At 50.2% G+C, this 277778-nt stretch overlaps 16 protein-coding genes and 1 pseudogene across 16 annotated transcripts; 9 read left to right on the top strand and 8 right to left on the bottom strand.

Moving 5' to 3' along the window:
* The first annotated feature begins 2557 nt into the window (after nt 1-2557).
* On the top strand, nt 2558-14249 carry Nucb1 (nucleobindin 1). The gene is made up of 11 exons (XM_051148529.1): nt 2558-2703; nt 4137-4269; nt 6193-6296; nt 7069-7254; nt 7721-7811; nt 11543-11607; nt 11853-11939; nt 12015-12107; nt 13247-13417; nt 13765-13855; nt 14025-14249. The coding sequence occupies exons 1-11, from the start codon at nt 2575-2577 to the stop codon at nt 14135-14137; spliced, it is 1263 nt and encodes a 420-aa protein (XP_051004486.1). The 5' UTR covers nt 2558-2574; the 3' UTR covers nt 14138-14249.
* A 6317-nt stretch (nt 14250-20566) lies between these two features.
* Nucleotides 20567-31999, top strand: Dhdh (dihydrodiol dehydrogenase). The gene is made up of 8 exons (XM_051148527.1): nt 20567-20684; nt 21262-21373; nt 22061-22224; nt 25007-25259; nt 27724-27855; nt 31326-31331; nt 31560-31697; nt 31842-31999. The coding sequence occupies exons 1-8, from the start codon at nt 20589-20591 to the stop codon at nt 31949-31951; spliced, it is 1011 nt and encodes a 336-aa protein (XP_051004484.1). The 5' UTR covers nt 20567-20588; the 3' UTR covers nt 31952-31999.
* Nucleotides 32000-65409: 33410 nt separating this feature from the next.
* Nucleotides 65410-66217, bottom strand: LOC127192399 (sentrin-specific protease 2-like; annotated as a pseudogene).
* A 6370-nt stretch (nt 66218-72587) lies between these two features.
* LOC127192398 (zinc finger protein 120-like) lies at nt 72588-103800 on the bottom strand. The gene is given in 5 exon segments (XM_051149680.1): nt 72588-73751; nt 73919-74057; nt 75953-76079; nt 98810-98912; nt 103688-103800. Coding segments are annotated over 5 exon segments (1566 nt in total). The 3' UTR covers nt 72588-72667.
* A 32-nt stretch (nt 103801-103832) lies between these two features.
* Nucleotides 103833-109843, top strand: Bax (BCL2 associated X, apoptosis regulator). Its single transcript, XM_051148524.1, has 6 exons — nt 103833-103936; nt 104416-104467; nt 104559-104705; nt 105741-105876; nt 108607-108711; nt 109609-109843. Exons 1-6 carry the CDS (start codon nt 103903-103905, stop codon nt 109711-109713), a joined length of 579 nt encoding a protein of 192 aa, XP_051004481.1. The 5' UTR covers nt 103833-103902; the 3' UTR covers nt 109714-109843.
* A 2282-nt stretch (nt 109844-112125) lies between these two features.
* Nucleotides 112126-113753, top strand: Ftl (ferritin light chain). The gene is made up of 3 exons (XM_051148525.1): nt 112126-112447; nt 112776-112922; nt 113405-113753. The coding sequence occupies exons 1-3, from the start codon at nt 112346-112348 to the stop codon at nt 113705-113707; spliced, it is 552 nt and encodes a 183-aa protein (XP_051004482.1). The 5' UTR covers nt 112126-112345; the 3' UTR covers nt 113708-113753.
* Nucleotides 113754-116479: 2726 nt separating this feature from the next.
* On the bottom strand, nt 116480-135836 carry Gys1 (glycogen synthase 1). Its single transcript, XM_051148526.1, has 16 exons — nt 135498-135836; nt 133903-134084; nt 132234-132425; nt 130713-130898; nt 130339-130483; nt 128095-128212; nt 127655-127775; nt 126988-127094; nt 125974-126033; nt 125805-125883; nt 122424-122537; nt 122046-122172; nt 119660-119755; nt 119409-119572; nt 116951-117031; nt 116480-116823 (listed from the first exon to the last, which is right to left on the bottom strand). The coding sequence occupies exons 1-16, from the start codon at nt 135613-135615 to the stop codon at nt 116497-116499; spliced, it is 2217 nt and encodes a 738-aa protein (XP_051004483.1). The 5' UTR covers nt 135616-135836; the 3' UTR covers nt 116480-116496.
* Nucleotides 135837-136269: 433 nt separating this feature from the next.
* Ruvbl2 (RuvB like AAA ATPase 2) lies at nt 136270-149390 on the top strand. The gene is made up of 15 exons (XM_051148523.1): nt 136270-136434; nt 141294-141348; nt 142667-142722; nt 142970-143111; nt 143982-144111; nt 144207-144273; nt 145965-146071; nt 146151-146244; nt 146390-146513; nt 146742-146836; nt 146924-147042; nt 148575-148694; nt 148868-148997; nt 149128-149242; nt 149327-149390. The coding sequence occupies exons 1-15, from the start codon at nt 136423-136425 to the stop codon at nt 149350-149352; spliced, it is 1392 nt and encodes a 463-aa protein (XP_051004480.1). The 5' UTR covers nt 136270-136422; the 3' UTR covers nt 149353-149390.
* Nucleotides 149391-149625: 235 nt separating this feature from the next.
* Nucleotides 149626-150472, bottom strand: LOC127192095 (lutropin subunit beta). The gene is made up of 2 exons (XM_051149432.1): nt 150116-150472; nt 149626-149913 (listed from the first exon to the last, which is right to left on the bottom strand). The coding sequence occupies exons 1-2, from the start codon at nt 150290-150292 to the stop codon at nt 149671-149673; spliced, it is 420 nt and encodes a 139-aa protein (XP_051005389.1). The 5' UTR covers nt 150293-150472; the 3' UTR covers nt 149626-149670.
* A 42-nt stretch (nt 150473-150514) lies between these two features.
* On the bottom strand, nt 150515-153183 carry LOC127192094 (uncharacterized). The gene is made up of 5 exons (XM_051149431.1): nt 152925-153183; nt 152565-152765; nt 152307-152468; nt 151655-151773; nt 150515-151467 (listed from the first exon to the last, which is right to left on the bottom strand). Exons 1-5 carry the CDS (start codon nt 153078-153080, stop codon nt 151131-151133), a joined length of 975 nt encoding a protein of 324 aa, XP_051005388.1. The 5' UTR covers nt 153081-153183; the 3' UTR covers nt 150515-151130.
* A 2644-nt stretch (nt 153184-155827) lies between these two features.
* On the bottom strand, nt 155828-158294 carry Ntf4 (neurotrophin 4). The gene is made up of 3 exons (XM_051148522.1): nt 158204-158294; nt 157160-157286; nt 155828-156569 (listed from the first exon to the last, which is right to left on the bottom strand). Exon 3 carries the CDS (start codon nt 156556-156558, stop codon nt 155929-155931), a length of 630 nt encoding a protein of 209 aa, XP_051004479.1. The 5' UTR covers nt 156559-156569; nt 157160-157286; nt 158204-158294; the 3' UTR covers nt 155828-155928.
* Nucleotides 158295-162003: 3709 nt separating this feature from the next.
* Kcna7 (potassium voltage-gated channel subfamily A member 7) lies at nt 162004-165859 on the bottom strand. The gene is made up of 2 exons (XM_051148521.1): nt 165240-165859; nt 162004-162838 (listed from the first exon to the last, which is right to left on the bottom strand). Exons 1-2 carry the CDS (start codon nt 165795-165797, stop codon nt 162023-162025), a joined length of 1374 nt encoding a protein of 457 aa, XP_051004478.1. The 5' UTR covers nt 165798-165859; the 3' UTR covers nt 162004-162022.
* An 8572-nt stretch (nt 165860-174431) lies between these two features.
* Nucleotides 174432-193091, top strand: Snrnp70 (small nuclear ribonucleoprotein U1 subunit 70). Its single transcript, XM_051148520.1, has 10 exons — nt 174432-174635; nt 175395-175551; nt 178806-178868; nt 179475-179529; nt 182224-182288; nt 182397-182459; nt 186403-186484; nt 189454-189555; nt 192161-192248; nt 192326-193091. The coding sequence occupies exons 2-10, from the start codon at nt 175405-175407 to the stop codon at nt 192996-192998; spliced, it is 1338 nt and encodes a 445-aa protein (XP_051004477.1). The 5' UTR covers nt 174432-174635; nt 175395-175404; the 3' UTR covers nt 192999-193091.
* A 4120-nt stretch (nt 193092-197211) lies between these two features.
* Lin7b (lin-7 homolog B, crumbs cell polarity complex component) lies at nt 197212-200106 on the top strand. Its single transcript, XM_051148517.1, has 6 exons — nt 197212-197324; nt 197586-197704; nt 197846-197917; nt 198488-198697; nt 199580-199743; nt 199999-200106. Exons 1-6 carry the CDS (start codon nt 197288-197290, stop codon nt 200018-200020), a joined length of 624 nt encoding a protein of 207 aa, XP_051004474.1. The 5' UTR covers nt 197212-197287; the 3' UTR covers nt 200021-200106.
* A 1060-nt stretch (nt 200107-201166) lies between these two features.
* On the top strand, nt 201167-230578 carry Ppfia3 (PTPRF interacting protein alpha 3). Its single transcript, XM_051148519.1, is given in 31 exon segments — nt 201167-201353; nt 206720-206974; nt 207858-207959; nt 208284-208448; nt 209136-209210; nt 209604-209678; nt 210420-210641; nt 211993-212139; nt 212229-212363; nt 212452-212535; nt 213320-213451; nt 213631-213693; nt 213786-213865; nt 214980-215124; nt 216780-216967; nt 218669-218891; nt 220227-220390; nt 220492-220570; nt 220572-220620; nt 221781-221874; nt 222111-222192; nt 222713-222913; nt 225955-226017; nt 226178-226204; nt 227154-227329; nt 227838-227935; nt 228378-228553; nt 228636-228704; nt 228875-229046; nt 229356-229427; nt 229600-230578. Coding segments are annotated over 29 exon segments (3585 nt in total). The 5' UTR covers nt 201167-201353; nt 206720-206734; the 3' UTR covers nt 229415-229427; nt 229600-230578.
* Nucleotides 230579-230635: 57 nt separating this feature from the next.
* Nucleotides 230636-234840, bottom strand: Hrc (histidine rich calcium binding protein). The gene is made up of 6 exons (XM_051148516.1): nt 232104-234840; nt 231954-232024; nt 231450-231518; nt 231258-231312; nt 230844-230880; nt 230636-230724 (listed from the first exon to the last, which is right to left on the bottom strand). The coding sequence occupies exons 1-6, from the start codon at nt 234586-234588 to the stop codon at nt 230688-230690; spliced, it is 2754 nt and encodes a 917-aa protein (XP_051004473.1). The 5' UTR covers nt 234589-234840; the 3' UTR covers nt 230636-230687.
* Nucleotides 234841-235799: 959 nt separating this feature from the next.
* On the top strand, nt 235800-266036 carry Trpm4 (transient receptor potential cation channel subfamily M member 4). The gene is made up of 24 exons (XM_051149679.1): nt 235800-236029; nt 236272-236342; nt 242633-242810; nt 243063-243243; nt 243378-243541; nt 243723-243906; nt 245742-245803; nt 245893-246084; nt 246173-246272; nt 248585-248697; nt 249494-249829; nt 249994-250128; nt 251001-251130; nt 251943-252088; nt 253930-254042; nt 254338-254415; nt 260078-260494; nt 261952-262084; nt 262426-262600; nt 262683-262860; nt 264993-265204; nt 265382-265514; nt 265602-265674; nt 265776-266036. Exons 1-24 carry the CDS (start codon nt 236006-236008, stop codon nt 266034-266036), a joined length of 3789 nt encoding a protein of 1262 aa, XP_051005636.1. The 5' UTR covers nt 235800-236005.
* Nucleotides 266037-277778: the final 11742 nt, after the last annotated feature.

Below are 277778 nucleotides of genomic sequence, written 5' to 3'. Positions count from 1 at the left end.
TGCTTTTAACCTCTGAGCCATCTCTCCAGTTCCCCCAGCTACTTTTTAAATTTTGCATGTGTGTGTCTCTATGTGGGTATGTGCATGTGAGTGCAGGTACTTACGGAAGCCCATCAGGGCATCAGATCCCGGAGCTTTCTTGGGCTATAGTGTATATTGTTATTAAGAGGTATGGATATAGGGGTTATAAATAAAGAAAGGGAGCCGGGCGTGGTGGCGCACGCCTTTAATCCCAGCACTCGGGAGGCAGAGGCAGGCGGATCGCTGTGAGTTCGAGGCCAGGCTGGTCTACAAAGCGAGTCCAGGACTGGCCAAAGCTAAGACAGAGAGACCCTGTCTTGAAAACCCAAATAAAATAAAATAAAATAATAAATAAATAAATAAATGGGAGTATAGAGATATGTAGGGATGGTAGGACAAAAAGCAGACTTAAGGCCTTGATTGTGACTCACAAATAGGGTTAATTGTGATTCATTGATATAGAATTTTGTACATTGATGCAAAGTGGGTTCAATTTTGATACATTGAAAAAGAATTCAAATTTAATATCTTCACACATTATATTTCTACTTTAATATGAGGTATTGTACACATACCGCTCAATTCATGCATGGTTGCTGTTGTAAGCTGTTTAGGATAACTAAGTACTACAGGTCAATTGTTGATCTATTTATAATCATGTCAAGTATAAAAATATACATGCCAGGTTTAACAGGTAGGACTCTATAGCTGTATATGGTAAAATAGTTAGATAAGGCCTTCAAAAACCTCAGAGACCTACAGAATTTGGCATTTAAAAATATTTTTCTAGAGCCAGGCGTGGTGGCGCACGCCTTTAATCCCAGCACTCGGGAGGCAGAGGCAGGCAGATCGCTGTGAGTTCGAGGCCAGCCTGGTCTACAAAGTGAGTCCAGGACAGCCAAGGCTACACAGAGAGACCCTGTCTCGAAAAACCAAAAAAAAAAAAAAAAATTTCTATTTTAAGGGTTCTTTGACAATAAGACAGGCTAACTCCTGACAGCACCCTGCCTAGCACAAAGAAGATGATGAACACTGAAGAACCTCCTTGTGGAGATGGCTTGAGTGTGAACAAACAGCCACTGGACAAAAATGTCCTTGTTTGTTTCTCTCACAGACATAGTTCTGCCTAAAAACGGGCAGGCTTGGATACAGGCAGAGTCGATGGCCAGGCTCCGCCAAAACAGGGTAAGCAAGTCCTCATTAGTTCCTGCCTCACAAATATGTCTGTCAGATACACTGGGCCAGAAGGCTGCACTTCCTGTTTACTCGGGTAATTAAATTTATTCCTTCTCAAGTCTCTGATGGGGTTGAAGACCAGATTAGTTAATTTTAAACTTAAGTTTAGTTGTTTAAGAATTAAAAAGATACTTTTAAGTTTAGATAGATACTTGTAGGTTGATAGATTTGAGCTTTAATAGATGTTGATTTAGGTTCAAAACTTTAGGTTTACCAAGATAATATTTTCTACAAGGTTGCCAAATACATTTTGATTAAAAATCATGTGTGTAAGTCTTACCTATTGGTTTTTATAATTTTTCATAATTGTACTTACTGTATATAAAAATGGTCTTTTTTATTTAGACAGAAAAGGGGAGATGTTGGGGGATGGTCTGATGTATTTTGATGCTAATTACTGCTTTCTGTCTGTGACCCACCTTTTGCTTAATAAAAAGCCATTTCACCTGGGCAGGGTAGGAGATAGGTGGGGTTAGGAGAGAGGAATTTGGGGAAAAAGAAAGACTGCCATGAGGAGAAAGGAGAGAGACCTGAGGAGAGGAGAGGAAGGCCACCGTGGGTTAGCAGGAGGAGAAGCACATGGCCGGCGTGGATGGAGAATCCAGCCCAGATGAAGAACATTAGCAAGTATTTGGGATTATGGATGGGAGGGAACTTGATAGAAGTTATTAGAAGCAGATGGCATGGGATTGAGACAGGAATCCCATGGCTGCCCCGCTGTGGGAGGTAGTTTAGAGGATTGATATATCTGCCCTGCCCCAGGTTAACTAAGGCTATTTTAAAATATAACAGGTGTCTGTATCTTGATTGCTAGCCAGGCCTACAGATAATACAGATAATTTAAAAACAGTACTTGGGTCCTCTGCGAGAGCAGCAACAATTCTTATCTCCTAAGTCATCTCTCCAATTCATGCCTGACGTCCCCCCCCTCCTCGAGACAAGGCTTCTCTGTGTAGCCCTGGCTGTGCTGGAACTCACTTTGTAGACTAGGCTGGCCTCAAACTCACAGCAATCCGCCTGCCTCTGCCTCCCAAGTGTTGGGATTAAAGGTGTACGCCACCGTGCCTGGCTCACCTGACTCTTTTTCTAAGTGGATTCTGGAACTCCAAGTCAGGTCTTCTTGCAGATGCAGAAAGCCTTCTGCCCCTCACCCGTCTCTTGGGTTCTCATGAGTCTCAGTACTTGTGCACCATAGAACCTTCCAGGAAGTGGCCACGGGCAGAAGGTCGGGGTTGGAAGCTGCCCTGACTGGCTCTGGACTACTCAGCCAGTAATGCCGGCTTCCGGCTGTGGCTGGAGGGTACGTCAGCTGTTACCATGTCCTCCCCTGTCCCTCAGGACACCGGCCTGTACTACCACCGGTACCTCCAGGAGGTCATCAATGTTCTAGAGACAGACGGGCACTTCCGGGAGAAGCTGCAAGCTGCCAACGCTGAGGACATTAAGGTGCATGGCATGGGCTTCTTGGGGTCCCAGCTGGGAAGGAGTGCGGGTACCCCCAAAGGTATGCTTAACCATGGACACTCATTAGCTATGGAACCTCAATTCGCTGTGCCTCGGTTTCCCCTCTGTTAAAAGGTAGTCCTGGTCCCTCCATGACTTCTGACTTCTTGTTTTGTTTTTCGAGACAGGGTTTCTCTGTGTAGCCCTGGCTGTCCTGGACTTGTTTGTAGATCAATCTGGCTTCGAACTCTTCAAACTCACAGCGATCCACCTGCCTCTGCCTCTCAAGTGCTGGGATTAAAGGTGTGCGCCACCACGCCCAGCCCTCCTTGACTTCTTACCTGCTTTACCTAATTGGCTTCTGTCTCAGTTATCTTTTCCTGTGACAGAAACCTTGTTCTCAGTTCAAGGGCAGAGTCTGTCTTAGACAGATTTTGCAGCGGGGGCTGAGGCAGCTGGCTGTTTGTCCACAGCCACAGACGTGGGTAAATGCCCACCTGCCCTTCTCCCTTTTATTCAGTTCTGGAGCCCAGCTCATGGGAGAACCTCTTCCTACCATAATTACCCAGGTCTAGAAACCCCTTAGTCATGCTCAGACATTTGTCCCCTGGATAGTTCTAGATGCCATCAAGTTGACAGTCTTCGCCACCACCAGGGGTGTTCTTAATGGGGGCGTGTGCAGGGGGGTGGGCATCCAGGTGACAGGTCTGGGAGTGTGTGCAGGGGGTGGGCATCCAGGTGACAGGTCTGGGAGGGTGTGCAGGGGGTGGGCATCCAGGTGACAGGTCTGGGAGCGTGTGCAGGGGGTGGGCATCCAGGTGACAGGTCTGGGAGCGTGTGCAGGGGGTGGGCATCCGGTGACAGGTTTGGGATGCAGAAGAAGCTCTCAGTGCCTTCAGGCAGCCCCTGGGGACTGATGGGCAGGCAGCCTCCCAGAGGCTTGTACCTAGCAGAGACACTGAAGAGCCTGGGAGTGCTGTGAGCAGGAGAGGCCAGGGCCAGCTCTGATGGAGGAACACAGAGTCAGGATGCTATCAGGCATAGCCCAGAGGAAGAAGCAGACTCGGCATCTGTGTGGGTGGGTGAAGGTGCTGTCTGGAGACGCTTCCTAAGGGATATGTGTCATCTCTGTTGAATATTGAGAGATAGAATTGATTGGAAAGAGTGGGTGTTGGCACCCCAGTCAGCGCTGCTGGGTTTGGGGTGAGCAGGGCAGTTCTGCAAAGCTCAGGCTGTTTCCTGGTCCTGTGGGCTTCCAGCTACCGGGGCAGGCTGCAGGGGCCGGGGCAGGCTACAAGCAGCAAAGACATGAGTGCTAAGGGGCTAAGGGGCTTCTAGAGCGCTGGGGTTGGCGGTCTAAGGTGTGGCGTGGAGCTGCCCGGCACGGCGCTCATGGCGCCAGCCTGACTGGGTTACCCCCTTCTCTGTGCTTGAAGAGTGGAAAGCTGAGTCGAGAGCTGGACTTCGTCAGCCACCATGTCCGCACCAAGCTGGATGAGCTCAAGCGGCAGGAGGTATCAAGGCTGCGGATGCTGCTCAAGGCCAAGATGGACGCAAAGCAGGAGCCCAGTGAGCGTGCGTGCGCGGGTGGACAGACGGGCGCGGGGCGCTGTGCTGCGCGGGTGGACAGATGGGCCAGGGGGCGCTGTGCTGCGTGGGTGGACAGACGGGCGCGCGGGCGCTGTGCTGCGTGGGCGGATGGGCGGAGCGTGGGTGGTGCTGTGCTGCATGGGCAGCACTGTGAGCTCTTGGGAAAGCAGATGGCAGGTTACTCAGGGTTTTCTTTCTTTCATACTGACATTATTCTCTCTTCTCCTCCCTTATGTGGTGTGTGTGTGGGGTGTGTGTGTGTGTGTGTGTGTGTGTGTGTGTGTGTGTGTGTGTGTGTGTGTGTGTGTGTGTGTGTTTTTGCCTTTCTGAGGCAGGGTCTTAGCCAGGCTAGCTAAGATGACCTTGAGAGCCTGATCTGCTCCCTCATGTTCCTCTTGAGTGCTAGTGTAGGCCACCACATGTGACTGCTTTTTCTTTTTCTTTTCTTTTTTACTTTCTGGTCTTAAGGCAGGGTTTCTCTGTGTAGCCTTGGCTGTCCTGGACTCACTTTGTAGACCAGGCTGGCCTCCAACTCACAGAGATCCCCCTGCCTCTGCCTCCCAAGGGCTGGTCTTGTAATATCTTAATTGACCTATGCTTAGAGCCTGCAAATGGGCAAAGGCGCTTGTCCCCAAGCCTGATGACCCGAGTTTGATCCCTGAACCACATACGCTGGGGAGGAGAGAACCTGCTCCATAAAGTTGACCTCTGACCTTCACACGAATGCTGTGTACCTGTCCACCATGCACACTCACATATACACAAACACACATATAAAATAAGCAACAGTGTGCTGCTGAGTCACAGCACCAGCCTCTCAGGAGACTCTAGGCAGGTACCCTCTTTTTTGTTTGTTTGTTTTTCGAGACAGGGTTTCTCTGTGTAGCCTTGGCCATCCTGGACTCACTTTGTATACCAGGCTGGCCTCGAACTCACAGTGATCCGCCTGCCTCTGCCTCCTGAGTGTTGGGATTAAAGGCGTGCGCCATCACGCCCGGTTCCAGGTACCCTCTTTTTTAACTCACTCTGCACCCCGAGACAAGCCCGGAACGCACAGTGCACCTGCTGTGGCTGGCCTGTACTACAATGCCCACCTACATGAAACATTTTCTTATGCCGGCACTGGAGAGACCTGTCTCAGCAGCTGCCACAGTATCACACAGAGCTGTAATGACACTACACAGTGGCTGAAGGCGGCAGTAGTTCAAATGTCTACCAGTGCTGGGTGGATAAATGAAATGTGATCCATGTGCACCATGGAACACTGGTCAGTGCTTGAAAGGTCTGAGGAGCTAGCATGCAGGGCAATGGAAATAAGCCTCAGCAGTAGGGTGCTGTGAGAAGCCAGGCACGGAGCCGCAAAGCACACAGAACGCCAGCTGTGGAGGGAAAGAGGGTAAGGGACTGGGAATGGCTCTGTGGGGGAGGACAGCAGTGTCCTAAAGGCCATGGTGATGGTTTTTGAATGTGAACATACTAAAACCATCCAATTGTAGGCTTTAAATGAGTGGCTGGGCGCTTAGCAAGATGGCTCAGACTGTAAGGCACTTGTTGCTAAGCCCCGGAAGCAAGAGACACACTTGAACCAGACAGACACACACACACCACTACAGCCACAAGCTAAGCAGGACCAACCATAGGGCCCATGTTACTGGGCTGCAGTGGTGAGGTGAGGACTTGTATTTAGTATCTATTAAGAGCAGGGCCTGGCATCTCTGTCGTCATGGTTACCGTTATTTTAAGCATCAGACTCAATGGAGGCTGGCCTCCTCACACGTGCCATCCTCTTTGCCTCCCAGCCTGTCTGTGACTTTCCTCTTTGCACTCCAGCCCCGCCGGAGTCAGGGGTTGTGACAGAGCAGCTGTGATGGGCGTTGCTTCCTTTGACTTTGCCTTACCCAGACTTGCAAGTGGACCACCTGAGCCTCCTGAAGCAGTTTGAGCATCTGGACCCTCAGAACCAGCACACATTTGAGGCGCGGGACCTGGAGCTGCTGATCCAGACGGTAGGTGAGGGCGAGGGCTGGCTGAGGTGCTCGGCAGGGCTGGAGGGAACTGAGTCCAAGATGCAGCCTGCCTCCTGCCTCCAGCCTCCAGCCTCCAGCCTCTTCCAGCCTCCTCCTGCCTCCTCCTCCTGCCGCCTGCCTCCTGCTGGAGGAGTGGCGGTGGTGGGCCTCTGCTTTCCTCCAGGGAAAGAAGGGTGGCTGGGGCTCTGTGATGTGTCTGGTCTCTACATTGCAGGGGCTCAGCAGCACTCGTGGGCTTTATCCACTAGGTGCCTAAGACATCCTGCTGATGCGACAAGAAAGACTTGCCTGGCATTGGCAGCTGTCCCCTGGTGCATAGCCACCTGGGCAGTGCAGCTGTCGCTCTAGCGACTGTGTTAGTACCTTGTGGCTGCAGTGATAATTTAACACTTAGTAGCTTGAGAAAGCATGAATTCATTGTCTTGTAAGATTTGTTTTGAGCCAAAGAAATTGCCATCCTCCTGCCTCAGCCTCCTGAGGCTAGCATTGCTCATTGGCTCCTTGCTGATATGCTCCTGGCTACCCAGGCTGTGCTACTTTCCATATTAAGCCCACCTCACATGCTATCCCGCTTACTCCTGAAATGCTGGGCTTGTAGGGGACTTAGAAAAGTCACATCCAAGCTGCGACTGCACAAACATCACCGCTTCAGGAAAGCACTATGGGCAGGGCCAACCATGGAGACCAAGAAACTGAGGTCATGCCAGGTGTCTGCAAGACAGGAGCCCTGTGACCTACTGCCTCTCCGCAGGCCACCCGAGACCTCGCACAGTATGATGCTGCGCATCATGAAGAGTTCAAACGATATGAGATGCTCAAGGAACACGAGAGAAGACGGTACCTGGAGTCTCTGGGCGAGGAGCAGCGGAAGGAAGCCGAACGGAAGCTACAGGAGCAGCAGCGCAGACACCAGGAACACCCCAAAGTCAATGTCCCCGTAAGGACTGCTGCACATGCTTTACCATGTCTAACTGTTTTTTTTTTTTTGGTTTTTTGAGACAGGGTTTCTCTGTGTAGCCTTGCCTGTCCTGGACTCACTTTGTAGACCAGGCTGGCCTCGAGCTCACAGCGATCCGCCTGCCTCTGCCTCCCAAGTGCTGGGATTAAAGGAATGCACCACCACACCAGGCTCATCTGTGTCTAACTCTTGAGCAGAAAACGAAAGAAAGAAAGAAAGAAAGAAAGAAAGAAAGAAAGAAAAGAACATAGGACCAGAACTATAACTCCCAAGAGTCCCTGAGGCAAAAAACTCATCTACGTATATGAAACTGCTCTATGGGTTGCTGGGAATTGTAGTTCTGGCTTGAGGGGACAAAAGTTTATTGGATGGGCACACAGGACTATCTGACCTGACACAGTGGCTTTCAGACTTATTGTTTACATGCTCCTGGTGTTCTCCACAGGGCAGCCAAGCCCAGCTGAAGGAGGTGTGGGAGGAGCTGGATGGATTGGACCCCAACAGGTTCAACCCTAAGACCTTCTTCATACTGCATGGTAAGTGGGGAGGGTGTTGCCGACCCAGGCTGACATGAGAGGTTCTGATGGTCTGAGGCCTGAATGGCCTGGGAGATGTCTCCTCCCCGTGGGGCTTTGTGAGCCTGAGCCCCTCCAGGCCTCCCTCATGTGCTGAGTGGCCAAAGTCCCTGCCCCTCCCTTTTGCTAGACTCCTTTTCCTGGAGTCTTCCATGAAGGGCAGGCCGAGTCTTTCTCCTCGATATTTTTTTCTTCTGTATTCTAAGGAATGGCCATGTCCTCCAGCTGAGCTGGCTAGGCTTGAGAGTACATAAAGAACTACAACTCCCAAGTGCCATGGAGACAAAAGTCTGGCTATGTGAAACTGCTGTGAGAGGTAGGGGGCCTGGGGTGATGGCTGCTCTTCCAGAGGACCCCAGCACTCACATGGCTCTCACAGCCATCTAATGCCAGTTCCAGGTGACCCAGTACCCTCTAGGCCTCTGAAAACAGCAGGCACACATAGGATACACATGCATGCGAAGAACCCATACATATTACTTTTTTTTTTTCCAAGACAGGGTTTCTCTGTGTAGCCTTGACTATCCTGGACTTGCTTTGTAGACCCGGCTGGCCTCGAACTCACAGTGATCCACATGCTTCTGCCTCCCATGTGCTGGGATTACAGGCACGCGCTACCACCGCCCTGCTAACTTTTTTTTAAAGATTTGTTTATTAGCCAGGTGTCGTGGTGCACAACTTTAATCCCAGCACTTGGGAGGCAGAGGCAGGTGGATCACTGTGAGTTCGAAGCCAGCCTGGTCTACAAAGTGAGTCTAGGACAGCCAAGGCTACACAGAGAAACCCTGTCTCGGAAAAAAAAAAACAAAAAAAGATTTATTTATCATGTACAGTGTTCTGCTTGCATATATGCCTGTGCGCCAGAAGAGGGCACCAGATCTCATTATAGATGGTTGTGAGCCACCATGGGTTGTTCGGAATTGAACTCTGGACCTTTGGAAGAGCAGCCAGTACCCTTAACCTCTGAGCCGTCTCTCCAGCCCCATATTACAGTTTTTAAAGATAAAACCGTCACCAGATTGTCATAGTTGAAGATTTTAGGATTGAGGGAATAAAGTTTGTTGGCTGTGCCCCAGGCTGGCAAACCTGAGTTTGGTTTGTAGAACACACATGAGGGAAGAAGAGAACCAATTCCCACTGCTGACCTCTGACTTTATGCCTGAGCTGCGTTACAGGCACACCCACACCCCGGCACACATGCACACAGTTTAAACAAAGTAACTTTTTTTCCCCCCTTTATTTTCAAGACAGTGTTTCTCTGTGTAGCCCTGGCTGTCCTGGACTCACTTTGAGACCAGGCTGGCCTCAGACTCACAGAGATCCCCCCTGCCTTTGCCTCCCAGTGCTGGGATTAAAGGCGTGTGCCACCATGTCCAGCTTATAAATTTTTTTTACAACGTAGGGACTACGGAAATGGATCAGTTGATAAAGCAACTTCAAGAAACTGAGTTCAGATCCCCCAAAATCCACATAAACCAGGAGAGGTAGTGTTTAGGCCAATTGTTCAATCCCAGTGAGAAAACCTCTGTGAAAGAACATGAGGACACACATGTGAGGTTTCCTTCTGTCCACATGGCCGTGCTGTGCGTGCCTGGACATACGGGGACACACACACACACAGACATGTGAGGTTTCCTTCTGCCCACATAGCTGTACTGTGCGTGCCTGGATGGACAGACAGGGACACACACACACACACACACACACACACACACACACACACACACACGAGGTTTCCTTCTGCCCACATAGCTGTGCTGTGCGTGCCTGGATGGACAGACAGGGACACACACACGCGCACACACACACACACACACACACACACACACACACACGAGGTTTCCTTCTGCCCACATAGCTGTGCTGTGCGTGCCTGGATGGACAGACAGGGACACACACACACACACACACACACACACACACACACACACGAGGTTTCCTTCTGCCCACATAGCTGTACTGTGCGTGCCTGGATGGACAGACAGGGGGACACACACACACACACACACACACACACACACACGAGGTTTCCTTCTGCCCACATAGCTGTGCTGTGCGTGCCTAGACACAGATACACACACGCACACGCGCACATTCAGCAGCTCATGAGCACTGTCACACACCTGCTCCAGAAGCCCAGTGCAGACACACAGACATAATCTAAATTTGGTTTTACAAGACAGGGTTTTTCTGTGTAGCCCTGGCTGTCCTGGAACTCTCTTTGTAGACCAAGCCTGCGTCTGTCTCTCAAGTAATCTAAATTTTATTAGGGAAGACAAAGGTATGCTGTGATAAGAATGTGAGCGAACTAGAGATCTAGGACTATGTCTAAGGCGCGCACACACACACACACACACTCACACACACACACACACACTCACACACATAATATGGAGGTAGAGGCGGGTGTATCTCTGTGAGTTCAAGGCCAACCTGGTCTACAGAGTCCCAGGACAGCCAGGGCTACACAGAGAAACCCTGTCTCAAGAAAAACAAGGCTGGGTGTGGTGGTGCTCACCTTTAATCCTAGCTCTTGGGAGGCAGAGGCAGGTAGATTACTGAGTTTGAGGCCAGGCTGCTCTACAAAGCGAATCTAGGACAGTCAAGGCTACACAGAGAAACCCTGTTTCAAAAAACCAAAAAAATGAAAAGAAAGAAAAGAAAAGAAAAACAACAACAAAACTAGACTTGTGTACCCACTAGACAGCTAGTTTACCCCTCTTCTCAAACCCTAGATTTCGTGGTGGCACCTGCCATTGCTCTTCCTGTCTCTGTGGTTGGCCCCAGCGGCCCTGGGTAAATGCAGTCTGGACCACTGAACTTGCTGTCACTGCCACTTTTGTCACCCCACATGACCAGTGGCTGCTGGGTTACAATACACAGTTCAAGAGAGGACATGTAAACACATGTGAAAAGTAAGGGGTGCAGAGTGGTAACCAAGCCATGTGGTAGCAAGTGTGGCTAGCCTGCCCAAGGCCCTAGGTTCAATCTTCAGTGCCATTGAAAAAACAAAAACAAGGAGGGGAAAGGGTTAGAGCAGAGGCGGTGGGAGGGCCTAGTGCTGCGGCCCCACAAGGGGTTAGGGGCAGACAATCCCCTTGAGGGGTTGACAGGATCTGTCTGGACCATTCCAGACCGTCAGGCAAGGGCCAGGGCCAGGAGCCTTGTGAGAGGAGGAATGCGGTGGCTGGTTCACAGGAAGGACACAGGAGAGGGTCAGGTGTAGGCAAGGACTGTAGCCCATGTGCATGCACCTCCCTGGCCACTGGAACTGACGTGGACCTGGTTCTCTGAGGGGCAGAGGTCACGGGCCTCCGGACTCCATTCTTAGGAGCCTGTTTTCTAAAGAATCGGTTCTGGTTTGTTGTTGCTGAGACCGGGTTTCTCTGTGGAGCCCTGGCTGTCTTGGATGCACACTATAGACGATGGAACTCTGTTCTCAAGCTCAAGCCATCCACCTGGCTCCACTTCAGGGATGCTGGGATTGAAGGCGTGTGCCACCACACCCAGCCAAATGGGTTCTTAGAGCAACAGCTCCTGCAGGATATTGAAGCCTACTGGCCACGGCCACCGTTCTGTTTGTCCTTTGCTAAGAGACCTCACACCCACCTACAATTCCTTCACTAGCTCAGCCCTTGGGGACCAGCCTCATCCCACCCTCCGCCCCTAATACACCTTATCTGATTCCCCAGACGTCAACAGCGATGGTGTCCTGGATGAGCAAGAACTGGAAGCTCTCTTTACCAAAGAGGTGAGTGTAATGGAAGCTTCCTGGGCTAGACGTTCTTTTGCGGGGGGGGGGGGGGGGGCTAGACATTCTTTAGCCTTATGCACCCCAAGGGATCCTCTGGTTCCCTGTCAGTGAGAGTGTAGAAAAACTACAACTCTCAGCAGCCCCTGCAGACAAAGCCCTTGGAGGCCCCAAGGTGCCCTGAGAGGCGAAGTGATGGTGTCCTGAGCTCTCAGCCCTTCATGCTTCTCTCTTAACCCTGCAGCTGGGAGAAGGTATACGACCCAAAGAACGAGGAGGATGACATGAGAGAGATGGAGGAAGAACGGCTTCGTATGCGGGAGCACGTGATGAAGAATGTGAGGGAAGCCATGCTGTGGGTGGGCAGTGGGCACCAGGCTCAGACAGTCCCTAACCTTTACCTGGCTCCCCAGGTGGACACCAACCAGGACCGCCTTGTGACCCTAGAGGAATTCCTAGCATCCACACAGAGGAAGGAGTATGGCGACACTGCGGAAGGATGGAAGGTGACTGCTTGCTGCTGGTTATAGGCAGCACCGCCAAGATGCCAAGCCTTCATTTCCTGAGGAGCGGAGGGGTTCAGCTTTCCTAGAAAACACTGACACCCAGATAGCTCACTCCAGTTTCTTTCTTTCTTTCTTTTTTTATTTTTCTTTTTTATTTTTTTATTTTTTTCTGGGGGAAGCTGGCAGTGGTGGGCGGGTGGGGGTTGGGGGGAGTCAAGACAGGGTTTCTCTGTGTAGCCTTCGCTGTCCTGAAACTCACTCTGTAGACCAGGCTGGCTTGGAACTCACCAAGATCCACCTGCCTCTGCCTCCCTGAGTGCTGGGATCACAGGCGTGCGTCACCACCCCTAGCTCACTCCAGTTATTTTATTCAAACATATACAAGGTCAATTGCAGCTGGAAAGGTTCCAACTACCAAAGTTATCGCGCCCTTGCTGCCTGTGAGAGCAGACAACCCCCACGAATCTCAGTCCCTTTGACCATGGCTAGCCGTAATCAAAAGTAAGAACCCAGGCTTGCCAGGAGTGCCTTACAACCAAGGCCAGCGCAGCTGCGAGCTCTCATGAAGCACCAAGTGCAAATTCTCAAGAAACAACTTTTCTTCAAGGTTCACATGGTCGCAAAACAATTTCTCAAGCTGGGTAGTGGTGGCGCACGCCTCTAATCCCAGCACTCAGGAGGCAGAGGCAGGCAGATCTCTGTGGGTTGAAGGCCAGCCTGGTCTACAAAGTGAGTGCAGGACAGCCACAAGAGAAACCCTGTCTAGAAAAACCAAAAGAAACAAACAAAACAAAACCAAAAACCAGTCTCAGCCTCTACTGACCGACCCAAACAGAGCACAGGCTTTGGGGAAACATTTCACTCAAGGCCATACACAAAGGCCTCACCATGCGCGCAGACCTCATTGTCTCCCAGTTCCAGCTTTCCTTCAGCGCCTCTGACTGGTTCCTGATCTGTTTGGGTCTCTGTCCCTTTTGTGGTCCCCTGGTTCCCCCATCTGCACTGCTCTAGTCTTGTACCTAACACTCCACTTCCATCTGGGTCACTGGTGTATGCAAGCCAGCCTCCTGTCCTGCTCCCACCTCAGGGAGGCTGGGCTTGCCCTATCACTCACCTGACCCTAGCCTGTGCCCTCCCAGACAGTGGAGATGTCCCCAGCTTACACAGAGGAGGAACTGAGGCATTTTGAGGAGGAGCTTGCTGCCCGGGAAGCTGAGCTGAATGCCAAGGCTCAGCGCCTGAGCCAGGAGACAGAGGCGCTGGGGCGTTCCCAGGACCGCCTGGAGGCTCAGAAGAGAGAGCTGCAGCAGGTGACCAGCTGGGGGATTTGGGCCCATTATCTGGACCGCCTAGCACCTTTTTCTTTATCCAAATTAGGTGTCTTCTGGGTGGGATGGCCTGTCGCTGCCATCATTAGCAAGGGCAGAGGATTTTCCATGTCTGCTACAGCAGCCATTTTACATGAGGGCAGTGAGGGATGTCAGGCCCAGGAGGGGAGGATGAGGGTTCAGAGCCATAAAGGAGAGGACTTAATCCTGGCTAGAGTGAAACCTAGCTCAGTGACAGAGGAGCCAAGGCCATGGGGAAGAAAAAGGACTGTGGCCACCTGGCAGTCTTTCTGAAGCCATAACCTCTTGTCTGCATCCGCCTCCTGCAGGCTGTTCTACAAATGGAGCAGAGGAAGCTGCAGGAGCAGAACGCCCCGCCCCCGCAGCCTGATGGGCAGCTGCAGTTCCGCGCAGACGCAGGTACTGGCTCTGTCCCCTGGCCATAGGGTCTGACCGAGAAGGACCAGGGCCCAGCCCTTGTCAGAGGCAACAGGGTTGGTGGCTCTGATAGTCTGACTGAGGAGGTCTGGGAATCTCTTTCCTATGTTCAGGAAGTTTCATGTCTAACATCATCCTCCTTACTGTGCAGATGATGTTCCCGTCCCAGCTCCAGCAGGTGACCAGAAAGATGTACCTGTTTCTGAAAAGAAGGTCCCAGAACAGCCCCCTGTGCTGGCCCAGCTGGATTCCCAGCACTTATGACCCCTCAAGTGACCCCAGCCCTCAAGTTCCCACAGACAGCGATGGAGGCTGGATGAAGTGTCCTTGCAGCCTCTCCAGAGGCCAGAGCCCGCACGGCCTCCTGGGGAGGAGGTCAGGGCTGCCCTGTTCCTCAGATGCGCTTCTGCCCAAGCCTGCTAGTCTCAGCGCTCACAGCCTCCGGGTCCTGTTTCCAACCTTCCGTCTCCTGGCTTTTCTTTATTCTGTCAGGGACTCACTGCAGGAACTGAAGTAACAGAGCCCCTCGCCCTTCCTTGGTTGCTCTTAGCTGTTCCAGGCTCAGCCACTTTGCTTCCTGTACCTAGTGTCATGGTCACAGGAGCTTGGCTTAGTTCCTCTGACTCTCCACCTTCTGTGAGGCAAATGATTCTTGTCAGTGGTTGGAGGCTCAGGACATGGGGTGTCCTTCAAGTAACTGTCAGTTACAGTTCCGCCTGGACTCCTGGCCTTATCCTGACCCTCTGGCCCCAGAAGGTACCCAGATAGGACTACACCCCTAGCTGAGGTTCAGCTTCCTGTGGTGTGCCCACTTCCTGGCTTCATGCCACGCTGCTGTGTCCCGCTCTGTGCCCTAGTTCCATCCCCTGGCACTAATAAACATTGGCGTGTCTGTGGATGTGCTGCCCTCTTGCCTGCCACCTGCTCGGCTCCTCTGTGTCCTGCACTTTATACTTCGGTTCCAAGAGGCTCGGCAGGGTGCCTTTCTGTCTGCTCTGGATGGACCGGCCTCACAATGTGTCATTTTTGCCATGGGGACAGAAAACCCAAACCTGAGCCTGAACAAAATTTTAATGGCTTAAATAATTAAAAATATGTATCATTAAGGGGCTATGGATTGGCTTATATAATCCTTGCCTCATTCGTGAGGTTCTCTGTCCCACCCCTGAGCCACCCTGGGCTATATGAAGTCTGTGTCCAAAGACAACACACACACAGCACACACCATCCTGGCTAAAAAAAAAAAAAAGTGAGGCGTGATGGTGTGCCCCTTTACTCTGTCAGCACTGGGAAGGCAGGGCGAAGCAGCTCCCTGAGTTCAGGCCTGCCAAGACTACACATTGAGAGCTGTCCAGAACAAGATAAACAGAGACAACAGATGTGGGGCCACTGAAATGCGCTGTGCAAACACGAGGACATCTGGTTCCTCAGCACCCGTGTATAAGACACCTGCAACCCCAGCAGTGCGGAGGCAGAGGCTGCCTGGGGTCCCCTGTCCACATCTCAGTCAGTTCAGCAGGCTCCAAACCACAGACAGACTCTGCCAATAAAGGAGCAGCGCGTTGAGCACGTCCTGCATGGCTCTTTGACCTGCACACGCGCATGTCTGCAGTGCGGTAGCGCCAGGGTTATGCGCGGATTTCTGGTCTACCTGCTGTGTCAGTGGGGGATGTGCTCCCCGGCACTTGTGTCCCACTGGTCCTGAGGACACCAGGATGGTGGCTTTGTCCTCATCCTGGATGGAGACATTCTCTGATGAATTGGTGTGTGGAAAGAGGACAAGGGCCATCATCTACATTAAAAGCATTGGCATGGTGGCACACACCTTTAAGCCCAGCATTTGGGAGGCAGAGGCAGGTGGATTGTTGTGAGTTGGAGGCCAGCCTGGTCTACAATGCAAGTTCAGTACAGCCAAGGCTACACAGAGAAACCATGTCTTGAAAAACCAAAAAAAAAAATTGGTGCATACCTTTAATCCCAGCACTCAGGAGGCAGAGGCAGGCGGATCGCTGTGAGTTCGAGGCCAGCCTGGTCTACAAAGCAAGTTCAGGACAGCCAAGGCTACACAGAGAAGCCCTATCTCGAAAAAACAAAAACAAACAAACAAAAAAAGCATTGGCCCCCAAACAGCTGCGCCACCACCATGTCCCACCACACCACACTACATCACAGATGACAACTTTGCAGGCACCTCATTGTAGAACCTCTCAGTTAAGCCTCCACTGTCCATACACCCCAGTTCTCTTGAATCACTCGAAGCTGGGGTTGTGCAGGAAGGAGTAACAGCTGGAATCTTAGGGACCGGTGTCTGTCAGTAGTTCCATTACAGTAGAACCAGCTACCACTGGTTACAGCCATGGCTTCTAGGTGAGCGCACTCTGTTCTCTGAGATGGCACCACATACCTGATTAAGGGACAAGCACCATACAAGATGATAGCTACAGCTGTGGAAGTAGAGATCCTCAAAAGAGGGATGAGGCCTTGTGGGCACCTCCCACACCAAGGACTTTTTTGTTTTGGTTTTGGTTTTTGTTTTTGTTTTTTACTATGCAGCTGTGTAAGCCAAGCTGGCCTTCAACTCACAGAGCTCCATCTGCCCCTGCATCTTGAGTTCTGGGATTAAAGATGTGTGTCACCAAGTCCTGCATAAGTCCCTTAAAATTTTTTTTTTTTTATTGAAGCTGGGTAGAGTGGTGCACACCTGTATCCCAGCACTTGGGGAGGCAGAGGCAGGCAGATCTTCGTAAGTTCAAGGCGAGCCTGGTCTACAAAGTGAGTCCAGGGCAGCCAAGGCTGCACAGAGAAACTCTTGTCTTCAAAAACAAAAACAAAACAATGATTTTCAGTTCTGAGTATGTGTGCACACGTGTGTGTGTGTGTGTGTGTGTGTGCAACAGGAGTGCAGGGGCCACAGAATTCAGAGAGGACGTCAGATCCCCAGGAGCTGGAGTTACAGGGGACTGTGAGCAGCCCAAGGTGGATGCTGGAAACCAAAAGCAGTGCATGCTCTTAAGCCCCCAGGTGCCAACGTCTTAACTGTCTGCAAGGCAAGGGAAACGCGATACTGTCTTGCTGAAGGTGGGCTTGGCCAACTGGTTGAGAATAATTACATAATAGTCCACAGAGCCTGGTTAATCCTCTTTAAGAATTTCCTGTAAATAGAAGCTTTCCAGAACAGTAAAGTAACCCCCAGAGAGGTCCAGCCTTGAACCAGGACCAAACACAGAGGGACATGGAAGAGGACTCTGTCCTTAACTCTAGGGGACATAAGAAGCAGGACCAGGAGCTGGAGAGGTGGTTCAGCTGTTGGGAGCACTGACTGCTCTGTCAGAGAACCAGGGTTCCATTCCCAGCACCCACATGGCAGCTCACAGTTGTCTATAACTCCAAGATCTGACACCCTTACACAGATGTACAGGCAGGCAATACATCAATGCATATAAAAACAAAGAAAGAAAGAAAAGAAAGAGAAAAGGCAGGGCATGGTGGCGCATGCCTTTAATCCCTGCACTTGAGAGGCAGAGGCAGGGGGATCACTGAGTTTGAGGCCAGCCTGGTCTACAAAGCAAGTCCAGGACAGTCAAGGCTATCACAGAGAAACCCTGTCGCAAAACAAAAACAAAAACAAAACAAAAAAACAAAGGGAGTTCAGGACAGCCAGGACTACAAGAGAAACCCCACCTCAAAAAAAAAAAAAAAAAAAAAAAAAAAAAAAAAAAACTAATAAAGAAAGCAAGGGCTGAAAAATGGCTCAGTGGTTAAGAGCACCATCTCCTCTTCTAGAGGTCCTGGGTTCAATTCCCAGCAACCATATGGTGGTTCACAACCATCTATAATGTGATCTGATGCCCTCTTCTGACATGCAGACATACACGCAGACAGAGCATTTGTATATATAAAGTAAATTTTAAAAAAAAAGAAAAGAAAGAAAGCAAGCAAGAAGGCAGGCCGCCTGTGAGGCCTGTCATCCTAGCTGCTTGGGAAGCTGAGGCTCCAGCCGTGGGAAATGTAACTGAAATGACCCGTGTGGCCTGCCCAAGGCTCACATGGAAACGGGGGGGGGGTGGGGGGGGAGGGGAGCTACCTCTGTCCCAGGAATCAGGATTACAGTGAGATGTTGCATAACCCATTAGTTCATGATTAATGAAAGCCATGATAACGGACAAAATCTCTGCGGCTTAGCAAACACGTGGCTCGTGAACACGTAGGCATAGTCAGACAGTGCCAAGTGAATTTGAAGAGAAGAGCGAAACTTTTATATATGAGAATAAGATAATGAATGATGGATACAAGGCACCAGATGTTATGTTATATGAGGTTTATTAAATAAGCATGGCGGGAGAAGGAAAGGGAGGAGGGGTACCCCAGAGAGAGAGAGAGGAGAGGGGGGGAGGAGAGGGAGGGAGGAGAGAGGGGGGGAGGAGGGGTAGAGAGAGATCTCCAGGAGCTCCGGGAGCATCTGTTCTTTCTTTTTTTTTCTTTTTCTTTTTATTATTAATTATTCAAATTACATCTCAGTTGTTAGCCCATCCCTCGTATTCTCCCATTCCTCCCTCCCTCCCGCTCCCCCCCCCCATTCCCTTCCCCTATGTCTGTTACTGAGGGAGACTTCCTCCCCCTGTATACGCTCATAGGGTATCAAGTCTCTTCTTGGTGACCTATTATCCTTCCTCTGAGTGCCATGTCCCATCCAAGGGACATGGTCAAATATGGGACACCAGAGTTTGTGTGAAAGTCAGATCTCCTTCTCCACTTAATGGTGGAGAATGTCCTGTCCATCGGCTAGTCTGGGTAGGGGTTCGAAGTTTACTGCCTATATTTTCCTTGGCTGGTGCCATAGTTTGAGGAGGACCCCAGGGCCCAGACCTGCCTGTAGTTTTCCAGGATCCTCTGGATCCTTCTATTTCCTCATTCTCCCAGGCTTCTCACACCTAAGGTCTCAATAGGATGTCCTCCCCTCTGACCCACTTTCCTGGTAGGTAAAGTTTTCCATGGGGACGTACCCCTTGGACTAGTGTCTCGATATAAGTGAGTATATACCATTTAACTCTTTTTGCTTCTGGGTGAACTCACTCATTATGATCATTTCTAGTTCAATCCATTTGTCCACAAATTTCGGAAATTCCTTGTTTTTAATAGCTGAGTAGTATTCCATAGTGTAAATGTACCACAGTTTCTTTATCCATTCTTCTACTGAGGGACACTTAGGCTGTTTCCATGTTCTGGCTATTATGAATAAGGCAGCTATGGACATGGTTGAGCATATGTCCCTGTTGTGTGGGAGAAAGAGGAACACTCCTTCATTGCTGGTGGGAATGCAAACTAGTACAACCACTTTGGAAATCTATCTGGCGCTTTCTCAGAAAAATGGGAATAGGGCTTCCTCAAGACCCAGCTATTCCACTCCTTGGAATATACCCAGAAGATGCACTACCACGCATCTGTTCTTTCATATGGCCCTGGGCAGGACCACGCCCCGTGGCAGGTGGGGACTGAAGCCGAATCCGAACAGAAACTGTGTTATAAAGGAGGAAGGACAGGGTGGGGGAGAGGGTATGAGATGCACTTTCTTTTCTCTCCAAATGTTAAGTGAGATAAATGAAGTCCCATTGTTAAAGACACCTGTTTAAAAAACAAAACAAAACAAAAACAACAACAACAACAAAAACCTGCAATCTGTGGCTTGAGTGGGCTCGGCCGGCCGTTCAGAGCACTCACTGTCCCTGCAGAGGACCCAGGTTGGGTTCCCAGCTCCCATGATTGGCTCACAGCCATCTGTGATTCCAGCTCCAGAGGATCTAACACCCTCTTGTGTGTTTTGGGGATTTTGTTTTTCTTTTTTTCTGTGTCTGAGTGTCGGCCTATATGCATGTCTCTGCACCACCTGCATGCCTGGTGCCCAGAGAGGACAGAAGAGGCACTGGATCTCCCGGAACTGGAGTTAAAGATGGTTGTGAACAGCCATGTGGAACTGAACTTGGGTCCTCTGGGAGAGCAGCCAATGCCCATAACTGCCGAGCCAGCTCTCTAGACACCGAAACACCCCTTTCTAACCTCTGAGAGCACTAGACACGCACATGGGGCATGTATATACATGCAGGCAAAACACACATGCACGCACACTTAATAACAAAGCAAACTCAGTGACTCCCTGCTGGGTGTGCGTGCCTGTGGCCTTTCCCGAAGTAAATCTTTCTGCCTTGCCAGGAATATTTTGGATCCTGTGGTCAATTTCTTGAGACCCTAGACCAATTTCTAACAATATCAAGACCCTGTCTCCAAATAAAAAGTAAAAAGACACCTGAGAGAAAGGCAAGATGGTGTATGCCCTATAATCCCTGTACTCAAGGAGCTGAGGCAGGAGGATTGTCCTGAGTTTGAGGTCAGCAGATGGGGTTATTTTGTGGAGTCCCAGGCCAGCCTGGGCAACAGAGTAAGGCATAGAAAGACAGAGTCAGAGGCAGCCGCAGATAAACACACACACACACAAGCGCGCCCACATAGAAAGAGAGAGACAGACAGACCAACAGACAGATAGAAAAGCAGGCATTTCTCCAATTTCCCTCAGTTGTGTCCCTAAGGGTCAAAGGCTCAGAAAGCAAAGGCCTGTAGGCCCTCTGAGAGAGTAAAGCCAAGAAGAACAAGGCTCCGGTTGGCTCCGCCCCGCGCCCTGCTGTCCCAGGCTGCCCTGCCGAGGTCGTCCTGCCCTGTGAAAATGGCGCTGCCGCTGCGCTGGGGAATTGTGTCAGCTGGCTTAATCGCCAACGATTTTACCACGGTGCTGAACTCACTGCCTCCCTCGGAGCACCAGGTGCATCTCCCTTGGAAGACCCTGGGTTGTGAGGGAAGAGGGGAGCCTTGGCTATAGAGGAGAGGTGACAGTATGAGAAATTGGGGAGTCCTGAGTCTGAGGGAGGACAGCCCCTAGGTCTGAGACAGGAGGTGACCCTGAGAAGGGAAGGGGACCCTACTTCCGGTCTTCAAAGCCACAGGAGACTTATTTTTGGCTCGTTCCTCCTCTTCACCCCCGCAGGGGGGGGGGGCGCATCTTAGCTGCTGGGCTGAGAGGCTACTGTGCAGTCAGAGACTGGGTCTTCGGCTCACTAACACCCCCCCCACCCCGCGCGCCCCTTTCCTTTTCATTCAGTCTTTGCCATGTCCCCCGGGATTGTTCTTGAACTTGTTATGTAGCCTAGGCTGGCCAGGGGCCCAGGCACAGCATAAGTCTGGCTTTCCGCCGTCCATCCCCTACCGCCCCCCACATCTTCCCTAGACACCTTGGAGAAGCCCCTTTATTGCAACCCCCTCTATCGCTTGCCCCCCCCCCCCCCCGCAACTACCTTACCTTCCACAATGGCCCCACCTTCACCCTTGGAATCGCACACCAGGTGGTAGCGGTGGCGGCGAGGGATCTGAACCGGGCGAAGGAGTTTGCACAGAGACATAACATCCCCAAGGCCTACGGCTCCTACGAGGAGCTGGCCAAGGACCCAAACGTGGGTGAGTGGCCAGGTTGATGGAGGTGGGGGACAGCTAGGCACAGCCCTGCTGTGCTAAATGTGTGACTCCGGGGTTGGGCTGGGCTTTGGGTTCAGCTGGGGTAGAAGGCAGAGTCAATGGGAACACACTTGGCCAGAGTCTGGCTGAACAGCATTTAACTCAGCTTAGAGGCCAGGCCTCTGCAGCTAAAGCTAGGTTCTAAGACTCTTGCAAGGCTACGGAATCTGGTAAGGGGTTATGTACTTGTTTATTTTCCAGCATTAGTGATGGAACCCGGGGCCTCTCACACTTTAGGCAAAGGCTCCACCAAGGTGTAGCCCAACGCTTTTTTTATTTTGAGAAAGGGTCTCACTATGTAGCCCTGGCTGGCCTAAAAGTTACTATGGAGACCAGGCTGGCCTCGAACTCACAAAGATCGACCTGCCTCGTTTTCCCGTTTCCAAGGGCTAGGATTAAAGGTGTGGGCTACTATGCCTGGGCCCTGGGGTTTTTGATATAGACCTCACTATGCAGCCCAGGCTGGTCTCAAATGGGTTATCCTCCTGCCTCAGGCTCTCAAGAGCCTGGTAGTCTCATCCCAATGAAAAGATTAGGATTGTGTCCACTGATTTGTCCTTGAACATTATCGGCCAGGCCTCTCTTCCTGTGGGCAGTGCTGCTGACCTGATCGCCTTTCTCCTACCCTAGAGGTGGCCTATGTCGCCACCCAGCACCCCCAGCACAAGGCGGCAGTGAGCCTCTGCCTGGCAGCGGGCAAGGCTGTCCTCTGTGAGAAGCCCATGGGCGTGAACACAACAGAAGTGCGTGACATGGTTGCAGAGGCCCGTTCTCGCGGCCTCTTCCTTATGGAGGTAAGCCTGGAGAGGCCCCTCTGTTGTTTTTTAATTACATGTATTATCAGTATGCTCAGCTAGCGATCAATTAAGACACAGACACCTGTTATATTTTTAAATAGCCTTAGTTAACCTGGGGCAGGACAGATATCAATCCTATAAACTACCTCCCATAGTGGGACAGGCATGGGATCCCTGTCTCAATCTCATGTCATCTCTTTTTAATAATAACTTTTATCAAGTTACCTCCCCTTTATAATCTCAAATATTTGTTAATGTTTTTTTATCTGAGCTGGATTCTCCACTCACGCTGCCGTGTGGTTTTTTTTTCCATCTAACCCATAGCAACCTTTTTTTTTTTTCCCCTTTAGGTCTCCTCTTTCTTTTTGGCAGTTTCTCTCTCTCTCTCTCTCTCCTTGTGGTGATCTTTTCTTTCTTTCTTTTTTTTTTTTTTTTTTCCCAGAATTCTTCTCTCTCCTAGCCCCACCTATCTCTCTTGTCCTGCCCAGGTGGGATGGCTTTTTATTAAGCAAAAGGTGGGTCAGAGAGCAAGCAGTAATTAGCATCAAAATACATCAGATTATGCCCCCAACACTCCTCTGACACACGTGCCAGTGGTGAACACGGCTGCCCACAGTCAAAATGTTGCTCCCTCATACCCTCCCAGCACAAGGACCAGATTCCCTGTGCTGGCCAGGATGTAACAGAATCTAGCAGCTATTGAAGCCACAAACTCAAGTTCCTCTCTCCCCACTTGAAGGAAAGGTATTTATTTGGAAAGCAAGGAAACCGAAGAAGACAGAGGCCATCTTGCTTAGGGGTTGCGGGTGCAAGACTTACCCAGGGAGTCACGGGGACGTGTGTCACGCAGCCTGGCCCTCAGGAGAGGCCCACAGCTTGAGCTCAGCTTCCCAGATGCACACACTGCTCTTATCTGCAAGTTACTGCTTGCTCAACGAACCTAAGAAAACCACGGATAAGGGCGGTGACTTTGTAACTTCTTCTCCCAGGAAAAGCTAAAATGCTGGCCCACAACAGCTCCTTTCTTCTAAAGAACAGGAGATAAGGAAAGGCTATGTTCCCAGAACTCCACCCCAACACAGAGGAGGGAACATTCAAGACAGGACCTCATGTCCTCTATAGCAAAGCTAGTGGGAGACCAAGAATTTACCATCAAACTGTGTGACTTCCAAAGCAGTTAATTAAGAAAGAAAAAAACCTTTAGTTATTTTATTTACTATGCCATGTGTACACGTGGTGCCCATAGAGGTTAGAAGATTGTTTCAGATCTCCTGGACCTGAAGGGGCCGTGAGCCACCCTGTGGCCAGCAGGAAGCAGCCTGGATCACTGAAACAAGTGAGCCGGCTCTCCAGCCCCTAAAGTCAACCAAGAAGAGATCGGGTGTTAGGCGGGCATGGTGGCGCACACCAGTAACCCCAGCACTCGGGAGGGGAGGCAGCGGCAGCCGGGTCCCTGTGAGTTCGAGTCCAGCCTGCTCCGCACAGCAAATCTCCAGCGAGCTAGAGCCACGCACTGAAACCTTATCTCAGAAAGGAAGGCAGGAGATACTGAAGAGACGCAGGAAGCCCAGGGTTCCATCCTCAGCACTGGGAAGGAGGCAGAGGCAGGAGGATAGAAGTTCAAGGCTGCCCAGCATGGTAGTGCACATTATAAAAAAAAATCTTTTCTTAAGATTTTATTTATTGAAGGCTGGAGAGATGGCTCAGAGGTTAAGAGCACTGACTGCTCTTCCAGAGGTCCTGAGTTCAATTCCCAGCAACCGCATGGTGGCTCACAACCATCTATAGTGTGATCTGGTGCCCTCTTCTGGACTACAGGTGTACATGCAGATAGTTTTCATATACATAAACATAAATAAAATCTTTTTAAATTATTTATTTATTTATTATGTATACAGTGTTCTGCAGGCAGAATATAATACATAATAAATATATAATTAAATCTTTTAAAAAGATTTTATTTATGCTTATGTATATGAAAACTCTATCTGCATGTATACCTGCAGGCCAGAAGAAGAGGGCACCAGATCTCATTATAGATGGTTGTGAGCCACCATGTGGTTGCTAGGAATTGAACTCAGGACCTCTGGAAGAGCAGTCAGTGCTCCAAACCACTGAGCCATCTCTCCAGCCCTGAAAACAATCTCGGGTTTTTTGTTGTTTGTTTTTGTTTTTTGAGACAGGGTTTCTCTGTGTAGCCTTGGCCATCCTGGACTCACTTGGTAGACCAGGCTGGCCTCGAACTCACAGCTATCCGCCTGCCTCTGCCTCCCGAGTGTTGGGATTAAAGGTATGAGCCACTACGCTGGGCCGGCTCAAAATTAAAGGTTCTTAAAGGGCTAGAGATACTATCTCAGTGGTTACTGTTTTTCCCTCACCCAAGGCTCCGGGTTCAGGCTCACCTACCCAAAGAATAGTGCTGCTCAGGTGGGCTGGTCGGCCCTACGGCAGTTAAAATCTAGACACTACCCCACAGCCATACCCACAGGCCAGTCTAACGTAGGCAGCTCCTCCACTGGGACTCACCTGTCTGCTACACAACGAAATTTGAAGCCAGCCTGGGCAACATTATACCCTATATAAAAAAAAGCAAACAAAAACGTGTATGGGACGAGAACAGCCGGAACAGGAAAAGTGGGGTGACAGGGCGGGAAGGCCAAGAAAGGACCTTGTGTTTGGGGCTACGCGCTGTGGAAAATAAGGGTGTGTTTTGGGGAGGGGGAGCAGATTAGGATCCCGCGGGAGATGTGGCTGAGTACCTCACCTCTCTGGTCTGCAGGGCATCTGGAGCCGGTTTTTTCCTGCCATGGAGGCTCTGCGGGAAGTTTTGGTCCAAGGAACTATCGGGGAGCCTCGAGTGGCCCGGGCAGAATTTGGGGCGGATTTAAGCGTTTTTCCCCGGGCCACAGACTGGAGCCAGGCCGGCGGCGGCCTGCTGGACCTAGGCATCTACTGCATTCAATTCCTCTCCTGGGTCTTTGGTGCCCAGAAGCCAGAGAAGATTTCAGCCATGGCAAGGATCCACGAAACAGGTACTGCATACCCTCGCCGGGACGGCGGTAGGAGGCGTTCTCTCTCAAGTCTCCGGGCCCCCAGAGAAATCAAGTTAGACAGCTGGAGGGACTTCCTCGCCTAGGCATATAAAGTACCATTTCCAGACCTGCTTATGTAGACAGGATTTAAGCGGGTGGCTCCCCCATGGCCTTCTGGGAAATGTAGTTCAATAACTACATGGGTGGGGGCCCAACGTCTCTTTCAGAATCTTGTTCCCATCAGGTCAGCTCTCCACTGGCTGTGCCCTGACAGTTTACCACGTGATCTGAGACTGGATGGCTGAATCTTTTTTGGCTGTTTTTTTGTAGTTCTGGTTCTGGTTTTTCAAGACATGGTTTCAATGTTTAACAGGCCCTGGCTGTACTGGATTCATTTTGTAGACTAGGCTGGCCTTGAACTCACAGAGATCTGCGTGCCTCTGCTCCAAGTGCTAGGATTAAAGGTGTGCACCATCAACCCTGGCCCAGGCTGAATCTTAATTATTTGACTAGTCAAATGTTAATAATTAGGGTGTTGTGGGAGTTAATGAAGAATTAAAGTAAATGATTAGCAGTTAAATATAAGCAGCTGGGCATGGTGGCCCACACCTTTAATCCCAGCACTCGGGAGGCAGAGGCAGGTGGATCCCTGTGAGTTCGAGGCCAGCCTGGTCAATAAAGTGAGTCCAGGACAGCCAAGGATACACAAAGAAACCCTGTCTCGAAAAACCAAAACCAAAGAGAGAGAGAGAGAGAGAGAGAGAGAGAGAGAGAGAGAGAGAGAGAGAGAGAGAGAGAGAGAAATATAAGCAATTGGTTCCAGAAAATGGTGGTGCACACCTTTAATCTCAGCACTTGGGGAGGCAGAGGCAGGTGGATCTCTGAGTTGGGGGCCAGCCTGGTCTACGGTGCAAGTTCCAGGACAGCCAAGGCTACACACAGAAACCCTGTCTCAAAAAAAAAAAAAAAAAAAAAAAAAAGGCTGGAGAGATGGCTCAGCGGTTAAGAGAACTGTCTGCCTTTCCAAAGGTCCTGAGTTCAATTCCCAGCAACCACGTGGTGGCTCACAGCCATCTATAATGAGATCTGGTGCCACCTTCTGGCCAGCAGGTGTATATGCTTAATAAATAAATAAATCTTTAAAAAACAAAAACAAAAAATAAAATAAAGCAAAGTAAATAAAAACAAAGGTTATTGGCTTCAAGCTTACAGAGAGCTCTGTCTCCCCAGCACTAGAATTAAGGGTCTGTGTCTCCATGCTTAGCATTGTGGGTTGGGGTTTTTGTTTGTTTGTTTTGGGGGTGAGAGGGGCAGTTCCTGTGTAGTCCTAGCTGTCCTAGACTCTCTTTGTAGACCAGGCTGGCCTCAAATTCATGTGGATCCACCTGAGCCTGCTTCCTGAGTGCTTTGATTAAAGCAGTGAACCACCACTTCCCTGCCAGGCTTTTGAAAAAATATTTATTTTACATTCGTATGAATGTATGTATGAACATATGCTATGTGACTGCAGAGGTCCGAAGATAAACCCCTGAAGGTGGAGTTATGGACAGTTGAGAACTGCCATGTGGGTGCTGGGAACTGCACCCACACACTCTGCAAGAGCAGCAAAGGCTCTTACCAGCTAAACCGTCTCCCCTGAGAGATAATATAGACACCACACAATTACTCAAAGTACATCCCTGATTCAGGGCCTTGTGGTGCTTGCCTGTTACCCCAGTCCTCTGGGAGAAGGAGGCAGGAAGATTCCATGAGTTCAAAGCCAGCCTAGATTACACAGTGAGGCCCCGTTTGATAAAAAACAAAAAAAACAAAAAACAAAACAGGGGCCAGGAGAGATGGCTCAGCAGATAGATCAAAGGTGTTTACTGTGGAAGCCCCAAGGTCAGAGTTTGACACACATAATTCAGGGAAAGATAGAAAGAGACAATTTTTGAACTTCTGACTTTGGCCCGTGTTCCTCCCTCTGCATGTACATCCTACACGTATACACACTAGTTAAAAACTGAATTGCCAATTACGTTTTTGCTAATTAAGAATGTAAAAGCCAAAACTGTTCAGCCGTGCATGGCTGTGTCTGCCTGTAATTCCGGTACATAGGAAGTGGGGGGAAAAGGATCGGGAGATAATTGTCTGATACATAGGAAGTTTGGGCCTGGCGCGGTGGCGCATGCCTTTAATCCCAGCACTCGGGAGGCAGAGGTAGGAGGATCTCTGTGAGTTCGAGGCCAGCCTGGTCTGCAAAGTGAGTCCAGGACAGCCAAGGCTACACAGACCCTGTCTCGAAAAACAAAACAAAAACATAGGAAGTTTGGGGTGAGCCTGCGCACCTGGAGATTCTGCCTCAAACAGATAAAACCCAACAACGAACACAAAATGTAACAAACGAGAGACAACACCGCACGGGCCGCGAGCCTCGGCCGCGATTGGCGGTGTCGGCCCTGAGCTGACTATGCTTTCCTTGCAGGTGTCGATGACACTGTGAGCGTGCTACTTCAGTACCCAGGAGGGGCCCTCGGCAGCTTCTCCTGCAGCATCACCTCAGAACTCCCCAACACAGCGTATGTGAGCGGCACCAAGGGCGTGGCCCAGGTGAGATGTCATCACACGGTCCAGTGCTGGTAACCCTCGGACAGGGTGCCTAGAGCTGACGGAACTGTTTTCTCATCCTGCTTCTGAGATGTTCACACTCCTTGACCACCACACCACGGGGACAGAGCAGGGTGAGGGAAAGATAGGGCCTCGGTAGACATGTGCTTGCGCTCTCTCGGTTACTAGGAAGGGAGGAAGGGGCACGTTTTTCTGCGCTTGCTCAGCACATCTGCCTCTCTACGATGAGGCCTGAGATTTTCTTTTTCTTTTTAATATTTATTTATTATTCATACAGTATTCTGCCCTCAAGTGTGCCTACTCATCACAAGAGGGCCCCGGAGCTCATTATAGATGGTTGTGAGCCACCATGTAGTTGCTGGAAATTGAACTCAGAACCTGTGGAAGAGCAGCCAGTGCTCTTAACCTTGGAGCCGTCTATCCAGCCCTTCTTTTTTTTTTTTTTTTTTTTTTTTTAAAGATTTATTTATTTATTATGTCTACAGTGCTCTGCCTGCATGCGTGCCTGCCCGTCAGAAGAGGGCATTAGATCACATTATAGATGGTTGTGAGCCACCATGTGGTTGATGGAAATTGAACTCAGGACCTCTGTCAGTGGTCTTAATCTCTGAGTCATCTGTCCAGCCCCGAGGCCTGACTTTTCAAAGTCATAAAGAAAGCCCTGAGCCAGGCATTGTGGCACAGGCCTTTAATTCCATCGCTCTGGAGGCAGAGGCAGGTGGATCTCTGTGAGTTCAAAGCCAGCCTGGTCTACAAAGAGAGTCCAGAACAGCCATAAGAGAAACTCTGTCTGGAAAAACAAAAAAAGGAAAAAGAAAAAAGTCGAGCATGGTGGTGCATGCCTTTAATCCCAGCACTCAGGAGACAGAGGCAGGTGGATCGCTGAGTTTGAGGCCAGCCTGGTCTACAGAGTGAGTCCAGCACAGCCAAGACTACGTAGAGAGACCCTGTCTTGGAAAAAAAAAAAAAAAAAAAAAAAAAAAAAAAAGACTTTCCAGTTGTTTCCAGACACCATCCATGTATCAGTAGAGATTAGGATTTCGTGGATTCTTGGAATGCCATTGCTAGGGAAAAAAAAATCCTAGTGTGACTCAGTGGAAGACATGGCTAGCACTGTCTCCCACTTGATACCTGCTGCCGAAGAAAGATCGTCCTGCTGGGCCTAGAGGTGCACAGCCATCCTGGGCTACAGAGTGATGTCAAGGACAGTCTGGAATACTCAGCAAGACCTTCAAAAATAAGAAGTACGAAGAGGCCAGGCGTGGTGGCGCACACCTTTGACCCCAGCACTGGAGAGGCAGAGGCAGGCGGATCGCTGTGAGTTCGAGGCCAGCCTGGTCTACAAAGCAAGTCCATGATGGCCAAGGCTACGCAGAGAAACCCTGTCTCGAAAAACCAAAAAAAAAAAAAAAAAAAAAAAAAAAAAAAGAAAAAAAGAAAAACAAAACAAAACAAAAAAAGTAAGAAGAGAATCTGCAGACATAAGGCAACGATCTAGCACCTGCGTAGAACCCTTGAGGGATGGAGTAGAGCGCTTTCTTAGTGTGCACCCAGTAGTGTGTTTGATCCTTAACACTTCAACTAAAAAAAAAAAAAATCTAGCCTGGCAGTGGTGGTGCTAACACTTGGGAGGCAGAGGCAGGCGAATCGCTGTGAGTTTGAGGCCAGCCTGGTCTCCAAAGCAAGTTCAGGACAGTCTAGGCTACACAGAGAAAACCCTGTCTTGAAAGACAAAAAACAAAGAAGAAGAACAACAACAAAAGAACCCCCCTCCCCCAAAAAAAACAAAAATTAAAGAAAGAAATTAAGCCAATTGCAGTGGCTCAAATCTCAGCAGTCAAGTCAAAGTATAAAGTAATTTGAACCTTTTCCTGTTAGTGGTAACTTTAAAATTGTGTTGCAGTTTCTCTCTTAACCCAGCTAACACACAAATAATTGAGGCAGGGGCTGGAGAGGTGGCCCAGTGGTTAAGAGCACTGGCTGTTCTTCCAAAGGACCTGAGTTCAATTCCCAGCAACCACATGGTGGCTCACAACCATCTATAATGAGATCTGGTGCCCTCTTATGGTATGCAGGCAGAATACTGTATAAATAATAAATACATACATAAATATTAAAAAAAAAACAAATAATTGAGGCAGAGTATGTTATTTATTTAATATGCTTTACAGCACAACAACTGAGCGGTTATTACCTATTTTAATCCTCTAAGCTAGTCTGACTTTTTCCCTTTGCCAAAATCCCCCAAGATAATTGCACTTTATGGCTTTTCCTGTTCAGCTGCTGTCTCCTAAAGTCTCCTGGACCTGCGGCCGAGGCTGAACCCCCTACTTCCTCCTCTCGCTCCCCCTCCCCTGGCTGACAGAAGCTCATCCTGTTCTCATCAATTGGCTGTAAGCTGCTTTATTGGCCTCACAATTGGGCAGCAGTGTTTACACAACATTGGGACAGGAGATTCTCAGGACAAGGATTGTCTTGAAAGTGACAGGGTCTGTCTGTGTAGCCCTGGCTATCCTGGACTCCCTCTGTAGACCAGGCTGGCCTCGAACTCACAGCGATCCGCCTGCCTCTGCCTCCTGGGTGCTGGGATTAAAGGAGTGTGCCACCACACATGGCCACACTTTGAATCTTTTTACAGTGCACAGTGACATCACGCCTACATTTCCTATCCAGCTCTTATATCCCATCTCTGTCTTTCTGTCCTGTCCTACAAGTGGTGGGCAGCTAGTTTTGCTTCCAGGTCTTCTACCAGATAAGAAGGAAGGCTTTGCTGGGTGTGGTAGCGCACGCCTTTCATCCCAGCACTCGTGAGTTCGAGGCCAGCCTGGTCTACAAAGTAAGTCCAGGACAGCCAGTGCTCCATAGAAAAACGCCCTGTCTCTAAAAACCAAGAAGAAGAGGAAGAAGAAGAAGAAGAAGAAGAAGAAGAAGAAGAAGGAGGAGGAGGAGGAGGAGGAGGAGGAGGAGGAGTTGTTGCCTGGTGTGGTGGTGCACACCTTTAATCCCAGCACTTGGGAGGCAGAGACACGTGGATCGCTGTGAGTTCGAGGCCAGCCTGGTCTACACAATGAGTCCAGGACAGCCAGGGCTACACAGAGAGACCCTGTCTCTAAAAACCAAACCAAAAAAAAAAAAAAAAAAAAAAGAAAGAAAGAAAAAAGAAAAAAGAAAAGAAAAGAAAAGAAGAAGAAAGAAAGTGTTGTATGAAGGAGGAGGAGGAGGAAGAGGAAGGCGTTGTACGGAAACCAGGTATGGTGGCACACACTTGTAGTCTCCAGCAAAAGAATCAGAAGTCCAAGATCAACGTCACCCTCACAGAGAGCCTAGGCTACATGAGACCCTGTCAAAAACAAACAAACAAACAACAACAAAGTGTGGAAGCCAAGAGTGATGGTACTAACTGTGGTTCGAACACCCTGGAGACTGTGGCAGTAAGCCCTTGCCACTCTGCTAAAGGAGCACCTCGTCCTCAAGTCCAAGGTCATTTTTATTCTGGGGAGACAAAAGGCAAGTCTTAGTATGGCAGGACCATTGCTAAAGAGTAAACTCTTCCATCCCAATCCAGGCAGAAGGCAGCCTGAACCTCACAGATCGAGTGGGAGCAAAGGCGGAGCTCTCAGGTGCAGAGAGCTACTCCGTGTTGTCCGGAGTAAAGCCCTCAAAGCTTTGTTATCTTCTTCCAGATTAGCAAAGTGTGGTGCCCATTGGAGCTGGTGGTGAATGGCGTCCGTAAGCAGTTCCCTCCGCCTGTCCTTGAGAAAAGGTTCAATTTTTTAAATGGAGCATGCATGAGTTACGAAGCCAACCACGTCCGCGAGTGTCTGCGTAAAGGTGAGGAGTGGCAGACTGCAACCTGGCACCAGATCTGAGGGAAATGTGTTCCATCCTATGCCATGTGTACTTTTGGGAATTGTAGTCTTCCTGGTGGCAGGTGTGTGGATTTTAGACAAGTTGTCCTGTGCTCTGTCCTCCCAGGTCTTAAGGAAAGTCCTGTAGTTCCTCTGGCAGAGAGTGAGCTCTTGGCTGAGATCCTTGAGGAGGTGAGGAAAGCCATCGGAGTCACCTTCCCACAGGATAAACAGTGATGCGCCTCCTGGGGTGGACATGACAAGCAATTATTTTCCAAGGGTGGTGGCGGGGGTGAGGGGGAGCTCGCTAGCTTGACTTTGTTGTAGGAAGGTCCAACTGTGTTTTCTTTCTTTCTCTCTCTCTCTCTCTTTTCCTTTCTTTTAGTTTCTTGAGACAGGGTTTCTCTGTGTAGCCTTGGCTGTTCTGGACTCACTTTGTAGACCAGGCTGGCCTTGAACTCATAGCGATCCTCCTGCCTCTGCCTCCCGAGTGCTCGGATTAAAGGCGTGCGCCACCACGCTGGGCCCACAACTATGTTTTCCAATGCTGGTTTCAGTGCCTTCAGACCTGGTTACTACCCCGTCATGGGCATTGTGATAAATGTTGAACTATGTCCTGTAACCATGTGATGATAAGGAATGCTCCCCAGTTATCCCTGATTGGCTAAATAAAGATGCTGAAACTTATGACTGGGTAGAAGGGAGGAAGGTGGTGTTTTAGGTTCCTGGGCTTGGGTTGGAGAATTGAGAAGACAACGAGGAAGCCGGAGAGGAGTCGCCATGAGGCAAGACGGCGATGAGCGGATGGCTGTAAGGACGAACTGATGAAACAGAAGCTTCCTGGAATCATTAGATTGGCAAGCAATTGGCTTTTATGTGGGTATTGAAAGTACCAGGGGGCGGAAGGGCTGGAGAGATGGCTCAGTGGTTAAGAGCGCCGCCTGCTCTTCAGAGGTCCTGAGTTCAATTCCCAGCAACCACTTGTCAGAAGGCCTTCTGCAGAAATGTGCCTGCACACCAAATGTCCCTCTGCAGACACAACCCCGGGCACAAGGTGTCCCTCTGCAGACACAGCCAGGGGAACAAGATGTCTCTCTGCAGACACAGCCCCAGGCACCAGACCCTGGACACCAGATGTCCCTTTGCAGACACACCCTTGGGTATCAGATGTTCCTCTGCAGACACAACCCTGGCCACAACATATCCCATTACAGACAGAGGCCTGGACACCAGATGTCCCTCTGCAGACACAGCCCCGGTCACCAGATGTCCCTCTGAGACACAGCCCCGGTCACCAGATGTCCCTCTGAGACACAGCCCCGGTCACCAGATGTCCCACTGCAGACACAGCCCCGGTCACCAGATGTCCCTCTGCAGACACAGCCCCGGTCACCAGATGTCCTTCTGCAGACACAGCCCTGGACATCAGATGTCCATCTGCAGACACAGCACACAGCCCTGGGCACCAGATGTCCCTCTGCAGACACAGCCCTGGACATCAGATGTCCATCTGCAGACACAGCCCTGGGCACCAGATGTCCCTCTGCAGACACAGCCCCGGTCACCAGTTGTCCATCTGCAGACACAGCCCCGGGCACCAGATGTCCCTCTGCAGACACAGCCCCGGTCACCAGATGTCCCTCTGCAGACACAGCCCTGGGCACCAGATGTCCCTCTGCAGACACAGCCCCGGTCACCAGCTGTCCCTCTGCAGACACAGCCCTGGGCACCAGATGTCCCTCTGCAGACACAGCCCCGGGCACCAGATGTCCCTCTGCAGACACAGCCCCGGGCACCAGATGTCCCTCTGCAGACACAGCCCCGGTCACCAGTTGTCCATCTGCAGACACAGCCCTGGGCACCAGCTGTCCCTCTGCAGACACAGCCCTGGGCACCAGATGTCCCTCTGCAGACACAGCCCCGGTCACCAGTTGTCCATCTGCAGACACAACCCTGGGCACCAGCTGTCCCTCTGCAGACACAGCCCTGGGCACCAGATGTCCCTCTGCAGACACAGCCCCGGGCACCAGATGTCCCTCTGCAGACACAGCCCTGGGTACCAGCTGTCTCTCTGCAGACACAGCCCTGGGCAACAGATGTCCCTCTGCAGACACAGCCCCGGTCACCAGCTGTCCCTCTGCAGACACAGCCCTGGACATCAGATGTCCCTCTGCAGACACAGCCCTGGGTACCAGCTGTCCCTCTGCAGACACAGCCCTGGGCACCAGATGTCCCTCTGCAGACACAGCCCTGGGTACACTTGGAGCACCTCAAAAAGGAGCTTCAGCGTGAGAAAGAAGAGGTGGGAGGAAGTCATGTCATGCTCACCCCTCTCGACCTCCCAGCAAAGAAATACGTGTTGTTTATATATTTATGAACAGTGTCTGACAGGTAATTTTGGCCTTGAACTCATGATGCCCTGCCTCTGCCTCCCAAGCGCTGATACGTCCTGTGAACAGCTCCACGCTCTTATGAGGAGACATTTAAATAATGACTCTGGCTCTGTCTGTCTTGGGAGCCCTGTTATGAACTTAGGGGTCGAATCCCAGCAGAGACAGGCTACCTTGTATTGATAGGGACATCGCTATCATGCAGAAATCCTGGAGTGGGAGCAGAATGGTCTTCGGGGGTTTAAAGGGCAGCCAGTGTTCCTAGAGTTACACACTCTGTGCTTAGGGTCAATGCTTTAACAGTCTTTTATGAGCTGTGCTTCCTGCTGCCTGGTCTGACATGTGTGCCACAGTAAAGCCAAAAACCCAGCTTGGCTGGAGTGCAAGCCATAAGTGAGGAAGGGAACTGCCCGGGCTACACTTCCGGAGTGCTCAAATAATCCAGAGCTTCATATGGAAACAACAAAGTCCCAAAACTGTCAAGGCAAGAAGGAATGTCACAACATATTAGGTTATGTGACTCCAGCAATGGGGACAATCATAATATTCTAGAAAAGATGAGATTTTTTGAGACAGTAAAAGAGTCTTATTAGTTGGTATATTGGTTTAGACTGTAACTGTCCCTTAAAAGCCATAACGATAAAGGCTGGGTCCCCAGACTGTGGCCCTACTGAGAAAAGACAGTACCTTAAGAAACTAGTGGACACAGGTAAGCAGTATGTGGAGCCACAGGAGCCCCTCAGAAGAGGGGGACAGAAAAATCACAAGACCCAGAGGTGTTGAGGACACCACAAGAACATGCCCCAGGATCAACTAAGCAGGGCTCATGAGGGCAAGCAATGAATGAAGTGACAAACATGGACCCTTTGGGAGTGTCTCTGGCTCGTTGCCTGCTCTTGGGACCCTTTTCCTCCCACTGGGTGGCTTCCTCCCTCCATGATATGAGGGTTTGTGCCCAGTCCTATTGTATTTCGTTAGGCTTCTTATGTGGACATCCTCAGGAGGCCGGTCTTTTTTATTTTTTTAAAGGGGGGCAGTGGGGGTATTTAGCACAAACATTTCCTCTCAGGTGTACCACAGCTTTCTTTTTCTTTTCTTTTTATTGTATTTTATTTTATTTATTTATTATGGATACAGTACACCTGCAGGCCAGAAGAGGGCACCAGATCTCATTACAGATGGTTGTGAGCCACCACGTGGTTGCTGGGAATTGAACTCAGGACCTCTGGAAGAGCAGTCAGTGCTCCTAACCTCTGAGCCATCTCTCCAGCCCCCTCCCCCCCTCTTTTTAAAAGAGAAATGAAGGAGAAGTGGATCTAGGGTAGAGAGAGAGACTGGGAGGACTAGAGGGAGGGGAAATGCAGTCGGTGTGTAATGTGTGAGAGAAGAGCAAAAGAAAGAGAAGCCATTTTCAGTCATGCACAGGAAGGACGGATAAGTGTGAGCCTAGCATGTACAAGGCCCTGGGTTTAGTCCTCATCAATAAATTGATGAACAAAGGGATACTCTCACAATTAATAAGCTTCATTGGATTAAGAGGATCTGAAATCATATACCATGGTCTAATTCAATAAAACCAAGGAGGAAAAAAAAAAAGTAGGAAACAAAATGGGGATCACTGGAGTGATGAGCTTGAGGGGGGCTATCTGAATCCTCAATATCCCTCTATCTGTCTATGTATCTATGTATTTTACTATCTATCGCTCCCTCTCTCTCTATTTTGTACTATTATATATCTCTCTCATTTATGGTCGGGTAACGGCAGCCCAGTGTAGCCAGCTGGGGTTGGCCGAGCGCTGCCCTTCATCTTTTGTTACACTGACACATACATACACCAAACTAACACACAGCACATCATCATAATAAGCGGACGGCTCCACATGGCTGCCTGCTGCCCGAGCCTTTCCTTTGCCCCTCAGTGACTTCCAATCAAGTACAACCATATCCCTGCCTACACAATGGAAAAGAATTTCAGGGTAACGGTGTTGGATTTCATTAAAAAGACATTTATTTTTTATTTTTATTTATTTATTTATTTATTTATTTTTTGGTTTTTCGAGACAGGGTCTCTCTGTGTAGCCTTGGCTGTCCTGGACTCACTTTGTAGACCAGGCTGACCTCGAACTCACAGCGATCCACCTGCCTCTGCCTCCCGAGTGCTGGGATTAAAGGCGTGCGCCACCGCGCCCTGCTCTAAAAAGACATTTTAAAAAACATAGATTTACAGCACAGAGAGGTGCTCAGGGGACAATGAGGCAGACTCAAGTATGAGTATGGGCTTCTCAAAGAATTGGTACCCCTTTCGTGACAATGTCTATATATACCATCCCTGGCTTTCTAATCCCATCACTCAGAGAATATCAGTCGCAGAGAGTTAAAAGGTCAAAGTGTAGTTTGTTTTCAATTTATTAGACACAGGAATAAAGTAAATTTATGAGGGATGTTGTCAGGGATAAGAAGTCCCAAAGGTCAGAGTTAGAAGAGGCGTGAACAATAAGTAGCTACATTTACCTAGTTTACTTATCATCTTTAATGGATTTTTCATTTGAGAGACTGTAAGGATAATGCCTATAGTCTCCGAGGGCATTTCTGTCTTTACCAGTTTTGTGTGGAACTTCCTTACTCTGTCATCAGGAAAGACAAACTAATCAGATCACAGGATAATTGTATTTGTTTCCCCCCCCCACACACCTCTTCAATTTTCTTTTTACTCTGCCTCATTATGATTGGCAAATCCTTGTCTAAGAAAGTTACAGCTTTCCATGGTCAAGTCATTGGTGAAGAGCTTTTCTTAATTTTTTTTTTTTTTTTTTGGTTTTTCGAGACAGGGTTTCTCTGTGTAGCCTTGGCCATCCTGGACTCACTTTGTAGACCAGGCTGGCCTCGAACTCACAGCGATCCGCCTGCCTCTGCCTCCCGAGTGCTGGGATTAAAGGCGTGCGCCACCACGCCCGGCCGCTTTTCTTAATATATCACCTCTAGGATTTTAAAGTATATTTTAAAATTCTTATCTAATTTATGATGTATCTAATCATAAAAATAGATTGTATCTTATGAAATATCTGTTCTACATATGTTAGATGGCAGAATGTGTTGGCTTCTATGTTAGCACACAATGTATCCTGTCATGGATTTAGAGGTAACAAAGCGTCCTTCACAGTGGTATGATTCCCACTTGATTCCGAGATGACTTTCTTAACCTAATTTGGCATCTGCTTTGAGAAGATGTTTTTGAAGATTTTTGAACCTGTTCATGAGAGAACACATTTTGGTCTTCATCACCTTCAACCAGCACATGATTCCCATGTGAGCAGACATCTTGTCATGTTCAAGGATGCCCAAGACCTTAGGTTAGACATTGGTGGAAGGAACATAACCAATTGTTCAGAATTTTTATTTTCAAAAAATCTTTAAGACCACGAGTGTGGTGGCACACATCTATTATCCCAGGACACAGGGAGGCAAGGCAGATGGATCTCTGTGAGTCTGAGGCCAGCCTGGACAACAACGCAAGTCCAGAAATGCCAAGGCTCCACAGAGAATCCCTGCCTGGTGTCATCAGGGTCCTTAGAATTGATGCAGCCTTAAATCCTGGGCTTGGTGTGGCCACCCAGGATGTCTGGAAGGAGAGGCAGCTTCTGCCTATTTCAAAGTAAATTCTCCAGAGTCTGAGATTCTGAAATGTCTTTCTCCAAGTCAGTATTGCTAATACTGTAATTCTAGACATTTGACTTGTAATAGTGGAGCTCTGTGATGGAAGGATGATGATTTTTTAAGGATTATTTAATTTGCATAGTGGAGAAAGTGATTATTCAGCTTCCCAGTAAACCTCTCCAGAGAGAGTGAGTAATTGTGTCAGAGTTTTTAATATTTCATGTAAGTGTAGAAAGCACAGTCAGAATTGCACTTTCACCTTTAACTAGTGTTACTTGCAGGGAATATTTCATTTTAAGTAAGTATTTTTTTTTTTTAGTTACTCATCCTTTATTTTTTTTAATTTAATTTTATTAATTTTATTCTTATTACATCTCAATGGTTATCCCATCCCTTGTATCCTCCCCTTCCTCCCTCCCTCCCATTTTCCCCTTACTCCCCTCCCCTATGACTGTGAGTGAGGGGGATTTTCTCCCCCTTTATATGCTCATAGGGTATCAAGTCTCTTCTTTTTTTTTTTTTTTTTTTAATGGCTGGATCATCTGGCTCTTCTTCCTCATCTTAAGCCTGATATTCTGTCTTGTACCTGATATCTTTGATTTATTGGATTATCATATTATTCACTTCCTGTTTCTTTTCAGGTGGGCATTTTATGACATTTCTAACTATTTCAAATATTTTTTCTCATCCTACACTGTCGCCGTTTCCTTTAGCCATTTTTATGCCTATCAATCATTTTTCTTGCACTCATCAATCTTTTTTATGATTTTGGGTTTTGAATTTTGGATATTATTTAAATTTCTTTTTGTTAAGGGAATACAGCTGTGCATTGGTTTTGAGTTCAAGACATGGTGTCTTATTTTTTAGTATTTTCTGTTGTGAATGGAACAAAAAGAAATTGGAGTTTAGGATGTTGGTTGTCTTTTGCATTTTTTATGCCAGGTGGCTTGTATTCCAAGCTAGGAACTCAGGCTGCCTGTCTTTTATCTGAGGGGTTCAGAATTCACTCTGGGAACCAGATATCTGGGTTTAACGTCTTAATAAATCCAGGTATGCCTTTGGCTGGCAGCAAACTTGTGGGCATGCAGCAAAGGGTGGGTTCACATCAGTCTGACTGAGAGGGAGGGGAAGGGTCTGTTCTTCCTGCAGTGGGGACACTTGTAAGATCAAGAATGTGATGGGAAAGAGCAAACAGCTTGGTGGACCCCCACAAAAGTAACTAAAGGCAGAGAGAGCAGTGGTCTTGATAGGGTGTAGGGGAATCACATGACTGAAAGTGCATGTGGTGGGCGGCTCCAGGGCAGCTGATCCATGATTCAAGTCAGAGGTGGGGGAAAACCCCCCATTCCCTGCAGTCCCTAGGGAGCCATGTGGCTTTTAGCTTGTTCGGGTTACACGGCCTGGACCTGTCTGCAAACCCAAATACTCTGCGGAGATGCAATTTTCTGGCTGCTGGCAGTCAGCAGAACAGGGGAAGGAACCTCAGCCCGGCGGCCCTGGACCCTCCCAGGTTAGAGGGGCTGCAGGGTGGGAGACGGAGGCAGTGGATCAGGGGTGGGATTTCCTCAGCTGCTATTAAAGACACCTATGGTCAGGTGAGAAGCTTGTTCCTATCTCTGGTGAGAAGAATGTTGGTCGCCATGCCCTGCAGCATCAATGCCACACGTGACTGCTTGCTGCCCGCACCCTGTGTTCATCCCCAGGGGCTGCAGCCCAGTTCTCAGGAAGGGGAAGTCTTTGGCAGCTTCTGCACAGCCAGCTTCAGCATCCTGGAGGCCCTGAAGGAGGACACTGCCCTTCAGCCACATGAGCAGAAGGAGAAATCAGGTCAGAACCTTGTGCAGAAGCCCCAAGAATCAGAAAACTGCACATGGGCAGAGCTGAGTGGTAACAGGCATCCCCAGGATGTGTCCAGTGCAGGGCAGGATGCTGAGCATGTGCAGTGAGGGGCAGGATGCTGAGAGTGAGCAGTGCGGGGGCAGGATGCTGAGCGTTTGCAGTGCTGGGCAGGATGCTGAGCATGGGCAGTGTGGGGCAGGATACTGAGAGTGAGCAGTGCGGGGGCAGGATGCTGAGCATGTGCAGTGAGGGGCAGGATGCTGAGCGTTTGCAGTGCTGGGCAGGATGCTGAGCATGTGCAGTGCGGGGCAGGATGCTGAGAGTGAGCAGTGCGGGGGCAGGATGCTGAGCATGTGCAGTGCGGGGCAGGATGCTGAGAGTGAGCAGTGCGGGGGCAGGATGCTGAGCGTTTGCAGTGCTGGGCAGGATGCTGAGCATGGGCAGTGTGGGGCAGGATGCTGAGAGTGAGCAGTGCGGGGGCAGGATGCTGAGCATGTGCAGTGCAGGGCAGGATGCTGAGTGTTTGCAGTGCTGGGCAGGATGCTGAGCATGTGCAGTGCGGGGCAGGATGCTGAGCCTACTTGTGATGCAGGAACTGGGAAGGTCCCATTGCAGCCCTGCAAACATGTTTGATCCCAGAGGGACCATGCTCCCAGCCAGCGCCTGTTACCTTAACGGCCTGGCCCAGGGCCAGCAGCAGCAGCACCCACCATCCAGTCCAGTCAGCTGCGAGGGCTTCACCCAGGCATAGAGCAGCCCTGGCTCTGCTTGCTTGGCCCCATAGTTCAGTTACAGGCTAGAGACCATGATGCCAACACTGGCGCTCACTTCTAGGGCCTGGTCAGCACCATGGACCCCAGCATCTGCTTCCTATACAACATCAGCTGAGCCAGACCCAGTACCTACACCTGGCTCAGCTTCAGGAAAAGCTTGGAGGTTCCAGACTCCAGGAAGCACCCGTGGTCCATCCGGTTTCCATGCCAACTCTGGCACCCATTTTGGTCCTTGTGGACCTTGTGTCACTTCTGCAGACCTGTACTGACCGTTTGGCACCACTGATCTTTGTGATCACTGTGTCCCTGTGACCGGGTATATATGGCCACCTCAGGACCGCGTGTAAGGCCCCACAGTGTCTGCTAGCCCAGTTCCAGCCCCTTTGGACTCTACCTTAAAACTATTCTGTCGTCCCACCAGCTGTCTTGCAGACCTGTGCTGATGCCCCAGCAGGTGCTCTTGGCCTACTGTCAGGCAAAGGAGTGCCTTACATAGATTTACTTCTGGACCAGCCTCAATGCCCCCAACAGCCACCAAGGGGCACCAAACAGCCTCAGCATTTAATTTTAAGGCTCAGAAAAAAACCCCGAATTCTCCCAAGCTTTCTCTGCAGAGCCACAGAAATTCACAACAACAGAAGAGCCTATACCTTATCCCAGAGCAATCTCGCCTGCATAAACTATCCCTTATGGGTATAAAGAATCCGATAGGGTCACTTTGGGTCCAGACAAGTGTAGCAAACCACAACCACTACATTCCACAGCTAAATGCCTGTCATTTTTAGCGTTGCCAAGCCTAGCCTCCAGTATCTTCTGCAGCACTTTTTCAGGTTAGGCGGCAGTCCCGGCATGGTCTGGTGCCAACTCCTCATGCCTAGACTTCAATATTAGGCATCCTTCAAGCCCCCAAGGTTGTGTTGAACATGACACTCTGCCACAGGGATGACATCGAAGCCTTACCTGTGAGTTTTGGAATCTAGGGTTTGTAAATAACTTCTGTGTGAATTTTACACACTAGAATTGGACTGCACTAGTGAGAACTTTCACTCTGTGGACTAAGATGCTTTCCTAGATTGTCTCAAGGCTGTTTCCATACTACTTGATGTTTGGGGGCTTGCGGCCATGGCCTAAGAGCATCACATCAGAAGAAGAGATGAATTCCATGTCACCCCCCACTATCCCCCTCATGGATATCAGGCCTCTGACTGTTACTGTGTCTCTCACATGTGGTGCTTTGTGATGGACACCTGCTGGGACAGGTTATACAGCCCCTATATGGATTTAGACTCTCTTGGAATTCTTCAGTATCTCTTGGTGCCTCTAATTGCCAACACTAACTTTACATCTATCTCTGAGTCTCTCATCCATTTGTGCCGATGCCAGTGGTGTGTCCATGTATGCCTGTACGTGGTGGGCCTGTGTGATAGAGTGCCAGCCCAGCTCCTGTCCACCCCGGCCCCGCCCACAGTATTCTCTGACCTGAACAGAATGGCTCAGGGGACTCAGGGCCACACTGTGGATTTAGAAGGCTAAGTTTCAGGTCAAAATTTCTCTTAGCTGTGGGATGATGCTAGCGTCTACTTGATGATTCTCCCACTACATGAGGGATGTTAAGGGTGGTAACTCAGTGGCTGATGCCATCACTCTCAGGGCTCTTCATCCATCCCAGAGGCACTGTTGGACAGCTGGAAGCCCCTGTCTGGACTCTTTATCCCTATAGTAACAGTGAACAGCCCTAATTTTGACCCTTATTACTACAAAGCCATCTTTGTTCCTGCACCTGTTCCACAGCCCACTATCTCTGAACAGAAGTTGTTCATCCCTGCCCCAGTGCTAGCTCAGGACATCTCTATACTGGACTACTAGTGGTTAAGTTGAGATCCTAATAAAAGGTGACCAGAGTAGAGGGGACCCTAGGTTGTGAAATTCTGTGCTGGGTACCAGGGGTTCTCTGGACTGAGTGGTCCAGGGGCCCCTAGTCATGCCTGGTACTTGTTCTCCTTATTCCTGTTTAGAAGAACTCCTGTTTTTTTGATGCTCTACTACAGCCTCTGAAATGAGAATTTGGGACTTCTTTTTCTGATTATAAAAAACAAAAGTGTCATGCCATATTTATAACAGTAAGAAATGAAAATAGAGTTGACATAGAACTTTATTGCATTAGGATCTCAATGCCTGAAAAGACACAGATCACCCCAAAAGCCCTCAACAAGCTTGGAGTCCCCAGAACATGCATCATAGGAAACTGTTCAGAGATCTGGAGAAAAACCAGGCTGGACACGGGCCGGCTTCTCTTTACAGGGACTGTCAGGACAAATAGACACTTGAGGTGGGGCTTTAATAAACTGTATGGTGTAAGATCCCTAAGCCTCTTCCCTGCCCTTGTGTTCTCCCAATGGATGTGTATCCAATGCTGGCAGTGCCAACATTCCCAGAGCATGTCAGCTGTCACATGGCTCTGCTTGAGGCATCTTAACAGTGAAATACTGTAACAGTAACTTTGATTCTCCAGTTCCAGTTGCTGTCTGGGAGACTCACTGCCTCCTTCTGCTAACTTAGGCCTTGTCCTGGAAGCATCTAGCCTCCATACAGTGTAACCTAGGCTTATTTTTCCATGTGGCCGTCACCATGGTTGGTAAGAAAAACCAACATGATTGAAGAAGAAGAAAGGGCACAGACATTGCAGAGGACAGGAGACATCTGACAGAAAGCTGTGGAGAAGAAACCTGCCAGATCATCTCCAAGGAAGATTCCGTTCTTTGCGTTTGGCTGGATTTCCACAGAGACTCAGGAGAAGTGGGAGACTGGGGCACAGAGCAAGAAAGGACGCACGAGACTCTCAGTGAATCACATTAAGTTACCCCAAAAGACAATTTTAATTATATAGACTGACTTTTCCTGCATTAAAAAAAGGGAAACTCCATTTCAGATCCCTTGAGAACAAAGGGAGGAGTTGAGGATATAGAAATGTTGCTTGAAAAAGCCACTGCAGTACTCATTGCAATTATGACCACTGGAGCAAACCCCTCTCTGTTGTCAATTGCAATTTCTATATTTTTCCTCTAAAAAAAGTTTGAAAAAAATGCTGTACAACAAGAAAAGTTAACTATGAAAATACAAAATCATGAGAGACAAGGGATAGAGCAACTAAAAGAAGAGAAAACACTTGATTGTGAACCTATGGTACCCAATGAAATTGAGGGTAAAGATAGATAGCCCATTGACAATGGGTGAGGAGCCTGGCTTGGTAGAGCGGAAGCAATCTCCTTGGCATGTGAGACTCGCAGGATGTCTAGTTTATGTGTGGATTCAGAAAGATCTAATTCTACCTTGAGAAACAGAAAGGGGGAATGAGGGCAGCTAAAAGACACTGGCTTATAACCTGTGTGTGCTGGCACACACCTTTAATCCCAGCACTCACAGAGGCAGAGGCAAGTGGATCGATCGCTGTGAGTTTGAGGCCAGACTGGTCCACTAAGCCTGTCCAGGACAGCCAAGGCTACACAGAGAAACAATGTCTCGGGGGGGGGGGGGGGAGACAGACAGACAGACAGACAGACAGACAGACTTCCAAATGAAAGCCAGAACTCAAGGACGAGATACAGAAAGACAGCAGCACAGATGATGCAGAAAGCAGGTCCCACGCCGCATGCATTCTGACTTTTAAGATTGTGGGACTGATACTTGTTTTATTGTAAAATTTTAAATTGTGTACAATTTGTAACTTGAACAGAAAGGGGCAGTTGGTTGGGAAGAGCGTCAATTCATAACATGGCCGCTCTGGCAAGAGACCACATCCAAAGACCTTCTAGATCTGTGTGATCTGGCTGGCAAGTGATCACAGCCCCAAATCTTCTAGGTCTGTGTGATACAGCTCGAATAAAAACACACCTTTAATCCACCAGCCAGAGGGAAACAGATCTGAGTTCAAGGCCATCCTCGTCAGGAGCAAATGTCAGGTAAAGAAAAGCTTAGTGCCAGGCGAGGTGGTACATGCCTTAATCCCAAAGGAAGGGAAACAAAGTTAATTTGTAGAAGAAAGAACCCATATTTGGGAATGATGTCTACTTGAGTGGCAGAAAAAGTGAAGAATAGGAGAATATTTGACAGAATAGGATACACCCAACTCCCAGGAGAAGAAAGAGGAAAGGGAAGCTACTTAAGAGGCAGTTTTACAGAGAAAGGAGGGAGTTTTGCCAAGACAGTGATGGAGAGATGGGATTCAGAGGGAGAACTTAGGTGAAGACGGTAGAGTGAGAAAATAAGACGAAGGCAGAAGATTAGAGCGGATGGCTGAGTTAGTTTGAGGCGGGCAGAGCACTTCTGGGCTGAGAGAGAAGCCAGATTAAAGACAGCTGGGAGAAGAGTGTGAGCCAGTACAGCTGGGTTGAACCAGCCAGCTATGAGCTCAGAAGGAACAAGGGTGAGTTATTAAGCCATAAGTCTCAGAGGCTGAAAACATTCTAGGACTAGTTTATATTAGATTGAACAGAGGCTCAAACCTTCCAGGTCTAGGCCTAGGCCTCCCAGACAACAACTGAAATAGGAAAATAAAAGCCACTTTTATAAAATACAACATTTTCTGAGGACTCTATTTGGTTTGTGTGTATGTGTGTGTGAGTGTGTGTATGTTTTTGAGTGTGTCTGTATATGTGTGTAAGATTGTGTGTATGTGTATGAGATTGTATGTGTGAGTGTGTGCGTGTGTGTGTGTGTGTGTGTGTGTGTGTGTGTGTGTGTGCGCGCGCATGCGTACATGCATGGTTTCCACCCATGATGCCTCTCCATAGCCCAGACTGACCAGGCTGCCATTACCTTTTCCTCAGCCTCTTGATTCCAGTTCAGGTCATCATATGCTTTCTGGGAGTGCGTGCCTTTGATGGATTAGGTCCCACCTGTGTTGAACTAGCGCTCAGGTGTCTCCAGCCAGGCCTGCGAGCAGGGAATCACATCTTCACTAATAGCCCCTGGCAAGACAGAGCTCTGTTGAGGATTTGGGGAAACATTTCATCACTACATAGGTGATTTATCTTTGTTCTTGACCCCCTCCCCCAAACTGTAACAGTCTGAGATTCTTCCTAAAGTGCTTGCTCAGATCAAGGAATCGCCATCCCTCTTCCCATGGTTCTGATCTGACTCATCAGCATCCTTTGTTTTCCATCTTGTTGAATATGAATCTTCAGGAGGGGAAGAGCCATTTCTAAGCAGTGTTTGGAAAGAGAGCCTTCAAGTCCCCATGGGTGAAAAATAGTGAAAGAATATGATCCTGAAGCAGAAAGACTCAATAGCTTTGGAGGGAGGGAGTGCTGAGGGGTTTCCTTGTGTCACAGGACACAGTTAATGGGCACTTTGGCCTCTGGGGAACTTGAGGAAAACTAGTTAGCAGGGTGGCCAGGTCAGTTTCCAGTGACATCAGCAGCAGTCTCTTCCCTGAGAAGCCACTGTATCCTGGAGAGCCCAAGCATTCTCTGTGACGTCACCACTGTGGTGGGGATACCAACTGCCTGGGAGGTATTCATTCAGTGCCCGTAGGGTTCGCCCTTCAACATGCTGTCAAGGATGGGCAGGCTATTTGGGAGAGAGAGAGAATGGAGAAACGAGAGAAAGTCGGAAAGAATCTGCCCTTCAATCTCGGTTCAGAACAAGAAATAAATGGTCCTGAGGAAGGTACAGTGAGTCCTGGGCAGGGGACGGGGGTGGGGGTGGGCTTCCTGGAGGAGGTGATGTTGAGTTAGTCCTTTCAATAAAAGGGCTTAAAAGTGGGAGCTTCTGGGAAGCAGGAGGCCTATCCTTTTCTCTGTGTTCCTCAAGAGCAGGCTCCATCTGGACAGCTCTAGGTCTTCCTGGACTATCAGTGAGGATGGCTTTGCTAATCTCATGACCCTGTTCTGCCCCTGCACAGCGTCTCCATTAACAGAAGTCTGAAAGATCCAGCAAGTGCCTTGGGCATCTTTACCCTGCCTGTTTGTGGACACTAGCAATTTTCTCCTGGCCTCTGAAAGCACATGGCTGAGGCCTCGAAAACCAAGTTGCATCCTGTGCAGCTGGGAATAAGCCAAAGGAGGCTGCCTGAGGGTCACTGTGTGCAGGGAGGCAGAAAAACCCAGCTGACCAAGACAACCAACTCCTTATAAAGAGATGGTGGACTTGACATCCACAAACAGGGAGGACCAAGTCCCGGTTTTCAGAAATGGCTTTGGCAACGTCTCATCTATCAGTTTACTTGCAGAACCCCCTTCAGTATGCCAGGCATGGGCTCAGATGAGGTCGTGTGTAGGGCATGCACTGTCCCTTGCCTGCTGGCATTGGATAATTGTGAGATAGCCAACCACACCTAGCATGTCTTGCTAGCGTGATAAAACATTTGAAACACACAGATCTCCACACACCCCTCTTTGTCCTGGGTTCCATCATGTTCACTTCTGAAACTACAGTCCAGATTTCTGGAGAATTTACGCTTCAGGCTGAGCATGGTGCCAGCTCTTCATTCCGTGTCTGTCTAGTAAGGTTAAAATGTGAAATGGGCCGGGCAGTGGTGGCACACGCCTTTAATCCCAGCACTTGGGAGGCAGAGGCAAGTGGATCGCTGTGAGTTCGAGGCCAGCCTAGTTTACAAAGCGAGTCCAGGACAGCCAAGGCTACACAGAGAAACCCTGTCTCACAAAACAAAAAAATAAAAAAAATAAATAAGGGCTGGAGAAATGGCTCAGAGGTTAAGGGCACTGACTGCTCCTCCAGAGGTACTGAGTTCAGTTCCCAGCAACTACATGGTGGCTCACAGCCATCTATAATGTGAGCTGATGCCCTCTTCTGGCCTGCATGTACACCTGCACTGCATACACAATAATAAATAAATAAATAAAAATATAAAAATAAATAAATAAATAAAAAAGAAACAATGTGAAGTTGGACTGTTGCCAATCTCTCAGGCCAAAGCACCTTCAAAATCTGTTCTCCTGTGACCTTTGCCTGCCCTTCTCTCACACTCCAGTGATATTGTCCTTACAGCTGTCTGTGTCACCTTTCCTAAGGGCGTGTGCAGTTGCACTGGAGGCTACAGATCAAGGAATTTGCGTGTTAGGCAGCTCTGGGTGAAGCACCCATAGAAGTGACACATCACACACTCTTCCTACAACGGTGACAGGTTTGATTCCCCCTCGGAGAATGCCTTTATGTATCAGCGTCTGGACACACCAGCCAGTCATCTTTCCCCAGACTCGTGTGCAGGACTGGGCCATGCCTCTTCCTGTGGGCTTGCTCGTGGTGTCTGAGGTCTCACCTGGGCTGCCCCAGTCCTATGAGTCTCCAGCCTGCATTGCAATAGTTGACCAAACCTTTGCTACCATGATGGCTGGCGCTTATTCAGCAGAATCTTTGGGGACTTTTTCATCATTACCTGTCTTTTTTCTGACAGGACCACCACATCCCCCTTGACCCTCACAACATTGTAACAGACTGTGGGTCGTCCCTGACATGCTTATTGACTTACCTAGTTTCTGAACATCCTCTGTTTTTCCGCTGACTGGTTAGAGCGCCTAAGAAAGCTCCTGAGCTGTGTGTGGAAAGTGAGTCTTTGAGTACCCATAGCTGAAACAGGGAAACAATGCTAATGAATCTGATCTCTGGGTTGTCAAGGGGAAGGAGTTGCAGGTCTTCCCTTGTGGCTCAGGGAAGGCTCCTGGAAAGGGCGGCTTGGCTTACGCTGATTTGGGGAAGAGCTAGCTAGTTATTAGGTAGGTGAGGGCTGCTGTGTGATGACAGAGGAGCCCTTGGTGTTCTCTTGTGTGCCCCTGGCATGGTGGCAACACCACCTCCCCTTGTGGGCATTTGGTCAGTGCTATAAGCTTCACCCATAGACATGATTTCAAAGCTGAGCAGGCATCTTGGGCGAGGGAATGGAGAGCATGGAGTGGCCAGAGAGGGACAGAAGGAAGGTGGCCTTCAGTTCTGTTGGAAAACAGGAGGAAATAAATGGTCGTTGGGTAGGCACCTTGAGTCACAGGCAGTGGCTGGTTAACTTCCGGGAGGGTGTGTGACTTCAGCTGGGCCTTATTGAATTCAGACTCAGCAGCCTCATGCCCCCGGGAAGCAAAGTGCCTATCTTCAGTTTCCTGAAGAGCAGAGCAAGACCAAAGATTCCTGATGGTTATTTTGAAAGAGAGGCAGGAATTGACAAGGCTGGAGCTGCTGTGCTGAGATCCCTATCATTTCACTCAGAGTGTCAGTGAAGGCCAACCAGAGAGGCACCGAGAGACTAAGGAGGTGTTCCTCTCAGGATAGGATGTTGATGCACCCCCTCGTCAGCAAATTCCTGTAGGTTCCTTAGGTATCTGATTTCATTAACACGGAGGGATACTCCCACGAGCGTGTACCAAGGTCTCAGACGTTCAGATGCTTTGGTCTTGGACACATATAATCAGGACTTGATGATGCTAAGAATGAGGGACTCCAGGGCCGTCTGTGTCACATCAGGTATGAGCTGACATGGTCCTCTAAATCTGAATGGCTGGGCTAGCTATGCCTTCCGTAGCCCATGGGACTGCAGTAGGGAGAAAGGGACATCGATCGCCATAGTAGTAGGAAACAACATGGCTTACAGGCTCCAGCTTGTTGATAACTTGCCTGCTGTTTCTCTTCTTCCTGGGTATCTAGTATTCCATTACCCTCAAGCTTCGTTTTGAGAATCAACATGGTCTCTTCTGGCCCTGTACCATCACCTAGGCAAGTCCGCTTGTGTTCATCAACCAGCAAGGTCTACTGGGAAGGCAGCATCCCAAACATCCACCATCACTGAGCAGGAGCAGGAGATGAACAGATTGGAGAGACGGACCCTTCAGCTTCAGAGGCTGACTTGTGAAAGGGATGAGCTCCATCTAATCCTCACTCATTGCACTGACAAGGATTTGAACAACAGGCAGTCACTGTGCCCGTTTCTCTGTTCACTGTCTAGACTCTATGACAAACCCAGCTTTACTCCCATCATAAGAGGCGCACCGTCAGGGTGCCCTCACGCCCATACTAATTTTCTTGAGTGCGTCTGACATGTAGAACTTGACGTGTGGGTAGGAGTGAGATGGGGATACAGGCTTCCTATGCTTCCTCCAAGATAAAGCACAACGTAAATCCTGAATTGCAGTCTTGGGATAGAGGCAGCAGTGTGTGAGCTCTCGTCATGCTTTTGTACAACACAAGAGAGTGTTGGCTTACGGGTGATTTGGCCTGTGGATTTTCTTGTCTCAGAGTTTCCAGGTTACACCAGTGAGGATCCCCACAGTGAACAGCATAGCTCTTCCCCTGTGATCACCTTGGTGGCACTAGGAATCTCCTGGGAAGTTATAATGATGCTTCCATGGAAATATTGATTATATGCTTGGGGCATCTGTGTAGAAATATGAACCCCCCCAAACCATGTATCCATGCTCTAAAACAGAATAAATATCATTACAAGTTTCTAGTGGGCCCAGGCCTGTGCACAGACTCCTGGGAGCTTCTTAGAGAGCTAGCCTATTCCTTTCGGATCACTGGGGGGAATTCCTGCAGCCCAGCACCCTCTGCCGGCCTGGGGAAATATAGTAAGGTTAATAAGGACCATGATGTCCCAGTACATAGAAGTCAGGATGCTGCCTGGATTCATACAACCCTAAGGCTCTATTCATGGGGTTCTTTGATCCTGTGGAAATGCCCTACAACAGGTGGACTTTTGATTTCCAGATGTTGAAAATGGAACATAAGAAGGTGATGACAGACTTGAAGAAATTGCCACAGGAGTTAAGTGAGGGCTTGGACAAGTGCAGGAAGCTTACTGAGGAGACGGAAAACTGCCGGCACTTGCAGGGACTGCTTTTAGTTTTCTTTGTCTTTAAAGCAAAGTGAAGGCTCTGGTTCTAGTCTGTCTCTCTTAGCCAGCAGTGTGCCTTATGACTCTTGGCCTGGTACCTACTGGACTCAGTTTTTCTAAATGTGAGGAGACTATGATCCCTTCATAGCACTGTCTTGTCTGCCTCAGAAGCCTCTAGATAGAAAAAAAGATTTGCACCATGAGGGAGATGTCAGATAGACCAGGGCCACTGAGCCACTGACAGGGGATTCACAGAGCTGGTTTCTGTGGGACCCATAGATATCTTTTATACATGGTGGGCCTCCAGCCCTCACTCAGAGGTTGTTTGCCCTCTCTCTGCTGATATTTTCCCAATACCATGGAAAGGTGATAACAGGGAGGGCCCACTTCCTTTGCTGGAAGGTACATGGATCCCTTTGGTGTCAAGGTTTTCAGAAGGACTTTGAATCTTTTAGGTATTTGGCTGTTCTTAGAATTTTTGCCTGCCTCTAGTTGATGCTGGCATGGCTACTATGGGCCCATGTCTTGGGCTCTCTGTGGGTTCTGGACCTGGCAGAAATGATGGTCCTTGGATTAACACAGAAAATAAAGATTTGCTGCCATTCACCATATTTTGGTTGTGGTTCAGAATCCTTCAAAGCTGGTGCCTATGAAACTGGATAATGGGCAAGCAAACCCTCCTGCTGTGACAGCATTGCAGTCCATTGAGAAAGAGTAGTTGATGACACATTACACATGTACATGCTATAGGAGGGCTGCTATGTGTGGAGCCACTTAGGGAGCAGCACAGAGCTGTGAGTGAAGAGGTATGCAGCTCGTTTGCTTTGCAGGGGTCATGTGAGGTCACAAGTGGGAGCAACTGGCAGGATTATAGTCCAGTGCAAATGCTTAATGAGTGATGTGTTTGTGTGTGTGTGTGTGTGTGTGTGTGTGTTTGTGTGTGCATGTGCCTAGATGTGTTGTGAGCATGTGTGTGCTTTCACTGCGTGTTTGAGTAGGAGTGAGTGTTTCTGTGTGCTTGTGGGTGTGGGCTCTTGTATATGCAAGTGTGTGTGCATGTACATGTGTGCATTCATGTGTTTTTCTGCATATATGTATGTTCACTTACTCACGGAACATCCAACATGATGAAAGAAACAAACTTAAGTGAGATAGTTCTGTGTCAGCTGCCTTTGCATTCATCAAACCTCATCTGCGTCTGACAAATTTTCTGCATGCCCATCTGGCTCCCCAGAGCAACAGGACACAAAAACCGATGCAAATTCGAAAGAGTTTCAGATGTTGGTAAATGCAAAACTATTTATCTGCAAAATATTCTTTGGAGGGAACCAAAGGAATGGGGCACATTAATGTGAGGAGGCAGCTGTGGTGGCCAATCAAGGTGCCTGAGAGAAAAGAAAGGCTGAATAATTGTCTGTGCCCCTTCCCTGCTCTTTGTGAATACTGACTGCACACTGGATGCTCGGGTGGCTTATTTTGTCTCCCTGCATCCTGTTGTTAACATCATCGCTGTCACCCACTTTCTTTCCACCTTTGCCTAACCTAGTCCGATAACCCGTGGCCTTGGAGTCTGGCCTGGATTTTATTCCGTGAGAGATGCTGAGTCACTTGCTGTTGCATCTCAGTTTAGCCGAAGTCCCACAGCCATGCTGAGGTGTGAGGACAGAGCTGTCTCAGTGCTGCCCCCTTCAGCTCATGATCATCTAAAACACTCACGCTGAGTTAAAATCGACATCAAGGAGGGTTGGGAGAAATAAGGAACCTCAGACATTGCTCATGTCATATAATGGGCTAGCCTTGTGAGAAGCCATGGACACTTTTTCAGAAAGTTGAACTATGATCTTCAGGTGGCCCAGCTATTCCCAAACAAGTGGCAGGTATAGACAGTGAAACTGGGGGACAGCATATGCTCCTCAGAGCATCCCCAAAGTAGAACCTATCCAGATGTCCATCAGTAGATAAGTAAAGAGATGCAATGTGGTCCAGTCCTTCAGTGAAATATTGTTCCTCATGAAATAATACACGCAATCACTTGGCCTTGTTTTAGTCAGCCTTCTGTTACTCAGAAGATCCCCGGTGCAATCAAATTATGTGGAGAAAATGTTTATTCTGGCTTGCGGTTATGGAGATTTTTCTAGTTTCCTGGGCTCACTGTTTTGGCCCCAAATTGATAGAGCCTGTAGTTAAGGGAACTCCGTTTGGAGAAACTGTTCACCTGGGAGGAGGGCACAAGAGGAAGAAGCGGGTCCAATACCATCCAGCGGCCGTGTGCAGGGTACCAAGCCAACGCTGACAGCCTTTCAAACTGGTGAAGCAGGCTTAACTAAGAGGCCAAGAACATCGCAGCCCACCTGTCTCTTCACTGAAGTTACAGGACAAACGCTTCATTGACTGAGCTGTCTATGCCACGTGTCCGTTATATTCTTTTTTTAAATAGAAATTTTGTTTTTTTTAAATTTTATTTATTATGTATACAGTATGCATCCAATCCCATTATAGATGGTTGTGAGCCACCATGTGGTTGCTGGGAATTGAACTCAGGACCTCTGGAAGAGCAGCCAGTGCTCTTAACCTCTGAGCCATCGCTCCAGCCCCCATCCATTATATTCTTATCCCTTTCAAGGAAAGTTGACTTTCTTCTCCATAGTTTCCCTGGTGATCTCTAATATTATCTTTGAATGGGAAACTACATATGTTTCTACAATGGAGTCTGCTTGTATGTGTGCACACATTTACTTCTGTGTGTTCGGGAGTTTTTGTGTGTGCACATGCATTACTCCAATGAGAACAAAATCTTTTTTTTTTTAATTACCACTATCAATAATATTTCTAACTTCTTCTTCTTTTTTTTTTTTTTTTTTTTTTTTTTGAGACTGGGTTTCTCTGTGTAGCCTTGGCTGTCCTAGACTAACTTTGTAGATCAGGCTGGCGTCGAACTCACAGCGATCCGCCTGCCTCTGCCTCCCAAGTGCTGATATTAAAGGTGTGTGCCACCCCCTTCCCCCACAGTGAGAACAAAATATTTTAATGAACTGGCACAGGATGGACCAGAGGAAAGATAGTAGGGACCCACTGAAGCAGAACAAGCTGGTTACCTGGCAACGGGACTTGGCAGAAAAGATGCAGCATCACTTAAATGTTTCTGAGATGAGGTAGGAGAGCAAGCTAGGAGGAGGGCTGGAGACAGGTGGGCTCCCTGTACCTGTGTCTCTGTCTTGTTGGGTTTTCAGGCATCTGTGTGGCACTCAGCCACAGTAATGGAGAAGACACATCAGATCACTGTGCTGGTCCGGTCACCAGGAACTTCTGTCCAGGAAACAGTGTTTGATCCATAGTGTTTCTGGTCATTGGGCACCCCTTCCTCCCTTCTTACCTCTGTGGTATGATCTGAGTACCGTGTCCCCTAGGTCTCCACACAAATACTCCTAGTCCCATACCCATTAGGGTGAGCGTCACTTGTAGAAGACAGTGAGTCTAATGCCACTGTATATTTCATAAAGAACATTGCCTTTAGAGGTCAGTTCCTACTCCTGGGCAGATTAGCATGCAGCACACTCCTGGTGATTGTAGGCTCTCTGTAGTGCACACCCACTTCCTGTGTGTTGCAAGGAATGACTTCCGCCGAACGAGCATGCTGGATTGTCGAGGTGAAGAAAGTGGGTGTGGACTGAACTGCTGACATGGCTGCCCCTCACCATGGCTGTGTTCCTTCCTCTCCTAGGTCTGAAATAATCCAATGTGATGTGAAACAGGCCACAGCCCAGAATGAGAGCTCCCTGCAGACAGAGGTGCTGCAGCTGGGGCACTGGGTGTGCTGTTGAACAACCATTACATGCCATCCTCAGCCATTATGGAAATACCGGATGGGGCTTTCTACCTTGACTTTGGTTTCCATAATGTACATGGTCACTAATTTTTTTCTAGCAGGTGGCCCTACCAACAGTGCTTCCAGGTCCCGTTGATTGTAATTTCCTCTCTTGATTCTCTTATTAGCATCAAGGACTCCTCAGAAAAACACGTGCCTGGAATTGTGAACTCACCAATGAAGCAAAAAACAAGAACCACCGTCCAGGCGATACAGTCCCAATGTTTCAATGTTCCAGTTGGCTCACAATGACAGGAGAAAAGTAGGCACCAAAAATATGCTTGAGACAAATATTACTCGGAACCCTGACACTCACCAGCAAGTTGTCTGAGTGAGGGGCACAGCTTTCAGGATATTTTGCTGAGTGTTACTCTATCAGGCATTTGCTCTCCATGGATTTGTTGTATCTCGAATAACACTCCCAGGCACGTCAGCTGAAGAATCACACGGTGGCCAACACATAACAGGATCAGCCTGCTGTAGACTTCATTTTTTCCCACAGGGCAAAGGCTGTGTACCATAGGCTGTGTATATTACTACAGAAGTGGCTGATAATTTATTAAGAAGCATCACTTACTGCCCCAAAGAGTGCTCCTGGAACTACCACAATGATAAGCGCAGGGTCAGTGTGCATAGGTTGAAATGAGTTAGAAACCATTGTATAGAATATGCGATTCCAAAATTATCCAGAGGCAGAGTAGTGACCTACACCCAGCACAAAGAGGTTGTCTGCCCAGGGCAATAGATTCAGATCAGATCCAGCTGAGTACAAATATGAATCACTTGTGAATCATATTATTGTTTCACCGGGCGGTGGTGGCGCACGCCTTTAATCCCAGCACTCCGGAGGCAGAGACAGGCGGATCACTGTTGAGTTTGAGGCCAGCCTGGTCTATAAAGCTACTCCAGGACAGCCGAGGCTACACAGAGAAACTCTGTCTCGAAAAACCAAAACAAAAAACAAAGCCAATAAAACCCCAAAAGAACCATATTATTGTTTCAACAACTAGGTAGTGACAGCAAATAGGACCTTCATGGCGCATGGCCCGAGCTTCCACCAGTGCTGTGCCTTTAGCTGGTGAGGTTTGAGCGTGATCCTCAGATGTCCAAAGCATCAACATCAAGGGTAAAGTTTTCTTTTTTTTTCTTTTTTTTTTTTTAAATATTTATTATTATGCATACAGTGCTGAAAAGGGCATCAGGTCACATTATAGATGGTTGTGAGCCACCATGTGGTTGCTGGGAATTGAACTCATGTGGTCTCAGCAAATGGTGTAATTCGGTATGCTAAAGAAGCATACAGAAGAGGAGGTCAAGATATCAGTGTAGACGTGTGCTTTACAAACATGGAGCACCGCTATTCGGCCATGTCCCCTGGGTGGGGAGGCCTGGTGGCACTCAGAGGAAGAGGACGCAGGCTACCAGGATGAGACCTGATAGGCTGTTGTCATATGGCGGGGGGGGGGGGGCGGGGGGGGAAGGAGGTCCCCTTCTGTCACAGACCTAGGGGAGGGGAATAGGGTGAAAGAGGGAGGAAGGGGGGAAGGGAAGTCACAAGTGAGGCAATACCAATTAAGATGAAATCTGAATAATTTTTTAAATAAAAAAAGTTAAAAAACAACAACAACAAAAGCCCATGGAGTGTGAGTTACCAGTAACTAACCTAGACTCCTGTTATCACCTTAATGTTCAAAGCACAGACTTATGGGTGGATAAAGTGTTAAGTGGATAAGACTGAGCAGCCATTTCAGAGATGAGGAAGAACCATCATGTCCAGATGAGCACTGATATGCGCATGATGAGTTTGTAAAATGAAAAAAAAAAACAAAAAACAAAAACAAAAACAAAAACCTATGGGTTTCTGGGAAAAAGCATTTGGCTGACAGAAACCGTATGGCACAGAATGATTGGTGCACACCAAGAGGATGAGCATTGAAATGTTCACCTAATCAGTAAGGGAAAGATTTGCCTGGGTAAATGCTGTGGCTCAGGTAGACAAGAAAAGTAGGTTTCCATGCAGAGATGGGGATCCCTCGAGCTGAGCATGCACCTGGGAGGGCATCGCAGAGGTGCAGAGGCACATCAAGAGTTGCTGGGAAGCCGGGGGTGGTGGCGCACGCCTTTAATCCCAGCACACGGGAGGTAGAGGCAGGTGGATCGCTGTGAGTTCGAGGCCAGCCTGGTCTACAAAGGGAGTCCAGGACAGCCAAGGCTACACAGAGAAACCTTGTCTCGAAAAAACAAAAACAAAAAAACCAAAACAACAACAACAAAACAAAACAAAACAAAAAAACCAATCAAGAAGCAAGCTGGAGTGGCCATTCTAATAGCTAATACAATAGACTTTCAACCAAAATTAAGCCAGAGAAACAAGGAAAGGCACTTCGTACTCATCCAAGGAAAATTTAACCAAGATGACACCACAATTCTGAATGTCTATGCCCCAAATACAAGAGCACCCGCATTTGTAAAAGAAACATTAGTAAAGCTTAAAGCACACTATGATCACCACACGTGAACAGCTTTATTCCTCAACAGCCAACTTTCACCAAAGGATAGGTCGGCGAATCAGAAGCCATACCAAGAAATAATCACACTAACTGATGTCATGAATCAAATGGACCTAACAGATATCTACATAATTTTTTACCCAAACGTAAAAGAATATACCTTCTTCTCAGCACCTCACAGAACCTTCTCCAAAACCGACCATATTGTAGGTAACAAAGCAAGCCTCAACAGATACAAGAAGGTGCAAGCACTACCTTGTATACTCTCAGATGACCATGGAGTGTAAACCTCTGAATACTGAGGAATAAGAGCGAAATTTACTTTTAAGTATAACAATTTAAAGACTATAGATCTATTCATTATTTAAAAATTCAATGCAAAAAATTGATTACATCAGTTGGATTTAAATAGAAAAATGTACTTTGACTTTTTAAATCAAGTGAAAATCAGGATTATTAACCACAGGCTTGCTTTACTCTCGTGATTAGTCTGCCTTGAACTCCCAGCTAGCACGCAGCAAAACTGAGTAGTTTCCGTGATCTTTTTATCCACTTTCTTAGGGCTAGAACATAATGCATGCTAGGCAAGCTGTTCATGAGTCTCCAGCAAAAGAAGCTCATTAAAACTATAAGGTCACTAATGTGTCATAAAATAATACACTAATAATATATTCTTTAGAGCTGGGTGTGGTGGCGCACGCCTTTAATCCCAGCACTCAGGAGGCAGAGGCAGGCGGATCGCTGTGAGTTCGAGGCCAGCCTGGTCTACAAAGTGAGTCCAGGATGGTCAAGGCTACACAGAGAAACCCTGTCTCGAAAAAAACCAAAAAATAAATAAATAAATAAATAATATATTCTTTAAAATTTAAAACATATTTGTGACACAAAAGAATAACTTGTTTTTTTCTGTGGAAGATCTCATAGACACAGAATTATATGATTTCTATAATGAAGGATAATCAAGACACTGTGCTAAAAATCAGATTGGAAGGTATCTCCATACATTCGAAATTTAGATTCATAAGGATCATAAAATAGGTGAGGAAGCCATGCTAATCATAAAATTTAATCTTAAAATAGATTAAAATTCTACTGCCCAACAATAAACTGAGACTAATATTATTCTCCTTACTACCTGTCACTAATACAGCTATTTGAGATTTCTTGAAATCAGTGAAATTATAAATTCATGGACTGAGGATTTTTTTTTTCCACTCACCTCCAGCTCTCTTGTTTTACCAAAGCTTGCAGGAAAGTCTGCTCCTTGCTTCAGGTGTGATGTGTCTTCTGAACTGTCTGAACAACAGCTGTGTCTTGAAGAAGGTCTCCACAGTGTAACCACCTCCAGGCGCCTCAGAAAGGAGCAAATTTTGGAGTTCACACGCTTTTATATAGAAATCTGAAGGCCCCACCCAAAGGTGGAGTGTTTTGGTATTAGCATAATTAAAATAACTCGTATAATCCCTGTCTTTAAAGCACTTCGAACATCCACTTAGGTATGTGCCTTGTATCCTTGATATCTCTTGGTGCTCAATGCCTTTTCAGTATCCAAGGAAATAAATGATCATAGTTTGATTTTTGTTTCCCCAGAATTGCTTGTATGGCAGATTAACTTGATGGATCCCTCTATTTAACCATCATGCCTGCTTTAAACCATGATTGGTGCATTATATTTTTCTGTTATTGAGTATTTTTCCATCAATGTTCATAAGGAATATTGGTCTTATTGGTCTGAAATTCTGTTTTCTCTTTGGATCTTTGTTTCGTTTCGTTTATTTTTATTTTTTATTTTTTTTATGTTTTGGTTTGCCAATTTGTTGATGCCGTGTCTTTATTTTTGTTGGGTTCAGACTGGATTTTTATTCTTTACTTGACTGTTGGAGTCAGTAGACTTGAGTAGCCTCAAACTCACTGAAATGCATTGCCCTCTGTCTCCCCAAGTGCTGGGATTAAAGGGATATGCCCCTACACCTGGCTGCCTTTTGATTTCTCAAGACAAGCTTTCTAGAGGTAACCCTGCGTCTTCTGGACCCATGCCTCTGCCTTCAGAGTCCTTGGTTCAAAGTTGTGTGCCACCAACACCCTACATTACACATGTGTTTAAAAAACACATGTACTCTGTTAATGACATAGCCAAATTGCTCCTGTTTCAGCTCTCTTTTAAAAGCAAAAATATAAGCAGCTGTATATTATTTTTATTTAACTAATTTATTTTGGTTTATTGCTGTATGGTTTCTCTTTGTACCCATGAGAACCCTGAACTTCACTCCTCAGACAATGTTGGCTGGGAGTCATGGCGATCCTCCTGCCTCTGTTCCCCAAGGGCTGGGCTTAAAGATTTGCACCACTGGTGCCCGGCTTGAGCAATATTTGAAATATAGTGATTTCAGTTTCAATAGAAAGGTTCTGAAATAGACTCTTGTGAGAATGACCTTTAGGTCAGCTGTGATCCACAAGAAGACTCTAGGATAGACCCAACAGCAACTCACAGAGCAAAGGAAATGTTTTCTCTTATAGCGTTTACATGAGAAGGCTCTGTGTATTTATTTAACAGTTCAATTAATGAAGCTACTAGGTGGGTTACAAAACCTTAACTCAGACTAGACGACCTTGGCCAGCTTGAATCTAACCCTTTGCCCCTCCTTCCCGTGGGACTGCTGCTTGATAGGCGTTTGACTTCTTAAGGAAGTCATCATATAAACTGGAGGTCTGGTTGCCAGAGGCCTGCGAGGCTGCAGGATGTTGTTTTAAATGAAAATCCCAAATATTCTATTTTATCAGTAAAGACTCAGAAGCCAGATTCTGAGGCAAAAGCCTGCTAACTCAGAGAGGCAGAGAGAGGATCAGGTGATCCGTACTCTTACTTACGGAAATGTCCCTAAATGTTCACTATTTCAGCACAAATCCCAGGAGGATAAGGCCAAAAAGACCCACGTCCAATGGCTTGCTCGCTCAAATTCCAGTAAGCCAAATGCCGAGGAGGTAAGGACCTCAAAATCCAAGAGCTAAAGCTCCACTTACTTCTACACCATGACACAAATGACTGTTCAACTCAAACTCCATCCTATTCTTTAATCCCTGTCACCTGATTTCTTATTCTGCCTCTTGACCTAAAGTTAAATCTATTAAAACCAGTGTGCTGAAAACTCTCGGATTAAAGGTGTGTGTTAGGGCTCAAGCCCCCCAAACAAAAGACAGGTTTTTTTTACAGATCACAGTCTCGGGGATCACAATGTACTCAAACATCCTGCAAAGGCATCAGGAACCCAACCACCCGGTAATCTATGTCTACCATCTTCCTTGTACTTTTGTAATATTAGGTTGTATGGGAGAATCTAAGGGGCACTTTACTCAAAATGATTCAATTTCAAGTCATAATTTCATCTATTTTTATGATTATATGCTTTAGTAAGTGAGCATGGGGGAGAGAAGGAAGGGGGGAGCGGTACCCCAGAGGGAGAGAGAGAGACAGAGACACAGGAAGAGAGAAAGAGGTAAGAGAGTAAGAGAGCAAGAGGCAAGAATCTTACACCCAATTGTAATTATTGTTTTTTTTTAGTCTTCAGGAGTAATGCAACCTGAGTGGTTCTTTAGTGATTTATACTAAGTCTTTAACTTGTTAACATGTGTATTCATGAAAGGAGCCCAGCATTGCTGCAGCTCTTCTACAGCATTGCCTTGGACTTGTTTGTTTTTCTGGACTCGATTGTAATACTAGACTCTCAATAAAGGTTTCCATTTTAACTACAAGCCCAAGATGTTTTACGTGACGGTAATTTGATGTCATGAAGATATTATTATAAATGCTTTTTATACCTGTTATGTCTCAACCCCTATATACCAGCTGTGCACTGAGGAGGATGAGGCAGGCAGATCTCTAAGTTGAGGGCAGCCTGGTCTACAGAGTGAGTTTCAGGACAGCCATTGCTACCCAGAAATTTGTCTCCAAAAGCAAAATATGTATATAATTTCTAACTTGCATTAAAGAAAATTAAACATGAGGCTCATAAATGGTTATTATATGTGAGCATATTTACCAGGACAGGCATGAGTTTTTAATTTGCAAAATAGCTAGTTGTTGTATTAATTAACACATCTATTTGTGTTATCTTTATGAAGCATACGTTAAGTATTTAGATATTTTAATAATAAACATTTACTTTTCTTTAATATCTTTGTTATTTGACAAGGGACTGACTATGCAGTTCTGGCTGGTGAGCTTAGAGATCTGACTTCCTTTCTACAGTGCTGAGATGAAAAGAGTGCACCACCACACCAAGTGCTGATGAACAGATTTTATCCCCTACATTTTCCATCCTCTACAGCAACTGGTAGGTTTGGTGCGGCCGTGCAATCCCTGTGAGCTTTAATCCAACCTGAGCTCCATAGCAAGTACCTGTCTTAAAATTTATAAAAATAAAAGTCTATGTAGGAACATTTTTTTCCTAAGTTTATAGAATGTACTTGGAGCTGTTGAACTATTGATAAAAATGGATGCACTTAACATCCTGACATAAAAAAAATTTCTTGAGAAAATGGCGATGCTGATTAGAGTAGTGATGTTTTTGTACTGGATACGTATGCAGAACGTTCAGTTGTTCTTTATAAACAATTTTATGGTTGTTGTTTGGTTTCTGTTTTTGTTTTTGGAGACAGAGTTTCTTTGTGTAATAGTTTTAGCAGTTCTAGAGCAAGCCCTGTAGACCAGGCTGGCCTCAACTAAAAGAGACTCACCAGTATTCCCTTCCAAGTGCTGGATTAATGGTGTGTGCCTCCACCCCTGGAATCTAAACAGTTTTCCAATGGAAACCTCAAGAGTTTTATGTTAAAAAATGCTGATATTTACTTCAATCCCTCTTGCGGCCTCAGGTATTGGTTGCCATTTAAAACAATTTGAAAGGATCTCCTGGCAGAAGGAAACATCTAAAGAGTACTCACACACTCCTTTGGTACCTGCACTCAGGAGGCAAAGGCAGACAGATCTCTATAAGTTTGAAGCCAGTCTTGTCTTATTTATAGTGACTTCCAGCACAGATATAGCTACACGAGAAACCGTCTCTAAAAAAAAAATAGATATTTATTCTAAACTGAAAATATATAATTTACCCTCAAAGGAATGAAATACATAGTGATTTTTAAATTATTACTTTCTAAATATAAAATTGTGCGTTTCATTGTGAAATCTGGAATCATAAATTAGTCGGGGATTTCTAAAGGAAAAGACCTAAGAAGATGACAGAAGAGCTAAAAGGACACTTATTAGACTGGATTACATAATACGGTCTGAGAAGTCCAGCAATGGCTCTCTCACCACCAGGAAGCTGAGACTCCAATAACTCCTCATTCCATGAGGGCAGATGAGTCTACAGAACAGATAAATACAGAAATTTTTACTGAAACACAAAAGAATACACCTGCTTCTCAGGACTTCGCGGAACCTTCTCCCAAACTGACCATATAGGAGGTAAGAAAGCAAGCCTCAACAGATACAAGGTGGAAATACTACCTTGTATCCTCTCAGATGACCATTGAGTGTAAATTTCTGAATGCTGGAGACTAAGACTGAAATTTACTTTTAAGTATAACAATGTAAAGACTATAGATCTATACACATCATTTGAAAATTCACTCTAGAAACTGATTACATCCGTTGGATCTAAATAGAAAATGTACCTTGATTTTTAAATCAAGTGAAAATCAGGATTATTAACCACAAGCTTGCTTCATTCTCACGATCCTCCTGCCTTGATCTCCAGCTAGCATGCAGCAACACTGTGGAGAAAGGTATGAATGAAGCCCAATAGTCTGCATCTGAACTCAGTAAGCACAGGCAAAAATATCTATGTTCCCAGGTCAGCCAGAGTTACAGAGTGAGACCCTGTCTGAAAAAAACAGAAAATAAAGAAATAAATTTTAAAAAAGTAGAAGTGTGGGGCTGGAGAAATGGCTCAGTGGTTAAGAGCGCCGCCACCTGCTCTTCCAAAGGTCCTGAGTTCAATTCCCAGTAACCACATGGTGGCTCATAACTATCTGTAATATGATATGGCGCCCTCTTCTGGCTTGCAGGAGTACATGCAAGCAGAGCACTGTATACACGATAATAAATAAATAAATTAATTTTTAAAAAAAAGTAGGAGTGAACATTATTTTATGATGCCATAGTTAAAGTGGTGTTTTGGAATTAATTTATATTAAAATTAAGATTATAGCCTGTCGTGGAGGCACATGCCATTAATCCCAGCACAGAGGAGGCAGCGACAGCCAGATCTGTGTGATTTTTGAGGCCAGTCAGTTTTCAAGCAATGGTCAGTATAACCTGATCGTTATTTCTCTCTCTCTCTCTCTCTCTTTTTTTTTTTTTTTGAGACAGGGTTTCTCTGTGTAGCCTTGGCCATCCTGGACTCACTTTGTAGACCAGGCTGGCCTCGAACTCACAGCGATCCGCCTGCCTCTGCCTCTCGAGTGCTGGGATGAAAGGCGTGCACCACTGGGATGAAAGGCGTGAGCCACCACGCCCGGCTTCTGATCATTATTTCTTAAACAATACTCGGGAAAGTTTAATCATAAATTGCCCCGGGCCAAAGCCAATGTGATTACAAGATGGTCATAGCAACATAGCTGGAGCTAAATATTCTCTAGAGAAAAACCTTGATGCACTTCCAGTCCCAGACCAACAGGTGTGCTATCCAAGCCTAGGCTAACTGCCAAGGGGGTCCTTTACTGTAAAACATCTATAAAGCACGATGTTCCATGCTCACCTTCTATTGGTCTCAAAGCTGATTCTAAGGAACGTTGCTATATGTAACAGTATTTAGCCAGATACTTTCATGTCCAGGACTTAACTTTCCTCCATACATTTTCTGACTTGGTGCTCACAGTCAGAGCAAAAACTCTCTCATTGTCTGAAGCCTTTGATCAGATGCTTTCATTCGTGATTCTCTGTGGGAAAATGTTTTCCCTGTATGAATTTCCTAAGGGCTCAGAAACAAAGAGAAAAACAGTTTTATTAGAAATAGCAGCTTTCTTTCTTTCTTTCTTTCTTTTTTTTTTTCGAGACAGGGTTTCTCTGTGTAACCTTGGCTGTCCTGGACTCACTTTGTAGACCAGGCTGGCCTCGAACTCACAGCGATCCGCCTGCCTCTGCCTCCCGTGTGGTGATCAGCCTTTGAAACTATGTCAACCGAAGCCTCCACAGCTGTTCTGGATGTCTGCAGATCATGCTGGACAGTCAGGGGGTCTCTGGAACTTTGTCAAGCAAAGGCTCTATGACTCCTCCTCAGGTCTGTGACACACACCATCTTCTGCACTATGAGAGTAGAAGTCATATAGGTGGTAAGCACGCATACATGCATCCAAAACGCTTACACACAAAAGGAAATGGTCACTTTTGTTGAGAACTTTATGGGTGTATAAGTTGAAAATAATTGCTTTGTTCTTATATATTTCTAGTTTCCCATGCTCATTATTTGCATATTACTTGTCAATTGTATATTTTTGTTCATTTTCTTTTTTTTTTTTAAGAATTTATTTATTATGTATACAGATCTCATTATAGATGGCTGTGAGCCAACATGTGGTTGCTGGAATTTGAACTCACGACCTTTGGAAGAGCAGTCGGTGTTCCTAACATCTGAGCCGTCTCTCCAGCCCTTTGTTCATTTTCTTAAGTAGGGGAAAGTATCAACATTTTATTGACTTATATAGACTGTATATACCCTTATCTATGATATTAGAGATTTTTGTCACAATTTATAAGAATTTTGATATTGTTTGCTTTTTAATGCTCATCTTTTGGATTTTTGTGAATTTTTATTTTTCAAGACAGAGTTTCTTTGCGTAGATCCAGATGTCCTGGAGCGTTCTCTGTAGAACTTGCTGTCCTCAAGTTCATGTTTTCCTGCCTCAGCTGGGATTACAGGTGTGTACAAGGGCTTAGTGCTTGTCTTTGATACACATAAATTTTAAATTCCAAAACATCAAAAAATTTACCATTCTTTTTATTTTGTAATTTCTGATATGTTTTTCCTGTTTCAGAATCTCTCCTTTATCTGAGAACCAGTAAATGTGCCCAATTTCCATATTAATTTTAATGTTGTAATGTATGCATTGTTATGTGTATACGCTCATTTATTCTAACGTTTTCTTTTATTCTCTCTCTCTCCCCCCCCCCCCCCTTCCTTCTTCCTTTGGTTCTTTGATACAGAGTTCCTCTGTGTAGTCTTTATTTTATTTTATTGTATTTTATTTTTGGTTTTTCGACACAGGGTTTCTCTGTGTAGCCTTGGCTGTCCTGGACTCGCTTTGTAGACCAGGCTGGCCTCGAACTCACAGTGATCCGCCTGCCCCTGCCTCCCGAGTGCTGGGATTAAAGGTGTGTACCACTGCTTCCCAGCATATTTTTCTAAGATTTATTTAGTTATTTTATGTGTATATGAGTTCTCTGTCTGCATGTGTGCCTGAATGCCAAAAGAGGGCATCATATGAAAATATGGATGGTTTTGAGCCACCATGTGGTTGCTGGGAATAGAACTCAGAACTTCTGGAAGAATAGCCAGTGCTCTTAACTGCTGAGCCATCTCTCCAGCACCTGTTTTTCTCTTAATAACTGACTATTTTTAAAACATTTTATGATGATCAGTACTCTTTTTCTTTAAAGCCTTTGTTTCCTTTTTGTAATCAAGTGCTAATATTTTAGACAGTCTATTTATTAACACATACGTTGCATTTTTCTTGTATTACACTTAATTATTTTACTCTGCAATTTTTATTGGGCATTGAAGAAAACTTCTTTCAAATATGTATATATTACCTTTCAGTGTCTTATTTTTATTCTTTTTGTTGAAGAATCTCCTCAGAAGTCACAGTGTGTTGCTCCCATTCCAAAGGGTCCAGCTCAGTGTTCCTTCATGTTTTGCGCTCATTTTGTAAGTATTGGAAGATGGTCTCACAGGTAGTCTGTCCCATCTGTCCCATGGAGTAAAAGTATACATTACTTTTTTTTTTTTTTTTACTTAGATCTATTACCAGCAAACTCCAATATGACTTACAGTGAATATATATGAAAATGAGTTCTTTTTCAAAATATTGGTTCTTTGGGTTCACATACAACAGAACTGTAGGCACCATGCTTTAGTTTAGGGTTAAAAAAAAGTGCTACGCACATGAAGAGATGGGTTGCCTTCGTTTTTATTTGGCTCAACCAAGCAGATACACATAAAAGTTTATGACTTCAAAGAGCCATTGACCATTTTCTAGTATCTGGATATCACCTCCAGTGATGGTGCAATTTGAACCCACTATTTAAAATTTCTTCTTGGGGCCCTGGCTTTAAAGCACCATTGATTTCCTTTTCTATGTCCTCTGTAACATTTAAGGCCTTGATAGCTTCCTCTTTGTCTTTCTTGTTCTGTACGAGGCTTGTTCTCTGCCCTTCACACTGACGTCCTGTTGCGGAATAACTTCCTGCTCCCGTAATCCATGAAGCTTTGAGCCTGTGCTCCTGGTATGTCAGGCCCCACGTTACGTCCCCTTCTTATTTCAAGATTGACTCCATCTTTCCTCAGTGTAACAGAAGGTTTTTGCTCTGAACACTTCCTGTTTTCTCTGTTGAGAGATGTTCTCTAATGGCAGCCATAATAGGTCGACTTAGACCACTCTGAGTCATTGCAGATCCATGACTGTGCTCTGCCATGCAACCTTTGGTCTTCAAGGTGTCTGTAAGGGTTGGGTGAGCCCTGTGTGGCTTCACATGCTCCCTGTGAAGGTGTTAAACTAACCTTCTGTACTTTCTGCTTTGATTGTTTCATCCATGATGCATTAGGAGTGCTTGTGTCCCTTGCCACCATCAACAGACTTACTCGGTTACAGCCTGCTGCTGGGCGACTTTGGCAAACCTTAGTAGCTTTAGTTGTCTTGGACTCTCTCCCTGAGATTTAAGGCTCTTCAGACACTCTCTCCATCCCATCCCCATCTTATTATTTCCTGTTTTGACCTTGTCCTAAAGCTGCAGACTCCAGCTGTATCCCACTTTCATCATTTTATTACCTTTACCAACCTTGTCCCAAGACTACAGCCTCCATCTATGTTCCATTTTCGTCTCTTATTTGCTATTTTGAACTTTTCCTGAAGCTCCAGGCTTCATCCCCATCCTAAGCTTTTTAAGTTGCCACATGGAGACACTGTTGCTTTTGTGAGGGTGCTGGCTCCCTGGTATGGTAGGGCCTTTCCAAGTTCCAAGAGAAGGCAAACCATCTACCTGGCTCTTGGCAGGTGTCCATGCATGGTTATCACCCTTACGTCCAAAGATCAAAGTCTTCCACTAGATGTATGCTCCACAAGTTGGTGCAAGGTTGGAAACCTCTCAGTCAACGGAATGAAGAACTCAGAATAGTTCTTCTTTATCAATACAGTTGACTTTGGGTAGCACGGTCAGTCAAATATCGAAGCTAATAGAGTTGGCAACATCATGAAATGGCTAGAGGGTAATCAAATGTTTACATTTCACTAGGGTCCGATGTGGAAAAAAAAAATCTTTCCTTAGGAAGATCCCAACAAGGAGCAGTAATAGGCTCAAGATCCAGAACTAAGAAACGAGACTGATTGCCCTAGTCAGCCACTAGTAAGACACCAGACTTAACCACATAGCTAACACATGGGAGGCAATCCTCAAAAATGATGGCTGCTTAAGGGGGTGCCCTAGCCCCTGCCTTCAAGACTCCATAGCTGGTTATGATTTCAACAGAAAGAAGAAAGAATGAAAATCAGCATTCTTTGGAGTGCAGGCACTCCCTACCCACAATTGGATGGACACAGGATCTTAAAGTGCTCTCATGCCCTAGTGGGATATTTGAGTGCTGTGAACTAATTGTACACATCTCAGTTTCTTTCTGCAGAGTGCAGTGGTACCTAAGTTGTCTCAGCATACCTTAGCTCGCCCTTTCTAGTATATTTGTATTTAAGAAATTTTCCATTATGATAAATTATAGAAAAAAATATAATTACAAAGAATGATATAGTTTTGTAGCTATAAAACCCAGTTGGTACTGTTGTGTGACAACATTTTTTTCTCCCCAGAAAAGGAACCCAGGACAGACCAAAGTGTACATACCACCACAGTCCTACTTGGTGATCCAATGAGATTTATTGAGGTTACATATAGAAATATGGGTGAGGGGTTACTTACAGGGTCAGAAATGTCTCAGACAGCTGCATCATCATAGTCTACCCCAATATGGGTAAATTCTCACAACAGCTAGGAACCTGGAAACACTACATAGCCTGTAGACAGCTCAACACTTTAGAGAGTATCCTTTCCAAGTGACTTAGTTGGACTAAGCACTTGCAGGAAGCTGGTCTGAGGTCAGGCCTTTTGCCTCCTATTTGCAGCTCACCTTCCATTCATCAGAGAAAACTTCCAGCCATTATCGCTTATTCTGGCAAGGAGGGGCCTAGTGATTCTTGTCAGTTTCAGTAACTTTTGGAGACCTTCTGAGTTGTCTTCCTGTATAATGAGTTTCTTTCCTCCAGCATGAACGAAGGGTGGAATGTTTCAATGTCAGCGGAAACTGTTGCACAACAAGAACTGATTCACCAAGGATTAGTACATTGCGTGAGTGAATGAAAAAAAATCTGAGTATTGTCAACATGATTCATTGAGAAAGATGCAATGCTATTTGGGCAACAACCATAGCAAAAACACAAGTCTGGATTTCCTCTGTGCTAATCTCATAAAAAATGATTCTAGCTAGTCAAAGCTGTGGTGAAATTACCTCCACCTTGAATGCCTGTGTCACCTGACCCATGATGGACCAATTCCTGATGCAGTTGGGATAGTCTTCAAAAACTGCTGATTGTTGCAAAAATATTTCATTGCCTCAGCTATTGCTACAAGGTAATGGGTCAGAAGATTCAACAGGCTAACTGCTAAGCCTTGGTTTTGTATGAAACACCTGCTGCCTTCAATGGCAAAAAATCCTGCTGGACATCTCATAAAAATCAAGCCTTGCCATCACCGAGACATGATAGGAGTTAATTTGGATCCCCAAAATTATAGCTTTGTCAGTTTTGCTTCTATAATCCTTCGGCCAACAATAGTTGGGACCTTACCTAGAGCACTGTCTCTGGTTTGCTTCTGGCCAGTTTCTTTTTAATTTACTAAAATCAAAACCTTAGTCAAATTTGTGAATCACTGATAGACTCTGCAAATACAACACCTTTTTCTGTAAATTCTCTTGTGTTTCCTTGGCTCAATCCCTGCAGAACAATGTATTTCTCGTTCTCGTTCTTAGACTTAAGTTCCCTTGTCTGGCTGTTCTGTCTAGCATTTCTCAGATGGTACTTTGTTGGATCTGTTTCTTTACAATAAAACTTTATTATACAAGAAGGAAAAAGGTTAAAGGGACAAAAGAGTAAACCTTTCGGTAGTGGTTCCACGAGACGGGTCCTTAGGTGTCTCTCTGGCCCGCGTGCTGGTCCAGCTGGTCAGCTGCTCTCCCGCCCAGCTGACTTTGTTATTCTCTCTTCCCCAACTCCCCGAGTCACGTGGGAAGGACCGGCTCCTTCTCCCGGTGAGGGTCAATTAGAAAGACAATAGTCCAGGTGGGGTTCCCAGGTCTGCTTCCTGAATTCCAGACCCAGAATGGCTCCACTCAGTCTGTCACAAGGTATTCATGGGGTGCCCCAAGGGTAAAGCCCGCCAAGACTGCTCCCACCTGTGACAAGGCTTATTCTTTCCCACAGTACTTAGCATCATGGAAAGAACAGTCCTTCTATCCTCTCCCTGCTGTTTAAAGGGATCTTCTGGTTATATCTCCACCCACTGTGGCTTTTATTAGGTGAACAAACTTCCCTTGTAATCCTACTTAGAGAGATTTTGGCTTTGTTTCATTTAAATCATTAATGATGTTTCCATTTTTCAATTTTTCTGTCAATTTGGAAAACTGTAACACTGTCCTTTTAATTTAACAAGATTAGCTTTGTGTGTTAGGAAGGGCTGGAAGATGACTCTTTTTCTTTCTTAAACCAGTTTTGGACTTTGCTCTTCATTTGTATGTTTCATTGAGTCATGTCAACATATTCCCGCCTTTACTCTGTCATTTCTCTTTTTTGCTTGTTTGAGACAGGCTGTTGTTATGTACCCTTGCTGGGCCTTAATCTTACTATGTTTCACAATCTGGAATTTGAGCTTAAGCTGTTCCAATCTCAGCCTCAACATTGCTGAGGCTGCAGTCATTCATCCTCCACCTAGATTTTACTTCGTTGTTCCGGTATAAAACTTTCCCAGCATGTTAATGTCTGTTCCAGTTGTTTACATGAAGGATTTGTAATTATATGGATCTGTCTGCCTGTGCCTGACTTCCTTCCCTCTGGCATCAATTTGCGGTTCTGGGAAAAGTGTCAGGAACAAGTGCTTTCTCCTAAAAGTAAGCTAATATACATTAAATAAGAGATAGAGAGCAGTATGTCGTTTTCATTCGTAAACAGAACTTACTATTCAAATTGTCTGTTTCCTTCATCCTTGATGAGAATATGTTTACAACCTGAAAAGTAGACAGTACTTTTGGAAGTGCTGTATCACTCATCTTATCTGAGCATGAGTGAGACGGCTCAGTGCAAAAAGTCTGTGGTACACAAGGCTGGCAACCTGGCCTTGATCACAATATAAAGATGAATAGAAGTGGATCTCATAAAGTTGTCTTCCAGTCTCCACATGTGTGTGTGTGTGTAAAAACCCATACTCACATTGCACACACAAAGGAAAAATTCATAAATTTTATTGCTGTTACATTATCTAGAATATATAGATAATCCCCTTAAGTGGCTGTAGTTCAGGATGAAGTGCCACATGGTAACCAATGGGGACATGAAGAAGCATGGAACATCAAATAACACATCCCCATCCATAGCACGTCAAGCTGTGCTGTGCCATGTACAGTCAGCTGCTGATTGTCCTACTTTATTACCCTGCTATCTAATACATGAACATGGTGCTTTGGATTGTCATATGATGTATGTAATGGCTTTTTATATGCAATTCTAGTAAACATTTTAACACTACCATTGTTAAAACATTTGACAAAACAGGACACATTGGGGGAGCATCTTCAACCCTTGTACCTGTACTCAGGAGGCTAACATATGAGAACCCAGATTCAAATGCAGCCTTGACTAATGACCGACATTTCTGTCATGCTGGATAACAAGCATCTTCTCAGAGGAATTTGTGAAATTATGAAAAGCACAACCAGGAACACCAACCCACCATCCTTTAACAGTCTCTCTTTCTTGAAAAGTATGATCATACCCAGCCTGATACTCAGTTAAACAAATGGACCACTTAGATGGTGGGCAACCTATTCAATACGATGCAGTAGACAACTATCCATAATTAAGTCAAAGCACAGTGGAAGATGAAGAGAAGCCACAAAAACAATGTAAGAACAGCCTAATAAACTTCTGCAAATAAATTTGCCACACATATAGCAAACTTCGATACCTACTCCAAATGGTTCAAAATGCAACTCACTACCACAACAACTCACTTCCACCATGACACTCAAGTGAACATGTAAATAATTTACTTTCTTCAAGGCTATGATGAAGAGATAAAACGAGTTTTTCATGAAATCGAAGACAACTGTTATGTCTACAATCTTTTTTTTTTTTTAATATTTATTTATTTATTTATTATGTATACATTGCTCTGCCTGCTTGTACCCCTGCAGGCCAGAAGAGGGCATCAGATCACATTATAGATGGTTGTGAGCCATCATGTGGTTGCTGGGAATTGAACTCAGGACCTCTGGAAGAGCAGACAGTGCTCTTAACCTCTGAGCCATCTCTCCAGCCGTATGTCTACAATCTTAACAAGGATAGTGTTTTCCCTCGTATGAGTTCTTTCCTGTTTACTAACATCCAGATCATATAAAAAGACTTTAAAATATTTACAAGTCTGGAGACATGCCCAAGGAGTTAAGACAAATTCATTCCTAGGACCAACATCAGGAGTTTGACAACTTCCTGAAATTCCTCTTACAAGAAGATCCAAGGGTCTAACCTTCTTGGACACCAGCACTCACATGCATGTACCCACAAAGACGACACACTGACTTCACGTGATTAAAATGAAAAGAAATCGTTAAAGAAAGAAATTTTTCCTCATGAATGTTTTTCTCCTATTAACATTCATTCCTGTAATGCTGGTGTCGAAGCTTATAGCAGAAAGCAACCATGTAGGGGTAAAGTCAGAGGAATCAATCTTTCTCAGCTGGTCGTGTGACTTGGAAAGATCTAAAAGACTCTACCCTGCTGGAGGCAATAGTCACTGGGGGGGTGAGCTTGAGAGTTCCCATCTGCACACCACTTCTAGTTTCTACTCTCATTACTGCTGCGGGTTGAGGATGTGGACTGAGCTTCCTCCTTTTACTGCTGTCTTTGACACTTTCATGGTGACCTCATAACCCTCTGGAACCATAAGCCAAATTAAACAGCTTTATAAGTTTAGTAAGCAGAAAATGCACTAATGCACACACATGAAGTTTTACATATGGATGAGTTATTTCATGTAATTGAAGAGCAACATGAAACCGAAAAGGACAACCCCATCATTTAAATTTCATAGTTTTTGTCAACATGAGTTTGCAGGTACGAACAAAATGAAGAGGGGCGGATCACTGTACTTGTATAGGCTGTTGACATTTATTGTTATTTTCTCCACAAGAAATAATGTTGGACAACTTAATGTGTGTTGGCTGAAGGTCTTTCCAAATGCTTGGCAGTAACAGTATCCCTTCACTGTGAGTCCTTTCAGGGCAACAAGGACTACTCTGATATGTAAAGATTTTAACAGGCTGATCACACACTAAAGGTTTTACTCTTGTACAAAGATATCATGATGTGTAAAAATTTACCACACTGACTACATTTATAAGTCTTTGCAGTATGGCTTTTTCTCATGATTTTTGAAGACTGTTGCTACATGCGCAGGCTTTACCCTATTGCTCACATTTATTCGCTGTGTTTTCTCTTAGTTTTAGGAGATCACTGTGACATGCAAAGGCTTGACAATATTAAAGACTTCACAATATTAAATACATTCATAGGGTTTCTCTCCAGTATGTGTTCTTTGATGTATTTGGAGATAACTGTGACATGCAAAGGCTTTTCCACATTGGTTACATTCATAGGGTTTCTCTCCAGTATGTGTTCTTGTATGTCTTCGGAGATGAGAAACTCTTGCAAAGCTTTTACCACACTGATTACATTCATAAGGTTTCTCTCCAGTATGTGTTCTTGTATGTATTTGGAGGTAACAGGGATACGGAAAGGCTTTACCACATTGCTTACATTCATAGGGTTTCTCACCGGTATGTGTTCTCTTATGGACTTGGAGATACTTGTGACATGCAAAGGCTTTTCCACACTGAATACATTCATAGGGCTTTTCCCCAGTATGTGTTCTTTCATGCATTTGAAGGTGTATACGATGTGCAAAGGTTCTTCTACATTGCTTACATTCATAGCTTTTCTCTCTGGTATGAATTTCTTCATGTCTTTGAAGATGGCTGTGATGTGCAAAGGATTTCTCATCCTCATTACATTCATAGAGTTTCTCTCTAGTGTGTGTTCTTTTATGTCTTCGGAGAGACCTGTGACATGCAAAGGCTTTTCCACACTGATCACATTCAAAATGTTTCTCTCCGGTATGTGTTCTTGTATGGCTTCGGAGATGTGAAACTCGTGCAAAGCCTTTACCACACTGATTACATTCATAAGGTTTCTCTCCAGTATGTGTTCTATGATGTATTTGGAGATAACTGTGACATGCAAAGGCTTTACCACACTGATCACATTCAAAATGTTTCTCTCCAGTATGTGTTCTTTTATGCCTATGGAGATGTGAAACTCGTGCAAAGCCTTTACCACACTGATTACATTCATAAGGTTTCTCTCCAGTATGTGTTCTTGTATGTATTTGGAGGTAACTGGGATACGGAAAGGCTTTACCACATTGCTTACATTCATAGGGTTTCTCACCAGTATGTGTTCTCTTATGGACTTGGAGATACTTGTGACATGCAAAGGCTTTTCCACACTGAATGCATTCATAGGGCTTTTCCCCAGTATGTGTTCTTTCATGCATTTGAAGGTGTATACGATGTGCAAAGGCTCTTCTACATTGCTTACATTCATAGCTTTTCTCTCTGGTATGAATTTCTTCATGTCTTCGAAGATGGCTGTGATGTGCAAAGGGTTTCCCATACTCATTACATTCGTAGAGTTTCTCTCTAGTGTGTGTTCTTTTATGTCTTCGGAGATTCCACTGCTGTGAAAAGGCTTCATCACATTCATTACGTTTGTAAGGTTTCTCTACAGTGTGAATTCTTTCATGCCTTTGAAGATGACTGGGATGTGCAAATGCTTTGACTCTTTGAGTATATTTAGATGGTTTCTCCCCAGTATGACTGCTTTCATGCCTGTGAAGATAGTTGGCACATATTAAAACTTTACCACATTCATTACACTGATGAATCTTTTCATCTGTATGGATTAATCTCACAAATTGGTCTAAGTATAAAGAGGAATCAGATATTAAAGGTTTTATCCTTTTGTTTACATTCATGGTGTTCTCCTAAATTATAAGTTGTTTTTCATCTTCAAAAATTTTATGAGCATTTTATTACATGGCTCACATTTGTAGCATGCTTTCCTATATGAGGCTTTTCACATTTTTGAAGAGAACTAGAAGAACTGAGACCTTTGCTACACTGATTACATTCATAAATTTTCCTATCGTGTGAGTCACACTACATTTGCAATGTGGACCAGGAAAAACAAGAATTTCCCCATTCTTAGTTATCATAGGGATTTTCTGCAGTGTGAGTTTGTTGATGCATTCCCAATGAAGTTGGAAAACCAATTAATTGTAAACTTGAATCACGCCCAACAGGTTTACACTAACTGGGGACTACTACATAACTTCTAATAGTTCTGCAAGAGAGAGGCACTTTGCTTCTTTCAATATCCCTTATGTACACATGGCTTGTAAGCATTATGAAAGGAATAAAAATGAATAAAAGGTTGCCACAGTTTATTTACACAGTTTGACTTTGTGTTCCTCCTAAACATGTGGAATAGGGATTATGGATTCTCCATAACCACCTTGGAGCTGGTGTTTGCTATTTTGTGGGTTCATCTTTGTTCCACCTTCCTCCACCCTTTTCAACTTCCTGACACCAGAGAGGAGAGAAAAAGGGACAGAAAAGAAAGGAGCAACATCACTGTGGACTATTTACAGCTGATTAGGGGCATCCAGTTCCTTGAGGTATGTTTGATATTCGCCATCAGGAAACTATTTCTTCCTCTTCTTGTCTCTTCTCTGTGCATGACAACTTAACAAGCCACAACCAACAGCAAACAACCAGCAGCAAAGCCCCGCCCTGAGTCTTGGGCCCTTAGCATTTAAATAATAACTTCAGAAAACTCCCCAGAATTCTAGACATCACCCAACCGCAGAAAATATCTCCCACTGGCAAAATCACACCTCTTGTAGAGCATAAGGCAAATCACAGTCGACAATTTGAAGTAGTCTATACCCCACACCTGAGATTAAAATAGGAACATGTTCTTATATTTCTCTTTTTTTTTAAAAAAGAAACCAAAATTCCTAAATTGCCATTATATAACCTTCTTACCTCACTAAGCTTACCAGCATCACTACAGCTATCATAGTGCCATCAGCTTTGCTGTACGTATTATTTGCTGATTAGTAGGTTGTGTTTATCATATGTATTTATCATATATTCAATGATTGTACATTTCGCTGTATGTGTGTTATCAGACGAAACAGATTGGTAGTTCTACAGTGTGGCTCTAATGAGATTATGATTCAAAAGGTTCTAACTGTTATCACATTGTTTCCATGTCTTCTTTCTTCACGAATGCCTTGCAAACACAGATCAGATTCCTGACACTGAGGCCCATGGTCCTTTGAGAATTTAATAATCAGCAACACATGTAAGGCTGCACTTCTTTACACTGTTGTTTTTCCTTAAAATTTCCAGGACATATCAGAATTTCCTCATAGGAAGAGTTGTGTCAGCTTACACATGACAATTACCTTCCTTGTCTTCTAGAAAGTTGGCGTTGTCCTCCAATATTGTGTTCCTCCCAATTATAGCCTAAAATACAATACCAGAAAATGTATGCTATGCTTTAGAAATTATGGAAAATTTAAATTATTGTAATCAATGAACCTTAGAACTATGACTGAATTATCCATCTCATTCCCAATTAAAAGTCTATAAGAGCATCAGTAATGAAGAAACTGTTGTTCTCTTATTTTAAAGGGGAAGGAAATCCACAGTCTCACCTACAGTAGTGAGGTTCCTGCAGGTCTCCAGCATCACCTCTCTGTAGAGACTCTTCTGGGCAGGATCCAGCAAAGCCCACTCTTCCCGAGTGAACTTCACATGCACGTCTTCATAGGTCACTGCACCCTAAAATATCCCATACATGTGTAAACAGAAAGCAGCATACGGACAATATTGGACATATATATTTCATTGACGGTATATCCCTTTTTTTTTTTGGTTTTTCGAGACAGGGTTTCTCTGTGTAGCCTTGGCCATCCTGGACCCACTTTGTAGACCAGGCTGGCCTCGAACTCACAGCGATCCGCCTGCCTCTGCCTCCTGAGTGCTGGGATTAAAGGCGTGCGCCACCACGCCCGGCTGACAGTATATTCCTAATGCTGGTGCATTTCCTACTTATTTTCTGATACATAAGTTCTACTGTAATCACCAAGTCATTTTAGAAGGAAATTACTGCACTCTCTGAATAGAATGTAGCCTTGCAAGGGAAATGCCAACTAACACACATAGAAAGAAAGAAAGAAACAAGCAGATCAACAGTGCTGGGTACACATCAGAGAAACTGTGTGAACAATTATTAAGTACAAAAAAGTGAGCAAGCTGAGCGTACTGGGTCATGCCTTTAATCCCTAAGCTCAGGAAACAGAGGCAGATGTCAGCCTGGTCTGTGCACTGAGCTCTAGGACAGTCATAGTTACATAAGAATATCGAGCCTTTCCTTCAAAATTCAACCAAACAAAACATAAAATGTACAAGTAGCTCAAAAGAATTATACACTCATTTATGTTTGCTATTCATCTTCCCGAATCCGAGGTGCCCCAGTTTAAACTGCTACATGAATAAGGTCTTACTAAAAGGGAACGCAGGTTTAAAGAGTTAACCATGAATAGATAAAAATATCAGCTGTGCAAATATTGATCATAAATAAATAAACAGCCCAGGGCAGAAGAAGGGGTTCACCAGTGAAGAGCTCTTGCTGGCCCTGGAAATAAGTGGGCTCACTTGCCAGTACCTAGCTGGGGACCACAAGTAGCCATGACTTGATGTTCAGGGGCTCTGAGGCCATCCTCTGACTCCTGTGAGGAGCAGGCACACGGGAGCTGCTACTCATGCACAGGCAAAATGCTGGTACTCATTCCAACATAAATTCAAAGCAATCTCAGTAGGGAGAAGAAAGAATGTCATGCGCCTGACATCTAATGACGCAGAAGCCTCAGGTGGTATTAATTTCATGAATATATGCTTTCCCGTGAAGTAAAGTAATACTCTGCCGAATTTCAAAATTCACAACGCGGCTGAAGTTCATCAGAACAGCATATGCTTGACATGTACAAAAACCTACATTGCAGGCCCATCAGCCAGTATTATAAAAAGGGGGCTGTGTTACCGCAACACTGGAGAGCCAGAGCCAGGTAAATCTCTAGCTTTGAGGCTTGCATAATCTACGTACGTACGCTTGAGGACAGCCGGGGATATACAGAGAACTTTGTCTTTAAAAATAAAATCAACAAAATTAAGTATATAAAAAACATTAGGCTATCAAAATGAATTAGTCACTTAGTGATGGAGTCTACAATGGTGAAGGCAGGACAGCATGAGAAGGAAGCAGACCGAGCAGTTTCAACAACAGCACCATAGACACAAAGAACAGAAAATGGGTTGAATCTGGAAACCCTCAAATCCCATCCCCAGTAAGGAATTTCATCTAAAAGAGCTTTGTAAGGCGCGCCCGCACCCAGTAATGGCGACAGCGGCAACCATAACTCCCGCACAAGCGCGGACATAAGCTCTCCCAATTTGCCCCTCCCGAACAGGGGTATGCAAATGAAGTATTCTGGAGCTGCCCTCTCAGCCACAGGCATACTAATGAGGCATGCTAATGAGGCATCCAGACACGACCTATGAGATATTGACATGTCACATACACAGAGCTATTTAAGTGATGCACTCGCGGGCATTCGGGGTCTTTCGCTTCAGCTTCAAGGGCGCTCCCAATAAAGCGCGATTGAGAAGAATCCTGGTGTCTGCGTCGTTCCTGCCGGCGGGAGGGCGCAACAGAGCTTCTCCTGAAAAACCTTCCACAAGCTTCCCAGAGAAAGCTGGGAAGGTGAGACAGGAGCTCACAGACATCGTCCAACTGCGTTCTGACCCTGGTCACCACAGGCCTATGGTCACGCCCTAAGGAAAATGCATTTTGTCTGACTTCAATGACCCTGAAAGTCTGCAAGAGGACTCAGGGTATTCAAATGTCCAGAGGGTTTTTTTGTTGGTGGTGTTGGTTTTTTCTTTCTTTCTTTCTTTTTTTCAGTTGTTTGTTTTCTTTTGGGGATTTTGTTTTGTTTTGCTTTTTCATTCAAGGCAGTCTTTTGTTTGACACAACATGTAAAATCAGAAATGAAGTTCTATCTTCCCAGTATTTATAAAGGCACAGAATGTCCCTTCCCACTCCAATTGAGAGGAGTAAGTACAGAGCGAGGGAAGATTGGACCAAAGACAGAAACTCAGAAAGGCAAACGCCAAATCCAATAGCTCTGTCTCAGACACCGGGCACATCAGTTGCAAAGGGCTTGGATGGTCCTATCCATGCAGTTTCTGCTATGTCTCTCAGTTTTGTTGCTACCACTACTGCCATGCAGCTCTGCATGGCAGATGTCTCACAGCTTGGGGATCTCAGCATCTTGCAACCGAGGCTTCATCCTCATAGCTTCATGCCATGAACTCTCATCGTCTCCTCAGTGAGACTCTGACTCTGTGAAACAGATGGCTGAAGCTGTGTTAAACTGAAACCACGGGCTAAAAACTCATGACCTTATGTTTTACATCTTTCTTGTTTCCAAAACCAGCACACCATGGGTGTTCCTGCCAAGTCGGGATGGACCCACTACACTTGGAGCACGGTCACAGCAGGTTTTGTAGGGAGTTGTTTCCTGGGACTGGAATCGCCTAGGGGGAGGGACTAGTGCCCTCTGACCACCGTCTTTGACTTTGAATCCAGAGAAGGGCCCTTCTCTTTAATGGCGATATTTTTGAATTTCAATTCATGCCTGTCTCAGCACTGGACTGCTATCTGAAGCTGCACGCTTCTTCTCAATAAACCATAGATTTTTTCATTTCTTTTTACCCCGCTTGTTGCTTTTTTTTTTTTTTTCACTGTAGTCCTGAATGAGATAGATTCATTATTCCATCTAAGAAATCAGCTCACTGTTTTTCAATTCCTACTTACTTAATTTCTTGTGTCATGGACAGAATAAGAAAGATTTTGGGGGCTGGAGAGATGGCTCAGTGGTTAAGAGCACCGCCTGCTCTTCCAAAGGTCCTGAGTTCAATTCCCAGCAACCACATGGTGGCTCACAACCATCTATAATGTAACCTGATGTCCTCTTCTGGCCTGCGGGTGTACAAGCAGACAACACTGTATATATAATAATAAATAAATCTTGTAAAAAAAAAAAAAAAAAAAAAAAGAAAGATTTTGGGTCAAAATAGCACACAAATGACCTTGAGATTAATTTTTCAGTTTCTACTTTGCATTGAAATCCTTTGACCTTGACTTCCTCTTTCTGCATTACTCTCGACAATCCAGTGTCTCACCGGTTCTACAAAAGCAGCCGATTAAGGTTTGTGTAGAGATTTCTATGTTGTGTGCCATCTAAACTCCTCCAAAGACAACATTTCTGCTTCTGTCTAGCAGAAATTCACTTTTTGTATACCATTTGCATATCAAATGCATCAGACGCATACATTAAGTATGAGCAATTTTACACTAAGTATAACAACTCAACATGACTTTAAACTAATTTTAATTCATATCTGTTGAAAATCCCAACTCACTGCTCTCAGAGTTTGTTCCACATGCTAATCCACAATCCCATGTCACACTCACTTTCACCATTCAATTCTGGTGGATGTTTTATTTTCATTCTTTTGTCTTCTCAAATTAGTGATATTTATTGGGATAGCTCTTATGTGACAATAATAATGTGTTCCGTGTCACTAAACTCTACACATATGTCCTCTGTCTATGGCTTTGTCTATTACTTCATATCAGTTTAAGTTTCAAGCACGTATTATAGTTTGCTAAATTATTACATAGAATGATATCTTTTATGGTTTATACCACTGTAAACAGCACCATTAAAATTATGTATTTTCAAAAAAAGGAAAAGAAAAAATGTTGGCTATATTCAACCCAAAGGAAACTTTTGTACAATTCATAAGCTGATTCCAAATCTATGTGACATGTGATAAAACTCAGAATTCCCAGTAGAGTATAAAGAAATAGAATACACTTTGGCACAGTGTAATTTCTTTACTTACCACGAAGTTACAACAAAAAGGATGTGTACATACACGTGGAAGGATGAAGGATGCAGAGAGAAAGACAAGAACATAAGCCCCAAAATATGTTCAAATTTCACAAAAAAAGCCCAAGGAAACTGTGGCAGGAAAAATGTAAACTTGACCAGTGTCACCTATGATTGTTATGTGTGCAGAAATTAAATACAGACTTGGCAGCTCCCACAAAAATAACTCAAAGTGACCTCTAAATTGTTATATTTCTGGCTCACCAGCTACTACTGCTCTTTCTTCCAGACAGAGAGGCCCCATGCTCTTGAGCTCTCTCTGGAAATGGAGGTGATCTGAAAGTGGGCTATGGCTTTGCAGCCCCTCCTGACCATGTTAAGGCAATCTGAGCCCTTCTCTCTCTCTCTCTCTCTCTCTCTCTCTCTCTCTCTCTCTCACACACACACACACACACACACACCTTAATAGTGTAATAATGGCTGCTTCCTGCCACATGGATTCTGGCACAAGATGTGGAATACATTCTATCCACCTCACAACACTATGTGCACCTGAAAACCCTCTGCAGCTCAGAAACTCCTTTCAGTTTCTAAACTATTTGTAAAATTTATCACATAAAACTAAATATGAAAAGTAACACTCAGGACATTTAGAAATCATATCTCAAGTTTTCCTATATGTCTTCCCATTGCACACTAAAAGCAATCCCCACACACTGGGTAGTGATAGTGCAAGCACCACAGCTTTATGTTGCCAGGGCTGCAGGGCTTCCCCCTTTGCAAGGACTCCACACTCAGGGAGACTCATAGGCCAAGATCACCACATGTATGAAAAGAACAGTCTGGATCATAGTCCATCCCTGTCCCAGCAGACTGGAGTCTTATATTCTATTCTGCCAATCTGATCTTCCTTGTCTGGGGTCAGTGGCCCCCACACTCACCATGGCATGCCTGTGGTCTCCCCACACTCACCATGGCATGGCCTGCGGTCTCCCCACACTCACCATGGCATGGCCTGCGGTCTCCCCACACTCACCACGGCATGGCCTGCGGTCTCCCCACACTCACCACGGCATGGCCTGCGGTCTCCCCACACTCACCACGGCATGGCCTGCGGTCTCCCCACACTCATTATTGCTTATTATTATTTATCAAATATTTTCTTTCAAGTTCCTATAAAGCTGAGTAATTATTCCAGTGACTTTACACTATTACATCAACACACATATTCTCTTATTGTTGGATAGGTAAAATTATACATTATGACTCAATACAATAGTTTTGTTGGGTTTTTGTGTTTTAAATCATTTTGCAAAAAAGAAAAAACAACAACAACAACAAAAAAATCATTTTGCAAAGGTCTTTCCCCCTCTTTTTTTCTTTTTGCTTTGCTTTTTTTTTTTTTTTTTTTTTTTTGGTTTTTCGAGACAGGGTTTCTCTGTGTAGCCTTGGCCATCATGGACTCACTTTGTAGACCAGGTTGGCCTCGAACTCACAGCGATCCGCCTGCCTCTGCCTCCCGAGTGCTGAGATTTAAGGCGTGCGCCACCACGCCCGGCTTTGCTTTGCTTTTTATGAAATTCTTAATAACCAGGAAACCAGAGAATAAATACAAGAGATTAGAGCAATGCTGCTTTAAAGAAAATAATATTTAAAAACTAATACCAACAGGTGACTTTTGAAAAAGAGAACTGTAATTTATATTTAATTATATAATTGGAAAAACACAAGCTATACTAACTTTAGAATAGGTCAGGCCATTCTATGCTAGAGGGAGCATCACTGAGAAGATACTGCCTGACCTTGCCTCTATGTGCAATGGTGGCTGCTGAGACCCCTCACCTGACACACAGAGCTACAGCCAATGGCCTGTGTCTCAAATTTCTCACCTGACTTAACTATGTCCGTGAGGACCGCACAGATCTACGTAGGACACTCCCCTAACTGGAAATTCAGCGTTCATTGGCTCAAGCTGTACACACCCAGCCTGATCTGTTTTCATTCACATGCGTAAAATAATACACTCCGGAAATTACAAAATCATTTACCCTGCCTCAGTCAGGTCTTTCTTCATGACGGTGACCCCTGCAGCTGACTCCCTTAACCTTCCGTCCATGAGGTGCCCGTTGCCTACCCTGCTTCACCCTTCAGTGTACACAGGAAACTGTTCCTCCTCTTCCGGTCTGAAGGCAGAAGCCATGATCTACATGCAAATCCTTTTCTTGTTACTGCAATGGACACTTCATTACAGGACTTTAAAAACTCTGATGTAGTGCAGCCTTTCAAATTAAAGTGCTTAGTTAGTTTAATCCAAAAGAAAGCAAGGTCACTGCCCTGGAGAGCAACAGACGGGCCCCTGAGTCACCATGGCTTGTCTCAGGAACATTTTTCTATGATGTCAGCAGAGTTAGCTATCTACCAAGTCGATCACTCAATGGGATAAACTCAGGAGGAGTCGAATAAAACAATACTGCAAGGTGGGAACACAGGGTGTCTCAGGAACATTACTGGCCAAGCCCACATTGGCCTTGCCACTGATAACCACACCCCTATTTGGTGGGAAGAATGGGGCTCTCAGAATCTGGCGAGAGCCCCTCACAAAGGCCCTGGCTTCAGACCAACACCAACTCTCACAAGCATATTTCTGGATTTAGAGTAGGACATTTACTTCTTTTCCCCCTCTCTACCCCACGGCCTTAGAGAATATTCCCAAACACCTAGGCCCCATTCCAGGCCGGCCTGGTGTACAAAGCATGTTCACGACAGCCAAGGGTACCCAGAGAAACCCTGTCCAAAAACCAAAACATAGGGCCCAGGCTGTTACTGGCTTTGCCAAGCATGTTCCTGAGATTAAGGAGCTATGTTGCCAGGCATGGTGGCACACACCTTTAATCCCAGCACTCAGGAGGCAGAGGCAGGTGGATTGCTGTGAGTTCGAGGCCAGCCTGGTCTACAAAGCGAGTCCAGGACAGCCAAGGCTACACAGAGAAACCCTGTCTCAAAACAAACAAACAAATCCCTCAGAGAAGGAAAGCCTTGCTTGGTCAGGCCAGCCCTCAACACAACTGTGCTGCTCCTTTTCACATGGTGTCACCAGATGTCTTGCCACATGGGTGGAGGAACTGTGCTTTCCTCAAGCAGGAAACTGGGCCATTATGGCAGCCCAGGCCTTACTGTTGCTTGTGACCCTGTGATGCCCCACTGAGCAGCTTGTTAAGAGAGCTGCTCTTTGATATATGGTTGGGACTAATGGCTGACTGTAAATCAGGGCTGTCTCCTTTGTTATGACTAGGAGCAATATTTCTGGAATATTCTGGGGAACAAACACATGTGTTTTGGCATCCTAATCGCCAACAGAACCAGTTAGCATACTACCTATCTGTGGGCTGTTTTAGAGGCCATCCTACCTCAGCGAAATTCTGCTTGGCATGATTTAGTATTGCTTTTTTTTTTTTCTTTCTTTTTTGTTTTTAGAGATAGGGTTTCTCTGTGTAGCCTTTTCTGTCCTGGACTCACTTTGTAGACCAAAGTGGTCTCGAACTCACAATGATTCACCCGCCTCTGCCTCCAGAGTGCTGGGATTAAAGGCGTGCGCCGCCATATCCGGCTGTGACTTATTTCCTATGCACTGGTAAATCCTTTTCATAATCAGTTCTACTCTGTTACAACATAGTTTATAATATTAAAGTGCTACCCAACATGAGATTAACTCCAAATGGATCATACCAGTAAATTGTAAACGCCACGGGCAGAAGATACCAGAGAATCTAGGGCTCTCCGAGTTTGGCCTCCTCCCAAGGATTCTGTTACCCACAAGCCTCTGCTCCAAATGCTCTGAGCAGATGCGTCCCCCATAGTGAAGTTATTCAGATGCCGATGCCACCGCTGGGTCCAAGCCTTAGAAAACCCAGCCTCACAGGAAGCCACAGGTTCGCACCCACCACAGGGAAGGACCCCAGTTCTGGCTGCTCCTCACCGTTGTGGGCAGCGGCCACGCACTCACCATATTGAGACCTAGGAGGTCGCCTGAGCTCCCCCAAACAGCACCCAGCAGCCTCGGTCACAGCACACCAAGCCAAAGGGTGCAAGTCGGCTCAGCAGTGGAACAGAATGGGCAGCATGGCTACCAAAAGAACCCGCCTCTTCCTCCTCCTCGAGGCACTGATTGGCCAGTGAGTCTTGAGTGACAGGAGGTTAGGGTTGGGTTAGTGTGCTGAAGGGATACAGCATAGAGTTTCCTGGCTCAGGCTTGCGGGTCCAGGGCCAGACCTTTTCCAGGTCTGCAGAGATTTGCATGTCATTAGCACCTGTGCCTCTCCTACCATGGCCTACCCTTCTGTCTTCCAGCACTCACGAGGTTCTTCCTCTCCCTCCCTCTCCTGGATTCAAGGTGACCGCTGACACAATCCATTCCTTACCTTAGCGCATAGGGAGCGGGACCGATCTGAACCACGCGGGGAAGGGTTCCAAGGATATAAACAGTTAAAGAGAGATTTTAGGAAACAAAATAAGATTTTTTTCTTCTTCTGTGGCTTCATGCCGGGGTTGGGTAAACTGCAGCTACTTTTTACCCGGCAGGTATGAGACTTAAGACAATCCTGAGAAAAAGCAGAAAATAGATGACAGACTCTATGGCACACTGTTGTTAGCCGGCACATCTTCCTCACTGGGCTGGGAAAAAACTCCACATCTGCATTAACAGGGATTCTTTAGATGAACAGATCTGACGTAGAAAGTGGATCTATATGAATGTCTCAGCCGGGTGTGGTGGCGCTGCACGCCTTTAATCCCAGCACTCGGGAGGCAGAGGCAGGCGTATCACTATGAGTTCGAGGCCAGCCTGGTCTACAAAGCAAGTCTAAGACAGCCAAGGCTACACAGAGAAACTTTGTCTCAAAAAACCAAAAAAAAAAAAAAAAAAAAAAAAAAAGGAAGAAAGGAAGAAAGAAAAATTCACTCACACTGGCCAACTGTTTGGGTTGTGTAATTACTGGTACTAGTGTAACAACAGTAATTTGGTTTCACAATAAGTTCAGTTCTTTATCCAGATTCTTGATTGCCTGGTCAGTGGACCAGAGAAATGGCCACTGCAGGCAAGTCATCTAGAATGGATGACCTCACTACTCGGCGTTAAGGATAACTACTGCCAAAGCAGCAAAGCTGTCGCTCTCCTCGCCCCTCCGTTTAGTGCTGTGACTACACCTGATTTAACGCTGGTCAGTGAACTTGGTCCTTACACACGTCCCTCCTCATTTGCAAGTCGCCAATAAAATCCAGGGAGGTTGGAGAACACTCATGCACCGGCAAAATTCTCCTTCTCAATGACCAGTTAAGGCTCAGCCTGGAGGGCATGGCAGGAGGGAAGAGCCTATCTCCCACCAGTTCATAACCTGTACAGTATTTTGTCAAGAGGCTTCCTATATCATGGGGACATTTGTCATCGTCTCCCAATAAAGTGACGTTACCATGTTATTTGGCTGCTGCAAAGTTGGTTCATATAGGTTGACTGCAAGAAAAAAATATTTTGACAAAGAACCTAATTTTATTATTCAGCCATATTCTAAAAAGCAACAAGCTTGGCTGTTTATTAACACTAATAATTGGCCATTGGTTCATTCACCATTTCTATGGAAATATAGATAACCATTTTTGCTCTAAAAGGATTTTTCATTTTTTTAATTAAACATCCACTTAATTTTCCTAAAATAACTCAGTTTCAGCCTGTGACAGATGATTGCTGATTTTCACTGGTGGGTCTTCTAATGGCACATCTAATTATATAGAGGACAGACATGTTATTCCTACTTCTGCTAAGTCTGCTCAAATTATAGAACTACAAATAGTAGCTACTATTTTACAACATTTTAATTTATATTCAGATAATGCCTATGTGACAGAGACTATTTCTTGTTTAGAGACTACAGGGCTAATCCAACCCCAATCACAGTCTAATGGATTAGTTTCTCAAATCCAGATAGCTACAGGGCATTTAAACATTCATACTAAGTTGCCTAGACCTTTGCCTAGAGGTAATGAAGCTACTAAAAATTTTGGTATGCCTTACAAATGTGATAATAGCTCAAAAGGCTCATGCTTGACATCATATTAATAACCAAAGTCTAAGACTTCAATATAAATTTATTAAAAGACAGACTCAAGCCATAATAAAGACATGCTTTACCTGTCCTCAATCTTTACCTGTGTTACTTTTTTAAAAGTTTATCCCAAAGAACTGATCAACTCTGACAGATAGATGTTAAATTAAAATATGTCTCTATGGTTACCTGTTATGCTTTTAGACCTGAGGAGATTTCTGTATATAGATTTTTAATTTGCTGGCTTTAGTTAAAGAGAGTCTAAACCTAAGCATGCTGTTTATTTTCAAAGTTTCAAAATTGCTTTTTTTGTCTTGCCTGTCAAACTGTTTTGTTTGCTTTATGATCGTCATGTCAAATTTTGTGTCTATGTCTGTAAATTTGTTTGATTGTTTAAATGTTGTTTTATTTTCTATATTTTCAGAAAAGCCAGTCTTCTATATTTTGAGAAAAGACCAATTTTCTATATTTTGAGAAAAGATCAATTTTCTATATTTTAAAGGCCATTTTTTCTATTTTGAGAGAGGGCCAGGCTTTACTTGCTGGCCAATTTTCCAAACAAACAGCATAGCCTGGACCCTGGCATGGTAGCTGCCCCGAGAAACTACCCAGGGCTAAAACGTTCATGCACCAAAATGTTTTACAGGCTCAGCTCTTCCAAAACAAATATTGCCACAAACTCATGGCTGGTTGAAAAAATACAGCCTGAGGAATGGAGTTAACTGCCTAATGTTTTATAATTTTCTTACTTTAGTTTTTGCTTGCAAAAGACTACAAGATCTTTTAAATTTTTTGTTTAATTTTTTTCTTGTAAAAGATTACAAAAAGTTTAAATTTTTCTTACTTAATTTTACTTGTAGGAACCTTACAATTTTCTAATTTGGCCTAAAAAAAATGGAGTTAATCCCAAACTCCTTAACTACAAGATGTTTATGATTTTATTGTCTCTTTGCTTAGTTTTTACTTAAAAGGTTAAACAAAAATGCTGACAATGCTAGCCTTTTAAAAACAAAATTCTTATCTTGCATACCAACCACGTCTCCATGGGGTGTGAGACAATTTTAAAACTGACACATTTTTTTTTTCTGCTGTATTCCTGCCTGAGGCAAAGGCCTGGGCTTTCTCAAGCAGCTGCAGCCACAGGGGCCCAGCTGGCTGGCTGCGACTTGGGGAATAAACGACACAACAAACCAAACAGCCAACTTAATTTTTAAAGGTAAAAGGGGGGAATCATATTCCCATTCTCCTAGTCATGTTACTTTAAATTTAAAAATTTGCTGCTTCTTGCTAACAGCAGCAACAGCTCAGCCAACAAAAAGGCCTAATTAGATACATGTGCGCGTGCTTACTGCGCCTGTGTTCCCACAGCAGTGGTGGGCTTCTCAGCCAACACTGAGCAGGCCTATACACTTCCTTGCTCACTATGCCCCTGTTCCCATAGCAACGGAGGAACAGTGGACTGGATAGTCTCTTCCTGGCCTTTGTCATCTTGTGTCTCTGTTCCTTCTCTTTCAGTCCTCACCCCTTCTTTCATGTGTATCCTGGTTTGATATGTTCTGCAGGATGGGACAGTTCAGTATGATCGTTTTCTAATTTCATCGATTTACCTACAAATTTACAATGTCATGTTTATAGATGATTAATTATCCCATGTGGTAATCTGTCAGAAAATATTCAAAAAAGGAAAAATATAACAATAAAATCAGATAAAAAAGGAATCAAAGAAGCTCGTCCAAGCATTTTCCATGAAGCTACTGTCACTCCAAAACTAAAACTAGGTAAAGACATACAGAAAAAAAACCTGCAGGATAACATCCTTGATGAATATACATTAAAAATATCCAAAAATACAAATATTCATAAACTTTTTTTTTTATGAACCATGATTGTTTGTTTTATATATGAAATGCAGGGATCATTAATCATATAAACATCAATAAGTATAATAAACTACATAAATGGAACCACATGATCATCTTAACAGATGCAGAAAACCCCTCTGATATAATCAAATATTTCTTCAAAAAATCGTAGAGTAAGACCAATTACAAGGAACACGTTTCAACATTATAAAACCTATACATGTAAATACCACAGATAATATAATTGTAAATGAAAACTTTGAACTTTCATACTCATTTTAGAAATAAGGCCGTGACGTAGAATATACCAATTATGATTTCATATTCTGTTCTATACACTAGTTGTACTGAGAAGGCAAAAGAAGAAAATTAAACTGATATAAATAATTATAGAATGAGTCAAGCTGTTCCTACTCGCAGATCGCATTTTATTATATAATAGAAATAAAAACAATAAGCCCTACTAAAACTTCTAGATGCGTTAAACAAATTTGTCACTGTGGTTTCACCTTTTAGCAAACCTAACTGAAAAGCGATTAAACGCTTAAACCTGAAACCAGAAATGGGGAAGCTCTTGGTATAAATCACGGGCTATACCTTGCCTTAAATATATTACCTACATCTACATCTATATTAATATAATATACATACACACATATATGAATCTCTGTAGATACAAATATAGAGGCACAGACATAACTACACAGAGATAACCATATATTTTATAAATTAGATGAAATATGGATATAGATAAATACAGGTGCTTATATAGCTTGGTAGATATACATGTGTACACACACACACACACACACACACACACACACACACACATATATACATATACACATATGTTGCCAATTCTTGGTGTTAGTTCTTGGAGAAAAGAGAGTACTAATCAGAAAACACATTCATATATGTATAGGTACATAATGTATATATGTGGAAAGATATGTCAATAGATATAATATGTACATATTTATATATGCATATATGTTTAAATATCTTTCTACATACAAATATGTACGTTATATAATGATACAGCCTCTAATTTTCTATCATCTATTTATGATCTATCTACGTGAAATTACTGTCTGAATAGAACTCCCTTTAATCCAAGGATTAAGGTCAACAAATGAATAGCAAGCTTAATTTTATAAAACCAAAAAGCTTCAGAACAGTGAAAGAAAAAAAATTGAGTGAATAGAAACTCACATAGAATGGGAGAGGATTATTGACAACTCTCTGTTTGACAGGTGATTAAATATCTAGGCTATAAAAGTAAGTCATAAATGAAATGATAAAAAAAAAAAAAATGACCTATTCAAAAACTGGCCCTCGAATCTGAATAGGCAATTCTAAAACGACAGAAATACACTGTGGGAAGGATTGTAAGCTTTGTCACAGGTGAAAGCTGTCTTGGTGGGCTTTGCCCTTGGACACACCACGGATACTCCCTGAGAGTAACCTTGAGATAGACTGGGTGGAGCCATCCTGGGCCTGGAATTCAGGAAGCGGACCGGGGGACTCCCCCTGGATTATTGTGTTTTTAATCGACCCTCGATGGGAAGAGAACAGCCCTTGCATGTGAGAGACAGACAGAGAGGAAAAGAGGAGGAAGCAGGTTTAGACCGAGCTCGAGCGCACGTGGATCGGGAATAGGATTAGCGAACAGGCTGGATCAGCGCACAGGCCAGAGACACCTAGGGACCCATTCTGTGGAGCAGATTCCGAAGGGTTCACTCTTGTTTCCCTTTAACCTTTTTTCCCTCTTGTCTAAGATAGTTGGGTTGTATAATAAAGTTTAATTGTTAAGAAACAGAGCCAACAAGTGGCACCCAACGTGGGGCCCAATGGCTTCCATAATTTCTAATAATATGAGAAAAGATTCAAAATTCGAAGGTACAGAAATGCTGTTTCAGGGTATCAACAAAGTTGCAAGTACCATTGCAAAACTCTTTCCTGCCTTACACTTAGAGAGAATTCTCTGTTTTTCGTTGTTACTTTATTGTATTTCATTCTTTTTTTTTTTTTTTTTTTTTTTTTTGGTTTTTCGAGACAAGGTCTCTCTGTGTAGCCTTGGCTGTCCTGGACTCACTTTGTAGACCAGGCTGGCCTCGAACTCACAGCGATCCACCTGCCTCTGCCTCCCGAGTGCTGGGATTACAGGCATGCGCCACCACGCCTGGCTGTATTTCATTCTTAAAAGGATTAGAAGAAAAGCTAATAAGATAAAAAAAAGCAGAAAGGGTCAGTAAATTCTATCCTTTTGGAAAAGATTGCAGATTTGACTGGACAGATGGAAAGACTGAGGAAACAAAATGAAGGGATGGGAAGAAGACAGAATGTTTGGAAAACGAGAGTAATAAAGGTCAGAAAATAGAGAGACCAGAAAGCCAGAAAAAAACAAAAACAAAAACCGAAAGAGTCAATAAGCTCTATCCTTTTGGAAAGAATTACTGACTTGACTGAATAAATGGACAAAATAAAATGAATAAATAAATAAAATAAACTGGAAGGGCTGGAAAAGCAGAAGGCACCTTTAGTTAAAATGGGTGAAGAAGGTCAGAAACCAGAGGAAAAGGAAGGCAGACGGGCCAAACGGTCTTTGGAGGAAAATGTCCCAGTGGAGGACACCTCCACAGTCGCCCAGACACCTTCAGCTTTTCCAGTCACTGTAAGACACGTGCCCGCGCAAAATGATGCTGAGGGTTATGACGAAATGGCCTGGCGTCCTGTAGACATGATGGATTGAAAACATTTTAAGGAATCCGTCGTCAAATATGGTATGCACTCTGCCTTTGTTAAACAAATGTTAAACAGCTGGGCCACTCAGAATAGACTTGTTCCCCAAGATTGGAAAAATTTAGTTTCAGCGGTATTGGAAACAGCACAACAGTTACAGTGGTTATCATGGTGGCGAACAGAGGCTGTAAGAATAGAGCAAGAAAATATGACAAGGGGAGTAAATAATAGAGATCAATTGCTTGGTGAAGGACAATATACTAACCTAAGAGAACAAATTCAAGCTGAAGATAGAGTGATTGAACAATGTCATATGACAGCCTTGAGAGCTTGGGAGCTGGTAGAGGAACCTGGGAAAACAACTATTCCATTCACTAAAGTGTTCCAAGGCCCTCTGGGACCCTTCACAAAATTTTTACAGAGATTAGGATCTGCTGTGGATAGATTATTGCCAGATTCTGACACCAAACAGGCATTAAAACTTATCATGGCTTATGAGAATACAAATACTAAATGTAAGAGGGTTCTTAGACCATTAAAGAAAAGAGGCGCTCCATTAGATGACTGGGTAAAGGACACAGTTAATATTAACTCTCAGAAATATCAAAATAATATTGTGGAACAATGGGCCTGGAGAGATGGCTCAGAGGTTAAGACCACTGTCTGCTCTTCCAGAGGTCCTGAGGTCAATTCCCAGCAACCACATGGTGGCTCACAACCATCTATAATGTGATCTAATGCCCTCTTCTGGTGTACAGGTGAACATGGAGACAGAGCACTGTATACATAATAAATAGATTTAAAAAAATATTGTGGAACAAACTTTAGCCAGAGAGCCCAGATATCATAATACTTGGTGCTTTAACTGTGGTAAAATTGGTCATGTGCAAAGAAAGTGCAGAGATAGAAAGCACAATGACCCGAAAAAAACAAGGAGGTTCTGGCCATGATGGTAATGAGATGTTAAGACTTTGCAGGGTACTGTAGTCACTGTAGGAAAGAAAAACATTAGTCTCAGGATTGTCAGTCTAAGAGAGATGTGCAAGGCACAATATCCTGCCAACAGAAAATGGCAGGAGGGGGCCATCAGCTCAGGCCCCCGTAAACAATGCCAGCCTAATTCCCTTGACCAATCCAGAAGTGACAAACCCACAGGAAAATGGGAACTGAGTATTATTCATCTAATGCACGCTATTAAAGGCAGTACAGCCTTGGATCTGGCTTCAAATATGTCTCTTACCCTATCTCCACAGGTTAAATGTTACAAATTAAATACTGGTGTTCTTGGTCCTTTGCCTTCAGGCACAGTAGAAATGTTTCTGGGAAAAAGTAGGCTGACTTCTCACGGTTTTATTGTATATCCCAGTATTATAGATAGAGATTCTAAAGAGAAAATAAAAAACCATGGCATGTATAAAGAAAGAGATAAAAATCAATGCCAGGGACAAAATTGCTCAACTCCTACTATTTCCTTATATTAAGGACAAAGCCAGTGGAAAGGAATGGTACATTTGAAAGCACAGGGACACATGTGTTCTGACAAACAGTAGTTAATGATCAGAGACCTAAAATAATTACACAAATGAATGGTGTTAAAATAGAAGACTTGCCGGGCGTGGTGGTGCACGCCTTTAATCCCAGCACTCGGGAGGCAGAGGCAGGTGGATCGCTGTGAGTTCGAGGCCAGCCTGGTCTACAAAGTGAGTCCAGGATGGCCAAGGCTACACAGAGAAACCCTGTCTCGAAAAACAAAAAAAATTAAAAAATAAAAAAAAAAAATAGAAGACTTGGTGGACACAGGAGCAGATTTCTCAATCATGGGTCAGAAGTCTTGGAACCCAAATTGGCCGCTTCAGAAGGTTTATACAGAAATTGTAGGAATTGGTAAGTTATCTCAAATATAACGAAGTGTGTCGTGGCTTGAGTGTGTGGGACCAGAAGGGCAGACAGGGAGGCTGAAACTCTATGTGGCTGACATTTACATAAATCTATGAGGAAGAGGTCTATTAGAACAATGAGGTCGGTCCTCAGATTAATATTTCTCCAATTACAGAGATAAACAATGTTGAAACTAGGGGTGAAATGGTACATGCTTCTGGGGAAGAAATTAATGTAAATGATCAGGGGCGACCACAAGCTATGCCCACTGTCCGGCCTCGGAACACTTCAGGTTTAGAGTGTCAAAATTTATAAGAGGGCCCACTGCTGAGATACCAACCGCCCTGCCCCTAAAATGGATTTCAAACAGACCTGTATGCAGGAGCAGTGGCCCTTAACAAAAGAAAAGTTGCAGGCACTTCACTGTTTTGTGAAAGAGCAGCTGTAGGTTCTGCACATCGAAGAAACTTTCAGTCCCTGGAATTCCCCTGCATTTGTGATAAGAAATAGAACAGGTGGATGGAGAATGATAACGGATTTGAGGGCCATAAACAAGGTGATTCAACCCATGGGTTCACTTCAACCTGGAATTCCTTTGCCTTCCTTGCTACCTAGGCCTTGGCATATAATCAAAATTGATTTAAAAGATTGATTTTTCACCATACCTCTGCAATAGGAGGACAGAGAAAGGTTTGCTTTCTCAGTACCTACTCTGAACTACTGGGTAATTAATAAAGATTGGCAAAGAGCTTGGGAGACATTAACAATAGATACCCAAAAAGCAAACATCTAACATTTATAAAAAGAACTAATTGGATCCTTTCAAGTACTGTAAAGAGGTCACCAATCTCAGGGGCACCCACCTTCTTTACTGATGCAAATAAATCAGGTATGGCTGGTTATAAGTCTGATAAAATGACTAAGGTCCATTTACATCAGTTCAAAAATCAGAATTATATGCAATCCTTATGGTACTTTTAGATTTTCCTGAATCTCTTTATATAATTACTGACACTCAATATGCTGAAAGAGTTGCATATAGAAACTGCCGAATTTACTCCTAATAACACAGAATTGATTACATTATTTTTTTTTTTCCAGACAGGATTTCTCTGTGTAGCCTTGACTATCCTGGACTCATTTTGTAGTCTAGGCTGGCCTCGAACTCACAGTGATCCACCTGCCTCTGCCTCCCGAGTGCTGGGATTAAAGGCGTGCACCACCACGCCTAGCTGATTGCATTATTTATAGAACTGCAACAGGTCATCAGAAGCAGAAATTATCCCTTGTATATTACTCATATTCGATCCCATAGAGGTTTACCAGGCCCATTGGCACAAGGAAATGAAGAGATCGACAAATTATTGATAGGTAATGTATTCGAAGCCTCAAAATTTCATGAAAAACATCATGTCAATGGTAAGGGGTTAAAGAAAAGATTCTCTATCGCTTGGCAACAAGCCAGAGAAATAATTAATAAGTGTCCTACATGTTCCTTATATAGTCAAATCCTGCTGGAATTAACCCTAGAGGTAACAAAAGGAATGGAATTTGGCAGATGGATGTGTTTCATTTTGCAGAATTTGGGAAAATGAGGTGTGTGCATCATACCATTGATACATATTCAGGTTTTCAATGGACAACTGCCGTACGTTCTGAAAGGGCTGACTGTGTGATTACTCATTTACTGAATATAATGACATTTATGGAAATACCTGCACAAATTAAGACTGACAATGCTCCCTCCTGCATATGTGTCCCTTAAGATGTAAAACTTCTTTATGTATTATAATATAAAACATGTTACTGGTATACCTCACAACCCCACAGGACAAGCAGTTGTGAAAAGAGCTGATCTTACATTAAATCAATACTTATTAAACAAAAAGGAAGGGTAAAGACACCCAGGGACTGATTAAATAATGCTTTCTTGACTCTAAATTTTCTTTTCTTTTTTTTTTTAACCTTATTATAAAATTTAATATAGTGAGTTCTAGAACATCCAGGGCTATACGACTCTACATTTTCTTAATGTTAATGATGAAGGGACATCAGCTGTGGAGAGACATTGGGTGGTTAAAAAAAAAAATGAGGAGCTGGGACAACCAATATTCTACAAAAATTTCTCAAGTATGAAATGGAAACCTGCAATAGTTTTGAGATGGGATCTTGAGTAGGCATATGATTTCACAGGGAGTGAAAAATATGGCTAAAAAACAAAAGTTATAATAATTAGATCTGACCATATAACAAGTGAATCTTAAGAGCTACCTGGTTCTTATAATTTGACATTGTTTCATACAGCTCGGATAACTAATGCCCTCTTATGGCCTATTGGTGTACATGCAGGTAGAGCCCTGTTTTATTTACAAGAAACAGGACAATGTTGAAGATGAAGCAGGCAGCCTGGGTGATTTAACCTCAAAAACATGCCTCTGGCACCTCGAGAAAGGTGCGTCAACTGTTTTTTCCTTGAAAAATTATATATGTGCTAATATACATCTACTAATGATTTAAAACTTTTGCTTACTTTCAGAACAAAAAACAGGACAATGATGAAGATTGAACTTCTGCCTCTGTCGCTACTGTTTCCTCTAGAAATTACATGCATATTAAAAATAAAATGGCTAGCCAAAAGGATCAATCACAAAAAGACTTGACAAAAACAGTTACACCTAGCTTTTCAAGCACTTGGCCAATATGTTTTTTTTTTTTTTTTTTTTTTTTTTTTTTTTTTTTTACGGTACCCAAAACCTGTTTTTCTCCTAAACATCATAAAGTAATTTTGAGAGCGCAATGCCCCCATTCCTAGTAGGTGTGGTGAATGTTTTTGGTGTGTTACCAATCCTCATTTTTGCCTAAGGGACTTAGTTATAATTAATAAAAGTTTAATTTGGGCATTTCTTCCTTCTATCTTTCTTTCTATCTTATCTTTCTATCCCAGATAATATTAAGGAAAGGGGGTGGGGGGAAAGAAACGAAGATATAGGTTAAAGGTAGGGAGGATATAGGTTTATAGAATACAAGGTAGATTATTGAATGTACTAGCATCAAAAATCTGACATTGGTATGGTAGATTGATGGGAATTTAAGACTTTTGAGTGATAGAAATTTAAGACTATTTTATTCAACTTTTGCTTCACATTGATAAAAAATTAAATTGTATATTGCTATTCATTTTTTGCATTCTGTATTATATGTTATTAATTGACAAAATATTATATATTTTATGTTAAAAACTTAAGATCATTTTCTTCAATGTATAATTAATGTATTATTCATGTGCCACTCTTTTGAAAAGGTAATGTCTTATTAAAACTAACTTAATGATCTGTTCAGGAAGATTGGAGATAAAATTTGGTATTTAGTTACCTATAAATCTTACTAGATATTAACTTACTTTGTCATAGAGCAGGTTTGTTTAATTTCTTGCATATGTCTTCAAAAGAATAGACTGATAACTGTAAGAATAGATAGAGAGTTGGTCTTCAAATTCTTCAGAGGTCCACAGAATATGGCATTTAATGATGAGGGCTTTCCTGACAGAAAGAGACATCTGCTCCTGGCTGCATCTCCATATACATCATTGAAGATGGGGACATCAAAAGATGAGAGTGACAGAATGGTCACTGGCCTGAGGAACTGCTCTTATCTCTAGTGATGATGACAGGCTGACTGTCCGCTATGATCAGCAGTGATGCTGGAAAGTTGACTGTCCAGCTTTAAAGAGACTAGATGGACCAGACCATCGGAATTCCTGCTTCAAAAAGCAGTTTGTTGGATGTTTTGGGCCAACAAGGCTGAAGATTGATTGCCCCAATGATGGACAGAATCTGGTGACTGTTCGAGTGGTCTGCTCTCTCTGTCCTATCCTCACATGGAAGTTGCCCGCCAGCACTTCCTTTATTAGATAGATTTTCCTTCTTGGGTCTCTGATGGAATTGAACACTAGATAGCCACAGTGTTACTAGAAGCTTTAGTTTAAGAATTAAAAACACATTCATAGATTGATAATTGCAATTTCTCTTGAAGGGAAAGTATTCTTCTTTTGTAGGATAGTGGAATACTTTTTCCCAGCTTAACAAATAAAAAAGGACTTGGTTATGTACTTGATACCTGATGATTCTGTATATATGTATATTTGTGAATATAGTTCTTAATTTTATTTTATTTTTTAAAGAAAAGGGGGATGTGTGGGAAGGATCGTAAGCTTTGTCACAGGTGAAAGCAGTCTTGGCGGGCTTTGCCCTCGGACACACCATGGATACTCCCTGAGATTAACCTTGAGATAGACTGGGTGGAGCCATCCTGGGCCTGGAATTCAGGAAGCTGACTGGTGGGGGGGGCAGGGGGGACACTCCACCTGGATTATTGTGTTTCTAATCGATCCTTGATGGGAGGCAGAGACCGGCCCTTGCATGTGAGAGTTGCAGGCAGAGAGGACGAGAGGCAGCAGGTTCAGACTGAGCTCCAGCACATGTGGATCAGGAAGAGGATCAGCGCATAAGCCAGACCAGCGCACAGGCCAGAGACACCTAGGGACCTGTCCCGTGGAAAGGATACCGGAAGGTTCACTCTTGTTTCCCTTTAACCTTTTTTCCCCTCTTATGTAAGATACTTGGGTTGTATAATAAAGTTTAATTGTTAAGAAACAGAAGCCGGGCGTGGTGGCGCACGCCTTTAATCCCAGCACTCGAGAGGCAGAGGCAGGCGGATCTCTGTGAGTTCGAGGCCAGCCTGGTCTACAAAGTGAGTTCAGGATGGCCAAGGCTACACAGAGAAACCCTGTCTCGAAAAACCAAAAAAAAAAAAAAAAAAAAGAAACGAAAAGAAACAGAGCCGACAAGGTAACCAGTGGGAAGCAAGGGGACGGCAGTGTTACACCATGTTGAGTAGCTAAACACAAAAAGAATCGCTTCTGTTCTGAGCACAATGTACCCAGGTAACTAGAGAAAGCATTTTAACGTTGTCTTTTTTTTTAAAAAAAAAAAGATTTATCTATTATGTATACATTGCTCTTCCTGCATGTACACCTGCAGACCAGAAGAGGGCACCAGATCTCATTATAGATGGTTGTGAGCCACCATGTGGTTTCTGGGAATTGAACTCAGGACCTTTAGAAAAGTATCCAGCGCTCTTAACCTCTGATCCCTCTCTCCAGCCCTAGACAAAGCATTTGAAGCTGATGGGCTAGGATATAGGCTTAGGGACTTTTCCATTCCCCAACATTCTGGGCCAAAGGAACATAGCAGGGCATTGTGGTTTTGTTTAAGTAGAACATGTATCATTAATTCAAACAGAACATTCCGCAAGCATTGAGTTGTAAAAGGCCATTCATGCTCCCAGGCAGGTGCAGCCCGAGAACCTGAACTTAGTTTCATCTTTTGATCAAAGTGGAGACTTAAAAACAAAATGGCGCCGGGCGTGGTGGAGCACACCTTTAATCCCAGCACTCAGGAGGCAGAGGCAAGTGGATCGCTGTGAGATCGAGGCCAGCCTGGTCTACAAAGTGAGTCTAGGACAGCCAGGGCTACACAGAGAAACCCGTCTCAAAAAAACAAACAAAAAAACCCAAAAATATTTACTTATTCACGTATTATTATGTATACAGTGCTCTGCCTGCACATACACCTGCAGGCCAGAAGAGGGCACCAGATCTCATTATAGATGGTTGTGAGCCACCATGTGGTTGCTGGGAATTGAACTCAGGACCTCTGGACGAGAGCAGACAGTGCTCTTAGCCTCTGAGCCATTTCTCCAGGCCATATTTTTTAACATACACATTCATTTTATTACACATGAATAAAACAAACTACATACAGCAGGGAGAGCCATGAGACAATCATGAGTTATATAAATGTTACATTCATAGTGATTTGGCTATTTGTATTTGTCAAACTTGAGGCTTAGAGCTTTTTCAAACCTACTTTATTTGGGGTTCTTTAATGCCTACACCTCCCCTCCCACCCACTTACCCTAGATAGGGGAGAAAGGAGGTTGATGGGAACAGGAGCAGTGGACCTTTTTAGACTCAGCTCCTGGGAGATTCCTCTCTTCGTCGTCAGGGCGCCAGCCGACCTGTGGAACAGCAAACCAGCAGTTCAGCAAAGGTGACTGCAGCCGCAGCAGCCTGGATCCCGAACCTTGAAACCTTCTCTGGAGCATTTCTCTCTGGGAGCATCTCGAAGCAGAGCCAATCAATGGGAAGAATGCCAAAGCCAAAAGGCCCAGCCTCTGGCTGTGGGCTCAGCCATATCTGCTCTCAGAGTCCATACTAGGACGTTTACCAGTTGGCAAGGCCCATGTCCCCACAAGAGGCAGTTCCTCTTCTAGTGGGCAAGCACCACGTGTTCTCTCACAAGGCAGTTCCCAGCAGACGAGCACCACACACCCTCACACAGTCTGTTTTACATCCCACACTTGGGATCAAAACAAAAACATGTTCATATCCACTACACTCTGTTTTGATAAGAGAGAGAGAGAGAGAGAGAGAGAGAGAGAGAGAGAGAGAGAGAGAGAGAGACTGTGACACGGGACAATGTACACCATTGATTCCAGAAGCAGGCAGGTCTCTGAGTTTGAGGCTAGCCTGGTCTGCAAGAGCAAGTTCCAGAACAGCCAGGCCTGTATCCTGTCTCTTGTCAAACAAACAACAAAAATTGTGGCCGCATGCCTTTAATCACAGCACTCTGGTGGCAGAGGCAGGCAGATCTCTGTGAGTTCAAGGCCAGGCTGTTCTACAAAGTTAATCCAGGAAAGCCAAGGTTACACAGAGAAACCCTGTCTTGCAAAACCAAAGTAAATAAGTAAAAACAAAATAAAAAAAAACCAACCTGGGGATGTTGGGCTGGAGAGACGGCTCAGAGGTTAAGAGCACTGTCTGATCTTCCAAAAGTCCTGAGTTCAATTCCCAGCACCCACATGGTGGCTCACAAGCATCTATAATGAGATCTGGTGCCCTCTTCTGGCGGGCAGGCGTACACACAGGCAGAACATTGTATGGGTAATAAATAACACTAAAACAACAGTACCAAAAACTGTGGGTGTGACTGCTGGAGGGCACAGCCGGTGCCACAGACTCCAGACTACACTCTCCAACATCCCTTTTCGACTGTCTAATGTTTATTAGCAACCAAGAGACACTAAGTGCACTCCATCCGCTCCGGCAGTGGTTCAGTAGGATAGTTTCTTCTTAACAAAATAAAGAGGTTTGGGCTGGAGAGGGGTCTCAGCAGTTAAGACCAAAAAGAAAAAAGAAAAAAAAGAAAAAGAAAAAGAAAAGAAAAGAAAACCAGGGATGTGTCACACAAGTGACAATGCCAAAATCCTGCCAGCACTTAGCTCTCTGCCAGCAGAGATTTAACAACTGAATATACACCTCTCAGGATCTGGTGTCCCCTTCTAGGTTTCATGGGTGCTGCACTCATGTATACATACCCATTAACTGAAAATAAAACAAACCTTTTTTTTTTTTTTTCAAGACAGGGTCTCTCTGTGTAGCCTTGACTGTCCTGGACTCCCTTTGTAGACCAGGCTGGCCTTGAACTCACAGCGATCCACCTGCCTCTGCCTCCCGAGTGCTGGGATTAAAGGCGTGCTCCACTACCACCTGGCTAAAACAAACCTTTAATCACATCTTCTCATTTTAGTTTTGTCCTTTGATTTTCTAATATTGCGAAAGCAAACAACCAGTGTGTCTTGATGAAAGCTGTACTTTGGGTTTTGTGTCTTTTTCCCAGGTGAGTGGGACGTGGCAACGAGCTGCAATGCTGGCTCAGTCAGGGAATCAAAATGGGACACTCAGGGCTGAGATGTAGCTCGGTTTTGGTAGGGTAACCTTGTAGCATGCACTGAGCCCGGGGTTCAATCCCTAGAACCCTATAAACTGTGCACAGTGGGCTTGTGCCACCATGCCCGGCCCTCTTCCCTGATTTTCATGGGTGCAGGTCCATGTACATGCAAATGTGCATGCACACGTACCCATCAGAGAGAAAGCATGGAGGCGGAGAGGGCTTGTTTGGTAAAATACATGCCACACAAGTTTGAAAGCCATGTTGGATCCCAATAATGTGTGCACACGCACCAGGGTCTCATGTGTGCTGTGATTTTTACATCTGTCAACCAGATGCAGCCTAGACCTCCCTAGGGAGGGAGTCTAAAAGACACATAGTCTAGATAGGCTGACCTGTAGGCAGGCTTGTGGGGGTTACCTTTGTTAACTAGCATGCCAAGACTCGGTCCCCTAAGGGCAGTGCCATTCCCTAGGCAGGGGTTTCTAGCATGTGAAAGAGTGAAGAAAATGAGCTGATGATAGACAGACATTCATTCACCACTCTGCACGATCAGCTGTGGGTGTAAAGTGCCTAGTTCCTGCTGACGTGACTTTCCTGCTCCGGCTGTCCTGCGCTCACTGTCTCGATCAGGTTGGCCTTGACCTCACAGAGATTCTCCAGAGTGACAGGTTTCAAAGCATGCACCACCGTGCCCAGGTAGATTTCATTTTTTATTTTGTGTGTGTGTGTGTTGTTTTTCGAGACAGGGTTTCTCTGTGGAGCCCTGGCTGTCCTGGACTTGATTTGTAGACCAGGCTGGTTTCGAACTCACAGCGATCTGCCTGCCTCTGCCTCCCGAGTGCTGGGATTAAAGGCGTGCGCCACCATGCCCAGCTTAGATTTCATTTTTAATCGTGTGCTTATGTGAGTTTATGTGTGAGAATGTGCATATATACAGGTGTATGCAGTGCCCAAAGAGGCCAAAAGAGGGAGTTTGGCCCCTTGCAGCTGGTGTTCCTGGCAGTTGGTTGAAAGCTGCCTAGTGTTGGTGCTCGCATGGAATCTGGTCCTCTGTAAGAGCAAACACTCGGAACAGCCAGACCATTTCCTAAGGGTTTGTTTGTTTTCTTTTTTTCTTTTTGGTTTTTTGAGACAGGGTTTCTCTGTGTAGCCTTGGCCATCCTGGACTCACTTTGTAGACCAGGCTGGCTTCGAACTCACAGCGATCCCCACCTGCCTCTGCCTCCGAGTGCTGGGATTAAAGGCGTGCGCCACCACGTCCGGCTTGTTTTCTTTTTGAGATTGAGTGTCATGTAATAATCCAGGATGACTTCAGACTGCTGTGTAGTTGAATTCTTTTCTCCTCTCCCTCTCTCTGGATTTTCAAGACAGGGTTTCTCTGTGTAGCCTTGACTCTCCTGGACTCGCTTTGCAGACCAAGCTGGCCTCGAACTCATATTTTATTTTCTTGCCTCCACAACCCAACCAGTGGGATTACATGTGAGTTCGAGGCCAGCTTGGTCTACAAAATGAGTCCAGGACAGCCGGGGTTACATAGAGAAACCCTGTCTCGAAAAAAAAAAAAAAAAAAAAAAAAAAGCAAAACAAAACAACCCCCGCCCCCCCAAAAAAAAGAAGAAAAAGAAAGTAAGGAAGAAAGCCGTGTCATCGATGGGCACAGTAGTGACCACCTTTAATCCCAGCACTCCAGAGGCAGAGGACCCCTAAGGCTGTGAGTGACTCAGTGCCCTCCCACTAGGCTGCTCCTCTTAAAGGTCCCATAGCCTCCTCATATGACCCTGGGAGTCTACTCATCTTCTCCAGTACATGAACCCAAGGGGTTACACATCATATCATTTCTTTTGACTCCAGGTTTCATGTGAAACTCATATCTCGAGGTTAGGGGGCAGATCCGGCCTCTGAGAAGTCCGGCATCTCAGTGGCAGCCAGTGGCTCCTGTGCACAATCCCTGACATCCAGCCAGGCATTTAAGGCATCCATTCGGAGACAACCACGTGTCAAGCACTGTGCCGGTTTCTCAGGAATTGAGAACAAATGAAAGACAGACAGACAGACCTGCCTGTGGTGGCACAACTTTTTATCCCAGGACAGAAGCAAAGGCAGGTGGAACGTAACTCTGACTACAAGGCCAGCCTGGAGTTTGTATACAAACAGAGTTCTAGGACAGCCAGGGCTACACAGAGAAACCCTGTCTTGAAAAAGAAAAGCCTGAGTGCTATGAGGGCTTTCCCAGTAGAGGACTGAAGCCAAACGGCTGCCTTTCTGACACCCAGATGACTCCCCTGGGTCCCAGCCACCCTCACAAGACTAATAATTTCCTACCTGAACACTCCAGAGTCTACCCTGGACTGTTGCTATCTTGTTTTCTTTTTCTCATTCATTCGTTGTTTTTGTTTGTTTGTTTTTGAGGCAAGGTTTCTCTGTATAGCCATGACATTTTGGTCCAGGAACGCTGAGATCCGCTTGCCTGTGCCTCCCGAGAGCTAGGATTAAAGGAGCGCGCCACCACTGCCCGACCCTTTTCTTTCTTTTGAGACTATAGTCTCTCTCTGTATGCCAGGCTGGCTTCGGTTCACAGCGATCCCATGGTCCGGGATGACAGGCATGGACCATAACACCGGGGCCTCCCTCCCCTTCCTCTCTCTGCTTATTGAGTGAGGGTCTCACTGTGTAGCTTAGCTGACTTGTCCCTAGCAATGCAGAGACCTGCTTGCTTTTAGCTGATATGAAAAATGTGGCAGCCACCGCGCACCGCTCATTTTTGCTTCTGAGGTAGGGCCATAGTAGCGCAGCTCTGACTATGCAGTCCATGCTTGCCTCAAAGTCCTCCGCAACCGTACAGCTTCACTCTTCCCCCAGGGCATCACCTTGGTCCAGTGTTTTGTTTTTTCCAGTTGGAGGGAGGGGGTCTCGCTATTGTCCTGCCTGGCTTTGGGTTTGAGGCAGTCCTCCCCTCCTGCCGCAGCCTCCCCATGCTGGGCAGGCTTTGAACTCGCGGCGAACCCTCCGTTTCAGCCTCCGCAGTGCCCTCCGCCGCTCCTCCACGGAGAGAGGACTAACCCTGGGGACCGGTCCGGCTTTGGGCGCCGTCGCGCACGCGTACTCTCCCGGCAGAGGCCCCGCCCCGGCAGGCCGCGGCGGCCACGTGACCCGTCCTGCGGGGCGGAGGCCATGTTGCGGGGCACCCACGTGAAGGGCGCACGTCCGCGGGCCGTCACGTGACCGGGGCGCGCTGCAGCCGCCCGGGGCGCACCCGGCGAGAGGCAGCGGTGGTGATGGACGGGTCCGGGGAGCAGCTCGGAGGCGGCGGTGAGGCGGGAGGCGGAGGATGAGGCCCGGTCGGGGCACCCCGGGAGCCCGTGGGCTCTGGGTTCGGGCGGGAGCAGGCCGGGGGCGCGCCGATCCTCCATCCCGACGGGCGCACCCGCACCCTGAGGGCGGACATCCGCGTGCGCGCCCCCGGGGCAGGCCCGGGCTTGTCGCTGGCGCCACTTCCTGCTGGTGTCCTGGGCTGGGCCGGGTCCCGGCGCCGCCCCTCGGGCCTGGGGTCTGTTTGCTTTTGGTGTGTAGCTGTCTGGGTCTGCGGAGAGGCAGGATGCCGGGCGGGCCGGGCGGGCCGGGCGGGTCCCGCCCCCTGTCCATCAGAAGCACTAGCCTTACTTCCCGTGTCACGTCTCAATGTTAGGGACCCCAGCTCTGTCTCCCCTGAGGGTTATGGGCCTGTGCAGCCCCCTGACTCTCCCTGGCACTCAGGAGCCCAGGCACCCCTTTCTTTCTCTCTCCACTAGGGCCCACCAGCTCTGAGCAGATCATGAAGACAGGCGCCTTTTTGCTACAGGGGTGAGTGTGGGGCCCCGTTGTGGTGGGATGGGCTTCAAGTGTAATGCTCTGTGTCTCACTGTGCCCCTCCCCCTTCTCCTTTTACACCCAGTTTCATCCAGGACCGAGCCGGGAGGATGGCAGGGGAGACACCTGAGCTGACCTTGGAGCAGCCACCCCAGGATCCATCCACCAAGAAGCTGAGCGAGTGTCTCAGGCGGATTGGAGATGAACTGGACAGCAACATGGAGCTGCAGAGGTATGCTGCCTGGGACCTGGGGTCAATCCAGGGGCACTCTTATCCTCCCAAGGGACCAGGTGTTCCCTTTACCCTTGAGCTGCACCCCTAACCCCTTGCTTGGTGGATGTTAGCCAAGTCGTTTCTTCTGAGCCCACCTTTTGGCCTCTTTTTATTTTATTTTATTTTATTTATTTATTTTAAGATTTATTGGGAGGCAGAGGCAGGTGGATCGCTTTGAGTTCGAGGCCAGCCTGGTCTACAAAGTGAGTCCAGGACAGCCAAGGCTACACAGAGAAACCCTGTCTTGAAAAACCAAAAAAAGATTTATTATTGTGTATACAGTGCTCCACCTGCATGTACACCCGCAGGCCAGAAGAGGGCATCAGATCACATTGTAGATGATTTGAGCCATCATGTGGTTGCTGGGAATTGAACTCAGGACCCCTGGAAGAGCAGCCAGTGCTTTTCACCTCTGAGCCAGCTCTCCAGCCCTGCCTTCTGGCCTCTTGCCGGTAGACGCTTGGCAGGTGCTCATCACTGGTGGGTTCTGGCTGTACTCACAGCGCCTCATTGGTGTAATGCTAGGCAAAGCTGTGCTTCTCAGCCTCTCACTAGTGTGGTCCTATGCAGGTGCTGTACCCTAAAGTCATGTCTCCAGCCCCTCACTGCTAGGTGCTTGCAGGTGCTCTACTACTGAGCCATGCCTCTAGCCCCTGGCTGTTGAATTATAGGCAGGTGTGACCATGGAGGCACACCCTCAAGGTGGTCGCCTTATTGCTGAGCCGTACCCAGCCCTCCACTGAGGAAGACAAGCTTTTGCCTTACCTCAGTTAATCCCTGGGACCTTGAGGCTCTTAATTCAAGGTACCATTCCTTCTCTTCACTTTCGTAGCTATGCGTCTTGTTTCCTTCCCAGCCACTGTTACTTTCCTCTTTCAGCTTGGCTCTGGCCTTTGTTTCTTTATCTTTAGTGTGAGGGAGACGTGGGATCTCTCCCCCCATACTGGGTCTGCCCCCCCCCTTGCCCATCATCTGTTCTTCTCTTCCCCGTAGGATGATTGCTGACGTGGATACGGACTCCCCCCGAGAGGTCTTCTTCCGTGTGGCAGCCGAGATGTTTGCCGACGGCAACTTCAACTGGGGCCGGGTGGTGGCCCTTTTCTACTTCGCTAGCAAACTGGTGCTCAAGGTGGGCAGCTACAGTGTCCTGGGGGGGGGGGGGGGGGCGGCTACTGCCGTCAGGTCTGCGAGCATCAGGGAATGCAGAGGTCGCTGTATGTTGAATGCCTGCACCTTCGGTTATTCATTCAATCACGTGGTGGCCCCCAAGTATGATGACTGTCCCCAGTGCCAGGCCTCTGCCCTGAACAAAGCAGGCTAACCCTTCCTTGACGGAGCTCTGGTTGGTGGGTAGGTGTGAAGTCAAGGCAAGATGGATCAGAAAGGTCTAGAGAGATTTGTCAGGGCGGGTGGCCTTAAAACTGATAGGGTGCCACATACCTGTATCTCCAGGACTCAGGAGGCTGAGGCGTATTAGGAGTTGAAAGCTAACTGCAGTCAAATGCTGAGCTTTGGGCTATCCTGGGCAACCTGAGGCTTAGTTTAGAAACAAAACAAAGCTAACCCCAGGACAGGCAGGTGCTTCCCAGCACATGTAGCAGCCTGGGTTCAGTACCACGTAAGCCCGCTGTGGCTGGTGTTGGAAGTAGAAGCATCCAGAGTTCAAGGTCGTCTTTAGATACGGAGCGAGCGCAGGACCAGGCTGTGGTGGAGTATGTTAGGGCAGGAGCGGGAGGCTGAGGCAGGTCTGTTGTTTTCAGCGGTGCTGGCACATGTCCAGTACAGTCTTCTGCTCATCCTTCGTGCCACCTCCCATCTCCTGCCTGAGCTGACGGGACATCGGTACTGGAGGCAGAAGGGTAGTGCTCTGTACAGTAGTCCCCTTTGGAATCCAAAATGTAGGCTGGGAAGACAATGTTCTAGTCAGGAGAGCAAGGCCTGAGTCTGCCAACAGGTGGTCGTACCTGGTCTGGAAAACCTCTCTACAAGTTGCTTGGACCCAAGGTTTGAGTCACGCAGAGTCAGCCTGTATTAGCAAGGGATAGATTGCGTGCGTGCGTGCGTGCGTGCGTGCGTGCGTGCGTGCGTGCGTGCGTATACCCAGGTACACTTGAGGCACAAGAATCTTTTTTTGTTTTTGTTTATTTGTTTTTCAAGACAGGGTTTCTCTGTGTAGCCTTGGCTGTCCTAGACTCGCTTTGTAGACCAGGCTGGCCTCGATCTCACAGCGATCTACCTGCCTCTGCCTCCCGAGTGCTGGGATTAAAGACATGTGCCACCATGCCCGGTGAGGCACAAGACTCTTTAGTTCAGAAGTTCAAGGTAGACTCGGGCACTGTTGGGACACTTCAGCTCACACAACACTGGGGGTGCGGGCCTTGTGGGCTTTCGGTCTTTCCAGATCATCAGTGTTGTTCCCAGGGACCCAGAGGTGTATCTAGGTCCTGGGCACATCTTGGAACGCCACACCCTTGTCCTTCCAAAAGAACTAGGTGTCTAGTGCAGGAGTGGTAGGCGTACCTTTAGCCCCGGCACTCAGGGAGCAGAGGCTGGTGTATCTGCACTCTAAGCCAATCTGGTCTCCAGAGAGTCCCAAGATAGCCAGGGCTACATAGAGACAGTGTGTCTCCAGAAGTAAATAGGGGTGGGGGAAAAAAAAGAAATAGATAGGTAGATAGTGCTGGGCACAGTGGCATATACCTGTAATCCCAGCATTCAGGGAGGCAGAGGTAGGAAGATCTCTGAGTTCGAGGCCAGCCTGCTCTATAGAGCGAGTCCAGGACAGTCAAGGCTCCACAGAGAAACCCTGTCTGGAATAACAACAAAAATAATCCCAGCACTCGGGAGTCGTGGGTGGGTGAACCACTGTGAGTTGGAGGCCAGCTTGGTCTACAAAGGTAAGTTCCAGGGCAGCCAAGGCTACACAGAGAAACTCTGTCTTGAAAAAATAAACAAAATAAGTAAATAAAAGAAAGGTAGGTAGGCCGGGCAGTGGTGGCGCACGCCTTTAATCCCAGCACTCGGGAGGCAGAGGCAGGCGGATCACTGTGAGTTCGAGGCCAGCCTGGTCTACAAAGTGAGTCCAGGATGGCCAAGGCTACACAGAGAAACCCTGTCTGGAAAAACCAAAAAAAAAAAAAAAAGGTAGGTAGGTTGGCAGAAAGATAGATAAGAATAAAACCTAAGAATCTGGGCCCTGCCGCTCAACTCAAACATGCTGGACTCCTAGCTCTCTTCCCAGTGTTTGTTTTTGGTGCTAGGATGGAACCCAGGGGCACACACATGCTAGGCTCTACTGTTGAGCCTTTTAGGTGTTTTTTTTTTTTTTTTTTTTGTCTTTTGGTTTTTCGAGACAGGGTTTCTCTGTGGAGCGTTGGCTGTCCTGGACTCGCTTTGTAGACCAGGCTGGCCTCGAACTCTTGAGTGATCCACCTGCTTCTGTCTCCCGAGTGCTGGGATTAAAAGTGTGCACCACCACCCCCAGCTTGTTTTTTGGTTTTCGAGACAGGGTTTCTCTCTGTAGTCCTGGCTGTCTGTCCTAAACTCACTTTGTAGACCTGGCTGGCCTCGAAATCAGAGATCCCTGCCTCTGCCTCCCGAGTGCCAGCATTGCAGGTATGTGCCACCAAGCCCAGCGAGCCTTTCAGTTTGTATCTAGAGGGCACTGAGGAGTCACGGAGGGCTCCTGAGCTGGTCAGGGAGGCTTCCTAGTTTATAATTAATGGAGCTGACTCAAACCATTGGGGGGGACTGCTTAGTAACGGCAGAGGGCTAAAAGCAAAGGCTTGAGGTCATCTTCTCCGGGGAGTGGGAGCAGGATTCGGTTCCCAAGTGTAACCTTCCTTCCCACTTCCTGCAGGCTCTGTGCACCAAAGTGCCGGAACTAATCAGAACCATCATGGGCTGGACGCTGGACTTCCTCCGAGAGCGGCTGCTTGTCTGGATCCAAGACCAGGGTGGCTGGGTGAGACCTCAGGCCTTGCTCCAGTTCGTGATGTCACCACCCTTTAATATAGCTCCTCACGTTGTGGTGACCCCCAACCATACAATTGTTTCATTGCTACTTCATAACTGCTATTTTGCTGGTGTTATGAATCTGATATGTGACCCTGTGGGAGTCATGAGCTTCAGGTTGAGAGACACTTTTTTCAATCCTAGGGTCACCACAGAGGTGTCCCAGGCATTCAGACTAGATCTACTGGCCTGGAGCATCTGGTGCTCACTGACCCTTAGTGCCATCAGATAGGTGCCTTCCGGAATCTCTCGAGTGCCCTGGTGACCCTTCGACCCCAGCTTGTTTTGTTCATTCGATTACTGAGATGGCGAAATTCGCCGCTGGTCTAGTGATTACTGTGGAGCCCACACTAGTCCAAACACTGCTCTTCAGTCTCAATCTGTCAACCACTAGGACTGCAGGTGTGGGCCACCATCTCTAGATTAGAATCATGGTTTTGGGTTGTTGGTGTGGGTTTTTGTTTGTTTTTTGTTTTCCTGTATAGGGATTTGGGGTGTTTTTTTTTTTTTTTACATATAGGTACATGTGTGAGCATGTATACTGTGCCATGTGTGTGGAAGTCAGGATAATTTGCAGCAGTCTGTTCTCTCCTACCCTGTTGGTTCTGGAGATGGAGTTTATGTTGATAAAGGCCTGGCGAACAAGCATCTTTCCCACATGAGCCATCTTGCTTGGCCCCAATGTTTTGTTTTCTGAGTGAGGATCTCAGTAAAATTTCCAGGTTGACATTAACTTGTAACCCTCTTTCCTCGGGTTCCTGAGTGCTGGGATTATAGGTCTGAGGTCCCCTTAGCACCCCTTCCTTCATGTGACGTGTTGAAGTAACACCGATGTCTCTGTTCTCAGGACGGCCTCCTCTCATACTTCGGGACGCCCACATGGCAGACAGTGACCATCTTTGTGGCTGGAGTCCTCACTGCCTCACTCACCATCTGGAAGAAGATGGGCTGAGGCCGCCCGCTGCCTTGGACTGTGTCTTTTCTTCATAAATTATGGCATTTTGTTTCTGGGATGAATGGGGACAGGGGACAGGCATTTTTCTTACTTTTGTAATTATTGGGAGGGGTGGGAATGGTGGCCCGGGGAAGGGGACAATAAACCTCAGGTCCACTTTGGATTGTATGGTCCCATGTCCACCCTGCGGGCATCACACGGACCCACGGTCCACCTGAGGCAGCCAAGCAGCGACTTGCAACATACAGCTCCGTAAAGAGTAAGCACCCAAGCCGGGCGTGGTGGCGCACGCCTTTAATCCCAGCACTCGGGAGGCAGAGGCAGGCGGATCGCTGTGAGTTCAAAGCCAGCCTGGTCTACAAAGTGAGTCCAGGATGGCCAAGGCTACACAGAGAAACCCTGTCTCGAAAAACCAAAAAAAAAAAAAAAAAAAAAAAAAAAAGAGTAAGCACCCAGTGCTGTCCTGGAGCCCAGCATGTCTGCTGGCTCTATAAGAACAGAATGGAGGAAGGAGGCCAGAGGAATGGGAGCAAACCCCTAGGTGCTGGCTTACTAGAGAGGCACAGGAAATGAAGGGGGGGAGGACATTTTTAATGGGACTTGGGCCTGGCCAGCGCCCCGCTCCCAGCCTCTGAGACTCCCACCAGCATGTGTGCACCCCACCCCCCTCTGGACTCTTGTTCTCTGGGTTCCTGGGTTTTGTCTTTTACAGCCTTGTCCAGGCCTGTCAGGGCCTGGAGGCCAAAGGTCAGGCTCGGAAGCACCGTGGTTAATGAGTAACTTTTGTCCCCCAAATCAATAGGGCACCGCAGACATCGAGTCAGGAGAAAGAAATGTGTAGGACAGCCACCCTAGAGAGAGACAACTGCCTGACCACACTTGGGGAAGGAAGGGGGTAGGGAAAAACAGACCACAGCCCCCATCTCAGCAGGTGACAACAGGCTGGCAGCCTGGGTGAGGCCAGCGCCTGCCCCACAACCACCACCACCAAGCTGAGCTCAGCGTGACTCAGCATTGCTGCCCCTGCCTTCCCTTCCTCAAAGGCCCTCGTGCTTCTTTCCCCAGGCTCCAGGGCAGGGCTCTCTCGACCAATCTTTCCTTCAGCTCCCCTTCCATGATAAGGGAAGTTCTCCCCTTGCCCCCTCGCTCCTGAGGTTGGAACCCTGGTAAAGCCTGCCCTGTCCTTAGAAATTGACTTGGAGCCATGTGGTGGTGGCCCACTCCTGTAATCCCAGATCACTGAGTTCAAGGCCAGCCTGGTCTACAAAGCGAGTGCAGGACAGCCAAGGCTACACAGAGAAACCCTGTCTCGGAAAAAAAAAAAAAAGTCGACTTGGACCTGGCATGCATCAAGTGTTTGGCTGAAACCAGACTATGTTCCTGGGTCCTGAGTTCATGATTCAGGCTTCTCTAAGTGATTCCAAAAGAGCAAGCTGCAGGGAAGCCTCTGGACTAGCATCCAGGAAAGGCAGCTCAGCCAGGTGTGGTGGAGCACACCTTTAATTGCTGCACTCAGGAGGCAGAGGTAGGCGGATTTCTGAGTTCGAGGCCAGCCTGGTTTACAAAGAGAGGCCAGGACTAGCATAGGCCCTGTCTCCAAAAAAAAAAAGGCAGCTCAGGAATTCCCCAAAGCGCCACTCCTTTGCACATCTCTGTTCCTGGAAAAACAGGTCCCCTGATAACAGCACCCAGACCGAACAGGCTGACCAGGACTCCACGTGTCACCTTACTTTGCAAAGCATCAAGATGCATGCACACACGAAAATCCCAATGCTTTCTAGTTAAGCTTTCTATGCTGCAGGCCACCTCAAGAATTTCAAGACCTCCACCCAGAAAGTTAAAAAAAAAAAACAACGAAGTTCCCATTGTGAACCTAAAACCCTATAATTATGGGTACCCCTTCCATCCCTCAAGGAGATTTCCAGGGCCCTCAGAAACTCCATGAAGTGATGCCCCTTCATCCTGGAGCAATTCTTGGGCCCTTGGAGGTTCCCTCTGCATTACAGAAATACCCCCACAGTCAGCACGTCCCGAAACTCATGTTCTCAGGCTCAAAAAACTGCCTTTTGTGTGATGAGATACCGCACCACCCCCGCCGCCCCTGAAGACTGCAAAGTCATCCCCTCCCCGGGGTCGCCTTGGCGCCGCGCCGTAGCATCCCTCCTCAGAACCCGCGAGGGAATCGCGTCTCCCGCCCTTCCCCCAAACTTCCATTTCACAACGGCCTCGAGCTCCAAGCGCGTGACACCCCGTAGTGGGAGGGTGAGGGAACCCGAGATGGCCCCTCACCTCCGGGTTGGTCAACTAGAACCTCCCGGCTCCGCCTCACGCCAGCGCCGATTGGTTAATCCCTGGCATCTGGCGTCCCGCCCCCGTGGGGGGGCTGCAGCCTATAAAGGGAGCGCGCCTGCCCGGGCCCGGGAGCAGCGCCAGGGAGCTCCCGTGGATCTGTGTCTTGCTTCAACAGTGTTTGAACGGAACAGACCCGGGCACTCCCTTTGTTGGCCTCCCGCCGCCTTTAGGGTCTCTCCAGCCGCAGCCTCCGGGACCAGCGCTTCGCCGCCCTCCCTCGGCTCCTAGGACCAGCCAGCATCGTCTCTTCGCGGTTAGCTCCAGACTGCGATCAGCCATGACCTCCCAGGTTCGTCAGAATTACTCCACCGAAGTGGAAGCTGCCGTCAACCGTCTGGTCAACCTGCACCTGCGGGCCTCCTACACCTACCTCTCTCTGGTGAGTGAAGGGCTTGCTTCCCCTACCCCCAACTGCGGGTCTCTCCCCCCACCGCACCCCAACCTTCTGCGCACGCGCGGGCCGCCTTTGTTCCACGGAGGGGAGGACACCGCTCTCCGGCCTCGCCCCCTCCCCCTCCCAAACTCTTCTCGTTTATTTTGAGACAGGATCTCACTTGTGTAGTTTGGCCTGACTAGAACTCGCCGTGTAGACCAGGCTGGCCTCGAAAAATCACAGATACACCTGCCTCTACCTTCCGGGTGTTGCAACTGAAAAGTTTGCGCCACTGCGTCCCGCTAACTCCGGTTTGCGACATTGCTTCCTGCAGGGCTACTATTTTGATCGGGATGACGTGGCTCTGGAGGGTGTGGGCCACTTTTTCCGCGAACTAGCCGAGGAGAAGCGCGAGGGCGCCGAGCGTCTCCTCAAGTTGCAGAACGACCGCGGGGGCCGCGCTCTCTTCCAGGATGTGCAGGTAAGGGCTGCGGACTTGGCAGGCACACCACCGAGCATCCCTGGCGCAAGCGGCTCCTTGCTTTTGACCGGAACTTGGGGGGCTGCTGGGAAGTTGCGTGCCCGCCCTGGGCGGGGCAGGGTGGGGTGTGGTAAGGGGTGGCAGGACGTTGAAGATAACAGGGTGTCACACTCCAGGTCACTGCGTCACCTCTCGGAACGTGTAGATAGGAGCAGCCAAAGTCCCAAGTATCTCAAAAACTGAGAAACGCAGTTAATAATTAATACCACAGGAGTTCAGACCGTGGTGGTTTGGAGGAAGCAGAGTCTCCCTTTGTAGCCGTAGCTGACATGGAAATCTCAAGTCTTTCCTCCAAACCCCCTCAGTGTGCTGGGATTAAGGACGTACAGCGCTGTCCCCGTCCCCCTCCCCGCTGTGCCCACTTTGCTTGGGTAGGTGAAGGGATGTAAGCAATTCTGAGACAGTGCCGTTTGTGTGTGCAGAAGCCATCTCAGGATGAGTGGGGTAAAACCCAGGAGGCCATGGAAGCTGCCTTGGCCTTGGAGAAGAACCTGAACCAGGCCCTCTTGGATCTTCATTCCCTGGGGTCCACTCGCGCAGACCCTCACCTCTGCGATTTCCTGGAAAACCACTTCCTGAATGAGGAGGTGAAACTCATCAAGAAGATGGGCAACCACCTGACCAACATCCGACGGGTGACTGGGCCGCAGCCAGCACAGACTGGCGGGCCCCAGGGGGCTCTGGGCGAGTATCTCTTTGAACGCCTCACTCTCAAGCACGACTAAGAGGCCTCCCCGCCTCCCAAGGGCTCCCCCCTCCTCAGCTCTGCACCAGCCAGCCTTAGGACCTCCACCCGAATGAACCTCTTAAGCTACTAGGCAGCTTTGTATCCGTCCTGGAGCCCCTCCCAAGACTTGGACCAAGTAACAATAAAGCCTTTTGAAACAGCAGCTGGTGGTTTTTCTGTATGTGGGAACATATCACATGGGAAAGAAGGGGGGGGGGGCCCTACTTACTGTGTTCTGTGTGGATATCCACATGTGATTACCATGCCAGCATCTCTGCCTACACAGCAGTACTTGCCTTCTCCAGTGGCAGAGCCAGGTCCTGGGAGTTTGTTGGAGTAATCTGTCTAGTTCTAAGTTTTGTTACTGTGTAGGAGACTGAAGAGGCCCCAATACGCAAGCTCAGAAGTACGCTACACCCCTAACACTGAAAGGGACAGGCCAAACAAAACCAAGGCTGGGTGAAGAAGATTACAAGTTGGAGCCTAGCTTCTGGGAAATGCCAGTGCATGCTGGGAGGGTGGAGCAAGCTAGGGTCACGGGATGTCCACTATATGCTGAGTTAGAGATTGGGGCCCATCAGGGAGGATGTGAAACTTCGGAGCATGGGATGGGGAACCCAGGGCTGTATATGAAGCCACAGGATACCGCCCCCCCCCCCCGGCCCCTCAGCTGAGCACCAAGCCACCGAGAATCTGAGGGTGAAATAGGTGGACAGGAAGACACTGGAACTACAGCTTTCTAGCCAGGTCACTCCACTCCGATAATCCCAGATTCATACAGAGAGGGCCTTAGAGGAAGAACTCAGGCATACAGAGGCCGCTGAGCTGAAAATAAGAGTGCATGGGGTTCTAGGAACCTGCCCAAGTGAATCCGATGGTGATGTGCCCATAAGGAAAGTAGCCAGGAGGGCTGGAGAGATGGCTCAGGTTAAGAGCACTGCCTGCTCTTCCAGAGGATCTGAGGTAAATTCCCAGCAAACCACATGGTGGCTCACAGCCCTCTAGAATGTGATCTGATGCCCTCTTCTGTCCTGCAGGTAGAGAACAGTATATGTATTAATAAGTAAATCTTTAAAAAAAAAAAAAAAAAAAAAAAAAGGAACCAGGACTGAGAAACAGGATTTAAGTTTTTTTCAGAGTCCTGGGGTTGGAACCCGGGTTCTCATACTGTTGGGCCGACATTCTGCTGGGCTGCTTTCTTTTCACTTTGAGGCTGGGTCTCATGGAACTGCTGAAGCGGGCCCTGGAAACTCACTCTGTAGTCTAGCTAGGCTGTGGACTTTGGATCCTTTGCTGTGTGCTCTTGTGTCTGTCTGTCCCGTCCCCGCCCCGCCCCCCCCCCCTTCCATGTCAGCCACCTTTCCTAACAACAGTGCTGGAAATGCAGAACAGCAGTTTGAGTCCTTGCATGAGAGAAGGACCATGGCGCATGTAAGAGCAGAACTGAGGCCAGGAGGAAGCTGAGCTCCTGGGCCTGCTGTGAATCTGAGCCACCCTGGGGCATGTGGCAAGGACCTATCTGTAAAAACTCAATTTAAAAACTACAGGATTAGGGAAGAGAGGAAGGAGGACCACCACACCACAGGAGGGCACGTGCAGCTGCAGTTGGAATTCTTAAATACAGGTATATATATATATATATATGTATTTTTTTTTTCTTTCAATCTCTGGACACACTCCAATCACACACCTTCTGCCCTCCCCCTCCCAAATGCAAACCAAGGGCGCCAGGCAGGCAGACACGGCACACGTGAGGGGTCTCTGCCCATTCTTCAAAGTTGGGGACAGGACAAAGCTTGCAGGCAGAAAGGCCTCGAGGTACACGTGGGGCTTCAAGAAGCCGGTGGGCTGGGTCTCTAGATCAGGAAAGGGGACCAGAGTGTGGCACAGTGACAAGACTCCTGATTCAGTCACTGGGACCCAGAGCCCAGTGGTTTCACAGTGGGCTGAGCAGCTGTGGGGTTGCCAAGCATTCTGTCCTCAGCTGAGGCAGTCCCTAGAAGGGACAGTGGACCAAGGAGAAGAGTAAGGCCTGGTCCTACTCTGCATGCCCCATTGAAGAAATGAACAGCACATCCCCAGGGAGGCTGACCTCGCAGCCTGTCCTGGCGTCCCAGGCTTGCTTGAAATGGAAGACCAAAAGCATTTAGTGTCTCATGTTGTCCTGCCTGGTCTTGAACTCCTGACCCTTATACCTCTACCTATGAGGTGCTAGAACTAAACCTCACCAGGGCTTCGGGCATGCTAGGCAAGCACTCTGCCAGCCGAGCTACCTCTCCAGCCCCAACCGAATTGTGTTAATCCCTGAAGTGTCCTAACTCTGAACTTGGCTGTCCCAGTTGCAGGGAGGCCGTGCAGATTCCAACAAGAGGTGGTCCCCAGGGGCAGGGGAAGGCCTGAGCATCGCATACTCTGTATGGGTGTAGGATCAAAGAAAGAAGCCGCAGCCTGGAAAACAATAAACCAGATGTCCTAAAACCTCTGGCATTGACTAACAGTGGCAGATTCCTGGCCTCTGGGACCCAGTCTAAGCCGGGAGACTCCAGGCCAGAGCACGCAGAAAGCGTTCTGCAATCCGAGAAAGGCACTGCGGCGTGGAGTGAGGGGACTCCCAAGATTGGAGCCAGGGGCTGGAGTGTCTGAAACGGAGGCTGGGCTATGGACCACACTGGGTAGGGGGTTTCCCACTCAGGGTCTGGAGTGCGGGTTCAGGCACCCTGCCATTTGCATAGGCCCTCTGCAAGAGAAACACAGGACAGGCAGGGAGCGGAGTGGAGTGCGAGGGGCTTAGTTGCGCTCCTCGCCCAGGGAACTGGTAGGACTGAGTGGCTCGGTGGGCGTGCTGAGGGAGCTGGAGGGCCCAGTGTCCACTGAGTTGCTTCTCTTGCTCCCGCCTGTGGAGGAGGAAGAGGAGGCCCGGCGTGGCCACTCAGGTGCTCGGATGTTGCGGCGGTCCTTGGCGGCCTCTTCTTCCTCGTCATAACGCTCACTGTCTTCCCCCAGGGGTTCCTCCCGGGGCTCCTCCTCATCCTCACTCTGGTGTGGGCTGGAGTGTCGAGACAGTGAGGGTGATGGCGGCACGGAGGCTGGCCGCGGGTAACGGTACCCCTGGGTCTGCATAGCCCAGAGCACGCACAAATCAGAGTGAATGGATGCCAGCCACCTAGGTCCCTAGAGGTGTCCGCTGAGTGCCGCCCCAACCCTTTACTCCTAGCCCAACACTGGTCCCGGCTCTACTTACAGCATCGACCTCATGGGGCTCGTAGGTGAAGTGTTCTGGAAAGGCCTTGGCCAGAGCCATGTGTCGCGCAGACATGTAGTACTGGGCAGAAAGGAGGGCAGAATGTGTCAAGGGCAGCGGCCATACTCCCAACCACATTTTTTTTTTCCTTTCTTTTCTTTTTCTTTAGTTTTTCGAGACAGGGTTTCTCTGTGTAGCCTTGGCCATCCCGGACTCGCTTTGTAGACCAGGCTGGCCTCGAACTCACAGCGATCCGCCTGCCTCTGCCTCCCGAGTGTTGGGATTAAAGGCGTGCGCCACCACGCCCGGCCTTTTTTTTTTTTTTTTTTTTTTTTGAGACAGGGTTTCTCTCCTTAGCCCTGGCTGCTGTCCTGGAACTCCCTCTGTAGATCAGGCTGGCCTCATATTCAGAGATCTGCCTGCCTGGCTTCCTGTGCCACCACTGCCAGGCCACTTTGTTTTTTTTTTTTTTTTTTAAAACAAGGTCCACCCCTCAAACTCCCTGCCCCCAATCAACACTTAGGGACACTAAGCATCAATACTTAGGGACCACGCCAAGCAGGGTCTCTACCTCTGAGCCACTCTGGTAGATTGTAGGTAGGGTCTACAAACTTAGCAGTGCTCCCAGCTCCTCTACCCCACCCCTGAGCCATGTCCCACCCCTGTCACTGGTAGAGTCTAGGGATGGGCCCTACAGCTGACCACATCCATTACTGCTTGATAACTAGCCTCGACTGGCCTATACATGGTCTGGCTCTCCTGCCTCCTCACCAGCCTTCCTGGCAGCTGGATGACATCCTGGGCCAATAGGTACTGTTGGCCACACATCCCTGTACCTTCTGTTTTGAGTTGGGAATATCACTATGTACCCACCCCACCCCCCACCTCCACCCCCTACCCCGCCCCAGCCGACTCTGACCTTTCAACCAGGCTCTATCTACTACACTTTTATGTAAATGTCACTATGTAAATGTCCCATCTGGGCTAAGCAAGGACAGTCTTCTACGTCACACACATTACTAAAGGGCAGGTGAATTCTCAGATCAAGTACTGTTTTGGCCACACCCTACATGCAAATGAGAACTTTGGCCAGATGCTAATTCTAGATTTTTTGTTTTTGTTTCTCTGTGTAGCCTTGGCTGTCCTGGACTCACTTTTGTAGACCAGGATGGTCTCAAACTCACAGAGATCCACCTGCCTCTGCTTCCTGAGTGCTGAAATTAAAGGCCTGCGCCACCACATAGCAAGTGTCTTAACCACACCAAACCATCTCTCCAGTTTTCCTTTCTTTCTTTCTTTCTTTCTTTTTCTTTTCTTTTTTTTTTTTTTTTTTTTTTTGAGACAGGGTCTTGCTATAGAGTCTAGGCTGGCTTTGTACTCACAGAGATCCACCTGTCTCTCTCTCTCTCTCTGAAGTGCTGGAATTAAAGGCATGCAACCCCACACCTGGCCTTTATCTTGTTTTTCGAAATAGAGGCTTGCCATAAAAAGGAATTCACTCTGTAGACCAGGCTGGCCTTGAACTCAGAAACCTGCCTGCCTCTGTCTCCTGAGTGCTGGGATTAAAGACGCGTGGCCCTGCTGTCCACGGGGGCCGTCATGCTGGCATCTTAAAAATGATGTGTATGGGTGTTTTGCCAGCATGTGTGTCTACACACCATAAGTATGCCCAGTGCCCACAGAGGCCAGAAGAAGGTATCAAATCCCCTGGAAATGGAATTACAGATAGCTGTAGGCCACCATATGGGTCCTGGGAGTTGAACTCTGGTCCTCTGGGAGAGCAGCCAGTACACTTAACAACTGAGCCATTTCTCTAGCTCTGACATTAAGTTTTCTTTCTTTCTTTTGTGCATTGGTGTTTTGTCTGTATTTTTGGCTGTGCAAAAATGTCAGAACCTTGGAGTTATAGACAGTTATGACCTGCCATGTGGATGCTGGGATTTAAAGCCCAGTCCTCTGGAAGAGCAGTCAGTGATCTTAACCACTGAGCCATCTCTCCAGCCCCTGACATTAATTTCTTAAAGAGACATCAACTATTACAAGCAGGAGACCCTGCCCTATCTCCAGATTTTGTGTGTGTGTGGGGAGGGGGGGTTGTTTGTTTGTTTTGGTTTTTTGAGACAGGGTTTCTCTGTGTAGCCCTGGCTTTCCTGGAACTCACTCTGGGTTTTTGTTTGTTCGTTTTTCAAGACAGGGTTTCTCTGTGTAGCCGTGGCTGTCCTGGACTCTCTTTGTAGACCAGGCTGGATTCGAACTCACAGCGATCCGCCTGCCTCTGCCTTCCCAGGGGCTGGGATTAAAGGCGAGCGCCACCAAGCCCAGCTTCTGAAACTCACTCTGTAGCGCAGGCTGCCTCTGCCTCCCAAGCGGAAGGAAGCCTGCGCCACCATGCCCGGCCATCTCCATCCTCTTAGGACTACAGAACCAGAGGAAGGTGAGGACAGGAAGTCAGTCATACCCGGCCTAGGTACTTCCAATCCAACAAGTCTGACAGCCGCTCAGTGCGGTTCCGTTGGATGATGCGCTGTCGCCGGCTCTGCTGGCAGAAGCTGTAGAGGAAGGAGGTGAGCTGTGAGCAGGAATCGTCCAGGCTGCGGAACCTCCGATCAAGGATGTAAATGCCTGTAGAGGTAGTAACCAGGTTTGTTTTAAAAACAAAACAAAACAAAAAGCAGTCTGAATTGTGGTCCAGGACCTCCGTGCACTGACCGTAAGCTGAGGGATCGGCGATGTGTTCCTCCATAAAGCAGCCAAAGCCGGAGAGGTTTGTGGAGATGCTGGGGATTCCCATGACTGTGCACTCAGCTGTAGGGCCGAGAGTGGGAAGGGCGAGCTCAGCAGCTTACTCTGTAAGAGATGTCTCTACATCGCCATCTGCTGGCCACCGAGCCCAGTGCGCCCTCGCGGCACCTGCAAGGGTGCAGAGGGCCTGACCCATTTCTAGGAAGAGAAGCTAGGACTAAGAGAAATGAGTTCGCAAAAAAGTCCGAGGTGACGGGAATACTTATTTATAGAACACTCACTGACGCTGGACTCACATAAATAACTACTTAACCATCACGACACTAAGATACACCTTTCGGATTTCTCTGTGTAGCCTTAGCTGTCCTGGATTCATTCTGTAGACCAGGCTGGCCTCGAACTCACAGAGATCTGCCTGCCTTTGCCCCCCAAAGTGCTAGGATTATAGATGTGCGCCACCGCCAGACCCTGGTTTTTGTTGTTGTTGTTTATTCGTTTGTTTTGGGGGTTTTTTTTGTTTTGTTTTGTTTTGTTTTTTAAATACAGGATCCCATGTAGCCCAGGAAGGCTCTGAACTCACTATGTAGCCAAGGGTGACCTTGAACTCCTAACCCACACACCATGAGTTAGCATTAGAGGTATACATGCCAGCTGCAGTTACTTGGTCTGCTTTTGAGACAGGGTCTTACTGTGCAGCGCAGGCAGACTGGGAAAGGGTGACTGGCCTGCCTCGGCTTCCCCAACATGCTACCACACCCTGCTCAGTCTTTCTACTAGAGGCAAGAAGAGGTCTCAGAGTGAGACACAATGGCAGCAGAGGCCCCACAGTAGAACACTGTTGTCCAAGCATAACAACATATGTGTGTGTGTGTGTGTATGTGTGTGTGTGTGTGTGTGTGTGTGTTTCTTCGAGACAACATTTTATTTGTAGAACAGGCTGGCCTCGAACTCATGAACCCACCTGCCTCTGCCACCCTGAGTGCCGGAATTAAAGGCGTGCACCTCCACGATCATCATCATCATCTTTTTTTTTTTTTTTAAAGATTTATTTGGGGGTGCAGAGATGGCTCAGAAGTTAAAAGTACTGACTGCTCATCAGGGGTCCTGAGTTCAATTCCTGGCAACCACATGGTGGCTCACAACCATCTATAATGAGATCTGATGCCCTTTTCTGGCCTGAGGATGTACATGCAGGCAGAGCACTGTATACATAATAAATAAATAAGTAAATCTTTAATTTAAAAAAGATTTACTATAGATGGTCAGATCTCATTACAGATGGTTGTGAGCCACCATGTGGTTGCTGGGAATTGAACTCAGGACCTTTGGAAGAGCAGCCACTGCTCTTAACCTCTGAGCCATCTCTCCAGTCTCCATGACCATTTTAACTAGAACAGAGTGATGATTTGCAAGGGCCCCTCAAGCCCGGGACCTGTTGATGCCCCCTCAGAGAAGGGGGGTGGACATGAAACCCTCTCTGGAGATTCTAGCCATCCCTTCCCTCCCAAAGCATGCCTATAACACCAGCACTCAAAAGTAGAAGTAAGAAGGTCAAGAGTTCAAGGTCACCCTCAGATACAGGCGAGCTTGAGGCCAGTTTGGGTTTTACAAAACACAAAGGCTTCTGTGCTGTGCTGATGCACATCTTTAATCCCAGCACTTGGGAGGCAGAGGCAGGCGGACTGAGGCCAACCTGGTCTACAAAGTGAGCGTAGGACAGCCCTGCTCGGAAAAAACAAAAACAACAAGCAAACAAAACAGAGTAAAAACCAACCACAGAGGACTAAAAGCCAAAAATAACTGAGAAAAGACCAGAGTTTCCCCCTCAGTGAAGGGAAATTGTAGACAAGCAATTACAGCTCATGGCTCAGAGCTGAAGAGAGGTGAGGCGAGGAGAAGAAGAGGAAGCAGAAAGTCACTGGGGACCGGGAGAGGAAGTGCAGCGGGTGGAGGCTTGCCTGGCAAGCACAGGGCCCCGGGCCCTACAGCCTGCACCGTATAAGCAGGTGGCAGTGGTGCAGGCTTGTGACCCCAGCACTCTAGGAGTGGAAGCAACACCAGGAGTTTAAGACCAGTCTTAGCTACCAGCAGCTCTGAGAGGCTCGGCAGCAGTGCCTGTATTTTGGTGACCAAACATCAGCAAACCGGAGATGAGGTCCTCAGTGACAGCACTGGAAATGAACACCATTCTTCTAGTCCCGAGCCCCGGAGACTTCACAAAGTCCACACACTAGCACAGGATGAGCCCTTACCATCATGCCCAAACCAAGGAGCTGTGTTGGAGGTCCATGCCAGAATTGAACAAGAGCCCCCCACCCAGCAACTCTGCCACCCCCTCACCTCCTGCACTCACCCGGTGTGTAGCCCCAGGGCTCATAGTAGGAGGGGAAGACCCCAAGGTGACAGCCACGGACAAACTCTTCATAGTCCACTGGGAGTAGGGGACTTGTGGAAGAGAGGAACTCTGGGTGAAAAATGACCTGTTAACAGAAGGGAGGGGCTTAGCTGTATCCTAGCCACCTAGAGTAGGCCAGAGAGGGTAGTACATTACTCTAAACACGCACAGCAAGTCGGCAACAAACCAAAGACTTAAACTTAATTCACTTGGCTTCAGAAGCCAGGGTTCCTTCTAAATAGGGAGCTGAGAAGTGTGATGTCCACGGAACAACCCTTCCCCCCCCCCCCCACCCCCCACCCCCCGCTACACCCAACCGACGCTGCCAGCCCTCACCTTCACGCGGTCGGCACTGCTGTTGAAAAGGCCAATGCGACGGATGGTGGTCAGGATGGGGTCTGAGGAGTCATCGAGCATGTTGTGGGTGCACACAGGGGGGAAGGACTGCCGCTGTGGAAACCACAAGGGAGGTGGGGGAGGAAGAGTGTAACGGGAAGGTCAGGAGGTTCATGGCTCGTGGGCCATGATGGCACCACAGGCAGAGGTCAACACACTCAACACAGGAGCCCAGGCTTTTCCCTTTAAATATCACGAGCAACCACCAGGCAGTGGTGACACACACCTGTCGGGAGGCAGAGGCAGGCGGATCTCTGTGAGTTTGAGGCCAGCCTGGTGTAAAATGAGGGTTCCAGGGCAGCCAAGGCTACACTGAGAAACCCTGGCTTGAAAAAAAAAGAAAAGAAAAAAAGAAAGAAAGAAAAGAATCTCACAGAGAAGGAAGCAACCATGTGACTTCACCGCCATCTTGTTTGACATAACCATTTAATATAAACCAGAATGACAGTCGAATGTTGACATACACATCCATCCCACCACACCTCAGGAAAAAAAGCCCCACGGAATTTTAAGTGCCCCATAGACACGCGGATAGTTATGTCTACTAGGTAGCAAGCTGCAAGGACAGCTGGGAGTTGTAATTTTCTTATGAAAATTCATAATTCACCTTCACCACCACCACCCAGGGAAGGAAAGCACAATTCTAGGAGTCATTGCTGCAACACAAAGATGGACTGACAGGCAATCCCAGCCTTTTCTATTGCAAAGAATTCATTACAGCCTAGCATTGGCGGTGCATGAGGTTCAAAAACTACAACTCCCAGCAGCCCCATGTTAGGATTCTTCATGAATGAAGCCAGGTACCTCACTGTAGAAATATTTTGCCCAAAAGGACAACCTTCCTCATTAGTGCATGTTAACCATCTAGAATCCAAAACCCAGCCTCACCAAAGCCAACCATAGGCGCCAAAGTCCCTTGAACACAGGAAATGAAAGAACTCTAACTCCCAAAAGCCTCATGGGCAGTCAGTCAATATGTGCTAAATGTCCCAGGGACTGATGGGAGTTGTAGTTCTCATTTTGTGAGCCACATCTTCCTAAATAGTTTCCATCCATTTAATTCCAATTTCCAATCTCAGGAATCAGAGGGGTCTGTGGGAAATACGACACAGCAAGAAGCCGGGCCCCCGGTAGTGCACATCTTTAATCCTTGCACTAGGAAGGCAGAGGTAGGTGGATTTCTGAGTTCAAGGCCAGCCTGTTGTACAGAGTGAGTTCCAGGACAGCCAGGACTACACAGAGAAACCCTGTCTCAAAACAAACAAACAAACAAACAAACAAACCAAATGACACAGCTGTGGGACAAGGAATGGTGGCCCTTGAGTATTTCTTTTCTTTCTTTCTTTTTTTTAAAAAATATTTATTATGTATGCAGTGTTCTGCCTGCATGTACATCTGCATGCCAGAAGAGGGCACCAGATCTCATTGTGAATGGCTTTGAGCCACCATGTGGTTGCTGGGAATTGAACTCATGACCTCTGGAAAAGCAGTCAGTGCTCTTAACTGCTGAGCCATCTCTCCAGCCCAGGCCCTTGAGTATTTCTCCAGGAAACACTAGATATATTGGCTTACCTGTCTCCCATGTCCTAAAGGCTCCTATAAGTACCGGTCTCAGCAGGCCCCGGGGGTGGCAGAGAAGCCAATATGTGATAAAGGTCAGGGAGATCGGGAAATAGCAATTCTTCCTGATTCTTTGTCCACTAACCCGAGAGCCCATAACTCCCAGCATCCCCTGTGGCAACCTGCCCAATGTGTTCCAGAAACAGAAGCTATCACCTGGTGGGCCTCTGACCTCCTGGGTGAACTACAGTTCCTGGAAAGATATGTACCTTAACAGTGAACAGCCTTCACATCATAGCAGATGGCTGTGAGTTTGAAGCCAGCCTGGTCTACAAAGCTAGTCCAGGACAGCCAAGGCTACACAGAGAAACCTTGTCTCAAAAAGACAAAAAACCAAAACCAACCAAACACACAACCAAACAACAACAAAAAACAAAAACAAACCCAAAAAACGAAAACCATGGGGCTGGAGAGATATTTCGTTGGTTAAGGGCACTCACTGCCTGCTCTTCTAAAGGTCCTGAGTTCAATTCCCAGCAACCACATGGTGGCTCACAACCATCTATAATGTAACCTGGTACCCTCTTCTGGCCTGCAGGTAAACAAGCAGACAACACTGTATAAAAAACAAAAAAACAAAAAAAACAACCATAACAAAACACCATCACCAGCAACAAAAACTTACCTTGGCCTATTTCAGCCTCCTAAATAGGCACTCCTTGCCACCTGTCTCTGATCTAAGAGCCCTGACCTAAAACCTTTCGGGATGCAGTAATTTAAGGAAACCATGGTTTTCACCAAGCAAGACTAGAAACACCACCAGACAGCATTTCAGACCTGCTGTTCAGATTCTCCTCTTTGCCGCACCCCCTGTTTGTTATTTGTTTATTTGTTGAGACAGGGTCTCTCTGTGTAGCCTTGACTGTCCTGGACTCGCTTTGTAGACCAAGCTGGCCTCGAACTCACAGTGATCCACCTGCCTCTGCCTCCCGAGTGCTGGGATGAAAGGTGTGCGCCACAACCGCCCGGCACTGTGCCCCTTCTGAATCTGATGTCTCCACCAATGTATTTTAAAAGCCCCTTGATTTATTACTTTCCTCACTTTTTGTAATCATAAAAAGTCACAAAATCGGTACTATATTGGAACATGGTTGCCTGAATCTGTGTTCCTGGTCCATGGCCCTACTTGGCTCAATAATAAACTTCTTCATCCTCTTTGGTGTGGAAGTTGTGTTTTTTTTTTTTGTTGTTGTTTTTGTTTTTGTTTTGTTTTGTTTTTTTTTTTTTTGGTTTTTCGAGGCAGGGTTTCTCTGTGTAGCCTTGGCCATCCTGGACTCACTTTGTAGACCAGGCTGGCCTCGAACTCACAGCGATCCGTCTGCCTCTGCCTCCCGAGTGCTGGGATTAAAGGCGTGCGCCACCACACCCGGCGGAAGTTGTGTTTTTTATGTTGACATTTCTGTGCATCTCAGAATTCGGCCCTCTGTAAGCGCAACTATAAAGGGTCACCAAAGAGAATAGAACTTAGCTGGGCGTGGTGGCGCTGCACGCCTTTAATGTCATCACTTGGGAAGCAGAGGCAAGCAGATCGCTATGAGTTCGAGGCCAGCCTGGTCTACAGAGCAAGTCCAAGACAGCCAGAGCCACACAGAGAAAACCCAGTCTCGAAAAACAACAAAACAAACAAACAAAAACAAAAACAAAAAACGAGAGAGAATAAAACTCCCAGAAACCTTTGCGGCTCAGAGGTGCAGACCATACCTGAGTGGCAAAGATGGCTCTCTTCATCATGGTGAAGTCCTCTTTGTCCAGCATCTTGTTCATGTCCGGGAGACTCCCCCTGCAGGGGAGGGGGCGGGGGCATGTGGGAATGGAGCGCTGGGATAGGCCAGGCTACCCATAAAGGGGCAGATGGGGGCCGGGCACTCACACTAGTAAGGATTCATAAAGCTTCCTCCCAAATTTCTCCTTCACTGTGTTGGCTGTGTCCCTGGACGGGAGAGAGGGAAAGATCACATATACACCAACTGCTATTTACAGTCAGGCTACTGAGCAACGGGGCAGAGAAGCCCGAGGATGGCACACCGGGAAAAGCTCAATCCTTGAGATGGGACGCTGGGAACAGGTGTCCTTTCCTCTCCGACTTCAGTGTAAAAATAGAATCTTCCTCAGGAGTTTGCAGAGGAGCCTGAGGTCGGGAGGGAGCCCAGCACCCCGAGCCTTCCAGAAATGTCAGCTATTATTAGGGGTAGGACGGGGCTCGGACAGGGCGATGCTAAGGCCCTGTTTTATAAACAAGAGGAACAGTATTCCGAGAGTGGAACATCCTGGCACACAACGTCGGAAAGACTGTCGTCCTACTGTCCCATGACTTCGAAACCTCCCAAGGCTGCAACCCATGTCCTCCTGCCTGGGACATGCTGATCTAGCCACACTGGGATTCCCCTCTCTCTTCCTGTCCCTGGCCCCCTCCACGCCTCCAAGCCTGGCCTCAGGATGCTGCCTAGTATGACCTCAAACTCCTGACCCTCCTGCCTCCCCTCCCCTCCCCACACCTGGTTTATGCAGAGCTGGGATTGTGAATGCTGAGCAAGCAGTCTCCCAACTGAGCTGCACTCCCGGCTTTCCTTTCCCAGGGCTTAGGAGAGCGCCTGCCTTCAGAGACCGGGGGACGATGATGGGATGGGTTTCAGAGAATAGCCAACAGGCCCAGTGTGGATGCAGTGGTTCGGCTAAACACCAGGGAAGGCCACAGCTGGTGGCAGAAAGCTTACAGTATGACATCTGCCCTGATCATGTGCGGACACTCATCTAGCCAGGCCACATGCTCTAAGTGACAAATTCTTTAGGAATCCTGATCATGTCAGAGATAGACACAGAGAGATAAGCCCACGGACACAGCACATCCGGGGCCCCACAGGGTCTTGGGCCAAGCACTGCTGACCATAGCTGTTTGCGCACGGCTTGGCCCTTCAAGGTCTCCACGTTGAAATTGTTGGTCCGAGCCGGCATGATGAAGAATGCAACAACGGTTTGCTCGCTGCCATTCACCTGGGACAAGGGAGTAGAAGGATGCGTCAGGGTGCCGGACTCAACCGTGCCAGAAGAATTAATTATGAGACTTCTGATTTTCTTTTTTATACATAGGAGACTAAAATCAATGTTTCCTGAAGAGGTAGGTGCTTCACCACTGAGCCACGCCCCAGCCCCTCACTGGGGGATTCTAGGCAGGGGCTCTACCACTGAGCCACGCCCCAGCCCCTCACTGGGAGATTCTAGGCAGGGGCTCTACCACTGAGCCACGTCCCAGCCCTTCTACATAGGTGCTTTATCACTTAGCCATGCCCCTAAATCTGTTTTTATTTTGATATGGGATCTCAATACTGCCCAGGTCAATCTTAAACTCATTCTGTAGACGAAAGCTGACCTTAAATCTTCACCCCCTCTGTTTCAGCCTCCCAGGGACTGGGACGCTAGGCATGTGCCACCGGCTCTCTCTTCTGATCCCTCTGGGATGCTGATGCTCTGCTCTGCTCCCACCCAAGGCTTCCCACAACCACCTGTCTTCTCCTCCAGCTCCCCCTCACTCTGTTCTGTGAACAAGACCTTACTCTGAGCAGATAGTTGAGCCGGGCCAAGGCCTCCAGGAACACATCAGCTCCCTTGTTGGAGAACTCGTAGCGGCCAGCGATAAAGAAATACAAAGTCTTGTCTAAGTTGAAGTCCAGGTGCCTAAGGAAGGCAGAGGAGAGGGTGAACCCTACAAACCCCAAAGCGCAGGCATCAGAGAGATACACGCAAGTCGCAGGACTTTCTCCTTAGACAGGAGTTTACTATAATATCCATCCCATGGCTCTAGACATCTAAAAATAATGGAGACCATGGCTGTCCCAGGCTGAAGGATCAAGGAATCCAAGCCCTCGACCTCTTCCCTGAGACTCGGGAGTCTTCTCTCCTTCAGAGCTTGGGGTCCCAAGCACAGGGCTTCTCCTCAGACCCAGGAGTCTTACCCTCTACCCTCCTCCTCTCTTGTGCCTGCCGGCCCACCTACCCATAAAAATGGCCACGCACGAACTCCTGGATTCGAGCTTTGCTCTGCGCATGAAGGTTCTGGAACTCGTGCATAGCAGAGAATTTCTTCACGTTTAGTCCGTTGGGGGTGACGATATCTGGGATTGGGGGAGAAGGTCCCGTGTTCCCTTCCTCAGTCTGGTCACCGTCACCGGCGACTAGAGGAGGGAGGCAACGTTCTTCACAGCCCCACTGTGTCGGTGGCCCTTGTGTGACCCCGGCTCCATGGTGACTGACTCAACTCTGCTACTTGGCCCTTCTCTTTCGTCTCCTGTTTTAGGATTTATTCTTCTGTTTTATGTGTTTGTATTTTATGCAGGTGTTTGGCCTACATGTATGTGTGTGTGCCTGTTGCCTGTGGAAGCCCGAAGACGGTGTCAGATATCCCGGAAGTGGAATTACAGATGTTTGCAAGCCATGTGTGTGCTGGGTTCTGAGAATTGAACCTGGGTTCTCCGGAAAAGCAACCAGTGTTCATACACTCGGGTGCGTGCACGCGCGCGCGCGCGCACGCACACACACACACACACACACACACACACACACACAGAGGCAAACAGACAGACAGTCTGACAGATACTAGAAGTTTTTTGTTTTGTGTTTTAAAGATTTATTATTATGTATACAGTGCTCATTATTATGTATAAAATATTCTGCCTGCACATACACCTGCAGGCCAGAAGAGGGCACCAGATCTCATTATAGATGGTTGTGTTGTGAGCCACCATGTGGTTGCTGGGAATTGAACTCAGGACCTCTGGAAAAGCAGTCAGTGCTCTTAACCTCTGAGCCATCTCTCTAGCCCATTTTGTTTGTTTGTTTTTTGTTTTTCAGACAGAGTTTCTCTGTGTAGCCTTGGTTGTCCTGGACTTATAGACCAGCCTGGCCTTGGACTCACAGAGATCCTCCTGTCTCTGCCTCTCTACTGCTGGGATTAAAGGCTTGCACCACCACTGCCCGGCTGGTAAATGTTTTTAAAAACTACAAGGGAGGAAATGGTTGAGTCCTTAAAAGAGGCATGACACCAGACAGTGTACTGTGGGCCAGGTGTGATGGCGGATGCTAATAAAGCACCCTCAGTTCAGAGCCACCCAGTGAGACCCTGGCGCAAAGCAGAAAATAAAAGAGAAAGGGAGCGTGTATCCCGGGAGAAGCAGAGCAGTAGTGGCATTTCTAGTTCTTGTTTCAGAGTGGGAGAAGGACAGATGAAAAACTGCATCTCCCAGGGTTTCTAAGTGCACCAGGTCCCTGTGCAGGTACCCCCGGGGCTGGAGAGCTGGCTGAGGGGTTAAGAGCACTGTCTGCTCTTCCAGAGGTCCTGAGTTCAATTCCCAGCAACCACATGGTGGCTCACAACCATCTATCATGAGATGGCCTGTAGGCACACATGGGAGTAGAATACTGTATAAATAATAAATAAATCTAAAAAAAAAAGAAAAAAAAAGAAAACAACCCCTAAAAGCAGTGACAAACTCAGGTTCTATGAGAGACCCTGCCTTAGAAGGTGTGAGGGCTGGAGAAACGGCTCAGCAGCCGTGAGAACTTCCTGCTCCTGCAGCACCCATTGTGGATAGTTAACAGTGCTTGTGACTCCAGCTGAAGGCCCAAGACCTCTTTTGCCCTCTGTGAACACACACACGGACGGACACACACACACACACACACGGACACACACACACACACACACGGACACACACATATACATAAATAAAAATAACATAAACTTCTAAAAAAAAAAAAAAAAAAAAAAAACCCAACCCGGTAGATAGTGAGTCACGGAGTAACATGCCTGACACTCTGGTTTCCACACACACAGGCATGGAAATATCAAGCAATGTGTACAACACACAGTTACAACAAACCAACAGAAGATTGCAACTCTCATGAGGACCCAGGGCCAAATCTTAGGAGCACGTGGGGCAGGGCGAGCAAACCCAGTTCCAAATTTACTTTGCTTGAAAGTAAAGGCCACTAAATCTGCATGTCTTCCGGAACGTCAGCATATATGTTAGGCGGCTGTAAGATTAGAATAAAAGAAACCAACAGCTCCCGTTATCCTTTCAGGGTACCGAGGCGACCAGCTTCATCCATCAGTTACCACCTCAACCCGGAACGTCTGGGAGTCGCTGTTCTTTTCTCCGTGGTAAAGCAAAACGGGTAGACTAGGCTCGGCGTAGAGGCTCTTACCCCATCCACACGTAGGGACCACACGCTCCAACCCTACCTGGTTTCCTCTTGAGGAGATGCTGAGCCTCAATGGCGGTGATCTGGGACACTGTAGTGAAGACGTGAGCGCAGTGGGCGGCTGCGCGCTCCATGCAGTAGCGGTGATAGATCTGCCTCTCACCGGCTTCCTTGTCCACGTTGAACTGGGTAGCGAAGGAAAGCCAGGGTTAAGAGGACCAGGGTCTGAGGGATGCTGGGATTGGCAGCTGCGCTCTGAGAGGCGAGGCTGAGGGAAAAGGGATGGGGTCTGCGCCCTGCATCTGATGGCAGAAGGGCTGGGAGCCGTCGGGACTCTGAGGAACAGGGCTCCCTGCCCGAGCTTCGGGCCACCCTGCAATACTTGTGCCTCCCACACCCCCAGCCCCAGCTCACGGTCTCCAGGTTGTTGTAGAAGTCCACGGCGCCGGCACACAGATACCGCCCCAGCAAGGTGGCATGAGTGGTGAAGATGGTTGCCACCGGCAGGCGCCGGGCACGGCACAGACATAGGCCAATGCCTGCCAACCACTCGTGGAAGTGGGCAACCACATAGGGCTTCTCTTCGTTCTGGGCCAGGAACTATGGGGTAACAGGGACAGGTTCACTGCGTTTCCACATGTCACAAAAGGAACCAGCGATCAGGAGAGGTAACCACTGCCCTTAAGCACAGAGCAGGCAGCGTTGCCTCAGATGAAGGAAGTAGGGAACACAACCCAAGTCAGGCCAACTGGCTGACCTCATTCCCAGGGGCTGATGGAAATTTGCTGTTTATTTGTCTTAGTCCTAGTCACAATTCGAGGAGACTTGGTCTGTCTGTCTGTCTGTCTTTTTTTTGTTTTGTTTTGTTTTTTTGTTTTTCGGTTTTTCTAGACAAGGTTTCTCTGTGTAGCCCTGGTTGTCCTAGATTTGCTTTGTAGACCAGGCTGGCCTCGAACTCACATCGATCCACCTGCCTCTGCCTCCCAAGTGCTGGGATTAAAGGCGTGCGCCACCACAGCCCGGCTTTGTATTGTTTTTTAAATATTTATTTATTTATTATTATATATACAGTGCTCTGCCTGCATATACTCACAGGCCAGAAGAAGGCATTAGATCACATTATAGATGGTTGTGAGCCACCGTGTGGTTGCTGGGAACTGAACTCAGGACCTCTGGAAGAGCAGTCAGTGCTCTTAACCTCTGAGCCATCTCTCCAGCTACTGTTTTTTTGTTTTTTGAGACAGGGTTTTTCTGCCTAGCCTTGGCTGTCCTAGACTCACTTTGTAGACCAGGCTGGCCTCAAACTCACAGCAATCCACCTGCCTCTGCCTCCCAAGTGCTGGGATTAAAGGTGTGCATCACACCACCCGGCTCCCAAACTTTTTTTAAAACTCCTAGAATGTGTGTAGGGTGCAGAAACCCCAAACTCCTGATTCTGAAACCAACTCAAGATGATAAGTATCAAATGTGCTTAGAAGTAAGCTATATCAAACTACAGAGCCACTCCCAGAATTCCTCCCTGGAGACACGGCACAGCGTGTTTACACTTGGAAGATTAGAACAAATTGATGCAGCTGGGCATGGTGGCACACGCCTTTAATCCCAGCACTCGGGAGGCAGAGGCAGGTGGATCGATGTGAGTTCGAGGCCAGCCTGGTCTACAAAGTGAGTCCAGGACAGTCAAGGATACACAGAGAAACCCTGTCTCGGGGAAAGAAAAAAAAAGATGCTAAGGTGGGCACTTCCGGTCTCAGGTGGGTACTTCCGGTCTCTGAGAAAAGAAGCTAGCCTAGGGGAGGGGCCCACGTCCCACCAAATCAGAGCTGATTTTTGGATTAAAGGGCATACAATTCCCAGAATGCCCAGGGGGGGTCAGAATGACTATCCTTCAAGTGTGGGCACAAGGGGCGAGGTGGGGTCTGTGGTAGGGCCTACCTCACCCAGGAACCAGGTGGTGAGGAAGCCAAACAGGACGGCATCATTGGCCTCGCGGTCGTACCAGGGTACCCCGATGTTGCAGGTGTCCCAGAGCTCACCCTTCCAGCGTTCCAGGGCCCAGGCTGAGGCCCCCACATCCAGGAGCACCACTAGGGGTCCCCCCTCGATCAGCCAACGCCCAAAATACACCTGGGTGCAAAACACAGGGAGACTCAGAAAACCCGCAAGGCACTGTTGTCACACACCACCTCAGTTCCCGAGAGCCTGGGAACCGAGAGCAGCTGATTGACAGCTCCCTCATTTGTGACCCGGCGGAACTGCCACCTGCTATCTTTCTCCTATTCCCATCGGCCCCGTTTCGTAATCTGTAGTCACATGTCTAACAACGGAGACTGCATTTGTGTGTGTGTGTGTGTGTGTGTAGCCTTGACTGTCCTAGACTCGCTTTGTAGACCAGGCTGGCCTCGAACTCACATTCATCCACCTAGCTCTGCCTCCCAAGTGCTGGGATTAAAGGCATGTGCCACCACACCCTGCGGAGAGTGCACTTTCTTCCCCACTGCCTCGGTCCTAAAACTTGAAGTTCTAGTTTCAGTCCCCATCAGCCGCTTTCCTCCTGAGACCACAGGTATGGCTGCAGGCCACGGATCCCGCTGATCTGTCCTAACCTGGCTTCATCCTACCAGAGACTCGCTGGGGTACCCCTCCCCCTCCCAGCTGTTGTCTGCCCTTTTGCTGGGAGGGGTCTATTCTTAGGAACAGCTGCCTTGGGGGAGGGATGTGGCCACTCCGGGGTCCCGTAGGGACATGGTCTGGCCTGACTAGACGCTGGAGCCCACCCCAAACACAGGACGTGAAGAAATCTTCCCGTCCACAAATGTCATTTTTTTCTCTCTTTCTTTCTTTCTTTCTTTCTTTTTTTTTTTTTTGAGATGCAGTTTCTCTGCCTTGGCTGTTCTGGAGCTCACTCTGTAGACCAGGCTGGCCTCAAACTCATAGAGATCTGCCTGCCTCTGCCTCTCCAGTGCTGGGACAACACTCCCAACCCACCCCCAGACCCCCCCCCCCCCAACCCCGCTTCTCTTTATGGTTCTTAGGAAGGAAACCAAGGACCACACTCGGCAGGGGCTGCACCACTGAGCCACATTCCCCTTCTCTCCTTAGTCCCTGGTTCTGCCCATCTCCAACCTCCGCTCCCCGACTCTCCTCTCTTCATCTATCTTCCATCCTTTCGCCAGTCTGGCTGTTGTTCTTTTGGGTCCTCGGTCCTTCTCCATCCACCCGGCCTTTCAGACATCTGGTACCCACTGGCCTACTTCACCAGATCCTATACCTATCTACCCTTTTCTTCCCCCTAGGTCTTCTGGGAACGTGCTACGCATAGCTCTCCATGGCTGCTGTTTCCATTCGACCCTTCCTTTTGTTTGTTTGTTTGTTTGTTTTTTCGAGGCAGGGTTTCTCTGTGTAGCCCTGGCTGTCCTGGACTCAGCTGTCCTGGACTCACTTTGTAGACCAGGCTGGCCTTGAACTCACAGCGATCCGCCTGCCTCTGCCTCCCGAGTGCTGGGATTAAAGGTGTGCGCCCCATACGACCCTTTTTTCACCTGTAGCTAAGCCCCTGCTGGCAGGCCATGTCCCCACCCCCTCGGGTAGGGCTGTGACCCACCTTACAGCCCTTGCTGTTCATGGAATCCAGGGTCTTCTTCAGTTCAGGAGTCGGGGGCTCCAGCAGCTCCACCTGCGTCCTCACACCCTGCTCCGTGTATGGCCCCACTAGGTAGTAGTTGTCGCCCCATTCGTCCCCTGTCACCTTCGCCTTCGTCTGCAGCACAGTGTAGATGCCACCCACTGTGGGCCAAAGTGCAGAAGGACAGACAACCCCACCATTGGTCCACAGCGTTGAGACCTGGGGGTTGGGGGTGGTGGTGGGATGGGGTGACGGGATGTGTGCGCGTAGTGTTGGGGCAGAAGACGGGCCCACACTTGGGGATCAGAGAAGGTAGGGGCTGGAGGCCTGGGCCGTGGAAAAGCAAACCTGAGGGGAGCCATCTTGGGTCTGCGAAGAATGGGGCCTGAGGCTAAGATGCTGGGAGCGTGCCCCAGTTAAGGCTCCTGGTCCTGGGACAGGAAGGGCCCCAACCTAGCCTGACAGAATTAGAATACAAGGATTACAGAGCCAGGCTGTAAAGCTGCCAGCTTTCGGATGCACTGGAAAGAGAGGCAAATGGTCCCACTCAGCTGCCCACTGTCACCTTAAGGAAGCTGGAAGTAAAATTCCTCACCTGGGGGGTGCTGACTATGCTCACCCTGGGCTGGGGCACAGGCATGCTAGGCCCAGCCCCCTCCTGTGACCACACCTCAGATTTAGGGGGCTGAGTCCTCAGCTTCTTCGCCTGGAACCAGCACCCTGGTAGTACACACCCCCGAGTCTGCAGACTGCCGTCGTGCTGAGACCCAGTCTTTTGTCCCCCAAGATCCAGAAAAGGGAACACTCAGCTCCGACACAGCCCAGCTCCTGGGGATTCCTGGCCAGCTTCCTCATGAGCGAGAAGCTAGTGGTCCCAGACACCCATACATTAGCCTGCGGCCTGTGGGTCCCTCCCATACTGGGGCCCAGCCCCTGACCAACTTAGGAGTTCCAGCATTCCCATCCCAGCCTGCAAGGGAGGAGAGGCACAGAGAGGCACCTCTCCACTCAGGAAGCCATGGCTCAGGGCCCTGGGCGCCTTCAAACTCGGCCATTCAAGTTCCCAACTCTTTTCCACCTTAGAGATAAGAATTTCAGGTCCCTCTCACCTTTACACCGAAGGGGTCGGGTCTGCTATGCTCCCTGAAAAGTCCAACTTTTTAAGAGCACTCTTTTTCTAGTCCACAGTCACATGCTCTAGACCACAGACCCAAAAGGTCCGGGGCTCCCCAGGGTTGGATAAATTAGCTCCTTCCCCTTCAGGGTCCCAGGTCTCCGGGCCCTCGAAAACCTCCCTCCAAGACCCAGGAATCCCTCGTTAAGTGCCCTCTTCCCTAGATCGCGGGACCTGAAGTCTCCTTCCATCTTAGAGCACTCTCTTCCCTTCCCCCCAGGGCCTAGGACGTCTACTCCAGCCCCTCCGCAAGGACACAGAAGTCATGGGCGCTTTTCCCAGGACCCAAGAGTCCTCCACGTAGCTCTGTCCCCGTCTGAATCGGAGTTTCGGGGGGCTCGCCCCCCCCCACATCCTCGACTGCCCTCCTCGGTCGAGGGACCGACGCTGGCGTTCTCACCCTTGTTGGCCACCTCCCAGGCCACCTCGAAAAGCACTGTGTTCTCCGGGTCGAACTCATCCTCCCAATCTTCCAACCCTGGAAGCGAGGACATGGAGAGACTGCGGCTCAGAGGCATGGCTGCTACTGGCAGGGGAACTTGGAGCACCGAAAAATGGAAAAACCGGAGAGGTCGTCTGGGAATGCCACCAGACTTGGTGACCGGTTAGGTTAGCGGGCGTCCCACGGGAAGCTTGCAAGGCGCTCCGCTTCCTATTGCACGACCGACCGCACCCCCGCCCCGGGAGCGCCCCGATTCAGGTAGGCTTGCGCGGCCACTCGGAGCGGAGCGGGCAGCTGCAGTGAAGGCTCGTGGCCGCCAGGGGGCACTGCCCACCCTGAGGGTCTAGCAGGATTGGTTCGCGTCTGGGGGGGCGGGGACTGCTGCGCCTTCTTATTGGAGGATGCGTTCCAGTTTCTTTGGCCTGAGCCTCCCGGGGAGGTGCAGGGGGCGGGGCTTGTTGCCACGCAGCGTGGAAGTAATTGGAGAATAGAGCTGTCAATCTCAGCTTGCAGGCCCCAATTTGGTGAGGAAGGGTGGATAGGGAGGAAAGCGAGCGTGGAGGACGTGTGGTTGCTACAAAAAGTGTTCTGAATTTTGCAATCGGACTTAGCGGTTGCCGGGGGAGGGGTTTTGGGGGGGACGGGAGGCTGGGGGTAAAAGGAGGAGGGGCAGGAGACGTCAGGAACCCGCCCCGGATTCTGACACCCGCCTTTCCAAGTTAGCCTTTAGGGGTGGGCGCGGTCTAGTGCACGCCCCCAGGAGGGTTTTACATATTTTATGAACCATAGAGATGACTGGACGACCGGGGAGCCTAGATAGGACAAAGTCCGCGCTCCTAGCCGACTTCCGTTTCCTCTGAGGCATTGGCGGTTGGTGTGCATCATGGCAACCGTGGTAAGTGTTGGGTGCGCATGTGGGGGACTGAGAATGACCCTCCTCACGAAGTCTGAAAGAAGAGGTTGAGGAGGACTCTTGGGTCTGAAGGAAAGAGTGACAGGGAAGATGCCTGGCTTCGAGGGAGGAGGGCTGGGGAGGATCTCGGAGTCTGAGGGAGGATGCTGAGGAGGACACCTGGATCTGAGCAAGAGCTACTGGGGAGGACGCGTGTGTCTAAGCGGGGAGAGCCGAAGAGGATGCACGAATCTGAAGGAAGAGGGCTGAGGAAGTCGCCTGGTTCTCCAGGAGGAGGGCTTGGGAGGACGTCTGGGTCTAAGGGAAGTGTTGGAGGAGACGATACCAAGGTCTGAGGGAGGAGGACTGGTGTGTGTACCGCTGTGTTTGTGGGAGGAGGGCCGGAGCCTGAATCTCTGGGTCTGAGGGAGGGGAATGGCGTCTTGACCTCTGAGGAAAGAGAAAGCTTCGTGCGGCTTTAAAATCTGACGGAGAAGGCAATTATGGATTGAGAATCCTAAGTCGGCCGGGCATGGCAACGCATGCCTTCAGTCCCAGCGCTCGGGAGGCAGAGGCAGGCGGATCACTGCGAGTTCGAGGCCAGCCTGGTCTAGAGAGCGAGTAATCAGGACAGCCAGGGAAAACCAACAACAAAAAAAATCCTAAGTATGATGGAAGAGCCACTTGGATACTCAGGTGTCTCAAATGGATGAATAGACAAGAGCCTGGGGTAGCAGCATCTCAGCACGTCCCTGCATCGTCTTACAGAAATTCCATCTTCTTCCAGAGTCTTTTGTCCCAGAGTCCTCTGAGGACCGTGAGACTAGAGCCCTGGGCAAGAGAAGCAAATGGGAACCCGTGTTGTGTGCTTGAGAGCACAGGTCACATAGACTGTGCCTGGGATCTTATCCAGAGACTATTTCTGTTGTCCAGAACCTCAGAGAGCACATGTCTGTGTGAACACACAATTGTTTGTTAAAATGAGTGAGACCACACATCCTTGGCCTGGCTTCCGCTCCCCAGACCTCCCAATTAAATACTGTTGAGCCCGGTGTGATGGCGCACGCCTGCGATCCCAGCACTTGGGAGGCAGAGGCAGGTGGATCGCTGTGCGTTCAAGGCCAGCGTGGTCTACTAAGCAAGTCCAGGACAGTCAAGGCTACACAGAGAAACCCTGTCTCAAAACAAAACAAACAACAACAAAACTACTGTGGCCTTGTGGTGGCCCCGATTCCACCCATGGTTGAGGTCAGGTGGTCGGGCTCGGAGGCAGGCACCACTACCTGCTGGTCCTCCCAGAGTCCCCACCCAGCACGCTGGTCATTGGAGGCCTCATTGTCTCGCTGACCCTTGACCCCTGCAGTCTTACTTTCCCTCACCTGGGCTCCATTATCTGGCCAGTGACCTCAAGAGGACTTCAAAACATGGCCTCCGGTGTGAAGGGGCCCTAGGAATGCCAGGAGCCACGTGGACAAAACACTGCGGACTGTGGCTCCCTCATCAGCCTGGTGACAGATCCACAGCCTCCACATTTTGAGGGTTGTACTCCTCCTCCCCCCCCCCAAGACAGGGTTTCTCTATATAACAGATCTGGCTGTCCTGGAACTTGCTTTGTAGTCCAGGCTGGCCTTGAACTCAAAAGTCTGCCTGCCTGTGCACCACCACAGCCCAGCTTCTTTTCTTTTTTGGCATTTCAAGACAGGGTTTCTCTATGTAGCCTTGGCTGTCCTAGACTTGCTTTGTAGACCAGGCTGGCCTCGAATTCACAGAGATCCACCTGCCTCTGCCTCCCGAGTGCTGGGATTACAAGCGTGCACCACCACGCCTAGCTCTTTTTTTTTTTTTAATACTTTATTTTTATTTTATATGCATTGCTATTTTACCCACGTGTGTCCGTGGGCGGGTGTCAGATTCCCTGGAGAACTGGAGTGGCAGACAGTTGTGAGCTGCCATGTGGGTTGCTGGGAATTGAACCCTGGTCTTCTGAAAGAGCATCAGTGCTCTTCACAGCTGGGCCATCTTTCCAGCCGCGTGTATAGAATTCTTTAGTATAGTGGACTAGCCCCTCCTTTAGGGCATAGAGACAGTTCTTGAACCCCATGTGGGTACTAGGGAGCCAGCACAACTGGATCTAAGTCCCAAGGGTGTTGCTGACATGGACATAGTAGCATTTAATCTCCTTGGTGCCACAGTGTGGGCCTGGTATCTCTCCACCAAGGTTTTTCGGGTCTGAAGGCAGCAGGGGTTGGAGCTGCTACTTACAGGGCTGTAACTAACTGTTGTGGTGTCCCCAGCGCAAGCGTTGCTCAGGCTGTGTCTGCTTCCTTGTTTACTTCTCAATGCTGTGACAAACTCCTGGCAAAAGCCATGTAGGAGGGTGTCTCAGTCAGGTTCTACTGCTGTGGTAAACCACCTTGGCCAAGAGCCACTCGGGGATGCAATGTTTTGGTTTTGGTTGTTGCTTGTTGATTTTTTGGTTGGTTGAGTTTGGGGTTTTTGGTTTTGGTTTTTTGGTTGTTTTGTTTTTTTTTTTGTTTTTTTGTTTTTTTTTTTTTTTTTTTTGGTTTGGTTTGGTTTTTTGGAGACAAGGGTTTCCCTGTGGAGCCATAGTTGTTCTGGAACTCGCTTTGTAGACCAGGCTGTCCTGGAACTCACAGGGATCTGCCTGCCTCTGCCTCCTAAGTGCTAGGTTTAAAGGTGTTTTGTTTCACTTTAACAGTTTGTGGTACATTCTCTAGGAATTGAGGCAGAGGCCTGAAGAGCGCAGCTTACTCGTTTCTTGCTTCTTCTGGCCTGCTCGGTGTGCTCTCTTATATAGCCCTTTCGCACCAGTCAAAGAAATACACTGCAGATTTGCCTACAGGCAAACTTGTGGAGGCAGTTTCTCAGTTATGATCCTCTCTTCTGCTGGGCAGAGGCAGGTGGATCTGTAACTTCGAGGCCAGCCTGGTCTACAGAGCAAGATCTGGAAGAGCCAGGATTACACAGAGAAACCCTGTCTCAATAAAAAAATAAAAATAAAGATTTTCTCTTCCCTAGTCACCCTAGCTTGTGTAAAATTGACACAAATCTGAGCAGTACATAGGCTTTCTTTCATGGCTCACAGTTGGAAGGGACACAGTCCCTTATGACACTAGGAGCCTGAGGCAGCTGGTCATTGAGTCCTCACTCAGGAAGCAGAGTGCTGAATGGTGGTGATCCGTTAGGGTGGGTCCTCCCATCTAACTAACGCCCTCTCAGACATGCCCAGAGCTTTGTTTCCATGGTGATTGTAAACTCCCATCAAGTTGACAAATGAAGATGAAATGTCATAGCATCGGACACGACCCCTCACACACAGCAGGCAGGAGCTCTACCATGGATGGACATAGACTTTGCTGGGTCTTGAATTCTAACAGGGCTTTTGTTCGGCTGTGGGCGTAGAGTCTTATAGGGTTCTCTGAGGAGAGTTGGGGTTCCTGGAGCGCGTCTTTGCTTATCATCCCACGGATGGACATAGACTTTTCTGGGTCTTGAATTCTAACAGGGCTTTTGTTCGTCTGTGGGCGTAGAGTCTTATAGGGTTCTCTGAGGAGAGTTGGGGTTCCTGGAGCGCGTCTTTGCTTATCATCTCACGGCCCCGTGTGTGTAGTGGTCCATCCAGTTCCCTGCAAAGAAGGTTACCTGGGAGCCTCACAGCCGTGGAGTGTTCTGGACGTCCTTGTTCCGGGAGGAGATGTGCTGAGCGGGGCTGAGGCCTGCTTAGTTAGTGCTGTGGTCTCTCAGCTCATAAGAAACATTACAAGATGTGCAAGGGTCGACAGTTTGGATTTCTCTGTCTCTTATTTCACTGTAGCCTGGCTAGCTCCAGACTTGCAGCCATTTCTCTCACTCAGCCTCCCCAGTGGTTGTAGCCTCGCTGTTTCTCAGGCGCCTTCCAGTGTCCCCGAGCCACCCGCTAACCTCCGTCCTGCTTCTGACTTGTCACTGGCGACTTGATAGAAGAATCGCTCAACACGCAGGGGGTTGGCTTTGTTTTGTTTTCAAGGCAGAGTTTCTCTGTGTTAGCCTTGGCTGTCCCGGACTCCCTTTGTAGACCAGGCTGGCCTCAAACTCAGATCCACCTGCCTCTGCCTCCCGAGTGCTGGGAGGCACCAGGGAGGTGCAGGCATGCACCAGTGAGTGCTGGCTTTCCAGTCCCAACATGGAGTGTCTGTATATTTCAGTGTTCTTTTGGGTGTGTCAAGAATCAGAGCTTCCCTCCTCTCATGGCTGAATAATATGACTAGACCATATCACGTTCATTCACTCATCAGTCAGTGAGCACATGGGCCCGGCGCCTTTCGGCTGTTCTAAACAGTGGTGTGCTGGCTTTGTGGGGATCTCAGGAGCCCAGATGTTCTTGGACGTGTTGACTCCCGTCTCTCCTCTGTGAGAGAGGACGGTGCTGGCTGGCTACTTCAGGAGCATAGATGCACAGGAGGCCCCTGGTAGATGTTTGCTGAGTGAGCTCAGCGCTGTAGCCTGTTGAACTGCAAACACGGAGTCCAAGGGGCGCCAGGGGGTGTGGACTGCACTCTTCGAGGGACGTGTGCGTACACACTGGTGACCAGAGCACTGGCCTGAGAGTCTCCTTGCCATCGTCACAGAGCCCACAGTCATGGGGACGGGCGGGTCCCCTCATCTGTATACCTGATCATGTCTGTCCTGGGCCTTCTGTAGTGGGGCTGCTGGCCCTGCCATTAGTGACCTCCCAGCGTATGGAGGTGACTGCTGTTGCCTGCCTCTGGGGGTGGGGTAGGGGTGGCAGCAGGACCTTGAGGGAGGAGATGAAAAGGGGACAAGTGAAAATCTTTTGACACATTCATCCTCCTCATCTGCAGGCGGCCACCACCAAAGTCCCTGAGATTCGGGATGTGACAAGGATTGAGCGAATTGGTGAGTGGGCAGGGTTCGGGGGAGACCACTACTACTGACTGACAGACAGACAGACAAGGGTGTGGTGCTGCCCTGGTTCCAGGCTGTGCTGCTGTAGGCCTGGTGCTTCCATGGCGTTTCTGGAAGTTTAAGGAGTAGCTTAACCATGTGTCGTGTGTGTGTGTGTGTGTGTGTGTGTGTGTGTTTGTGTGTGTGTGTGTGTTCATATGCTCCCTGAGGGTGCACAAAGCCTGCTCAGTCATGGTGTGTCTCAGGCCCCAGGCCTGCAGAACACTCGGCAGGTGGCCATCAAATTCATGAGCTCTCACCCTGGAAATGTCCTGTGACCCCCAGCAGGTGTAGAGTCTGTCACGCTGTCCCCATTGAGGTGTTGCGGCTGGCCAGGTAGCTCCAAGGAGGCCCTCTGTGCAAGAGGCTGCACTCAGCTCCTATAAGAAAGACACAGTAGAGGGCTGTGGGTTCTGCATGCAGGCGCCTGCTGGGCTCTGATCTTTTTCTACTTAGTCTCTATGTAGTCCTGGCTGTCCTCGAACTCACAGCGATCCACCTACCTCTGCCTCCCAAATGCTTTGATTAAAGGCGTAGGCCACCACACTCTGCTTTTGTTTTCCTTCTTGGGGCAGTCTCATATAAGCCAGGCTGGTCCTGAGCTCACTGTGGAGCTGAGGATGACTTTTAATTCCTGCCTCTGCCAATACCTCCCAAAGTGCTTTGATCACAGGCGTGTACCACCATGCCTAGCTGATAAATTCTACTTTTTCCCACTCCCGGTGCTTGGGTTGGAACCTGGGCTCTCATGCAGCCATGGTGCTTGCCAAATCTCATCTCTTCCAGAAGTGACACAGCTCACTGCAAGAGTGTGGTGGCTTGGGGGCAGGGTGTGGTGGGTCTGGGGCCCATGTTCCTTTGAGCTTTGTTACAGAGCCAGTGGCTGCTGCACAGGGCCCCTGTCCCCACCTGCTCCTGGGTGGCATCTGGGCTCGGGCCCTAAGCTGTCTGCACTCTCTCCCCGTGTCCCTGTGGATGAGCCCAGAAATGATAGCAACAAGCTCTGGCTTGTCAGGGTGATGTGGAAAAACAGCACCTGAGTGCCAAGTACCAGGATCCTCCTACATCGCCTTCCGTGACCCTCACTGTTAGTTCTTGGGCCTAGTACCTGGGGCCGTGGTAGCCTCATCCATCTCTCGAATGCTGACATCTTCCTGGCCTCGTTTGACCAAGATGGCAATCTGCGCTCTGAGGGAGGCCCTTGACTCAGAGGCCACCCAGTGTTGCCTGGAGCCAACCACTTAAGTTTTCTTCCCTTCCTCCCACACAGGCGCTCACTCCCACATTCGGGGTCTAGGCCTGGATGATGCCTTGGAGCCGAGACAGGTAGAGCCAAGGGTCTGGGTGTGTGGGCTGCTGTCTTCCAGGCTTGGGCAGGGCTGTCCCTGGCTTCAGGCCTCTTGATTCTGTACTGAAGCACTTCCGGCCACTTTAGTGCTAGGAAACAGAGGCACGCCGGTCTCTGAGAGTTCAAGGCCAGCCTGGTCCACAGAGTGACGCAGGGTGTGGTGGGAATATGGAGGCAGCTCTGGAGGCAAGCAGTTCCACATACTCTCCCCTCCCACCCCTCCAGGCTTCCCAGGGCATGGTGGGACAGCTAGCTGCGCGGCGAGCAGCTGGCGTGGTGCTGGAGATGATCCGAGAAGGGAAGATTGCAGGGCGGGCCGTGCTCATTGCCGGCCAGCCAGGCACTGGGAAGACAGCCATTGCCATGGGTAAGGAAGGGGCCGATGCTCCGCTCTGTGCCCGGGACTCCCCTCCTGAGGAACTCAGTCACATAGAAGCACCAGGAAGAGGCTGTCTGGGGCCACTGAGCGGCTGGGGGTGGGTCCCCTATCTTCTTCTAGCCTCTATGTTAGGGTCACTTTGTATTGCAAGAAGCACTCCTGTACTCCAGGCAGGAAGAAAGGAAAGGCAGGCAGCACTGTGTTCATCCCTCAGCTGCCCTGGGGGGAAGCCCGGGTGCTGCTGCATTGCCAGGTCTGGCGCAGGGTGCTGTGGAGGCACCCTGGGCTGTAGAGGCTCTTTTGGGGCTTTTAAAATAACCGCCTCTGTGTCCTGTTGGCTGGCTCCGCCTCCTTAAGCGCTGGGCTCAAAGGCGTGCACCACCATGTTCAGCATTGGTCTGTAATCATTGCTGTCTTAGTAAAATGGGGGTTCTGGGACTAAGGAAGAGGATGCGCACACCCTTTTCTGCTACAGTCCACTAGTGACATAACATCACAGCTGCCCCTCGTCCTTGTCGAACTCCTGCTCATCCCTCAAAACCCTCCTCGAGCATCTCTGCCTCTGAGGCTCTCCTGACCTTCTGTCTTCTCACCCCACCTCTGCTAAGACTGCGGGGCCAGGCAGGGAGAGCCAGGCTTCCAGCAGGAGTCAGTTGGGAAGCAGCACTCCCTAGGGAGGGCTCCGTGTCACCGTGCCTCCACGGTGGCATGTGCTAAGATGGACGGCGACAGTGACTGGAGACTTTATGAGTAGGGCGGGCAAGGGGTGGAGGTACGCACGGTTCTGACGGTATCAGATAAATGCTGTGTCAGCGACCTGGGGCCAGCAGCCACAGCTGCCGGACACTGTCCCCACAGGCATGGCCCAGGCACTGGGCCCCGACACACCATTCACAGCCATCGCAGGCAGTGAGATCTTTTCTCTGGAGATGAGCAAGACCGAGGCCCTGACGCAAGCCTTCCGCCGCTCCATTGGTGTCCGTATCAAGTGAGTGACCTGTGGTGATATCCACTCTGCTTGCCCAGAGATCCGGGGTGTCGGGCCAGTCTGACCCAGGCTCTGCCGTCTGTCTGTCCCTCCAGGGAGGAGACAGAGATCATTGAAGGTGAGGTGGTGGAGATCCAGATTGACCGGCCAGCCACCGGCACGGTGAGTCTCTGACGAGTCTCAGTCCCAACACCTGCGCCCCCCATGCTCATGGGCAGCCCACCTGCAGCTGGGCCAAACCTAAGGGCCCATGTGTGTTAACCTGTTGCCCAGTTTCATGCCTTTAAAGTCAACTAGCAGGAGGTAGCATGGTGGCACACACCTGTAATCCCAGCACTCGGGAGGCAGAGGCAGGTGGTTCTCTGTGAGTTCGAGGCCAGCCTGGTCTACAAAGCGAATCCAGGACAGCCAGAGCTACACAGAGACCCTGTCTTGAAAACCTAACCAACAAACAAACCCCACTGTTTTGCTGGTTCTTCCTGTGATGTGTCAGCTGTTACTGAAATGCGTGGGGAAAGAAGTGCCTCAGCAGAGGGACGCTCTTCTTTCCTTTGCTGTGTGTGCGCGTGTGAGCCTGCGTGCGTGCGTGCAGGGATCTTATACAGAGCAAACTGTCTTTGAACTCACAGAAATCAACCTGCCTCTGCCTCCTGAGTGCTAGGATTAAAGGAGTGAGCCCCTGCACCCAGCCCTGGAGCATACATGTATATGCGTGTTGTATGTGAACTTGCTGACACATGCAGACTAGATGATGGTGGGTGTCCTGGTTTGCACAGAGCTTTTGTTTCTTTGAGACAGGCACGCTGCCATGCCTGTGCTAGCATCCAAATTCAGGTCCCTATGCTCTTACCTGCTGAGCCATCTTTCCAGTCCTCTGCCTGAACTTTGTTTGTTTTTAGCTTTTGGTTTTTGAGACGGGGTTTCTCTGTGTAGCCTTGGCTGTCCTGGACTCACTTTGTAGACCAGGCTGGCCTCGAACTCACAGCGATCCACCTGCCTCTGCCTCCCGAGTGCAGTGCTGGGATTAAAGGCGTGCACCACCATGTCCAGCTTTAACTAACCTTTTATAAAAGGGTTTGTGTTTCGTTTCGTTTTGCTTTTATTTAGTGTGTGTAGAGGTCAGAGGACAAATTGTGGGAATCACTTCTTCCTTGCAGGTTCCTAGGTCCTTAGTGTTGGTTTCAGGTGTCCCGCCCACCCTGCCGCTTTGATGGCCCAGTTTAAATTGTCTTTATTTACTGCTTGATTTTGTTATCATCAAAAAGGCTTTTTTCCTACTGTGGTCAGAGGCTGAGGCAGGAGATCTCTGGAGCCCAGGGACTCATGTCCACCCTGGATAATATAATGAAACTGTGTAAGGCTGCAAGTCAGTGGTAGGGGGCCGGCCTACCTAGAACTGTTGTGAGAATCTAGGGGCATGACTTGGTAGTACAGTGCTGGGCCCAGGGTTCCAGCCCCAAAACTACAGAAAAAATCCAAACCCAAAATGCCTTTCATTTGGGCATGAAAGAGCCACATTAAATCTGACGCCTCCCTTCACTCTTTTGTGGGCTCAAAGTGACACAGCAGCACACACTGGGAGGGTACAACTTAAATCCTGGCACCCGGGCTGGAGAGATGGCTCAGCGACTGCTCTTCCAGAGGATATGAGTTCAATTCCCAGCAACCACATGGTGGCTCATAACCATCTATGATGTGATCTGATGCCCTCTTCTGGCCTGCTGGTGTACATGCAGGCAGAGCACTGTATATGTAATAAATAAATACATCATTTTTTAAAATGTAACTAGCTCCCAAGGCCATCCCCTCCATGGGTGACATCCTCTGAGCATTTCCTGGTGTATCGCCCTCAGGGATCCAAGGTGGGCAAACTGACCCTCAAGACCACGGAGATGGAGACCATCTACGATCTGGGTACCAAGATGATTGAGTCTCTGACCAAGGACAAGGTCCAGGCCGGGTGAGCCACTGGGACAGTGAGGGTGGCTGGGGCAGTGAAGGGAGTAGGGTCCTCTCACTCTTCGCTGTTGCTCCTTCAGGGACGTAATCACCATCGACAAGGCCACCGGCAAGATTTCCAAGCTGGGCCGCTCCTTCACACGCGCCCGAGACTATGATGCCATGGGCTCCCAGGTGCTCAGCTGACCCCTCCCCTGGCACTGGGATGTTTCTATCTCTTCTGTTACCTCATGGGGTCTTGGATGCTGCGTTACCTCCTGGTGTGGGCTCCCTGGTGCCTGTGCCCTCACAGCCCTCACCCCTGCCCTTGGTCCTGTAGACCAAGTTTGTACAGTGCCCTGATGGCGAGCTGCAGAAACGCAAGGAGGTGGTACACACGGTGTCCCTCCATGAGATCGATGTCATCAACTCCCGCACTCAGGGCTTCCTGGCCCTCTTCTCAGGTCAGCTGCCCCTCCCCAGCCCCGCTGTCCCCTGCCGTCTCCCTACTGTCCCCTTCTGTCCTACCTTGTGTCTCTGCCGTCTGTCCTTTCTGGGGCATTTGAGGGTCCTGGCCCTGCTGCAGTAGCACCATAGCCCTTCTCCCCGGCATCTGTCTCTGTCTTTGCCCACCCCTGCCCCTGGACCCCCAAGTCTCCAGCTCCACCGATGCCCACCCCTGTCTTTGGCAGGAGACACAGGGGAGATCAAGTCGGAAGTCCGAGAACAGATCAATGCCAAGGTGGCTGAGTGGAGGGAGGAGGGCAAAGCGGAGATCATCCCCGGGGTGAGTGGCTGGAGCTGAGGTGGTGGGGGGGTGCAGACCTGGGGAGCGGAGGGGAGGGGAGCTCGATCTGTGCCCCATGGCTTCCAGGTGCTGTTCATCGATGAGGTCCACATGCTGGACATTGAGAGTTTCTCTTTCCTCAACCGGGCCCTGGAGAGTGACATGGCGCCTGTCCTCATCATGGCCACCAACCGAGGCATCACTCGGTGAGCAGCTTAAAGGTCTCTGGGGAGAGCATCCTCTGGGCCTCGGGGAGCAGTGGTGTCCTCGGGATAAATGGACTGTCTGCTGAGTGCAGTCATGGCTAACCTAGCACCCCCTGTACTGAGCATGCCTTCAATGTGGTCCCCACAATCCTGGGCAGATATAAAAGCTATTCAACTTGCAGTTCAGAACTGTTGGCCAAGGCACCCGAAGGTACCCCAGGAAATTTCCCCTGAGCTGAGCACAGGGGTGTCATTAGATAGGCTACTCAGAGCCAGCCATTGGGTCATCACAACCCTGAAATTTTGACTGAAAGATGCTGTGAAGTCCTGGACATGGTGGCACCCTATGTGGCCTGAGGCTAGAGGCTTTTGAGTTCTAGGCTAGTCTGAGCTACATGAACCCTTCTCAAAAGAAAACAGAGATGGTTCCCAGGTTAAGAGTACATACTGCTCTTGCAAAGGACCCGTGTGTGGGGAGCCAGGCTCCCTCTGATGGTGGTTCATGTTTTCAGTCATGGCATCGTTTTTTTTTGTTGTTGTTGTTGTTGTTTTAAGTTATGTGTATATGCTGGGTGCAATGACACACGTTTGTGATCCCAGCACTAGGAAGGCAGAGGCAGGTGGATCTCCATGAGTTCGAAGCCAACCTGGACAGCAAAGGCTACACAGAGAAACCCTGTCTCGAAAAAACAAACAAACAAAAAGTTATGTGTATATGTATAGAGGGGTATGTGCAAGTGTGCATGTAGGTGTGGACAGAGTCCAAAAGAGTGTGGCAGGTCTCTGCAGCTAGTAGTGAGCTACCCAAATTGGTACTGGGAACAAAGCTGGGTCCTCTGCAAGAACTACGTGTTCCTCACCATCTCTCCAGTCCCTCTTTTCTGATTTACTTCTATGTGCATGTCTGTGTATATGCACAAATGCTTGTGGTACCCACAGATGCCGCAAGAGGGCGTCAGATCCCCTGGAACTGTAGCTACATGTAGTTGTGAGGAAGGCAGAGGCCAGACAGTCAGCCCTGACAAGCTGGGACCTGGCTGTTTACCCACCTTCACCCCACTGCATTACCCTCCTTTCACAGAGTAGGCCAGCAAAGCTGAGCAGCTTGCCCAAAGCCATGGATTTGAAGGTGGCAGGGTGGGAGGAAAGGCCGCCTTAGACCAGAGTAGGGGGGGTGGGGGGGCGCCAGTTCTGAGGACCCCTTTGCCTGCCGGTGCTCACCTGCAATCCCCAGTCAGTATGTGTGAGTTTTTCCCCAGCCCCTGAAAGTGTGTGCCTGGTGAGTTGGATTCTGGCCGCTGTCCTGCGCCTTCCCACTGGGGAACAGCATTGTCAGATGTGTGGCTCACCTGCCTGTGACCCGAACAAACTGATACGGGTCCCATTGACATCAAGGACTGTCTGGGCTTGCTGGGACATCAGGGGACAGGACAGCCACTTGCACAGCTGGGGAAGGCTGCCCTCCCAAGTGGGCTATGATGGCCAGTGTGGTTTCCGGAAACATCCATTAACAGTCTTCCCTGACCCCCCAGGATCCGAGGCACCAGCTACCAAAGTCCCCATGGCATCCCCATTGACCTGCTGGACCGCCTTCTCATCGTGTCCACATCCCCCTACAGCGAGAAGGACACCAAGCAGATCCTGCGCATCCGGTGCGGCATTCACCCGGCCTCTGCATCCGAAAAGACCAGTGTGGCATCCTAGCCGTGGGGAGAGCTGGCGGAGGGGGTGGGGGTCAGGAGCCTCATGGGCTGTGGCTCTGAGACCCAGTGTGTGCTGTAGGGATGGGTGGGGTGATGGGCCACGTCTGTCTACCTGCCCACAGCTGTGAGGAGGAAGACGTGGAGATGAGTGAAGATGCCTACACAGTGCTGACCCGCATTGGGCTGGAGACCTCCCTGCGCTATGCCATCCAGCTCATCACAGCAGCCAGCCTGGTGTGCCGGAAACGAAAGGTTAGCCGGGAGGACTTGCGGGGGAGGTGGGCCTAGGGTAGCCCATGGGCGTGTTGCGTGGAGTTAGTGGGGGCTGAGAACCACAGTAGGGGCTCCATGCTGGCAAAAGCTGAGTCCTGCCTGTCCCCAGGGCACAGAGGTGCAGGTTGATGACATCAAGCGAGTATACTCCCTATTCCTGGATGAATCCCGCTCCACACAGTACATGAAGGAATACCAGGACGCCTTCCTCTTCAATGAGCTCAGTGAGTGCCACTCGGACTGCCACTGCGGGAGAGGGCTACATTGGCAGCACCCTGGACCTCTGACCTTTGGCTTTCCCTCTGCAGAAGGCGAGACAATGGATACCTCCTGAGCTGACACTTCGCCCCAACCACCCCTGCCCCGTTTTCTTTTTTTTTTTTTTTTTTTTTTTTTTTTTTTTTTTTTTTTTTTTTTTTTTTAAATCTTTAATTTTTAATTATACAAATTTAAATTTTTGAGATTAATCTCAGTAGCCCTGCCCCGTTTTCTACAAGTTCTGGTGACACTGTGACTTTTTATAAAATGGCTGGAAACTAGAGCTCCACCATGTCCTCAGAGCCCACAGGCAACACCCACGTGCAGTTGTAAAGCCTTTATTGGGGGGAAACACCTGCTAGCTCCAGGAGATAGAAGAGTGGGGAGGTTGGCCTCAGAGGAAGAGGAGGCCAGGGAGGTGGGGGAGGTCACAGGCCAGCAGTTGTGTCCTAGGACCCCCACAGTCAGAGCTGCTGAGCCGGCAGGGCCCACAGCGGCAGCTCAGGGCCACAGGGAAGGAGACCACGGGGTCCACACCAGGTGGGCAGCCAGGGAGATGGACAGATGCAAAACGCAGCTCACGGTAGGTGCACACTGGCTGGGGGACAGGAGGCAGGGCAGCTGGCAGCACTCGCACCTGAGCCCAGGGTGGAAAAAGTCTTCATCTGAGAGCCCTGCTCCCCACCCACCCCCCATCCCCGGCTCTGAGCTGAATGTCTACCTGGTCTTCCATACCCCCACAGCAGCTGTGATCCCTGCCCAGGTGCCATCCCCTGGACCCCACTGCCACCACCTGTCTTGGGTCAGAAGTGGTGTCCCTGCCCGTCTGGTCAGCTCACCATGCTAGGACAGTAGCCGGCACAGATGCTGGTGGTGAAGGTGATGCAGACCGGACAAAACTCATTCTCTGCGGCCAGGGTTGCGTTGACAGGCTGGCACAGGGGCCGAAGGGGCCCTCTGGAGGCCCCTGCCACACTTGGGCACAGCAGCAGCCACAGCAGCAGCCCCTGGGACATAGCCAGTGTCTCAGTCTAGCCCTGACCCGGCCTGTCCATCCCAGGCTCTGAACCCACTCCGTATAATATTGATCCTGACCTCCAGGACCCATCACCCGCCAACAAATCCATTTCCCTCCTGCTTGGAGTCCACCAGCTAGGAGCCCCGCTCCTCCCCACCCCTAACCCTAGCTCACAGGGTTGTCTAGTGGGGTCTAGTGGGATTGGGAGGCGCCCGGGTCCCTGTCTTACCTGGAACCTCTTCATTCTTGCTGCCTTCCCTACCTTGGCCACCTGGGCTTTATACCTGCGGGTTGTGGGGGTGGCAAGGCCGCCAGGCAGCGGCTGCAGGCCTGGGTAACCTAGACACTAAGCTCTTTGGGGGCGAGACAAGGTCAGGGAGGTGAGGGACTAGCTCAAGTGTCCCAGTGAGTTGGCCTCACCCTCAGCCCAGGTGTCCGGGCTCTGTTATCATAGGAAGGACCCCTGTGTCCTTCATCCCTTATGGGAAAGGGGAGGGCTCTACAGGCTGCCAGCTGTGCCCCTACGATGTTGGAGTAAACCTCAAGCTGGAGGCTAGCCCACTCTCATGCTTGGGTGCAACCGTAGAGGATATGGATTGCGTCAGCGTCAGGTTCCTCCCGAGCGGAATGGACCGCCACATTTACTAAACGTCCAACCAGAGGTAGAGCGCCGCCTCTCACCCAGCCCCCTAGAATCAGGATGCGTAGACTGAGTCCAAATGATGGGTGTAGTTTCAGCTATAAAATTCCTTGCTCAGTAAACTCTGCCTGGAGAAGGGTCCTCTGCAAGGCGAGGGAGGGGTATGTCCGGGGTGACCCGCCCACAAATCCAAGGCTCACACCAGCTCCGCCCTGGCACTCCCGTAGCGGGAATTTTCAGTGCAGTAGGCCTTGGGGACACTGTAGATGCCTGGCACTGGCTTCGAGTGGGAGCCGCCCCAGGATGGGCAAAAGTGGTCCACCCTGCAGAGCGGGTGCACCAAGGGCTTATAAGACTCCCGAGTCAGAGGCAGGGCCCCCAGGTACGGCACGGCCGGTGGCACTGGGCGTGCACGGGCTGGATAATTCCTCCGTGAATTTTCACCGAGCTCCGGTTGGCGGGAGGCCTGCGGCTTCCTCAGCCAGTCACTGTAGCTCGTGAATTCCTGCCCGAGGTATCCAGACAATTCCTTCCTGTGGGCGGGGCAGCAGGTGAGTAGCGCGTAGAGCTGCAGAGTTCGGATCTCAGGGGCCTGCAAATGGGTTCTTGCTGCCTTGGAGGAGGCCCAGTTTGGGTCAGTACTGTGGCTGCGAGGTATGCAGTTAGTGCTGCCAAGGAGAGGGGCTCGCTCACACTAGCACCGGCAGGGCGCAGGCTTACCTCTGGAAGTCACGTGCTGAGGTGGTCAGATAGGGCTGAAGGCGGTCCAGCATGCCCATCTTGCACACTGGGAAGGGCTGGCCAGCTAGCTCAGGGTTCCTCGTCCAAGGGATTAGGGCCTGAGGAGTAGTGGGGAAAGAAGTGAGATTGGTACTCTGCTAAAAGCCCTCCCACCAGTGCCTCAAATCAGGGTCCTTGGGAGCCCTGCACCCTATCCAAACACTTAAAGGTCAAGAATCTGAACTCCCGCTGCAGCCACACCCCCTCCCCAGTTTCCCTTCTGGTCAAAACAGTTAACCCTGACACCGGACATTAAGTGCATCTTGAACGACAATTCCACCTGATCCTTTCTCTCCAAGCAAACCTAATTTCATCTGCTAACCCGACCCTGTCTCAGATTATTCTAGTCTAGCTCTGGGGAGCAATTACCTAACTTAGTTCATTGCACAGGCACCCCACAGCCTCAAGAAGCATCATTTCGATGTTGCCCTGTCTCCTCCACAATTCAGGCCTCGGTCCCCTGACCCCCAATCCAATACCTTCTAGCTACACCCTCCAGTGCAAGCTGCCTCCAGGCCAGAGGCTCAATCTGGTCCCTAACCCTTTGGGCAGCCCAGGCTCCGTTCCGCAGTGCCCACGCAGTCCACTCTACCTGGGAAGGGCCCCCACGGTGGTGGTCAGCGAGCTCCAGGGGTTGGGGATCCACAAAGAGAGGCGCACTCTGGTCCAGACCTGGCAAGCCCGTGTACTGTGCCTTCGTCTCGCTGCTCTGGTTTTTTGTGATCAGAACTTCCCAGCCCTGGTGTCTTCTTAGCTACAAGAAGGTGGCCCGTGGTGAGGGAACGGGGTAGAGGGGGAGCTCCAGTGTCCAGCCCTCTGTCCCCTGGACCGCAGGATCCCAGAATTCTACCTTCTCTGCGAAAGACTTGACGCCCATTGACCGCCTTGGATCCTCGTGCTCCGCAGCCTTGGGCTGGGCACAGGGCCCACCTTTCGTCTTGGGAGTGTTTGCAGAGCCCGAGGTGGTTTCCCATCTCCTGATGACTTCATCAAAAGCCCAGATGTGGGGGTCCTGCTTCCCTGCTGCAGGCAGGGGTGCCCCGACCGTAGACTGGGGAGAAGGCGGTGGAATCAGCCCAAAGACCCACGAAGCTGTCCCCTTTCCTTCTCCAGCTCCTGGTACCCAGGCTCCCAGAGCCCTCTTTCAGACAGGAACCTAACCCTAGTCCTCTTTCCTCCAGGCTCCCCTTTCCCCCCTCAATCCTCTCACCTGTAGAGTAGGCGGAGGAAAGGACACTGTTGGGATCCTGTGGTGGGCGACCCCGCTGCTGGTGAGATGCCAGTTGGGCCAGGATCCTGGCATCCCAGTTTCAGAAATGGGGGACCAAGGGGGGCCATGTCGCAGAGCTAAAGTGCGACCTGTCATGATCCTCCCCCTTTGACGGAAGCCAAAGAGCCGGCTTGTTGTGGCCGTTGCCCCTGGTAACAGAACCCGCCCACCCTGAGCTGAGCCAATGGCGTGTGGAGAGTTCGGGGAACCCCCCGATTAGGACTTTTAGAGAAGAGGATGAGGAGATCCTAAGAAAGACCCCGCTGAAATAGATACTTGGGGAAGGGTGGAGGCTCCCTCCCTACAGAGGAGGAGGAAAAGGGAACAGGAGGTGAGGGAGGAGACACAGCAGACAAGAAGGCAGGCTGACTGGGGAAGGAGTGGGGGGCCGGCGGACGGGACCTAACGCCTCTTTCCTCCAGGGCCCCTAGCCCTCCGGCTGCCTCCTCGTCTGCCAGGCCTGCCCACCCCGGAGTAACAGTTTCCAGACAGCCCTTTTCCATGAAGGCCCAGCATCCCCAGTCCCGCCTGCCTTTCATTTGCCTGAAAACTTCCACCTGGGTATGGGGGCTGGGGGAGCAAGGGAAAGAAATACACCAGGAAACACTTAGAAAGAGGCGGGGGGAGGGGGCGGGGGCATAGTCTCCTCACCCGCAGAAAAGAGACAACGGGAAGTCAGAGAGACTGAGAAGGAGGTGGTTTGAGGGCGGGAATAGGGCCATCCTCCGAGCATCAGTGGTGGCTTCTGCCTGGCTAGTGGTCCAGGCTCACTAGGGACAGGAGAAGCCAGCCTTCAAAGAGTATGTTTATATGCCCCCCGGTGGTGCCATAGGCCTGTTACTCCAACACTTAAGGAGATTGACTTTTGAGAGTTATGAGTCTAGCCTGATCTACTCTAGAGCCCCTGTCAACCCAGGTGTAACTGCACACACCTGTGATCCTGGCATTCAAGCTTAAGGTCGGGGCTGGAGAGATGGATCAGCGGTTAAGAGCTACTTGTTGCTCTTGCAGAGGACCCAGGTTCAGTTCCCAGCAACCACACGGTGCCTCCCAACCATCCGTTCTGGCTGCTGCAGACCCCATGATGCACATAATACATGCAGGCAAAATACTCATTACATATAAAATTAAAGAAATCTTTAAAAAAATATATTCCAGTCATCCTCTGCAACATATTCCAGTTCTAGGACAGTCTGAGCTCCATGAGACCATGTCCCAAAACATAAAAGAAGGTGGTGGTGGTGGTGGTGTGTAGGTCAGTTGATGGAGCACTTGCTTAGCATGCAGGAAGCCCTGCGGCCCATCCTCAGCACTGCATACATCTCAGGCAGAGGCAGGTGGATCTCTGTGAGTTCGAGGCCGGCCTGGTCTACAGAGTGAGTTAGTTCCAGGACAGCCAGGGTTACACAGAGAAGCCCTGTCTCAGAAAATCAAAACAAACAAACAAACAAACAAACACAAAAGTTGGTCACCCCTCCACTGAGCTGCAGGAGGCCCTGTCAACAAAAGCAAAGCTAAACGAAGAAGATAGGGTTTCTTCTGCCAGTGAGTTATCCACGCCTGTGTGCACTCCCCGGATGGCTGAGCTCACTACTCCAAAGAGAAGGCTGTGTTCCTAGCCAACACTTGTCTGCCTTGGCCAGGTCAGACTTCTTTAAACCCAGGCTCCCAGGAGCTTCAAGGCCTTTCTTTTTTTTTTTTTTTTTTTTTTTTTTTTTTGGTTTTTCGAGACAGGGTTTCTCTGTGTAGCCTTGGCCATCCTGGACTCACTTTGTAGACCAGGCTGGCCTCGAACTCACATTGATCTGCCTGCCTCTGCCTCCCGAGTGCTGGGATTAAAGGCATGCGCCACCACGCCCAGCTCTTCAAGGCCTTTCTTTTTTTTTTTTTTTTTTTTTTTTTTTTTTTTTGGTTTTTCGAGACAGGGTTTCTCTGTGTAGCCTTGGCCATCCTGGACTCACTTTGTAGACCAGGCTGGCCTCGAACTCACATTGATCTGCCTGCCTCTGCCTCCCGAGTGCTGGGATTAAAGGCATGCGCCACCACGCCCAGCTCTTCAAGGCCTTTCTTGCACAGACCACATTCTCTAAGTTCTGGGCCAGTTGCTTCCAATATTTTCCCATCTGACCATACGCCCTTCCCCCACCCACCCCCCATACACACAGGACAGTTTAACTACGTAGCCCAGGCTGACCCGGAACTCAGGCAATTCTTTGTCTGTAGCTCTCAAGTATTATGGTTATGGGTACATATCAAAACACCCAGCCCCACCCCTCTCCCCTTCCTTTCATATTCTCTCTCTCTCTCTCTCTCTCTCTCTCTCTCTCTCTCTCTCTCTCTCTCTCTCTCTCTCTCTGTCTCTCTCAAGTTCTCATATAGACAAGACTGGCCTCGGTCTCCCTAAGTAGCTAAGGGTGGCCTTGAACTCCTGATCTACCTGCCTTTACCTCCCAAATGCTGGCAATTGCCGATGTGTACTGCCATGCCTGTTCTATGATGCCGTGTTCAGGACAGGGCCCTGGACTTGGTGCACACTAGGCAAACAGCCTGCCAATTGCGACACAGCCCCTGTTCATTCATTACTTTCGTACACGTTCTTTCTTTGTCCCTCTTGCCAGGGTGAACCAGGGTCCTCGGATATTGGAATGGTCAGCAGAATCCTGTATTCGGTCTGATAAACAGTAGATAGTAAGCATCGGCTATTATTATTATTATTATTATTATTGTCAAGTTCCTCCAGGAGACCTCCTATTCATCTCTTGAAACCCCATTTGGTTTCATCACACATTCCAGAGGCTGAGCTCTCAAAGCGAGAGAGATTTGATTCTGTGGTTACTTCGATTCCCAGTCAGAAGGCACGGTATAGAAGCCAGGCCGCCTGTGAGGTCCTTTCAGCATCCAGCTCCTTTCTTCCCTCAACCTGAGCAGTTTTGAAGCGCAGACTTCAGGCCCGGCCTGTTCGGCTGAGGAGCGTACAGACACAAGCTGTGTCGATCCGAATCCAGCGCCAGCCCACGCGGCCCTGGGAGTCTGCAGTCAACGCCCGCACATAGGACTGCTTAGCCTTGCATTCTGACAGCCAGTGCCTCCGATCCACGCCACGACAGCCCCCTCCGCCCACACCTGGGCCACCTTCCCCAGCACTTTCGGCCTTGCAGCGCGTCTCGAAGAAGTACTGACGCAGGGGACTGCCACCTGCTGCAGGCACCTCGCCCAGGACCTCCACCTCGCGCCCACGCAAGTCCACAGCCGTCCGCCGGTCGGTCACCCAGCCACTCACTGCGTCGCACACTGCCAGCTCACCCCGGCGGCTTGCGGGCGCTGTCTCACTCACCCCGCGCCGGCTGCGGTTGGCTGGGGCCCCTGCGGGCTCTCCATAGGCCCCCGTCTCCAGCAGGAAGAGGAGAGGGGGGCCGGCAGGGGTGCCTCTGGACAGGGCCACTCGAGGAGATAGGAGGTCCCACTCAGGGGCCAGAAATGGGGGCAGGGTGGAGGATGGGGGTTGGGCTTCCATGGGGACGCTGGGGAGGAGGAAAAGGAGGAGGAGGAGGAGAGAGGAGGGGTGGGGGAGCATGGCTTGCACACCTGAAGATGGAGAGAGAGAGGCTGTCGTTAGAGGAGGAGGGAAGAGACCTAGGTAACAGAAGTCAGGGGACCCCACTGCGTCCTACCTCCTGCCTCACCCCAGGGCAGCCGGCACCTTGGCAGACTGTGGGAGGGACTTAGGGGCACCCTATGTTGCAGATCCTGAGGAATGCTTTATTTTTCGGCTAAAGATAACTATTCAGTTAGTGCAAATTAATAGCCAAAACTGGGTGTGGTGATGCACATTTGTAACCTCGGCGACCAGAGGCAGGGGATGGCTGCAAGTCCGAGGCCTGCCCTATTAACACCATGAGTTGCACGCCAGCCAGGGCTGTATATAGTCAAACACAAAGAGAAATCGGTTCAACTGGATCCCAGCGCCAGCAAGGGGATGGATGGGTAAGATTTGAACTCTGAGCATTGCCACGTGGCCCTCGTGTTCCAGTAACCGGGAGGAGAGGAGCCCTTGTTGATTGAGTGTGAGACTGACCCGGCTAGGTGCTGGGACATGCTGGGAGGGTGATGGAGCGACTAGAACGTTTTAGAAGCTGGGCCGGGACTGGAAGACAGCAGGTGAGTGAATACCAGACCTGTCAGCAACAACAGCACCTCCGCCTCCTCACTCTGGGGTTGGGGGCCCCCAGGCTCTGTGGGGCCCCTGTGTAGGATACAGGTAGTCTCCTCCCTGACATCTCAGGAGAGGGTGGGGGCAACCACCTGTGGGAGGAAGGAAACCAGTTACGTAGGCAGATGGGGGGAGGGCACGATCTCCCTGTTAAAAGCCAACTTCCCAGAAGTTTTTTGAAAGCATAGGGTACCCTGGAGCGGAGGCCCCGCCCATCTCCAGAGCCGCCCCCGCCCCCTCCTCCCGGTGCAGGTGACAGCTCTTGGAGGGATGGGAAGCAGATGGAGGGGGCGGGAAGGACAGAGAGGAGGGGCAGGTGAGGCGACTGGAAGAGATTACAACCCCTCCTCCCGTTCCTCCACTAGACGCAGCGGGGGTGGGGCTGGCCTGGACACCCGGGTCCCTGCCGGCCCACGCTCTGGGTCCCTGAGGCTGCTTCCTGGAATGTTCGCTTCGCGCAGGACAGGCCAGGGCCCGCCCAAGACTCCGACTGCGCATACCTGGAGTGTCTGGCTGGCCAGGCTCCGAGATGGGGCAATGGGTAGTGTTGAGAGTGATCATCAGGGGCAGAGGTTTGCCACACCAATACAGGGAGTGCGCGTGCCCGCTACCTCCTCCCTCAGAGTAGGTGTCCAGGTGCCCAGCTGCCACCTTCCTCAAACCCAGGGTCCCAAGGCCCCAGAACCATCCTTCCTCAGCGAGGGTGACCTGGTTCCCTAGATGCCTCCTCCTGCAGACTAGTTTTCTTGGACTCCAGCCGCCTCCTCCCTCAGACCCTCAGGTTCAAGGGTTGTGGCCCCTCCTCCAAAGTGCTCGTAAGTGGAGACTCCCTGCGATCCCTACTCCTGAGGCGGTTGGAGGGAATCCGTTCTACCTCTGGGACACTTCCGTCCTGCCTCAGTTTCCTCCGCCAAGCCCCGCCCCTGTCGGCCCCGCCCCCGTCCCTCCCTACCCGGGGGCCGGACGACCAGGACCGCGGAATCTGCCAGAGGAGGCGCGGAGCTCTTACCTGGGGCGCCCTTCCCTGCTCCTAGGCTGCCCCTGGAGCCGCCGCGGCTCCTCCTCCGGCTCGCTAGCAGCTCGGACGCCCGCTGCTCGCCCGCTGCCCGCCGTTTGCGCTTGGGAGGGCCTGGGTCTGGGAGGAGGCGGGGCGGCGCCCGACGGCGGAGGAGGGGCGGGGGATCCCGCCTAGCTCGCGCGTGCCGGCACCTCGGAAGCCTGGCCTCGGCCACTTCAGTTCCAGGAGTCTAGGCTGTATCCCTCCTCCATCAGACACTCGGGTCCAGACCCCGCCCCTCCTCCCTCAGACCCAGGGGCCCAGGCTCCAGCCCCTCCTCTTTAAGACACAGGGGTCCAGACCCCAGTCCTCCTCCCTCAGACCCAGTTTTCAGAACCCCAGCCCTCCTCCCTCAGACCTAGGGGTCCAGGCCCCAGCCTTTCCCTTCAGATGTGGATTCAGGCCTGGGATTGCTGTGGTGTCTAGTGCAGGTTCCCACCCTCTCTGCTCCTGTCTCCTCTCCTGCATCTCCCTGCCAGACATTAGCCAGCTGGGCTTGTGCAGAGATAAGGCCAAACGCTGGAGACAGTGACTGTGGGGGCTCTCCCCCACAGAGCCTTCCATCCTGGAATTTCCTGGCTGAAGACCAGGGAGTCTTGGGGTGGATAAGAAAACTTCAAGGTATTTAGAATGAGAAAACCGTGGTGGGCTTTCAGAATTGTGACCTGTCTGTCGAGTGAGATAGCCAGCTGTGACCCATAAGAGAGAAAAGACAGAAAACAGGGGACAAAAAACGCAGCACAGCCGGAGAAGCCAGAGCCCTAGAGAGAGGGAAACACCCCCAAGAAGCGGACCTCAGAAAGAAAGGCAAGATGCTGGAGAGACTTCAAGCAGGGTCGGGGCCACTGCAGCTGGACGAGTGGGTCCCTTGGGTGGCAGGGCCCTTTGCTCTCCCATGCCCCCACTCTGGGACTCTGGCTCCCCTACCCCTGAGCTATATTTAGGAGGAAAGCTGACACTTGCTTGGGGGGGTCACCCAGCACCCAACCCCCCCAACCTAAATATAGCACGGCAAAGTGGCAGGAAGGGTGTCCCCGGATTAAGGTGTTCCCCTCAAGTTGCCATCCCAGCCAGGGTGACTCAGGAGCCTACTCCAGTTGTTTACTGGAGGTGGGAAGGGACACTTCCTAGTCTGGGTGTCCATTTGGGTCACCTCTCTGACCTCTCCCTTTTTCCTGGCATGGCCCATCTCTGCCAAGGGACTTCATCTCCAGTCTCTGGGGGTCAAAGGAGAGATCAGTAAAGAAGAGAGGGAAAGTGTCGCTTTTCTTGACCTTCTACCCTCTCTCCCTCCCTCCTTCCTTCCCTCCCTCCCTCTCCTGGTCTCCCTGCACTCTGCACTGTGCTTTCTCTTCTGTCTATCTGCCAGGTATCTGCCCTCTCTGTGCTCTTTACCTCTCTCCCTGTATGTATCCTGTGATGGATGAGTCTGGGACTAGAGTCAGGCTCTGTCTGCCTTTGGTCCCCTGTGTGCAGAGCAGTCTCCATTTCTGTGACAGTGTGTGCTCACCCTTGGATTCTATCGTGTGTCCCTTATCATCATGCTTTTCCCACCGTCGTCCCCCCTTCCTGCCCCCCCCGCCCCTTCCTCTCTTGTATGGCAAGATGAAGGACGTAAAAGGCTCCCCATGCATCCCTTCCTTGATGTCTTAGATGGCTCAGAGAAAGCACATCCTCCTGGCAGCCTCCCTAAGACGCTTCAGCCTCGGGTCTTAAGCAAGAGTTCATATGACTGAGGCAGGTGACATGGTTATCAAAAAATAACGCAATACTAGGAACCAGTGAACAGGTTTTAATAAGTTAATGTCAGTCAAATACCTTGAACTCAGTTAGTGATTGTAACCGCTCATCTTCCCTAAAACATATCTCAGTCCCAGAAGCCCCCCAAACTGTTTCTCTATAACCTAGGTTAACACAGTTGCCTCCTTCTCTAAACGAGGCAGGGCCTTGCCAGGCATGGTGGCCCATATACCTTTAATCCCATTTCTTGGGAGGCAGGGGCAGAAATGAGCTCTGTGAGTTCAAGGCCAGCCTGCTCTACACAGTGGGTTCCAGGACAGCCAGGGCTACATAGAGGGACCCTGTTTCAAAAGATAAAACAGAGCCGGGCGTGGTGGCGCACGCCTTTAATCCCAGCATTCGAGAGGTAAAGGCAGGCGGATTGCTGTGAGTTCGAGGCCAGCCTGGTCTACAAAGTGAGTCCAGGATGGCCAAGGCTACACAGAGAAACCCTGTCTCAAAAAAAAAAAATAAATAAATAAAAATAAAATAAAATAAAAAATTCAAAAGATAAAACAAAACGAAAAGACATAGGACCAGCAGCCTCAGGCAATACCTGCACACCAGAAGCTGCGGGGTGTCACAGGCAGGCCACCTGCCACCAGCCCTGGCCCTATGACGTGCTGAGTGACCTTGGGGGAAAGCCACAGCATTTTACAGCCTTGGGTTTCTGCCCTCGGAAGCATAGAGCACCTTCAGCAGGGTGGTGACCTTCCTTGGCTGTGACGGATACTGACGCCATGGCTTAGAGTCTGTCATGACTCAGAGAACAGAGAGGGCAGCCCTTAGGCTCAAGGCTACCACAATTTCTGCTCTCTTGCGCCCCCCCCCCCCTTGTGCATCTCTACCTCTTTCTGCTTGTCACCTCGTTCTTGCTTTCTTTCCCCTCTCCGGACCTCTCCCTTCCTCTTCCCCAACCCCCCTCCTCTTTAGATCTCTGTCCCCCTGTCACTCCTGGCCCAAGTACCTACTCTTTCCTTCACAGCATTTTTCTTTCCTGTGCCTCCTCCAGCCTTTGAATCTCTGTGCTACAGCATGGGGCAGCATGGAACCAGGTCCCAAATGAGCAAAGGAAGCTGGTTGCCACAGAGTGTCTCAAGACGGATGGGACGGGAGGACCCAGGGGGACGGACCGAAACTACCAACAGTACAGTGCATATCCCTGAGTAAGCTTGTTCAGTGGGCCACACCCACCCACCTGTGCGGCCGTGCTTTCTCCCTCACAGTAGTTTTATCTGTGCTGCAACCCCTGGGTCCTGATGCTCCTCTGTAATGTGGCCCTATGTACAGGCTGAACCAGCATTCCCATGGGACTCACAGTGAACTGCATCCGCAGGATCCCATGAGGCCAGAAGAGGTCATCAGACTCAACTGTCATGGCTGACAGGGGCCTCATGTGGCCACACTTCTCCACACATCTCGTGGCCCTAAAACAGCACAGAGAACTGTGGTGTCTTCTGTCACCTATACTCTAGGCTGGTTTTCCCCATCAGGACCCAGAGCGGACACATTCTGCCTGCAAGACCGCAGAGCTCACAGGATGTAAAATAACCCAAGTCCTAGAAGCACAGCCCTATATAATGTCCCATGCGTCGCCACATGACCTCTGGGTAGGACCATGCAGCCACATGCTCATACCCTAGAGGACTTAAAGCCACATAACTACTCACCGTACACTAGAATAAGACCACACTTGCCCCCAGTGGCACCCCACTCACTCACACCAGGAAAACTCACACCATGAGATCCAGCCTCTTTCAGTGCTGGAAATGTGTCCGGCTCTGCAGCACCGCACAACCAATGGGGAGCCCTCTGGACTCCACTCAATTCCTGGCCATTCGTGGTGTCTACACGAGGTCCCCCTACCTCAAGACAGAACCCCAGATCCAGACTCTCTTCAGTTACCACCTTCGTCCTTACCCCAGCACCTGTCCCCGCCTTCCTCCCCTCTTCCCTCCCACCCCACTGCTTCCTGAAGACCCCAGCTGTCCCTCACACCTCAGTCACCATGTGTTTCCCAGTGGGGGACCAGAGTGGTGGTAGGAGTTCAGGCACCTCAGCATCCACCAGCCCCCCATTAGCCTTGCCCTCCAGCGTGATGCAGGGCTGTGTGTCCACATGGCTGTACATCCCTGCCTCTTCGCCCTCTGTCTCCCGGTGGTAAAAGTAGCTAAAGTTGGAGACAATGACGGGCACGGGCAGGGAGATGGTGAGCACACCCGCGATGGCGCACAGAGAGCCCACGATCTTGCCACCCACTGTGACGGGCGCCATGTCTCCATAGCCAACTGTGGTCATGGTGACCACCGCCCACCAAAACGACTCCGGGATGCTGGTAAAGTGGGTGTCCACCCGGTCCACTTCAGCAAAGTAGACTGCGCTGGAAAAGAGGACCACGCCGATGAAAAGGAAGAAGATGAGGAGCCCTAGCTCACGCATAGAAGCCCGCAGCGTCTGACCCAAGATCTGAAGGCCCTTCGAATGCCTGGATAGCTTGAAGATTCGGAAGACGCGCACCAATCGGATGACCCTTAGGATGGCCAGGGACATAGCTGGCTGGCCCACACCCCGCTGCCGGGCTAGCTCAGTGCCCAGTGCCACAAAGTAAGGCAGGATGGCCACGAAGTCAATAAGGTTCATCACGTTCTTGAAAAACACAGCTTTGCTCGGGCAGGCCACCAGACGCACCAGCAGCTCAAAGGAGAACCAGCAGATGCACAGAGTCTCCACCACAAAGAAGGGATCGTTGAAAGGCGGGCGGGCAGTAGCTCCTGGCAAGGGGCTGGAGCCATTCAGACGAGCGAGGAACTGCAGAGGGGACAGAAAGGGGTCAGGAAACCAGGCTGACATCTTTAGTCACTGTTTCAATAGCAAAGTCCCAGTAGCAGTGTCCCCAAGTTTCCCCAGTGATCTGACTGTCCTACACAACCCAGGACCCCATCTTTGGATGGCCGAATTTCTGTTCTTCAGACCTATGGGTGAAAAGGTGGCATCTCCCGGGCCTGGTGGTACAAGGCTGTTATCTCACACTCAGGAGACTGAGGCAGGAAATGTAATTACAAGGCAGACCTGGGCTTCTGGGATCTATGAGACTGTCTCAAAGATTTAAAAAGAAAAAAGAAGGTGGCGGGTGTAGCGCATGGACACGGTCTCTGCTTAGAACCCCTCTGTGAGGGGTGGGGCTCAGCAATAGCGGCTCCTCACTAGAATCCCCCAGAGATGGGCTAGTGTTACGGTTCAGTGGCAAAGCTCCTGTTCAGCATCACTCAGTGAGGGAGGGTCTGGGGGCTTGAACCAGTGATGGAGCTGCCTGCCTAATGCCCCTAGGTGTACCACAGTACACCCAGAATTAAAACAAAGCCAGGCATGGTGGCGCACGCCTTTAATCCCAGCACTCAGGAGGCAGAGGCAGGCGAATCTCTGTGAGTTCAAGGCCAGCCTGGTCTACAAGTGAGTCCAGGACAGCCAAGATAGCAAGGAAACTCTGTCTCAAAAAGCAAGCAAACAAAGAACTAAAACAAGGCCAATTGTCACAGCACACACCTTCAACTCCAGCCCAAGAGAGTGGAAACAGCTGGATCTGTTAGTTTTCGAACAGTGTCTCTCTGTGTAGCCTTGGCTGTCCTGGACTCACTTTGTAGACCAGGCTGGCCTCGAACTTACAGTGATCTCCCCGCCTCTGCCTCCCAAGTGCTGGAATTAAAGGCGTGTGCCACCATACCCAGCCTTATTTATTTATTTTTTTTTTAATTTATTTTTTTTATTTTTGGTTTTTCAAGACAGGGTTTCTCTGTGTAGCTTTGGCTGTCCTGGACTTGCTTTGTTGACCAGGCTGGTCTTGAACTCACAGCGATCCACTTGCCTCTGCCTCCCGAGTGCCATCTAGTCTTGTTCTGTGAGTTCCAGTCCACCATGGGCTCCATAGGGAGACCCAGTTTAATTAATCTTTTCCCTTGTGTATAATTTTTAAAAATTAACCAAAAATTCTGACACTGTTCTCTCACTGGTGGGAACTCCTGATCTCATGGTTGAGCAGGAAGAATCTCTTTCCTTCCGGTCTCCTGCCCTGCTCCCCAACGCTGAGTCTCCAAAGGCAGAGTGCTGCTCTGCTTCCCTCATGCCTAGCCTTTCCTGATGCCTTCAACCCAGACCAGACTATAACGGTTCAAAAGGGTTTAAAACGTTGCTGTGTGGCCCTCAGTGCCACGCCCTAGCCTGATTCTGTACAAATTCCTACCACCTCGGTTTTCAGTCCTAAACCTCACTGTACCAGCTCCAGCTCACTGCCACCCAGCCCTGCACGACCATCCACCCATCTTCCCTCCTTCTCTGCAAGAAGCCCAGACACTGAAGTCTTCAGTGTCTTTGGCCTCATGTATTTTGCACCTGCTGGGGATGGAACCCAGGGCCTTGCATGTGCTTGGCAAGCTGCTCTCCATTGATCCGCACCCCTAAGCCCTTCACTGATGCATTTTAGGCAGGTGCTCTACCACTGAGCCACGCCCCCAAGCTCCTCAGTTGGGGATTCTAGGCAGGGTCTCTATCACTGAGCCACATCCCTCGCTGGGGGCTTTTAAAAATTTTTATTTGTGTGAATGGATGATTTGCTTGCATGTATGTCTGTCTGTGCACCATGCATGTGCGTTGTGCTTGAAGAGTCCAGAAGAGAGCATCAGATCCCCTGGAACTAGAGTTAAAGATGGTTGCGAGACGGCGTTTGGGTGCTAGGAACTGAACCTAGGTCTTCCGGAAGAACAGTCGGAATTCTCAATGGCTGAGCCATCTCTCCAGGTCCCTCACTGTGCAGTGTTAGGCAGGAGCTCTACCACTGAACCACACAGCCCCCAACCCCAAGTCACTTTGTGATTCAATGCAGATCTACCAAACTGAGCCACGCCCCAGTCCCTTGCTGGGGGAATTCTGGGCAGCTTGTCTACCTCTGAGGCACATTCCCCCGTCACTGTTTGGCTCTTTCCAAGCAAGGCTCTCTCAATCAGTAACCCAAACTGGCTTTCAACTCGCGGCAATCCTCCTGTCTCTGTCTCCTGAGTGCTGGGCTTCACTATGAAGTATCATACCCTGTTTACATCTTTGATTTTTTTTTTTTTTTTTTCCAGTGCTTCTATCCTCCTGCCCCTTGCCACACCTTCTGACTGGCCAGGTCTTCCAAGGCCCCGCCCTGGCCCTCCCCCAAATCCCCGCCCCTCACCGGGCCAGTGGCAGCCGCCACCGGTGCGAGCCCCGGGTCATCGCGGTCGTCGCGGAAGTCTGGCAGCGTCTCGAGGCAAAAGACCACGATGGAGACCAGGATGACAAGCACGGAGACCACGGCGAGCACGCGCGCAGCCTGCGAGCTCTCGGGGAACTCGAAGAGCAGCCAGAGCTGGCGCGCAAAGGCGCGGCGCGGCAGCGGACGCTCCGGGGGCACCGCGCAGCCTTCGTCTTCCCGCAGCCGCGCCAGCGCCGCCGCGCCCAGCCCGTAGAAGGACACCTCCTCCAGGAAGACATCGAGCGGCACGTGCGCCGGCCGTCTCAGCCGCCCTCCCGACTGGTAATAGTAGAGCACCGCGTCGAAGCTGGGCCGGTGTCGATCGAAGAAATACTCGCGGCGCGCGCCGTCGTAGAAGCGGCTGCGGCGCACCGGGTCCCCCAGCAGCGTGTCAGGGAAGCGGCCGAGCGTGCGCGCGCGGGTCTCGAAGCGCAACCCGGCCACGTTGAGCACCAGCCGCTCGCAGCAGCCGCAGGGCGGCGGGCACCGTGACTCCATGGCGCGCACAGCCCGGGCGACCGGCGAACGGACGTGTGGCCCCGACGCCCGGCCCGGGTGCCGCAGCCGCCCCAGCGGGGTGTCCGGTGTCCGCGCATAAAAATAGCCTGGAAAGTCCGGCCAGGGCGCGGGGGAGGGGGCGGCGTGACCCCGCGGGGCGCAGGGCGCCCTCTGCCGTTCCCACACCTGCCCTTCCGCACTGCCACCCGCGCGCGTTCCAGTGGGTCTCTTGAGTCTTCCTTTGTGGTCACCTGTTCTCTTTGTCTGGATTTTGGTTTCATGACACAGGGTCTTAGGTAGCCGAAAGTAGCCTAGAACTTTGTGTACCCGGGATGACCTTGAATTTATGACCCTTCTGCCTCCACCTCCCAAATGCTGGGATTGCAGGCATGTGGCGACATGGCTATTTATTTGTTTGTTTGTTATTTAGACAATCTTCTCAGCCTGTAACTTAAGCTGACCGCGAACTCGTGGCGACCCTCTGCCTAGTCCCTCCGATTGCTGGGGGGTGGCAGCCACAAGCTATCCGCGGCATGTTTCTCTCTTCTAGTTTTCATCTCTTTGTCCCTAGTCTGCCCTCCTGGGTTTCTGCATTGGGGGATGTACCCCTTTGCCGGTTCTCGTTCACGTCTGTCTCTCTGGCTGGGAACCTCTATATCTATCTTTTATTATTTTATTTTTTATTGACACTGGGCTTGGGTATGTAGCTCAGATCGGCTCAATATTGCAATCCTCTCGCCTCTGCCTCCCAACTGCTGGGATGACAGATGTGTACCACCACACCTGGATTGTTGCTGGCTTTCTTTTTTTCTTTCCTAGTATCTCTCAATGAATGTCTCTGTGTGTCTGGCGTCATGTATTTATTCCTCTGTGTCTCTATCACTCCTAAGGAGCTCTGAGGCGTCCCCGATGCTCGCCGAATTCTCGGGGCCTCTTTTGCAACTCTGAACGGTTGCGAATGTGCGCCGGCTCTCGGGCTACTGTGAGCGCTGGAGTTTGTACTTAGAATTTCTGTAAGTGTTTTGAGAATGTTTTGAGATTAGTACGGCCTGGGCTGAAGCCAAGAATGGCGCCAAGGGAGGCGGGGTTTGCCTTGGAAGGGTCTAGAGTCGGTCTGGGAGATGCTCAGGGACACTGTCCGGAACCGAAGGGCAGACAGAAGATGGCCTTCCAGCCGCTGGTGTCTAATGACACTGGGTAAAAAATAGTCCTGTCTGATGGGGTAGGGTGGTAGTAAAGGGCATTGATACCTAGTCACTATCGGGGAAAGGGATCCTCACGCCCTCTGCTGGTGGGACGGAGACCTGCACCAAGAGGTGTAATTCCCAGCTAAACCTGGCCAGGTCCCTTCGCACTTCTCTGCCTTGCTGGAACTCACAGAGATCCTCTGGCCTCTGACCCGCCCTCTCTCTGATACTCCCGCCCCTCAAAAAAGAAAAGTCAGTTATGAGATCAGGTGTGGTGGGTGTCACACGCCTTTAATCCCAACACTCGTACGACAGAGGCAACCTGATCTTTGGGTTTGAGGCCAGCATGGGTTTTTCGAGACAGTGTTTTTTCTATGTAGGTCTGGATGGTAAGATTGTGTCCTAAAACAAACAAACAAACAAACAAACACTGGTCATGGCAGCGCTGGGGAGACAGAGGTAGGAGGATTCCTGGACTTACTGGCTAACCAGACTAGCTGAGTCTGTGGGCCCCAGGTTCAGGGAGAGGCGCTGTTTTCAAATAGTACTGTGAGGCGTGACACAGGAAGACCCTCGTGTCTACCTGACTAGAGGAGAGCCCTACCATTGAGCTATTTTGATTTTTTGTTTCTCTGTTTTTGTTTTTCTTTGAGACAGGGTTTCTCTGTGTTGCCCTGGCTGTCCTGGGCCTTGCTTTGTAGACCAGACTAGCCTGGGACTCACAGCGATCCACCTGCCTCTGCCTCTGGAGTGCTGGGATAACAGGTGTGTGCCACCACACCCGGCACTCTTATAAACATGATTAAGTCTCCAGATGACTTTTTTGTTTGCTTGTTTTTCATTTTTATTTGGAGACAAAGTCTTGCTAAGTTGCCCAGGCTGCTTTTGAACTCTAGCCCAGGTGGGTTTTGAACTGGCAAGCTTCTGATTTCAGCCTGAAGAGTGGCTGGGGTAACAGCCTGCATCCCAGGGCTTAGCTGGGACACACACACACACACACACACACACACAGACACATACACACATACACACACAATTTTATATAATTTTGAAATACTTTAAAAATAATTTATTTTTTATTTTATGTACATTGGTGTTTTGCCCCCATGTATGTCTTTGAGAGGGTGTCAGTTCTTAGAGCTATAGACAGTTGTGAACTGCCATGTGGGTGCTGAGAGTTGAACCTGGGTCCTTTGGTAGAGCAGTTAGTGCTCTTAACCACTGAGCCAGCTCTCCAGGCCCTCAAATCCTTATTTTAGGAGCATCAGTGGTGTTTTGCCTACATGTATGTCTGTTGAGCTTGTCACGTCCCCTGGAACTGGAGCTACAGATAGGTATGAGCTGTCATGTGGGTGCTGGGAATTGAACCCCAGGCCCTCTGGAGAAGTAGCCAATGTTCTTAACCACTGAGCCATCTCTCCAGCTGCCTCCTGCCCCAGTGTGTCTTTAGCTCTTTATTTGCTCCCATTTAAAGGAGCTGTATGTCAAACCCAGCCCTAGTGAGTTCTCTTACTGTCTATACTTTGCAGGGGTGGGGGCGGGGCAGCTAAGATGCCATAACGACACTTCATCAGCCTGAAGCCATGCTACCATTTTCCCTGATGCATTTCTCAAAAGATCTTAAGCCAGGCTGTGGTGGCGCACGCCTTTGGTCCCCACCTCAGGACGCAGAGGCAGGCGGATCCCTGTGAGTTTGAGGCCAGCCTGGTCTACAAAGCGAGTCCAGGACAGCCAAGGCTACACAGAGAAACCCTGTCTCGGGGAGAAAAACAAGTCAGATCTTGTCCCGGACACCTTCCTTTGCACTCATGCACGGCTGGTTTGTTGGTCTGAAGAAAAATGGCCCCTATAGACTCATCGGTGGGGGCATTGTTGGAGGCGTGGCCTTGCTGGAGGAAGTGTGTCACTGGGGGGTGGGGTGGATATTGGGGGTCTCAGAAGCTCAAGCCAGGCCAAGTGGCTCACGGCCTCTTCCTACTGCCTGCGGATCCGGATGTCAAGCTCTTGGGTCCATCTCCAGCACCATGCCTGCCTGCACACTGCCATGCTTCCTGCAAGGAATATAATCCGTAAGCCAGACCTAATGAAATGTTGCCCTTTTAAGCGTTGCCATGGTCACGGAGTCTCTTGAGACTAATGGAACACTGACTTAGACAGAGGGATCCTTGCTCTAAGTTCTTTCGATGGTGTGGGAGCAGAAGGTGACCATGTCCTAGTCACGGGGACCTTAGAATGCAGCTGCATGCGACAGATGACAGAAGGCTTAAGGGAAAGCTTTTGAGTTGGGGAATGTTGTTCCTGGCCATCTGGAGACTTAATAATGTTTATAAGAGAGCAGCAGAGAGCTGGCTGTATGGGCAAGCAGCAGACTAGAGTCCCCAGTGAGGGCTGGTGGCACGAGTAGCTACAGTGTCACTTAGCATTCGTAAGGCCTGAGGTCCCACCTCTTTTTTGTCTGTCTGTCTGTCTGCCTTTCTTCCGAGACAGGGTTTCTCTGTGTAACCTTGGCTGTCCTGAACTCGCTTTGTAGACCAAGCTGGCCTCGAACTCACAGCGATCCACCTGCCTCTGCCTCACGAGTGCTAGGATTAAAGGGGGGTCTCATCTCCAATACTCAAAATAAGTAAAATCAAAAATTGCAGCCAAACTAGGGGGAATGCAGGAGTTTGATCACTATGGTCTACAAATCAGTCCAGGACAGCCAAGGGTACACAGAGAAACCCTGTCTCAAAAAAACAAAAACAAAATTGTAGCACGGCATGGTGTTCATGCCTTTAATCCGAACACTCTGGAGACAAAGATCGGTGAATCTCTGTGAGTTTGAGGCCAGCCTGGTCTACAAGGTGAGTTCCAGGACAGCCTGGTCTACAAGATGAGTTCCAGGACAGCCAAGACTACACAGTTTCAACTTCCCCTACCAAAAGAAAACTGTTTTATGAGCCAGGCGGTGTGCATACTAATAGTCTCTCTCAGGAAGAAGGCAGAAGGATTGAAGGATTGAGGTCAGCCTGGGTTGTACAGAGAGGTTCTGTTTCCAAAGGCTGACCTAGGACTGGAGGGATGGCCCCGCAGTTAGGTGCCCTTCATCCTCGTCCTAAGGGTTCCCAGCATTCAGCTTGGGCAATTCGCAACCACCTGTAACCCAAGGGGATTCAACACCCTCCTCTGGCCATCTCACACTTACTCGTGCGCGCACACACACACACACACACACACACCTCTTTTTTTTGGGGGGGGGTCTTTATGTAGTCTTGGCTGCCCTGGAATCCCTTTGTAGACCAGACTGGCCTCGAACTCACTGAGTTCCACCTGCCTCTGCCTCCCAGCATTGGGATTAAAGGTGTGTGCCACCACTGCCCAGCTACACACACACACACACACACACACACACACACACACACACACACACACTTTAAAGTAAATCTGAAAAACCAAAAGCCCCACTTCTTGTGGGCTTCATTGTGCTGTGCTTAAAACAAACAAAAGCCTGGCATTAATACAACCTGTTGTGTAGCTTTTCCACGCTGCTGGTTGAGTCCAGGGATCAGCCTGTCCCTTCCCCCTGTCTACCCAGCATTAGGATCACAGACAAGTTCTGCTACATCCAGCATTTTGCGCGGTCGCCGGGGATCAGAACCCGGTTCCTGATATTTGCTTGGTGTGGATGCTTTAAACTCAGAGCCATTTTGTGTCCTGTAGCAAAGGCTCATGAGGTCGTCTTGGCTGAAGCTGTTAACAGACTTTTAGTCCTCCTACCTGCATCTTAGCCCTAGGATTACAAGTGCGCATGGCACAGCCAGTTTAACAAGTTGAAATCTAGACTCCCTTCTGATGCCTAGCTCCTTTCTCCAAGCTGTCCGCCGTATCAGGGGCTCTGTTAGTCACTCAGTGGCTCCGGGTACAAAAGTAGGAGCTAAGTTTATTGCAGAGGGGAGGGGAGTTGCATTTTACAATATTAAACGTATTTTGGAATAGTTTTTAAATTAAATTTTATTTTTACTATTTTGTGTGTGTTGGTCTTTTGCTTGCATGAATGTCTGTGCATGATGTGCATGCCTGCTACCCGCGGGTGCCAGAGGAGGGCATTGGGAGCCCCTGGAACTGTAGTTACAGATGGTTGTAAGGCCCTCTGTGTTTGCTGGGAATCAAACCTAGGTCCTGATAAGAGCAGCCAGTGCTGGGCGTGGTGGCGCACGCCTTTAATCCCAGCACTCGGAAGGCAGAGGCGGGTGGATCTCTGAGTTGGAGGCCAGCCCGGTCTGAGTTCCAGGACAGCCAAGACTACACAGGGAAACCCTGTCTCAAACACAAAAACAAACAAAAAGACCGAAAAGCATGTGGACCTGAGTTTAATGTCCAAGACCCATATTTAAGAAAGCAGGCGAGTGAGCTGGGCATGGTGGCGCACGCCTTTAATCCCAGCACTTGGGAGGCAGAGGCAGATGGATCACTGTGAGTTTGAGGTCAGCCTGGTCTACAAATCGAGTCCAGGACAGCCAAGGCTACACAGAGAACCTCTGTCTCGAAAAACTTAAAAAAACAAAAAAACAAAAAAACCAGCTAGTGCTCTTAATTGCTCTCTTCAGCTCCTTGTTCTGTGTTTAGAGGGGTTTTTGGCTTTTTGTGGCCCCATTAATAGGACTACATGTATGGGACGCTGGGCCCAGGTTAAGAGCTTTTTAAGACCATGCAGTGGGGATGGAACCCAGGGCTTCCAGCGTTACAGGCAAAAAGCAGTCTCTGAATTAACAAGAGCCCCCGCCCCTACTCCTCACCCCTGTTCAGAGATACAGGCTCCAGGGAGATACCCTGGGTCTGGAAGGTCAGGGCTGGAGAGGTCCTGAGTTCAATTCCCCACCAACCAACCACATGGTGGCTCACAACCATCCATAATGAGATCTGCTGTCTTCTTCTGGTGTGTAGGCACACATGCAGGCAGAACACGGTATACATGATAAATAAATAAATGTTAAAAAAAAAAAAAAGAAAAAGCAAAAAAGCTAAGATGCCTTGAGTCCAGGCTGGAGAGATGGCTCAGGGATTTAGAACATGAGACACTCCCCCAGATGCCCTGACCTCAGTTGCCAACAACCACTTGTAATCCCAGCTCCAAAGGAGGACATTTTCTCCTAGCCTCTGTGGGTACCTGTGCCCATGTGCACAGCCCCCACCCACCCACAGACAGACAGAAACACATATGCACGCAAGATTAAAACCAAAACCAAAAATGGACAGGCGTGGTGGCAGACACCTTTAATCTCAGCTCTCCATAGACAGAGGCAAGAGAATCTTTGTGAGTTCGAGGCCAGCCTGGTCTACATAGTGAGCCAGGAGAGACCCCGAGTCAAAAGCAAAACAAAAACAACAACAAATAAACAAAGGTCCTGAATTTAATCTGCAGCAGCACTTCTATGAACTGGGAATGGCAGAGCATGCCTAGAGTCTCAGCACTTGGGGAGGATGGAAATAGGAGGGCCAGAAATTCAAGACTTCCTTCACTTCCTAGGGTGTTCAGTGCCGGCCTGGGTTACTGGGTTACCTTGTCTTCAAAAACAAAAGCAAAAACAGAAACAAAAACCCCACCAAAAACAAACAAACACAAGCAAAACCCTTTTTGCTTTTCGAGACAGGGTTTCTCTGTGTAGCTCTGGCTGTCCTGGACTCGCTTTGTAGACCAGGCTGGCCTCAAACTCCCATCCACCCACCTGCCTCTGCCTCCCGAGTGCTGATATTACAGGCGTGTGCCACCACGCCTGGCTAAAAAAACTTTTTAAAAGATAGGGTCAATTATGTAGCCCTGGCTATCCTGGAACTCAGACTGGCCTCAGGCTCCCAGACATCCTCCTGCCTCTTCCTCTGAAGGGCTGCCATAGAAGCTGTGAACAGCCGGGAACTGCACGTTGGGATCAAGGCCAGAGGTCAACGCCCCACCAGTGTTTTGGTTTTCCTCAGTCACTCTCCACTTTAGTTACCCAGTCAGTACCTTTCACCCCACCTGGAATAGGCTGAGCCCCAGGGACCCTCCTCTCTCCAGTTCTAGTTCTGAGATAAGCAGATATAAACGCTGAGGCTTTATATTGAGTGCCAGGGCGGGCGGTGGGGGCTGTGGAACTCAGGCTCTCATTGCGCATGCGTGTGCAGGAAGTGCCTACATGAGCCATCTCCCCGGCTCCATTTCTTTTTTTTTTTTTTTGAGACAGGCCTCACTGTAACACAAACTGGGTGTGTTCCACTTCGAACCCTGGGTAGTGACTAAACTCTGTAATCCCAGCACACACAGAAAACTGAGTCAGGGAGTTGCCAAGAGTTGAAGGTCAGGGTCGAAAGGATTTGTTGTAGAGCGCCCTACCAGGCCAAAAAGTCCTGGGTTCAATTCCAAGAACCGAATAATCTGGGAACCTGTGATCCCAGCAAGATAGGGGTGAAGGCAAGAGGGTTAGCCTGAGCTGTTGTGGGGCACTGTCGCTCTTTATGCATATGAGCACACGACAGAAGAGGGCACCAGATCTCATTACAGATGGCTGTGAGCCACCATGCGGTTGCTGGGGATTGAACTCAGGACCTCTAGATGAACAGTCAGTGCTCTTTAGTGCTGAGCCATCTCTCCAGCCCCTCCACTGTCTTAAAAAAAGAAAGAAAAGGAGGAAGAACAAGAAAAAATTGGACGTTGTGTTGCACACCTTTGATCCCACCCCTCAGGAGGCAGAGGCAGGCAGATGATCTACACAGAGAGTTCCAGGAAAGCCAGGGCTACACAGAGAAACCCTGTCTCGAAAACAAAAAACAAAACAAAAAATATACATACACATGGTGTGTGTGTGTGTGTGTGTGTGTGTGTGTGTGTGTGTGTAAAATGAAAAATTCATCTTGGGATATATAGTGAAACACTCACTGTCTAAAAAAAGAAAAAAAAAAAAACAACAGAACTCACAAAAAGTAATAACCCACCAAACAAATGTTATCTTCTCTCCAAACAATGTGAGCTCCAAGAAGGAGAGGACTATTTTGTCACGTGCTGTGTCCCTAGAGTCCAAACGGTGGCGAGCACATACAGGAAACTTGGGAAACAGTATCCCTTAAATGCAATATAAACTCGAAGACCCTGTTCAGGTGGGCACTCTTTGACGGCCTGCGGAAGGATATGGTAGTCATGAATTGCCCTAGACGCATGCGTAGTGGGTCCGGGAAGTGTAAGGAAGAAGGAGTGGGCCAGCTATAAGTGTCTCGCGGTCATAGGCGGTTAGATAGGGCGCGAGTTGGAGGCCGACCGAGGGCCGAGCGCGCATGCGCAGTACGGCCGCCGGGGCCGCAGACCCGCAGGCATTAAGGATTCCGTTCGCGGGGACTGGCCCTCGCGCGTGCGCAGTGCCCGCGGTGGGGACCGGGCTCTCCCTGCGGGCTTCCTTTGACTCGAGCGGCGCATGCGCAGTGCGGTCGGCGGAGGGATTCGCGTCGAGACCCGCTCCCGGTTCTGGTCGCGAGCTGAGGCCGCGCGGGCTGCGAGGAGCGGCCTGCTTTGCGCGCGCTGCGCGGGCCCCTGAGGACAGCTGACGCGGGCGCCGCCGAAGTGGAAGCCAGAGCGGGTGGTTTTGTTTGTGAACGGCGGCCGCGAGGCCCGAGACTAACGTCAGGCCGAGGACAGCGCCGCGCGGTGAGTGAGTGAATGAGTGGCCCTAACGGGGTGCGGGGCCGCTACCCAGAAGCCCTTGCGGGGCCCCCGAGCCCTTTCCCCGCGCCTGTGGCCCACTTCCCGGTCCTGCGCCTCAGCCTTTTTTTTTTTTTTTTTTTGTACCCCCTCATTTCCCCCATTCTTTTCCCAGAGTTCTCCGGGCACTCCTGCCCTCTTTCTCTTGGCCTCCCCTCCCCCTACGTCCTGCGGTCCCCTACCCACAGGCCCTTGCGGTTTGTGTGTTGCCTTTCTCCTTGCCTTTTTTTTTCCCTTTTTTTTTCTTTTCTTTTTTTTTTGGTCGCATCCTGGACCTCTACCCACAATTTCTTTCGCTTATGGGATTCTAGATCTTTTACGCCGAGGCCACTGGCTTGTTTGATGAAAATCTTTACGGCCTAACCTTGCGACTCCTACCTCATAATCTTCAAGGTATGAAGCCAGCAACCCCCAGAGCTCAGTGCCTCAGGATCTCCGGGTTCCACAACTCCTAACTCTCTTTCCTCTTTGTTTTCTGTGTTACTAATCTTCCGTTTCTTAGCTTGTGCCAAAACCTTCCTTTTCCAAGCAGACAGCGGTCACCCGCATACCCGAGATGGCAGCATCCTTCTCGCAGCCTCTCGCGTTGTTTTTTTGTGGGTTTTTTTTTTTTTTTTTGTTGTTGTTGTTTTGTTTTTGAGTGAAGGGGCCCTGAAGGAAACCACCTGTGCTGAAGTACTCTAACGCTGAGGTTTCTGATCTCAGGTTTGGCAAGATGACACAGTTTCTGCCTCCCAACCTTCTGGCCCTCTTTGCACCCCGAGACCCCATCCCGTACCTGCCACCCCTGGAAAAGCTGCCACATGAAAAACACCACAACCAACCTTACTGTGGCATTGCACCATACATCAGAGAGTTTGAGGTGAGTATACTGAGCGCACTAGGAGTCTTTGGGTCTGGGTGGGAGCAGGCTGCACTGAAGAGTTAAACTTCTTTTGGCGGGGTGGCGGTTCGAGACAGGGTTTCTCTGTGTAGCCTTGGCTGTCCTCGAACTCAGATCTGTCTGCCTCTGCTTCTCAAGTGCTGGGATAAGAGTTCAGCTTCTAAATGTTTTTAGTTGTGTGGTTTACAGATGTGGCTTTGACTTTTCCTGGTCTTGTGGTTTTTGTATGCCTTTTAATTAAGGCTTGTTTTGTTGTTTTGTTTAGACAGTGTTTCTCTGTGTAGCCCTGGCTGTCCTGGAGCTTGCTTTGTAGACCAGGCTGGCCTCAAAGTCATAGAGATCCGCCTGCCTCTGCCTCCTGAGTGCTGGGATTACACTTTTATATACGTGGATGTGTGTGTGAGACCTTGAAGGTCATGGACAACTTGCGCGAGTCCATTCTCTTCCCACTGTGTGGGTCCAGAAGACCCAGCTCAAGTCATCAGCCTTGCTGACAAGAGTCTTACCCTGAGAACCATCATGCTAACCCATTTTTGGTTGAGTTTTGAGACAGGTTTTTGCTATGTAACCCAGGGTGGCTTTGATCTTGGTGGCAGTCCTCCTTTCCCAGCCTCCCAAATGCTGAAGTATTGGGTATGTGTCTCCATGAGTGGCTAATTCCATGTTAGTTTCTTTGTAAGGCTAAGAATGTCTTTTGAAGGAGTCTAGTGGTCTTTAGCCTATACGATTGATCAGATTTCTTTCATTTTTTATTTATTTATTTATTTTTTGAGATAGGATTTCTCTGTATCCTTGGCTGTACTGACTCTAGACCAGGCTGGCTGGCCTATTAACTCACAAAGATCTGCTTGCCTCTGCCTCCCTGGGTGGTAGGATTACAAACATGTACCACTGCACCCAGCTTGGTCAGATTTCTTCCATTGGAAAGTGTGTCTGTCTTAGGTTTTTTGAGACAGGGTTTCTCTGTGTAGCCCTGACTGTCCTGTCTGTAGACCAGTCTGGCCTCAAACTTGGAGATCTACCTGCCTTTGCTTCCCTAGTTCCCCAGTGCTGAGATTAAAGGTGTGAGCCACCACTTTTGAATTTGTTTTGTTTGTGGGGTTTTGTTGCTTTTTGGTGGTGGTGGTGGTGGTGAATGACAGGCTTTTTTGGAGCCCTGGTTGGTTTTGATTTCCCTTTGCCACTAAGGCTGGCCTTGAACCCATGATCCGCCTGCTTCCTCTTCTCAAAGTGCCAGAATTACACCACCAACCCAGAAAGCATATTTTTAATGCATTGGTTAGCAGAGGATGGCAGTAAGATGAAATCAGTGGAGAGCTGAGTTCCAGAATTTACGTTCAAGGATTTGGTGTAAGGCAGTCAGTGAATGTTAACGTTTGTCACTGCAGTTACTGTTTTTTATGTCATGAAGAGGACAGTGTTGGCAGCAGATACGGCTTAGCAGGCAGTTGAAGGTGTTTGCCTTCATGAGCTGAGTTCTCTTCCTTGAGACCACACTGTGGAAGGAGAGGGTCCACTCGAGCATTTTGTCCACTTGACTTCTACATGCACCCTGTGAAACATCCAGCCTACATCCTCATCGAAATACATGTGAAAGGAAAAGGATTTTTGGGGTTTTGTTTGTTTTATTTTTTGAGACAGGGTTTCTTTGTGTAGCCTTGGTCGTCCTGGACTCCCTTTGTAGACCAGGCTGGCCTCCAACTCACAGCAACTGCCTGCCTCTGCCTCCCGAGTGCTGGGATTTAAAGTCGTGCGCCACCACTCCCAGAAGGAAAAGGATTTTTAAAGAGTACCCTGTTTCCTAGGGCTCAGCAGTGTGTCTACAGTGCTTAAGGCTCGAGTCTTGGGGTTGGGCTCTGTACTTTCTGTATGTGTGTGACTACATCTGAACCACTTGAGCTCCTGGCCATCAATTCTCCCATCTAGAAAGTTTGTCATGCCCACTCTCAGAGCACACCTGAGACGTGTGCTGCCATATAACCAGAAGTTTTAGGAGAAACATTCTGACATTGAGTAGAAAAGGCAGAACTGACTAGATATCAGAAGGTGATTCCCCCACCCTTCCAGACAAGGTTTCTCTGTGTAACCTTGGCTGTCCTGGACATGCTTTGTAGACCAGGCTGCCCTCGAAGTCAGGGGGAATCCACCTGCCTCTGCCTCCCGATTGCTGGGCTTAAAGGCATGCGCCACCACCGTGATTCTTTAGTTATATTTGCCTACCTGCCTTGGTGAACCTCTACTTGACAAATGTTACTATCCAATAAACGTAGTCTAATGAGTAGAGCTCAGTGGTGTCCTTTATGCAGGTCATGTGCCTGTTAGTATTTAATGAAAGCTTGGTTAAGATTTTAAGACCTGCTATGGCATTACAGATTGCCTTGCTTTGGAGGTCTGCCTGTCCACTGTTTCAGACATATTTCTTTCTTCTCTCCCTATTTTGTTTTGTTTTGTTTTTCAAGATAGGGTTTCTCTGTGTAGCCGTGGTAGTCCTAGACTCACTCTGTAGACAAGGATAGCCTCAAACTCACAGCCTGCCTCTGCCTTCCCTGAGTGCCGGGATCATAGGCGTGTGCCTCTGCACCCAGCTGTTGCAGACATGCTTTATTGCTAGCATTTGGCTCTCTAAATGATATTTGGAGTCGTGGAAAGTGGCAGGATTCCTGGCAATGAAAGCCATAAAGCTTTGGAATTGTATTTTACAGCTATGTCACCTGAGTCATAATCTGATCAACAAATATCTACAGTCATATAGAGTGAACGTTTGGGTGGAGGGGCCAGGGCTTTCCTGGAACTGCCTCTGTAGACCAGGCTGGCCTTGACTTGGAGATCAGCCTTTCAAGTGTTAACGATTAAAAGCCTATGTCACCACTGCTCAGTGATGGATGCTTTTGATAATATAAAAAATTGCTTGTTTTGTTTTTTTAAAGGACCCTCAAAATTGAGACTTATTTTTATTATTATGCCTAGTAGACATAAAGTTACTTGAGCTAAGTAGAAGTTTCTGAACACTGGAGGTTTCTATATTGACCTTTTCACAGACCTGTAGCAGTCTGGCTGGCACTGGTCCGTGGAGCACACCTCATGTGGACCACTCTTCACCCATCTCCAGTCAGTGCAGAGGGAATCATTGGCATTTGTGCATGAGAGGGAGTGGAGAGTCTGTTCCTTGCTGGCATGCATGCCTTGCTTTTCCATCAGCGTTCCTTCCCTGTCACCTCTCTTGTTGTTCCTAGGACCCTCGAGATGCCCCTCCTCCAACTAGGGCAGAAACCCGGGAGGAGCGCATGGAGAGAAAGGTACGTTTATAACCTCTTAGTCTTTTAGGGGGGTTGTTCTGTTTTGTTTTTCAAGGCTTGGTTTCTTTGTATTGCCCTGGCTGTCTGGAACTTACTCTGTAATCACACTCAGATCTTATTCTGCCTCTACTACCCAAGTGCTGGAATTTAAGGCCAGCACTATTACTCATAGCACCTCTTAGTCTTTTTATTTTTTTATTGTTTTAGTTTTTTTAAGACAGGGTTTCTCTGTGTAGCCTTGGCTGTCCTGGATTCACATCATAGACCAGGCTGGCCTCGAACTCACAGCAATCTGCCTCCCTCTGCCTCCCTGAATGCTGGGATTAAAGGTGTGTGCCATCACTGCCCGGCTTCTTTTTAAAGATTTATTTATTATGTATACAGTGTTCTGCTTGCATGTACACCTGCAGGCCAGCAGACGGCACCACATCTCTTTATAGATGGTCGTGAGCCATCATGTGGTTGCTGGGAATTGAACTCAGGACCTCTGGAAGAGCAGACTCTTAACCACTGAGCCATCTCTCCAGCCCTTAGCTACTTTTTTTCAAATGGTCCATGCTATTAAGGTACTTTTGCGTGCACTCACTCTCTTTCTTTCTACTGCAGAGACGGGAAAAGATTGAACGGCGACAGCAGGAAGTGGAGACGGAGCTGAAAATGTGTAAGCTTCTCCCTCCTAGCAATCCTCTCCAGTCTCAGTTTGTTCTCTTCCCAGGCCACATGTGGGGCACTGTTCTGCTGGGAGCTTAAAAGGCAGAGCTTTTCACTTTTCCTAGCAACCAGTTGTCAACAACAGCACTTGGAGTAGGCTTCCTTTTTTACATTCTTGTATTTATTTATTTATTTATTTATTGGTATGGGTATTTTGCTTACATGCATGTAGGAGACCAGAAGAAGGCATAAGATTACCTGGAATTTGAGTTGGACAGTTAGGAGCTGCTGTGTGGCTGCTGGGAATCAAATCCCAGCCTTCTGGAAGAACAACCAGTGCTCCTAACTGCTGAGCCGTTCCTCCATCTCTGCTTGGTTTAGGCTTTTTGTTTGGTTTGGTGGTCTTTTTTTGTGTATGTGTTTTTGGTTTTTCGAGACAGGGTTTCTCTGTGTAGCCTTGGCTGTACTGGACTCACTTTGTAGACCAGGCTGGCCTTGAACTCACAGCGATCCACTTGCCTCTGCTCCTAAGTGCTGGGATTAAAGGTGTGCGCCACCACACCTGGCTGACTTTAGTTTAGACTTTTAACAGGTAGTGAGACCCCAGTCACTTGCCCTTCCTGTAAAGGAACACATTCCACTGTGTCTTCAGGGAAGGCATGGGTGGTCTGCTCATTGGTCCTGGCACTATCCCTAGCTCCCTGATCTGGAATTGGAGATGCTTCACCCTCCAGATACGGAGGATTTGAGTAATGCTTGGTAACCAGACTCACAAAAGGGTCAGGTCTCAGTGTTGAGTAGGTAGAGAGTCATCACAGGATGAGGCCTGTCTTCACTTATTGTCTGCAGGCCTGGCGAATCAGTTCTTTCTAAACTGTAGTTTAGAACAAGAGTACTTAGTGCCTATGAGTAACAGATGATGTGTGGAGCTCCGTGTGCTCTGCCTGGCTGTGTTTATTTTATTAGACACCTCATAGTTCATATTCAAGCCACAAAAGCACCTCTGTACTCCCAGTTGCTATGGGATTTTGCCTTTCCTGAAACATGGCTTTCCAGATGTGCAAGTTGTTTTCTAGATGCTATTCCTCACTTTGTCTTTAACACCTGTGTTAGGGTTTTTTGTTCATTTGTTTTTTGAGACTGATTCTCTGTGTAGCCTTGTCTGTCCTGGACTTGCCTTGTAGACCAGGCTGACCTCGAACTCACAGAGGTCCACCTACCTCTGCCTCCTGAGTGCTGAGATTACAGATGTGTGCCATGCCTGGTGTGTTAGGGTTTTCTAAAGGAACAGAACCGATACAGGGGGGAGGGTGTGTGTGTGTGTGTGTGTGTGTGTGTGTGTGTGTGTGTATGAGACATTAGAGTAGTTTACAGGCTGTGGTATGCCTAGGCAAACAACGGGTGTTTCTCAACAGAAAGGCTAAGAATGTGTCAGCTGGAATCGTGACTAAGTAGGTTCTAACCAGTGAAAGAATGCCTCAGCAGCAGGATCGATGACCCTGGCAGGAGAGGCAGGGCAGCCAGGCAAACTCTTCCTTCCTTCATGGCTTTATGTTGGCTGCCAACATGTGTAAGTTGGGTCTTTTTACCCCAAATGATAAATCCAGAAATCCTTAAGGGTGTGCCCATCTGCTTGGGTTTTAGATGATTCCAGATGTGTAAAGGTTGACAACTAAGATTAGCCATCACAGCACCATGTATAACTTCCCTAGCTTGTCACAAAGACCTGTCCCTGTTTCTTGCTAAATGTCCAGCAGATGCACCCACAGAACCCAAGGCTTTGTGCATGGACTCTCCTCCCTAACGCTCCTCTTCCGAGCTACATACCTGGCCCCTTTGTAAAGTTGTGTTTCTAGGTTCTTTTTGCCCCAAAGAGTGGCATTTATTTAAAGAGACATGAAAAAGGGACACCATAGCTATTCATTGATTCCTTTTTTCTCTCTCTATTTTCAGCACCCTAGGAACATACTCTCGTTAGGGCCAGGTAGCAGGACAGCTCCTGGGATGAGGTTGGCAACATTGAGGGTCATCTCTTGAGTGGAAGTGTAGTTGAAAGTCTTAGTGTAACGAGGAGCCCTGTTGCCGTATTAACTGGTATGTCCTTGTGATCCAAAGGACCACCACCAGCTGGGTGTGGTGGCCCACGCCTTTAATCCTAGCATTCAGGGAGCTAGAGGCAGGCAGATCTCTGTCAGTTCTAGGCCAGCTTGGTTTACAAAGCAAGTCCAGGACAGCTAGGGCTACACAGAGAGACCCTGTCTTGGAAACAAAAAGAAAAGGCCATCAAGCTTTAGTGAAACCAGACCTCAAGCTCAAGCTTGCCAACTAACCGTGAGCTTTTCTTCTAGAAGGGGACCTGCCTAGGTTCCATCTTCATGTCCTCAGCTTCTGCCCAGCACTCTTCTACTCAAGACTGTGGGTACACAGAGAAGCCCTGTCTCGGAAACAAACAAACAAAAAAACCCAACAAAAAAATTTTCTTAAAGTTTTCTCCTCGGGGGCTAGAGATGGCTCAGAGGTTAAGAGCACTGACTGCTCTTCCAGAGGTCCTGAGTTTAATTCCCAGCAACTACATGGTGGCTCACAGCCATCTACAATGAGATCTGGTGCCCTCTTCTGGGGTACAGGCACACATGTGCGCAGAAGGCAGTATAAATAGTAAATCTTTTTAAAGAAAAAAAAATGTTTTCTCCTCCTTGTATAGGGGACCCTCACAATGATCCCAATGCTCAGGGCGATGCCTTCAAGACTCTGTTCGTGGCTAGAGTGGTAAGTGTCCTGGGAACTCTAGGCTGCTGAGGACTTCGGTCTGTTCCTGGGTGGCGCAAGGGCTTTGGAACAATGTACTTCTATTTAACTTAGCTTTGTCTCCTTTAGAACTATGACACAACAGAGTCTAAGCTTCGGAGAGAGTTTGAGGTGTATGGACCCATCAAAAGAGTAAGTGGATTGGAGTGAAGGGTTGAGTTGGGTACTTGAGGGGGAGGGAGCAGTAGCCTAGAGAGAGAAGGGACGCTGAATTCCCAGCCCAGGCTGGTTCATATCTTTTCCAGGCCTGGGTTTATTTCCTTTAGTGTAGTTTTTTGAGACAGGGTTTCTCTGTGTAGCCTTGGCTGTCCAGGATTCACTTTGTAGACCAGGCTGGCCTCCAACTCACACAGATGCACCTGCCTCTGCCTCCCCGAATGCTGGGATTAAAGGATTGTGCCACCACCACCACCCAACTAGTGTAGCTTTACTATCAGAAGTAACGTTGGAAGTGACGAGTCTTTGTGTACTTCAAGCATATATGCAGTCAGGCAGGCCCAGTGAAGGCAGGCTGGGTTTAGGTGGTTTGTTTGTTACAGTTTGTTTTTAGGCAGAGTCTCGTGCATCTAAGACTGGCTGCAAAGCTTTGAATGGTCTTGAACTACCATTCCTCCTGTCTTCACTGCCCAAGACCTCTTTCATTAGTTATTTCTTTCTCTACCCTCAGGACTAGGGCTTTAAGCCCATGACAGCAGTATATATGCCGAGCAAACACTGTACCCGAAATTATATATAGCCCTTGCATTATTGCAGCTTTACTTAAAAGATCTTTATTTTAGTTGGACATGGTGGCCCTTTCCTTTAATCCCAGCACTCAGGAACTCAGGCCGGCAGATCTCTGAGTTTAAGGATACCCTGGTCTACAAAGCAAATCCAGGACAGCCAAGGTCACACAGAGAAGCCTTGTCTCTTTAAAAAACAAAAACAAAAAAACCCCAAACTTTTATGTATATGAGTGTCCTTTTGGATGCTTGTATGTAAGTGTGCTGCATTGGTGCCTGGTGCACAGGTGGGTCAGAAGAAGTTACTAGATCCCCTAGAACAGGGGTTATACAGGCTTTTGCAGGTCCTCTGCGAGAGCATCAAGTGCTCTTAACTACTGAGGCATTAAGTTTATTTGAAACTTTTTTTTGTTTGTTTTTTTCAAGACAGGGTTTTTCTGGCTGTCCCAGGCTTGCTTTGTAGACAGGGCTGGCCTCAAACTCACAGCGATCTGCCTGCCTCTGCCTCCTGAGTGCTGAGATTAAAGGTGTACACCACACCACCAGCATTTTTTAGATTTCTTTCTTTTCCTTTTTAATTGTTAAATTATTATGTATATAGTGTTCTGTTTGCACATACACCTTCATGCCAGAAGAGGGCAATAGATTCTCATTAGAGATGGTTGTGAGCCACCATGTGGTTTCTGGGAACTGAATCAGGACCTTTGGAATAGGAAGCAGTTCTCCTAACCTCTGAGTCATCTCTCCAGCTCCCTCTCTTAGATTTCTTAAAGGTTTATTTTAGTTGCCCATATGGATGCATGTTCATGTGAATGTAGTGTCCTGGGAGGCCAGATGAAGGACATTGGAGTCCCTGGGTCACATCACTTTATTATCTTGGGGAAGGAGGGTTGGGTTGGCATGATTAGAGATAAAAGAACATGTAAGGTGGATTTTCTTCCACAGTGTCAGTTCTAGAGATCAGACTCAGATACCTCACTGGCTCTTATCTTCTAAGATTGTCCCACAGTTCAGACTGGCCTTGAGTTCATTATGTATGTAGAGGATGATCTTATATTGTGATGCCCGTCTGCCTCCAGAGTGCTGGAGTTGTGGCTTATAGGTGTGTACCACCACGGGGCTTCATGCATGCTAGGGATCCACCTGCCAGCTAAGCCACAGCTCAGCCCATTCACAGATGTTTATAGTCATTTATTTGTTAAGACAGGTTCTAGAGCCTGCTGTGGTGGCATACACCTTTAGTCCCAGTACTGGGGAGGCAGGGGCAGGTGGATCATTGTAAGTTTGAGGCCAGCCTGGTCTACGAGGGAGTACAGGCCAGCCAGGGCTACACAAAGAAACCCTGTCTCAAAAAAAAAAAAATTGTGTATTTTGCCTTCATGAATGTGTGCCAAGTGTGTACAGCAGTGCCCTTGATCTTGAACTGGAGTTACAGACTGTTGTTAGCTGTACTGTGGGTGCTGGGAATGGAACTTAGGTTTTTAGTAAAAGCAGCTCGTGCTCTTAACCTCCAGGGGCCACTTATCCAACGCCTTCCCCCTGTTTTGTTTTATTTTGATTTTTTTTTTTTTTTTTTTTTTTTTTAAAAGATTTATTTATTTTATGTATCGGAGTACAGAGAGCATCGGATCCTATTGATGGTTATGAGCCACCATGTGGGTGCTGGGAACTGAACTCAGGGCCTCTGGAAGAGCAGCCAGTGCTCTTAACCACTGAGCCATCTCTCCAGCCCCATCCCCGCCTCTGTTTTACTTTGAAATGTCTTGCTAAGTTGTGCAAACTGCCCTTGAATTTGCTGTTTAGCTAAGGAAGACCTGTTAATTTCCATACTATCTGCAGATGTTACTGCTACAAGGCAGTACCTAAACCAGGGTGTGTTATGTGGCCCTCAGTCTGAGGTCTCTGCTGTCTGACCCTTTGGTAGAAACATGCTCCAGAAGTGGTGGAGCACACCTTTAACCCCAGCACGCAGGAGGTAGGGGCAGGTGGAGAAATAGTTAGAAGGGAATTAGGCAAAAGTACACTAATTAGTTATCCAAATTGTAAGCCTTGAAAACATCAAGATGCCGGTATATATGGACTGAGCAGGTCGTATTTAGGGATGTTTAAACATACATATATGCACCAATAATTAAAAGTTTAATAAATTTTTTACAAAGTTTAAAAACTTTGAAAAGAGTATGGGAGGGTTTGGAAGGAAGAAATGAAATTACTATAATCTCAAGAGATTATTTAAATAGAATGTAGTGGGAGCTTTAAGTATGGAGGCTCATAACTGTAATCCAAACCCTGGAGAAACTGAGGCAGTAAGGTTTTCATAAGGTTGAGGTCTGTACTAAAATGCAAGAAAGAGATGCTCCATAAAGCTTTGACATACAGGTTAACTGCTCTGTCTTATTTTCCTCTGCTGGGAGACAAAGTAAGACCTGGTGCTCATGACAGACACAAGCTGCTTAGCCCAGGGCAAGGCATTGGATGAGCCCTCTGGCCTGTCCTGATTCTTAGGTCTCAGAAACTAGGTTTCCCCCATGGCCTGATGGAACCTGGCTCTGGCATATCAGCTTGGAATCTCAGTTGCTTTTGAAGAATGCAGGTTGTAGAGTTAAAAATCCTAGGATTCCTGAGCAAGCTTAGGACCATGTGCACCCATGTGCATAGAAAGCCAGTCATTCCTTGGGAACACAATTGAATACTGTTACCTCCCAGAAGGCTTACTATTTTGCCTTACCTCCTGTGTCCCAGCATTCCTGTCTGAATCCTGGTTGTCTGTGCTCAAGCCTCCTGTGTCCCTGGCAGATGGAGACAGGCTCCAGAAGCTTCAGCCTGACCTCACATGGCCTTACAGTGTGACCACACGCTTCCTCATCCCTGCCTGTCCTGCCTTGGGCCCTCTAGTCTCCCGGCCTTCCCGTGTGCTGGGTCTTGTCTGCACATGCCTTCTTGCCACAGTTGCAGGCAGACCCCTGTTTCCCTACTTGTACATGGACTATCCACAGTGGCCCTTTATGCTCAGCAGTGTTCATTCCTCATACTTGGCTGGCTTTGGGAGCACTTGCCTGTCTGCCTTTGGCCTCATCTGAGGATCCCCACCATCAGAATGTTCATTTTCCATAGAGCTATACCACAGCCCCTCCAGCCTGCTCTTGAAGACCCTCTGCCTCCTACGTGTTGCCTCTGTGCTGCTCTGGTTTCCACTCCACTCTGGCTTTCAGGTTGAGAGTCTCTTGGGTCTCTTGAAGGACAAATCTGTTATTGGTGTGTCCCCAGCCCAAGGCCTATGTTACAAGTTGTGTTGCGGGTGGGTGGGGCAGCCCTGTAACGTGTGGGGCTGACTGCCGTCTGCTTCCCTGCAGATTCACATGGTATACAGTAAGCGCTCTGGAAAACCCCGTGGTTACGCCTTCATCGAGTATGAGCATGAACGAGACATGCACTGTGAGTGCTGAGCCTCTGCCCTTCCTTCTGACCCTCTCACCTTTGCTGCCCGGCCTCTCCCCGTCGTCTATTCCCTCCCCTGCCATACCTGACTTTAGCATTGTCTCTTCTCCCTCTGTTTCTGATATATCTTTTTTTTTATATATATATATATACGTGTTTTTTAAAAAATCAAAAACCAAATCCCCCACAACGTGTGTGTGAGCCCAGGGAGGTAAGTGTCACACGTTGAACCTCAAGGGCCAGGAGGGCACTGGGTGAGGAATGGGGCCAGCTGGAGGTGGGGGAAGGGGCCGGATTTTGGGGATACTTCTCCCCATTAGGCCGCCACTGGAGTTGGGGGCCGCCAGGTTGGACTGAGCTGGCCTTTGAACCAGCACTCACTTCCCCCCAGTAGAACTGGGCTGGCCACCCGACCCTCCACCTCCCCACCGCAACCCCCACCCAGTTCTCATTAAGTAGTGATCTGGTGGGCATGCTTAGCACCCACAGCTACAAAGCCCCATTGAGGCTATGCGGCGTCCACTCGGGTAGGGCTGGGTGGGTGGGGGTGGGCAGGGCTGCGGCGTGTCCAGGGGCCGCCGTATTAATTGACTGTTCTTATTGTCACTGCAGCCACCACGCAGCTGGCTTGCAGCTGATGCTTACGCTCCCCTTACAACACCTCAGTGTATGGTTGGTATAAGGGTTTGTATCATGGGTAAGATCACAGCACCGCACACCAGCCCAGCTTAGCCAGGCAGCTTAGGAACAGTGAGGCTTCCCCTCCCACCCCAGGCACCCTTCAGGCTCCCCTTACCCACAGCCCTTTCCTCATTTGGGTGCCCTTCACCCCTCTTTCCCCCATCCACATGCTCTCTGGTAGTTTCACTGATCCCAAGGGGAAGGGTGGACCTCGGTGGGAGAGGCACTGGCCTCCATCCGTAGTCGGGCTCCACCCAGCTCCTGACACCTGGGTCGTATTGGCAGTCCTAAAGCTGGGGTGTCCTGGGACCAGGGCTCTATGTGGAGCCCTTCAGCCCGACCCTCCCTGACCTATGACTTCTGCGGAGTTGTCACCGTAGTGGTCTGGAGAGTCTCTGGCTGCTAACTTGGGGTACTGTGTCCCTCCTGTCTTGATGTGGTAGGAGCCTCCTCAGAAGGCAACTGATGTTCAGTGCCTGAGCTCCCCAAAGTGCATGGATTGGGATTCAGGGTGGTGGGGGGGCTGGAGCAGGCTTCAAACAACTGAAAGTGTGATAGTTTTTACTAAACCTATTCAGAGGCGGAAGAGAGGGAAAGAGAGAGAAGCCTAGACTGACACACTTACATGGTCTTCTTGCTGTTCTCTGGGTTGGACCTCTCCTGGGGTTTGGGATGGGGAACCTGAGCAGGGTTCCTGTAGTTGACTGACCTCAGTCCTCAAGTTCCCTCCCCCCTCACTTTCTTCTGGGGTTAGGGGCCAAGTGGCCCCTTCTGGAGCATGGGAAGTATTCTCTTTCCTGGATCCCAGGTGTCCCCTGTGTACCAGCCTCAGCTGCTGCCACTAGTGGGAGGGAGTATGAGTTTGGAGGTGGAGAGCCTGGCCCAGTACTGAGGACCTGTGCCTAGTGGAGTGTGACTGTTTGAGGCAGTTGTGAGGCAGCAGGTGCTTTGAGGCCTTGAGGCCTGCTGTTTAAGGGCAAGCAGGATAGACAGACCTAGGGCTTTCAGCCCAGGCTCAAGTCACTCCCATGTGAGGCTCTGAGGCCCCTTCCTTCACCCACTTGTCTCTAGGTGATGTGGGAAATGTAGTCTCTATACTTCTCAGGTCTTCCTGTAGCTTTAGCTGCCCCAATGGTGGTGGGTGTGGGGTCTGTGTGAGTGTTCAGGTAAGCTTGGGGTCTCCAGGTAAGCAGTCCCGTGTCCCACCCCCACCCCACCCCCGGGAAGCCCGCCTCCTCGCCAGGCCCCCAGGAGTTGCCGGCCCCCCCCATCCCGCTCGGTTTGGACACCCGCAAGGCCGGCATCGGTAAATGGCACCTTTTTCTCTTCCTCTGGTTGTTATTGGGGGGGAGCGGGCAGGGGTGGGGCAGGGTGTCGTGGTTGGTGATCACAGACCCTTAGCCAGGGCTGGGACCTGGACAGGGACTTTTTGACCTTAACAGCCCTGCCTGAGCACAGGCCTGAGCTCTGGGCCTCCCCATTATATCCTATGCTCCTCAACTTCCTTGAGGGCTCAGGCTGGGCTGCATGCCCTGCTTGTCATTGAGCTCGGCTTGGAGGACAGAGCTGGCCAGGCTAAGTGGTGGCAGGGTCAGTCGGCTCAGGTAAGGCAGGGATTTTGAGTAGCACAGCACGTGTCCCTCTGGGTCTAGCCAGGGTCCTTGGAGGCCCCTGGGGAGCTCAGCACCCACCTCTATCCCTCTTAGTTCCTGAAGGTCTTTCCACTCCTGTGCATTTCTGTTCTGATGTCTGTTTCCTCACACTGACCTCCCCTATGAAAACACAGAAAAAGAAAATTGGTGTGGTCTGGGTGTGGAGGGGCCCGGTGGGCCTCCTGCCTCAGCATGGTGACTAGGGTGCATGCCTGGGTGTGGAGGGGCCTAGTAGGCCTCCTGCCCAGCATGGTGTCTAGGGTGCATGCCTGGGTGTGGAGGAGCCCTCCCCACAGCAGAGGCCAGCATTCAGCTAACCTCCAGTTTCTTTGCAGCAACTTTGGCCACCCTGGCAGGAGGGGGCTGCTCCATCATGTGGGAGCTGGGGGGTAGCAAATGTGGATGTTTTGCCCCCCAGTAGCACTTGGGGTGCCAGAAAGGAATCAGGCACCGATGGAGCAGGCCCTTCAGGGTGGGGAGAGGGCTGTCTGACTGTTGGTTGCCTGGCTGACTGGTGGGAGTGTGAGTGTGTGTGTGTAGGTGGGGTTTGAGGGGCAGGGATGCTGTTGCGTGGAGCCTTGTCTGACTAGAGGGCCTTCTGGGGAATTTCCCCCTCCCCCACATCTGTTGCAGCCGCTTACAAGCACGCAGATGGCAAGAAGATAGATGGCAGGAGGGTCCTCGTGGATGTGGAGAGGGGCCGGACTGTGAAGGGCTGGAGGCCCCGGCGGCTAGGTGAGTACATTCTGCTCTTTGGGTGCCTGTGCCTGTGTTTGTCTCCTCAGCCCATGTGCCACATTGTTCCCTCCATTTCTAGCTTGTCGTCTTGTCATCTTCGTGGCTTAGTCACTGGTGCACACACACACATCTAACCCTAACCCTACCTACACATGGGCACTCAAGCACACTTCAGTCTTTTCCTGGATGAGTGAATGACCAGTAGCAGCTATTGTGCAGTGGGTAAACTTCAGCACTGGGCTCAGCCACCTTATGCCCAGCACAGGCATGGTTTGAGTCACTGGCTCTAGCTTTGCTCTTGCTCTCACAGAATGGCTTCTTCATTCAGTCCCTTGTTGAGTCACCAGCCCAGTTCCTGGTTTCATATCTGGAGCAAGAGAGCAACAGCTGGGCCTAGAGAGATGGCTCAGGGGTTAAGAGCACAGATTGCTCCTCTAGAGGTTCTGAGTTCAATTCCCAGGAACCACATGGTAGCTCACAACCATCTGTAGTGTGATCTGATGCCCTCTTCTGGCCTGCAGATGTACATGCAGATGGAGCACTGTACACATAATAATAAGTATTTAAAAATAAAAGCGGCAGCCTATCTGTGCTCTGACTGCATCTGCCCACTCACTGCCTTTCTGGTTGCTGCTGGCTGTCTCCATCAGTGTTGTTATTGTGGCAAGTCCTGAGGCATACTGAAAGGAGGGGCCTACTGATTACTGATGCAGGGCTCTTGTGATGTCAATGGATCCTTATCAACAAGACCTTGAAGCTGGACTTCGAATGTGCTGCTCCCCTCTGTGGACAGGTGTCAGTCTGCTTTATGCTCACCGATACCTCAGCATTAGGCCCCACTGGGTTCAAGTCTTGTGTGCCAGATACCACTCTGCCTTGGGCAGCATTACCTGGCTTTGCTCTAACCTTTGCATGCATGCTGAGTTGGACTAGCACCCTAACCCCCAGGGTCCTCCAGTTCTGAGAAAAAGGGCTAGTTTTTGAGGCTTTCTGCTATGCTAGGAGATTCCTGAAGTCGCAGAAACAAGCCAGTTGTCCGGGTGTACAGACTTGTTGACAGTGTGATAGTATGAGCCTTCTTCACTCACATGGGCAGACATGTAGCCTGTGAAGCTCTGTACAGCACCTTCCACATGCAGTGCTGCTCAGTAGTAGTTGTTAGTGTGTGGTTCTGAGGCAGTCTTCAGCTGTGAAGTCCATGGTGGCCTCCAGCTCTTGGTGATCCTTCTGCCTCAGCCCCTAAAGGATGAGGTGTGTGTTTTAACTCATTTTCTGAAATTTCAGACTATGATTTAACCAGCTCTTGCTTTTGGACTTGTGCAAGTCAGATATGGAGAGTGGTGACAGAAAGGAGCTTGCCTCGTGTGCAGGGAGCGAGTGTATTTCTTTCTTTCTTTCTTTCTTTCTTTTAAGATTGATTTATTAAGTATACAGTGCACATTAGATCACATTATAGATGGTTGTGAGCCATCATGTGGTTGCTGGGAGTTGAACTCAGGACCTCTGGAAGAGCAGTCAGTGCTCATAACTGCTGAGCCATCTCTCCAGCTCTGAGTGTATTTCTTTTGAAAGAAGCTGTTGACATCTTGTAATTGATGTCCTTGCCCATTCTTAAGTTGTGACCTAGCAGCTACAAGCTTAGTCCTGCTTTGTAGTACTCCAACCTGCTACCTATGCCTAGTTTAACAGCCTGGCATGTGGCTGACTTCCTCCCTCTGCATGTGCGCCTCTGTGAAATGCAATCCTGCATCACTAGACCTTCAGGCATGTGGTCAGGGACCCATAGGCACGGAGGATTCCCAGCCATAACCCTTCCTTTCCAAGACACTGGGGGCAAGTGGCTCATTAGTGGGTCCCCATCTGAAATTTAAGAGTACTACCTGCTCCTCAGGTGCACACCACCTTGTACAAGTTCAGCAAAGCCCCTCTTTGTGGCACCTCAGGGTCTGGAGGGTGTAGCAGTGGTTTCCGTGAGCAGTTGGTGAGGTGCTGGCGGCTGTGATTCAGCAGAGTGGGACAGTGTGGCAGGCAGGGCAGGGGCTGAGTTGGCACTTGAAGACTGATAGGGAAGTAGAATGTCCAGAGACAGGAGCGCAGGCCTGCTCCAAGGCCATGGTGGGGAGCCAGAGCGCCCGCCGCTGGGGAGGCTGGGAGTGGAAGCTGCCCTGGGAAGCTGGGTGTGGCCAGTCTTTCAGCTTTGCCTTTTGTTTGTTTGTTTGTTTGTTTGTTTGTTTTTTGTCTCCCTGTGTAGAGCGGGCTGGCGGACACTCTTAAGATCTACCTGCCTCTGTCTCCCCAAGTATGGGATTAAAGGGATACAACACCACACATACCTTCTTTTAGCTTTTCTATAGGTTCACACTTTGGACCTCGTGCTTGAAGTACAAATTGCAGGTGCACCACTAGCCTAGAGTCTCTGGCCTCAGGTGAGGTTGTCTGGCTTAAGAGGCAAGAAGATTCTTAGGGTATTTCCCAGCTATAGCAATTTGTTAAAGCCTTGTGTGAAAAACATGGCTGTCCTGTGACAAGGGGACATGGTGTGAGATTGTGCCTCATGGCAACCAATAGAAGTGCTTGACTGTGTTCTTTGCTTGGCCCATAGGAGGTGGCCTTGGTGGTACCAGAAGAGGTGGGGCAGACGTGAATATCAGGCATTCAGGCCGGGATGACACATCCCGATATGATGAGAGGTAAGATTGGGCACCTGGTTTCTTGGGGTGGGGCAGCCACAAGGGGTGCCCTGACACACAGTGCTACCCTCCTCTAGGCCGGGGCCCTCCCCACTTCCACACAGAGACCGGGACCGGGACCGCGAGCGGGAGCGCAGAGAAAGAAGCCGAGAGCGAGACAAGGAGAGAGAACGGAGACGCTCCCGCTCTCGGGACCGGAGGAGACGCTCCCGGAGTCGAGACAAGGATGAGCGGCGCCGTTCCAGAGAGCGGAGCAAGGACAAGGACAGAGACCGAAAGCGACGAAGCAGTCGGAGCCGGGAGAGAGCGCGCCGGGAGCGGGAGCGAAAAGAGGAGCTCCGAGGTGGTGGTGGAGGAGGGGGCGGCGGCGGCGGGGGCGGCGACATGGCTGAACCCTCTGAAGCTGGTGATGCTGCTCCTGATGATGGGCCTCCTGGAGAGCTTGGGCCTGATGGCCCTGATGGCCCAGAAGAGAAGGGCCGGGATCGAGACCGGGAGCGACGGCGGAGTCACCGGAGCGAGAGGGAACGCCGTCGGGACCGAGACCGGGATCGGGATCGAGAGCACAAACGGGGGGAGCGGGGCAGCGAGAGGGGCAGGGATGAGGCCCGGGGTGGGGGTGGCGGTGGTCAGGACAATGGGCTGGAAGGGCTAGGTAGTGATGGTCGAGACATGTACATGGAGGCAGAGGGTGGTGATGGGTACATGGCTCCAGAGAATGGGTATCTGATGGAGGCAGCACCCGAGTGAAGAGGCCTCCTGTGCTGTGGACATGCTCCTTCCTTGCTGTCTGCCTTCCTAGCCTTCCACCTTGGCTTACCCTCTTGAGAGTAGAGGGTTTTTTGGGTTTTTTTTTTGTTGTTGTTCTGGTCCCTTGGGTTTAAGAATAAAATTAATTTCCTGTTGATAGTGGGCACCTGGTATCTTACTGCACTTGCTGTCTTCCCAAAAGGTGGTCACTTCACACTATCCAGCCCCACTTGGTGCACTGTTTCTAGTGAATGTTATGACCTGAAGTGAGGCTGTTCTCCCAGCCAGCAGAGCTGCTTAACAGGTGCCGTAGGGAAATCCGGCACTGAGAACACACAGCATTGCAAAGTAAGAGGTGGCCAGACAGACTTCTGCTTGGGAAGCGCCTGTGTGTAGGGCAATGCTGGGAGAGCTTTGAGTGTGAGCCCCACGGGAGCAGTGACTAGCCTGGCACAATCCCATTTAGGTCTGGCTGACAACACTCTGACCTATGCTGAAGTCTTTACATGTAGAAAGAATACCACCAGAGAGCTGAGCAGCATTGCAGCGTAAGGTCACAGACACTGGTCCTGAGAAAGCTGTGCGTTTCCACAGGGTGCAAGTAGGCTGGTGGTGTTGCTAAGTATGTTCTATTGCAGAAAGCTTGGGACAAGGAAAACTTGTGAAAAGCATTGCAGGGTGACTAGTGAAAGCTTTCCTAAGGAGTTGATAAGGTTTGCATATAATCAAAGCTCCTCTTGGCTTTGGAATTGAAGGATTCAAGAAACCAGTTCAGCTGGCGGTGGTGGCACACACCTTTAATCCCAGCCAGCACTCGGGAGGCAGAGGCAGGTGGATCGCTGTGAGCTTGAGGCCAGCCTGGTCTACAAATCGAGTCCAGGACAGCCAAAGCTACACACAGACCCTCTTGAAAAACAAAGCATAACAAACAAACAAACAAAAACAGTTCAAGCTGGATGGTGGCAGTGCACACCTTTAATTAGAGCGTTTGGGAGGCAGGTGGGTTTCTGTAAGTTCCAGGACAGCCAGGACTACACAGAGAAACTCTCATCTCAGAGGGGGGAAAACCAACAAAATCAGTTCAATAGGTAAAGTAGAGGGGCACCCCAGGATGGCAGTTTCTAGAGAAATTGGTCCAGACTAGAAAGAGGACTAGAATTTCCAACTTCAGGAATTATAAAAATGACATTAAAGCTGGCTGTGGTGGCACATACCTTGAATCCCCAGCCCTTGGGAGGCAGAGGCAGGCGAATCGCTGTAGATTCAAGGCCAGCCTGGTCTACAAAGCAAGTCTAGGACAGCCAAGGCTACACAGAAACCCTGTCTCAAAAAAATACCCCCCTGCCCCATGTACACACAAAAAGTTTCAGGCATCCCATGGGTTAAACCAAGAACTGTTAGCATCTAGGGAATCACAAGGGGGAAGGTGGTGAGCAAATGTACATAGAATACCAATATCTAGGCCAACAAACAGATACAATGTTTGGTACTGGACATACTTGCAGTATCTGGGCTGGCTTCCTGAGGGACCAAAGGGCTGCTGTGCTATTTCCACCCTCATCTCACCCTACCCCATTTTTGAGACAGGCTTTTGAGACTTGGCTTTGAACTTTGAGATTACAGACCCAGATTATGTGGTGCTTGGGATGGAATTCAGGGCTTTGCACTCTTGGCAGGCTCTCTAACTGAGCTACACCCCAGCTCCATTGCACAGAATTAAACATTTTCTAAAGTATGTGCATTCATCATGTCTGAGCACAGGTAGGTACACTGGGAGAGCAGAGATGTCAGATACCCTGGAGCTGGAGTTAGGAGATTGAGTCACCTAAGGCAGGAACTCAGCAAGAGCAGTGCTCTGCATCCTCCCTCCAGTCCCTGCTACGGGAGATTGTAAGGCAAAAGCCTCAACACTACCAGCCGGCCCCCACAGGCTAGGCTCACCTCGTGAAGAGCAGAGGGAGTTTTCATAGCCCACTGGACAGGGGTCCAGTGACTCCATATCTGTCTTCTGGGGCACTAACATAAGGCTTATGGTTACAGGGTAAGAGGTGCATGATTAAGTAGTTGTGGCCAAGGTGTGGTCCAGCCCACAGTACCCCCATCATCTCGTGGCCCCAGTCTGACCTCCAACGTATCCTGTTAAGTCCTTACTGTGCCCTTTGTCCTTTGTTGAGAGTGGAATCTGCCATCAGGGATCATGTCCCCATCCGAGGGTGCCTGTACATCGAGGTTTGCTCTTCCTCCGACTCTAGGTGGCCAGCAACAGTCTCTGTACCTCAGCCATCGGGAAGGCAGAAGCTGAGCTTCCCTCCTCCTGGACCCAAACAAGGAGCCACTCTAGCAAAAGCCGCAGAAGCAAGTACCTGGGGGCTCCAGTGGCTTTTGAAGCCAGGCTGGTGACTCAGTCCTTGGAAGGCTGTAGGAGGATCACTCCAAGGTCAAGGGCATCTTGGGCTATCTGATGAAATGGATAACTAGGAAAGGCACAGTGACCTTTTTTTTTAAATCACTGATACCTCGGACCCTTGAGAGAACTGTGGTGAAGCCTGCTCTCACTCTACCCTTGAACATGCCCTTTTCTGACCCCACATTCCATCCAGCTAAATCGGAGGCCTGTGCCCCAGCAACCACCAACAGCACCCTGTATCACTGACCACCCTCTAAAACAGCCGGCTCTCCACCTAGCAGCGTTCCTCCCAGCTTGCCCTGTTCTTCAGTTTCCTTGCTCCTGGATATCCAAAATGCCAACAGCCAGCAGCATCTTCTGACCTCTAGTTCCCAAGACTTTCAGACACTACAGGCTCAGGTGTTTGGGTCACCTCTCCCCACCCCCACCCTCACCCCCACCCTGTGAAGCATCTCCTACGCCCTAAGCTGGCTACCAACTGATGATCCTCTTGCCTCCACAGTGTGGGATTCCAGATGTGTACCATCACCCTGGGGTTATACAGTGTGCAGATAGAACCCAGGGCCTTCTGCTTGCTAATCCCTGGTCCAAACACAGGTTCCTCAAATTGAGGATCTCTGCGTGCACTCCCCACACGGTCACGGTCAGAACACTTCAGTGCTCCCAATTCCACCTTCAATACAAACAGGCATGCTCCACGGTAGTCACCAGTCCCCCAGGCCTCAGCTTGCTGCAATCCAGATGCCTCCGGTGCCCCAGAGATCTTCAGATACACATTTGAGCATCCTGTCGCTCTTAGGGATTTATATGGAGACACAAGCACAAGTGCAAATGACCGCACAAGGCCAATTTTCTGCCACCATGACTTCCCAGCCTCTTGGTCACTCTCTGAGTAGCTGCTGAGGCGATCTAGGCCTTGTTTACCTCACCTCCCAAGCATCTCTGAACTATGAAGGTCCGTGCTCAGGTATCTGGGCTCTTCTGTCTCTGTCTCTGCCCACCCCTGTGTGTGTGTGTGTGTGTGCAGACGGGTTCTCATGTATCCCTGCTGGCCTGGAACTAGATATGTAGACCAGGCTGGCCGCAAACTCATTTAGATCTGTCTGCCTTTGACTCAGGAGTGCTGGGATTAAAGGTGTGTGTGTGTGTGTGTGTGTGTGTGTGTGTGTGTGCGCGCGCGTTGCAGCAAGGTCTCAAGTAGTCCAGGATGGTCACGAGATCGTAATGTAGCCGAGGGTGACCTTGAACACTATTCTGATCTTTCTCCACTTCTGAGTCCTGGGATTACAGGCTTGCACCACCGCCCGTGATTTATGCGCGGCAGGATGGGATCCAGAGTCTCGCGCATGCTACGTAAGCGCTCTACCGACTGAGTTACGTCTTCAGCTTCAGGTTTTATTTTTTCTGGTTTCTTGAGACAGGCTTTTGGTACTTACGCAGGCTTCCCAGTCGCAGCGACCCGGACCCTCTTTCCTTTGCCCCTGGAGTCCTGAGAAACCACGCCCCTCTGGATTTGTGAATGTGTAAATAGGGGAAAGTACCGGAAGGGCACAGACATGTTACAAGGAGCAAGGCAGACACACCAACGGTGTAACAGGAAGATTGCCACCAGAGCAGACCTATGCTGGGAAGCTGGTAGTGATGTCGGGTCACCGGGAAGGCGCGCAGAGCACGAAGGTCTCGTAAGAGTTCTGGAGTGGGCGGGACCCAGCGCAGCTTGGTCTCTCCGTCAGTGTTGAGGGCGGGGCCTCCGAAACTGTTGTTAGCCGTGTGGGCGGGGCCTCACAGGGCACCGCCTCATCGCAGGCACCTGGTGGGCGGGGCCTCGCGTTGCACCTCCTCCTCCTGGGCGCCTGGGCGGGTGGCTCGCATCAGCCGCGATATGGCTGCGCTGGTGGAGCCGCTGGGGCTGGAACGGGGTAAGCACTCGAGGGTCCAGTCCATCCTCTAGGCTCTGTCTAGCCGCGACAGGCCTGGCAAATGCGGGGGGCGGATGTAGTCAGGGTGGGCGGGGCGCGGTCTGGGGGTATGGGAGGGTCCAGGGCAGAGCGCCCCACGAACATCCAGCTCGGGGTTGGGGTCCAAGGGACCCGCGGGGCGCGTCGATCGCTTCCAGCCTGACCTCGGTCGCCCTTCCTGCTGCCCGCGCGTGCTCTCGCGGTCCCTGACGCGTTCTGCAGACGTGTCCCGGGCTGTGGAGCTACTGGAGCGGCTGCAGCGCAGCGGAGAACTGCCCCCGCAGAAGCTGCAGGCCCTGCAGCGGGTCCTGCAGAGCCGCTTCTGTTCCGCCATCCGCGAGGTGAGCGCCTTGGTGCTGTGTGAGTTGTAGTTTTCTTGCGCTCCGTGGCGGGGGCGGCGACGGGTGAGCGGAGGAGGACACCCCGTGGCCAGGGCTATGGACTGGCAGCTCCCTGACGTTGCCGTGTCCCCCAACCCCCAGGTGTACGAGCAGCTCTATGACACCTTGGACATCACTGGCAGCGCCGAGGTGCGGGCTCACGCCACAGCCAAGGTAGGCACCCGCCTCCGCAGCTCTGGGTGACCACGAGAGGAACAGTGCCCTCCCAAGGCTGGCTGTTCCTGCGCACTCCATCAGATTTGCACATCTCTGTTCCACCCTATGAGGATTTATTTATAATGCCCTTTAAATAACTGCACATTTTTAACTTGAATGCACATGAGGTTCTCTCTAGCAACAGGCTTAGAAACTGGTCTCACTTTCCTGCCAGGAACATGACCCTAAAAGGCGATCTGGTTGGATATGTCGTGACCAGGGACACCTTTCCAAAGTGCAGTGCTCCATTCACTCTTCTTGTTACTGCCTTCAGACTCAGTCCTGTCCTCACCTCATCCTTCCTCCCCCCTTCCCCCCTAGGGTGGGGGCAGCTGGTGTCCATTTGTCTGCAAACAAGATTGGCAGGGGCTAAGGACTAAGGATGTACCCCGGTGGAGACTTCTCCCAGGTCCCAGTCACTACAGGGTGGCCTTCTGTTGAACTCTGACAAGATTCTCCTGCCTGACCTGGCTGGAGTGCCCTTCCTTCAGTGAGGGTCTCTCCCATCAAGGCACTTTTCTCTTCCAGGCCACAGTGGCTGCCTTCACAGCCAGTGAGGGCCATGCACATCCCAGGGTCGTGGAACTACCGAAGACTGACGAGGGTTTGGGCTTCAACATCATGGGCGGCAAAGAGCAGAACTCACCCATCTATATCTCTCGGGTCATCCCCGGAGGCGTGGCTGACCGCCATGGCGGCCTCAAGAGGGGAGACCAGCTGCTGTCTGTGAACGGTGTGGTGAGTGGGGCCGTCAGTAGGGAAGCACTGGATGGTGGCGTTCCTTCCACACAGGGAGCCCCGCCTTTGTAGACAGCCCTGTGGGGTGCACTGCTGGAGAGCCTAGCTAGGATACCCGGCTAGTGTAGAAGATTGGACGTTCTTGCAGGAGGAACATTTGGGTCTGGTGTTGAAGGATGGGTAATTCTCCAGACTAAGAGGTAGAGGGGTGGTTTTGGCTGACATCAGATAGGGTCCCTGAGATGAGGACAAAGGCTGGATCTTATAGAAGCCTGGGCCACTCAGAGTCCTGAAACCACCGTGGTTAGAATCCGAGGAAGTGCCACCAAGGAGGTAGTTTGACCAGAAAAGCTGTGCTTGTGGGCTGTGGTGGCGCACGCCTTTAATGCCAGCACTTGGGAGGCAGAGGCAGGTGGATCGTTCTGAGTTGGAGGCCAGCCTGGTCTACAAAACAAGTCCAGGACAGCCAAGGCTACATAGAGAAACGCTGTCTCGAAATCTCGAAAAACCAAAAAAAAAAAAAAAAAAAAAAAAAAAAAAGAAGGAAAAGAAAAGCTGGGCTTGTCCCCCTGGGGTGTGAGGTCAGGAAAGAAATAGATTAATGGTGGGGTGTGGGGGTGTAGACAGACTTCTTTGGGACTCTGGGAGGACAAGGGCGGGTTCAGTGGCCTGGTTCGTTGACTAGGGACTCTAAGCTGTATAGGCATGGCTGTTTTTAGGGTATGAGTGCTGTGTCTAAAGTTGGTGGTCCATCAGGGGGATATGAGGCCTTGGACACTTGACCCTCGCAGCCATCTCACTATCCACTGGTCCCATGTCCTGGGTAGGGTGGTTAAAGGGCAGCGGTTTGGGCCAGCAGTCTGTGCGAGGCCTGCCCTGCAGAGTGTGGAAGGCGAACACCACGAAAAGGCTGTGGAACTCCTGAAGGCCGCCCAAGGCTCAGTGAAACTGGTGGTGCGCTACACCCCTCGGGTGCTGGAGGAGATGGAAGCCCGCTTCGAGAAGATGCGATCCGCACGGCGGCGCCAGCAGCACCACAGCTACTCGTGAGCCTCCAGCCACCACCCTCCCCCTGCTGCCTTCCCCAACCTCAGACTCCCAAGCCAGTGATCCCAGCTGCCTTCAGCCTTTATCCCTGGCTTTTAAGCAGGGACTCCTGCGACGGTGGCCAAGGCTTTGGGACCCTTTGGCTCCCCAATCCCAGAATCTCTGTGCTTGTTTTCCTGAACCCCGTCCTTAACCATCTCATGCCCTACTAAGCCTCCCCTGTTCCTAAAACTCCCCTCTCCACATCCTCACAGGTCCTTGGAGTCTCGAGGCTGAAATCACAGAGCAGGACCTTCCTCCTCCTCCCCTGTACAGTAGTATTTATTGTCGCTGACTCCTTATTTAAAGATCTTTAACCCTCACCGAGTGTCTTGGGTGTCTGTCGCGCATCCTGGAATAGTGTCTGTGGGGGAGGGAGGAGGGTGAAGCTGAGGTTTACGAACGAGCTCCTTCCAGTGTGGGTAGCTTGATAACGCAGCTCTGAAGGCGGAGGCTAACGGGCTTCCCAGAGACTAGCCCTGCCCAAGGCTCCGTCTAAGTGAGTGCCAGGGCGCAGCGCTGAAGACTACTACCGTCCCCAACCTTTAAGAGGTTCGGAAGGCCGGGGCCCAGCCAGGGTCGTCGGTTGGCGGAGTTCTGAAACGCAGCAGGAGCCTAGCCGCTGCCTCTGTAGGCGGGGCGGAGCAAACCATCCGTTGGGGGAGCCCTGCGGGCCGTGCCACCGTCTGCGTGGGAGTCGGGGGTGGCCGGGCGCATGCAGTTCCCCAGGCGGGCGCAGGGGTGCGGAGTACCACGCACTCGCCACCCATCGACCACTCGCCTCACCTTCCAACCGAGCACATCCTTCCGGGAGCCGCCCTTGCCTTAAAAAAAAAAAGAAAGAAAGAAAGAAAAAAAAAGAATCCCACCTTAAATGTTGAATTCCCATCCCGCCGCCCAGCCCTCCTGTCCCGTGAGACGCGCGCCACCGCGGGAACCCAGCCGGGGTCGCGACTCGCGCTCCACGCCGCGCGCTACTAGATTCAGGTGACATCATCTTCTGCCGGGCTCCGCCTCCCTCCCAGGCCGCCGCACGCGGCATGCCTATTGGTCGCTGCACCATGAGTCCCGCCCTCAGCTCTCCGCCCGCGCGGCCCCTCCCTCCCGGTACGGAGGCGGGGCCTTGTCGCCGGCCGGCACGGATGCCAATTCTCATTGGACACTCAGCACCGTCCGTCAGTCTTCTGTTAAAGGGGCCACAACAGCCCGGGATCCGTGGGGGGGAGGGGGAGGGAGGAGAATTTTTTTGGGGGGGAGAAGGTGGGATTTGGGGGGGACGCTGGTGGGCACCCCTGGATCTGGCGACTGCGGCCTCGCGGGGGGAGGCTGTACAGTGACAAGGGCAGGGGGCTATTTTAGGGAGTAAGAAGGCTGTGAGACCGTGAGGGGGAGGGGGGGTCCCCAGCGCTGGAGCCGGAGCAAGAGACGCTGAGCCCGCGCTAGCGGCGTAGACAGGGCTCCAGAGCTCCAGATCCGGGCCCCGGCCGCCGCCAGGGGCCCCGCCCGGTGCCCCTACCCCACCCCGCGTCCCTCCTGCAGCCCAGCTCCTCCCGCAGTCGCCGCGGACCAGGTAGGTAAGAGCCCGGCCCAGCTTGCCTGGCAGCGCCCACCCCGGGGACCCCTGGGCGAGCCTTCCCCACTCCCTCGCCCAAAATCCTGCATTCCCACCTTCATCCTGAGGGAACTCAGAGTCCAGGTTTCACAAGCCAACCCAAGAGACCCAGGCGTATCCCTTCCCGGAGCCCAGAGTCCCCAGCCGAACCCTAGAATCTCAGGCAGGCTGCCTCCTTGTGCCTCCTCCAGGGCCCAGAAGCCTGGATCCCTCAGCTCAGCCCAGAGGACCCCTCAGTCTAGATCCCTCCTCTGGGCCCAGTCTTGCGAGCTCCAGACACTGGCCACCGCTGTGGGGCTCCCCCAGTTGCTCCCAAATCGTTCTCCAATTTGCGCCCCCCACCTTCCGACTGGAACAGCCGGCGACGTTCCCTCGGTCTAGGCCGGCTCGCCCTGGACACAGGCCCGTGCCGGAGCTGTCCATGGTCAGCTCTCTCGGTAGCCTCGCCTCCCCCATCTCCTGCCACGGCCGCCAGGGAGTGGGGGTGCAGGCGGCGTGGGGATCCCTCCCCGCGCCGCGCCTTTGACCTGGGGATCCCCAGCGCCCCCCTCCCAGCTGGGCCGCAGGGTTCTCAGGCGCATGTTTAGGCACCCTAGTTTTCCGGGACTGTAGCTTCTTCACCCAATAGACCTTTTTGAGTGTCCCTACCTAGGCCACTTCAGAGACCTTGGCATGGAGCTCCCACCTGGTTCTGAAAAGCTGTTAGTGCCCATGTATCTACTGGCTCTGATTAATCGCTGTCACCCTATTCAGCACCCAGGGAATCCAGTTTCCCAGCCTTTGCCCACCCCCCTCCACTTAGCACCTAGTTTAACAGCCCCCCACCCCACCCTACCCCACCCCACCCCCGTCAGACAAATATGCCTAGCCTCCTGGCTCACCAGCACCTGCTTGCTGCCTCAGGGACTCAGGCGCCATGACTTCCTTTCAGAGATCTGGAATGCAATTCCTCGGCTTCTGCCCTCCTTCCCCCTTGGAGATCTAGGTGTCTCGCCCCCATCTTGTAACCTCCCCCCACCCGAACAAACACACAACTCTGGGACCCAGAATCTCAGACTGTGGCCGCTGTCCTGTCCATCAGACCACCTGCCAGGCCCCACACTCCTATCAAACATTCAGACTCTAAGTTTTTTTCACCTCCTCGTGGATTCAAAGACCTGGCTCTGCGCTCCACTCCCGTCTTCAGGGCCTTGGCAAGCCCTCCTCTGCCCTATCGTCTCAGGTGCTGGAATTCCAGACTCTCCTCTCCCCGAAAGCTGGATATTTCTGGCATCGTGTTGCCTCTAGAGACCCATCTGGTGATCTCTGATGTCTCATACTCCAAGGGCCACAGAGCTGTTTCCTTCCTCCAGGTGTGTTGTGTGATCGGAGCCTGCTAGGCACCTTCCTGCACTTGTGCTTATAAGGAACCCTTTCCTTGTGTTTATGCTCAAAACTCTTAAGTTCCAGAGCATTTTCAGAGGCTGCATCTGTTCCATCCTCACCAAGGCGTCGTGAGCCACGTTCTGTACTGCGAACTAAACTCTAGGCATGTTTTCTTCTTCCACTTGCACCTTCCCCATCCCCAACATCAGGGTTGCCACGTAACCTAGGCTGGATTAGAACTCACCACGCTGTGCACATTTTCTTTTCCTCCTCCTTCTCCTCTTCTCCGACCTTTTCAAATATCCGTGTAACATCCCGATTCCAACCTCTGCTCTCAACCTTCTCTTCAGACATTCCGGCTATTGGAGCTGGGATTGTAGTTCCATGGTAGACCACCTGCCTCACATGCACAAAGTCCAGGGTTCGATTCCTAGCACTAGCCCAATAACAAGTTCTCACCCCACCCCCATCCTGAGAGAGTCTTCATTTTCGATGCATTTTATGTTCTGGCCACGTCTGCCGCTCTTCTAGATTTCCTTCTTCCCATGGCTGTTCTAACTTGCAGTGTATGCGGTTTTCAGTTAAATAGTCTAGCACTCCTTGGAACTTTACCTTGCATGCTTTGTTTTGTTTTGTTTTTCTCTGTGTAGCCTTGGCTGTCCTGGATGGACTCACTTTGTAGGCCAGGTTGGCCTGGAACTCACAGAGATCCACCTGCCTCTGCTGGGATTATAGGCACATGCCATGGAGCCTGGCTTGCATGATTTTTATTTATTATTATTATTATTATTAGTTTTTTGCGACAGGGTTTCTCTGCACAGCCTTGGCTGTCCTAGACTCGCTTTTTTGTTTGTTTGTTTGTTTGTTTGTTTGTTTGTTTGTTTTCTGAGACAGAATTTCTCTATGTAGCCTTGGCTCTCCTGGACTCGCTTTGTAGACCAGGCTGGCCTCGAACTCACAGTGATCCACCTGCCTCTGTCTCCCAAGTGCTGGGATTAAAGGCATGCGTCACCACACCTGGTCCCCCCTTTTTTAAATGATCTATTTCTTTTTATTTTGTGTGCATTAATATTTTGCCTGCATGTATTTCTGTGTGAAGGTGCCAGATCCCCTGGAATGGGAGTTACAGACAATTGAGAGCTTCCATGTGGGTGATGGGAATTGAACTTGAGTCCTCTCGCAAAGTAGTGCTCTTAACCACTGAGCCATCTCTCCAACCCCATAGCTTGCAGGGTCTTATTTTATTTTATTTTTTTTGGTGTTTTGAGACCGGGTTTCTCTTATAGTCCAGGCTATCCTGGACTTAGTTTGTAGACCAGGCTGGCCTAGAACTCACAGCGATCTGCCTGCCTCTGCCTCCCAACTGCTGGGATTAAAGGCGTGTGCCACTGTGCCCGGCTGAGTTTGCACAATCTTGTTCTGCTTCTTTTTTCAAGCCTCAGTTCTAGGTCCCTCTCTCCAGCTTTTCTTTTCTGTTCTATGGCCTTAGCTTTGGAGCCAGACCTCCTCCCTGGTGGATCACAGGCTTCCGTCTCCATCTGCTGCCTTGGCATTCCAAGCCTGTTCTAGACTCTGGCCTTTTCTAGAGTCCTCAGCCTCAAAATTGTCTTGTTTCCCTAGGCGTGGTAGCATGCGTCTTTAATCCTAGCACTCAGGAGGCAGAGGCAGGTGGATCTCTGTGAGTTCCAGGCCAGCCTGGTCTACAGAGTGAGTTCCTGGACAGCCACTGTTACACAGAGAAACCCTGTATTGAAAAACCAAACAAAAAACAAACAACAAACAAACAAACAAACCAAAAACTTACAGAAATAGTCTTTCTTCTGCATGTGTGCACATGTGTATGTACACGTGTCTGTGTGCATGTCAGTGTGTATGTCTGTGTGTGTCAGCGTGTCCGTGTGTGTGCACGATGTGTGTGTGCGTGTCTGTGCACCCGTGCGCACATGTCTGTCTGTGTGTATGTGTCTATATGCGTGTCAGCGTGTATGTCTGTGTGTGTGTACATGCACGCATGTGTGTGTGTGTGCGTGTGTTTGGAACAGGACTTCATCGGGCTAGTTTTGAACTTGCAGTCCTCCTGCCTCACCTGGGGTCAGCTGTGGGCTCTGCTTATGTCTTGTGTCCATGCGTCATGCTAAACAAGCTCTGAGTTTTAGATTCTGTGTGGCAGACGCACTATGTACTGCATTAGGGGGTGCCCTCTGTGTTTACCCGGTGGCGTTGGGCTGCTTTTATCTTCCAGAATAGGGCCTCTCTTGTCCACAGGACCGCGCTCAGCGTGGAAGCTCTCGTCTTTTCTGTGTTCTGTAGCATCCTGGTGACACAAGCTGTCCATTCTTTCTCAGGGAATCTGACGGTCTACAGCAATCTAAGTCACCCTAGGCTTTATGTTCTGACCCGCCTGTGGGTTTAAGCATCCATGGTGGGGGTCTAACCTAAAGCTGGACTTCTCTCTCATAAACTTTTTTTCTGAGCCTGGTTTCTGGGGGAGTGTTTAAAGACAAAGGGGATTTAGGGACCCAGTTGTACCCTATCCTATATTGCAGCCCTTCTTGTCTCACAGGAACCCGTGGACCGAGTGGCTTTGGTCACAGTTCTCATTTGGGTGGAGTTGGGAAGTAGCCAATCTCAAACCGGTTAGGCCGCTGAATGGATTGGGGAGGGCGGGGTGGGGGGGAGAAGAGGACAGGAGGGGTAGTCAGACCCTCCCGCTTTCGGCCGGGCCTGATGGACCTGTTGGACCTGAAGAGTTCCAAGGAGAGGCTCACTGGGCCTCCCTTCATCTCCGCCCCGCCCCTGGAACCCAAGTCCCGCCTTCTTGCCTTATAAAGCCCGCCCCTTCCTCCTCCCACACTCTCAGATAACGCCTCGTGAGGGTGGGGCTGAAAGTTTTCCAGGAGGACTAGATCCGGAGTGTGCCAGGAGAAGGGTCCCAGGTTTAGATTTGTGGGTTGTGCAGGAGGTCTAGAGGCACTGGAACTAAAAGGGGTCCGGAAGGGGCTGCTGGAGGCTCAGGCCCTTAGTGGCTCCCCGTGCTGTGGGAGCCTAGACTCGTGTGACCTGAGCAGACCACTCAGCCCCACTGCCTGCTATGCGGTCTTTCTTTTTTTGAGAAAGGGTCTAAAGTAACCCAGGGTGACCCATAATTCTCTAAAATAACGGTGGTTGACCTTGAACTCCCGATCGATTCTTTGTCTCCACTTCCCAAGCGCTGAGATTACAGGCATGAACCACCTTGCCTGGCTTAATAAATGCATATTTTATTTTATTGGTATGGCGATCCAGCCCAGAGCTTCATTTTGTGCCACGCATGTGCTGCACCACTGAGCTTCAACTCCAGCCCTCCTGCTATGCTTTTTTACTCTTCTTCTTTCAAGTGGACTATGGGTCTTTAGATCACAGAGCGAGATGGGCAAGTCACAGCCTAGTGACCTAATTCAATATCAGAGGCCCCATGACTTTTCAAGGTGTGGTTCTGGCTTGGGGCTCAGTTTCCTCACTTATGGAATGGGTTGAGGATTCAAAGCCGAGCCACAATAGATAAAGGCTAGCTCTAACCCACTCAACCAGTGACTGGTGCCCCCAGCTTTTTTCAGTCCTGAGTGGCCAGGCTTTGTTTTGCTGCTAGTGTCTGACTAGCCAAGCCCCAGTGCCCCAAAATGCTTTTTACCTAAGAAGACCCCGCTGTTTATCTAAGAGCAATGATTTCCAGTTTATCTGTGCCATGATTACAAAGGACAGAGGACAGGTGCCAGGTTTCCGCTCTGGATGGCCAGCACTTAGTGCCCCCCCCCCCCCACTGTACCTCAGTTTCCCCATGTCATGATCAGCTTGGCTGACCTCAGTTGCACCCTGTACAGTGACTGGATTGGGGCCCCAGGGAGCATCACATTGGCCGCTTCTCACTTCTCTGCCTGAGCCCTGACAAGGCTAGTTAGCCCCCTCTGCCGTACCAGCAGGCCTGCACCGCCGCCATGATGTGCGAGGTGATGCCTACCATCAGCGAGGATGGCCGGCGGGGCTCGGCGCTGGGCCCGGACGAGGCGGGCGGCGAGCTGGAGCGCCTCATGGTCACGATGCTCACGGAGCGCGAGCGCCTGCTGGAGACCCTGCGCGAGGCACAGGACGGCTTGGCCACAGCGCAGCTACGACTGCGCGAGCTCGGCCACGAGAAGGACTCGCTGCAGCGGCAGCTCAGCATCGCTCTGCCTCAGGTTGGGCGGGGCCTGGGGGCGGGGCCTGAAGGCGAGGGCGGTCCTTGATGGGTGGGGCCAGGCGGAAGAGAGTATGGGATTGGCTTGCTGTTGGTAGGTTGGTCTTAGCAGCGAGATGGGCAGGGTTAATATAGGAAGGGCGGGGCGTGAGAAGTAGGGCTGGGGAGGAGGCGGGGCCTGAGTGGGAAGCGGGGTAGGGCTTGGCGGGGGCGGGGCTTGAGGGAGGCGTGGCCTGGAGAAGGCAGCTTAGGAAAGGCGGGGACAGATTGGAGACTCTGAGCTTGCTGAGAAGGAGGGGCCTGGACAGCCAAAAAGGTGGCAGGAGACAGGGCCTGGGAAGTAAACTGGGAGTGGCACGGCCTTTAACTCACGAGGCAGAGGCAGGCAGATCTCTAAGTTCGAAGCTAGGCTGGTCTACAGAGTTTCAGGATAGCTAGGGCTCCACAGAGAAACCCTGTCTCGAAACAACAACAGCAAAAAGATAGGGTTTACTAGTAGGGCGGGTCCTGTAGAAGGTTTAGTTTGGAAAAAGAAGGTGCCTAGGAGGGGTGGTGCCAGACGCCTGGCCGGAAAGTGTAGGGAATTAGCGTACTATTGGCTTTATGGTCGAGATGGGCTTGGCTTAGATGGGAGGACGGGGTCTGAGCAGCAAGAGGAGGTGTGGCCTAATTAAGACCCATAAGTCCAGAGCAACAAAAGCGTTCAGAGTTCGCCAAGAGGGCAAGCTTTGAGCTGGTAGAGTAGCAGGATTTAGTTAAGGGTCAGTCTTGACTGGCTGGGGAGGCGGGGCCTAGATAGGAAGGTGAGAACTTTCAAATTCTCACAAAGAGAGAAATAAGGAAATAATTGAGTCAGCCATCTGATACTACCCACGCCTGGACAGGAGTTTGCGGCTTTGACGAAGGAGCTTAACTTATGTCGGGAACAGCTTCTGGAGAGGGAAGAAGAGATTGCAGAGCTGAAGGCGGAGCGTAACAACACCCGGGTGAGGACCGACGGGGCCCTAAGCTGGATGGGGCTCAGGGTAGTGCTGGCCAACATATCTTTTCCCAACATCTAGGTTTCCATCGTCTCTTCTTCCTTCCTCCCAGTCTCCTGTGACATTCCCTCCCTTCCTCTTTTCTCTGACCTCTCTGTGTCTTTGCATCCTTCCATCCTCAGCTGTATCTCTACTTGTTCCTCCTTTTTTCCCTCACCTCTGCTTGGTCCTATCTCGTCTTCCATGTGTATTCCCAACATGTCACTCCTTTCCTTGAGACTGCCTTTTCCTCTTGCTTCTTTTCCTTGACCTGGTGTCCTATCCTTCCAGCTCCTTCTGGAACACCTTGAGTGCCTGGTGTCCAGGCACGAGCGTTCCCTGAGAATGACGGTGGTGAAACGCCAAGCCCAATCCCCTGGAGGCGTCTCTTCTGAGGTGGAGGTGCTCAAGGCTCTAAAATCCCTTTTTGAGCACCACAAGGCCCTGGATGAGAAGGTAGGAGACTCAGAGGATAAGAAGAGAAAGCATGTAGCTGACCTGAGCTGAACTAAGTGGGAAAGAGAAAAGCGAGCTATGATTGATTGGATATATTTTACAAGAGAGAAAACGTTACCATGACGTATTGGAACATGACGTATTGGAAATACGAACTATTTAATGCCAGCAACTCAGGAGGCAGAGGCAAGTAGATCTCTATTAGTTTGAGGCTTGTGTGATTTACGCAGAGCTCCGGGCCATACAAGACTATGTTGAGAGACCTTGTCTAAAAAAATAAAAATACGGGCCTGGAGAGATGGCTCAGAGGTTAAGAGCACTGGCTGCTCTTCCAAAGGTCCTGAGTTCAATTCCCAGCAAGCACATGGTGGTTCACAACCATCTATAACGAGATCTGGTGCCCTCTTCTGGCATGCAGGTGTACACACAGGCAAAGTGCTGTATACATAATAAATAAATCTTAAAAAATAAAAATACAGTAGTGGATAATGGGGGATCGTCTGCCTGATGCCTGGCTGGAACTTGACCCGGGGTGTTCTGGTACAGGATCACCTAAACCAGACTGGGTCTTATTTCTGTAGTGTAGGCAGACCTTGAGTTCGGGGTCCTTCTGCCTCAGCCTCTGGAGTAGTTCGGTGGACCTACAGCATGAGACAAGGTCCGGTCTTCTCTCACGCCCCTCCCCAGGTCCGGGAAAGATTGAGGATGGCACTGGAGAGAGTAGCGGTGCTGGAGGAGGAGCTGGAGCTGAGCAATCAGGAGGTAGGGGGTGTGGCCGGGAAGGGGTGTGGCCGGGAAGGGGTGTGGCCGTGAAGGGGAGGGCTTTGGCAGAGGATTAAGAAACTGATTGGAGGATGGCGTCGTGGCACAGGCCTTTAATCCTAGCACTCAGGAGGCAGAGGCAGGCAGATCGTGTGAATTCGAGGCCAGCCTCGTCTGCAAAGTGAGTCAGGACAGCCAAGGCTACTGAGAGAAACCCTGTCTCGAAAAGCCAAAACAAACAAAAAAAAAAAAAGAAAGAAAGAAAGAAAGAAAAAAGAAAGGAACTGATTGGTTGTGTTTCTAAAGGAAACCAGCCAATGGAGTTGGGCCACAGAAAGAATTCCACAAGGCCTAGGGAGAGCTCAGAGTGCTTTGGTGTTTTGATTCTTCTAGACTTTGAACCTTCGTGACCAGCTATCTAGAAGGCGGTCGGGGCTAGAGGAGCCAGGCAAGGATGGGGACGGACAGGTGAGAGGTGTAAGTCCCCTCCCTGCGACCTCTGCTCTCTGAGGACTGACTGATTGTGCTGGGGATGGAGTCGAGGGCCTCTTATGTCCTTCCCAGTACCACTGAGCACACCCCTACTGACGGCTTCTATGTAGGGGCTCCACCACCGAGCAACACTTGCAGCCCATCCCAGGGGATTCTAGGCTGGTGTCTTACTTCAGAGACACATCCTTTTTTGTGAGTCTGGGTCTCACTCTGTACCTCATGTTGACCGGTAACTCAAGATCCTCCCAAGTCACTGACAGACAGTACAGGGTTCCACCCCTGTGCCCAAGAACTCCCGTAATGAACATTTTACTATTTTTTTTTAAACGTTTGTTACATTTATCTGTGCATAGATAACGCGGAAGGTGCTGCTTATGTGCATGCGGAGGTCACTGGGCAGCTTGGGGGAGCTCTCTCCTTTCCTAATGTGGGTCCTGGAGACTAAACTCAGGTCATCAGACTTGGTGGCTGAGCCATTTCATCAGCCCCTGATGGTCACTTTAATGTGTGTCATGACTCTCCCTGGCCCAGTGGTATCTGATCCCCTAAGATCCCTACTGGTCACCCAGCTAACTTCTGTGATCCCCTTTGCACTTTGGTTCCCCCTCACCATACCCTTGCCCTCACTTTGGGTCCTATTCTTTCTTCTCTCTCTCTCTCTCTCTCTCTCTCTCTCTCTCTCTCTCTCTCTCTCTCTCTCTCTCTTTCTCTCTCCAGACCCTTGCCAACGGCCTGGGTCCTGTTGGAGAGTCCAGTCGGCGCACAGCGGAGCTGGAGGAAGCCCTGGAGCGGCAGCGGGCAGAAGTGTGCCAGCTGCGGGAGCGCCTGGCGGTGCTGTGCCGTCAGATGAGCCAGCTGGAGGAGGAGCTGGGCACTGCTCACCGCGAGCTGGGTAAGGCCGAGGAAGCTAACTCCAAGCTGCAACGCGACCTCAAGGAGGTGAGGCGGAGCCCCTCTCTGTCCCCGCCCCCACCCCCACCCCAGCCCCCTCCCAACCCTTCAAGAGTAACTGGGTTCAAGAATGACAGGACCTGGACTCAGCCCCCAAGTTCTGCGGACTCCCTCCTCAGTTTTCCCACCTGTACAATGGGTCTGATCTGACTGTTTGTGTGTGGCAGAGTGGCCCTTAGCACCTGGTCCCTGTATTACCATGGTGATAGAACCTAGGACTTCACGTACCCTTGGCCCATGGTCTACCTACCTCTAAGCGAAGACTCCAGTTTCTCACTGGCAGGCATGTGACTTCAGAGCCGCCCCGCCCCCACCCCAGCCCCTCACTGGGTGCTTCTAGGCAGTGGCTCTACCGCTGAGAATCAGCCCTTTAGCTGCTTTGCTTTATTTTATTTGATTTTTCTTACATTTTGAAACAGGGTAACTTTCCAAGTTTGGCTGTGGAATCATGGCCTCCTGCCTCAGCCTCCTGAGTACTAAGTCCTGCTGATGTGGATACTTGAAGACAGTGCATAAGAAAATGAACTTTTGGCAGGCATGGTGGTGCACGCCTTTAATCCCAGCACTCAGGAGGCAGAGGCAGGCGGATTGCTGTGAGTTCGAGGCCAGCCTGGTCTAGAAAAGTGAATCCAGGATAGCCAAGACTGTTACATAGAGAAACCCTGTCTTGAAAAACCTTATTTAAAAAAAAAAAAACCAACCTTTTTTTTCTCATTCAACAGCCCCAGGCAGACCTATCTCCCCATCTGACTCTGGCATATCTTTTCTGGGCTTCTAAGCATGGGCTAGTCTGGTGGCTCTTTGAGATAGGGGGTGAACCTTCCAGAGAGACACCAGAGCCAGCACTCTGTGGTTCAAAGGCAGTATTATGCCTATTATGCCGGAAGGGTGGCTTGTGGCTTGAGTGGAGACTGTCAATGGAACTGGGAAGTGGAGGCGGGGCTTAGCTGAGGGTGTGGCTTAGACCGAAGGTGTATCAGGGGAGGGGTTGGTATGAGAGGCAGTCTTTGATCTTTCCCTTGTTTATCAGGTAGGGTCTTCCTATGTATCCCGGGAGGGCCTTGAACTTGGCTGGCCTCCAACTCAAAGTTCTCTTGCTTTTAGCCTCCTACTTGCTAGGATTACGGGAACGTGACACTACCATCCCTGAGCCTTCCATCATCTTTATGGGAGGCCCCGCCTAAGCCTAAGCAAAACTGCTTTAAAAGCTATGACACAGAATGGGACGAGGAGCTTATTTTCCATAAACCCTAGAGTGCCTTGTCTTGGGGTTTCGGCCTCTGTAGCCACAAGGCTGTCTGGGAGTTGTAGTCCACACATCCCATTACAACCTCTGCAGGCCCTGGCTCAGCGGGAGGATATGGAAGAACGCATCACCACCCTGGAAAAGCGCTACCTGAGTGCCCAGCGCGAGGCCACGTCTCTCCATGATGCCAACGACAAACTGGAGAACGAGTTGGCCAGCAAAGAGTCGCTGTACCGACAGGTGGGAGCCCACCCAGCCAGGGGACCAATGGGAGGGTGCTGTGGCTGCATGACTGAGGCCCTAGGCTCTTCTGCTCCTTTCTCTCCCAGAGTGAAGAGAAGAGCCGTCAGCTGGCCGAGTGGCTGGACGACGCCAAGCAGAAGCTGCAACAGACCCTGCAGAAGGCCGAGACCTTGCCCGAGATAGAGGCTCAGCTGGCGCAGCGTGTGGCTGCTCTGAACAAGGTGACAGCCAGGCAAGGGGCGAGGCCAGAGGTGCAGGGGCGGGGATCTTGGTGGAGTCAAGTCATACCCCACGGGTCCTGTCCACTAGGCTGAGGAACGCCACGGGAATTTTGAGGAGCGGCTTCGGCAGCTGGAAGCACAGCTGGAGGAGAAGAACCAGGAACTGCAGCGGGTGAGCTGGGCGAGGGAGCCAAAGGAACTGCGAGGTGGGCGGGGCTTAGCTTAGATGAAGGGCAAGGTTTATACCAGGCTTGGAAGTGTGTGTCTGTGCGTGTGTGAGCATGCTTTTGTGTGTGTGTGCGTGCGTGTGTGCGCGTGCCTTTGTGTGTGTATGTGTATCTGTGCACGCGCGTGTGTGCGTGCCTTTGTGTGTGTGTCTGTGCGTGTGTGTTTCTGTGCGTGTGTGTGCGCGCGCGTGTGTGTGCCTTTGTGTGTGCGTACCTTTGTGTGTGTGTCTGTGTGTGTGTGTGCGTGCCTTTGTGTGTATGTGTGTGTCTGTGTGTGTGTGATAGAGCTTAGATGAGGAGCCAGCCTGGGACAACGCTTAGTGGAGTGGGTGAGCTAGCTTCTGGAGCTTACCTGAAAGGGCTGGGTAGGATGTCTGAGGCTTAAATGCAGAGTGGGACTGGGTGGGACTAAGCTGAGGGGATAGGTCAGGTGGGGCTTATGTGAGAGCTGGCCTTAAAAGAAAGAGAGAGGACCTGAGAATAAAGACAGGGAGCTGGTGTTCGTGAATCAGGCTGGGCTTAGCGGAGTGCCAGGGCCAGTGGGATATACATGGGGCGGGGGGGGCATGGTGCGAATACCTCTGGGGAGGGGCTAAAGCGAGGGGGCGGAGCTTAGATGAGGGGCAGGGTAGGTGGGAACCAAGATGGGAGAAGTACGGCCCAGGTGCGGGGCAATGATACGGGAAGGGCCCTCTTGACAGTGTGTGCGCCCTGTTTCCCTTCGCTCAGGCCCGGCAGAGGGAGAAGATGAACGATGACCACAATAAACGGCTGTCGGAGACAGTGGACAAGCTGCTGAGCGAGTCCAACGAACGGTTACAGCTTCACCTCAAGGAACGCATGGGGGCACTGGAGGAGAAGGTACACCCCGCCCCCTCACTAGGCCTTTGACAACTAGGGTTGCTTCTAGCTGTCATCCTAGGGACTGTACATCTCCCTCAGAGCTGTCATTGAAGACCTCCCTACCCAGGAGCTGACCTGTCCTAGGCCACCACCTCTCAGCCTGGCCTGGCCCTTTCACTCCACCCCTGTCCCCACAGAACTCCCTGAGTGAGGAGATTGCTAACATGAAGAAGCTTCAGGATGAGCTTCTGCTGAACAAGGTGAGGGCCTGGACCTCGGAGGGGAAGTCACGGAGTGGTCTGCTCCTCATAGCAGCAGCATCTCGCCTGATACCTCTGCCTCCTCCCCGCAGGAGCAGCTCTTGGCTGAGATGGACCGCATGCAGATGGAAATTGACCAGCTCCGAGGGAGGCCGCCCTCCTCCTACTCCAGGTGACAGAAGCCCTCCTGTCCTTCCTCTGCCCAGGGAGCCCGAATGGTCAAGCCCATCCCTTCATGTCCACTCCTTATCTTCAACTGCTTGTCCCCCCCTTTAAAAAAAATTTTTTTTTTATAGTACTGGGGATCAAATCTCAGGGCTCCAAGCATGCTGTCACCCACCAAGCCATACTTCCCAGTCTCTCACTGGGTGACTCTAGGCAGGAGCCCTAACTCTGAGCCACACCCACCCCTTCCTCACTGGGAAATTCTGATTCTACTCCTGTACATATCCCACCCTTTTGCTTTTCTTGTGGATTTTTTTTTGTTTGTTTGTTTTGGTGGTTTTTTTTTTTTTTTTTTTTTTTTTGAGACAAGGTTTCTCTGTGTAGCCTTGGCTGTCCTGGACTCTCTTTGTAGACCAGGCTAGCTTCAAACTCACAGCGATCTGCCTGCCTCTGCCTCCCCAGTGCTGGGATTAAAGGTGGGCATCACCACGCCTGGCGCTTTTCTTTCTTTTTTTTTCTTTCTTTCTTTTCTTTTTTCTTTTTCTTTTTTGTTGTTTGTTTGTGTATCCTTGGCTGACCTGGACTCACTTTGGCTTTTCTTTACAATACAGAATCTCACTAAGTTGCCCAGGCTAGCTTTGAACTTGCACTTCTTCTGCCATAGCCTCACAAGCAGCTGAGACTATATGTCTAACCGCCAGGTCCAGATTTATCCATTTTGTTTATTTAAGAATATTTTAGTCAGGCGGTAGTGTGCATACCTTTAATCGCAGCACTTTAGAGACAGAGGCAGGTGGGTCTCTGAGTTCGAGGCCAGCCTCGTCTATAGAGTGAGTTCTAGGACAGCCAGGGCTACATAGGAAAAAAACCCCTGTCTCAAAAAACAGAACAAAACAAAACAAACAAACAAAAACTAATAAAAATTTACAATTTTGTCCTTCGGCAGATTTGTACACGTATCTTGATCATATCCACTCCCAACTCTCCCCCAAAACATTTCATTCCCAGTTTATTTATTTATTTTTGCCACCCCAGCCCAGGGGGCCCTGTCCCCATGTCTTCTGATCTCTCCCTTTTTCTGGCCCCTGGGTGCTTGACAATCTTCTCTGTGCCACTCACAGGTCGCTCCCTGGCAGTGCCCTGGAGCTCCGTTACTCCCAGGCACCAACTTTACCTTCAGGTGCACCTCTGGATCCTTATGGGCCTGGCAGTGGCCGAGCAGGCAAGAGGGGCCGCTGGTCCGGGGCCAAGGATGAGTCTTCTAAGGTCAGCAGCCGCCTCCTGGCGGGGGGGTGGGGTGGGGGGGGCAGACCGAGGAGTGGTAGTGGGGAGGGCAGCTGGGTTTGTGCGGCTCAGGGAGGATTCTGGGAAGAAAGGTCATATCTCTCTGATTCACTGTCTTCTCTCCTGGCCTCCAACACCACCATCCTCCTGCCTGCGCGTCTCATCTTCCTCCTCTGATTTACAAGGTGAATGTTGGAGAGGAGGAAGAGTGGAGATTCCCCGAGTGGGTGGGGCCAGGTGGAGAGAAGCTGGTGAGGAGGGAGGAGTCGTGGGTGGGTGTGAGCATGGCTTAGGGACACTTAGGAGCACATTTAGTAAAGTGCCTGCTGTGTAAGCACCAACAAAGGAGTTTTCAGATTCCCAGCACACGTGTAAGATGTGTGCTGGATGCTTCCTGTCTCAGCTCTGGGGAGGGGCAGGCAGCAGGATCTCTGAAGCTTGTGGTTGGCCAGCTTAGAGAGAGAACTCGGGGTCCAGTGAGAGACGATGTCTCAAAAAATAAGGGGGGCTGGGCCTATTGACAAACACCTTCAGCACAGCACCCAGGAGTCCTGGGCAGCTAGCTGGGTCTATGTGAGTTCCAGACCAGCAAGGTCAACACAGTGAGACCCTGTCTGAAACAAACAACAGGGGGAAAAAAAAAAATGGGACCAGTGAGAAGCATCAGTGAGTCAAGGCATTGGCAACTTAGCGCACACCTTTAGTCCCAGCACTCAGGAACTCAGGAGGCAGAGGCAGTGAGTGAATCTCTGTGAGTTCGAAGCCAGCCTGGTCTACAAAGTGAGTCCAGGACAGCCAGGGTTATTATACAGAGAAACCCTGTTTTGAAAAACAAAACAAAAACAAAAACAAAAGAATAATATGAACAGTGGGTGGGGACACGGAGCTATGGCTTCTACATAGGCACACCTTTAAAAACAAAAAAAAGATGAGGGGGAGATACGGCTCAGTGGTTAAGAATGCCGGCTTTCTCTTCAGAAGTCTGCGTCCAGTGTCCAGCATCCACATCTGGCTTCCGTGGGAACCAGAAACGCTCACAGTGCACACACATACACGGCAGCAGCAAGACGCTTACATACACACAATAAAATGGATAAACATTTTGTAAATAGAAGAGAAGAGACTTTCAGAACGTATCGGGGTGCGCACGGCACAGAACCCCGCGGGTGTCGGAGGATTTAACGAGGTCACCAGGCTTGTACAACAAGGAATTCACACATTCAGCTATCTCTTAGGTCAAGAGGGAGGCCTGCTAAGAGCGGAGCTAGGGATATAGCTCACCCAAAGCTAGCCATAGGTGACACCATGGCTCCACCACCATAGTGAAAAAAAAAAAAAAAAAAAAAAAAAAAGCCGGGCGTGGTGGCGCACGCCTTTAATCCTAGCACTCGGGAGGCAGAGGCAGGAGAATCGCTGTGAGTTCGAGGCCAGCCTGGTCTACAAAGTGAGTCCAGGATGGCCAAGGCTACACTGAGAAACCCTGTCTCGAAAAAAAAAAAAAAAAAAAAAAGAAAGAAAGAAAGAAAGAAAAATAAGAAAAGGAAGGGTCTAGACCAGAAGAGCATCATGGGATGCGGGTGGGGTCGGGAGTGTGGGCAAAGCCATGTACCAACCTCTGTCCTCACCCACAGGGACAGGATTGGGATCGGTCTGCCCCTGCTGGCTCCATCCCGCCCCCGTTCCCTGGAGAGCTGGATGGCTCCGATGAGGAGGAGGCTGAGGGGATGTTCGGGGCTGAGTTACTGTCCCCCAGCGGGCAAGCTGATGTGCAGACGCTGGCCATCATGCTTCAGGAGCAGCTGGAAGCAATCAACAAGGAAATCAAGTGAGCCCCAGCCTGCTGCGCCATGCCCGAGCTGTCCCCGCAGCCCCGGAAGCTCCCAACAGTCAGTCCTCACCCCACGGCTCTAAGCCTACTTTCCCATTGCCGCCACGCAATCCTCCCAGACAACACTCCACAGCGCGGACCACCCCTGTTGTCTGCATGAGCGTCCCGGGGGCGGCACTCATCCCAAAGAGTGGGGTCCACAGTCCCAAGCCTCAACTCCGCAGAAGGAACCTTCGAGAAAACCGTGGCTCCACGTCACCGTATCCTAGAGCCTCCTGATCCTGCAAGAGTCTCACAACAACAACAACGCACAAATGTTTCCCTCACAAGGAAATCAAGAACCTCAGCTTGGGCTGGGAATGTATTTTTTACTTGGTAGAACATTTACTTAGCTAAGTCTGTGAGGCCCTGGGTTCCATCTGTAGCGTGAAAAAGAAAAGAAGGAAGGGAAGGGAAGGAAGAAAGGGGGGAAAGCTAGGAAATAAAGAGAAAGAATGAAAGAAAAAAGTAACAGGGAAGGAAGGGAGGGAGGGAGGAAGGGGTTTCAGAGATAGCGCAGTGCTTAAAGAAATGTCATGCGCACTAGAGGACAGGCGTCCGGAACCCTCACGAATGTCAGGTGGACTGGGTGGCTCACCTGACTCTACAGCCTCTGAAGGCAGGATGGCCTGCTCCAGGAAGCTGCCTACCAGGACCAGCCATGTCAGCAAGTTCTGTGCCTGGCTGGAAGACACCGGCCGGCTCAGTGGCTTAGGAGAAGAATGGCCGATGCTGCTGTGGACGTCAACGTCAGGCATTTACATCCACACACTGCCCCCTCCAAAACCATGCTTACACACAGGCATCACACACACACACACACACACACACACACACACACACACACACACACACGAGTGAAGGGAGAAAGGAAAGAAAAACTGAACCTTAACTGTACCCACAAGGAGTTCCTGGCTGATAGCATAGTTTTTCAGGAAGCCCACAGATTCTCCAGAAAATGGCCTGATTTGGCCATTCTGTGGTCACAGTCTTTATGGGCCCCCAGGAAGTACGGCCAACACAGTCACATTCTAACTCATCCACTCTCCCTTCCTGCATGGATTCATGACCTTCTACACCCTGCTTTGATCGACTTGGAGACCACCCTGCCCTTAGCATTTTGCTCTTGCATCCGTTTTGTTTTGTTTTTTTTTTTTTTTTTTTTTTTTTTTGGTTTTTCGAGACAGGGTTTCTCTGTGTAGCCTTGGCCATCATGGACTCGCTTTGTAGACCAACGTTTTGTTTTTGTTTTGGTTTGATTTGGTTTGGTTTGGTTTTGGTTTTTGGAGGCAGAGTTTCTCTGTGTAGCCCTGGCTGTCCTGGAACTCCCTCTGTAGACCAGGCTGGCCTTGAACTCACAGCGATCTGCCTGCCTCTGCCTCCCGAGTGCTGGGATTAAAGGCGTGTGCCACCACCACCTGGCTTTTGCTAACCTCTTCTGATAGAAACCGCAGCTACTCAGCCCAAATCCTTCAATGATTTCTTGAGACTCTCAGGGGTTCTGGCCTTCCTTTGAGCCTGAAGGCTATGGACAAGGAGTCCACAGGAGCACTCTTAAGTCCCTTCCTTGTCCTGAGCCACACCCTCCTCCCCTCCCTGGCCTTTCCGTAGCTGCCCATCCCCTCCATTCTCCACCTAGTCTTCTTTCTCCCCTCCCAGGCTAATCCAAGAAGAGAAGGAGACGACAGAGCAGCGGGCAGAAGAGCTGGAGAGCCGGGTGTCCAGTTCCGGCCTCGACTCACTGGGACGGTACCGCAGCAGCTGTTCACTGCCACCCTCGCTCACCACCTCCACCCTCGCCAGCCCCTCACCTCCCAGCTCTGGCCATTCCACCCCTCGCCTGGCACCCCCAAGTCCTGCCCGGGAGGGCACCGATAAGACCGTGAGTATCAGTCTCTGTCACCCCAGCCCAGTGGAGGTGGGAGAGGTCAGGAACGGAGCTTACTGCAAATAACTGCCACAGTGGCTTCCAGAAGCATCCTTGGCCCTCCCAAAACTTCCAAGGGCCACGGGAAGGCTGCTTTCTGGAGACTTAAGTAGTTGGCTGTGGTCTACTTGGACTTGTTGCATAGTGTGTGTGTGTGTGTGTGTGTGTGTGTGTGTGTGTGAGTGTGAGTGTAATTCATGAGCATGCCATAGCACTTCTTGTGGAGGTGTGAGGACAATTTCTAGCCTTTGGTTCTCTCCTAACATGTGGAACTTGGTGACAGAACTTAGGTTACCAAGCTTGTAACAAGTTGTTTACCCGCTGTGCTTATCCCAGCAACCCTACTTTGATGTGTTTTCTTCTTTTCTTTTTCTTTTCTTTTTTTCTTTCTTTCTTTCTTTTTTTTTTTTTTTTTTTTTTTTTGGTTTTTCAAGACAGGCTTTCTCTGTATAACCCTGCTGTCCTGGACTCTCTTTGTAGATCAGGCTGGCCTCGAACTCACAGCGATCTGCCTGCTCTGCCTCGCAAGTGCTGGGATTAAAGGTGTGCGCCACCACTGTCTGGCCGTGTCTGTGTTTTCTTATTTTCTTTCTTTTGTTTTTGTTTTTGTTGTTGTATTGTTTTAGTTTTAGTTTTTTGTTTTTCAAGACAGGGTTTCTCTGTGTAGCCTTGGCTGTCCTAGACTCGCTTTGTAGACCAGGCTGGCCTCGAACTCACAACAATCTGCCTGCCTCTGCCTCCCAAATGCTGGGATTAAATGCGTGCGCCCACCGTGTCTGGCTGAGATCTATAATCTTTAAATGACCTTTAAGAACTTGAGTATGGTGACTCAACACCTGTCACCCCAGTGCTTGTGTGGCTCAGGCAGGGGGATTGCTGTGAGTTTGAGGCCAACTTTGGCACACAGTGAAACTCTATTTTGAAAGAAGGAGGTGGAGGAGAAATAAGAGGAAGAAGAGAGAGAGAACTGGGAGGAGAAACTTAACCTTGAAGGAGGCAAATCATATGCAATTTTGTTTTATTGTTTTATTTCTGTGTATCGTGCTTCCTGATCACCATTAGCATTCTTTGAGGCTACACTTCTGTCATTTCTTGAAGAGCTACTTCCTGTACCGGCTTCTCCAGTTCCAGGGGACCACAGCCACTGCTGTTGCGCCCCCATTTGATCTAGGCTACCCTTCTTTCAAGTTAGTGCCCAAGCAAGGGACAGCTCAGACAGCCTCCCATACCCCACAATTAACACTCCTACTGTGATCCTCAAGCTAAGTCTGCATCGGTCTCCATCCCCAGAACCATGTCCCCAAGGAGGAAGCTGGTGTGCCACGAGGGGAGGGCCCAGCCATTCCAGGAGACACTCCCCCACCCACTCCTCGCTCTGCCCGTCTTGAAAGGATGACCCAGGCTTTGGCACTGCAGGCGGGGTCCCTGGAAGATGGGGCACCTCCCCGGGGAAGGTCAGTGGGGATGTGGGTTGAGAATGGGGAAGGGGCAAAGACATGTGTGTCTGTGGGGAGGAGGGACAGTGACCATTCTAGGCTCTTCCCTGTCTCTCTAGCGAGGGCACCCCAGATTCCCTCCACAAAGCCCCTAAGAAGAAGAGCATCAAGTCATCCATAGGTCGGCTCTTCGGCAAGAAAAGAAAAGGGCCGGATGGGACCTCCAGGCCGGGAAAGTTCTTCTCTGGGTCAGTTCGGTAACGCCAACCCCCCTCCCTCTCCCTCCCTCCCTCCTTCCCTCCCTTTCTTCCTCCTTCCCTCCTTCCCCCTCCCTCTCTCCCAACCTTCCCCTTTGCTAGAAATTAATTTCTACTTTCATTAGTTAGTACTTTTTTCTCTCTCTCTTGTGGTGCTGGGAATTGAACCTAGGGCCTCATGCATGCTCAGCAAGCATGCCACCACTAAGCTGTATTTCCAGGCCCTGCATTTTTTTTCTTTTAGTTAAAAACTTGTATAGAGTCGGGCAGTGGTGGTGCACCCCTTTAATCCCAGGCAGAGGCAGGGGGATCGCTGTGAGTTTGAGGCCAGCTTGGTGTACAAAGAGTCCAGGACAACCAGGACTATTATACAGAGAAACCTGTCTCAAAAAAAAATTGCATTATAATTCTATGTGTTCTTGATGTACGTATACTGAGGTCAGAGGACAACTTTGTGAAGTTGGATCTCTCCTTCCCCCTTCCTTATGTAGCCCCAGCTGTTCTGGGATTCACTTTGTAGACCAGGCTAGCCCCGAGCCCACAGAGAATCTCCTGCCTCTGCCTCTGTCTCCCAACATTGAGATCAAAGGTGTGCAGCAGCGTGCCACTCCCTGTTTTGTTTGTTTGTTTTGCTATGTAACTCTGGCCGGCCTGGTATTTGCTTTGTAGCATAGAAGGGCCTTGAGCTCGAGGCATTCTTTTTTGTTTTGTTTTTGTTTTTTAAGATTTATTTGTTCTTTATGTATAGTGTTTTTACCTGCCTGTTCCCCTGCAGGCCAGAAGAGGGCACCAGATCTCATTCTAGATGGGTGTGAGCCACCATGTGGTTGCTGGGAATTGAACTCAGGACCTCTGGAAGAGCAGCCAGAGCTCTTTAACTGCTGAGCCATCTCCCCAGCCCCTTGTTTTGTTTTTTTGAGACAGGGTTTCTCTGTGTAGCCTTGGCTGTCCTGGACTCACTTTGTAGACCAGGCTGGCCTCGAACTCACAGAGATCCTCCTGCCTCTACCTCCCGAGTGCTGGGATTAAAGGGGTGTGCCCAGAGCTGGTGGTGTTCTTGCTGTCTTTCCGGGGCTTGGGGATGTCCCACGTGAGCCACCACATTTCCCTGACCCAAGACTTCACTAATTTTGATGCTTCCTTGCCTCTAGCTGGGACACCCTCTGATGAAACACTGGCCACTGACCCTCTGGGGCTAGCCAAACTGACTGGCCCAGGGGACAAGGACCGGAGGAACAAGAGGAAGTGAGTGAAGGGTTTGGGATGGGGACAGATACTGGTGAGGTCGTGACCTGTGACCCTGCCCTTTCCAGGGTATCTGGGAACACCTTTCTTTATGGCTTTGCTGTCTGGGTGGGGAAGGCGGGTTTTCAGGGCATCATTACCTTACTGCACTTTTTGAAGGGGCTTTGATTGTGTGCACCTGTGTGAGAGGTCCACGGGAAAGGTTCACAGCCTCTCTCATCTACCTTCTCTTGTAGGCATGAGCTTCTGGAAGAAGCCTGTCGCCAGGGCCTGCCTTTTGCTGCCTGGGATGGCCCCACCGTGGTCTCCTGGCTGGAGGTATTCTGACATTGCAATGACCTTAGTATAGAGTTACTAATCCAACCCCCGAGTCCCCTACCCACCCACTCCCGACTTTAGTTTTGTCTCACTCTGTAGCTCAGGCTAGCCTCAAACTCATGGCAATCCTCCTGCCTCAGCCTCTGGAATGCTGGGATTACAAACCTGAGCCACCGTGCCAGGCCTTTACCCTCAGCTCTGACAGCTGCTCCAATCCAGAGCTGGTTGGCTCTACCCAACACAAGCCCGGAAGCGGGGTGGGTGGGAGGTCAGGACCCGAGGCTCTAAGGGAAACCACTTCCTCTTCCTCCCACCCCTGCTCACTCTATCTGCCTCTTCTGGTCTCTCCCTGTATCTGCCAACTTGTATCTGTCTTTCCATCTGTCCCGTCTCTATTCATTCCTCGTCTTCTCCCACGTGTCTCTGTCTTCCCGCGTCTGTTCCTTTGCCTGAGAACTTTCCCCATCTGTGCCTCTCTCTCCCCTGACTCCTCCACATTCTCGCCTCCCCGTGGCCTCAGCTCTGGGTGGGCATGCCAGCGTGGTATGTGGCCGCGTGCCGGGCCAATGTCAAGAGCGGCGCCATCATGGCCAATCTGTCAGACACCGAGATCCAGAGGGAAATCGGCATCAGCAATCCACTGCACAGGCTCAAGCTACGCCTCGCCATTCAGGAGATGGTGTCCCTCACGTCGCCCTCAGCTCCTGCCTCCTCCCGCACTGTGAGTGCCTGCCAACCAACGTACACACACGCTCCTGCTTGGTGCCACTGGCACCAGCACACCGCTAATCCTGGGCCCACTGGCTGCATTTCCCATGGGCCCTACCTCCATGTGTCATGGGTGGTTACAGAGGACATCTCTTTCAGGGACTCTCTGGCCTGTTAGCCCCCAAGACTTTCTTCCTGGGGATTTCACCACTTCCAAGAGACTGCAAATGCACAGCTTTCTTTTCTTTCTTTCTTTCTTTCTTTTTTATTCTTTTGAGACAAGATCTCACTTACGTAGGGCCAGCTGGCCTGGACTTCACTATGACCAGGCTGGGCTCGAACTTACAGATATCTACCTTTACCTCCTGAGCCGGCACCACGGTGCCTACACAGCTTTTTCCTAAGAAGTCTCAAATGGGCAGACAATTATCAGTACGTCTGAGGCCAGCCTGGGCTACTGAATAAGTTCAAGGTCAGCCTGGGCTATTTGGTGAGACATTGTCTCATAGAAAAAAGAAACGGTTCAGAGGGTAAAGGTGCGGACACCAAGCCTGACCATGTGAGGTCAATCCCTGGAGCCCACCTGGGAAGAAGATCAACTTGAATAATTGTCCTCTGACCTTCAACACACACACATACACACACACACACAAACACACACACACACACACACACACACACACACACACACTAAATGGACGTTATTTTAAAGGTTTTTTCTTTTTTTTTCTTTTCTTTTTTTTTTCCGAGACAGGGTTTCTCTGTGTAGTCTCTGCTGCCCTGGACTCGCTTTGTAGACCAGGCTGGCCTTGAACTCAAAGATCCACCTGCCTCTGCCTCCCTAGTGCTGGGATTAAAGGTGGACGCCACCACGCCCAGCCAGTTCTTTTCTCTTTTGAGACAAGTTCTCTGTGTAGCCTTGGCTGTTCTAGAACTCGATCTGTAGACCAGTCTGGTCTCAAACTCACCGAGATCCACCTGCCTCTGCTGAGATTTAAGGTGTGCACCACCAAGATGGGCTTATTTTAAACATTTTTGAAGTGAAAAAGAGCTCAATGCTTGCCTTGAATAGCAAGCTCAGGGTTGGAGGTTCAGTCTTGACTTGAGCACTGAAGAAAATGGAAAGAGAATTACACATAGCTGTGTCTAATTTCACTGTAAATGGAACTCGCTCTGTAGACCAGGCTGACCACTTGCCTCTGCCTCCCAACTATTGGGAAAGGTGTACACCACCAATACCCAGCTTCTCTTGGGTTCTTGGGTGTAAATTTTTTTTTTTTTTTTTTAAGATTTATTTATTTATTAAGTATACAATGTTCTGCCTGCATGTATGCCTTCACGCCAGAAGAGGGCACCAGATCTCATTATAGATGGTTGTGAGCCACCATGTGGTTGCTGGGACTTGAACTTAGGGCCTCTTCAAGAGTAGCCTGTGCTCTTAACCTCTGAGCCATCTCTCCAGCCCCTTGTGGGTATAGTTTAAGGGCAAAACAAAAAGTTATCCTCTAAAATTGCCATCAATAGACATCTTTTCCTCCTTTGGGCCTCCACAACCTTAACAAACTCCTCAAACTGTTATTGAAATAAGGTCTCACTTTGGGGCTCACTCGGGCACCCATTGTGATGCTCTGGCCGCAGACCACAAGGATGGGGGGGTCACATTGCCGTTGCCATTATTTTTTTGAGTGTGTGTGTCCTAGAGATCCAACAAGGCCTTGCGAATGCACACCACCCCTAGCTAGCTCTGGAGAATGGCAGGCAGCTCCAGTGCTGAGCAAATCCGTAACCATCCTCCTGTAAGACAGCGGCTCCCTGGGTGGCTCAGACTTGTCTTGTTCTTGTAACCCTGCCCCCGCCCCCTGAGTGCTGGTATCACAGGCCTGTCCCACCACGCTGGGCTCACGGAGGTACACGTGTTCACTGTGTGCTCCGTCATGGTCCTCATCAGGAGCCGAGGGCTCTGAGCCTACATAGGCATTGATGGTTCGTAGGGCAGAGGTGTTGGCAGCAGTGGCCCCACAAGGTGGCAAACACTCGTCCTTTTGCTGTGTCTGCTATCCCCCTTATGGACCTCACTGTGTATGATACCAGAGTGGTGACATCAAAGGCACAAGGCCACATGCACTTGCTCACACAGAATCTCTAACTTTTTTAGAAAATGTATTTTACATGTATGAGTGTATGTGTGAATGCCTGGTGCCCCTGGAGGTCAGAAGAGGCCATCAGGTCTCCTGGCAATGGAGTTTCAGATGACTACGGGCTGCTATGTGTGTGCAGCAACCAAGCCTGTATCCTCTGCAAGAACACCTGAGCACATGTTCTTTTTTTCCTTTTTCTGAGACAGATTTCTCTGTGTAACCCTGGAACTCACTCTGTACACCAGACTGTCCTGCTTCTGCCTCCCAAATGCTGGGATTAAAGGCGAGTGGGAGCGGCCCTAGTGCAACACACAGCTTTTGTTTTTGTTTTTTCAAGACAGGGTTTCTCTGTGTAGCCTTGGGTGTCCTGGACTCACTTTGTAGACCAGGCTGACCTCGAACTCATAGAGATCCGCCTGCCTCTGCCTCCCGATTGCTGGGACTAAAGGTGTGCACCACCACCACCCGGCTCCCACATTTTTTAAATTAAAATTTTATGACCACCACAGAGCATGCGTGGGATGGCGCTTGGGTCATCAGGTGTGGTGGCAAGCACCTTTCCCTGCTGAGCCCTCTTACTGGAGCTTGCCAGCTCTTATGCCTCAGAAAGAAAGATGCCCAAGACAGGTTCATTTCTTTGTTGTCATCTGGCCTTTGAAACCCCAAACAGAAGCCGGGTGGTGGTGGCGCTCGCTCAGGAGGCAGAGGCAGGTGGATCTCTGTGAGTTCGAGGACAGCATCTTCTACAAAGCGAGTCCAGGACAGCGAAGGCTACACAGAGAAACCCAGTCTCAAAAAACCAAAGAAAGAAAGAAACCCCAAACAGAATGAACATAACAAATGGGTCAGGTGGGGTGAAAGGAAACCATCTGTCCTCTGTGCCATCTCCCAACCCATAACTCCTGGCGCCCCTCAGCCCACAGGAAACGTGTGGATGACGCATGAGGAAATGGAGTCTCTGACAGCAGCTACAAAACCCGTGAGTGCCTCCTGCTGGTGACCCCGGGGGTGGCGCTCTTCCTACTTGGTGTGGTGGCCGGGCGGTATCTGTCTGTCCGTGCATCGTCTGTCCCTTCTGCTCTCCTCTGCCTGTCCCCTTAACCCACCCTTCTCTCCCCCTCTTCCCACTAACGGGTCAGGAGACCAAGGAGATCAGCTGGGAGCAGGTAGGGGCGCAGGGCGGGTGGACGCATGAACAGGTTGTGCACGCTGCATGGTCTTTCTCTGCGCCCCACCCCTTGTCAGAACATCCCACGACCCTGCCCCGGAGGGGAAGTCCGCAGCATGGAGATCAGCTGTGGACTAGTTCATAGTGGCTTGGTGTGAGACAAAGTGGAAGCCTTCCGTCTTGGTCTCCAGCCTGGTGCACTGGCCATTTCATGGTTGTGGGTTGCTTGGGAGCTGGGGATTGTGGGATTGCTGGAACCGGAGGGAACTGCCTGGAGGTGCCGAGGTGCCAGGGTTTCCATTAGGGTTGGGGAATAGGGCTGGCTGCACAGTTTGGTGCCTCAAGGGTTAGCTGTGCTAGTCGTGGTGGCAGCGAGGCGGGCCAGGCAGGTGAAAGGTGGGGAGGACACAGTTCCTGGGGAAAAGAGATACTGGACGCCTGGCTTGAGCTTCCGGGCAGCTGAAGATCCAGGTTGGGCTGTTCCCTGGCCCTAAACGTGCAAAAGACTTTGGGCCTGTCTCATAGCCTTGTCCTGACCTGGTCTGCCTGGACTAGTATTTTCTCAGTGTTGTAGGAGTGACGGTCTCTGGGTGTAGTCTTGTTTGGCTGAGTGGACGCAGACCGGCAGGCCTGGGGGTCAGTTGGTGGAGCCCTTGCCTAGAATAGAGTCTTAGGTTCCAGCACCAGCCTGGCGTGGGAGTACACACCTGTAACGCCAGCACTCAAGAGGGCAGAGGCAGAAGGATCTAGAGTTCTCAGCTTCACTGCAAGTTTGGGGCTAGCCTGGGCTACACTAGACCCTGAGCTGGTCCGTTGTCCCGAGCCATACAGTTCTGTGGTGGGGAGGGAACTAACTTGGGGTGGGGGCTGGGTTTTGTCCTTTTCCCTGTACATACGGGAAGGTACAGCGGGCCTGACCCCCCTCCCTCACCTGCCCATGGCCCCAGATCCTGGCATATGGCGACATGAACCACGAGTGGGTGGGGAACGACTGGCTGCCCAGCCTCGGGCTGCCCCAGTACCGAAGCTACTTCATGGAGTCGCTAGTGGATGCTCGGATGCTGGACCATCTGAACAAGAAGGAACTGCGAGGCCAACTCAAGATGGTGGACAGCTTCCACAGGTGGGGGCTGCCCGGCCAATGGGAACAGCCCAGGGGAGGAAGCCACGCCCCTAGAGAGGCTTAGGCCAGTGGGAAGTTCCGTGAAATGTTCCCTTGGTGCGCCTGCAACCAAGAAGGCGCTCCATAGGAAAATTGAGATCTCTTGTGGTCCTGGTGACTTGCTACTTGGGTGCCAGAAGGTTGCTAAATTGAGGTTAGCCTGGATTACAGAGTGAGTTCAAGGCCAGGCCAGGAAATTTAGAAGTAAAAACAAAGTTCTGAAAGTGAGAGAGAGAGAAAGTAACCACTAGTGCTATGGGGATTTGTGCTCTTTACACACACACACACACACACACACACACACACACACACACACACGAGAGAGAGAGAGAGAGACAGAGACAGAGACAGAGAGAGAGAGACAGACAGAGAGACAGACAGAGACAGAGAGAGAGAAAGAATTCGACAAGAGCAACAACAGTGGCCATGGGAAGGCTCCTAGGTGATTCAGTTTCCCCCCACCGCTCAGGGTTAGTCTGCACTATGGCATCATGTGCCTGAAAAGGCTCAACTATGACCGGAAAGACCTGGAGCGGAGGAGGGAAGAGAGCCAGACCCAGATCAGAGGTGAGATCCTGGGGGGCGGGGGGGGCAGGTAGGGAGAGGCAGGGTGGGGGAGGAGAGAGCCAGAGAAACCAAGAACTACTGGTGGGGTCACCATGGGGGCGTGGCCAGAGAATAAAATGGGCGTGGAGTCCTGTGCGAGACTGGCTGGGCCTGGCAACCGGGGTGCGCTGTCACTCAAGGGGCGGAGCCTGAATAGGGGGCTTTGCTAAGAGAGAATAAGAACCTGCTCACTAGGAGGCGCTGTCCGTATAAATAATAGGTGGAACCAGCCCTGGGGGCTTGGCTAGGGAGGGAAATGGGAGTCACAGGCCTAGCGAGCCAGTTCCTTACGTGAGGGATGGAGCATAGGGATGGCTAGGAAAGAAAATAAGGGTGAGGTTAGGCGACTTGGGCAGGGCTGGCCACTGGGAGGTGCACAGTTAAGAGTCCCTTTCATCCCCAGACGTGATGGTGTGGTCCAACGAACGGGTCATGGGTTGGGTGTCTGGTCTTGGCCTGAAGGAATTTGCTACGAATCTCACCGAGAGTGGGGTACACGGGGCACTGCTGGCTCTAGATGAGACCTTCGACTACTCCGACTTGGCCTTGCTTCTCCAGATACCGACCCAGAATGCACAGGTGAGCCTCGGCTGCTCAGGGAGCACTCCCACCCGCGTGCTCCCACCTCGCTTCACTAACCTCTCTCCCTCCTCCTCGACAGGCCCGGCAACTGTTGGAAAAAGAATTCAGCAACCTCATCTCTCTAGGCACAGACAGACGGCTGGATGAGGTGGGCGTGGGCAGCAGTCTTGTCCCCAGTAGCACTTAAAAATCGGTGAAGGGGTGGGGCTTGTTGCCAACCAATTGCGGTTGGAGGCTGACCCAAATGAGGGGCGTGGTTAATGCAGGGTCGGCGGGGGCGTTCTCCTCCCTCACCTTGGATTTCTATCGTACAATTAGGACAGTGCCAAGTCTTTCAGCCGCTCCCCTTCCTGGAGGAAGATGTTCCGGGAGAAGGACCTCCGGGGTGTAACCCCCGATTCGGCCGAGATGTTACCCCCCAACTTTCGCTCAGCTGCAGCAGGAGCCCTAGGCTCACCGGGGCTCCCACTCCGCAAACTGCAGCCCGAAGGTAGAGGTCTCTCGAATGTGACAGTCCAGACTCTATTCTATCTGGTCTATCCTGGGCTACAGAAGAGTGAGTTCAAGACAGCCAGGGCAGCGTAGTGACACTGTCTCAAAAAGTAAAAAGAGGGCTGAAGACATAGCTCATTGCGGGAGGAATGCAAGAGAGTGTCCCAGTGAGGAGCTGGGGGTGTGGCTCGGGGGAGGGCATTTGACTAGCAATGTAGGGGCCCTTCAAGCTTCAGTACCGAGGAGCGGGGGATTCCCTGGGGAAAACTAGGGTGCTTCCAGGTTGAACCGCTGCTGCTCTCTCCAGGCCAGACTTCTGGGAGTTCAAGAGCAGATGGTGTCTCGGTCCGGACTTACTCCTGCTAGTGCGCACCTCCAGGTGAGGGACTCTGCCAGGTGACTTTTAGGGTTCAGGGTGGTGCAGCGGGGACGTGGGACGGCGTACCAAATGGTTCCCATTCGGTGACCTGTCTGGCCTCAATGCAAGCTGACCTCACTCTGACTCGGATGAAGACCCTTCCGAAGGCTGGGCCGTTTTCCCTCCTTTCCAGAGCGTGGTCTAGCCGGAGACCGCCGGGAGGGAGCTCACACTGCGGACTGCACCGTCTAGACACACTAGCCGGGTGTGCGCGTTCCCGCCTCCCACATGGACTGGGCCTGGACCAAACCACAGGAAATGGACTGAGAAGGGGGCAGCGGAAGAAGAGGACAGGAAGAAATCCCACCCTAAACTTCCGCCTCCCTTTTCTCTACTTTGTAATTTATTGATCCGTTTCGAATGGGAGCCAGGCGCCCTGCACCTGCGGACAGGGGGCGGGGCTTCCCTCTGGGCCCGCATGCGGGGAGAGGCCACCCCTCCCCTTTCTATTGCCCAGTCGCGGGGCCCAAGTCTTCCTTCGTCGTCCGCTAGGAGGGGAGGGGAGACTCGCTGCTACAAGCCTCGCCCCCCCTGTGCCACTCAGCCCTGCCCCGCTGCGTCTTGTCGCCAGTCCTCGGGGTCATCTGCAAGCGGGGTCCCCTGTCCCTCCTCCCGTGTCTCGTGTCTCCCGGGGCCTCCCCGCCCCCGTGCTATGGCGGTGTCTGTGCCCAAGGGTCAGGGACGCAATACAATGTCCCCATTTCCCCTCCGGCTCCGGGGTTTGCATGGGAAAATCCCTCTGTCAGCTATGCCGCTGGGCGATGTGGCCTGGGGAGAGGACGGACAGCGGGGAGCCACCACCCCATCCTCGGTGGGCCACCCGGCTCCAGGCGTTACTCAGTGATCACGGGTAAAAACCTACTGTTTCAAAAGCTCTGGTGTTGACCAGCCTTTTTTTGAGACAGGGTCTCACTTTGTAGTCTTGGCTGGCCTGGAACTCACTATGTAGACTAGGCTAGCCTCGAACTCACAGAGATCCGCCTGCCTCTGCCTCTGCACTGAGATTAAAGGTGTGTGCCACCACTCCCAGCTTTTGTTTTCAAGATGTTAAGAACCCAAACCAACCACCTCTAGAACCAATGCACGAAGGCTGCCCAGTCTCAGGACCTCTGCCTCACCCTGCCCTCTTGTCTTTCCAGGACACAACCAACACTGGACACTGATGTTTCCAGGAGCTCATTTATTCAGAGAAATAGAGTCAGCTCTTGTCAGGTGGCCAGGTCAGGGCTCTGCAGTCTCCAGCATGTCAGCCAGGGCTCTGGACAGGAGGACACAAAGGTTAGCTAGCCAGTGCCCAGAGGTCATTTAGCCATCATAACCCCGCCCACTGTCCAACTTGACCGGGCTTCATGGCTCAGCCCAGCCCCACACACTTACTGATACAGGGAGGAGGAGAAATAGTCGATGTAGCTTCCTGTGAAGGAGCAGAGAGAGCAGGCTTGAGGGGACTCCAGGAAAGGCACGGAGGGGGAACACTCAGGACAGGTGCCGAAAGGTGGCGCTGAGCTCCCTTCTCATTCCTGCCTCAAACTGAGTCACACCCCTTTCTTCTTGCTTTCGGCCCTTCCCCCTCAGTGTCTGTTTACTTGGGTCCCACCCACTTCTAGGACCGCCCTTCGACATTAGCCCTCCTGACCTTTGCCATGGTCACGCACACCCCGCCCCGCCCCTTTAACCACACCCCACAGCCTCGGTTTACAGCTCAGGTTGGCTCCAAACCCCACTAGCGGTCGCTTTGCTGGGCCCCCTGCCCCCTCCGTGGGGGGTCTGCTCCTCCCCTTCTGTGCTCACCTGGAGTGCAGAGGGTTTCGCAGACCAGCGGGCAGAGGTAGCAGAACTGGCAGTGCTGGGGACAGGGAGAGAGCCTGGTCAGGGAGCGGTGTTAGGGACAAGGATGAGGAAGGACCACCCCAGGATGGAGGCATGGATCCTGGCTTGGGTGCTCCAGGGGTCCCAGCCATCTTTTCTCTGGGAGGGTCTCACCTGACATTGGTCACAGTGTTCCCCCATGTTCTCCTCGTCACAGTGACAGCTTTCACATTCAGTACATCGCTGGAACAGGAAAAGTGTGGTCAGAGCAACCCCTAGCCCAAAATCCTTCAGGAAACGATCATTTCCTCCACGTCTGGACTCAGAGTCCCCTTCTTCTCTGGGGACCCCACTGTCCCTGGTTTCCGATCCCTAGACAACCCCAAGCGGCCCACTCACTGGAAGGCGGGACCTGTGAGTGCTCACTTAGATACCTGCCTGCCAGTCACAGACCCTGGTGGCTGACTGACCCTTATCTGGAGACCTTAACTTCTTACTGGCCCGGTGTCCCCACCCACAGCTTCCGATCTCCAGCTTGTTCTAGAAGCATTTGGGTTTTTTTTGTTTTTGTTTTTGTTTTTGTTTTTGTTTTTGTTTTGCCTTCCCCTCCCACTCCGAGGTTTAGCGCCTCCCATGGCACCGCAGGGCGTGCTGGGCAGACCTGGGCTGGGGACCTACATTGCAGAAAGAACAGTAGCCACACAAGGACCCTGGCTGGTAGTTCTCATACTCCTGGGTATCCTGCTGACCTGTGGGGGACAGGAGGACAACAGTGATTCCAGGTGGCTAACTCTGCCTTCCCCGCCCCCACAGAGCCAGGTCATTTACCTGTGACCTCCCGGCTCTCCTCCTCACTGGAACCTTCTCTGGCCACCTCCCTCCCAGCCAATGGGTTTGGGATGATGGTGAAAGGTAGCAGGTTTTCTTCCAGGATCTCCTCCTCCTCCTCCTCCTCTTCCTCCTCCTCCTCCTCCTCCTGCTGCTGCTGCTGCTTCTTGTGACGCCTCAGTGAAGCCAAAACCTCAGCCCTATATTTCTTGCTCTTTTTCTCATCTTTTTCTTCCTCTTCCTCATCTTCCTGGCTCATGGAAAGGCCGTGACCCTCCTCCTCCGCCGCCTCCTCCTCACTGTGTGCTTCTCTCTGTTCTAAGTCTTCATCTTCCTTCTGAGAGCTGTGGTCATCTTCCTTTCTTGATCCGCCAGAACCAGGCCCCGTGGGCTGTGAGGACTGATGACCAATCTCACCTTGGACAGATGCTCTGTGACCCTGCCTGGTCCATTCCTCTTGCCCTTGTGACCTGTGCCTGGGGGCCTCATGGCCAACCTCAGCAGAAATGTCCTCATCTGCATCTCTGGAGACTCTGTGGTGGTGATGGCCAGGGACTTCTGTCATATATTCATCGAGGAACTCCTCCTCCTTGTCAGAATTGTGGCCTTGGGGTTGGTGGCTTACAGTATGGTGGCTGAACTGGCCTCTTATCTCCTCTTCTTGATTCTCACGTCCAAGACCATGGTGAGCTCGTCTGGGAGACTGGTGCCAATGTTCAGTGGATACAGCACCCTCTTCCTCATCTTGGTGGCTTTGGTGGCCATGGCTGGGGACATGATGGTGGTCCTCATCTGAGTCATCCTCATCTTCTTCCTTCTGATGGCCTCTGTGTCTGTGGGCTTGGTGCTCGTGCTCAGTGGAGTCACCATCATCTTCATCGTCTTCATCACCATCATCTTCATGGCCTCTGTGTCTGTGGGCTTGGTGCCCATGCTCAGAGGAGTCACCATCATCCTCATCCTCATCTTCTTCATCATCACCATCGTCTTCATGGCCTCTGTGTCTGTGGGCTTGGTGCCCATGCTCAGAGGAGTCACCATCATCCTCATCCTCATCTTCTTCATCATCACCATCATCTTCATGGCCTCTGTGTCTGTGGGCTTGGTGCCCATGCTCAGAGGAGTCACCATCATCCTCATCCTCATCCTCATCTTCTTCATCATCACCATCGTCTTCATGGCCTCTGTGTCTGTGGGCTTGGTGCCCATGCTCAGTGGAGTCACCATCATCCTCATCCTCATCTTCATCTTCTTCTTCACCATCATCTTCATGGCCTCTGTGTCTGTGGGCTTGGTGCCCATGCTCAGAGGAGTCACCATCATCCTCATCTTCATCTTCTTCATCATCACCATCGTCTTCATGGCCTCTGTGTCTGTGGGCTTGGTGCCCATGCTCAGTGGAGTCACCATCACCATCATCATCATCATCATCATCTTCTTCTTCATGGCCTCGGCGTCCATGCCTGGAGACATGATAATGTACTTCATCTGACTCATCCTCATCTTCCTTTCTGTGGCCTTGGGCCTGGTGCCCAGGTTCAGGGGAGTCATCTTCATCATCATCGTCGTCGTCGTCGTCGTCGTCGTCGTCGTCATCGTCATCATATTCTTCGTTGTGGCCTTGGTGGGCCTGGGCCTGGTGTTCATGCTCACTGGAGTCACCATCCTCATCTTCACCTTCATCTTCTTGGCCTTGAAGCCTGTGGCTGCGGGCATGGTTGTCTTCATCTGAGTCACCATTGTCTTCCTCCTCTCGGTGCTGATGTCTGTGAGCTTGGTGTCCATACTCAGTGGAGTCACCATCTTCATCTTCATCTTCGTGGCCTTGATGCCTGTGGCTGTGGGCATGATGGAGTTTGTCTGACTCCTCCTCATCTCCTTCCTTTGAGTGGCTCTGGTGATGGCGGGCCTGGTGCTTATTATCTGCGTCTTCCTTTACTTCCACCCTCTCCTCCTCTTCTCCATCATCATCTTCCCCTCTGTGGACATGGCGGACGTGGTGGACATGGCGGTGATACTCACTGGAGACAATGCCATCCTCCTCCTCCTCATCTTCTTGGATGTTGCTCCTTTGTCTGGGGAAGTGGTTCCCAGGCCTTCCCAGATCTTCATTGTCGCGGTCTCTGTGCCCATGGACCGGTCTAACATGCTTTCTGAAGACCTCTTCAGAAACATTCTCCTCTCCAGCCTCGCGGCCAGGGTACCTGTGGTCTTGGAGCCGGTGGTCATGCTCCCTGGAGAAACCTTCATCCTCTTCTCTGGGATCTTTGTCCTTCTCACCTTGATGGCCCCCATGGCTGTGGATGTGGTGGCCAAACTCAGTTGAAATGTCCTCTGAGGACCCAGGGAGGCCAGCATTGATGTTCCAGTTGCCGAGGCCCAGCCTGACCTCTCTCAGCTCCTGGGTCACTACTGGAGGGACCAATAGGTTGGTCACTGTGGCCCAAAGGAGACAAGTATGAAACCATGGCCCCTGGTAGCCCATAGGGACGTTTAGCAGCTGAGCTTCTACCAGGTCTGGCTTCGGCTGCCTCTGATGGGTCCTTATATCTTTTTTTTTTTTTTTTTTTTCTCTTTGCCTCTTAGGTTGTCTCTCTTTTGTAGTATCGCTTCTACTCTCTGCTTGTCTATCTCCCTCAGGTCTTGGGTGCCCCTCTGAGGATGTCCCCTTTGGAGCTGTGACCCTGGCTCCAGGACCTCCCTTCCCACTGCTAGGCCAATGGGGTCTGTCCCCTCCCCTCCTTGTGGCTAAATTTATCCTCAGCCTAGGTTATTCTGGTCTCCCTCCCTGCCTGGCCCTCCCCTCCAGCTCCTTGGCTCAGGACTGGGTGGTGGAGGGGTCTGCGTGGCCAGGAGGGGGGCAGGGACCTGACAAGCTCAAGTTTGGCATCTTTAATGCAGCGGCTAGGCTTTTAGAGTGCTGTGCTGGAAAACGCCTTGGGGCACCGGGAGATGAGGCGTGTGTACAGGAGCAAAGGGACCCCAGCAATGCAAGAATTGTGACAAATGTACAGCCGGAATGGGACATTTGGGGAGAAAGGGTGCCATGCAGAGTCTGAGGAAGAGAGTGAAGGAGTCCTGTCCCCAAGGCACCATGACCTCCTGTCCCTGGAACTCAAATCTGGGGGCAGAAGACTGGGCCAGGTCTATAAATACAACAGAGGGGGAGGGTGCTGGGGGCTCAGGTTACTAGCCCCAGCTGTTCCCACTAGAGGGACTTGGCAAGAGACAGGTGTCACCCTGGCCAGTATCCCCCAATCAATACTTGCCACCATACCCATTGTGTTCTTTGGGGTTTTGTCCTTTATGAGTGAAGCCTCTCCTGCCATTATAGTCACTGGCTCAGGGACCCTGTCCTTCTGAGGAGTCTATCGCCCCACTCCCAACTCTTACTGTGTCTTCCCTGCTCTCTCCTGGTCCGCCTCTCTGTGTCTCTCTGGTTCTGGACTCTGTCTCCTGCCTCCTCGCTCTTAGCATCTCCGTTCATCTCTATATCTGGGTATCTATTCTCTCTCTGTAACTCCGTCCTCTTCTCTGTCTGGATCTCTGCTCCCGGTTCTTTCTCTCGGTCCCTCTCTTAGTTTCTGTCTCTGACTCTTTGGATTTTTCTCTCAGCCTCTGCCTCTGAATGATTTGTCCCTTGCGTGTCCCACTCTGTCTCTTTCCTTCCCGCCGCCCACTCTGCCCTCTGAGTCTCGGTTGGTCGTGTCCCTCGACCCGACCCCATCCCCGGCTCGGTAGCAGAATCTGTCCCTCCTCCGCACCCGCCCTCTCCCCGCCTTCCGTGACGTGTCCCCCGGACTCCCCGCCCCGGGCTGGGCTGCGAAGTTGCGGATCCGGTTTGGTCGGGCGGGTCGGCTGCTGAAGAGAATCCACGGAGCCCGAGGCGCTGCGGCGGCAGCATGGTGGGGCAGGAGAAGGAGCAGGTACCGCACAGGGCAGGATTGGGAGTGAGCGGGGGTCCAAAGGCGGCGCCAACCCCGCCAATCCCAGTCAGATGTAGCGGGCGCTGGGCCAGGGGTTCCCAGACCGAGGGGCTTGGGGCCCTGGCTGAGCCTGTGGGAGGACACTGGACTTCCCAAGGTGTCCCGGGGGGCGCGCGGGGCTCTCCTCGAATCCTGTGGGTCTGACCCGGGTCCCCGCTCTGCCTTTTTGTTCCGGTTCTCAGAGCTGGATCCCTAAGATCTTCAGGAAGAAGGTGTGCACGACGTTCATAGTGGACCTCTGCAATGATGCGGGGTGAGCACTTCGCGGCTGCTGACCTGGCAGCGTAGGTTCGTGGGCCCTGCCCACTGCAGAAGGCTCCGCCCCCTTAGACTGGACTCGCCCCACTCAACAGGGACAAGGCTGTCCACCACAGACAGACCCTTCACTGCCCACGGCAAGAAGGCCCTGGTGCACAGACAGACCCCACCCACCACAGAAGGCCCCGCCCAGAACACAGGCCCCGCCCACAAGGACATTCTAACCCTTACCTCAGACCGAGCCTTGCCCCTGCCATTGTTTTGGGCCACCCTGCAGAGGGCACACCCCAGATTCTGCATTTCCCCCTAGCGGGGCGTGAGGAGGGATGTAAACGCTTCAGGGATCCATCCTGTGTCTTTGTGTCTCGTCTATGTATCTCTGCCTCTTTGTGTCACTTTGTCTCTGTCTACTTCGGGTGGTCTGTGTCTCCTGGCTCTTGTACTCCTCCTGGCTCAGCGGAGTGCAGGCCCCATAACCCCGCCAGGCATACAGAGCGCTGCAGAGTTGGGATAGTAATTCCCTTCTTGGGCCACTCTTGCCACCTGCGCACAGAACGGCTCCTCCCTTCTGGGGGTTGCTGTACAAACTAAACAAGGTCACTTTGGGACGTTTCTGGAACTCTGCCCACCACCTAATAAACACGCGGAAATGTCTACAGCTCCCGTGAGAAGAGGCAATTACCACTTCGTGCTGTGCCGTGGGTGGCAGGGGACACCTAAGCTGTGTGCTTAGTCTCCCTAGCTGGGTTCAGCTTTAAATCAGTTCTCAAGGTGGTCTTTTGGCCAGGGGGGAGAGGGAGGGGGAGGGCAGTGTTATCTGCTTTTGTCCCACTGCTGTGGCACAGGAAAATACTGCGTAAATAAACACAGATACTGCTTTACTGTGGCAGAGGGCCACAGACAGGGTGGCTGAAGTGAGTGAGAGAAACGAGATGCAGGTGTCCCTGGGAAGATGTGGCAGTGCATGCTTGGGCCTTGGAACTGCGTGTTCTAAGTACTTCATAGTGACAGCCCAGAGTGGCCTGAAAGCAGAGCAGAGTTCAGGGTGCAAAGAATATCGTTAAGAGCAAGAAGGCTGGTACCAGACCTCCAGGGCACTCTGAGTGTGGTTTTCCGGGGCTGGGTAGGCTCTGTGTGTGTGAGCTGTGTTAGGTAGGTAGGCTCTGTGTGTGTGAGCTGTGTTAGGTAGGTAGGCTCTGTGTGTGTGAGCTGTGTTAGGTAGGTAGGCTCTGTGTGTGTGAGCTGTGTTAGGTAGGTAGGCTCTGTGTGTGTGAGCTGTGTTAGGTGGGTAGGCTCTGTGTGTGTGAGCTGTGTTAGGTGGGTAGGCTCTGTGTGTGTGAGCTGTGTTAGGTGGGTAGGCTCTGTGTGTGTGAGCTGTGTTAGGTGGGTAGGCTCTGTGTGTGTGAGCTGTGTTAGGTAGGTAGGCTCTGTGTGTGTGAGCTGTGTTAGGTAGGTAGGCTCTGTGTGTGTGAGCTGTGTTAGGTAGGTAGGCTCTGTGTGTGTGAGCTGTGTTAGGTAGGTAGGCTCTGTGTGTGTGAGCTGTGTTAGGTAGGTAGGCTCTGTGTGAGTGAGCTGTGTTAGGTAGGTAGGCTCTGTGTGTGTAAGCTGTGTTAGGTGGGTAGGCTCTGTGTGTGTGAGCTGTGTTAGGTGGGTAGGCTCTGTGTGAGTGAGCTGTGTTAGTTAGGGTGGGTAGGAGTTTGGGAAGCTGAAAGGAAATTGGGGACAAGGGCTCCAAGGTAGGGTGGCTCCTAGGTAGGGTGGCTCCTAGCATGCCTTCTGGAGACTAGGGCGTAGGAAGGCTGTATCACCAAGATGGTGCTGCCCTTCTGTGTACATGAGAGGTCTAGGGGAGGGACCTAGGGAGGGTTCAGACCCCCTGGTACTCAGCAGAGGGTTGAGGCTCACACTGGGGTCTGAGAGATCTCAGCGACAGGTGGGAATAACCAATGGAAGCAGATGAGGAAAATGCAAAGACCTCCCTCCCTTTCCTGCCCGCCCCCCTTACACCTCTGGGTTTAGGCTGCAGTTCAGTGGTAGCACACGTACTTAGCATGCGTTGTTGCTTCATTCCCAGGACCAAAACCCAAACCCAGAGCTGCTAGGTGTGGTGGCACAGGTATGCCCATGCCGTCAGTTCTAGCGTTCAGAAGACCGAGGCAGGGGAGTCACTTTAGTTTTGAGACCAGCCTGGGCTACAGAAGCGGGTCTTATCTCGTCCAAAATTACAGCAACCAAAAGCAGCCAGGGAGCTGGGCGTGGTGGCGCACACCTTTAATCTCAGCATTCGGGAGATAGAGGCAAGCGGATCACTGTGAGTTCAAGGCCAGCCTGATCTATAAAGTGAGTCCAGGACAGTCAAGGCTACACAGAGAAACCCTGTCTGGAAAACCCAAAACCAAACCAAACCAAAAAAACCCAAAAGCAGCCAGGGGCCGGAGAGGTGGCCCAGTGGTTAAGAACACTGGCTATACCCAGGCTTGGTGGCGAACGCCTTTAATCCCAGCACTCAGGAGGCAAAGGCAAGTGGATGGATCACTGTGAGTTTGAGGCCAGCCTGGTCTACAAAAGTGAGTCTAGGAGAGCCAAGGATGCACAGAGAAACCCTGTATGGAAAAACCGTTAAAAAAAAAAAAAAAAAAAAGGACAGGGGCTGCTTTTGCAGAGGATAAATGCTCAGCACCCACAGATAACCACCTGTAACTCCAATTCCACGGGATCTGATGCCCTCTTCTGTCCTCTACAGGCACTGGGCATACGTGGTACACAGACGTACATGCAGGCAAATGCTCACAAAATAAAAAAGCAAAACCCCCCCACCCAACAAAGGCCCCTCACGTCTCTGAAGGCCTTTAAGACAGACAAACGCTAGCCGATACTGTCCACTTCCTGTCTCCAGAAGCTTCTTAACTGTCTCCCTCAGCCTGGAGGGAGTGGGGGGGATGGGGGGCCCTGGGGCTAGAGTGTCATGAAGGGCAGCCAGGAGGCTAGCATGGTTCTCAGAGTGCAGCAAAGGGAAAAGAAAGCCACCGTGGGGGTTGGCTTACAGCTTTGTGGAGAGAGGGAGGACCAGGCCAGGATTTCCAGAATCAGTGCATTCCACAGTGGCCAGGCACCTTCTGATGGTGAGATGACACTTGAATGGAGCCATTGTCCTGTCCCATCGTTGTCCCCCACCCCACCCCCGCCCCCCATAGAACAAACATGGCAGGAGATAGGCAGGCACAGGAACCATTGCCAGCACTATGTGACCAGAACTTGCTTTCTCCTGGGAAGGCGATGCTCACTGACCAGACTGAGTATGGTGATGGTGGGCTACTAGCGGTAATGGGACCCCAAGATATGGACTGTGCGACGAGAAACTGAATTTTCTTTCGATTTAGGTTTTTTGTTGTTGTTGTTGTTGTCTTTGTTTTTGTTTTTTGAGACAAGGTTTCTCTGTGTAGCCTTGGCTGTCCTAGACTTGCTTTGTAGACCAGGCTGGCCTTGAACTCACAACGCTCCACCTGCCTCTGCCTCCCAAGTGCTGGGATTAAAGGCGTGCGCCACCGCAGCCCGGCTCGATTTAGTTTTGTGTGTGCTCCCGAGTGCAGCTACAGACGTGTGCACGTGTGCATATAGAGGCCCAAGGACAGGCTCAGGTAGCATTCCTCACACACTGTGTGCCTTGGGCTTTAAGGCAGGGTCATGCCTCGCTCTAGCCTGGGTGGCCTAACTAGCCCCACGGAAACGCCTGTATCTTCCTCCCCAGCGCCGGGACTAGAGCTCTGCTGCATCATGCCATGTGTGTGGGTCCGAGGGGCAAACGCCGGACCCCATGTTCTCGAGGCAAGCTCTTTCTCCTGTGCGGTTTTTTTTTAGTTTAGTTTTTTCAAGACAGGCTTTCTCTGTGCAGCCCTGCCTGTCCTGGACTCACTTTGCAGACCTGGCTGTGGCTTCAAACTCAGAGAGACCCTCCTGCCTCTGCCTCCCGAGTGCTGGGATTAAAGCCTGTGTGGATAATAGGCCCCTGGGGCCCGGTGCTGCAGAACCTTTGACTAAAGGAACAGAGGGTGCCCAGGGAGCCCACGAATGAGGGTCAGATGGATAAGAGGATTGAGGGGGGTGGGGTGAGGCAGGGTTGGGGTCCTCTGACGTTAGAGAAGGAGGTGGTTGTGTCCCTTACTGTAGCTCTGGGAAGACAGCAGGCTGTAGGTGTGGACCTGGTGCATATCCTGGGCACAAGCGGTAGCAGGGCCTCCATCACATCACCTGGTCCTTACGAACCTCATGCGAGCTTGTCCTCCTAGCACTCAGGAGGCGGGGCAGGAGCTCAGGGTCAGCCAAAGCTAGTTTTAGACCAGCTTGCACTCTGAAAACAAAATCCCAAGGGGTGGAGGGCGCAGTGATGGCTCAGGGGCTAGGAGCACTGGCTGCTCTTGCAGAGGGCCTGAGTTCAATTCCCAGCACCTGACAACCATCTGTAACTCCAGTTCTGAGGGTGACATGTGTGCACGTGGTACATGATGCACACGAAGGCAAGTATCACACATTAAATATTAAAATATTTAAGGGGAAAAAAAAACCCTGAGGGCCTGGGGAATTTGGCTCAGATACAAGAATACTTGCCTGCTATGTGCTCAACCCTGGGCTCGAGTGCAGCAATAAAATAAGCCAGGAATGGCAGTGCACACGTAATTCCACCACTCTCAAGGCTGAGGCAGGAGGATCAGAAATGTCAGGCAGAAAAAGAAAAAGAAAGAATCTGTGACTAGCTTTGGCTATAATAAGCTTGAGGCTAGCCTGGGCTACTAAGAGCCTTTGTTACCCACACCCCTGCATTCCTTAGCTTCTGTGAGTCTCCCTGCTATTCTAGAGTCAGGGCCAAGGAGAGTTAGCTATGTTCCCCCTAAGTCCCTGCATATCACTCTTGGAAACTAAGGTGACAGTCACCTGATTAGCAAAGGAACAATTGTATACTTATGATTTTATTGTTTTGGTTTGGTTTTTTTTGTTGAGACAGGGTCTCTCTGTGTAGCCTTGGCTGTCCTGTACTCGCTTTGTAGACCAGGGTGGCCTCGAACTCAACGATCCACCTGCCTCTGCCTCCTGAGTGCCGGGATTAAAGGCGTGCGCCACCATGCCCGGCTTACTTATTATTTTTTTAAACATGCAATTTTTGCTATTTTTTGATGGACATTTTGCATGCGTGTGGTGTGTGTGTGTGTGTGTGTGTGTGTGTGTGTGTGTGTGTGTGTGTGTGTGTGTGTTGCCTGAGAAGGTTGGGAGAGAGTATTAGGTTCCCTGGGACTGGAGTTACAGATAGTTGTGAGCCACCCTGTGGGTGCTGGGAAGCCACTCGGGCCCTCTGAATGCACTTTTCACTATTGAGGCTTCTCTCCAGCCCACTGTGTCCTTATTTCAAGAGGAAAACATTCTCTCTATGGAGACCAGAAGTGGAAACCATCAACTGTTGTCTGGTTCTCAGAATAAGAAAGCAGCGAGCAGGGAGGGGATTGCAGTGGGAAACAGTGAACAGAGAAGCAAGCGATTTTACCTTCTGGCTCATGCCTGGGTCCAGCTGCTCACTCCTTCCTGCCTTACTGGTAGCAAGCCTGGGGACAGGCCAGCCCCAGGCAGAGCACCCTCCTCGCAGTCAGGGAACTCTGAAAAAGGCTGGACTTTTCTACTCTGTACTTCTCGGTTATTTACAGTTCTGTTTGGAGTTCACACAGCCGTCTCCAGCTGGGGCTGGGTGCTATCCTCACTTCAGGATTTTCCTGGCTCCTCTGAGTTCTGAGGAGCTGTTACTATTTTTGTAATGGAGGAAATTTAGTCTCCATGAAGAGAAGATGCTTGCCTCAGATTGCACACTGGCCTCAGCCTCCGGTACCCAGACCTTTTTTTTTTTTTAATTTTTGCTGTTTGAGACAGGGTTTTTCTGGAATCCTGAACTCCCTCTTCAGACTGGGCTGGCCTCAAAGCCTCAGACCAGGATTAAAGGCGTGTGCCACCACACCCAGCTTTTTTCCGCTTGAATCATTCTTTAAATTTTCTTTCTCATGATGTATGCCATCTTCTAGGGCTTCGGGCAGCAAAGGCCCTGCCAATGGCCCTGCAAGCCAGTTTCCCTGTCCTGGCTTATTTAGCATGGTGCTTGGCTGTAGGGGTCCCTACCTCAGTCTCTTCTCCAGGCACTCAAAGCCAGTTCTGGGGGACACAGGGCCCATGTGGGCAGGATATGGACCCTTGTACAGGATGGAGTCGGTGGAGACACCCAGGTTTCATCTCTACTCTCATGCCCCCCAGAGGAACCAACTTGTGCCAGTGTGGGCGACCTCGGAATGCCCACCCGTCTGTGGCTGTGGAGGATGCCTTTGGGGCAGCCGTGGTTACGGAGTGGAACAGTGATGAACACACCACGGAGAAACCCACAGATGCCTATGGCGACCTGGACTTCCTGTACACCGGCCGAAAACACAGCAACGTGAGGCCCGCATGTCCGGGCTGCCAGGCTGGGTGGGGCGTGGATAAGACTGAATGCATCTCCCCACTAGCCCACTCTGTCTTTGGGTACCTCTGTCTAAGTGTCTATCCCTCTCTCTCTCTAGGTTCTTGCCGCTTCCCGGTCGATCTGTCTGTCCTCTCTCTCTAGGCCTCCGTCCGCTTCTCTCTGGGTCTGTTCCCTGCTGTCTCTGTCTCTCTGTCCCCCACGTGTCTTTTCCTCCTGTGTCCACAGTTCCTCCGACTGTCTGACCGCACGGATCCGGCCACTGTGTACAGTCTCGTCACCCGCTCTTGGGGCTTTCGTGCCCCAAACTTGGTGGTGTCAGTGCTGGGGGGTTCGGGGGGCCCCGTCCTCCAGACCTGGCTGCAGGACTTTCTGCGTCGTGGGCTGGTGAGAGCCGCCCAGAGCACAGGTGACCACAGGGGTTGGGCACTGTGTCTCCTGGGCCTCGTCCCCCTGCCCGTTACCCTGGTTGGAGGGCATTGCTCTCCCTTCCGTGTTTTGGCTCAGTGTTTCCCGCTCTGTCCCTCCCTTTGTCCTCCGCAGGGGCCTGGATTGTCACAGGGGGGCTGCACACAGGCATAGGCCGGCATGTGGGTGTGGCTGTGAGGGACCACCAGACGGCCAGCACTGGGGGCAGCAAGGTGGTAGCCATGGGTGTGGCCCCCTGGGGCGTGGTCCGGAACAGAGACATGCTGATCAACCCCAAGGTGGGAATGGGGTTCAGAGATGAGGCCCTGGCCTGAAGTGCTGGTCTGAGGGAGGAGGCTGGGAAGAACTCCCGGGTCTGAGGGAGGAGGGTTGGGGAAGAGGAGGAACCAGGGACTGGTCCTTGGGTCTATGGTGGACCATCTTGTCCCTTCTCAAAGACTTATTTGACATTGTCCCCAGGGCTCATTCCCTGCAAGGTACCGGTGGCGAGGTGACCCCGAGGACGGAGTTGAGTTCCCCCTGGACTATAACTACTCTGCTTTCTTCTTGGTGGATGACGGTACACATGGCCGCCTGGGTGGTGAGAACCGCTTCCGCCTTCGGTTTGAGTCCTACGTAGCTCAGCAGAAGATTGGAGTAGGAGGTGAGTGGGATTCGTGTTCAGAAGGCAGCACACAGGACCCCACTGGCCAGGTGTGGTCAGTACTGGGCAGCTTTCCTCTCTTAGAGTCTTGCCCACGCTGGGCATGCTGGGACAGATCTTTAAACCCAGCACTTGGAGGCAGAGGCAGGCTGATCACTGTGAGTTTGAGGCCAGCCTAGTCTACAAAGTGAGTTCAGCATAGCCAAGGCTACACAGAGAAACCTTGTCTCAAAAAACAAAACAAGGGCTGGAGAGATGGCTCAGCGGTTGGAAGCACTGACTGTTCTTTCGGAGGACCCAGGTTCAATTTCCAGCACCCACATGGCAGCTCACAACTGACACCCACAGACACATAATGCACATAAAATAAAAATGGATAAATTACTAAACAAAAACAAAAACAAAACAACAACAAAGAGACGGCTCAGAGCCAGGCGTGGTGGCACAAACCCATAATCCCAGCACTCGGGAGGCAGAGGCAGGCTGATTTCTGTGAGTTCGAGGCCAGCCTGGTCTACAAAGCAAGTCCAGGACAGCCAGGACTACACCCTGTCTTGAAACAAAACAAAACGAGAGAGAGAGAGAGAGAGAGAGAGAGAGAGAGAGAGAGAGAGAGAGAGAGAATAGTTTTACCGGGCTGCAGTGCATCCTGCGGGGCTGGACAGGAAGGACCGTGAGATCCAGGCAGGCTGGGCTGTAGAGTGAGACCCTGTCCCCTAACACCCAAACCAGCAACACTAGCAACAACAAAAACACACATTCAAATTCCTCTAGTGTCATTTCTTCAGCCCGGAACTCCACGATGGGTGAAGTGAAGGGTTGGCCGGCCAGTCCTGGGCAGTCTATTTCCTTATGTTACTGGGTGTAGTAGAATCAACACGCTGTTCCCTTATATGATTTTACTGTTTGGACTTTGTTAGTATTTTTATGGTGCTAAGATTGCCCGTCTGGTTTATTGCCTTCCTTTTCCACTTGTACTCTCACCTCACTGGAGTGTTTAGCCAGTCATGAGGCTGACTCAGGAGCCGAGAGTACAGGTCCCAGCTCTGCTCCCTTCTGAAGTTAGGTGGCCACCCTGGACTTTCTGGCGCGGTCTGTAAAAGGTTCAGAGGTTCAGGGTCGTCCTCTGCTCCCTGATGAGTTTAAGGCCAGACTGGGACGCACGGGACTTTGCTGTGTGAGCATGAGGGCCTTAGAATCCATGTCAAGTTGTCTGCAGCACCTCACGTCTGTAGTCTTACCTCTCCTACGGTGAGAAGAGGGACAGATACAGCTTAGCTTGGTGTATGCAGTGGTGCATAATAAGAGATTCCACCTCAAAACACACCTGAGCTTGTCCTCTGACCTCTACACCCACATATGGCACATGCCAGCTGTACTCACATGCATGACCTCACACATGCTCAAACGCTCACACGCACACAGGCACGCACGCATTTCCCCATCCCAGAGTTCACAATGACCGACAGTGTCCCAGGCTGACGAGGTGGCTCAGCAAGTAAAGGCACTTGCTGCCAAGGCCTGATGACCTGTGTTCCATCCCCGGGCAGGGCCCACAAAGCTGAAGGAGAGAACAGACTCCCACAAATTGTCTTCTGACCTCCACACATTTGTGAGCACCCACCCCCCAACACTATATAAATAAATGTAAATAACAAATTTTTAAAAGAGGAATGACAGTTCCCATGAGTCTTGACCACAGGTTGGGATAAGGTCAATGTCTGCCCCCCCCGCCCCCACGGACTCCTGGGAAATGTAGTTCTTTTCCATCCCCAGCAAAGGTGGGTACAAATGTGACCAAGTTTCCTTTTCCCGTCCTTCCCGCTTTCTCTCAGGGACTGGAATCGACATCCCTGTGCTCCTTCTTCTCATCGACGGTGACGAGAAGATGTTGAAGGTATATGCCTTTGTCTGAGGAGGGAGGAGAGCTAAGGGACACGGGGCAGGAGGGCTGAACCCTGATTTGCTCTCTCCTTGCTCCTGCAGCGGATAGAGGACGCCACCCAGGCTCAGCTTCCCTGCCTCTTGGTGGCGGGCTCTGGCGGTGCTGCAGACTGCCTGGTGGAGACCCTGGAAGATACTCTGGCCCCAGGGAGTGGGGGGCTCAGGCGAGGCGAAGCCCGGGATCGTATTAAGCGTTATTTCCCTAAGGGAGACCCTGAGGTCCTGCAGGCCCAGGTACGGACGGACGGCATTGTGGAAGCAGGGTGGGAGGGCAAGGAGAACCCCAGGTCTGGGCGGGAGACTAGAGTTCTGCGGTCTGCAGGTAGAGAGGATCATGACCCGGAAGGAGCTGCTGACCGTCTATTCCTCGGAAGATGGTTCGGACGAGTTTGAGACTATCGTTCTGAGGGCTCTTGTGAACGGTAGGATGGGCGGGCCTTCCACACGCTTCAGCCTCAGATGATTGGCTGGCCCTCTCTCCACCTTCCATCCCCACCCCTCCCCCGCAAGGCTACCGCTCTCTTTGTGCCTCATATACCGTCCCGTTTCCTAGGTTTCTGCTTGATGCTGTAGGGCAGTTTCCCCTAGACGCTTTATTCTTTTCAGCCATCACTCCCCTGTTGGAAGCACGCATCCGTATGTGCACAGGTCTCTTCTGATCTTCTTTTAGCCACCATTCCACTCGTCCTTCAGCTTTCTTTCTGTTCCCCTTGGCCCACGCATCTTTTCAGCCAGCCCCCACCCATTTCCCACCCACCTATCCTACCATCCATCAACCTACCCAGTCCCTACCCAGCCATGCATCCGTGCATCCCTCCCTCTGTCCATCCACTTGTCTGTACACTCATCCATCCACTTACATATCTATTAAACCATACACCTGCCTACCCATGCATCCACCTTGAATTATTCACCTCCCACCAAGTCCTTTTTTTTTTTTTTTTTTAAGATTTATTTATTTATTACATATACAATGCTCTGCCTGCATGCACACCAGAAGAGGGCATCAGATCTCATTATAGATGGTTACGAGCCACCATGTGGTTGCTGGGAATTGAACTCAGGACCTTTGGAAGAGCAGGTAGCGCTCTTAACCTCTGAGCCATCTCTCCAGCCCCACCCACCAATTCTTTAACCATACATCAACACTTCCATCCGCTCATCCATCTTTCCATTCATCTTAAATCTCTGTGCCGGGCAGTGGTAGCGCACGCCTTTAATCTCAGCACTCGGGAGGCAAAGGCAGGTGGATCACTGTGAGTTCGAGGCCAGCCTGATCTAAAAAAAAAAAAAAATCTCACCACTCTGTGCCATGGGCCGGTGGGTGTGGATTGTAAGTTTGCCCAAAGAGGCTGATATGACCACGGCAAGCCCCCTGAGGCTCAGAGCGAGGGAAGTAACTGGCAGGAGTCCCTCCCCCCACCCCAAGCTAGCGGCTTTGCGTGGCTGAGGACTTACGTCTGTGTGATGCGGTCTCTAGCATAGAATCTTTCTGAGGACACAAAAGAGGTCTGTCTGGTAGCTTCTACATGGCGCAGAGTGCTGGGGTCAGGAGCATCAAGGGATGCAGGCCCTACCAGCTGAGGTGTTAGAGGCCAGGACTTTCCCCTGAGAAGCAGGGATGAGGGTACCAAGACCGGTCCATGTTAGAGAGGACCCCGTGGAGCAGGCAGGGCAGCTGAGTTAGGAGAGATGAGCTCATGGGCAAAGGAGGAGACACGGTGACATGGAGTGTGGATATGACACTTGAGGGGTGCTATGGCCACGGGGACTGGATGGGAGGCATGACAGCACAGTGGCTCAGGGGCTGACATGGGGCTAGATCCTGGGGGCTTTGCCTTGTGGAGTAAGTTGATCTCAGGGAAGAAGGGTATGGGACAAGTGAACAGGAAGGTTAAGGACAGGAGGCTCTTGGGATAAATGATGCCAAGGTAAGACCCACGGAAGCTTGGAGGGGACTGATCCACCAAACTCTTCATCCATCCGACCTACCTGCCACCATCTTTCTATCCACCCACTCATCCGCCCGCCAATCCCCTCACCCATCCGTCCGTGGATAAGCAAGATCTCATCAACCCATTTGCTTTCTTTCTCTTGATGCTTTGGGAAAAGTTCAGAATGGTAATGCGTCTCACTCTAGGTATATTTTTGCTTTTCAAATGAAATGGGAAGCTGTGTGGGCCTGGGCATGTCCACTACCCCTCTTTGGAGCTCTGTTGGCCCAGCCGTCACACTTAGGGAATTCTGGACAAGCTCAAGATGGCTACTACCTAGAACTATTTCTTGTCAAGCCAGGGGTGGTGGCGCACACACTTATTTAATCCCAGCACTTGAGAGGCAGAGGCAGGTGGATCGCTGTGAGTTCAAGGTCAGCCTAGTCTACAAAGCCATCTTAGATGACAAAAAAAAAAAAAAAAAAAAAGGACTACTTTTTGCCATTGATAGCATTCCTGTCAAGAGGGTCACTGTCACTCCAGTTTGTTTGTTTTTTTTTTTTTCCAGACAGGGTCTCTCTGTGTAGCCTTGGCTGTCCTAGACTCACTTTGTAGACCAGGCTGGCCTCGAACTCACAGCGATCCGCCTGCCTCTGCCTCCCAAGTGCTGGGATTAAAGGCGTGCGCCACCACCGCCCGGCGTCACTCCAGTTTTATAGATGAAGAAAGACTGAGGTGGACACCAGCTTGATGTCTACACCCATCCCCTGAGCCTCCACCTCTCCCTCTCATCCTTCCAGCCTGCGGGAGCTCTGAGGCCTCAGCTTACCTGGATGAATTGCGTTTGGCTGTGGCTTGGAACCGTGTGGACATTGCTCAAAGCGAACTTTTCCGAGGGGACATCCAATGGCGGGTGAGGAGTCAGGACATGAGGCCTGCAGACCCTGCAGCAGCAGGGTCCCCCCCCCCTCTTTCTAAGATTTATTATGTATACACTGTTCTGCCTACATGTAGAGGGCACCAGATCTCATTATAGATGGTTGTGAGCCACAATGTGGTTGCTGGGAATTGAACTCAGGACCTCTGGAAGAGCAGCCAGTGCTCTTAACCTCTGAGCCATCTCTCCAGCCCCACTTTCCTTCTCTTAATTGCCCCCTCATCTCTGGTTGTTCCTCTGTCCCTGACTTGTTCCTTCTCTCCTTTTTTACCCATCTATCCTTTATTTTCCCCTTGTTTTTCAAGACAGGGTTTCTCTGTGTAGCCTTGGCTGTCCTGGACTCACTTTGTAAACCAGGCTGGCCTCGAACTCACAGCGATCCACCTGCCTCTCCCTCCCTGAGTGGGCCACCGTGTCCAGTTCTACTGACCTCTCTATCATCCACTCATAGCTGTCTGTCCATCTACCCAACCGTCCATCTCTCTGTCCATCCACCCAGCAATAACTTCATTTACTCATCACCTGCCACCGTCTTTTCGCCCACCAGCCTACTCCGTATCCCCACCCACCAACCCATCCCCACGCTCACCTACGTGTCCATCCACCCGTCTGTCAATCTGTCCACCCGTTCGTCAGCCCCTTCACTCTCCTCCCATCATGTTTCCCTGCGGCCCTATGCCTCCATCTCTTGTCCTCTCTCTCTCTCTCTCTCTGAATTCACCCGTCATGCCTGCATCACCTCATCGCCGTCCCGTCCCTTTCCCTCGCACAGTCCTTCCACCTGGAGGCCTCTCTCATGGACGCCCTGCTGAATGACAGGCCTGAGTTCGTGCGCTTGCTCATCTCCCATGGCCTTAGCCTGGGACACTTCCTGACACCGCCGCGCCTGGCCCAGCTCTACAGGGCAGTGTCCCCTAACTCACTCATCCGCAGTCTTCTGGACCAGGCATCCCATGGTGGCAGTGGCAAACCCCCACCCGGAGCTGCAGAGCTCCAGCCTCCTAACGTGGGGCAAGTTCTGAGGACACTGTTGGGAGAGACATGTGCACCGAGGTACCCTGCTGGCAGTACCCGAGATTCCCAGCTGGTCCAGGACTGCAGAGAGAACGTAAGGACCATGGAGGCTGAGGGTGCATGGCGGGGCTGCATCTGGGACAGGGACAGGGCTTTGGAAAGAGGGTGTACTAAAATGGGGAAGGGCTGTGTTTGAGACAGGGGAAGGGGGAGGCCATGGGTGGGGCTCCGTCTTGTTAGGCCTACTTTTGCTTTCAGGCTTCTCTGCTTATGGACTGGGCCACTGCGCAGCCATCGACAAATGCCAGCTTTGAACAAGCCCCCTGGAGTGACCTGCTTATTTGGGCTCTGTTGTTGAACCGAGCGCAGATGGCCATTTATTTCTGGGAGAAGGTAAACTCCAACTCTCATTCGGGGACCCTGTAGGTCTCACCTTGGGGACCCCCTGAGGCTGCTCTGACCTCTGACCTCACCCAACCTGTACTCTTTTTTTCTCTTTTGTTGTTCTGAGGCAGGGTCACACGTAGCCCAGGCTGGCCTTGAACTTGATATTAGCCCAGGATGACCTTGAACATATGCCACTATCAAGCCCAAGGCTCTGTACATGCTAGGCAAGCTCTCTGCCTAGCATAGGGGTACTGCCATCCCCACCCCTAGTTTGTTTGTTTGTTTGTTTGTTTGTTTTGTGGAAGCATGGTCTTCCTGTGTAACTCAGGTTGGCCAAGACCCTGTGACTCTCCTGCCCCAACCTCATGAATGCGGCACATGACACGCCCCCCCGCCACATGCACTGTCTCTGAATTTTTAAAAGAACTTTAATGACATCGAATATAACCATTGTCTCCTTCTAGAACTTGTCTTCCGAGTCTGAACTCAGTACCCATGAAAATAGCCCCCGGCTGGGAGGTGGTGGTGCACCTTTAATCCCAGCACTCGGGAGACAGGCAGGTGGATCTCTGTGAGTTCGAGGCCAGCCTGGCTTACAAAGCGAGTCCAAGACAGTCAAGGCTACACAGAGAAACCCTGTCTCAAAGAACCAAAAAGAAAAATGAAAAATAGCCCCCCACCACCACCACCACCCGTCCCTGGTGCTCCCAGCCACCACTCGGCTATGCTACGTCTTTGAGTGTGATGATAGTGACCCTGTCTGTCTAATGGCAATTTGTTTGGGTGAACCCTTGACCTCAATGACCCCACTAACATCTGATCTCCCAGCCTGAACTCTGGCCTCACCGTGTCCGTGTCCGCTTTCTCTCTCTTCCCAGGGCTCCAACTCAGTGGCCTCTGCTCTTGGTGCCTGTCTCCTACTTCGAGTGATGGCTCGCCAAGAGTGGGAGGCCGAGGAGGCCTCCCGGCGGAAGGACCTGGCTGCTAAGTTTGAGAGCATGAGTGTGGGTGCGTGGGGTAGGCTGTTGGGGGTGCGCGGGGCAGGCTGTTGTGGGTGAGTGGGGCAGGCTGTTGTGTGTATGCGCGGGGCAGGCTGTGGTGGGTGTGAGTGGGGCAGGCTGTTGTGGGTGTGTGGGGTATGTTGTTATGGGTGTGCGGGTAGGCTGTTGTGGGTGTGCGTGGGGCAGGCTGTTATGGGTGCGTGGGGCAGGCTGCTGTGGGTGCGCGGGGCAGGCTGTTGTGGGTGTGAGTGGGGCAGGCTGTTGTGGGTGCGCGGGGCAGGCTGCTGTGGGTGCGCGGGGCAGGCAGTTGTGGGTGTGAGTGGGGCAGGCTGTTGTGGGTGCGCGGGGCAGGCTGCTGTGGGTGCACGGGGCAGGCAGTTGTGGGTATGAGTGGGGCAGGCTGTTGTGGGTGCGCGGGGCAGGCTGCTGTGGGTGCGCGGGGCAGGCAGTTGTGGGTGTGAGTGGGGCAGGCTGTTGTGGGTGCGCGGGGCAGGCTGTTGTGGGTGCGCGGGGCAGGCAGTTGTGGGTGTGAGTGGGGCAGGCTGTTGTGGGTGAGTGGGGCAGGCTGTTGTGGGTGTGCGGGGCAGGCTGTTGTGGGTGCGCGGGGCAGGCTGTTGTGGATGTGAGTGGGGCAGGCTGTTGTGGATATGAGTGGGGCAGGCTGTTGTGGGTGCGCGGGGCAGGCAGTTGTGGGTGCGCGGGGCAGGCAGTTGTGGGTGTGAGTGGGGCAGGCTGTTGTGGGTGCGCGGGGCAGGCTGTTGTGGGTGTGCGTAGGCACCGCCCTACTCCCTTGGTCCTCACCCATACCCTTGTCCCCAGACCTTTTTGGAGAGTGTTACCACAACAGTGAGGAAAGAGCAGCCCGCCTGCTTCTGCACCGCTGTCCCCTCTGGGGAGAGGCTACCTGCCTCCAACTTGCCATGCAGGCCGATGCCCGCGCATTCTTTGCACAGGATGGGGTGCAGGTGAGCGCAGGACTCAGACAACCATTAACCACACCCCTGGAGTCCACTTGTCCCTAAAACAATGGTTCCCAATCTTTGGGGACTTGAACAATCCTTTCACAGGGGTCGGATATCATGTATTTGCATTAAGATTCATAACAGTAAACTGGGCGCGCCTTTAATCCCAGTATTTGGGAGGCAGAGGCAGGGGAACCTCTGAGTTTGAGGCCAGTCTAAATACAGAGTGAGTTCCAGGACAGCCAGGGCTGCATAGAGAAACCTTGTTTAAAAAAAAAAATCAGCCGGGCATGGTTGCACACGCCTTTAATCCCAGCACTCGGGAGGCAGAGGCAGGCGGATTGCTGTGAGTTCGAGGCCAGCCTGGTCTACAAAGTGAGTCCAGGATGGCCAAGGCTACACAGAGAAACCGTGTCTCGAAAAATAAAAACAAAAACAAACAAACAAACAAAAAACAAAAACAAAAAGAAAAGAAAAAAATCAACCAATCAATCAATCTTAACAATAGCAAATTTACAGTTGTAAAGTAGCAATGAAAATAATTTTATGGCTAGGGTCACCACAACATGGGGATCTGCATTAAAGGGTCCCAGCATCAGGAAGGTTGAGAATCACTGCCTCAGAAAATGTCCCTTTGCTCTGTTTTTCCACAAGAAGACCCTACCTGCCGCCACAGCAAGAACACACCATCTATAATTTTTCACCCCCAGGCAGTGTTGTTGCTAACAGGAAGTACCGTTTCTCACACAGGAAGTCCCTCTTATTCCCACAGGCCATCCCACTCCTCCTAAAGGAAGTACCACTTCCTCAACAGGAAGCTCTTCCCACTTCTTTAAGCTGTTTGTAGAGCTCTGCTTCTCCACAGTGAGATGATGTCTGGGGAGGCTCTCTAGTGTTTTATAGAGAGACAAATCCTCCCCTGAGGGGTGCCCTGTTCACTCCCCACAGCCTCTCTGATCCTGACACATTTTGAGAACGGCCAGGTATCACCAACTGGAATCTGACCAGAGCTCAGAAATTCCCACCCTCAGTGAAGTTCAGTCCACACAACAGGAAGTCCTGTTTACCCTAACAGGAAGTCTGGTTTGTTCCAACTGCAGCAGATCCTGCTGCCTTGCCCATTGAGATGATTTTAGCTGGCATTTCAAACCACTTACCCAGAGTCCCCTGCTTTCAGCAGTGGTGAGGCTCATAGATTCCAGCTCTGCTGGTCTCTGTTTGTTTTTAGCCAATCTTGTGTGTGAAAAGGAGAAAATACTAGAACTCAACCCTCCGGGGTTATGTGATCTGGTCCACGCAAAGTTCTTGGCAGAGCGTCTGCCCTATAGCGTCAGTAAAGCTTGGGTTCTGGGCCTGCAGACATGGGTCACCGGTTAAGGACCCCGGTTTGATTCCTGCCACCTATATGGGAACTCACAACCATTTGTAACTCCAAATCCATGGGGTGTGGTGCCACCTTCTTGCCTATATGGACACCGGGTATGCCATGGTGTTAATCCCCCTGGGCAAGAACAAGGCCACTACCACAGAGTCTGACCTGAATTTGCAGCTTTTCTGCTTTGCAGATCTCTTATGCACAGTAACTTGAAGTTACAAAATCATTTTACGCCCCACAGACATGCACGCGGGCAAAGCACCCACACACATTAAGGGGAAAGTAGGCTGTCGCGCTCTGCTGGCTGGAGCTGAGGAGGTTGCTTCCGATTCCTGAACCCCACGCTCTAACAGCTGAGCCCCCACGTGCGAGCTTGCTCTCTGTGCCCTGGTGGTGTGGCCCAGCCCGCATCAGGGTCTCTTTGGGTGCCCTGGGGAGAGTCAAGCTCTGACGTTCCCACATCCCACAGTCTCTGCTGACCCAGAAGTGGTGGGGCGAGATGGACAGTACAACGCCCATCTGGGCCCTGGTCCTCGCTTTCTTCTGCCCGCCGCTCCTCTACACCAACCTAATCACCTTCAGGTCAGTCCCCTGGGGTCCCGGCTCGGCCCCTCCTTCCCTGTCCTCTCTCTGCTCTCTTACTGTGTCTCTTCCCTGGAAAGGGGGCTCTTTCCCTTCTCTCGAGGGAATGTTCTGAAAGGCGAGGGTTGTTACAGTGCCCTGGCGGTGTCTCTCTAGCCATCTTCTCCATTTTTAAGGCCGTGGCTGTGGAATTGGGCAACTCATTTGTCTCTGTGGTAAAATAAGTTCGGGTCTTTCTCAGGAACCCTTGTGTTTCTGACCCTGTGTCCCGCACCACCCCCACCCCCCATGGCAGGAAATCAGAGGAGGAGCCGATACAGAAGGAGGCTGACTTTGACCTGGACAGCAGCAGCAATGGTGCAGGTCCTGCTGGGTGAGTGACACACCAGCACTGGGGGAGGTGTCACCATGGGCTGGACCAGGATTGTGTCAACTCCCACTTCCCATGAGGCACTGGTGCATGGCTGGATGGAGACTTGGGCTTTTTGCAGCTGACGCTTTACTGAACCATTGAGGACACTGAGGTAGTTTCTAGAAGGCCACACTCAAAGGGCTGACTTGAAATTTGACCCTCAGGGTCAGTGAGATGACTCTGTCAGTAAAAAGTTGTCTCTGCCTACAAGAATGTGGTTATCATAAGAAACCAGTCTGCGAGCATCTGTTAGGTCACTAAGGGAGCATTCATTATTCTTTCTTTCTTTCTTTTTTTTTTTTTTCTTGTTTGTTTTTTTGAGACAGAGTTTCTCTGTGTAGCCCTGGCTGTTCTGGAAATCAACTCTGTAGACCAAGCTGGCCTCGAACTCAGAGATCCATCCACCTGCCTCTGCCTCCCAAGTGCTAGTTGGGATGAATAGGTGTGGGCCACCGGTGGTGCCCAGCCTGGAATGTCTCCTCCTCCTCCTCTTCCTCCTCTTCTTCTTTTTTTCCTTTGACCCACCCCCCTCCTGAAGACCTGGATTTGTTTCTGACATTCCTTGCTGTCACCATATTGCAGTCCCCGTGAAGAAGCAGGCTCAGTATGTGCAATCTTGTGCCTGAGGACTTGTCTAGCCTGTTCTGCTCAAGGCTCTAGGTCTTATCCCAGGCCAAACAAACAATGCAAAACAAAACAAAACAGCCAGGCAGGCGGTGGTGGCGCATGCCTTTAATCTCAGCAGGTGGGAGGTAGAGGCAGGCGGATCAATGTGAGTTCGAGGCCAGCCTGGTCTACAAAGCGAGTCCAGGACAGTGAAGGCTACACAGAGAAACCCTGTCTCAAAAAACCAAACCAAACCAAAACAAAACAAAACAACGAGGAGACAGCCAGTAAAGAACGGCCACATAAGCGTGAGGAACTGAGCTCAGATTCCTAGCACCTGAAATGAAACCTGGGCGTGGCAGCATAAGCCTGTGCTGGCACTGAGAGGCAGAGACAAAGGATGCCCGAGGCCCTGCCAGCCAGTCTGTGTAGCTGAAATCAGTAAGACCTGTGTTCAAATAAGATGGGGAGCAATTGAGGAAGATACCAAACAGTGACCCTTGACCTCCTGTCTCCACCTGGCCATGGTTTTTAGTTTAGTTAATACAATTTAGAATGGACTCAGAAGCTTGGAACCATTTTATTAGAGGTTGAGAGACAACCGAGCAGGCGACGGCGAGCTGCCTGTGAAGAGGAAGAGAGGAAGCCGCCGCCCTTCTGCCATGGAGGTTGGCAAGCAGTGGCATTGTGGGAAGAGGCGAGGGATGGCATGTCACAAAATGAGCGAAAAGGCCCAGAGCACCAAGGAAAGCATGTCCAGGCTTTGTGCCACGAACCATTTCAGTTGAGTATAGGTTCTCGAAGCCTTGGTGGGTAAAGATAGGTGGAGTGACAAACAGACTAACCCAAGGGAGAGTTTAAGTTTGAGTGTATTTTGTAGGCAAGCAAGCTAGGTTTTTATACACATTTTTTTTTTTTTTTTGAAATGGGGAGTGTTTTTTGTGGTTACATTTTTTTTTATATACAATTCAAAATACAGGATGCAAAGTAATAATGTTGTCATCAATCTTGAGTCACTAGCTTGGTGTCAGTACGCATGTGCCCTCTTTATCAAAGGTCAGTGTTCTCTCATTATGCCAAACATCTGTGAGTCAAGACAGTTTTTTTCTTAGCTCTCCTCATCACTATCTGGAGCTTTCTTAAACACTTTATTTGTAAGTCATAATATAAACTATTAACTGGTGATTAATTCTTAGCCATGTTTGTTTTAATAAGTGGAGCGGAACCTGGATGGCCCTGGGCTGCAGTCCCAAGTTAGGGCGTCTCCTAGCAACACAGTTTCGTTTGAAAAGTTCTGATAAGAAAGTAAAAACAGGGGGCTGGAGAGATGGCTCAGAGGTTAAGAACACTGTCTGTTCTTCCAAAGGTCCTGAGTTCAATTCCCAGAAACCACATGGTGGCTCACAACCATCTTTAATGTGATCTGATGCCCTCTTCTGGCCTGCAGATGTACATATAGGCAGACCATGTATACATAATAAATAAATAAATAAATCTTTAAAAAAAAAAAAAGAAAGTAAAAACAGAGGCAGAATATTCCGAAACAAATGAGAAAAAAAGAAAGACTGCAATCAGTTACTCCTGGCAGGAACATCAGACCCATCCCAGGAGGCTCTCCGTGGGCCGGGGTTGTCACCTCGGGTAGTGCGGCATCATTTGTCACACAGACTCCACTGGAGGGGTCGTGACAGCTTTGGGCAGTATCCAAACCAACCAAACAAACAAAAGACATAGAAACGGAAAAAATGTGTTCTTCTGAGTCAGAAAATCTGGCAGGTAGCATGTGCAGGATTAAGGGTGCTGCCTCCAGGAAGGGCTTTTGGGAAGCCAAAGTGAGTTGTATCATATTGTACCATGTAGGAGATAATTATTCATTCCATCAAGTGGCCCAGACTCCCTGGGGCAGGGGAAGACGCCAAGACAAGTGACCAACAGGCTGTGCTGAATTAACACTTGCTTTAAACATGTTAACATATTTTATTTTTAATTACGTATATATGTGTGGGTTTGTATGTGCAGGCAGTTGCCCTCTGAGGCCAGAGCTGGAGTTATACACCGCGCAATAGGTTTTCTCTGCTGACAAAATGAGCCAATTCAAGCCAAATTACAGGAGAAAGGCAGGTGTATTGGGAGCAACTCTCAGGCAGGTTCACCAGTCCCAAAGCTATCTGGATTATATAGTGAAGAGCCCCTGGGGGAGGGGAAGCCCAGCCCCTGGGCTGGAAAGTTCACGAGGGGACTGAGGAATGCTGGGAGAACCAGGAGGCCATCTCTGTTCTGCTATGTTAAATGGGCACCTCAGCTGTTTGTCCTGGGTCTGAGTCCCAGCTCAAGGTTCTGAGCCGCCATGTAGGTATTCAGAATTGTCAACACACACACACACACACACACACACACACACTACAAACAAACCGACTCCCACAGCTGTCCCCTCAAATGAAGTAAAAAGAGGCAGCTTTTTCTAGAGACACATGTGATTGACCTAAGCCCCCAAGCCGGGGAACAGGGAACTAAGTCAGTTCTGTGCTCCAACATGGAAACAGTTTCAAGGAGTTTTTACGGAAACAGAACAAAGACAGTCAGGCATCAAGGCGTTTAGAAACACACCAGTAGGGACATTAAGTGAGCAGACAGGGAGGGCAGGAGAGTTGCAGCTTCCAGTCCGGGCACTGTCTAATGGCATTCTTAGCTGTCTATTGTCAGAGGGTAGGGTTTTATGAAATTAATACATTGCAGGATGGGCTTTTGTTTATCAGGATGTTAGATCTGGTGGCGAGGCAGGCGAGGGCTTAAAGACAGCCCAAAAGAAGCTGTGTGGGCGTGGTGCCGCACGCCTTTAATCCCAGCGCTCTGGAGGCAGAGGCAGGTGGATTGCTGTGAGTTTGAGGCCAGACTGGTCTACAAAGTGAGTCCAGGACAGCCAAGGCTACACAGAGAAATCCTGTCTTGGAAAAAAAATAAAAATGAAAACAACTCGAAAGAAATTAGACTACCCGATGACATCCAGGCTTCCGCATACTCTGTGAAGTCCTTATCAGCCCACTGGCCTCAGCATATGGCTCCGTTCCAGGAAACCTAGTTTCAAATGCAGTCCTTCCGAAGAGCAGGGCACCACTCTGCTGAACCAGTTCTTCAGCCCCTTAATTTTTTTTTTCTAAATCACATCTCATTTTGTTATTTGTGCATTTTAAAGGGGGTTGCATGCCACAGCAAGGATGTGGGGTCCAGAGGACCACTTGCAGACACAGGCTCTCCGCTTTCCACCTTGGGGACCAATGGAAGCATTGTATTTGCTGAGTCTGTTCCTTGGCCCTGGATAACTCCCAGGAGAGCTCGTATGTGATGTATTGAGTAGTTGGGGTACAAGGGTCCTTGTGCCCACAGATCACTAGAGAAACTGGGGATGTTAAACACACAGAGGCCTCCTCTCACTGAAGGAGATGGCTGGGAGTGGATTTTGTTGACAACCTGGGCTTTTTGCTATCTGTGGCAGCACATCTCAGTCTGCTTACGTCAGACTCTCCCTCTCCAGTCCAGAGCCTACCTCTCCTTAGGGAAGATGTCACATGTACTTTCTGGCCTGCTGACCTCCATGCTGTTGGTCAGAGACCACACCAAAATCCAGACCTTTCAGCTACAGAGCCCTCCCTCATGGCCACATGTACTTAAGCTTTATTTTGCGCCTGGAAACTCTTTCGCAAATTGTACTGTGTTCTTTTAAGTGTGCTGACAAATGGCTGGGCATCAGACTCCCCGAGGTCAGGTCCAGCTCTCGGACTGCACTGCGTTTTCATCCGCATCCTCTTCAAGGACCACTGCGTTAACACCTGCAGTGTAGAGAGATGATTTGTTGTTGTTTTGTTTTTCAAGACAGGGTTTCTCTGTGTAGCCTTGGCTGTCCTGGACTCGCTTTGTAAACTAGGCTGGCCTCGAACTCACAGGGATCCGCCTGCCTCTGCCTCCCGAGTGCGGGATTAAAGGCGTGCGCCACCACACCCAGCACTATACAGTATTTTCTCGCTGGCTTTGTCATCTTTGCCTCTTCCTTTCTGCTCAGTTTTTTTACATTGTTGTTATTGTTTTGGTTTTTTGATACAGGGTTTCTCTATGTAGCCTTGGCTGTCCTGGACTTGCTTGGTAGACCTCAAACTCACAACCACCAGCCTCTGCCTCCTGAGTGTTGGGATTAAAGGTGTGCCACGCCTAACTCAGTTTTTTTTTTTTAATTTATTTATTTTTATTTTATGTACATTGATATTTTGCCTGTATGTATGTCTGTGTGAGGATGTCAAATCTTGGAGTTACAGACAGTTGTGAGCTGCCATGTGGTTGCTGGGAATTGAACCCAGGTCCTTTGGAAGAGCAGTCAGTGCTCTTAACCACTGAGCCATCCCTCTAGTCCCCATTCTGCTCAGTTTGTAAAGACAGATGTGGCGCTCGCCTTTAATCCCAGCACTCCAGAGGCAGAGGCATGTGGATCTCTGAGTTTGAGGTCAGCCTGATCTACAGAGTGAGTTCCAGGATAGCCAGGGCTATACAGAGAAACATTGTCTCAAAAAACAAAAACAAAAACAACCCTCCCCCCCCAAAAAAAAGCAAAACAAAAAGGAAAGGAAAAGAAAAAATAAAGATTTTGTGTTCAGGGTTTTTTTGTTTTTTGTTTTGTTTTTGTTGTTGTTGTTTGCTTGGTTTGGTTTTGATCCAGGGTTTCTCTTTATGCCCATGGATGGCTTGGGACTGACCTAGGTAGACAACACTAGCCTCAAACTCACAGAGTCACCTACCTCTGCTGGGATCAAAATTGGTCAATGCCATGCCCGGCTTATGCTGTTTTTGTTTTTTGATGTTTGCTTTTCTCCTTCACAAAGCTCAGGTTAGCATCACTTGGGCAATCCTCCTGTCTCAGTCTCGCACGTGCTGGGGTTGACTGCTCGTGTCCCCAGAGTCGGAATGGTACAATGTGGAGGTTAGAATGCAAGTTCAGGCTCAGTGGGCCCTGAGGTTCCCTCTCTTGCAGGCCTGCGGAGCCCTCTGCAAAGGTGGCCCTCGAGAGGCGAAGGCGGCCAGGACGTACCCGTTGCTGTGGCAGCTACTCCGAGAGATGGTCGCACTTCTGGGGCGCCCCAGTGACCGCCTTCCTGGGCAACGTGGTCAGTTACCTGCTGTTCCTGCTGCTGTTTGCACACGTGTTGCTGGTGGATTTCCATCCGGCAGCACCGGGCGCCTTCGAGCTGCTGCTGTACTTCTGGGCCTTTACGCTGCTGTGTGAGGAGCTGCGCCAGGGCCTGAGCGGCGGCTGGGGTAGCTTGGCCAGCGGGGGACCTGGGCCTGGCAAAGCTCCCCTGCGCCACCGCCTTCACCTCTACCTCTCAGACACCTGGAACCAATGTGATCTGCTGGCCCTCACCTGCTTCCTGCTAGGCGTTGGCTGCAGGTGAGTGAGCAGCCCCTGCCGGTGAGGAGGGGACTGGCAGGCGTGGTAGAGCCCCAGCCTAGAATCCCTCAGTGAGGGGATGGGGGTGTGGCTCAGTGGTAGAGCCCCAGCCTAGAATCCCTCAGTGAGGGGCTGGGGTGTGCCTCAGTAGTGGAGTGCCTACCTAACAATTGCAAGGTCCGTGGTTTATCACCCTGGGCGATGCACAGCCACCACCTCCCCCTTTACTGAAGCGTCCGTCGCCTGGCATAAGAAGAGGTAGGTTTTCTCCAGGCCACGTGAGAATGAAACAGTAACCTGGCATGAATAATGCATTCAAACAGAAAAGGAGATAAGTGAGTTTAGCAAACTAATATTTCTGTTTGTTCCAGGCTTTATTCTGTGTAATGTAATCATCTGAGAACACAGGGCCAAGTCCCAGCTGAGTGCAGGAAGGCCAAAGTCAGGGTATAACTGATACATTTTATTAAGCACCCATTTCTTTTTTCTTTTCTTTCTTTCTTTCTTTTTTTTTTTTTTTTCTTTTTTCTTTTTTGTTGTTGTTGTTTTTCAAAACAGGGTTTCTCTGTGTAGTTATGGCTGTCCTGGACTCACTTTGTAGACCAGGCTGGCCTCGAACTCACAGCGATCCGCCTGCCTCTGCCTCCCGAGTGCTGGGATTAAAGGCCTGCGCCACCACTGGTCAAGCATCCATTTCCAAAGGCTGAAAAGTCATTGTATCTTAGGAGGGAGGCTGTCACCTTCAGTCTAATTGGTGAATCATCCTTTAAGCCAGTGCCCTCTAAGATAGACACCGAGGTTATTTCTATTTGTAATTTTTATTGTTGAAAAAAAAAAAAGTTATATCCCTGGTATAAAGTGAGTGGGTCAAAAGACACAGAGATCCGTTACATGCATAGATTTCTGTCTAGATAGGTTGACCCATTTCCTGCCGGCCTGCCACCAGGAGCCTTGAGGGCCCCACCCCCACCGCCACCCCCCTGAGTCTATGCTAGGCAAGATACTTTGCAACCTGAAGCTATCAATCAAATCAGGTTTACAACCTTTGTCAGTCTGATGCCTGCAAATGTTTTCATTTATGCCCCTCTGACCGCTCTGTGTTTTAGTTCCCTCTCTCCCCGCCCCCCCACCCCCTCTTTTTTTTTTTTTTTAATGAGTCAGAGTCTCACTCTGTAGCCCAGGCTGATATGGAACTCCCTAAACTAACCAGGCAGGTCTGTCTGGAATTCCCGAGATCCTTCTGGCCTCAGCCTCCCCAGTGCTGGGATGATGGGCAAGTGGCACTGCCAACTCCTACCTCACAGGATTCTTCGGACGCCATTCATCGTTCTGCTGAGGCCAGAGAAAGCTGGGGGGGGGCGGGGGCCAGTCAGAGGGTCCCTGCTTCTGCCCTGTGAGGTCTCAGCTTCCAAGTCTGAGGAGACACCCCTGACCCCAGCTATGCTGCACTTTCCTAGGCTGACTCATGGGCTGTATGATTTGGGACGCACGGTCCTCTGCCTCGACTTCATGATTTTCACACTGCGACTGTTGCACATCTTCACGGTGAACAAGCAGCTGGGGCCCAAGATTGTCATCGTGAGCAAGATGGTGAGGCTGAGGAGGAGGGGCAGGGCGAGGCGTGAGAGAACCCGGCCTGGAGTGAAGGGGTGGAGCTGGAACTAAAGGGCGCGGAACCTAGAGTGCGGGCTGGGGGAGGATGGACACTGAAAGGGAGGGCTTTGTCTTTAAATGGCTGGACAGGGATCCGAGGATAGAGTAAGGCTTCTGAGGTGGGCAGGGCAGGGCAGGAAGGGACAGGGCTTTAAGGATGTTGCGTGCCTGAGGCAAGGAAGGTAGCCAGGGATGGCGTAGGGGGTCGTCCTGGGGAGGGGTGGAGCTAGGGGGGAAAGGATGGGGTCCCACTCAACTCCATCCTCCTCTGCTTCCAGATGAAGGATGTGTTCTTCTTCCTTTTCTTCCTCGGTGTGTGGCTAGTGGCTTATGGGGTGGCCACCGAGGGGATCCTAAGGCCCAAGGACAGCAATCTGCCAAGTATCCTGCGTCGGGTCTTCTACCGGCCGTATTTGCAGATCTTTGGACAAATCCCCCAGGGGGAAATGGACGGTAGGAGAGGGCTCTCCAGCTGAGTCTCCGTCTCTCTCCCCATCCCTGCCTCCCTTGCCTCACACTCCTGTGCCCTCTGCAGTGGCCCTCATGGATCCACAGAACTGCTCTGTAGCGCCGGGCTCCTGGGCAGTCCCCGAGGGGACCGTCTCAGGCTCCTGTGTGTCCCAGTATGCCAACTGGCTGGTGGTGGTGCTCCTCGTCGTCTTCCTGCTGGTGGCCAACATCCTGCTGGTCAATCTGCTCATCGCCATGTTCAGGTGCACCAGCCTCACCCTGTTCAATATGTGCCACGTTTTTGTTTTCACCCAGTGCTGGCCAGACCCCATGCCTTTCGTGGACTTTGAGACCCTTGCTGCTGCTGTTTTGGGCATGGCCGAGGCAGGGTCTCACTCTATAGCCCAGGCTGAGCTCGGAATTCAGGGTAACCTCGCCTCTGCCTCCGGGAGTGTTGAGATGACATACATATGGGCCACCATGGCGCTAAATGCTTTTTATTTTGGATGAAATCCACTTTATTGACTTCTTTCATTTATGTGTATGTGCCTGCATGCATGTGTGTGCACCATGTGTGTGCACCATGTGTATGCGCCACGTGTATGTAGTGCCAGCAGAGGTCAGACAAAGGCTGACCTCTGGAACTGGTGTTCCTGGCAATTGTGAGTCACCATGTAGATGTGGGAACCGAATTTGGCTCCTTTGCATGAACAGCCAGTGTTCTTACCCTTAGCTGAGCCGTCTCTCCTCTATACTCTTGAAAAGTCTGGAGTCTGTACATTACTTCCACGGTTTCTATTAAGAGTCTGTTTGGGGTTTTAGCTCTTATTTGCAGATCATTGGCCTGTTTGGAATTCATTTTGTTCTCAGTGTGAGGACAGGCCCTACTTCACAGTCTTTCTGTCCAGTCAGGAGAGTTCATTAAATCACTGGGCTTAAGATCCTTGTTAAACTGGGTGGGTGTGGTGGCGCACGCCTTTAATCCCAGCACTCGGGAGGCAGAGGCAGGCAGATCGCTGTGAGTTCGAGGTCAGCCTGGTCTACAAAGCGAGTCCAGGACAGCCAAGGCTACACAGAGAAACCCTGTCTCAAAAAAATAAACAAAACAAAACAAAACCAGATCCTTGTTAAAAACCAGCGGAGCCCAGTTGGGTGTGGGGAAGCGAGCTTGTTGTCCCAGCACTTAGAACGGCGAGAAAGGAGGATTGGGAACCTGGGTTACATGAAATCCTATACCAAAAATCAAACAAGGGCCAGAGAGATGACTCAGTTGTTAAGTAAGATCGCTGGATGCTCTTGTTTGATTACCCGCACTCGCATGGAAGCTCACAACTGCCTGTAATTCCAGTCCCGGGGAATCTAGCATCCTCTTCTGGCCTCTGTGGGCACCATGCACAGACATACATGCTGGCAAACCACCTATATACATAAAAGTAAATAAACCTTAACAACAACAACAAAAAGCGAGGCAGTGGTGGCACACGCCTTTATCTCAGCACTCAGGAGGCAGAGGCAGTCAGATCTCTGAGTTTGAGGCCAGAGCATGGTCTACAGAACAAGTTCCAGGACAGTCAGGCCTACACAGAGAAACCCCACCTCAAACAAAAACAAAATATATCAAGTAGCCATTGTATAGTTTTGAAAACAGTAGATCCAAGATGTCCCGGTGGAGGTGGGTTGGGCATAGGCAGAGCTCCGTCAGTAAAGCACTTGGCTTTCAAGCACAAGGACCCGAGTTCAATCCCCGGAATCTATGCAAAATTTCCAACCATTGCCGGATTATTGTAATCCCAGTACCAGGAAGACAGGGACAGGAGGCTCTCTGAGGATTACTGGCCAGACAATCCAATCGCTGCACTTCAGCCAGTGAAGGACCCTGCTTCACAGGGGGACAACTTCCTGACGAGGACACCAAGGCTATCCTTCTGGCTCCACATGCGCGCACACACATGTGCACCTGTGCATACACAAACATGTTCACACACGTGCATTATATAAACGAAGACTTGTGCTGGAGAGATGGCTCAGCAGTGAAGAGCACTTACAGCTCCGTTATGAGGACAAGCAACCCCAGCACCCACGTAACACGACTCACAAGTGACTGGAGCTCCAGTTCCAAGGGCTCTTACATCCTCTTCCGGTCTCCACGGGCACTTGCATACAAAATCTTTTATTGTTTGCCAGCATGTATGTATGTACACCACATAAGTGCAGTGCTGACGGAGACCAGGAGAGGGCGCGCGATCTTTTAGAATGGGAGTTAGAGCCAACTGTGTGCAGGAACCAAGTGCTCTGATCTGCAACCCCTGGCTAATTCATCTTGACTTCTAATCCAACTCTGTGATCTGAGGTCCTTTATTGGCCTCCAATGATCCTTCATCTCTGGCTTCCACAGCTACACCTTCAGCAAAGTGCAAGGCAACAGCGACCTCTACTGGAAGGCCCAGCGCTACAGCCTCATCCGGGAATTCCACTCGCGGCCTGCGCTGGCCCCGCCCCTTATCGTCATCTCCCACGCGCGCCTCCTCATCAGGCGGCTGCGCAGGTGCAGGTGTCGCCGGGCTGACTTGCCAGCCTCCCCAGCCTTCGAGCACTTCGAGCACTTCCGTGAGGATGGAGCTTGGTCTGCAAGGGGGCAGCACTGGGGGTGCCGGGAAAGGGAAGAGAGACAGGTGGGCGGGGTCTGAAGAATTTGGTGGCTTTGGGGGAGGGGGCGAGACCCCAGGTGGCCCCGCCCTTTACTCTCTCGAACTTGCCTCTCCCCCCCCCCTCCATCCCCCGCAGGTGTCTATCTCTCCAAGGAAGCAGAGCGGAAGCTGCTGACCTGGGAGTCTGTGCACAAAGAAAACTTGCTATTGAAACAAGCTCGTGACAAGCGAGACAGTGACTCGGAGCGTCTGAAACGCACGTCTCAGAAGTGAGGGGCGGGGCGGGGACCTGGACCGGGCAGGATCCGCGGGTGGGATGATGTGGCTTCAGCTGGGAGGATGCTCTCTCTTTCTAGGGTGGACACTGCCCTAAAGCAGCTGGGACAGATCAGAGAGTATGAGCGGCGACTGAGGGGGCTGGAGGGAGAGGTGAGGACTGGGGGCGTGGCAGTGAGGTGCTGGCAGGGATGGGACCACCTGTTTCCCTCCCCCCACGCCCCTGTTTGACCCCCTGACCCCTGTTTTCCCAGGTCCAGCACTGTACTCGCGTTCTGAGTTGGGTAGCGGAGTCCCTTAGCCGCTCCGCCTTGCTGCCTCCGGGGGGGCCACCCCCTCCAAGCCCCCCTGGAGCCAAAGGTCAGTGTGATCCTGGGCTTCTGCAAGACTTCCCTGTGTGTCCTCCTCTTGTCCCTGACTTCCTCGCTTGGCCTTCTGAAGGCTCTGTTGACTGTGCTTGTGTGTGGATGTGTGTAGCCGGTGTGAGTGCGCATGCCTGCCGAGGCCTGGACTGATGGCTTCTACCATACTCTTTGAAACAGGATCTGTCCCTTGGCCCAGGGTTCTCCAGTTGGCTAGGCCAGTGAACCCTGAGAAATCCATCTATTATCTGCCCGACTCCTCTAGCTTTTGTCATGGGTGCCGTGTTCATAGGGTGCCCCCACACCTGCCTTGTTCCGGTTCTATCTCTCTTGCTGGGACAAAACACCGACCGGTAGCAGCTTCCGAGGAGGAAGGATTTACTAAGCTTGCACTTCAGGGTCACCGTCCATCAGTGACGGAGACAGGGCAAGACTGCGAAGGTTCTAACGGTTGCATCCTCACCTCTAGCCGGGGAGCTCACAGCCAAAGAAATGCTTCGGAAACCACAGAGCAACGCGCTGGCTGGATCACACAGGATTTCACTTAGCTAGAGCTCAGGACTCCCCACCCTAGGAAACTGTGTCGTCCACAGTGGGCGGGGTCTTCCCACGTCAATTGTCAAGGCCCCACCCCTTTTCCTCCCCTCCCCCCCCACAGACACACTACAGGGCAATTTGATCTAAGCAGCTGCAGCTCTTCCTCTCAAATGACTCTGGGCCGCCTCACGTGACTGCGCTGTCTCGTGCTTCCATGACGGGCACTTTGCCAACTGACCGTGACCCCGCACTGACTCTTCTTGCTGCTCTGCTGCTCTTCCACCCCCACTCCCCACCCCACCCCAACTCACTGCCTGCTGTCCTCCCTGTCTCTTCCAGACTGATTGTCCCTGGTGGCTTCCTCGGTGTTTGCAACCACAGAGGACTCCTTCCTTAGAATCAACCTGGCCTGCCTCAACCTACACAACCGGCGGTGGCCTTATTCTCGCCATGGGCCCCATGGAACTTAAGAGTGTCGTCACCATAGGAACCCCAACAGGCCTGGGTACTCCCAGAAGCAGCCTTACCTTGGGTGACTCAAGCTCTAAGCTGGCAACGTTGGCCCTTTCTGGGCCCAGCCACAAGCAGAGGAGGCCAGAGGGTCCTGGGGACTGCAGGGACCACAGACCCTATTCACAGATGTCCCCGCAATGGGGAAATAAAGCCATGTGACAGGAATCGTAGCACATGCTTGACTTGTATGGAACAGGTGGGTCGAGACTTTGGGGTCAGTGGCTGAAGTAGGCTGGGGACTTGGGGTCCTTGATGCTTTTTTCCTCTCTATTTTAATTATTTGGGGGTGGAGTATCTGTCCCTCTTCCAAACCTACACCTGCTAACTTAGATCCAGCACTTCTTGTACAGACCTGTTTAGGTGGCTCTAACGCAGGGGACAGGGACCGTCTGATCTTCCGCTCCTTTCCCGTGGGAACATAACAGGGTGTTAATAAGAGAGTGTGTCCTGGGAGGGTGGGCGCCACTCCATCTGCTCTGGCAACATGCAAACAGATGATGCAGATTTGAGTAGATAAATGCATATGTGTCTTTAAAAAGTCTAATTAGTGGAAAATTGCAGGCCACACATACACAGGGACTGAGGCAAATCCACATCATTAGACATTGCAATTTAACTAAATAACCCATAACAAACTAAGCCGGTAATGACAAGGCTGAACTGACAGCAATTATTAGCTAAATAGGGAGAAAGCCACCAACAGCCGACACATCCAAAAATCAAAACCAAAACATCCTCCAAATTGGAGGGGCTCCAGCTATCTGCCTCTGTCGGTGCAGAGTCATGTTGGAACGCGGCCAAGCGTGCGACATCCAGACTCTCCCGGGGAATGCTGGGTCCATTCCACCAACCAAACAGTAGATGGTAGCAGTAAGAAGGGGCTGGTGGGGCTGGAGAGATGGTTCAGTGGTTAAGAGTGCTGCCTGCCCTTCCAAAGGACCTGGGATCAATTCCCAGCACCCACATCGCAGCTCACAACTGTCTGTGACTCTAAGATCTGACACCCTCACACCAATACACATAAATTAAAATTAAATAAAATATTTGGAGGAGGAGAAGGAGGAGGAGGAAAAAGAAGAAGAAGAAGAAGAAGAAGAAGAAGAAGAAGAAGAAGAAGAAGAAGCTGGTGACAGCACTAACGACACACATCACTTTCTGTACACCTGGCCCTGTGGCTGCCTCATGGATACCAACACTTCCTGATCCCCAGTGAGGGCAGACCCACTTTTCTTTGGTGCTAGGGCTTAAGATTTTTTAAAATTCCACTTTTTAGTTTGTATGTGTGTATCCCCATGTATGTGGGACACATGCAAGCCACAATGTAGGGATGAAGACTGAGCGAGTAGTTTTTTCCCTCCCACCGTGTGCTCCCAGAGAGCAAACTCAGCTGCAGCAAGCATCTTCCAGCACTGAGGAATGCCCGCCCAGTCCCTCACTCCCTCACTTGGGGGTTCTACACAGGAGCTCTCTAACCACTGAGATGCTCCCCTAGTCTCTCGCTGGACTCTAGGAACTTGCTCTACCTATGTTCTCCAGAGCTCCCTGAGCCTTGGTTGGTTGGTTGGTTGGTTGGTTGGTTGGTTTCTGTTTTTGAGACAGGGTTTCTCTGGGTAGCCTTGGCTGCCCTGGACTTACTTTGTAGACCAGATTGGCCCTGAACTCACAGCCACCAGGCTGCCTTTGTCTCCCAGAGTGCTGGGACTACAGGCGTGCGCCATCATGCCCGGCTTCCTTGAGCCTTTTTTGATCTAGGAACCAGCATGCCTCACCAGCAGAAGTTTCACTCCAGATGGTGAAATTTGGCAGTTCCTTTTTTTTTTTTTTTTTTTTTTTTGTTTTTTCGAGACAAGGTTTCTCTGTGTAGCTTGGCTGTTCTGGCCTCACATTGTAGACCAGGCTGGCCTCGAACTCACAGCGGTCCGCCTGCCTCTGCCTCCCGAGTGCTGGGATTAAAGGCGTGCGCCACCACCGCCCGGTCAGGGAGTTCCTTTTGCAAGAATCCTTTAAACCAAGCTCAGCCCCGGAGTTTCATTGTTTCTGTACTCCATGGAACCTCGGTTTCATCTATACCTCTTGGAACTTTAGCATGCAGGGAAACCAGTGTTAATGGTGTTGTGTCACCTCCCGAACTGCGACTAAGAGAGGCCCCCCCTCTCTCTAACTCTGGACCATGTAAGTTTAGTAGAGAGTGGCTCTCTGGGATAGGAAGGATGGGCGGAGCCGGCCCAGGATCTAGCAGAAAGCTCTGTGAGGAGGTGACCAGGAGACAAAAGTACACAGAAGCCAAAGAGGAGGGGTTTACTTAGGCTCATGATTTCAGCGGGTATAGCCCGCCATGGTGGGAGTGACCCGGTTACAGCGCATCTGAGGTGTTAGCCTGTTGGCATCATGCCTTCCTGGGAAGAAGAGATAACACTGGAGACAGGGCTAGCCTCTAAGTCTCATCTCCAAGCAGCCTACTTCCTGTAGTCAGATCTTCACCAAAAAGCTCCTCAAATCTCCCCCAAACAGCGCCGCCCTCTGGACAACAAGCGTTCGAGCATGTGAACACATTTCACACCCAAAAGCGAGGCGCTCAGGACAGAATGGCTGGCTTAGAGTGCTCGCGGCACCTCCCCCGCCAAGCTGGGTACCGGGGCGGAGCCCTGGTGGGCGGGGCCTATGGTGGGTGGGGCCTTGGTAAGCCGCGGGACCCGAGGGCAGGGATCCTCTTTCCTAGTGCTGGCGGGTCCTGGGGCGCTCCCTTGGCATCCTGACTGACGCCCAAAGAAAGAAGTTCAGCACGCTCTTCGCTGTCCTGGCATGCCAGTACCCACCCATGCTTCAGGTTGGTGGCTATAGTTACTGACTATAGGTCTGCATTTCCCAAGCAGGGAAAACACCCCAATCCAACAGCTGAGGCTCACAGTGGCAAAGGAACGCCGGGCCGACAGAACCTCTGGCCTTTTCATTGCCGTGGAAGCGTGGCGGGAGCAACTGTCGCAGAGGCGTCTATTTCCTGGGTGCCAGGGAATGCTTTTGATCAGGAGCTGCTCGTAGGCCCTAGGCTACGGGAGGAAAAAAATCTGGAACCCCACAAGGAGGAAGAAAGGGACGGTTTCGGTGGCATTGCCTTCAGAGAGCCTCAGATGCCACGGTCCATTACCACAGCGCCACCTGCCGGACGCAGTCGCAAGCACATGCGATTGGAGAAGGGCCCCTCCCCAATCTTCTCAAGGGATCCCTGCAAGGACAGGCTGCGGCCCAGAGACTCTGATTCCCGGTCTCACCACCCCCCCACCCCCCATTTCAGGGTTGGTCAGCGGAAAACTGACTATTAAAAGGCAAGGAACAGCTAAATGTAAATTCTGTGTTCAAGAACTCACCCTGTCTGGTCTTCGGACAATTTCAGGGCGTTTGTTTGTTTTCATTTATTTATGAGACAAAGTCTTGCTATAGCCCAGGCTGTAACTCAAGGTCCTTCTGCCTCCCAAGAGCTGAGATTATGGCCGTACACCATCACCACTTCCACTGTTAGGCCATCCTAGTTTTGCAGGAAAAAGTAGCAACTGTCCCGTTGCCGCTTTGAATAAAACCTTAGCGCCTCCCCCCTCCCCCGATTGCTAGAAGTAAATGTGGCTGGTCCCTCAACCCACACCCGCTACCCCCTTGAATGACAGGCTGGGTGGGACTGTGTAAGGGCTGATGTGTCCACCAGGTGGCAGCAGCCACCACAGTCGCTATTAAAGGTTTCTCTGGACTGAACACCCCCAGCAACAGACTGGTGAAAACTGACAAGGCCCACCAGCCCCACCTGCCGGGCGACTCTGGGGCGCTCTAAGCCTAGGCCTTTTGGTCAGTGTGTACGGCTGCCCCCAGGAAACTTCATTTCTCCTTAGTTGTGTCCTGCACAGGAACTGAGTGAGACCAAAGTAGACGAGGAATACACACACGGCTGTTTGGAAAACTTAAGGTCCCGCTGCCTAGCTGCTCCCCCCAAGCCTCCCCACCACCACCCTGCCGAACGGCCTACTGTGGTGTCTCAGGCCTCAGGGGCTGAGGCTACCCAAGGCTGGCCTGGGCAACTGTCTCAAAATAACAACAATAAAACAAATGGGGCTGGCTCAGGGGTGATCTTGCCTAGATCCCCCCCCAGTGAAGGGCTAAGGGTGGCTCAACAACACACACACACACACACACACACTCGATTTAACTCTGGTCTAGTCAGAGTCTTCCTTAGACTCCCAAGGCTCTAGATCAGCAAATGACTGACAGGGATAAATTTGGCCGCTGCCCTGGTTTTCTCTGGCCCACAAGCTAAAATGTATTTATATTTTTAAAAGAGCCCTATACATGCCTAATGTGAGCATGCAGGAGAGGCCATATGTCCTGCAAAACTCAAAATATTATCTGACCCTTTTTAGGAGGGAGCAACTCCTGTCCTCGCCAACGCTGCTTGCCGAGCGTGCTCACCGCCTGATAAACACGGGGTCCCGGCCTCCAACAGCGAGAGTGGTTATGGTTATGTATGCAGAGAAGCAGGTGTGTGTGTGTGTGTGTGTGTGTGTGTGTGTAGTGGGCAGGGAGTGGTGATGACATCAAAGGTGTGCACAAAGGTCACAGATGACGGAGCCACTTGGACCAGAGCTACCACTTCCAGAGTCACTGCCTTGGTCTGAATCGTGGCCCTTTGGGGACACAGTTGAGCTCAATGCTTGGGTCAGCCTCACCTGGCTGCCGAGATCCCTGTCCAGAGCAGCACTCATGAATTGCTGCTCTGGGGGATGAAGAGATGACTCAGAAGTTAAAAGCACTGGATGCTCTTTCAGAGGACCCTGGTTCGATTCCCAGCCCCCACAAAGCACTTCACAACTGTCTGTGACTCCATTTCCCTGGCATCCACTGGCTTCTTTGGCCTCTTCAGGCACATGGCACACAGACATGTGGTTTTTGTTTTGTTTGTTTGTTTGTTTTTCAAGACAGAGTTTCTCTGTGTTATCTTGGCTGTTCTGGACTTGTTTTGTAGACCAGGCTGACCTCAAACTTACAGCAATCCACCTGCCTTTGTCTCCCGAGTGCTGGGATTAAAGGTGTGTGCCACCACGCCCGGCAAGGATGTTCACAGTTTTATGGGTACACAGTCCAATTTGCTTGGGAAATCATGGTGTCAGGAGCAGGCAGCTGGTCACCTCTGTGTCCACAGGGAGCAGAGAGTAGGGAATGCTAGAAAGTAGCTTGCTTTCTCTTTTTCACTCAGTCCTGGACACCAGCCTGTAAGATGATGTCACCAACACTCAGGCTATGAAAGCCCTTGGTTAAGATGTTCCCCTGCGCCGAGGCCGGCCAGGGTTGGGGTGGGAGTCGGGGTGGGAGTGGGGGGTCTTTGCAGGTGTCAGGCAGAGAGATGGATTTCAAAATGGCGAGAATGAAAACTCAGTTAAAGATTGACTTCATTAAGCTGGATCAAGACTTCAGGAAGGGGGCTATAAAGGTGGCTCAGTGGTTAAGAGCACTGTTTGTTCTTCAAGAGGTCCTGAGTTCAATTCCCAGCAACAACATGGTGGCTCACAACCATCTATAATGAGATCTGGTGCCCTCTTCTGGCGGGCAGGTGTACATGCAGGCATGTAGGCCCTTGTCAATTTTATTTTTATATTTGTCTTTGTACCTCTGTCTTTTTTGTTTTGGGTGCTTGAGTGGCGGGAATAGAGGGAGGGAAGCCAGAGAGAGAACCAGACACCTCCAGGCTCGGGAGTTTTCCCAGTGTTGGGCTGTGGCCAGGGTAGACAGTCTAGCCCTCAAGCCCCAGGTGGTTCTTCTGCGTTAACCTCCTTGTTAGGTCGACAGGAAACTCCAGCTCCCTCAAACCCCAAAGGCAGATGGCTCAGGCTTGGACCCTAGGAAGATTTCTAGAGGTTAGATAAAAGTAGCATTCCTCAGGAACTTGTGATTAGGGGTCCTCGTCTCCTGCAGAAGGGACATGGTACCTATTAGCACACCGACTGTGTGCTGGCCTCCAGGTCCCCTCAGCGTCACACGTGCCTGTTACACACTTGAGAGTGCAAGCTGGCCTCCAGGTCCCCTCATGGTCACACGTGCCTGTTACACACTTCATCTCACCTCCTTCCCCACCCTAAACTCTCCGAGTTTACGTGCCAAGTTAGTCATTGTCCTTGTAACTATTATTTTTGGCTGTACCCTCTGTCTTAGTTAAAGTTGCTATTTCTTTCCTTCCTTCCTTCTTTTTCTTCTAGAAGGGTCTCTCTGTGTAGCCTTGGCTGTGCTGTAACTCACATTGTAGACCAGGCTGGCCTCGAACTCACAGAGTTCCATCTGCCCCTGCCTCCCAGCTGCTGGGATTAAAGGCGTGCGCCACCACGCCCGGCTCGGGTTGCTGTTTCTATGAAGAGATGGCATGACAAGAGCAACTCCTATAAGGAGACCATTTCAGGGAGGGGGGGGGATGTGGGGAGGAGGGGTGCTGGCTTAGACTCTCAGAAGCTTAGGGCCTCACTGTCATGGCGAGAAGCACGCGGCATGCCACGTGCAGGCTACATCTTGGCAGACATGAGGTGAACTGGCTTAAGCTTCTGAGACTTCGAGGGATACACCCCCAACAAAGCCACAGCTCTAAGTAGGCCAGAGGCACTGGAGTCTGACATGCTCTCACTCTCTGAGCCATCTCTCTAGCTCAGTGGTCCTTGTGTGTTGAGACAGGGTCTCCCTGCTGCCCTCACTAGGCTGGCTAGTCAGTAGCCTCAGGGAACTAGTTGCTCCTGCGTCCCCAGCCCTGGGATTACAAGGTCACTCTACTATGCCGGGTCTTCATTGCTTCCAAGCACACCACCAACTGAGCCACCTCCATCGAGGGGGAGGCTGCTTCTGTCATCCCAGTTAGATACAGGTGGTTGTCAGATGTGTTGGTTGCTCTCAGCGTCTCGGGCGTTTCTCGTTCTTTTCTGTGAGGTGGGGGTGGGAGCTCCTGACACACCCCTGTCAGTCTGTCAAGGAGCTGGCATCCCTCAGTGGCGAGTTCAGCACAGCTCTAACGTCTTTGATACTCAGTTCCAACATTCATGTCACTTCTGCCTCTGACCTGGAAGGCACTCAAATCACTCTCAAGGAAACTGTGCCAGGTTTGGGCTTCCTCATACCCTCTGTGGTGGTTCGAAAAAAAATGGCCTCCATCTGCCCACAGGGAGTTGCATTATTAGGAGATGTGGCCTTGTTGGAGGAAGTGTGTCTGGGATTGGGTTGTGTGAAAGGATGGGAGGCTTTGCCCCTTGGAAACACCATGGATACCCCACTGAGACTGACATTGTGGTAGACTGAGGAGCAGCCATCCTGGGTCCAGAATTCAGGAAAACAGACTGGGGACTCCAGCCAGGCTATTGCGTTTCTAATTGAACATTGATGGGAGGAAGGAACCAGAGGAGAGACCAGGGATTGCAGCCCAAGAGAGAGAAGCAGGCAGAGAGGCGAGAGAGAAGGCTGCAGGTTCGGACCACGAGGGTGCGGACTGCTTCTATCTGAGAAAGGATCAGCGTGCAGGCCTGGAGACACCTAGGGATCCACCCTGTGGAACTGATTCCAGGAAGGTTTATTCTTGTTTCCCTTAACCTCTTTTCCCTCCTGTATAGCATAGCTGGGTTGTATAATAAAGTCTAATTGTTAAGAAACAGGCAACAGGGTAGGTAGGCTTTGAGGTCTCAGATGTTCAAGCCAGGCCAGACTCCATTCCTGCTGCCTGTGGATCTGTGAGATTCCAGGTGGTTTGGCTAGCCATCATAACAATAGCGCTGTTCCTCTAGGCTCCATCTCCACCCTGCCCTCGGAGTTTACTGCCCCCATCCCACCCTACTTGGAATTTACTACCTGAGACCCCCATTCACCTAAAAGGTCACCTATTGTTAGCCTAGCCACGGTTGCTGAGTTCTGCTTCTGTAAAGAGTATTTAAACCCTCTGCATACAAAATGAGAATGTTAATAAGAAAGTATTTCAAGTTGAAATACAAGCATTTGAGAGTCTGAGAAAGTGTTTAATATTTGAGGGTCTAAAAAAGTGTTTAAATGCTGGTAAGCGCAAGTTATAAAAGTTAGAGAATCTTAAGAAAAGTTCTGAGGTACAGAAGTACAAGTTATAGATTTAAAATGAGATCAATGGTTATAATAAGCTGGCGGAGTAGTGGTTGCTTATTAATCAGTCTCAAGTCAAGATTTTAATTTCCCTTTGGTTGTACTCTGAATATAGACCTAAGGGTGCGTCTCATCGTGCTAAAAATGAGTCTGCCCTGAGAAATTGTAAAATTATAAAATGTAAGACGCTTGTTTGCCCTGCCTACCCAGAGGCTTCCCCCAATTCTCGTTACTACTAGCCTCAGGAGTTACACCCTAGTTCCTAGAATAGCTATATGCGAGCTCCCAAATATCAGAGGTCCCATATGGTTTCCAGTAACCGCCCTAGGGACCCACACCCAAGTCCCCACACGAGGTCTCCCAGCGCCAGATGTCCTACTGGCCATATGCTCTAACTTGCTAAGCAACCCCACCTGCTTTGTGGTTTTAGCCTTTAAAACTAGCCTGTAACAGTCACTGGGGGCCCTTAGCCTCTCAAGTGCTGAGGGACCCTGGCGCGTCAGCAATAAACCTTTGCTTTTGCATCAGTGCGTTGTGCCTCGTGTGGTCTCTCACGGCGACCCCCTTCCCAAGTTGGGCGTGAGGGTCCAACAGCCCAATCTATACGTCAAGTCTTCTGGACTGAAAAAGAATGTGCATGCTTTTACTGGGTTTCAAAGGCGTAAGCCTACTCTAGCTGTCTTATAGACACAATTTTAACTTCTGTCCCTAGTCTGCATTTGTCTCAACAGATTATTACCTGGGTAACAGACTCCATTCAGAGCTGCTGAGATCTGGACCTGCTGGAAGCTGATGTAAACCAGTCCTGCAGAGATGACTACTCCCGGTCTCATCAGCTGGATCAGCTAAACAGATGCTTTTGATAAGCACCTCAATAGCTATTGATTAGCTTTTCAGCTGGTCTCTCTAGCTAGGCTCTCATAACAATGTCCCAATGTCAGCCTGAAGAAGCTACAGAAGCGACCACAGCACCTGTTTTCCCACTTTATAGGCTGAAATGCTAAGTCACGCTCTGGCATGAGGGACAAATGGTTATAAGAAAACAGACTCTTTGTTTAAACCAGTCATGCGCTGTATTTTTCCTTGTATCAAGCAAAGATTGGATGCCATCCAGCTAATAGTCATGAGGGCACAGTAGCTTCTGTAAAACATGGGTATGTGACACTACTGGGGACACTTATTAAAAACCCACCTCCATTTGGGCCACTTCTCCTTCTCATGATTTTACTCACCTTTGGCCCCTGCATACTCAACAGGTTACCTAATGATAGAGCCAATTTGAAAGAACATGAGCTCTGACCTCACTATTTCAGGATTGAAATAGTTACGAGAGGGGGAAATGTGAGGTTCCAGGTGGCTTGGCTAGCCATCATAACAATAGCGTTGTCCCCCTAGCCTCCATCTCTACCCCGTCCTCATCCCACCCTACTTGGAATTTACTACCTTAGACCCCCATTCACCTAAAAGGTCACCTATTTTTAGCCTATCCCTTGATAACTAACCACAGTTGCTGAATTCTGCTTCTGTAAAGGGTATTTAAACCCTTCGCGTTTACAGAATGAGGTCTCCCATCCCCTCAGATCTTGGCCGACCCCGGCGCGTCAGTTTAATAAAATTCCTTTGCTTTTTAATCGACTCTGGACTCTGACTCTCAATGGGCTTCCAGGAATAGACTCTGACGATCTAGAACTCTCAGCTACAGCACCATGTCTGCCCGCACGCTGCCATGCTTCCCGCCATGATGATAATGGACTAAACCCCTGAAACTGTGAGCCAGTCCCAGTTAAATGCTTGTGTTTATCAGTGTTGCCATGGACATGGTGTCTCTTTGCAGTAGCAGGATACTCAGACACCATGTACAGTCACAACAGCCCTGAATCCACCTCGGAGATGACCCAATTCACACCGGAAGCCCGAGCGACCCAATTCACACCGGAAGCCTGTGCCACCGACCACTCACCAGGTTCCTACACTCGGAGATCTGGACCTTCTGCTGAGCTGGATGGAGCAGCCAGACTTGGCATAGGATCTCTCTACAGTGCTCCCCAGGACATGAGCTACCCACTAGATTTTGCACCGGGCCTCCCACAGGAAACTTCTAAGGAACAAGGGCCAGCCTGCTCTGCAGAGTGAGCTCAGAACAGCCAAAGCTACATAGTGAGAAGTTACAACAAAAGAAACAAGAAATGTGAACAAAATATAGTCCCCAGCCTGGGACCCAATCCAGGGTCAGATTTATGCCAATTCTCAGTCACACCCCCCCCCCCCCCCATGGCCTGGCATTGTGGAAATGAGCCAGCTTATTCCTTGGAGCTTCTGTTTGGGCTCCTTCTTTGGTTTTTTTTTTTTTTTTTTTTTTTTTTTTGTTGCCCTGGAACTCGTTCTGTAGACCAAGCTGGCCTCAAACTCAGAGATCCACCTGCCTCTGCCTCCTGAGTGCTGGGATTAAAGAAAAACTGCCTGGCTCTGTTTGGGCTTTTTGATGGCTCCTGGGGGCGGGGGTAAAATCAGGTGACCTCCAATGCCCAGCAGGCCTCAAGGGTGGAGAATGCAGCCTCAAGTGCTTCTAGAATGTAGCTTACTGTGGCTGTTGCAGTGTCTTAGCCACACTCACGCCAGTGAGTAAAAACACTCCAAAGTAGGTTAAAACCATGCTTACCTCTCAAGAACTCTGGAATCTGGAGAGATGGCTGGACACTTAAGAGCCCTGGCTGCTCTTTTAGAAGATTT

The sequence above is a fragment of the Acomys russatus genome, chromosome 7, assembly GCF_903995435.1.
Source record: "Acomys russatus chromosome 7, mAcoRus1.1, whole genome shotgun sequence".
Classification (NCBI taxonomy): Eukaryota; Metazoa; Chordata; class Mammalia; order Rodentia; family Muridae; genus Acomys; species Acomys russatus.
This window is presented reverse-complemented; position numbering and strand designations above follow the sequence as displayed.

Coding starts and splice junctions, on each gene's coding strand:
- Nucb1 (XM_051148529.1), top strand. CDS start 2,575: ATGTCCTCCCCTGTCCCTCAGGACACCGGCCTGTACTACCACCGGTAC. Junction 7,255..7,720: donor ACCCCAAAGTCAATGTCCCC/GTAAGGACTGCT, acceptor TGTTCTCCACAG/GGCAGCCAAGCCCAGCTGAA. Junction 11,940..12,014: donor GGGAGCACGTGATGAAGAAT/GTGAGGGAAGCC, acceptor CTGGCTCCCCAG/GTGGACACCAACCAGGACCG.
- Dhdh (XM_051148527.1), top strand. CDS start 20,589: ATGGCGCTGCCGCTGCGCTGGGGAATTGTGTCAGCTGGCTTAATCGCC. Junction 22,225..25,006: donor GCGGCCTCTTCCTTATGGAG/GTAAGCCTGGAG, acceptor TCTGGTCTGCAG/GGCATCTGGAGCCGGTTTTT. Junction 25,260..27,723: donor GGCAAGGATCCACGAAACAG/GTACTGCATACC, acceptor CTTTCCTTGCAG/GTGTCGATGACACTGTGAGC.
- Bax (XM_051148524.1), top strand. CDS start 103,903: ATGGACGGGTCCGGGGAGCAGCTCGGAGGCGGCG. Junction 104,468..104,558: donor GGCGCCTTTTTGCTACAGGG/GTGAGTGTGGGG, acceptor TTTTACACCCAG/TTTCATCCAGGACCGAGCCG. Junction 105,877..108,606: donor CTAGCAAACTGGTGCTCAAG/GTGGGCAGCTAC, acceptor CACTTCCTGCAG/GCTCTGTGCACCAAAGTGCC.
- Ftl (XM_051148525.1), top strand. CDS start 112,346: ATGACCTCCCAGGTTCGTCAGAATTACTCCACCGAAGTGGAAGCTGCC. Junction 112,448..112,775: donor CCTACACCTACCTCTCTCTG/GTGAGTGAAGGG, acceptor TGCTTCCTGCAG/GGCTACTATTTTGATCGGGA. Junction 112,923..113,404: donor CTCTCTTCCAGGATGTGCAG/GTAAGGGCTGCG, acceptor TTGTGTGTGCAG/AAGCCATCTCAGGATGAGTG.
- Gys1 (XM_051148526.1), bottom strand. CDS start 135,615: ATGCCTCTGAGCCGCAGTCTCTCCATGTCCTCGCTTCCAGGGTTGGAA. Junction 125,884..125,973: donor CTTTATGAATCCTTACTAGT/GTGAGTGCCCGG, acceptor CCTCCCCTGCAG/GGGGAGTCTCCCGGACATGA. Junction 119,756..122,045: donor GCCCTGGGGCTACACACCGG/GTGAGTGCAGGA, acceptor TCGGCCCTACAG/CTGAGTGCACAGTCATGGGA.
- Ruvbl2 (XM_051148523.1), top strand. Junction 141,349..142,666: donor GACAAGGATTGAGCGAATTG/GTGAGTGGGCAG, acceptor CCTCCCACACAG/GCGCTCACTCCCACATTCGG. Junction 148,695..148,867: donor AAGCAGATCCTGCGCATCCG/GTGCGGCATTCA, acceptor ACCTGCCCACAG/CTGTGAGGAGGAAGACGTGG.
- LOC127192095 (XM_051149432.1), bottom strand. CDS start 150,292: ATGTCCCAGGGGCTGCTGCTGTGGCTGCTGCTGTGCCCAAGTGTGGCA. Junction 149,914..150,115: donor CCGGCTACTGTCCTAGCATG/GTGAGCTGACCA, acceptor CCCTGGGCTCAG/GTGCGAGTGCTGCCAGCTGC.
- LOC127192094 (XM_051149431.1), bottom strand. CDS start 153,080: ATGACAGGTCGCACTTTAGCTCTGCGACATGGCCCCCCTTGGTCCCCC. Junction 152,766..152,924: donor TTCCTCCGCCTACTCTACAG/GTGAGAGGATTG, acceptor CCTTCTCCCCAG/TCTACGGTCGGGGCACCCCT. Junction 152,469..152,564: donor TCAAGTCTTTCGCAGAGAAG/GTAGAATTCTGG, acceptor ACCTTCTTGTAG/CTAAGAAGACACCAGGGCTG.
- Ntf4 (XM_051148522.1), bottom strand. CDS start 156,558: ATGCTCCCCCACCCCTCCTCTCTCCTCCTCCTCCTCCTTTTCCTCCTC.
- Kcna7 (XM_051148521.1), bottom strand. CDS start 165,797: ATGGAGTCACGGTGCCCGCCGCCCTGCGGCTGCTGCGAGCGGCTGGTG. Junction 162,839..165,239: donor TGGCGGCTGCCACTGGCCCG/GTGAGGGGCGGG, acceptor TCCCCTCTGCAG/TTCCTCGCTCGTCTGAATGG.
- Snrnp70 (XM_051148520.1), top strand. CDS start 175,405: ATGACACAGTTTCTGCCTCCCAACCTTCTGGCCCTCTTTGCACCCCGA. Junction 182,289..182,396: donor CTCTGTTCGTGGCTAGAGTG/GTAAGTGTCCTG, acceptor TGTCTCCTTTAG/AACTATGACACAACAGAGTC. Junction 182,460..186,402: donor TGTATGGACCCATCAAAAGA/GTAAGTGGATTG, acceptor GCTTCCCTGCAG/ATTCACATGGTATACAGTAA.
- Lin7b (XM_051148517.1), top strand. CDS start 197,288: ATGGCTGCGCTGGTGGAGCCGCTGGGGCTGGAACGGG. Junction 197,705..197,845: donor TCTGTTCCGCCATCCGCGAG/GTGAGCGCCTTG, acceptor CCCAACCCCCAG/GTGTACGAGCAGCTCTATGA. Junction 197,918..198,487: donor GGGCTCACGCCACAGCCAAG/GTAGGCACCCGC, acceptor TTTCTCTTCCAG/GCCACAGTGGCTGCCTTCAC.
- Hrc (XM_051148516.1), bottom strand. CDS start 234,588: ATGGGCTACCAGGGGCCATGGTTTCATACTTGTCTCCTTTGGGCCACA. Junction 230,881..231,257: donor CGAAACCCTCTGCACTCCAG/GTGAGCACAGAA, acceptor GCTCCTTCACAG/GAAGCTACATCGACTATTTC. Junction 230,725..230,843: donor TTCTCCTCCTCCCTGTATCA/GTAAGTGTGTGG, acceptor CCTCCTGTCCAG/AGCCCTGGCTGACATGCTGG.
- Trpm4 (XM_051149679.1), top strand. CDS start 236,006: ATGGTGGGGCAGGAGAAGGAGCAG. Junction 254,416..260,077: donor AATGGTGCAGGTCCTGCTGG/GTGAGTGACACA, acceptor CCTCTCTTGCAG/GCCTGCGGAGCCCTCTGCAA. Junction 262,861..264,992: donor CTGCTCATCGCCATGTTCAG/GTGCACCAGCCT, acceptor TGGCTTCCACAG/CTACACCTTCAGCAAAGTGC.